Here is a 288,358-nt window from a genome sequence, read left to right on the forward strand (position 1 = left end):
AGAAATTAGTTGTAGATAAGCATATAAATAAAATCTAATGTACTGGCACTATTTGGTTAGCAAAAATTAAGGAAAAGTGCATGCAAAATTGCCGATTGATAACTGCATCAAAAGTTACCCTGGAGTATCTTAGGAAAGGACAAATAAATGAACCATCATTAAAAGCAGCTAAAATTAATTGACTTCACATGGGATTATTCTGACCAAAACTTGCGCGGCACAGTGGTTAACCCTGCTGCTCACAGCACCAGGGACCTGCGTTTGATTCCCACCTTGGGTGACTATGTATCTGGTGCTTGCACATTCTCCTTGTGTCTGTGTGGGTTTCCTCCAGGTGCTCCGGTTTCCTTCCACAGTCCAAAGGTGTGCAGGTCTGGTGAATGGGCCATGCTAAATTGCCGATAGTATAAGATGCATTAAGTCAGGGGTAAATATAGGGTAAGGGAATAGGTCTGGGTGGTTTATGCTTTGGAGGGTTGGTGTGGACTTGTTGGGCCAAAGGGCCTGTTACCATAGTGTAGGGAATCTAATCTAATTTGGCATTAAGAGATGGATGGAATGTTAAATGGTAATGTAAGCCACAAAAACATCATTCCAACTGTCAGAACTAATGTGAAAATATCCACAGCGAAAGTGGCTTATACAAAATGCTCCACCTCAAACATCAGTCAATTAAAAAAGGTTTCAGGCTTGTTTTATTTCATCAGATATTATTTACAGAATCAAACATCTTAGAAAATGACATTTAAAATAAGATACTTGCTAAAATATATAAAAACATTTTGCAGTGCACACACATATTCATCAAATATTTCACTTTAGGAATTTCTTTTGGTAAAAGTATTAAGTACACTGAAAGTAGCACCAAGATAAAACAAGATAGCAGATTTTCTTCAGAAGCTTTCACAGTTTAAAGATGTACCCAAGTGGCCCAAAAAGAGAAAATCAGTTCATAAAAAGCACAGCACAAATTCCATGTCAAGTAAAATGATTGTTATTTTCTTGCCCTAGAAAAATTAACACTTCTTTCATAAGCACAAGAAAATTAAACAATGATACAAGAAAGATAAAGTCAACCTTTCTTCACTTTGAGTCTATTTTCATCATTTGAGTAAATATATATTTTCCTGAAACTCTGTTCCAATAATGATAGTTGATGAAATTAAGGTGATAGTGTCTGTTAAATTACACATGAAGCTCTTTAGAATTTAAATTTGCCATTATTAGTTTTCACATAACAACCTATGCTTGGTAAAAACCAAAAATAAAGTCACTGATTTTAAATGTTAACACCACCTCATTTCACAGATGCTGCCAAACCACATGTGTATTTTCAATATGTTATTTTTATTTTGGATTTCCAGCACCCACAGTATTTTGCTTTCCCGGTTATGGTACATAATCTTACATCATATATACTACAATCATCTATATGATGCAATTTTAACAAATTACAATAAGCTAAAATTATGAACCTATATGGGTTGAAATACTGAGTATTGTTACTAAAACATCCAATGTTTGACATTGGGGAGATATGACAGTTAACGTGGCATTTACTAGTGGGGAAATTCTAGCTTTAAAGTTTTGTAACCATCTAATCAGAATAAAGGTAACAAATCACACCCATAATGGGTTTATTCACATTATCTTGATGGCCTCACCATTCCAATTCTCAAACTCTGCTGTCTTTGCAAGCAATCTTTTTCAGGAAGAAATTCTTGATCCTAACAACTCTAGAGAAAACTCATTTCTGTCACGCTACAATATAAAAACTCTCAGGAGGAGTAATTCTTTCTCTATCAATTTTACCAAAATGCACACTCAAGAACTTTTATTAGGTCATCCTAAAACTTTTATGTTCTGAAGAGAACAATCCTAACTTGTCCATTTTTTCATCATAACTGAAGTTCTTCGTCTTTGGCCTATAAACGTTTCCTGAATCCTGATGCCCATAATTGTCCACAGAATTCCAAATAAGAATGCATCAGCGATTTATAAATCTTTTCCCTTGGCTTTCATATTTTATTCTTGTAGCCATAAATCCAAATAATCCATTTGCTTTATTAGCCACCTTAACTTTTATCTTCCTCACCTTTATGATTTACAAAGTACATATATCTGAGTGGCAATGGCGTAGTGATATTATCACTGGACTGTTAATTTAACATTCTGGGGACCTGGGTTTGAATCCAGTCACTGAACTCAATTAAAGAAAGAGAATCTGGAATTGAGTCTAATGGTGACCATGAGTCCATTGTCAAATGTTGGGAAAAAGCATCTGGTTCACTAATGTCATTTAGGAAAGGAAACTGCCATCCTTACCTGGTCTGGCCTACATGTGACTCCAAACCTACTGCAACATGGTTGACTCTTAACTGCCCTCAGGGCAATTAGGGACAAGCAATGGATGCTGGCCTAGCAATGCCCTCATCCTGTGGATGAATTTTAAAAAATGCACGCAGAAATCTGAGCTCACCTACATGTGACAAATTGCTGAATTGATAGAAATTTAGCTAGAAAAATGGCTAAGAAAAGAAAAAAAATAACGGACAGGGTTATAAAATAATTACATTGGAGCTATGTAGAAAGCAGTATGCCAAAGACCAGTGCTGCAGCCACTGTAATTCACATTTTATATTAATACATTGGCATTAAAATATCAAAACTAACAGATTGTATCAAACTGGTATTACTTTCTTTCTCCATATATAATCCAAGATATCAGAAGATTTATGAATGGACAGTTAAGTGGCAAATGAACATTAACAATGATAAATACAAGATGCAAGCTGGTAAAAGTAGAATTAACTACCACACCTTGAAGTGCATGGGGTTGAACAATGAAGGAATCTAGGGGTGTTGATGAATGAATTCTTAAAAGCAAGATGGGTAAAGTAAGAGGAAAAGATTACTCTAGCACTTCTGGTTTCAGCTGTTTTGAATTTTAATTTAGATATGCTAAAACGTGTATAGAACCCAAGTAAGGCCCTTGTTGAAGTACAATGCAGAATTCTGATCTCCATATGACTAGAGTGCCAGAGAAAGTGCAAAAGCGAATGATAAGGTTGGCACCAGAATGCAATGGCAGCACTGGAGAAAAATTGAACAGGTTAGGGCTTTAGAACACACTGAGGTGATTTGGCAGACATCTTTAAAATTTCGACTGGATTAGACAAGGTAGACTGGAGGGAATATTTCTATTTGTGGGAGAATCCAAAGCTAAGGCATAATTACAAAACTGTAACTGTAATAAGACGACATTTCTTTACTCAATAGTTAGAAAGTGAAACTTGGTCCTACAAGTAATTATGGGAAATAGCTTTTAAAAGGAAACTGAGATGAGGATGAATGTCATGAGTGTGGTGAATCTGTGGAATCATTACCATAGAAGGCTGTAGTGGCCAAAACATAGAGTGCCTTTAAGGCAGAGATGGATGGATTCTTCATTACTAAGGGGTATCAGGGCTACAGGGAGAAGGCAAAAGAATGGGCTGGAAAACGTATCAGCCATGACCGAATAGCACAGAAGACCCGGTGAGCTTAATGGCCTATATCTGCTACTACATTTTATGGCCTTATTAGGCTTGATTCCCGGGATGGCAGGATTGATGTATGGAGAGAGACTGAATCAATTAGGACTAGATTTATTGGAGTTTAGAAGAATGAGGGACCATCTCATGAAAACCAATGAAATACTAACAGGTCTGGACAGGATAAACACAGCAAGGATCTTCCCAACGATCAGAGTCCAAAACCAAAGGTCATAATCTAGGGACCATTTCGGACTGAGATGAGAAGTTTCTTTATCTAGAATGGTAAGCCTATAGATTTATCAGACACAAAGCGGCTGAGGCCAAAATGTTGAATGTTTTCAAAGGGTTAGAAGTGGTTCTTGAGTCCAAAGGGAAAGGGGAGAAAGCAGGAACAAGGAACAGTGACAAAAAGATCAGCCATGATTATATTAAGTTGCAGCACTAACTTTGAGGACCAAATGGCTTTCCTGCTCTTATCTCCATATATAAAAGTACTGAGGATATCAACAACTTGTTAGGAAGTAATAAAATGATTTCATATATCCCATATTTTCAGAAACCACTTAAACAAGTGTCCCTATTGACACAAGCAGGTTCATCATTAATTAATTGATCTGTAAGATACCATTCATTTTGGATTTACAGACCAATAGGATGGTTGGTTGGTCACAAATACAAAGGACCTACAGTCATGAGTATGCCACTAAACTCAATAACAGTAACACGGGTCAGAATAACCCAATTTTCATGTGTGTTTAAATACAATGACAACTGACTTAAATCATCCTGGGATTGGGGAGAAGGGGTAAGTATCATCTGATTATCTTCAGTGACTTTGGTGTTAAGGAATAGATTCATATTGCTTTGCACAACCCACATCTTGATCGTGATCATGCTTTAGCATTCAATCAAAACTTAAACAGACAAGGCACTTGAGAGAACGTGAACTGTATCCTTACAGGGGTTTCAATATCCTCAAGAGGAGAGATGATCAAGAGGAATGAGGATAAGATCTCTCAGAAGACCTCTTAAAAGAAAAATATTGATGGCATGAAGGATGTTCGTGCTAGTGAAATTTGTAGGAGAAAAAGATTGATTAAATATTAATGGGAGTTGAATTTGGGAAGCTTAACCAGTTAAGCTCGTCATCAAACACTCTTGCATTCTGAATGTTCATAATCAATGAAAGAGTGTGCAAGTGGAATATCCAGTTTTCTGGGAACATTAAACTGAATAAGAAATCAAAATGATCTGTAGAAAATGACAATTCAGAAAAGCATTCAGAATTTTACAAAAGCAAGCAATTAAACAAATGCATGACAAACTGCATTTAAACCAAAGCAGGTGACTAGCAGATTTTTGATATTTGACCAAAATATTTGGATATATTAAACACTGACATTTTTCAGATTAGGTGTCAGATCATTTGTTGCGTTCGATAGACAAATTTATTATGGCTTCTATATAAAGCACAAATGAAAGTGTGTGTATTGTGAGTAGCTTTCAGGATCTGAAACCACAATGAAGATGCTCCAAGTCTAAATAAATAAGAACATTTATGAGCCCCATTTGCTTTTATCTGGGATGGGCGCGGCATTTAGGCAAGAGTAGAGGAAACTAAGTGCAATTGTAGGAATGGAGGATTTAATCTCCCAAAATTATATCAAATAAATCACTAACAGGAAGATATCACATGGAAGCTGGAGATCTCCAGGAGAGCAGTCAGAGAGAAAGTAAATTTTATATACACAATTAAGAATTATAATAAGAAATAACTAAAGTCTTAACTAAAAGTGCAGAATTGGCTTCACATTGTGGAAGGAGGCAAGCTACTTGGGTCATCGGGATAGACCTAAACAACTGTACTCTGGATAGTTTTGTTTGGTGTACAATACAGCTGGCCCTTTTTAAAAAAGGATTTATTCTCTGTCATAAAAGTGTACAGTAGCTCACAAAAATGAAGCATATAGAATATATGAGTGCATAAATATATCACAGTAAATATACTTGCCAAAGAGGGAGTGCAAAGGTTCAGACTGATTCCTGGGTGGCAGGTTAGTTGATTGAGGAGAGATTGAGTTAACTAGGTCCATATTCGATGGAGTTCAGAAGAATATGATGGGAAATGTATAAAATTGTCAGGGCTGCACAAGCTGAATACAGTAATGTTTGCCCTTTTTTTTGGATGGTGGGATATAGAACAAGGGGTCACAACCTCAGGATATGGGATAGACCATTTAAAACTGAGAAGAGGAGAAATGTGATTACCCAGAAACTGCTGAACCTGTGGAATTCTCCATCACATCAAGCTATTGAGGCTAAGTCACTGAATATATTTAAGAAAGAAGTAGGTAGATTTCTAGATATTTGACACAAGGAGGGGTATGGGGAGATGGCAGAATCGCATTGAGATAGTCAGCTATGATCATATTAAATGGCAGATACAATGGGCTGATTCTGCTCCTTTATCTTATCAGAAATTAGATCAAGAAACCCATAATTTAATTTCACAAAGATACAGGATTATAGAAAGTTGTGAACAGAAAAAAAGATAATGCAACAAGTTTTTTTTCATTTTACAACCCAAAAAAATGCACTATAGTTAAGATAATGCTGTACAACAATTTAGGATTTCAAAACATAATTACATTTGACAGGGCAGCAAATAAGCAAGATGCACATGGCTGTAAAAATAGAAATTATACTAGACACATGCTGCACTCCAAGTAATCACATTCAAAATAGTAACACATTAGCACAGGGCACTTCTATCCAGACTTAGTAATCTGGAAGCAAAAACACAAGTTTTATTTTCCCTGAGTTAAATGTCACTGAGGAAGAGTGCTTGGAAAAATACGCTGTAAGGTGTATTTGGATCACGATACTATAATTGTCAGTTTCTCAGGTCCATGACCAAATAATTACTGACAACTTGCAACAGAATGGTTCAGGTACCAAAGTCTACACTTATTATATGAATGGACACCTCCATTCCCAAAAAGGTTTAGACTTGACCATCACTTAAATGTTTGAGGTAGTTTTTACTCCTGTTTCAATAGCTGTTTCCACTAAAGCACAATTTAAACGGTTTAAAATTTTCAAAGTTCACCAAATCATACTAAGGATACAAAAAAATTACAACGCAATATACATCAAAAGTGAATAAAGTATAAAGTGAGTACAATAACTGAAGTGCCTTGGTTTTCAAAAGCATGGACAATGAAAATATGTCATGCTCCATTTCTCTTCCAAAAACGTCATATAAACCCTTACTGCATTGTGACCTTCAAATGTGCTGTGCTTGGTGCAAATAAACTTCAAACAGAGAAGCTCTTAAAAAAAAAGATGAATACTTAGACAATTAATGCTTTTGTTGTAAAGTACATCGAGATCTAGTAGCAACCCAAGAGGAATGTTAAATTGTAGATTTAACAGATTCTTACAAAACAACAAAATAAGAGTAAGAATTTTTTCTCTAAAAATGTATTAGTGCAACCTCTGATATCTACAACATTGTTCACACAGCTTCAGGTTTTGGCTACAAAGCAGCAAATACAAATGTTATTGCTACATACATTCAACCTGAATCAATAGGCTGAATATTAAGGCACTAATGTGATGCTGAGTGAGATAAGAAAGCCTTCTTAAAATTCTCAATTTATAAGATGTGCCAAGTCTTGGTAGAAACTGATGCATTGTTTTATTTCAGTCATCCATTGTTACGGTCTAATCCTGCATCAACTTGAGTTTCCTATATGAAAAAATTGAAAAAATTAACTTTCAATATATCTGCACATAAACCTTCCTATGCTATTTAACATTTCAAGCCTAACAAAGGGAATTTTATTCTTTAAACAGGGTTGACATTAACATGGTTAATCAAGAACCTCAATGGGAAATAAGGATTTTTAAATAATAAATTGTACCATGATTTCACCATACTCAGCAACTCAGTACAAATAATTATCTATTTGCTTAATTTGACTAGAAAACCAAAAAGATGTGACGAAACACAAAGAATTAGATTTTCTCTGACAACAAATTACTTCCTTTAAAAAAAGTTTTCAAATGCTTGATTTGTTAACTCGCTTAGTGATATTGTTTAATGAACCTGACAATTGATTTATTTTGTTATACACTCTCAATTAGTTTCCAATTAAACTACAGACAGGGTGTATGTTTGTCACCTTAATGGATATCAGCCATTAAACACTATCATTGTTAAGCTGGTCTAAGCATAAGGTTCGACGTTTCGGGCACATGCCCTTCTTCAGGCATGTGCCCGAAACGTCGAATCTTCTGTTCCCTAGATGCTGCCTGACCTGCTGTGCTGTTCCAGCAATAAAGTTTCAGCTTTGACCTCCAGCGTCTGCAGACCTCACTTTCTCCTCTAAGCATAAGGACCTGATAGGTACCTATTTATAAAGTTGAGAATCACGTATCTGTTTTCAAAGTCTTCACAAATTATTCTGCCTGCTGCCTTTAAGGACTTATGTAGAATCCAACTCTGTTTTTATACCAATTAAAATACTTGTACTACTTAAACGTTAATTTCTGGGCCCCAGTATAAGGAAAAGCTAATAGGAATAAAGGCTGAAAAGGCACCTGGACGTGATGGTCTGCTTCCCGTGGTCTTAATATAGGTTGCTACATTTTTTGCAATCTTCCAGAATTCCCTAAAATCTGGAAAGGTTCCAACGGGCTGGCAAACTGAAAATGTAACACCATTTCCAAAGATGTGTAGGTCAGGTGAATTGGTCATGCTAAATTGTCCATAGTTGTTAGCAGCATTAGTCAGAACAGCGGGAGGGTTACTCTTGAGGGTCGGTGTGGACTTGTTGGACCGAAGAGCCTGTTTCCATACTGTAGGGAATCTAATTTAATCTATTCTATCACAGAAAGCTGGGACAGAAAACATGGAACTATAGGCCAGTTAATTTAACATCTAACACTGGGAAAATGGTGGAATCCAATATTTAAGGAACTAGTAGCAGAACACTGAGAAATACATCAAACCATAATGACTCTGCCTAGTTATATGAAAAGGAAACCAGATTTGACAAATTTCTTTTTAGGATGTAACAAGCAGGGTGAATAAAGGAAAATTGGTAGGTTATGCCTTTGGATATCCAAAAGGCATTTGATAAGGTGCCACTTAAAAGCTTACTGCTCAAGGATAGAACCCATGGGGGATAATGAGAGCATAAACTGAGGATTGGCTAATACACAAAAATATTCAGATTCACTGGACTCATTCCTAGTTGAGCCTTTATTCATTGGAGTTTAGAAGAATGAGAGATGCTGAGCTGAAAATGTGTTGCTGGAAAAGCGCAGGTCAGGCAGCATCCAAGGAGCAGGAGAATCGACGTTTCGGGCATGAGCCCTCCTTCAGGAATGCACGAAACGTCGATTCTCCTGCTCCTTGGATGCTGCCCGACCTGCTGCGCTTTTCCAGCAACACATTTTCAGCTCTGATCTCCAGCATCTGCAGTCCTCACTTTCTCCTTAAAGAATGAGAGATGACCTTATTGAAGCACAAAATCTTGAGGGGACGTTTGGATGTCTGCACAATGTTTGCTCATGTGAGGGACACTAAAACTAGGACACAGTTTAAGAAAAGAAGTCTTACTTTTAAAGTCAGAGATAAGAAGCTCTTTTCAGGCTCACAAACCATAAGCAGTGGCGTGCAACAGGGATTAGTCCTGGAACTTCAACTATATACAATCTAAATTTATAACTTGAATAAAGCAACCAAGTATATTGCAGCCAAAGTTTGCTAACAATGTAAAGATAGTAAGGAAAACAGGCTGTGGGGCAGAGTCACAATGCTAGTTGCTCCTTATTCACATCACTCCCTACGATGGGTTCACATTAAAACTCCGGAGGTAAAAAAGGTTAATTTAAACTCTTATTTGATTTTGTGCTTACATTGATACTAGTATACATAGTTCTCATATAAAGTATGTTTCAGTAGCGCGATTTGGTTATAATGTTGTTGAAGAATTAGGGAACGGTATTCGAGAATGCCTCTATTCGCAATAGTGAGCTTCCAACGTTTCGCATGCTTCGTTCTGCACATGCCGATGTCAGCTGCCATTAGCGCATGAGAGAGGTACAGTACTATACATTGAGTAGCTTCATCTCAAAAAGCAAGCTAAATGAATGTTCACTGCTCTCCCCCCCGAGACAAGAATATTTTTTCATAAGCCCTGGCTGACTACATTACACTTATACATACCATTTGCCTCTAATTTGTTCTTGAACCTTTATATCACAATCTATTCCTTGATTATCTTTGTTTTGCAAAAAATGGAGGGGCAGTGACAAGAATGTTAGCAAGTGTCCTGGTGATAAAATTGTGGCTGGTGAATGCAAAAGAAAGGCTATAATACTGAAAGAGAAGCTAAGTGTTATAAGCGTGTTTTGAGCATAAGGAGAACATGCGATATAGCTTGCTTAACAGGAATGCACCATTTGAGGCAACGCTGAAAAGATTAAAACAAGCTGCATTGCTGGAACAAATCTGAGTGCCAGCAAATTTGAGAGATCACGACCAAAGGAACTTGGAGATGGAGAGGTTTTTAAGTGCCTGGATAGAAAATCAAACAAAAAAGCGATCTGGGACAACCCTTCTTATCATAAAAGAGAAAGCCTTACCCTTTTATGAAGAAGTAAAGAAAAACACTCAAAAATCGTGCAGATACGCCTGCCTTTAGTGCTAGCAGTGGTGGTTTGCTGGTTTTAAGAACTGTGATGCATCCCATATGTAAAGTTAATTGGTCAACCTGCCTGTGCAGACAAGGTGCATGCGCTGGCATTTCCTCCCATAGTTTAAAACAAAACTGTTGAAGGTGGCTTCACCTTAGATCAATCTTCAGTTTGGATGAGGCAGGTTGATACTGGAAGTGAATGCCAGCAAGAACCTACATTTCTAACAATGAAGCACATCCTCCAGGCTTCAAGGTGGCAAAGGATCATATGACTGTGCTGCTGGGTGCCAATGTCAGTCGAGAATTGAAGCTTAAGCCTGTGGTGGCGTACCAATCTGCGAGTCTCGAAGGGATACCTTAAGTCTACTCTAGGCGTCTACTTCAGGTCAAGTAAAAAAGGTTGGATGATGAGGCAAATTTTTTCTGACCATACTGTTGATGTTTTAGAAGATGGTTTTAGACAGTATTGCAGGCAAAAAAAAAAATTGGATTTCAAGGCTCTCCTCACCCTGGATAATGTGCCAAGCCATCCTGCCACTACTGGTGAGCTTTCTGAAAACATCAAAGTGCTATTTCTATCTCCAAACACAACCTCCAAACATTGGACCAGGGTGCAATATCAGCTTTTAAAGTTTATTATTTAAGGTGCACATTCAAGAGGCTGATTGCAGCTGATGGGGATAATATGGTTAGTGTTCTTCAATTTTGGACGAGCTTTAACATTAAGGATACAACTGACATTATTGTGGAGGCTTGGAGTGAAGCCAGTAAAGACCGCCAGCATGCAGTTTGGAGGCAGCTTCTCCTGGATTTTTTTTTTCCCAAGATTTTAAAAGGATGTGAACGGTCAGAGGAGCTCCCAAAAATCAAAGAGCAAAGCATTGCCCTTTCAAATCAAGTTGGCTTTGAAGAAGTGGAAAGGGAGGATATTGGAGAGCTGCTTGAGTACCACTGTGAAGACTGTTGCTGACAGGGGTAGAGTGGAAGCTGGAGATGAAAAAGATGAAATCCAGGATGCAGCACCACAAGAGCTTTCCACTTCTCTTTTGTCTTATATCCGGAGGGAAATTGAGAGGCAGTTGCAGCTCTTCGAGGATAATGATTACAAAGCAGAACACTGCAGAGTAGCAGTTCATTCAATAAAATATCATTTGGCATCCTATGAACATAGGGGAGGCGATGGCCTAGTAGTATTATCACTCGACTATTAATCCAGAAACCCAGAATAATGTTTCTGGGGGCCTGAGTTCAAATCCTGCCACGGTAGATGTTGAAATTTGAATTCAATTAAAAAAAATCTGGAATTGAAGGTCAACTGATGACCATGAAACCATTGTCATTGTTGGAAAAACCCATCTGGTTCACTTCTGGCCTTCAGGGAAAGACATCTGCCATCCTTACCTGGTCTGGCCTACTTGCGACTCCAGAGCTACAGCAATATTGTTGACTCTCAACAGCCCACTGAAATGGCCTAGCAAGCCACTCAGCTGTATCAAATCACTAAAAAGTCACAAAGAAATGAAACCAGACAGGGTACCTGGCATCGACTTTGGAACTGGAAAAGACAATGGCACAAACAACCCTGTCAACCATGCAAAGTCCTCTTTACCAATATCTGGGTGTTAGTGCCGAAATTGGGAGAGTTGTCTCACAGACTCGTCAAGCAACAGCCTGACAGTCATTCTTACAGAATCATACCTTACAGATAATGCCCCAGGCACCACCAAATATGCCTGGATATGTCCTGAACCACTGGCAGGACAGACCCAGCAGAGGTGGCGACAGTGATATACAGTCAGGAGAGAGTTGCCCTAGAAGTCTTTGATATCGACTCTGGTCCCCATGAAGTCTCACAGCTTCAGGTTAAACATGGGCAAGAAAACTTCTTAATGGTTACCATGTACCGTGCTCCTTCAGCTAATGAATCAGTACTCCTCCATGTTGAGCAACACTTGGAGGAAGCACAGAGTGTGGCAAGGGTGCAAAATGTACTGTGTGTGGGGGATTTCAATGTCCACCACCAAGAGTGGCTTGGGAGCAGCATTACTATCTCCACCTGCCGCACTCTGTGCTTACTTCACCATTACTCTGTGCATTACTTCACCACCTGCCGCAGACCCAGTTTAGCAGTTAGGACCTGACCTCGAACTGGTCAGGTCAGGTCCTAACTGCTAAACTGGGTCTGCGGCAGGTGGTGAAGGAACCAAGAGGAAAAAACATACTTGACCTCATCCTTACTGATCTGCTGGCTGCAGAAGCATCTGTCCTTATGGAGACGAAGTCCCACCATCACATTTAGAATAACCTCTATGGTGTTGTATGGCACCTTCACGGTGCTAAATGGACAGACCTCGAACCAATGAAACAGCTCAAGACATACATGAGGTGCTGTGGGCCATCAAAAGCAGAAGTGTACTCCAGCACAATCTGTAACCTCATGGCCTGGCATATCCCCCATTCAACCATTACCATCAAGCCAGGGGATCAACCTTGGTTCAATGGAGAGTGCAGGAAGGCAAGCCATGAGCAACATCAGGCATACCTAAAAATGAGGTGTCAACCTAGTGAAGCTACCAAACAGGATGACTTGTGTGCCAAACGGCATAAACAGCAAGTGATAGAGCTAAGCTATAGCACAACCAACCGATCAGATCTAAGTTCGGTGGTCTTTCCACATCCAGTCGTGAATGGTAGAGGACAATTGAACAGCTCATGGGAGGAGGCAGCTCCACAAATATCCTCATCCACAAAGATGGAGGAGCCCAGCACATCAGTGCAAAAGATAAGGCTGATGCATTTGCAACAATCTTCAGTCAGAAATGCTGAGTGGATGATCCATCTCAGCATAAAGGAAGATGGTTGTGGAAGGTCAGTCATCTCCGCTCCAGGCCCTCTCCACAGGAGTCCCTTGGGGTAGTGTCCTAGGCCCAACAATCTTCAGCTGCTTCGTCAATGACCTTCCCTCTGTCATAAGGTTAGAAGTGGGGATGTTCACTGATGACTGCAGTGTTCAGCATCATTCACGATTCCTCAGATACTGAAGCAGTCTGTGCTCAAATGCAACAAGATCTGAACAATAGCCAGGCTTGGGCTGACAACTGGCAAGTAACATTTGTGCCACAAATGCCAGACAATGACCATCACCAGTAAGAGATACTCTCATCACCACCCCTTGATATTAAACAGTATTACCACCATTAAACCCCCACTGTCAACATCCTTGGGGGTTACTATTGACCAGAAACTCAACTGGACTCACCACAGAGTGGCTACAAGATCAGGTCAGAGGCTAGGGATACTATGGTGAGTAACAACTCCTGATACTCCAAAGTCTATCCAGCTTTTGGGTGATTTTTGAACGATCGTAAGTGATCTGCCCCGAATTGTCCCAATAATTTTGCTTTCCATATTCTCTACTACCTTCATTTAAAAAAAAACAAAAATAACAGGGGGTTGGAAAACTAAGCAGGTAGACAGAAGAGAGGGAATCAAGGGCAAAAAAGACAATGAGAATGGGAAATAAGAAGTGAGGGGCAGAGAATTCCAGGACAACAATCAAACAGGGCCACGGTTCAAAATAATGTGGCTCAGAATGTTAAAAAGATCAACTTTGGTGCATTTGCAATAAAGTGGATTAATAAGTTGCACAAATGAATAAAAACAGGTATGATATAGCTGGGTATATGCAGATGTAGCTGAGGGAGACCAGGGATGGAAACCGAATAATCAAGATGTTAATACTTTTTTTAGGAAGGACAACAGAGGGGTTGTGGTGGTAGGGTAGCATTGCTGGTGAAGAATGTCATTAAGGCAATAGTGAGAAAGCATATTAGCACTGGTGAAGTGGAATTTATATGGAGAGAAATTAGAAGCACCAAGGGGCAGAAAATGATAGAGATGCATATAGACCCCACAGTCGTGGTAATGTTGGGGTAGGCATGAAACAGGAACTTTGAAATATAAGCAAGAAATTAACAGCTGTAATGGGCGACTTTAATCTACATTTATACTGAGCAAATAAAATCAGTAACAATGTCTCAAGGAGGAATTTCTATAGTGCATATAGGATGACTTTCTGGATCGATATGTTGAGGAACTTACTAGACAACGGCTATCTTGGATTGGGTAGCGTGAAAGGAATAGTTGGTAATCTGAGAGAGGACCCTTGGGGAACAATGACCATAATAGGATAGAATTCTTCATTAAGATGGATTCTGATACTAGGTTTCTGAATCTAAATAAAGGAAACTACAATGGTTTGAGGTGCAAGCTGGCTATGATAAATTGGGAATGTCACTGAAAGGGGGGACCAGTGGCTAGGCAATGGCAAACATTTGAACAGTGCATGGAGGAACTGCAACAATTGTTCATTCCTATTTGGCATAAAATAGAAGGGAAAGGTGGCCCAACTACATCTAACAAGGGATATTAGAGACAGGATTAGACCCAAAGAAAATAGGAGATCTGAGGATTGGGAGCAGATCACATTTCAAAGGGATTGATTAAAATGGGGAAAATAGAGTAAAGAACAAGCTTCTGGGGAACATATAGAAGATTTTACAATCATTTTGTAAGTATGTGAAGAGAAAAATATTAGTTAAGATGGATGTAGGTCCCTTGGAGGCAGAGGAATATAATGGGGAAACAAAGATAAAGATGAATTGAATACATATATTGGTACGGTCTTCATAAAGCAGAGCATCACCGTGGCTCAGTGGTTAACACTGCTCATAGTGCCAGGGACTTGGGTTTGATTCTACCCTCGAGAAACTGTCTCTGTGAAGCTTGCACAATCTCCCAGGGTCTCTGTGGGTTTCCTCAGTGCTCCAGTTTCCTCCCACAGTCCAAAGATGTGCATGTTAGGTGGATCGGTCATGCTACGTTGCCGATGTGTCAAGGGATGTGCAAATTAGGTGCATTAGCCATGAGAAATGCAGGATTAGGGAATAGGGTTAGCAGATGTGGGTTTGGGTGGGATGCTCTTCGATGGGCTGAACAGCCTGCTTCTGCACTTTAGAGATTCTATGATTCTAAGACATAAAAAAATGTTGATGAATGCAGGGTCTAGGGACAGGGAGGAATCAATTTAGATCAGTATCAGTAGGAAAAATGTTGGGTAAATTGAATGAATTAAATCCCTAGGGCCCAATAATCTATATTCCAGAAAGCTTAAGGAAGTGGACTCCAAAATAGGGGATGCATGGTAGTCATCCTTCAAGATGCTATAGACTTTTTAAACAGTTCCTATGGATTGGCAGGTAAGCCCACTATTTCAGAAGTTTAAAAACACTATTCTAGAATTCTTAGACTGATTAGTCTGACAATGGTAGCAGGGTAGTGCTAGAATCCATTATAAAATATTTATGAGCAGGGCACATGGAAAACAGTAACAGGATTGAACAGGACATTAATTTATGGAAAGGGAAATCATGCTTGACCAATCTACTGCAAATTTTCAAGGATGTCAAGGGAGCGAGTGAATATGGTTTGCTTGGACTTTCAGAAATCTTTGATGAGGTCCCATACAAGAGATTAGCATATGAGAATCGTGATAATGTACTGACATGGATACAGAATTGGTTGGCAGACAGGTAATAAGAATAAATGGATTATTTTCTGAGTTGTAGTCAGTGAGTAGAGGATACCGCAGAGAACAGTGCTTGGCCCCCAGCTACTCACGATCTAGGTTAATGATTTAGATGAGGGAACTAAATGTAATACCTCTAGGTTTGCAGATGACACAAAACTAAGTGAAAGGGTAAACTGTGAGAAGGATGTAGAGATGCTTTAGTGCGATTGGGACAAGTTGGGTGAGTAAGTGCATTGGAGGTGAAGTATAACGTGAACAAATATTTATCCACACGGTAAGAAAAACAAGACAACAGATTATCCAATTAGCCATAAACTGAGAGGGAAATGTGCAATGAGACCCAGGTGTCCTTGTACATTAGTTGCTGAAAGTAAGCATGCAGATGCAGCAGGCAGAGAAGGCACATGGTATATTGGCCTTTGTAGCAAGGGGGATTTCAGTACAGGAGGATTGACTTGCTACAAAATTTCATAGGCCTTGGTGTGCCCACACAGTGCAGTTTTGGTCTCCTTCCCTGGGTAAGGATGTTCTAGCTACAGAGGGACTAATTCCTGAGATGACAGGACTGACTTAGAAGAGGACTAGATTGGTTCGATTGTTGGCAAAAAAAAAAAATCCCTTAATTTTGAAGTGTCAATTGCATCAAATATGCATTTCAAGACACCTTTTCCATGAAATTGAGAGTTGATTCAAAACCTCTCTTTTACATAAAAAAAAGTGTCTCAATGATTGAGTAGCTGGGAGCCAAGCACTTATCTCTGCAGCACTTCTCGTCACTGGGTGCAACTCAAAAAAGCCTCATGAACTGCAAATTATATTTTATGATCTTGTCTCAGTATAATTTTCTGTAGATAGAAACCACACCAATTAACCAAGTGTAACCATTTAAAATTTAACCATTTGAGACCAATGAAGTTACACAAATACATTATCATGCTGTAGAGGAATATTGACTGTAAATTCTAGCGCCCCTACCCCCATTGGTTTTCCAACAAGTTCATTATTGTTTCATTTCTTTTAATAAATTTTGATCAAGGGATGTTCATCTTGGGACTAGAAAACAATAAAAGGCCATTTAGCACTAGAACGTCACCAATCAATATCATTTGGGATTTTTAAAGCTATATCTGCTAATAGCTTTGACAGATTTCTGTACTCAATTTCAGTTATAAAATTAAGCAAAAATTGCCATTCATGGAAAGTACAAATTTAATACTGAATAAAGTATTATGTCCTAATTTCACTCCTGCAGGGCCTTGCTTTAATTTTTAGAACTCAACTCCTCTGTCTAGATTCTCCTACTTGGAAGAAATAGTTCCTTTCAATCTACCCTACTAGTCGCTCATAATAGCTTGAAAAATTTGATCAAATCAGCCCTTACATTTTTAATTAATTGAATAAAACCTTAGTTTGTTGAATCTCACTTTGCAGCAGGACGCCTAGCATCCAGGTATCATTCCATAACATTCAATTCCCATATCAATATATTTCTAAGATGTGGTGCTGGACTTGTTGCGATCTCCAGGTCAGATTTAATAAGTGCTGAGATATAGCAGAGGCAGGTTACAATTTAATACAGCCAAATGCAGAGTAAAGTTGACTTTGCTTGTTCAAAAAAAGTGCGCGCAATATCTACATAGGACCAGGGCGATTTTTTTTGTTTCCGTGTTTCCCACGACAGCCAACCTATGGTCTTATAGATATCACAAAGTACTGCCAGTTTTGGCTCTATGTCCACTAATAACTGTCTTAAGACTGTTCATTGCTATTGAATTAGAAGTCAGAAGATTTTCATCACATCCTGAACAGGATTTTAAAATCCAGAAGTCAAGTCATATCTAACCCACTCCAGCCCATACTATACAGAAACTTACAACTTCAGCCATCTACTCTGACAGGGAATTTCAAACAAGTGAATAATGTTTGCTGAGATTATTTAATATAAATAGACATGGCTTCATTGGCCTCACTGGCCATACAGAAAAATGCATGTGCACAGAATAATGGCAAAGCGCCAGTGGATAAAAAAAATTACATCTTTAGATACAGTAGTTTTATTGAACTAGCTTTTCATTTTACTCCACTGAATCAGAGTCATAACTTCAGACTTCAATAAATAACAAAAAAGTAGAGGGAGAATGGCCGAGGTTTTAATCTTTCTGCAACACTGAATTTTTGAAAAATGGATTAACCTTACCTATTTGAAATGGTAATTGATTATATGGTAGTCTTTGTTTAACAGACGACCGTCTCAACCTCTTCACTGTCACGGCAGTTGTGCTCACACCTTGGCATCTTTTCCTTTTTCCAGCATTACTCTTCATGATGTCTGCATTTTCTTTTTGTGAATTACTTTCATTGACTAGATTACTGTTGCTACTCAATGAAGGGAAGTGATCGCTGTCAACTTGACAGGGCTTTGACCACTTGCTAGAAAAGTGCTGAACTTTTTTAGATGGCGAACTGTCTAATCCATTCTCATTACTTGTCCTTTCTTTGTGCTTTCTCTTTCCTTTCAGTTCACATAAATTAGGACATGTAGAGTTTAAGCTTTGTGTTTCAAATGCATTAACTTCATGAACATTTAATTGACTGCATGAGTCATTTTTTTCTTCAGTGTACCTCTGAAGGTTACTTGTGCCTTTAGTATCAGATGATCTATTTTTGGACTGCTGCCAGACATTGTAATTTCTTAAATGGCTGTGTTCCAGAGAGTTTATCTTCCTTAGAAACACTCTACACTCTTTAAAATTCCCCAGTTTCCAGTTTACATTTTGGCAAGTGTTTTTTTGCTTCCCTTCCAGAAAAGATTCTTGTTCTGAATGTTTTGCTATGGATTCAAATTTTTCAGTTCGTTTGCATTTGGAATAGTTTGTTGAATTTATGTTCTGTATGGTGGCACAGTCAGATAAACCAACATCGATGCTATTTCTAGGTTTAAGTTTATCTTTGCTTTCGTTTTCCTTTCCACTGGACAGTAATACTGGCTCTCCTTCAGGTGGAAAGCTATTGATTTCAAGCTCAGTTTTTTTGCTATTGTTGCTGACTGTTTTCGTAGAGTTTGGTTTTAGATTTTGGTATCGTGGATTTCCATTTACACATTTCCATTGTTCATACTGAACTCTATGATGGTGTGACAATTCTGTGTGACTTGAATGTTGTGGTTTACAAAATCGTAAAAGCTTCCTTCTGGCTTTACAGACTTTTAAATTGGACATTCTGCTTGACAGAGTGAAGTGCGTTCTTAGTCTTACAGGAGATTCTAGTGCAAATTTTTTAAGGTGCTTTTTAAAATGCTCTGCCTGAGGACTTGGACAAGTATCAACTTGACTTCCTGCTGTTAAAATTCCTTGAGCATTCAGAACTTCAATAGGATCACGTGCATTTTCTTTTCTTACAATAGATAAGGAATGAGTTTCTGTTGTTTGCATAAACCATGTACAAATTTTATCCATATTACAATTTTCTTGAAACAACATTTGGATTGGAGAAACCTGAACATGCTTATTATCACCCACAATCACCACAGATTTGGTTGTTCTTCCTAACTGAATTGGATATTTTCTTTTGTCAGAAGCATTCAACTCTGCAGGATCAACAGGAAGCCAACCACGGTTTACCTGTTCAAATTGCATGTCAAGTTCCTCCTGCAAAGTTTGTTTTGAAGTGGAGGTGTGCCACCATTTCAGTGAATTGTTCGGTATAAAAATTGGATCTGCTGATAGTTCTGAACTACAGCCAAATTCAGCTACTTCATGTGTAGTTTCCTCTTTATTATTCCCTAATGTAACATTAGAGGTGGCGTTTTCAGATACCATAGTAACATTCAAATTTCTGATTTTAGCAAGTTCATTCCCTGCTTTGTTTAAAAGCAGTCTCCGAGATTTGTGTACCAAAGCACTACTTTGAGAAAACGAACTGGAGCTTGCAAAGGAATGCAGGAAGTGTAGAGATGGTTTTCTGAGTCTCACAGATTGCCTCAAGGGTAGGACGGATTTTGCTTTCTTGTCACCAAGGCTTTCCTTTGAACTTGTTTCACAATCATTTTGGATTCTTGCAGATGATTCACCATCTTTGGTTGATGCATCTACAAATAATTTATTTGAAGGTGAAGACTCTTGGACCAATGGAGGTAACACACTATTAATACTAACTTTTCTTTCCTGAGGTGATACTGCATCAACAGTTACTGATATACCTGAAATTTTCACTTTTGCAGGGCGCCCAGGCTTTCGCTGTCCACTATTAAAAGTTTTAACAGTAGTCAGCTTACTGTTTGGACAAATAGCATTGCCACTGGTATGAAGCGAAACAGTTTTATCTTTAATGGGTCTCACTAAATCAAACTGATTTTCGCCTTGGATTAAAGATGATGCAGAACTATGAGGTTTATCATCAAATCCCTCTGCAGGGTCCTGCACCATTTCTTCTATTTGTTTCTCATAAGTTTGTTTTAAATCACTTTCAGTAGCATTAACTACAATTTTATCATTCTCGGACACAAATCTTTTGAACCGTCTTGATCTTCCATAGACAACAGTAATTCTAATATTGCGGTTATCGCCTGTTGAAGATAAATGTACTGTACTGTCTTTTTCACTATCTGGAGCTTCAGCTGTACATTCGACAGGTTCTGACAGTTCTACTTTAGGTTTAGGTGGTCTGCCCTTTGGCCTTTTTATCTGTTTTTCCACAGGTGGCCCTAGTTTCTTGGGACGACCAGGTTTACGTTTTAGAATAGATTCATCCATTTCCTTTGAAGTCACTGACATTTCTATTACTTGATCAGTAATTTCAACTTCAGCATTTCTTGTATAACTGTTTGAATAAAAAGCAGAACTATTACAACTACAGGTATCAATTTCAAGATTGCAATTTACTTCCTCACATGCTGAAGAACTTTCTGAACAACTCTGCAAACATTCTGCTGCATTACCACTTTCAGCTGTTGAATTTGGGAAGCATTCCACTGTATTATCATTTCTCGGACAAGGATTCTGAAAATATTCTGCCGTATTACTACTTTCAGCAGCTGACAAATTACTTTCCTCTGGTGCCTTAAGGAAAACATTCTCAAGATCAAGGTTTGAAATACAGCTGGTTGTATCAAGCTTAGAAGAGTCTACAGACGTCAGTGTATATTTAATTCCTTTTTCACTGCTTATCTTAGAGAGAAACATTAGTTTTATGGGGCTGCTGTAGCTACTTGGACAAATATGGCCAGTTTTGTTCACAGAACCAGTATTCTCAAGAACTGAGCATTCACATGTTGCATGCTGTAGATGATCAGGCTTGCCAAATTCCTCTGCAGAGTCTTTTTGCTGCAATGGAGAAATTACACTCAGGTAGTCACTGCCAAGTGATTTAGACTCTAGTATATTTGTGGCTCCAGATTCAGGTGAACTGGACAGTAAATTGTTAACTGCATTCTCCAAAATTCCATGCTTGTCCACAAATTTGGAATTATCCTTAGTGCAACAGTTAATACAAATATCAGATTGTGCAGGGCCATTACATTCCGTGGAACAAACAGCTTCCACTGGGTCAGCATTCAACACAGTAGTTGTCTTTTGCTTTTCATTATTGCATTGATCCACAAGTTCATTTGGTTGTTGTGATGCATGATGTACCACCTCAGGTAAATTAGGTTCATTTCCATGATTTTCATTGCTTATGTTATTTATGCCTTTCAGAAGTTCAGGTTGACTAGAAGTTGATACTTCTAAACTTTCAGTCACTTCATACACAATTATATTGCCCTGTCCATTAAGTAGCTCTTGCGTCATGGGGCTGTCAGCGTTAGACATTTTACAAGGATTACTCGCACAGTCCAGATCAGGTTTTTTTGTCTTAATAGGTTTACGCTGGGGATTTTCTGAAAAACAAGCAGCATAAAACATTTTTCTAGGCTCAGTAATGTATATAGAAAACCTTTCTGGAGGCAGAATATTTCGTTTGGCCCTGCCAATATTTGACCTACAATCTATCTTCTCTGAATTTTGCAAGACCAGAGGCACATCTGTACAACCAGGTCCAACCATTGAGTTGTCAGTGCTATCCCTGGGAGTCTCAACATCCATTTCAGTTACCTCAAGAATGTTTAACAGATCTAAGTCTGAACTCTCTGATGAATTTAAGCATTCTACCACATCTCTCGATTCATCCAAAACACTATTTTCAGATAAGTTCTTAACTTCAGTTTTGTACTGATCAGGCAAACTACTAGGATGTTTATTTATGTTGTTCGCATTTTGCGAATCTTCACTGATGGATGAATATTCTCTGGCTAGTGAATTTGCATCTCTAATGCTGCTCCTTGCTAGCCGCTTTCCAAATTTTTCAGGTGATTTCTTACTTGAAAAAAGCTGGTCAAAATTTGCAAGGTCTCTCTTTATTTGCACTGTTTGACGTCGAGATAATGCAGAATCTGGAGAGTTATGCAGAGCAATTAATGTTTCTTGACGTTTCCGAAAACGGGTTTGAATTATTCTGTTTTCCTCATGCTGTCTAAGTAACTCCATTAGGCTATAATCACTGACCTTTGCTTTGTGTAGTAAAGTGGTGGCAATTTCTCTCAACTTAAAACTACCATTACTGCCTTGATAAGAGTCATTGTTGAAGAGATTGGCCAAAATCTGGCCATCATCGGTTGTTTCTATCGTTTTCAATTTTTCATTTATTCGTTCCATTACCTCCTGAAACGAAGCAGAACTTCCACCTTTTTCCAGATCATTCTCAGAGTCTGGTGATCTACTAATTTCACTAACTGCCACAAATTCATCCTTTCTTTCCTCGATTGTTTCTGCAAATTTTAGCTTTGCTGGAGTTTGGCTTGAGATTGCTGAGTCACAATCATTTTCCTCTTCTGGTGAAAGAGAGGGAGGGTGAGTAATAGTAAGTTCAATACTGTTAGCATCCAAAGCTGAAGCAGTTTTGCTCATTTCATCAATTTCAAACTCATCAGTTCTTACTGGTGATAAAGGTGGAGGGGATGGGCTTCGTGGTTTACTATAATCCGTGACATTACTTGGGAGGGTCGAAGATTCTATTGTTTCTATGTTGAAAGTCTCTCCATCTGGAGGTTCACTGCAAGCTTGAATGGTAGTTCCTTCAGCATAAGTGCATCCAGACAATTGTTTATAAGACCCAGTACAAATCTGGTAGATATTGCTTCTGTTACACTGTTTGCAAACTCCATTACTTATTATTGTGAGATAGCCATGAGTATCTTTTTTGCATGATAAACAATGTAGGTTTTTCAAGCAGCAAGAAACCCATGGAAAAGGAACTTGCTGTACAGTTCGCAAGGTGCAATTTTCACACCATCTGAATCTGTTATAATTACATAATCCCTCACTACTTTTATTTTCATTGAACTCAGATGAGGAATTTTTAAACTCTGCAATTCTTTGATCTCTGTATTGCACATTGGAAGTGCCTTTCTCTTGGATTAGACACTTAAGCATTGTAGTAAGAAGTTTCCGATGATTAGGGCATAAAGTAGATAAAATTTCATTTAATGTTCCATGATTTATGCAACCAGTTTTCTCAGTAGAGTTGGACACCACTCCTGCATCAGTTTCCTTCTTAAAACTGCAAAAATAAATAAAACACATGATTACAATATTTCTTCTAGCAAGGTTACAATTAATAATGACGACTAAGCTGTTTAAATACATCACTAAAAACATTACACTGGAACGTCAAATGTTCAAAATCAGCTCCTTGAAGTAGACATGCTCACTCGTAAAAAGAGAGTTTGTAATTGACATGATACTATGCCAAAATCTTTATATATACAGATATACACATCCTGCAAAAAAGACAAATATCACAACTATAGCATTTTTCACAGATATTAGTTATTTGTACACAAAGGGGATATTATTGCCAGTTATGAAGTTGTCATGCATAATTAGATTTAAGAACAAGGTCAAACTGGACAAATTCGCAGAATAAGTTCATTGGTTGAGTTATTTAACGAACAAAAATATACTACTGAATTACACTACTGAATTATTGAGTAAGCGTTTCTCAACATGATACCTGACATGCATTACGCATGACTACTGGACATGAAATTAAGTTACTAGATCATTCTAAACAAACTTACAATATTACATTAATTTTCAAGGTTATAATAATTTGCCAGACCTGCTTCCATTTTTGCGTATGTTTGTACAAAGATGTGATCCGTGCAAATTGTTAACCAAGTTATTCTGCAGCATAGTAAAGATTAAAAAAAGATGAAACTCGAAAAATGCCTGACAAATACCAACGTAGATTAAAGTAGTACTCAATTTTCAGGCAAATTAGATCACACCGTTTCTTGAAACAAAGCATTATTTTAAATAACATTTAGCCTTTATAAAACAGATATTTGAGAGCAATGATGAACATAGGTGACCGGCATCTTTGGTGAAAATTTTCTTGGACTTAATCTGTTAGAATTACTGAACTGTACCTGAGATTAGTAAAAACAAAAAAGTTTTATATCTCAGAAGCCAACAAACTTGTTTCTATGATCTGACTGGTAACCAGTTTATATTAGCCAATTCATCTCACTGTTGACTGCTGATGGAGTTACCACGAGGCAATAGAGAATTTCTTTTCAAACTGTCTTCTAGGATGTTCAACATAATAATTCTTCTGAGAAATGTAGTATTAAATTACAATTAACTTAACATATGCTGGGAAATAGATTTTTAAAAAAATTCCTAGTTAACATCAATGCAGCTGAAATAATGACTTGGATAAACTTATAGCTTTAATTTCCAGTACACCTTAATCAACCTCAGAAAAATTCATGTCGCCTTCTGACCCGGCCATTAAATATGACATTTCTGTTCTCAACCCCATTTCTTCAAGTTTAACTTGCATTCCTAATTTAGATCCAAGCTATGAGCAGACAGACAGTAGCAGTTCAAGGCAGCAGTTCGCCACCACCTTCTCAAGGACAACTAGAGATGGGCAATAAATGCTGGCTTACCAGCGAGACCCACGTCTCATGAGTGAGTAAAAAAAGTAAAATATAAAATTCATTCACTATAAAAAAAACTGTTAAACTTTCAATTCGCAGCCTTGCGGTTTGACGGAAGGAGATCAATAGAAGTACCTCAGTCTTGTGCTATTTGGAAAGACAAAGCTATGTATTACACAATTCTAATGTGACCTAATTCCATAATATATCTTTAATACTTTACACAAACACACTGACATTAAGCAACAATGCATCTCTATGAATGGTTTAATTTACCTGCATGCAAATAGAAACATGTGCACTGAGATAAATCTATTAGTGTTAGTTAATTGGCAATAAATCAGAACCATTGCCTGTTAAGAACAATTACTATAATACATTAATATACCCTTCCAAGAATCAGGTCAAAATTATGGGGAAAAATGGTCTAGAGTGATACCTTTTGACAAGTTGTACTGAATAAAAATCATACTTTATTTGAGTCTGTAATACATGATTGGAAACCCCAAAGAAAGTTTAATCAGAAACACAACAGCTTCTCATTGTTCTGAACCACTAGTTGTGTGGACATTTATTCAATAGATTCAAGCAACTTTCATAATTATTTCACAGTAGAAGAAAATTAGAAGATACATTTGGCGCAGTAAAACAATTATTACTGTTTATAATGTTTGTAATGTAACTGAATACTTCTGAAATGCAGACTCTCTCCTAAGAATTCTGGTTGGAAAAGTTGCAATGCAATTGGAATCTTATCTTTCAATTTGATATATATTAACCATCCATCTTATTTTTCCACTTGGCTTTGAAGATTCCAACTGCAGTCAGTGGGCTACGTTCAAATTACTTTTTGATTTTGAGAAGCAAAGTTTTAATGATTTAAAAATTTGGTTTCATTCACTGCTCAATAACTTACTGTGATTAACCATTCAAAATATAGTCATTGACGCTACTTGGAATTTTCAAACTTATTGCTAAGACATTAATAAAGCAATATAAAAGCCACCCTTGTCACTGAAACATACCAATTTCACAGATTTACAAAACTCATTATACAAATACTTCCCATTAAGCTATTCAATATTAAATATATTTCAAAAGTCAGAATCACAATTGGTGTTGCTGCTCCTATGTATCTGCTGCCCTTGTCCTTCTAGATGGTAGCGCATCTCGAAGATGGTACATATTGCTACTACTCTGTCAACAAACAAACAAATAATCAAGCAGGCTGGTTTGTCCTGAATGATGTCAAACTTCTCGAATGTTATTGGAACTGTCCTCGTCCAAGTAAGGGGGGGAACATTCCATCACTGGCCTTACAAATGGTAACATAAAGTCAGGAGAGGAGTTACTTGCTGCAGGATTCTTTGACTTATTTTTGTAGCCATACTACTTATAGGCATAGTCCAGTTCAATTTCTACCCAGTGGTAGCCCCCAATACATTAATCATGGGGGTACAGTGATAGTAACGGCAACTGAATGTCATTGGATAATGACTCTTGTTGGAAATGATCATTGCCTGGTACCTTTGTGACACTTGCCATTTGTCAGCCCAACGGTGGATACTGTCCAGGTCTTGTTGCATTTGGATATGGACTGTTTCAGTATCTAATTAGTGAATGTGCAATATTTAGCAATCAACATTCACACTTCTGCTGTTATGATGGAGAGAAGGTCATTGAAACAATGAAATGACAGAGCTTCAACAACCACAACCATTTCTCTTCACTTGCTAGGGCTCACACACAGTCAAGTGTGGTGTCGATGTTCAGGCCAGCCTCACACACTCACCTCAAATTCAGCTCTTTTGTCCATGATTGAATCAAGGCTGTAAAAAGGTCAAGAACTGAGTGACCCTGGTGGAACCCAAACTGAACATCAAATATCATCAGCAAGTACTGCTTGATAGCACTGTTGATGACACACTCCATTTTACTGGTGATAAAAAAAAGATGGTATGGCAATCAGCCAGGTTTGGATTGGTCTTATTTTGCGTGTACTCCATGTAACAATGTTCCATATTGTTGAGTATATGTTACAGTCATAATTGTACTTGAACAGCTTGTCTAGGGTCACAGCAAGATCTGGAGCACAAGTCTTGAGGACTATTTCCAGAATGTTGTCAGGGCCTATACTCTGCAGTATCCTGTGCCCTGAGTAAATGGAGTAAATCATATTGGCTAGAGACTAGCATCTGTGATAGAAGACCTCTGAAGAGGACCACTTTTGACTGAAGATTGATACAAATACTTTCCCCTTGTCTTTTGCACTGAAATCACCTAGCGTGTTGTTCAATTGTCCACTACTATTCACAACTGGACATGGCAGGACTGATCTGTAGTTTGTGAAACTGCTTAGCTGTATCTATCACTGACTGCTTATGCTTTTTGACATGATGTAGCCTTCATTTGCAGCTTCACCACATTGACATCCCATTTTTAGGTATGCCTGGTGTTGCTCCTGACATGTCCGCCTGTAATTTTCACTGGTCCAAGGTTAATACGCTGGGTTGATGGCAATGGCAGAATGCTGGGCCATGAGGTTGCAGATCATGTTAGGAATGCAATTTGATCACTGCTAATGACCCACATGCTTCTTGGGCACTCAATCTTGAGTTGCTACATGCGTTTGAAGTTTATCCCATTTAGCAGGGTGACAGTGCCACACAACACACCAATGAGTGTTCTTACAGTGCGAAGAGAGAACTTCCTCTCCACAAGGGCTATACAATGGTCACACTCGCTGATACTATCACAAGTAGGTGCTGAAGATTAGTGAGGAAGACAAGTATCCTTTGCTTATTCCCTCACAATCTGCCACAGATCCAGCTCTGCCCTTTAAGGTGCTAACTCAACTTGTAGTGGTTCAGCTAAGCCACTCATGACAGATACTGAAGTATCTGTCACCTCAACTATATTCTGTGCCGTGCAATCCTCAGTGCTTCCTCCAAATGATGCTCAATATGGAGGAGTACTGATGTATTAGTCAAGGGAGGGCAGTACATGATAATTTACATAATCCCTTGCCTATGCTCGACATCAGACATCCCTCCTGACTGTGCTGCCATCTCTACTGGGTCTAATCATTGCAGTAGGACAGAATACACCCAGAAACAGCAACAATGTTGTCTGGAACATTATGTATAAAGTATGGTACAATGAGTACGATTACATCAGGCTGTTGCTTGTCCCAGTCTGTGAGACAGTTCTCTCAATTTTGGCACTAGCCGTCAGATGTTACGGAGGAGGAATGTGAAGCGCCGATAAGGCCGTATTTGTCATTGTTGGTAATGGGGTCTTACTTGATGCCAGGTAGTCTGTCGGGTTTCATTCCTTTTTTCTTTCCTAATGTTGATACAACTGAATGGTTTGTTAGGACATTTGAGGGCAGTTATGAGTTAACCATATTGCTGTATGTCAGGAGTTGCACATAAGATAGACTATGTAAGAATGGGGATTTCCTTCCTCAAAAGGACACTAGGGAACCAGATGGATTTTTTTTAAAAAAAATGACAATTGACAATGGTTTCACCCTCAGCATTAGACTTTTAAATTTGAACCCAATAAAAATCTGGAATTAAAAGGGGTGGTATCAATGTCTTTGTAATAAGGTTCAATAATGCACTTATGGAGGGATTAAACTAAACTAGTATAGAATGAAAGTGGTTTAAGAAACATTGCAAGGAATACAAAGGCAGAAATACAATGCATGCATCTAAATGCACAAAATGTGATGAATAAGGTTGATAAAACTACAACAAAAATTGGGATCTAAATATGGTGAGAAGTGGACACTAGAGTATATCGTGTTCAGTAAAGATAAGGAAGGAAAAGGTGTGGGGTGGCAATACTGATTAGGGAACATAGTGAAGTGTTGGCAAGAGGGAATATCCTAGAGGGACAAGGAAGATTCAGTTTGCATAAAGTTAAGAAATAAAAAGGATTCTGTTCACCTTATAGCAAGGAGAAATAGAAGAATAATTCTGCATGGCAAGTAAAGATACACCATGAGTATAGTGTGGTGATATTGGAGCATTTAGATAACCCAAATATAATTTAGGTCCTTTTGAACAAGGACAAAAAAGATAAGGAAAGCAAAACATCGGAAATAGGAATGGGGTAGACAACATATCCAGTTTAGCTTGTTCCACCATTTTACATAAATCTTGGGCTTCAACTCCATTTTCCTGCCCATAATTCATACCCTTTGATTCCATGAGGCAAAAGTGTCTACCCCAGCCTTGTGAAAGCCACTCATTTTTCTGAACTCGAGAAGAGAACAAATTTACTCAACCTTGCATCACTAGACAGCTCCCTCATCTCAAGGACTAATTTACTGATTAGTGAAGCCAGGCTTTGATCATAATGTCGATGGAAAATATGAAACAATAAGAAAGGTCTGTAGATGTTGCATGTCAGGGGAATTCTTTGTGATTCTTCAAGGTCAAATACATACAACACATTGAGAAGGGAGGTACAAGCTGACGACTTTTGTGGACAAGATAGTTAAGCAAAAGACTGTTCCCACTAGCTCGTGGCCCAAGGACAGAGTCACAAATTTAAGGTTCTGGGCAAGAGATGCAGAGAGGCAAAAGAACTTTGCATAATGAAAGAAAAATCACAAAACTTTCTCAGGGTGGTGAAGGCTGAGAATGATTTCAGAAGGAAACTGAATGAGTACTTGAAGGAAATAAGCTTGCAGGGCTAGAGTTATAGAATGGAGGAATATGACAGAATGGAAAATTCCATGCAGAGTCAGCACAGATGGGCCCATTGGCTGCCTTGTGTGATGCAATGATTATGATTGGTTAACATCTTGAAGTAAATTAACAGCAGTGTTTTCAACAAGGATGGCTTAGCATATTGCAACTGTACTTTTTCATACCGTTCTTGTTCCACAGGCAGCCTAAGAAGGTGCAATAGAAACAAATGAGCAATTACATTGAATCTGAAAAGGCGGCTAGTTCAGGCATTAGACCATTCCTTCCCACTACAATTAAAGACATAGTACTTCCACTGTTCATGCATTCTTCATTTCATTTGTACTGATTTGTTACCACTACTCTACAATGCAAGTCACATTTGAAGTGGTGGCCCTCTTCATCTGGTAACTGTGCCTTGAACTGCTTTCTATATAATGAACTCACAGGTAAGGTCCTAGAGAAAATGCCAGTGCCCATTCTTCAGAACGGAACAGCAGGATACTTAGACAAGCATAACACAATCAAAACAGAGCCAACATTGGTTTTGAGAATAGGGAACTGGTACATGTAGTGCATTTGGATTGCCAGAAGGCATTCAATAAAGTGCCACATGAAAAGCGTATTGCAGAAGATAGGAGCTCATAGTATTGGGGGTGGGGAAGAATGGAATCTATTACCATGGATTAAGGATTGATTAACATAAAGATGATAGAATTGGGATTAATGGATCTTTTTCAGGTTGGAAAGCTGTAACTAGTGCAATACCACAAGGATCAGTCCTACTGCCTCAACTATTTAATATCTATATTAATGAATTGGAGGACAGCCAGATGGCGAGCTATCCAAACTTGCTGATGATACAAAACAAAAAAAAGATAAAAATCGGTAGGAGAACATGTGGTGAGAACATCAGAAATCTGCAAGGGGATCTAGATAAGTTGAGTGTGTGCATAAACTTAGTGTTTAATGTAGAAATGTGAGAAGTCATGCACTTTGATAGGAAGAATCAAAAGGCAGACTTATTTAAATGGCAAGCATTGCTTTAAAAAGTGCAGCGCAGAGGCATGTGTTTTATGCGTGAAACACAAATTAGTGTTTGGCTACAGCAAGTAACTAAATTCGAATTTTGGCCTTCACTGCTCAGGGGCTCAATTTTAATAACAGGCAGATCTGTTAAAATGCAGAGGGTGTTGGTGATGCCACACCAGGAGTTTTAGTCCCTGTATTTAAAGAAATATAAAGCTGTTCAAAACAGGTTGACTAAGCTGATCCCTGAGATGAAGGGGTTGACTTTTCAAGAACAACTCAACAGCTTAGGCTTTTATTCATTATGGCCGTTGAGAAGATGCTTCCACGAGTGGGAGAGTTTTGAACTCCAGGACATAGTATTAAGTGAATGTCTCGTTATTTGGTTACTGAGATGCAAAGGAATTTCTTCTCCCAGAGGATAATGAATGCCGAGGATAATGAATGCCTAGAATTCTCTATTGGAGAGGGCTGTGGAGGATATATTATAGCATTTAAAAAAGATAGACTTTTGAAATTTGAGTTGAGGCCTGAGGCAGATAAGTTTGATATTGTCGAGTAGCAGCACAGAGCTGTGGAGCCGAATGGCTCCTGCTGCACCAATATCTTATTACCTTAAACCTGTTCATGACTGATCCGAGTGCTCCACAGTCTTGCCCATCACTAATGACCTTTTAACCACTTGCATATCAAAAATCTATCCACTTCTGACTTCAAAATATTTAAAGCCAGTCATTCCTCCAACTTCTGGAGGAAGAATTCCAAACACACAAAGCTCAAAATAAACTTATTGGGTCTTAAAAGGTCAAGCACTTATTTTTAAACATTTAATCCTAGCCCTTCATTTTTCCATAAGAGGAATCATTTCTGCATCCTCTTGTATGTCTCAATTCATTTATCTTGTACTCTTCAAAATGCCAGCAGATACATGCCTACTCTGAACAATCATTCCTCAGCAGACAACCCACACATTCCATGTATTAGTCCGGTAAACCTCATCTGACCTGCTTCGAATGCATGTATAGTTTTCCTTAAACTAAGAGACCAACATTATATATGATACCTCAAACTTGTCTCACTGGTGCCTTATATAAATAACGCATAAACTCCTTACTTTTGTATTCAATTCCCCTGAAGAAACAATAATACAATTACCTTTGCTAATAATTTGCGGTACGTGAATGGCAACCTTTTGCAATTCAACCAACTGCATTTCAGAGTTCTGCAAACTCACTTTTTTAATATATTATTCAGCCTGACAAAACGGACAATTTCACTATACTCTATTTTCCAGATCTTTGCCCACTCAAAAAAACTTATAAAAAACCTTTTGCAGCCTCTTTATGCCCTCAACTTCTTCGATAACTTTGATAATGCACAGATAGCTATCATATTCTCAGTTCCCTAAACCAAGTCACATATGAAATTACAAAACATTGAGGCTGCAGCACAGATTCTGGTGGCTTGTTACACATTATATCTTACCACCCAGAAAATGACTTATGCTTATTGGTAGCAGCCAATCCTTTATCCATGCCATTTCATTATAACCATACAACATGAGATTTTATTTTCCACAATAATCTTTGCTGGGGCACCTTATTATAAGGTTCAGGAAATCTAAAGGCAATGTATCTATCAGTTCCCAATTATTCACGATTCACTTCTTTAAAGAAGTTTGATAAGTTGGTTGGAAGCTTGATGATAATCATCACTTTATTTTTCACTTTCTGTCGAACCAACTCTTTGTTGAGTTTAAAATCTATAGAAACTCCTGCCATCTGATAATATTTCTAGCTAGCTTGTATTATCTTTTCTCTTCTCACTAGTAATATTTTGGCTTTTTAAAAAATATTGTCCAATCTTCAGACCTGGGCCTAAAGTTCTAGTTACAAAATTAAGACACACCAAATGGAATATAAAGCATTTTTAAGAGTTGGGAATAAAGCTAGTTTTGTGGACAGATATTCACTTAAATGGTTATGTAAAACACAGAATCAGGCTAGTTGCAGTAAGATGCATTTTACACATATACACAGGGTTTTCCCATTTATTAGTTTTCAGGCATGCAGGATATTTGCACACAGACTTCACATTTTTGCTCAAATAACCAAATTAAATACTAGTTGTATTTACCAAGAATTCATTTTTAGTCAAACTAGCTTTAGTCTTTGACTGCAAATCATTGTATAGAGTTTCATCCCCTCTAGATTTAACTAGATTTAACTTAGGATTTTCATGCTAATCAATAATTCCATTTCATGCTATCCACTACGTGGCACTGCAGGCAAGTTCTTAACATGTTGCTTGTGCAGCATCAGCTCAATGATCCATATTGTCCATCCTCCAATAAAAAAAATCTTTTTCAGGTATTATGCACAAGATCCTCAAGCAACACCAATATGAAGCAAACTTCCCCCTCCTAATCTCACCCTGTCTGGAAATGTGCATCAATTGTTTTTTTTGTCAGCAAATGCTCATAATATCTACATCAATAAATCCCAAGCTCAAACTAGTGAACAATTTTTTGAAAAAAAAACTTTGTCCGACTGTTTTCACTTTGATCAGGATGTTTTCTTGTTTCAAATCATCTCAACTCTCAGGGACCTCAACCATTCAACTGAAATCCATTTCTGTAATATTAGCTATTTTGGCTTCTTTCCCAATATCCTATGGATTTATAGCTCACTTAATTCTAGTATCAATTTGCTAACAAAGGTTACATCATTTGCAGCTAAAAGACCTCCCACCAACTATACAATTACATCAAATTCTCTTTCTCAGATCATGGTTCCAAATACTAAACCTGACACCTCTGCAACAAACTCATTTTCAAGAAATTTCCTCCCTGGTTTTACATATCCCAGCTACAGAGTCAACTACCTAAGTTACAAAAACAGCTGACCAATTTCTCCTATACAACTTCTCTACTTTTCACTTTAAGGCACTTCCAACAACTACATCTATATATCTGATACTTTATGTTCAACAATTTTGAGCTCTTTCAAATAATTTCTTTTCAAACTTGCACATTTAAATTTACACCCATTTTAGATTTATACTTCTCTTTCACCCCAATTAACTACATATCTTTTACACTAGGCTTCCACCTACATCTGTTCCTTTGCCTCTGTCAACCATGGTAGCTGCATTTTCCAACCCTTTTCTTTTTTGAAGAGTCATTAATTCACACTTGAAATGTGAACTTCTCTCTACATAAATGCTGCCAGCTGAATTTACCCAACTATGTGCTCATTTCAGACTTCCAGTTTCTGTAGTATTTTGCTTTATAAAAATTGTTCTACCTGGAGAAACTCATCAATTGCACTAAAGCCAGATACAATTTTAATTAGGCTCCCAACACTGTTATAACAAGTTCAAGTCAGGTCTTTGTTCTCACCTGTTTATGCCATTGGTCAGTGTTAGAATACTTTGTAATCTTAACAGTTTTAATAGCCTTTATGTTCCTTTTTTCTGGTCACCTCTGAGTTTATCTTTCATCCTACTCGTCTCTACTGATGAGATCATTTTTTGGTAAACTACATGACCTGAACCCCCTATAAACTGCTTCCTTCCCTTCTCCACTTACTGTAGGTCATTCACATTTGGATAATTTTCAATCTTCCACCACCCTTACTAGTAGTGTTCTGCCTCTGACACTTTTCCCCATGTAGCATTAACTGCCATTCACCACATCCAATGTCATGCTCGACAGCAAATCCTTCTTCTATATGAGCCAATTCACGTAGCTTCTCCAACCTAGTACCTCCATTTACAGCTCATTTACAGTAAGGAAACCAAATGCAGATTTGGTGACTGTTTAGTCTGCAGATTAAATCTAGACTGCTTCCCCAATTCCTCATTCAACTCCTTTTTCCGTGCCTTTGGATTACTGTAGTGTTCTGGCTAAACTGAGGTTTCAGCCAGTTTCATATTTTTCTCTTGCAGCCTTTCTCGCAGAAATCAACTCTAAAAACAGTTACTTCCCAGTACCTTTTGGTCTAATATCTTTTTACTATCTCACTGAAATAACCGTTGCAAATCAACCAGTTATTACTTTCCAGTTTTTAAACACCAACTCCTATTTGAATCAGTATCTTCCACACCCCCAACCCCACCATTATTCTTCCTTACTCTATATTCCCAACATTTAATTTTTCATACATATTTAGATCAAGAACTCAGTTCTGCAATGACACAAATGTTATTAGCACAAAAATTACAAGAATGAAACTGAGAAAATATTAAATTGAATGCTGTATTATCTCAGGTATGTATAAAGTGCACAAAGACTCTACTTGATTAGAATAACATTGTAGAATGAATTAAAGCTTGCATATGCATGCAAAAATTCTCCTGTCCAAATCAACATAAAATTGCATCCAAAAGCAAATCTATCTTTAAATCTTACCGCATAGTGGCTGCCTCCTAATCAGGGATGCATCTTCTCAGCAATTCCCTTGCCACCACGCTGCTGAAAGCAATGAAATAGTGCAGGGTTTGGGGAAAGGGGAGGGAATGTCGAGGAAAGAGTAAGAAAGAGAACGGGGAGAAGAGAAGAATGTCAGGAACAGAGGTGAACGTGAAAAGTTCTTTGTTTTACTACTCAACCTCATGCTAAGTGATGGTCTCTTGATCAGAAGCTGTGTCTCTAAACTGTCAGCTACTTGCATAAATACTTCAGAAACCAATTACAATGCTCTGTAAGGAGAAGTCCTTAGTTAATGTTGAAATTATGCAATTTGGTTACACTTAAACAAAAAAGGGAAAAAACTAAACAAGTCCTCAAAAAATGACTGATCAATTAAAATAAAATAAAATCAGCACAAGTTAAAGGCATCAGATCGGATTTAAATACATTTATAAAATCAATGTTTGCAATGAGACCTTAGAAAGACAGGTCAGGAGCAATATAGCTGTTGGCCCTATGAAAATTATCTGCAAAGGAAGGAAATTACAAAAGTATAGATTCACTGGCTAGTTCTAAATCTTTTAAAGATCATTGAATCTGTTTATCATCTTTTCAGGTGTAAAAGAATGTAAATTTTAAGTAGCTATCTATTTGTTTTATAGTCATGCTGCTTCTCACTCTTAAGCTAATTATCTTCAGAGTCCTCTGGTTGCCAACTTTCAGCTATAAAGATCAGTTTCTCATTAGTTGTCAAAATCTTTCATGACTCTGAACCTCACTTTCCAATTTCCCATTGATCCTCTCTGCTCAGAGATCCTTAATTCCCAGTATCTCCATGTAATTTAAGCCCCTTATGCCTGGTGTAACCGTAAGAGATTTTTTAGAAGCATCATCTCCAGATAACAATAGTGGAGATATTGTCTCCAGCCTACTGGACACACTCTCCTCATTCCTGAAGAAGGGCTTATGCCCGAAACGTCGATTCTCCTGTTCCTTGGATGCTGCCTGACCTGCTGTGCTTTTCCAGCAACACATTTTCAGCTCTGATCTCCAGCATCTGCAGTCCTCACTCTTTCTCCTCCCAGCAAAATACTCCAGCTATCCAACTACATTTTTAAAAAAACATAACTGGTGGTTTTGTAACTTCTATGTCTCAATTTTAATGTTAAGAATCACATACACTTCTCCTGTGCTTTCTCAATTTATCTTGGCACCTTCAAGGACATATGTACATACACTTCTTGACTCTCAACATTGCTTTAAAATTGTACCATTTAGTTTATATGGCACTTCTGCATTCCTCCATCCAAGATGGGTCACTTCACATTCCCCATACATTTATGTCTACCTGATTCAGATTTCATCTTCACGGCTTCAAAGTTTGCAGATGCAAAAGAAAACCCTCGAAGAAAATCCTAGAAGTATACTGGCAAAAAGCACTGGTCCAAATACTAACACCACTGCACAATTTCTTCTAGTTTGCCTGCCATCTATTCATTAAACTTTCACTTTCTGCCCCTCACCATTTCTGCAATCATGCAATTCCTGCCATTTTAATTCCAAGGGCTTTAAATGAGTCTACTATGCAGAACTTTATCAGATAATATTTGAAGCTCCACATAAAAGGTCAACTCAAATAACTTAATTAGCTTAGTCAAATAAAATTTGCCTTTCTGAGAACTCTTGTATGGGACTAGGGTATTGTTGAGACATCTGTTGTCCTTTTCCAACTGTTACAAGTAGGATATTTCAGAGGGTTCACTAGGACATTTCAGAGGGTACTTAGGAGTCAACCAAATTATGATAAGTCTGGAGTCTGAACTAGGCTATAAGCCTACAGCAAATTTTCCTTCTAGGAGAACATTAGTAACCCAGATGGATTTTTACAACAACCAATGATGGCTTGCTTTCAGTTTTTTAAAAATCAAATTTATTCATTAATCAACATAAAATTCCACTCGTAGCCACAGTGATTCAATTTATTTGATTTAAATCATATTCCACTAGTTGCCATGTGGGATTTGAGGTTATACCCATTGAGCATTAGCCTGCACTATTTGATTATCCAAGTTGCCACAGCCACACAGTACCATTGCAGTCCTCTATCATTAGACAAGAGATGACTGGTGTGGGTTTTATTTGAGGGTCACTATGCCTTGGGCAAGGGGGAAGAATGCACAGCCTTCATGGCAACATCAACTATCCAGCCAACAGACCAATTGGCTAATTTAAAAAAAAATTAATTCGTGGGATGTAGACAACACTGGCCGGGCCAGTATTTATTTCAACCATGTCGTTATGAGTCCGGAGTCACACGTAGGCCAGATCGGGTACAGATAGCAGATTTTCTGGTTCACGTAAGTGAATCAGATGGATTTTTGTAAAATCAACAATTTCATGGTCATCATTAGATTCTTAATGTTATTGAATTCAAATTCCACCATCTGCCATGGCCAGGATTCAAACGCAGGTCCCCAGAAAATTACCTGGGTCTCTGAATTAATAGTCCAGAGTGTGGTGCTGGAAAAGCACAGGTGGTCAGGCAGCATCGAGGAGCAGGAGAATTGATGTTCCTGATGAAGGGCCTTTGCCCGAAACGCCAATTCTCCTGCTCCTCTGATGCTGCCTGGCCTGCTGTGCTTTTCCAGCAACACACACTCAACTCTGATCTCCAACATCTGCAGTCCTCACTTTCACCTTTCTAAATTAATAGTCTAGTGTTAATACCACTAGGCCATCGCCTCTTCTGGCATATTTACAGCATCCCGCTCTTTAGAGAAGATAGATGCAAAGTACAGGATACTTACAACAATGAATTTTACCATCACGCTATTTACATTTAAAAAGGGAAAATAAAGATCTGACGTTATCTACTAATCAATTCTCACAAATACATTTTTTAAGGGGTATTGCCCAGTGCTGCTTGTATTCAGTTTGGCTTTCTAATGATTTTAACCAGCTGATATTTATCAAAAAATCCCCAAATGACATCTCAAAAAATGCATCAATGTTTTGAACAACACAACTTGATTGGGATCAGATATTTATAAAACCGTAAATCGTAAAAAAGGAGGATGATGTGCAATCCACCATGACTGAACCTCAACTCCACTTTATTGGCTTTCCACGTAACTCTCTATTCTCTTAGAGATTAAAAATCTGTGTTTTCAATATACTTAGCAATGTAGCCTTAAAAGCCCGAAGCCGAAACGAATTTCACAGATTTGCTACCCTCAGAAGAAATCCCGCCCCTGCCATTTCAGTCTATACAACCCATTATTCTGTAATTACACTTTCTGTCTGAGATTCTCCACAAGAGGAGTGATCCTTACAAACCTACCCTTAAGACCCCAAGAAATGCTTCAAATAAGGTTACTTCTCATTCTTCTAAATTCCAATGAATACAGGCCCAACCTACTCAACATCTCAAAGATAGGTCCTATATACTTATTCCACTCAATGGAGGCAGTCCAGAGAAGGTTCAATGTCAGTATATCTTTTCTTAGATAAGGGGCTCAAAACTGTACACAGTATTCCAGCTATGATCCAACTAGTGGTGTGTAGTTTTAGCAAAATCTCCCTCATTTATACACCCATTCCCTTTGCAATAAAGGCTAACATTCCATTTGCCTTCCCTATTATCAGCTGAACTTGGTTGCCAGCTTTTTGAGATTCAGGAACATAAACTCCAAAATCCCTCTGTTCCTTAGCTTTCTGCAGTCTTTCTCCACTTACTGCTCCTCTATTTATCCTGCCAAAGTGCTTAACCTCACATTGTTCCACATATTACAGCTGACAAACTTTTGTCCTCTTGCTTGACCTATATCCCTCTGCAGACTTGAGAAAGCCTTGTAGATTATTTTTAAACTTCAATGCCTTTCCTGTTCTGCTTCTCTGAAAAACTGATTCGATTGAACAAATGCTAGACCTTCCCCGCCTTCTCATAAATCATAATTTCAATCTACAGGATAGTGTAGTAGAGGGATGCAGACAGTCAAATACTGCCTTTTATTTGATTCTTTTATGAAATATTTCAGAGGAAATCCAACCTATATTAGCTAGCAAGGAATAGGAATATACTAGTGTTTTTTATCTGCTCCAGCCCATATGCAAGCTCACTGCTGTGTCCTTGCTACTTCCCTGACATTCATCAATTTTGCACAGATCAGGATTAAAACCTTACCAATAATTTAGTTTACCCAGTTCACTTGTTCAATACATCTAGTAAGACAGCACCAAACTTCCAAGTAGATGCACCACTTACTACTTTGACAGGCCACTGTTTCTTGGTTGTGTCAACATCTGGAAGATCTTAATTCAGCAAACTGTTTCTCATCTGCCTTTTTCAATTTTCTTCATTAGATACCACATTCTGCAAAGCCACCAATATAGCTTTATATTGGGGCCGCAGCTGTTCACTTTATATATTAATGATCTGGATTAAGGGACTGAGGGCATTCTGGTGAAGTTTGCCGATGATACAGAGTTAGCCGGACAGGCAGATAGTGGAGATGGGGAGGCTGCAGAAAGATTTAGACAGTTTAGGAGAGTGGTCAGGAAATGGCTGATGAAATTCAACATGAGCAAATGGGAGGTCTTGCACTTTGGAAAAAAGAATACAGGCATGGACTATTTTCTAAACAGTCAGAAAATTCATAAAGCAAAAAGCACAAAGGGATCTGGGAGCGCTAGTACAGAATTCTCTAAAGGTTGACTTGCAGGTTGAGTCAGTGATTAAGAAAACAAATGTAATGCTGTCATTTATCTCAAGAGGGTTGGGAAAAAAAAAGCATTGTGCTTCTGAGTCTTTATAAAGCTCTAGTTAGGTCCCATTTAGAATACTGTGTCCAATTTTGGGCCCTGCATCTCAGGAAAGACATACTGGCACTGGAGAGTGTCCAGCAGACATTGACACGGATGATTCCCTGGAATGGTAGGCCTAACATACGATGAACAGCTGAGGATCCTGGGATTGTATTCAATAGAGTTTAGACGGTTGAGGGGAGATCTCATAGAAACTTATAAGATAATGCATGGCTTAGAAAAGGTGGACGTTGGGAATTTGTTTCTGTTAGCGGGGAACCATGGGCACAGCTTTAGAATTAGAGGGGTCAATTTAGAATGTAAATGAGACATTTCTTCAGCCAGAGAGTGGTGGGCCTGTGAAATTCATTGCCATAGAACACAGTGGAGGCTGGGATGTTAAAATGTCTTCAAGGCAGAGATTGGTAAATTCTTGATCTCACAAGGAATTAAGAGTTATGGGAAGAGTGCAGGTAAGTGGAGTTGAAATGCCCATCAGTCATGATTAAATGGCGGAGTGGACTTGATGGGCCGAATGGCCTTACTGTCACTCCTCTATCTTATATTCTTAAAGTACAAAAGAGTAAAGGGCTTCCTAAATTGTGGTCAGTAAGTTCCAAGACAGAAATGACAGCTGTGAAGCTTGGATTGATTTCTGATGGCCGAAAGGCTGCTTTAAATGATTGGACTTTTAAAAAAAAAATTGGTGGGCATGGTCTAATCAACTGCTTTTAAATCTCATTTGCTGAGACAAAAACATGGCTGATCATTAATTCCACTTTCTTGCCTCCTCCTCTCATCTGTGGACTCAGTCACCAATCAAAATCAAATACTCACGGACAGATTTATGGCATCCTGTTCAAATTGCTTTCCTACCTATTGTTGTATTGTCAACACATTTAGCCACAATACAGTCAGCCAGCCCATCTCTTCAGGTGAGGTATTAATAAATATCAGAAATAGTTGAAGCTCTAGCACTGATCCCTGTGGCATCCCACTAGTTACAGTTCAGCAACAACACTAATCCAGAGTTTGAATTAGCACCTGTACTTGACGGAGACATGCTCTTCTCACAAATTATGTTGCAAACATTACATCCAAAATAACAAGAGGTAATTGCCAGGACAATGGGGAAATATTCTCCTATTATTTTCCAAAGTACTATTATGGGACCTTTTACATGAATCGTGAAGAGCAGACCCCAATTTCACATCTTATCCAAAAGGCTTCACTTCGAATGATTCCTCACTCCCACACTACTTAACTGGAGTGGCAGTCTTAATTTTTCTACTCAAACCTGAGAGAGTGGGATTTGAACATAACCTTGGACCAAGGTGACAGTGCAACCAAATGTAGCCACAGCTGACATATTATACTATCAATTGTTTTACAGCCAGAGTAGACGTTTGCAAAAAAGTGGATTATGATGGAATAGAGAAGAAAAACTATGGACAGTCACAGAAAATCTGACCCATTTCCATGAATACTTTTCAAAAAAATTTAACAATTCAACTTACCCTCCAGCCGACCATACCATGACATATCTTATTTTTAGACAAATATACCAAAATCTACATGAGGCATGTTTAACTATTATTTAATTATATTAGAGTTGACAGAAGAGGAGAAAGACTAGTTAAAGTTGAATATCTGCACAGATTTTCTCAATAGGTGAGTATGCAATTTTGTCAAAAACCAAAAAAATTGCCTTGTACTGACAAACCCAAATTGACTCATCCATCTTATCTGCTACTGTGTAATGAAAAGCTCTGAATTTATATTGTGGAAATTCCTAATGTCTTAAAGAGGACACACAGATTCAAATGGCTTGTCTACTTTTCACTTCGAGTAAACTTTCTGCAGAAATTTTTTTGCAATTCTGATAACTTTGCTACAAATCCTTGTAAACTGCCCAAGTCTTCTTTCCTGGAACTCCACTAAATTTTCTGTAGCATAACAGGAGGATCTCTATGGAAATTATAACCCTTATCTCTAAAGGAAATAGAAACAACTTTTGCAAAAACAATAATTAACAGGCTTCTATGCCAAGGCAAATAGAAATGTACAGATTACTAATAAAAACATGTGCACACACATTGGCAACATATTCACAGCACAGTGAAAAGATATTGATATAGGGGTATTTTACTAGTAAAGCTCTAATCATTGGAAACTAGCTCCAACCACTTGTTTCTTTCTTCCTACCTATTTACTAAGATTTAGAATAAGGAGTACCAGTCCATATAACTTTATCATCTGCTATGCACAAAAAAAAAGACAACTTCACCATATTTTAGTTTTCAATTTTATGTGCAAAAGCATCAAAGTGCTTTACTACAAATTACAACCTATAAACACAATAATTAAAACAGCTGAAATCTGTACAGATTGAGGATTAAACAACACATCATAAGAAAACAGAATCACAGTAAATGTTTAACACCACAAGACACATTGTCCGGATAACATTTGCTTTCATTAGAAAATATTGTAATAAATAATTCATGAATATAGTGCAATTGATTTATGCATAAATATAACTAATCATCTAAAATCAGTTTTACATTAACCAATTTTTAAAATCAAGGCAGCCACAGAGTTTAGCTAGATTACTGTGATAATGGAAATACTGTACTGCAATTTGAAAACAGAAGTGATAATCTGTACTTACTGTAAACTAAAAATCATTTTTACTAAACATAATATACAGTATAAAATTTCCCCATTATTTACCAGAAAATGGTTTAAACATTACTGAGCAGTAATTCTAAAAACAGAGGCACTGTTTTGTAATACAAAATTTTTCCAGAAACATTCTCAAGTACTAAAGTTGGTTGTCACGATATTAAACATGAAGAAAAATTCCAATTAAAAATGGATAGTGGAACGACAGTTCAATAATATCTCAGAAATCAGCCTTATCATTAAAAGGCAAAACTTGTGTTATTTACAAAAGACTCAGTTCCGACAAAATTAAAAACAAAGCAAATATTTCCCCCAATTAGGAGCTTATTTCAATTTACGTTAGTGATCCTCTAAAACCTGTTTTCCATATTTTTGGTTGGTACATTCTATCTAATTAACCCAAAACTGATTTACTCACTACATATTTTCTAAATTTGTCATCTTTTGTTCTGCAAAACCACTGCAACGTTTGACTTAAAAGAAAAAGATTTATTTTTCTGTTGCACACTTCAAGTTTACTATTGGTCCTAATGTAAAAGTAGCAAGACATGAACAGAAATGACAACCATATTTTACATGACTATCATAATATCGTGACATCCTTAGTACTATGTCGGGGCTTGCTCAGCATTTTAACTTCTTTAGCTCATACTGTGGGCAAATACTAAAAATTACTGAATTGAATTACACCACTTTCTTTTTATGGCAGATTAGCAAAATGCTGATTCATTTATACTGCAAATTTAGTAGCCAGCAGAGCAAGCCCAATCATTTTTTTCATATTATATGACACTTTAAAAAGAGAAAAGGTAACTTCATCTGATCCTTAGAATTCTGAACAAAATTTTTCAACTTTGTTTCTAAAAACTTCAGTATGAACTACAAAGGCAAGACCTTCAACACAGATTCACACAAAGTTTAAAAATAACTGCCCTATTCAAGTCACAAAATTAGAAAACTGGATCAGTAACACAAGAAAATCCTAAAACTGTTCAAAGCTTTTCTTTCTTACCAAATTATGTTGAGATCCTGAATTCAAAAGCTACTTTCTATTAAATCCACCTCATAATACAACTGCTGAATTTGGTACTTACAAAATGATAACGCATACAAACATTGAAATGGATGGATTGCCTTTGTAAAACTTGAAAATTAACTGAACTTCATGCTCAGAATGAAAATATATATGCACACAAAAACTGAAATGATTGGATTACCTTTATAAAGTAGAAAAGCAACTGCTGAATTTGGTACTCAATCTATATGGATAGAAAAACTGAAACGGTTGGAACATCTTTGTGAAACTTGAATTACCAAGCCTTTGATGAACACTTAGCAGCAGGTAAGTTTACAGTGAGTAAATTTCGGTCTTGGGAGTGTGAGAAATTGCAAATTTGTGACAACGTACTATATAATTTATTTTATTAAATACAGACTAAAAGCAACAAAACATACTATTCTCAGGCTTCTTCAGTGCATCTTATGCATCATGCTCTATCAATTTGTTAGTCATTCCTTTCGCACTAGTCTATTTCTCAATTATTAATGTGTGCACTTTTAATTTTCAGATATCACAAAACTGGAGCAATGTTTAGGAATTTGCTACATTCCCAACCCCCATGCTTGAGATGCATGAAATTTTAGTTTTTCCGTCCACAAATTATAGGTATCCAAAAATTGGCAGGGAATTAAATCTATAGAATAAAATAATTGCCGGGGGGGGGGGGGGGGGAGGGGGGAACTGCTCAAACTTTTCATGTGCAGAAAGATTACATTTCATCTCCCATCTTAGGGTTGCAAATTTTGTCTGTTTTTTGCATCAATAATGGGGGTGCTCGTGCATGTGCATCTGTTGCGTGTGAGGGCAGAATTTCCTGCAGAGTGGACAGGAAGGAGGGAAAGCAAAGTCTTCATGGTAATTTGTGAAGTCACTCGGTGGAAAGCAGGAGATTCAACAGTAGACACTATTTGCTTAATATCATATTACAAGTGGATTGGGGAGATTACTGGGTTGGGAAAATAATAGACGCAAATAAATAAATAAATAAATATTTTGCCAGGACAGATTAAGTACAGAATTTCACAGCTCCGAAAACACAATATGCTTTAACCAGTCAACTCCTGTTGACACCCTCTAAAATTTGCATTTTAAATTTGTGAAATGAATGCCTGCATTACTCAATAATTTGACATGTACATCTGAATTGTGTAACGCATACAAAATAGCCAGGACTTAAACATAGCACATTCTGCACTGTACTTTTAAATAAATCAGTAGGTTGATTTCATACTTTAGAATTGAATTTTGTCACCTACTTTAGGTAGTAAGACTGGTCAGTTTATTTGAATTCCTGACGTGGGCTCAGGGAGCCAATCCTATAAAATAATGCTGCATGTGACTATTATTTGTCTTACAACTGAATAATTGAAAACACCTATGTGGCATTTTCCTTACTAGACATCAACTTATCTAATCACAATTAGTTTTATTCTACAAGAGCATTAAGATGAGAACTAGCACATGCGACTGTACTAAGCATATTCCTTTTTACGTACAGTCCAATCCCTGCTTGAAACTATGCTTTGCCTGAAGGCCAAAGGGTGGTTTTACAATACTATTTGAATTAACATTTACTGTATAGTGAAATCCATCTGAGTTGCATCCCTTTTTAAGAGGACTTATGTAGACTTGTTGCTACTTTTGGAGCTGCTTGTCCCTGAATTTGTCATATTGAACAACCCAGTGTCTGTTAATCTGAGCTTCTTCTTCGGAGGTGTCTTCAGTGTCCCAGATCTTTCTTTTACTTTGTATTCTAAAGTGCTGTGAGGTACTCCATAAATTCCTTGTGCTTTAGAGACACTCATTTTCCCACTCATTACCATCGTAATAGCTTCTTCCAAAATGTCATGATCATACTGCCGGTAACGACCCCGTTTCTTCCTTGGCTGTTTACTGTCTTTCAGACTAATATGATCCTGACTATCATTTTCAGATGTCACATCAACTGTGCCATTCTTTACATTAAGACATAATGGAGGAAGGTCTCCATGCAGTAGGTAGGAATCGACACTAGAATGAGTCAGTGGTAAGGAACATTCAATTTTACTCTGCTTGGGCAGGATAGTTTTGAGTTTTTGAAGAGCTGATCCTTCCAGCAGTGAGGAGGTTTTTGATACCTGGTACATAACATCAAAGAGACCACAGCCGTCAGGCTGGGACTTGGGCACAGAGCTTGCTCGTACCTGAGGGATTTTTAACTGAACAAAAGAACTACTGACACTTTCATTATGAAGACTGCCATCTTTTTCTTTTAGCTGTGTAACCATTCTTTGCAAGGTTAATTGATGGAGGTAACTGGAAGCAGTGGGGAATTTCAACTCTGAGGATTCAACATGAGTAAGTTTTCGGTGCTCACTGCATTGATCAGGACTACGTTCTGCCTGAGCTCTAGCCCATAATGCAACTTTCTGTAGAAGAGCATTAGGTTCCCCAAAGGTCTTCGAGACACAGCTTTCTCTGGTATCTCTGGTTTTACTTTTCAGTGGAGCTGCTCCTCCTGATAAGGCTTCCAAATGGAGAAGTAAAGTCTGGTGAGGTATTCCATAAAGTATGGCTGCTTTGTTCATGTCCAATGCCCCTGACTGAATGTCTTTCAAGGCCTTTGAAAGCAAACCATCTGCAAATTCAGCACTTCGTTTCACATGCTCCTCAGTGTTTATCTGTAGTCTCCTAGGATGGATGGAATGAAACGATGGTAAGCTGACGCAAGAGACTGGCACACAGCTATGGAAGGGAAGGGTCCACTCCTTTATTACAGGCTTGCTTGGGTAACATCACTGCTTCTCTCATTGTTTAAGTCTTTGAGTTCTGGCTGTTATTGCTTAAAGTTGCAAAAGGTTACAGTTCTGGTAGGGCAGGGTAAATGTTTGATTGCACTTTTAAAGCGGCCATGGCAAGAGCTTTATGTTACAGTTCAATATTTGTGTTAAATGTTTCTTGCAGTTGCTATCCCGTGATAGTTGCTTGCAAAACAAAAAGGAACAACTTTCACAGTTTGAGCTTCAATTATTTTCCTTTCCAATTTACGGTATTAAAATGGCATTAAGTCCTCAAGCTTGTGTTAGTAGAAACGTGACGTTACCGCTAAACAAGTAATAAAAGAGTCAACCCTCTTTTTTTTTTTCCAGGCAGGGTACTGCAATCACAACAAGCTAAGAACATTTTCCAAAACATTGCACAAAACATAAAGCACAGGCCACATTAATACCGCACAGTAACAATTCACAGTGACAATCCAAATGTGACATATTAGTGCTAATATTAATTTTAAACACATCTAAGCTAAACAGATAAAGGTGCAAAATTTGTTTTTGAACAACTGCTATTTATTAATCAACTTAAATAAATTAAATAAAAAGCAGGCACTGAATAAAGAGCATGATTCATTTTACAATTTTAATAATGTTTACGAAACTCTTTACAACTGTCCCTGCCTTAACACAAATGACCTCGAAATACAATTTTCATAGTTTCTTTCAAAGAAACTTGAAGTGCCAGAAGTGTCAATTTCAGTTAAAAATTACTTGCGTATGAATACTACTCAATTCAAGAAAATTTGACAAGATTCTATACTATTCACATCTATGTGAACCCAATTTTATTTATGGTGTAATCTGAAATATTCTGAATTGATTACATGTACATTAGACTAATATTCATCACTTTATGTTTGAGTATTGCTGAAAATAATAAATTTTGTTGAAATTTTGTCCTGCTGAGTGCTAGACAACTCACAGGAAATACCAATGGAAAAGGGAAAAACATTTGTAATGTATGAGAAAAGTGTAATCTGATCGGTTTACAAATAGACTCCAAATTTGATACAGACATTGCCACAGGGAATGCACCACGTAAGAGGACTGACAAAACTGCGAAGCTGTGATTATATTTTAAATCCGCTAAGTCAAAATATTTCTTTTTAAATTTTCTATTTTGTTCCAAGCAAAAACTGTGTTTTTTCAGCAATCCTCAAAATTATGTGCTACCAAATGACTATTCCTAACATGTATGTTATCTGATAAAATGTAGGTGATTTTTTGTGAATTAACATTTAGTTTATTAAAAACCCAACAGCCTTACCCTTTTAGAATGCATTCTGAAGAGAAAAAAACTTAAATTTTCAAAGTTTTAAGTTACGCAATAATATTTACAAGCAATTAACACATACCAAGATGCGTTTCCATACTCCGTTCATATTCCTAAACATTCTATTTGTCCTTCAAGTGCCAACATCTAAATCTAGTTTTAATAACGAATTATACATATTTCTTTTAAAGTTCAAACTTGGGAGCTTTAATCCAACCCCACCTTCTAACTATTTCATGAAGGACAATGTAAAATATTTTCCATACTAAATGAAAACAGAAAGAACTACAGATGTAAATCAGAAACAAAAACAAAATGCTGGAAAAGCTCAGTAGGACTGGTAACATCTGTGCAGAGAAATCAGAATTAACATTTAGTGTCTGGTTTACTCTGATGTCTCTTCACAGATACTGCCAGACTTGCAGAACTTTTCCAGCAATTTCTGTTTTTGCATGTGTAAAATGTTACATACTGGCTAATCAAAATGGTTACCTTATATGTTAATTCAATTTTGAAGGTGATAGAATTTAAACTTGCTTCCTCACACTGACCTGAAAAGTAGCATCCTCAATACCAAAAAATTGCTACACAAGAAAGGACCCTTCTTGAACTGTTCCAGGATTGTCAATTGTATGAACTGTCCCTGGAAGTTGTCAATTTAGTGGATCAAAAATTGTTACAAACCTACAGTTTGGTTTTCCCTCCTTTTTTCGGGGAAGGAAAATAATTTAAACAGAAACTACCAATTTTGTTTCTTTGACCGCTTTAATATTTTAAATGGGATAATATATCCAAATTGAGCTGGATTTGCTGTGCTGCAACTAGTGTAAATCAGTATTAAATTCTCATAAGACAATATGAGCCATAATTACCTGGTACCTGGAGATTTCCTCATGGCTTTGTCAGGTATATGTATTGCAAGACAGCTGTACAGTGTAGGAAGGGCAGATACACAATTTGCAATTAGACAGAGAATTAAGTGCAGGCCTGACAGTTGTTTAGAAGGGAATATACTGGGTTCTCACTTTTGCTGTAAGTGCTCCCAAGGACCACTGATCGAAACAGAAACATGTTGGGTTACTCTAGCTTTCAAAGCCTACAAAGACTATTTGTTTTGGTTCACATACAGAGAGAAATACACAAGTGGTCACTAGAAAACCCAATCAGTACTGAAAAAGCCACTGGGAGACAAGAAAAAAAATTACACAAAACTAAATTTATAGAATCTTCCTTCCATGAGCCCTGTACCAACTTAAATTTGTCAATTGAACGAATTACTGTAAATAATTCAAGCGACTTCAAGCATTATAAGTGAAGGAAAAATATGTACAACGTCAAGGAACTTGGACATAAAGCAACAAAACTAACTTGCCATCTTGAAATGCTTCGCAAAGTCTTACAGCATCACAATTTTGTTTTTAAGTTAATGAAGCACTTTTTGAAACACGGCCACTGATTTAACATCAGAAATGCAGCATGAACCAAAGTTCTACAAAGTTAAAACTCTCAAAACACCAGGTTATAGTCCAACAAGTCTACTTGGAAGTACTAGCTTTCAAAGCTCTCCTCCTTCAACAAGCAACGCTCCTGATGAAGCACCCTACAGCAACCAAATGAAGGAGCGATGCTCTGAAAGCTAGTGCTTCTAAATAAACCTGTTGGATTATAACCTGGTGTTGCAAGATTTTTAAACTTGGTCCACCCTAGTCCAACACCGGCACCGCCACATCAAAGTTCTACAAACAGCAATGAAATATATCACCAGTTGTTGATCTGTACTCTTAGGATGTTGGTTAAGGAATATACTCCCTACAAGGGGTGAATTCCATTCACCCAATTTCTCTATTGCATCTGTTTAGTCAATGACCCCTCCTGTTCCAATGCTTCTGAAATATCTGTCCTTCTCAACTGAGTATGCTCCTTTGCTGTTGGTAAGATTATTGTCCATGTCTATTCTGGTTGTAGACTTCTATGATTCTATATCTCCTTTTCAGAACCGCTATTTTGAAAGATTAGGGGAGTTATCTCCATGCAGTGACCAACATTATTCCTCAACTAACTTTACAAAAGTAGATTAAAACAAAGGACTGCAGACTTGGAGATCTGAAACCAGTGAAAACTGGCACTGCTGGAGAAACTCAGAAGGTCTGATAGCATCTGTGGAGAGGAAAGAGTCAAATCCAGTGACCTTATCATATTGCTTTTTGTGGGTGTTTGCTGTGCACAAATTGGTTGTCAAAGTTTCCAACATTATAACTGTGACTACATTTCAAAAATACTTCATTGGCTGTACTGTACTGCCCTGCCCTGCGATCATGAAATGTGCTAATGAAAATCTTTTTCTTTCTCTGGTCAACATCCAGGGCATTAAAAACTTACCTTTCAGCGAGATGATTTCTTTATTTATGTTTCATTCAACTTGGCACACTATATTCACTGTTAATCTGATCACCTGGTATTTTTAATTCTCTACACATCATCCTCTCTCATCTGTCCTTGCATTTGTATGCATTTCCAATGAAAGTGAACACAACCTTGATGAACAGCAACTCCTCTTTCAATTAGCTGCTTTACAGCATCCAACCTTAACTCAACCTTAAAGTTCTTGTCAAAAATGTTTTGATTATAAATGAGAATTGCACCAAACTCAGATTAGGTAGTGCTGATGATCCCACTTAAACACAATAGGTAGGGCTGTTTGGACCAGTAGGTTACCTGGCTTGCTTCTTCCACATTTGCTGCCTATACCAATATTATTTATTTTGCAAGACCTTTCCCTTTGATATCATGCCTTAAATATTTCTACATTGTCTCGTGGGCACAAATATTACTTTGCACTAGCAGCTAATTTGTCTCATTTAATGACTCCTGCTTTTGACCAGAGTTTTAGTAGCATGGAACAAAGCATTTCAGCTCATCATGTCCACACTGGTCATCAACCATCCATCTGTTCTAATCCCATTTTCCAGCACTTTGCCCATAGTCTTACGGCATTTCACGTGTTCAAAACAGTTCTTAAATGTTGAAAGAGTTCCTGTCTCTACTACCATTTAGACAGAGTTCCAGATACCCAGTTTCAACTGGGTGAAAATAAAAACTCTTACATTCCTTTTAAACCTACTGCTCCTTCCCTTAAAACTAGTTATTAACTTCTTGACTAATTCTCATGAAACTCTACAATTCAAGCAGATCCTCCTCAGCCATCTCTGCTCCAAATAGAGAACATCACCCTATATAGTTTCTCTTCATAGCCGAATTGCTCTTCTGGCGAATCCTGATGAATTTCATGTGTGCTCTGCCATTTAATACAACATTGACTGAACTCACCTTTGCCTCAGCACTTTCTTGCCTGTTAATTTTAAAAAAAAATCTGTCTCATTTATTCAGATGCCCACCGTATTGTTGGGTAGTGAGTTGTACAGATTCATTACCCTTTAAGTAATTTATCTTCATCTGTGCTTTAAATCAGCAATCCCTTAGTCTAAAAATATAATCGCTCACTCTATTTCGCCACAAGGAGAAATATCTATTTCATGTTTGTCAATCCTCTTTAGCATATAACTTACCTCAATTCTATTTCATCCTTCTAAAATTCAGACAATACAGGCATAATCTGAACAATCTCTTCTCATAAACCAAGCCTTTGATCTCTGGAATAAATCTTTTCTGAACTCCAGCCAATGAAATTGGACAGGAATCAAAACCATATGCAGTAATCCAGATGTGGTCTCACTTCCTTACTTTTACACTGCACTAATATAGCAATAAATGCCAAAAATTCTATTTGCTGCAATTATTACCTGTTGTACCCAGATATTCATTTTCTGCAATACTCACTCAAGGACACCCAGATCCCTCTGCACCAAACCATTTGAATTTCCGTTTAGGTAATTCTCACAAAATGGATAACCACACATCTAACCATGTTAAGACTCTGCCAAACTCTGGCTCAAACACCTAAATTATCCATATAGAGCCAGAGATGCACAGCACGGACACAGACCCTTAGTCCAACTCATCCATGCCGACCACATATTCTAACCTAATTTAGTCCCACTTGCCAGCAGTTGGCCCATATTCCTTCAAACCCTTTCAATTCATATACCCATCCAGATGCCTTTTAAAGTGTTGCAATTGAACTAGACTCTACCACTTCCTCTGGCAGCTCATTCCATACATGTACCACTCTCTGCGTGAAAAAGTTGCCCCTTAGGTCTCTTTTGTATCTTTCACCTCTCACCTAAACCTATGCCTTCTATTTGTGGACTTCCCCCATCCCAGGGAAAAGCCTTTGTCTACTTATCCTATCCATGCTCATGATTTTATAAACCTCTATAAGGTCACCCCTCAGCCTCCGACACTCCAGGGAAAACAGCCCCAGCCTATTCAACCTCTCCCTACAGCTCAAATCCTCCAACCCTGGCAACATCCTTGCAATTCTTTTCTGAACCTTTCCAAATTTCACAAATCTTTCCAATAGGAAGGAGACTAGAATTGCACGCAATATTCCAAAAGTGGCCTAACCAATGTCCTGTACAGCTGTAACATGCCCTCTCAAGTCTTGTACTCAATACTCTGACCAATAAAGGAAAGCATGCCAAACGCCTCCTTCATTATCCTATCTACCTGCAACTCCACTCTCAAGGAGCTATGAACCTGCACTCCAGGGTCTCTTTGTTCAGCAACACTCCCTAGGACCTTACCATTAAGTGTGTAAGTCCTGCTAAGGTTTGCTTTCCCAAAATGCAGCACCTTGCATTTATCTAAATTAAACTTCATCTGCCACTCCTCAGTCCATTGGCCCATCTGACCAAGATCCCAGTAATCTGAAGTATCTTCTTCGCTGTCCACTACATCTCCAATTTTAGTGACATCTGCAAACTTACTAACTATACATGACTTTGTTAATCGTCAAAGAATTCGAGCAAATTAGTCAAACATGATTCACCCTTCCTCAAACCACTTTCGACTCTGATAGACTGCATTATGACTTCCAATAATTTCCCAATAATATATGTTAAACTAACTGGTCTACATACTGGTTTCTACATTCTGCCTCTCTGCATTTTTCAATAAGGATGTTTCGCTTATATTTTTCTAATCAGTTGGAACCTTGCAAGAAGCCAGAGAATTGTGGATTATAATAAAATTATTGATTTACTGTCTCTGCTATTTGTGCTATCTTAACTCTCTAGTCTCATTCTTTAGGGGAACATTCACTTCAGCTATATTCTTTTTATATATTTACATAAGTCTTGATTATATTTTTATATTTTGCACTAGTTTATTTCAGAATTAACCTTTGCTCTATTGCTTTATTCAGAAACTCTTGCTGATCTTTGAAGTTTCTCAAGTCTCCAGCCTGCCACTGATCTTTGCAAAATGGCAATTTTTTGCCATTTTGTGTCATCTTTAACTTTGTTGCTTAGATGCTTTTTACATCCTCTTGCAAGCTTTCATCATCTTGATTATGTTTTAGTCGGGAAGAATTAAGTATCGCTATAAGACATGTGCACTAATCATCAACTGTCCTACCGGTTAGCTTTTCTGCATAGTCCAGTTGGGCCAAATCTGTTTTAAGACTATCTTTTTATTATTTCTCATTGCACCCCCTCCCACTTTTCTCTGGCTGTGGACTTGCATAAATATTGCCAATCTAAAACAGTTTCTAGTGCTGATGAAATGTTCTTGACATGTGCTGCATAACCTGAGTTTTTTGATTTTGTGAAACACAAGTGTTTAATAAACTTATTTCTTCAGAAATACCTTCCTTTTAGTCTATATACAACTCCATTTCACAAATTAAGTATTATTCAGCACAAGCAGGTTGACATAACGTTTGAAGGGTTTGGTGGAGGAAGACAGAAAACAAAAAGGAGAGGAGAGAATTAATCATTTGCCTCCTAAGAGAGCTCCTGTGGAAGGGAATACAGTTGAGATAGAACGATTTTCTTCAACCTGTGCCCCATTTGAGTTCAGCCAGGTGAAAGAAAAACACCAACAGACATGCATTACATGGGAACTAGGTTGAGACAGATTGAATTCTATAAATGAGATGGGAAGGAGGTGGAGGCAAGGCAGGGAGGCAAGAGGGGAGGGGGTTGGGGAAGGGGGAGGGAAGGGAAGGGCGAGTGGGGAGAACGGGCAGGAGAGAGAAAGAGCTGAATCAATCTATGGAATGGCAGTTCAGACATCTGCTTAGCATCACCTGCTCAAAAGACAATTTGGTAAGAAATGCTGGGCTAACTAGCAATGCTCACATCCCAGGAATACATTTTTTCAAATCATCTCAGCTGGATTCGAGTCACAGCAGAGGAATGAACAGAGTGTGTTAATTTAATGCCAGAGTCTATTTTAAATGTACCAAAGCACATTTAATATTTTTAAATATGTAAAACCAAAATAGGCATAATTGCATGGATCACAGTCAAGCTTATTCTATGTACATTTTTCTCCAGTACGAGGGATCATAGTTTGAGACCTCAAAGTACAGAAGTATTCTGATCACACATCATCTTGTGGACTGTTATATAGAGTGTTTATGGTTTATTTGAAACATTTAAATTCACTGCTTTGAAGAGTGAACAGAATAACAAAATTATATAGGCTACAGCTGACCATAGTCTAATGCAATGAAAGGATGCCATGATCAGCTAATTCTCAAATCAAAAAGGGAAAGAGATGAACAAGGTACAAAGATAAACACAAACAGACTAAAACTGCAGAAATTCACCAATGTTCCTTCAAGATCATCTTCCGATTGACAACCACAACCATCCAGAAGGACTAATGGGAATACCAAGTTCCATTCAAAGCCATTCAACTTTGAAATATATCACCATTCCTTTCACTGACTAGGTCAAAATCCTGGAACTGCTTCCTCAACAGGATCTACTTACACTATGTATGTCTGCATATCTCAAAGTGGCAGCTCACCATCATATTAACAAGGGCAACTGGGATGGGCAAAAGCTGATTCTCACACCTTGAATAAACAAAACAAAATCTCAGCACTAGTTATTATACCCAGAATGAATTCTGGGTCCAAAATAGATAAACCCAGCCTATTCAGAAGGCACATTAAGGAACTGTGAAGGGATTCCTCTTGATGGTTTTTAACATATTTTCTTACATTTGACCAATGGCCTAAATTTAAAATCCTGTGAACATAGGAAGCCCTCTGGCTCAGTGAAAGCAATTTTTTGAAAAGCTAGGCCATTGCCAGCTAGTCCCTTTTCTAAACAAAGAGAAGACAGTATACAACAAAAACACTTACCAATAAAGGTATGGTAGTGATGTCTATAGTTGAGGACATGCAGCACAGTTCTTTGAGATTTGTAGAAGACAGTCAATCTAACAAATTGATAACTTTCAGAATTATTTAAGCTTTGGGTAAATAGGCTTGTGTGTTCAGATATGAATAATGGCTCTGAAGAACAAATCAAATTGCATTTGTATGCAAATTGTCCAAATGTGCTTAACATTTGAAAATGAATGTATAGAAACAGGAGCAGGACATTGAGTCAAGCCTATTTTGTCACTCAATGCAATACTGTTTATTCTACAATCTAACACCAAATTCTCACTTTTGTCTTGGATTGCTTAAGACTTCTATTCATTACAGATAACGCCAAGCTTAAATTTAAAATTAGCAATCAACCCACTGACATCAACTGTTTACAGAACAGTGAGCCAAACCTTTACTGCCTTTTGTACACAGTATTTTCTAATGCCACTCCCGAAAACCCGGCACTAATTTTTAGACTATATTCTGGATTCCTGAAAGCTTCCTCTGCAACCATAGGAAATTCTCTCCCTCCATCTATTCCACCTGTTTTACTTAATATCATGAAAACTCCCAAATAATCCTTAACTTTATAAATTCCAGGGTCTACAAGCCTCCATTTGTAATCTCTAAATTTAACATTAGGAATTCAGAGATCATTCTGGTAAATCTAGTTGTATCCTCAATATAATCTGTGCAAGGCCTAGAACTACCTAAAGTATCCATTTGTAGTTTAATCAGAGGTTCATATAGTTGAAGCAAAATTCTGCTCTCTTGTATTCCAGTCTTCTAGTTTGAAAAGCCACAATTCTTAGTTATTTTGATTATTTTCTATACCTGTTCATGACATTTTAATGATCAACGTAACCATCACATTCACAGGTGTTTCTACCACCAAAGCATACAGACAGACTAATGCATGCCATCTACCTGTGCATGGTTCAGAAGCAAATCCTTTAACAATGTCTTGCAAACCAATAACCACTATCACCTACAAGGACAAGAGCAGGTGCTTGGGAGCATCAACAACTGTACATTCCCGTCCTGAATTGGAACTTGAATCACCATTCCTTGAAAATCCTGGAACTCTCTTCATAACAGTGATCTGCACCACATGGACTGCAGCAGCTTCAGAATGAAGCTCATGGTTTCTAAGACAATTAGAGACATGCAATAAATACTGGCCCAGCTAGTGACCACCACATTCCAACAGCAAACTTAAAAGAAAGCAACTACAAGAGATAGCTATAGAAACACTAGTCATTTGAACTCAATGTGATATTTCAGTTTGAAATTTAGTTGGGTACAATTGCATTTTGTGTAAACATCCACGTCCACCCCTTGTTGTACAATCAATTGACGTGTCAGGAATGTGGGAGCAGCAGCTACAGGGATTTAGATATTGAACAAAAGGAGGACTTGCAAATGATTGCAAGTCTTTTATACAGGAATTTCCAATCCTGGAAATTCAGAAAATACCAGAGTATTCTAATGTTTTTGTACACACCATAATAACTTTGCTCAGGAGACACCTTTCTAATAGTTCCTACTTATGACACTCTGCAGACTTCCTTGTAAAATGCTCAAAATCTTTGCCTTGAGGAGCCATCCAAGAGGAAGGATAAGCCGTTTCCAATGGCTCTAGTTGCATATAATTTTGTTGATGAATATTTGCACCCATTTCTTATTATTTAAGAATGCTGAAGCCGTTTCATCTATTGACAACTCTTTTGCTTGGTACCCATGTTTGCTAACATCCATTTAAGCTCTGATGCAAGGTCATCAATCTGATAAGTTAATTCTCTGTCCACAGATCCTATTAGACCTGAATATTTCCTTTTATTTCACCCTCCTGGAAGCAACTTTGTCCCCAATGCTCCCCCTTCTGCAATCTAGAAATATTGCTATGAATCTGTCAAAACTTTGTCTGATGCAGTTGCATTTATAAGTCTTGAAATTCTGCCTCTTATACTGCCCAATCGGGTCACTGTGATACACAATAGTTATGAATACAATTATACTGGCACAAAGCACGTGCAAATTCAGCCATCGTGAAACGGAAGATAGCCTTCATAGATTAAGTGCAAGACAGTGGTCAGGTTTAATAATAGTTTATAAAAATAAAGTGGTCAGGACAGATAATTCAAGGAACAAGCAACTTAAAATAAATAGCAAAAATTTCAAAATAAAATTCAATATATAAATGGAGAGAAAAACCAAGGGAAAGAAAACTATTACAAACTAATAAAAAATCTACCTATGTTGCATTATAACTCTTAGGGTAACCATCTAATTGTAATGGAAGTTAAGATGATTGGAACAGTATGTACATATTTCTAAGTAATAAAAAATAACTCAGCTTTAATGCTTGACACTTCTGGCACTGTAAAAGAACGCTGTAGGATTACGCAGTTATGTATCGCTACAATTCTTGCATTAGTGTGAAAGACACATAAATGGCTTTTAGTGTGTATTTCTTTTTCAGTAAGAAAAATCTCTGCAGTAGACTACCAGTTATAGAATTATTGATTATGCGGGTGCCTTTAACCATTGACCCATGATAGATAACCCGGGCAATATATGATTACTACAGAAAGCAATGAGTTTTTAATAGTCATGGCACTTGTATATACTGACACTATACTTTGCATTTCTTTGGACATACAAAACAAAAAAGATTTAATAGCATTTACATTTGTTAGTTAGAAATACAATTTTTTAAAACAACATTGAGAATTTTTAAGTTAAAATGTCAAACCTATCACTTGAACTATTTTCAATAATTATTTCTTTGGTAGCAAAGTTAGGAAGCATATTAATGCGCAACATGCGATCATACTTCTCACTTTATACTTGCAGGTAGCTTTTAATTTTTTTGAGATATCGAATGTCTCAAATATTAAAACTTCAACTAACTTTTAGCAGTGCAAATGAAATATTTGCAGATTCAAGAAAACTGTGCTCAATAGAACTGGTGTAGATATTAAGCCTGTGATTAATCTATTCAAATCCATATTTAATCAAAATATTAGATGTGCAAACTAAGATTTGACTAAAATCAACAATCCCATATCTATCAATCTGATTGGATAAACTTTCAGCTTCCATTGAATTTCGACTTGACAAGTAAGAGGCATTCCAAAAATGAAAGTTTTCAGTAGTGCAATAGCATTTTTGCAAGTCTATGTTGAAATGATCAATGCAGAAAATCTTCCTAAACCGCAATAATCAGATACGGTAAGGTTAAATGTAACCAGACATGAAGAACTGATCATGCAGAAAATTACAACTGCCCAATTAGAAGAATATTTTTCCAATTCTGTATTGGAGAGATTTTAGGTAGATTATCTAACACGCATTGACCAGACAGAATGTTTTCATACATTTGCAGCATTTTCATTTCCAACACGATCTTATTTCAAGTGCAAATGACAAGTATAAATAGAACCCACAACTGATGAGTCATGTCAATAAATTGATTGTGGGTTGCTTACCAATCTAAAATTTGAAAAATTTTAACAAGCTTAAGGTACTTATAAATTAGTGAACTACCTTTCAAAAACTAGAACTGTAAATGAAAATCAGACAACAGTATCCTAAGCAGAATCATATAGTGCAGCTATGGCAAGAAAGGTTTACATTTAATATCTAAAAAAACAATTATATTATGACAAACATAAACCCTTTGGGATTGCAATTCTTCACTAATACTTACCCTGATAATTTGATAGTGGTTGATGCAGGACTAGATCCAGTTGATATGGTGGAATTTATGCTGTTCTTCTTCGTTGATAGATCGAGCACTCCATCTACTAACAGAAAATTTTATTCAAGTTTCCCTCAAAAAAAAAAATCCTTTTCAGGCAACTGACCTTGAATAAGTAACATTTTGCTTTCCATTAAATAAGCCAAAAATCATGAAATTCTGGTCTAGAGATATTAAGAACTGAGCATTTTTATTTCAAATTTCTAAACTTGGCTTTTCAATATTTATATCAAGAACTAATCTAAGGACCTCATTTTATTTTGTCAAGCATAGATGAAAATGAGCTGGACACTTGGCTTTAAATTTTTACCTGGCAAGTTTTAGTCCCATACCTGCTCACTAAAACAAAGGTAAGGAAATCGCTTAAATTGTTACAGCCAAAACATCCAACAGGTTCATAGAAATCCTAATATGCAGAAAGGGAAGATATTGCCAATACAAATCCTTCTGTCAAAAGGAACCGTCTAAACAAATACAGAAGAGACCATCACAATTGTTCTTGATTCTATTCAAGAGCTCTTCTTTTCTTGAAAGTCATTTATGAGAAATGGGCATCACTGACTATCCTTTGAGGTGGTGTGAGCTGCCTTCTTGAACCACGGCAGTCCACATATTGCAGGCCAACCTGCAGTACTCTTGGCAGGAATTCCAGCATTTTAACCCAGCAACATTGAAGGAATGGCAATATACTTTCATGTCAGGATGGGGAGTGGCTTGGAGGAGTTTTTTTTGCAGGTGGTGGTATTCCCATGTACCTGCTGCCCTCGTCCTACTAGATGAAATGGTCATAGGTTGAGAAGGTACTGTCTGAGGACCTTTGGATGAATTTCCCAGTGCATCTAGTAGATGGCACGCACCACTGCTACTAAGCAGCGATGATAGAGGGACTCTTATGCTTATGGATGCCAATTAGGCAGGCTGCTTTGCCTGGATAGTGTCAAGCTTCCTGAGGTTGTTGAAGCTGCCCCAATCCAGGCAAGTGAGGATTATTCCATCATATTCTGCACTTGCATCTTGTAGATGGTGAACTAGCTTTGGCGAGTCCAGTTGAGTTTCTGATCAATGATAACACCAAGGTATTGATAGTGGGGAATTCAGTGATGGTAACACCATTGAATGTCGGGGGTTATGGTCAGATTGACTCTTATAGAGATGATCATTGGCTGGCATGTATGAGGTGTGAATATTACTCACCACTTGTCAGCCCAAGCCCATATTTATCTAGGTCTTGTTGCATTTGAGGCAGAAGTGAGGACTGCAGATGCTGTAAACCAGAGTTTAGATTAGAATGGTGCTGGAAAAGCACAGCAGGTCAGGCAGCATCTGAGGAGCAGGAAAATCGACGTTTCGGGCAAAAGCCCTTCATCAGGAACATGTTGCATTTGAACATGCTTCAGTATCTAAGGAGTTGTGAATGGTGTTGAACATTGCATGAAAACTTATGGGGGGGGGGGGTCCCACTTTTGACCTTGTGATGGAGTGACAGTCATTGATGAAGCAGCTGAAAATGGCTGTGCCTAGGAAACTACCCTGGAGGAACTCCTGCTGAAATATCGTCAAACACAGAACAACGTCAAACCACAACCTTCTTCCTACGTACCAGGTGACTAACCAACGGAAAATTTGCCCTGATACCTTTTGCTTCCAGTTTTGCTAGGGCTCATTCTTGTATTCAACTCTTTTGCTCATGTTTGAACCAAGGCAGTAATAAGGTCAGGGGTGGCATAGAACCCAAATTGGGTGTCACTGCTAAGGTTACTGCTGAGCAGCTCTGTCGATGACACCTTTGACCATTTTACTGAGGATTGAGAGTAGACAACTGGACGTTATTTGGCTGCGTTCCTTCCGCTCTGTGCGCACAGGGCACCCTAGAGCAATTTTCCACATTGTTGAGTAGATTGTTGAGTATAGTGTTATTGCTTGGCTAGGAATGCAGCAAGTCCTGGAGCACAATCTTCAGTAGTATTGATGGAATGTCATCAGGGCCCGTAGCCTTTGCAGCCTCCAGTGCCTCCCACTGTTTCTGGACATGACATGGAATGAATCAAATTGCCTGGATGCTGGTGACCACTGGAGGAAGCAGAGATGGATAATCCACTTCATACTTCTGGCCAAAGACTGCTGCAATTTCTTCAGGCTGATCTTTTACATTGATCGTTGGGCTCTTCCATCATTGAGGATGGGCAGCCTCCTCCCCCAGTGAGTTGTTTAATTGTCACAACTGAATGTGGCAGCACTGCAGAGCTTAGATCTAGATCCACTGGTTGTTTGGTATGCTAGTTGTGTTTGGTAGCTCCACCAGGTTGACACATTCTTAGGTTTGCCTGGTGTTACCACTGGCATGCCCTCCTGCACTCTCCATTCAACCAGGGAGTTGATCTCCTGGCTTGATGGTAATGGTTGTGTGGTAGATAGGCTGGGCCATGAGGTCCCAGATTGTCTGGGAGTACAATTCTGCTTTTGTCGATGGTCCACTGTGCCTCACGAATGCCCAGTTTTGAATTGCTATATCTGGCCGAAGTCTGTCCAACACAGTGGAGGGTATCGTAACTGTGAAGGTGGGACTTTAGCTCCACAAGGACTGCGTGGTGGTCACTCTTGCTGATACTGTCATGGACAGATGCATTTGCAGCTGGCAGGTCAGTAAGAATGAGGTCAAGCATGTTTTTCCCTGCTGTTGGTTCCCTTATCACCTGCTACAGACCCAATCTAGCAGCAATGTCCTTTAGGATCTGACTAGCTCCATCTGTAGCATTGCTGCCAAGCCATTCTTGGTGGACGACATTGAAATCCCCCACCCAGGGTATATTTTGCATCTTTGCCACCCTCAGTGCTTTCTCCAAGAGGTATTCAACATGGAGGCATAGGGACTCATCAGCAAGGGAGGGTGCTATGTGGTAATCAGGTTTGTTTGCCTGTTTAACCTGAAGCCATGAAACTTCATGGGTTCTAGAATCAATGTTGACGGCTCCCTAGAGCAACTCCCTTCTGAAGGTATCACACTGTATTGCCACCTCTGCCGAGCCTGCCTTGTCATGGGACATGACATATCTATGGATGGTGATGGTGGTGTCTGGAACATGTCGGTACAATTATGCCAGGCTATTGCTTGACTCATGAGAGACAACTCTTTCAATTTTGGCACTAATCCCCAGATAATCATAAGGAGGACTTTGCAGGGAGGACAGGGATGTTTCTGCCACTGACTTTTCTGGTGCCTAGGTCAATATCAGGTGATCCATCCGGTTTCATTTCTTTGTTGAGACTCCATAGCAACTGATAAAACCAAATGGCTTGCTGGGGTATTTCAGAGGGCAGGTATAAATCAACCGCATTGCTGTGGGTCTGGTGTCACATGTAGGCCAGACCAGGTGAAGATAGTAGATTTCTTTCCCTTAAAGACATTAGTGAACCAGATGTATTTTTCTAACAATTAACAATGGTTTCATGATCATCTTAATTCAAGATATTTTTAAAAGTTTAATTCAAATTTCACCTTCCCACCTTGGCGGGATACTAACCGGATCACCAGAACATTAACTGAGTGTCTAGATTAATAATCTAGTGATCCAAGAGGGGCACTGGCTTCCTATTTATGGATAGGCCTGTTGAAAACACCAGTAAACTTCGCACAGTCAGGAAGGAGTGATTTCATCAAGAGTGAGAGACAGTCCGACAGAGTAGAGAGTCCTGGGAATGGAGGTAATATAGGAAGTTGGCGCAGAGGGGAAGAGATGCTTTTTGCTTTGTTCGGCTTGTAACTTATAATTGTTTTATTAAACAGAATAAAATGAAGCCCAGGATCAGAGGCCCAACACGAAAAAGATACAGATAAACTGCAATTTTACAACTTGAAATTGGCAGATACAATGCTGTGGGCAGAGACACATGGCTGTAAGGGGATCAGGGCTTGGAACTAAATATCCAAAGATATATGCTCTGAAGAGAGGACAGCAGATTGACGGGGGCTGGGATTGCCTGATTAGGAAGCAATTAAATTAAATCAATAAGTGATATAAAGTCAAAGTGCAGAATCTGTGTGGGTACAGTTGAGAAACTGCAAAAGGTAAAAAGACCTTGACGGGAATTGTAGACAGGTCTCCTAGCAGTAGCCAGGATTTGGAGAAGAAAATAAATCAGGAAATGGAAAAGGCACTTAAGAAAAGCACCATTACAGTAATCATGGGGAATTTCAATTTGTAGGTAGACTGGGAAAATCAGATTGGTAGCAGGTCTCTAGAAAAGGAATTCATGGAAGAGTTTTGGACCAGCTTGTGGTAGAGCCCACTAAGGAACAGATAATACTGGATTTGGTGATGTGAAATGTGGCAGACTTGGGGATCTTAAGATGAAGGAATCCCTAGGAAGCAGTGACAATAATATGGAATTTACCCTATAGTTTGAGGGGACGAAGGTAGAATCAGGTGTAACAGTATTATAATTGAGTAAAGGGAACTACAAAGACATGAGGAAAGAGCTGGCCAGTGTTGATTCGAAGGCGAGCCTAGCTGGGAAGACAGTGAGCCGCAATGGTAGATGTTTCTGGGGTAATTAGGAGGTATTGCAGAGGTTCATGCCAAAGGTGACAACGCATATCAAGGGGAGGATGAGCCAATCATGGCTGACTAGGGAAGTCAGGGACAACATAAAAGCAAAGGAGAAAGCATATAATGGGATGAAGAATAGTGGAAAGCCAACAGATAACTCTAAATAAAAAATATGGGGGGGGGGGGGGGGGGGGAAGGATGGAAAAAAATGATGAAATATGATAGTAAGATAGGTTGTAACATAAAAGGTGATTTTAAGAGTATTTTATGTATATTTATATAAAAGGTAAGAGAAAGGCAAGAGTGGAGAATGGACAACTAGAAAATGGAGAACACCACCAGACAAGTTGTAATGGGAAACAAAGAAATGATAGAGGAAGTGAATAGGTACTTTGCATCAGTTTTCACAGTGAAGACACCAGCAGAATATCAGAACTTTGAGTGAGTCAGGGAGCAGAGATGAATACAGTGGTCATTATTAAGGAGAAGGAACTAGGGAAGCTGAAAAGTCTTAAGGTGGATGAACCCACTTTGAGCACATGGATTATCCCCAGAGTTCTGAAGCAGATTGTGGAGGCATTGGTGGCAATCTTTGAAAAATCACTTGAGTCAGAGTGTCCCAGATGACTGGAAAATGGCTAACATAACAAGGGAGAGAGGCAGAAGACAGGAAGCTTTAGGTCATTTAGGCTGACCTCAGGCCTGTAAAGTTTGAGGCCATTGCAAAGTATTTCGAAGTGCATGGTAAAACAGACCTAAGTTAGCATGGCTTCATCAAGGGGAGATCATGCCCGACAAATCTGTTAAAATTCTTTGAGGTAGGAAGCAAGTTAGAAAGAGGAGTGCCAGTAGCTGCTTTGGATATTTGCATTTCCAGGAGTCTTGCGACAAGGTGGCACACTGGATACTGCTAAATAAGTAAGAGCCCATAGTGTTAGGGGCAAGGTACTAGTATGGACAGAAAATCAGGTGACTGACAAAGCAGTGAGTAGAGGTAAAAAAAGGACATTAGATTCTTAGTTCAGAAGTGTCTCAAGTTTAACATGTAACTTCCTAATTTGAAGAACTTGCAAGTCAAATGCAATGTTAGCATTCATTTCAAATAGGTTAGAATACAAGAGCTGAGGTGTACTGTTGAGGCTGTATAATGCCATTTTTCGAACATTGAGAGCAGTTTTGGTTCTCTTATCTAGGAAGGATGTGCTGGCATGTGTTCCCAGACGAAGCTTACAAGAATGATTCTGGGGAAGAAGAACTTGTCACCTGAGTGGTTGAGGATTCTGGGTCTGTACTTGGAATTCAGAAGGACAAGGGTGGAAATCTAATTGAAACTTGGAGAATACTAAAAGGTCTGGATATAGTGGATGTACACAAGATGTTGCAACAAGTAGGAAACAGTAGGACCCAAGGACACAGCTGGAATGAAAGAACAACCCTTTAGAACTCAGATGAGGAAGAATTACTCCACCAGGAGATGGCTAATCTGTGGAACGCACTGCTGCAGATGGTTATGGAGGCCCAATTATTCAGCGCTTTTAAGACAGTGATAGATAGATTCTTGACTCGTTATGGGATCGGAGGTTTTGGCACAGAGGGTGGAGTTGAGTAGCATTACCAGCCACGATTGAATGGCGGAGCAAACTCAACAGGCTGATTGGAATCATAAGACCATAATATATAGGAGTGCAGTGCAGAGTTGAGCCAAACAACAGGAGCAAATCATAAAAAAGAAAATTCATGATCCAGAAGGCCATTCAATCACCTGACTCCACCAGCCTAATCCCAGATTTTGATCTGCATTCTTTAGGTTACACACTTCACAACTAGATTAAGCAGAGTTTGACTCCTTATTTGTAAGCCTACTCCCCAGCATTACCTCCTCAACACTAATCAGTTAAAAATTTACATCTCCCTATGTGTCCTTTGGATTATTTTCTTTGGATCAATCTCTCCTCAACCAGGTTTGGACTTGAGCATGGCAGGGGATAATGTTTTTATTAAAAAAAGGACCAAAAATAAGAGGCGGCTGTTGAGCTATTTCTCTTGGTAACAATGGTAGTAGAGTAACTTTCAGAAAGATAAAAACATAATCCTGAAGGATGAATTATATTAATTGATTTATACACCATTCACCAAAGTTGAAAAAGCAACGTAAAAGCAACATATAAAAAGAATTAGAGAATGGATTAATAAAACAATCATTCAACTACTGTTAGAAATTGGACAGAGCAGAAGGAATAAGGAAATGGGGGTTCCTACAATATTTACACAAGTATTTTCTAAGACAATTTATAAGAAAACTAAAGATAGGACTTAGTAATGGGGAACAAAGATGCGAAAAGTAAACATTGGAAACATCAGGCAAAAGTGACCGTAATCTAAAATGCTTTAAGATAATGATAGAAAAGGACAAATATGAGAAAACTGTTCAATTAATCCTGGAGAAAGGTTATGAGAATAGAACACGGGGGGAAAAAATGACAGCAGAATCAGCAAACAGGGAGCATTTAAAATAGCCTTCATTGTGTAAGAAAAATACATTCCATTAAAGAACTAAACAAATGAGAATCCACAGATAAAGATTTAATTGAATAAATGAAAGTGAAGAAAAAAAGCATACATTGAGTACACAGTTAACAAAGGGGTGGGTAATAAAACAGAATAGAGATTAGCAGCAAACAGGAACTATGAAATTAAAATTGTCAAGGAACAAAAAGAAATGGCAAAATATTAGTTTAAAAAGATAAGAATAGGAAGACTTAAAGAAGGACAGAACAATATCATAGTAAAAATAAAGAATCCAGAGATATTAAACAATTGTTTTGCATTAGTATTTGCCAGGAAAATTAAAACAGGTAGATATGATATTGTTTGTTTCATCATTCAAGAAAATTAAGAGTTTTTAATACAGAGTAAATACAGAGAATGCATTCTCTTGGGAAGAGGAGTATAATTCAAGGCCATCAGTACAAGATGTTCACCAACAAATCCAATCGAGACTTCAGAAAAGAAAATCCAAAAGGCAAGAATGTGGAATTCTACCACAGGGAGTGGTGAAAACAAATAAGGAAGCATATGGTGAAAAGGAAAAGACTCTCAAAGGCAGCCAACATGCAGTCATGGATTGGCTGGATTGAATTATTCTTGAGCCATATATCCCATTTGCAAGAACTGGATAACATCCCTGTAAATCTTTCTTTAATACAATGGCAATAGCAGATTTGTTACCCATCAAGTTTGGTTTTGCTATTACCAAACATGCTTACATGCAATTGAACAGGCAGCTGGATGAAGAAATATGCAGGGGAATCAATAATCTTAGCAGTATAGAAAGAAGCATTCACGGAAGATGTCCTAAGCTTTGTAAGACTTACCGACAGAATAGTTCAGTCACAGTCACTGTGGTTTATTCTGGTAAACATTCAAGGCTTAGCACGAAGCATCAAAATAAATAGCAACTATTTAAAAATTGTTTTTAAATCCTCATCCCCAACAGGACTTCGACCGTTCCCCAAAAGTATGGCCATGAAACCCCAGTAGTACAATATATGCCATCCATTGCCAGAGACACAATGAAGGGAAGGCACAGATTGAGGTTTACAATTTTCATCTACAGCACTTTGATATAACAATCATAATTTCTTTACTTGTGCTGCTACCTGAACTTAATATAAACTCTCAATGAAAAAAAAAGTCAGATGTACAGCACAGAAACTTCGGTCTAACTCCTCCATGCCCACCAGATATCCTAATCTGATCTAGTCCCATTTGCCAGCACTTGGCTCAAATCTCTCTAAACCCTTCTGATTAATGTAATCATCCAGTTGCCTTTTAAATGTTGTAATTGCACCAGCCTCGGCCACTTCCCCTGACAGCTCATTCCACGCATGCACCACCCTTTGCGTGAAAACTTGACCCCTTCGGTCCCTTTTAAGTCTCTCCCCTCTCACCCTAAACCTATGCCCTCTAGTTCTGGACTCCCCCACTTCAGGGAAAAGATCTTGTTTATTTACCCTATCCAAGCCCCTCAATTTTATAAAGCTCTAGCCACTGATACTCCAGAGAAAACAGCCACAGCCTATTCAGCCTCTCTTTACAGCTCAAAACCTGCAACCCTGGCAACATCTTTGTAAATACTTTCTAAACCCTTTCAAGTTTTACAACGTCCTACTGATAGAAAGGAGACCAGAACTGCACACAATATTCCAACAGTGGCCTAACCAACATCCTGTACAGCCGCATCACAGCCTCCAAACTCCTGTACTCAATACTCTGACCAATAAAGGAAAGCATACCAAACACCTTCTTCACTATCCTATCTACCTGCGACTCCACTTTCAAGGAGCAACCTGCACTCCAAGGTCTCTTTGTTCAGCAACACTCCCTAGGACCTTACCATTAAGTGTATAAGTCCTGCTAAGATTTGCTTTTCCAAAATGCAGCACCTCGCATTTATCTAAATTAAACTTCATCTGCCACTTCTGAGCCCATTAGCCAATCTGATCAAGATCCCGTTGTAATCTGAGGTAACCTTCTATACCTCCAATTTTGGTGTCATCTGCAAACGTACTAACTATACCTCTTATGCTCGCATCCAAATCATTCACATAAATGACAAAAAAAAGCTCACTCAGCACCGACCCCTGTGGCACACCACTGATCACAGATATCCACCTGTCTTCGACCTTTGAACCAGATCTAGTTACCCTCACCTCCTGCTCTCCTGGGCAAAGGTTTTAAACTATCAAAGCCAAAAATGGCTTAATTACCTACATTGATTTCCTAAAGATATTCAATACAATGCCACATAACAGCCTTGTGAAATAAAGCAACACAGTAACATCGGCCGAGTGATAGGAAAAGATAATTGTTAATGGATATTTTTCAGGCTGGAACAATGTTTACAGTGGCATCCCCTAAGGGTTAGCCTTGGAACCTTGCTTTTCCTGATTTATATTAATTGTTCTCAACCCTGGACTGAAGGAAACCATTTCAAAAGTCGGATGATTCAAACTTGACAGCTTCGTAAACTGAGGAGCAAAGTGCAGAACTTCAAAAGTAGACTGACAAGTTTCTGGATTGAGTGATTAGGTAGCAAATGAAGTTCAATGCAGAGAAATGAGACGTACATTCTGGTACAAAGAACATTTCAACAGTATTAAAAAAGGGTGCTACTCTAAAGGGTATACAGTAGCAGAAAGACCTGGGGGTACTGGTGTATAAGTCAAGGTGGCAGGACAAGTGGAAAATGTAGTAAAGCATTCAGTATCCCAGGGATTAAATAGTGGCTGAGAATATAACACCAGGTGGATTTGGCAGAATCTGTATAAGACACTAATTAGCAGCAGTACTGTGTAGTGTTTGGACCCTACGCTTTAGAAAGGACTCAAATGCATTCAAACAAGCACAGAACAGGTTTACATAAAAAGCTCCAGAGAAATTGGGACGGATGTCCACAGAGACTAGAATGCTTAGGGCAAACTTCATTGAAGTTTCAATGTCATGATTGATCTGGAGACAGCAGACAGGGATAAACTTTTGCCATTTGCACAAATTGATAAAGAGGGCACAAATTTGAATTGATTTACAAAGTAAGTAAATGAGAGAGGAAACATATTCACGCAAGTGGTTTGGTTCTGCAATGCTTTGGCTGGAACTATAATGGAGCCAGTTTCAATCAAGCATTAAAGATGGCATCAGATGTTTATCTAAATAGGAATAACATGCAGGGCTCAAGAAAAGGCAATAAGTCACAACGCTCATTTGGAGAACAAGTATGATCACGATGGGCCATATGCTCTTTTGCACTTAATTCTGAGATTGTTGTTTCCCCATTCCTTTTTCCATGTGATGGCTGACCAGAAATTAACAACAGCTTACCATTAGGTAACTCTGACCACATGTGACAAATTGTCCTGCTGTAGGAGATATACAGAATATCTTTGAGGTCTACAAAACAACACAACTGTATTGCACTTAACAACCCAGGCAAACAAATCCTGAACAACTGAAAAAGTAATGTTCAAGTGGATAAGATTAAAACTGAAAATGTTAGTTGCAATGTTCTTTTCAAGTCACTTTCTCTGTAGGTTTTTTGGTTGTAATGCACTAAAATGGATCAGCCAATAAGAAAGCATGACAAACTTAATACAAAACAAGCTATACAGAGATATTTCACAGAGATCAAGGCTACACAAAATTCAACATATTTTTTAACACAAGTTGGATCAATGTTCAGCTGATTTGCAGAGTATAGAATTAAAACTAGAATCTGCATCTTCACTTGTGGTCTAAAATAGGCTGGATCTTCAGTAATACTATGATACAAATTTAACTTAAGAACTAACTGCATTTTATGTTCCGAGATGGCGATCACTTGTGCTGTAATCTGTAGTATATTCAATCTCACGTAATTTCAAGTCTCAGTTCCACAATCTCTTCAGCTTTTGAGAAAGGATTTTAATGATGTGTCTGTCTGTCTTATAGTAGTCTTTTAGACTTTCAGTGCATCATTCATAGATGAGCCAGATGCAGCAAATTAAATTTAGAAAACTTATACAATTTATATATTAGGGAATAAAATATAAATTGTCACTGCACAAAAACAGGTAATAGTCAATGCAGACCTCTGTTACTTTGGAAGATCGAGTTTTAAAAGCATCTCATAACATGTTTATAACAATTATTCCAAAAGGAAAACTTCCCTCCAGTAAACAAAACCAAATTCCCTATCACTCAAAGCTCAGGGTCTGAGATGGTTATAGTGAACATCCTGTTTACGTTAATCTGGATGTACAAATAGTTCTCTTTGTGCAGTACTCCTCCTTGCATCAAAGGAATAGAGAACTGGAACAGGGTCAAATTTCAGAGAGAAATTGTAAACAAAGACATTGGTTATTTATACTACAGGTGAAAATATTTCTTTGAGTGGGAATTCCATTAGACATCTCCCTTGATTATTTCACCTCTGTAGCTATTCCGTTACGTCTATGGCCACGGATTAGAAGTTTTAAAAAGGTACCAACTGAGAGCCCATGCAGTCCTTAACCAATGACAAGTTCCTGTGTCCACTTCACCATTTATCAACGGTTCCTCTATACAATATGCTTATGATTCAGTGAATGATGAAAATGTGCTAAAATATTTCAATAGAAATAATATGCCTAGGATTAAGAACAGTCATCCAATTGAGCTGCCTTGGTCCGGACACAATGGGGAGGAAAATTGGATATAAAAAAACCATTTTTGTTTATTTGCATAGTTTGATTGATTATAGATTGTGACAGTTAATTGGTATTTGGAAAGGGTGGCAGAGGGGGTACAGAGAAGGGAAATTGTTTAAATTCTCAGTCAGAGTGTTCCTTGACTACCTAAATTGTGGGCATGCACTTAGAATTGATAGAATGCAAGAGAGAGTGACACAGTATCACTGAGATGCAATGAATTCAGATCTAGCCATAAAATGAACACTAATGATTTGGTGGTGGCTTACACAGAAAAAAATGGTGAACATTTGGGGTAACCTGCTAAATTATCCTTTGCCCCCAAATAACGTTTGGCTCAAGGATTTCTTTCATAAATGTACACACAATGAATTCTGAACTCATTCAACAGGAAAGGAATGGAATTACCTTGTTGAAAACTTTTCTGATGACTTTTATTCACAGTGAGGTCGAGGGGTCCTTCCTGCTCCTGGTGAAAGTTCTGGGTTTGCTTGGCAGGTGGATCATTTGAGATTGAAATAGATTCATCAGTTGATCCAGTCTGAGCTTCATGAGCGTGATTACTTCTGGATATATATTCAATTGCAAATTGACGAATCATTCTTTTCATTATTTCCTGAGCAACTAGAGGAATGTTGCGATCACAGTTCTGAGGAAGATCTAAAAGAATTACATTTACATATTAATGGAAATATAATTGAAAATTAACAGTTTGGTATATTATAAAGGCATATAATACAGAATTAAATTTCCCTTGATCCATACATTAGCTGAACGCGAATAAATTTCTTCTAAACACTGGTTGATAATAATGGCACAAATACAGATGTCCAACAAAGATGGAGGTATTTTAAGCACAATTGATTTGTAAGGACATAGATTTAGGCCATTTGGCCCATTGGGTCTGCTCCATCATTCAGTCAGAGCTGATGACGTTTCTCAACTCCATTCTCCTGCCTTTGCCCAGGAACCTTTGATCCCTTACTAATCTAGAATCTACCTCACCCTAAATACGCTCCATGACTTTGCCTCCATAAGCCTTCTGTAGCAACAAGTTCCACAGGTTCACCAGCCTCTAGGAAAAGAAATCCCTCATTTCAGTTCTAAAGGCTCATCCCTTCACTGTGAGGCTGTGTTCTCAGATCCTAATCTCTCCTACTGGTGGAACCATCTTCTCCACATCCACTATCTGGGCCTCTCCATATCCTGTAAGTTTCGACCACTCCTCTCATCCTTCTAAATTCCACAGAGTACAGACCCAAAGTCCTCAATTGCTCCTTATAAGACAAGTCCTTCACCTCCAAGATCATTCTTGTAAACCTCCTCTGGACCCCCATCAACACCAGCACATCTTTCCTTAGATAAGGGTCACAAAACTGCTCACAATATCCTAAATGTGGTCTGACCAGAGCCTTACACAGCCTCACCAGTACATCTCTGCTCTTGTATTCTAGTCCTCTCCAAATGAACGCTAACATTGCAGTTGCCTTCCTAACTGCCTAATGAATCTCCATGTTAACAGAATCCTGAACTAGGAGTCCCAAGTTCTTCTTCGTTCCAGACTTCTGAAGCCTTTCCTCATTTATAGTAATCTACACTTTGATTCTTCCTCCTAAAGTGTACAACCTTACACTTTCCCATATTGCATTCCATCTGCCACTTTTTTGCCCACTCTCCTAAACCTATCCAAGTCCTTCTGCAGCTTCACCACCTCTTCAACACCATCTTTTCCTCCACCAGTGTCATCTCAGAACTTATCCAAGATGCCCTCAATTCCTTCATCGAGACTGTTCGTATAATATGATTAGTTGTGGTCCCAACACTAGTCCCTGCAGAATTCTAGTTGTCACTGGCTGCCATCCTGAAAAAGATTTATCTTGACACTCTGCCTTCTGCCAGTCCTTTATCCATGCTGGTACCTTGCCCCTAACATCATGGGCCCTTATCTTATTTGCCAGTCTGTTATGTAGCACTTGTCAAAGCCCATTTGGAGAGGCAAACGTGTTGATCTTATGTTACACTAAATGCTATAATCATCTAAACCACATCTCTTAACCTTCTAATGGCCACTGACCTAACATTTTTTCATGTAAAGATTAGTTTTTGTGGGTTATTTCTTGGATTTTCTGATGGCTGCAGAGAAATGAGAACATTGGTTACTAATATTCCTTATGACAACCTGTTTTTTTTTTAAAACAGGCCATCTAACCTCTAGCTCTGAGGCAATACTTTTAAATCTTATTTCTCCAAGCCTGAAACCTCAGATTCTTAGATCACAAGAAAATTTACCACTTTGCATGTCAAGCAGAACAATTTCCAATGGCATGCCTCCTTAACCATTCACCAGTTCAGCTTTTGAAAATGGAGGATGAAAAGAATGTGGAGATAGTACAGTGAGGCATCATAATAGGTAACTGAAGTCACGTTATCATCTCCCAGAGAGTGTACCATGCCTGAAGGTCATACGAGGACCTGTTGGAGAAGAGTGTCTGGTCATGTGTGAAATTCTGCAAAAAGCCTCAAATGAGGTTTCCCATTATGTCATCAATGGGTATGCAGAATACCATGGTTCTGGATTGCTCTGATCATTCCACTCTTTGCAAAAATCAGCAGAGGAACTCCAAATGCCTGCAATTTGATAGCCAATTTCATCTAGTATGACATCACCTCCACAGCAATTTTCACAATTTTGTTGGTTTCTCTGGTAACTATGCTAGGAGTACATCATACGATAATATCTCAATACTTGCTTGTGAAATTAAGCTGCCATCATGGTAAAAATTGTTTTTCCTCATTGAAGTTCAGAGTTTAAAGTCACAAATGAAAAGATATGGTCATTAACATTTGCAATTACCCCAACTTGATGATTCAAATAAATACATCGATGCTGACAAGCATACATCACCTGCAGCCAACCTGCACATCACAGGATTAAGGTAACTGGGCATATGCAGAAAACAGATGGTAGTCAGGGTAATTTAAAGTCCAAAAATAAAGAAAACGTGCTGTGCTACATGCCTGAAAGAGTGGCAAGGATTGTTGTGGTCTGCAGTGTCTATGAAGAGCACATTTTGGAGTTAAAGAAGGGCTCAGTCTGAATATGCCAGAAAAGGAGTCCTTTAATTTAGAGGATATTAACTCCATGCTTCAGAGGCAAACAAGAAGAAAATCAGATGACAGTTCTCAAGAGAGTTGCTCAGCAACTGATTTCCCCACTTTGAGAATCCCCACCAGTGGCATCAGCAACTCTTCAAAGTGTGGACTGGCCCTACTGGCAAAGTGGTCACAAAGAGTCAAGACCAGCCATGAAAAAAAATGAAACTTTATTTACCATTGTCACACAAATTGCAACTTGAAGCTCAAACATGCGAATCTTCCAACAGAAGTGATATTTCAGAATCATCTATAGTGCTGAACAATGAAACAATTGACCCTTCAAAGTTTTGGCATTTAGGCCAACATATAATCAAGTACCCTCAATGGAATGTTGGCAAGAGAATCTCAAAGACGTAGCTATAATAGAAAAGCAATTAAATATCAAACTGAAGCATTCCAACCTCAAACAAATGCCTGTATATATTGTTTTAGCGTTTCTTCATCCTTAGAAACTGTTTTTGAAAATTCTGATGAGATCATTGCCATAGGGAGATTGACTGCTTAATGCTGGGTGAAGGGGCATGGGGCTGAACAAACTCTTGACACAGTAGCTTGCTCCTGGGGTGGAGCCACAGCTGGCTGCATCTTTGGAGGGAGTTTCCTAGAAGCTTATTCTCATTTGCCTCATGCCAGGTTGGAGGAGTCTGAAGTAGAGGTGGCATGTTGCAATTGCGTGCCCGTCATCCCACCTGCACTATATACTTAAAGCTGCAAACATTATTGAATTGACAAGTCCCATGGCTGCAGTCTAAATTTAAGGACCGCTGTCGTCAGAAATACCAGTGGAGCCACCATAATATAGCCAAGAAGGATACAAATATCTTGTCCTGTCATCGTGTGAACTGCTGAAAACGATTGGCAACAGAGCACAAACAGCACACATACTTGCGGTGATCCAAAAATATCTATGTCAGGGGACAAACCTATTAAATCTTGTTTCCATGACACTTTACTCCTTAGCAACTATGACTCCACACCAAAGTGGATACATCACCCCAAACCTAGTACTCCTTAGTCTCCCAAATTGTCAAGAGGCAGCCAGGTAGCTTACGATGCTGGGTCTTAGTTGATTGTTTAAGTGCCTGGATCTGCACTGCTGCCTGGACCAGGAGAGTGGGGTGCTGAGGTTACGGTTTTGGGTAAGGGATGGCAAAGTAGCAGCATTTAAATGTTAGGAAGGTATATGCTCACTCACTCTAATCAAAACCTACATAAAGATGCACAGCCTTTTCACCATTCCCCCCTAGAGCTGCTCTTTTTCCTCCACCCCATCTTCCCCTTTCTTCTGTTTCATTTCCTCATACAACTCCCTCTTCCTGGATTGGCTTTTCTGACCTGTGAAAACAAAAAGAATGAAGTTAGAATAATTAAGCACCTCCCTCCTAAAGGAATATACTTCTCTATTCCAAATATATGAAACTGTATTTTTGGTTTTAAAAAAAGTGAAGCCACAAGATAAGTCCTGAAGTTTGAACCCACCTCATTATAACTCCATGTCAACAGCCATAGCTTGAAACTCAGATGACGACTCACGAGATGAAGGGCCCTTTCCACATGAGATAGCATAGTTCTCAGATAAAGTTCCCTATCCAGTGATTTTTTTTTCTCTCAAGCAGTGTGCCAAATCACCCTGCAAAGACAACGAGAATATACATGAGCAGTACACTTTTGACTTGCCAAGAGAAAAGAGATAGAAATTTTAGGTATTGTCTCAGTTGCAAGGTGAAATGGGGAATTCAGCACGTATGTATAACCAGGTCCTCCCTTTGCAGGTTATTTGATAGGCAACAACAAAAAAAAAAATCAGTACAGTACTTCAAAATAGACATTTCAGTTAAAGAGGCAGGTCAACTCCAGGCGTTGCCCCAGAGTAAATGGACAGAGATAGCATTACAGATATTGTTTGGAATCTGTATTTTAAAGATCGGTCATCTGGCAATACTGAAAAGACAACATTTGATTACTTCTCAACCAACATTTGAAAACCGATGCCCACGTCTGATCTTTGAAAGGGAGATAATAAGTGTCTTACCTCTCCAGCCCTGATCACCACAGATGAATTGTTTAACAACATTATTCAGGAATCTGACAGTGGGATGGGTAGATCACAGAAATTCAGAAGGTCTTCATCCAGGCACCTGGACTAAATTTACAGGGAGAAGCAACTTGACTGCCTAAGCCAGCCCCTCCCCAGCTTAATTTATTCCAAAGGCACCTTGCAGATCTCTTGCAAGGAAACAGCTAGCCCTCCTCTTAGTAGATCTCACTGCAAAGAGAGAGACATAGTTAAGACATGGGAAATAACATTTCAAGTAATTTTTAACTGAAATAGACTGAAAGAGGGAATCCTGTTCCACTTACCACAATTCCCAAGACTCACCTTTGGTCTTGATCGGATGTGATCCTGATATGGTGCCGCCCATGCTTCCTAGGGCCCACAGCTAGTTATGCCTCCTCTAAGTTTGTTGCTTCATATGCCGCATGTGCCAATAAGATTCACTGGAAATTGCACTGTAAGTTGCTGCATTGTGAACAGTGTAAAGACTGGCATAAATTTTGGCTGAAATTGCCATTTATGCCAATCCAGAGAATTCCAGGCCTACAAAGCCATTAAAATGACAATTTATATAGCCACTAGATGGAGCTGATACATCTTTATGAAAAGATTTAACAATTTTTAAATCAGACAACAAAGATACTGCATAGAATATATAAACTGGGGGTCCAAAACTATGATGCATAATCTCTTGGGCAAAAAACATTGTGTGAATTAGGAATTCTGTTTCATCCATCATTATAACTCAGCCCATATTAACTTCATACATTGAAATACACGGCAATCAATAATGAACATAGTTAGCTTAACATAGTATTTCAAATTAAAACTAAACCTTCATTAAGCCTTAATATGAAGATCAGGAAAAGCATTATACCTTTTTTGTGAAAGATAGCATTAAGAAACTTGTCTGCTTGGCATTCAAGTTGTTCAGTGTGGGACTGCCCCTGAGATAAAGATTCCTCAGTAGATATCAGTGTTGTAGGCACACTCACAGATGAGATATGGTCCTAGAAATAGTTATGAATCGTACAGAGAAATATTTGAAGAAAATCCAAAGTAGCGAAAAAAACTTATATTTAAAATATTGAGCTCACAATACAGGTACAATATCTCAATCCAGCAAAATGAGGACCCCAAAGCTATGCCAGATGTTATGCTGGCAAATTGGTGGGCATTTCAGTCAAGTCAGGTGGGTCCAAATGGTGGCACACAAAGCACCAAAGCAGGTAATCAGAAAAAAACACTGCATGAGTGCACAGTCTGTTCAAATTGCCCAGCTAACTTTTAAGTATTATTTAATTAAAATTGATACATGGAAATTTTTTTTAAGAAATGCCCGACATTTACACAACCAGATTTGAGACATTAGCACCTGTTTTCAGTACAGCTAATGATCAACATTTTATTAAATGGCACCTATGGCACCAGGACTAAGCTGGTTGATCCAAGATTCCAGCTAACCAAGAAGTCCACAAAATCAATGTAAAAACACACAATAGGTTAAATACACAGAATATGGGGGTGGTGGTGGTGGGGGGGGGGGGGGGAAGAAGAGGGGAAAAAGAGAATACACATTGATTTATTTATAGCATAAATCACTTAAATAATGCAACTTTTCCTTAAATAAAACTTACCAGCAGAGCACGTTCTCACTCGCACCCTCAACTGACTACTCTGGCATCATAGCAGATCCCAGTATTTGATTAGAGATTAACTTGATATTTCACATGGCCATTCAATTTAACATGTATATTTACACTGAAGTAAACAGATTAAAAATAATAATAGGCCTGAATAATACAGTAAACATTGATGTAATTTTTGCCATTTTATAGTACTACTTACAAAAAAGATCTCCAATTCTCAGAATAGGACAAATTTACAATTATGAATTCATACCTAAAAATATTTTTCACCTTATGTTATGGCACCTCTCTCATTCTAGACTGATTGGTCTGTCAGTTTTCTAGTTCATATATTTGTTACTAGATTGATGACCATCCAGTCCTTTGAAGATTTGCCGATAGAAGTGCAAGAATATTTGAAAGATTGCGAACAAAAGCTCACATTATTTCCTCTTTGACTTAGTGTGCATTCTACGATGCACACTATCATGGTGTTTTGCTTTTTCTACTTTTGAGCTTCAATCTTTCAATTCTACTTCTTTACCTAAAACTATCTCAATGCTCCACACCTACCCTTTTTCAGCCTACATTGCCATGACCATAATCGATGCATGCTTAACATCACCAATATTCCTGGTTCCCCACATAAATAATTCTACATCCTTTAAAATGTTTCATTTTATAAGTTTTTCTTGTTCCTCGTATGGACTTGGTGTTTGATCATACCTCCTTTCAAAGCTGGCTTTATTTTCTAATTTTTATATTTAGCTTTTTTAAAATCTTTTGCTAAAAGTTCTTAATTTATCCAAAGCACTATTATCTTTATTGAAGCACCTTTGCTAATGAAAAGGTCTACCTATTCTAACTCACATTTGCAAATTTAACATTGGAAATCAACCAGTGCAATACCACCAGGATCAATCCTAGCATCTCAATTATTCATTATCTATACTAATGACTTGGAGGAGGCAGCACAGCATAACATATCCAAATTTGCTGTTGAGACAAAAATAGGTGGGAGCTCATGTTGTGATGAGAACATGGGGAACCTTCAAGGGGATATAGTGGAGTATGCAGGCCAAAAACCTGGCAGATGAAGTTTAATGTGAGGTTGTGCACGTTTGTAGAAAAAACTCAAAAGGCAGACTACCGTTTATATGGAAAGAAGTCCCAAAAAAGTGCAGTGTAGAAGGGCCTGGATGTTCATATTCATGGAAAAAAGTTAACATGTAGGTGCAAGCAAGTAATTAAGGTGGCAAATGAAATTTTAGCCTTCTTTGCCAAAAATTTGCAGTTTAACAATAGGGCAGTCTTATTAAATCTTTACAGGGTGTGGTGAGGTTAGACTTGGTGTGCAGTGTAATGTTTTGGCCCCCATATTTGGATTTCATTTGTTGTCACATGTACCGAAGTACACTGAAAAGCTTTGCTGACGAGCAGTACAGGCAGATTATAGTAAACAAGGATGTACAAAAGATTTAGACAGTGGTATACTTGTAACATTGCACAAGGTGTATGAGAGATATTGAAGTTAGCAAGATCAACATTGAGGTTAGAGTGTCCATTGAGCTGTCTAATAACGGTCAGAAAGAAACTGTCCCTGAACCTATTAGTGCATGTTCAGGCTTCTGTATCTTCTGCCTGACCGAAGAGACTGGAGATTACCAAGGTGTGAAGGGTCTATGTTGGCAGCCATTCCGCAGCAGCAAGCCTTGTAAATGGATCCAAGGATGGAAGGTTAGCTCCCATGATGCCTGAGCTGTACACACCATCCTCTATAGTTTCCTACAAACCTGGGCAGAGCAGCTGCCATACCAGGCCATTATGCATCAGGGCAATTTGTTTTCAATTGTGCATCTGGAGAAGTTGGTGAGGGTCCTTATGGACATGCCAAATTTTCTAAGTCAGCTGTGGAAGATGTGCCTTCTTGACTGTCACATCCTTATTTAAGAAAGGGTACACTGGCATTGGAGGTTATCCAAAATAGATTCACTAGGCTGATTCCCGGGATGACCGGTTTGAATCATCAAGAATGACAACACAGATTAGGCCTTTATTTAGTAGAGTTTAGGGGAATGAAGGGTGATCTTATTGAAATATTCAAGATTGAGCCGGTTTGGCAAGGTAGATGCTGCGACGTGGCGGCATGGTGGCACAGTGGTTAGCATTGCTGCCTCACAGCGCCTGAGACCCGGGTTCAATTCCCGCCTCAGGTGATTGACTGTGTGGAGTTTGCACGTTCTCCCAGTGTCTGCGTGGGTTTCCTCCGGGTGCTCCAGTTTCTTCCCACAGTCCAAACATGTGCAGGTCAGGTGAATTGGCCATGCTAAATTGCCCGTAGTGTTAGGTAAGGGGTAAATGTAGGGGTATGGGTGGGTTGCGCTTCGGCGGGTCGGTGTGGACTTGTTGGGCCGAAGGGCCTGTTTCCACACTGTAATGTAATCTAATCTAATCTAATTACCATTAGCCGAGGAATATCAAACTAGAGGAGAGAATATGGGGGAGCTCATTTAAAACTGAGTTTAAGGTTATTGAACGTCTGTAATTCTCCAACCCAGGCTAGTTCACAAAGTACTTAAAAAGGTAGATAGATTTTTTTGAAATGTCAATGAGCTGACAGCTATGTTAATCTGAAATGAAAGAAGATTTGAGGCTGGAGCAGGTCAACAGTGATCTTGTTGAACAGCAAACAAACTTGTGGGGCTGAATGGCCGACACATTTATGTTCTTGTTGAAAGTTTCCCATTCTGTTAATTTTAGTTATGCTTCATTTAGGATAGTTCCTTTCTCATTGCAATTGGGCTTTTCAGTCAAATGACCTGTCATTAACTGGGTCCTCTCATTTTCAACTTTTAAGTTGGATTCAGTTATTTTGTGGTCATTATTTCTTAAATGTTTCCCACAGTCCTTACATTTCCCAGACGAGGCTCAGCATTCCTTTTTTGAGTGGACTAATAGTGCACTTGCTGTACAAGTATGCAAATTCTTCCCTTTATTTACATAATGTGTGTGGTAAAGAGAGTCATAGAACTGTACAGTGCAGAAATAGACCCTTTGGTCCAACTTGCCCATGCCGACCAGACATCCTAAATTAATCTAGTCCCGTTTGCCAGCACTTGGCCCATTTCCCTCTAAACCCTTATAATTCATAACCATCCAGGTACTTTTTAAATGTTGTAATTGTACCATCCTCCACCTCCACCACCACCTCTGTCAGTTCATTCCATACATGCACCATTCTCTGCATGAGAAAGTTGCCCCCTAGGGTCGCTTTTAAATCTTTCCCTTCTCACTTTAAACCTATGCCTCTAGTTTTGGACTCCTCCACCTTGGGGAAAAGACCTTGGCTATTCACCCTATCCATGCCCCTCATGATTTTATAAATCTCTATAAAAGGTCATACCACAGCCTCTGACGCTGTATAGAGAAAATAGCCCTTATCTATTCAGCCTCTCCTGTAGCTCAAACCCTCCAGCCCTGGCAACCTGCTCATAAATCTCTTCTGAACCCTTTCAAGTTTCAGAACATTCTTCCTATAGCAGGGAGGCCAGAATTGAACACACTGTTGCAAAAGTGACCTCACTAATGCACTGTACAAGCACAACATGACTTCCCAACTCCTATACTCAATACACTAATCATGCATATTAAACACCACTTTTACTATCTTGTCTACCTGCAACTCCACTTTCAAGGAACTTTTAATCTGCCCTCTAGGCTCACTTTGTTCTGCAACACTCCCCAGGGCCCCAAATGTCCTGCCCTAGCAAAACGCAGCACCTCACATTTATCTAGATTATTCTCCATTTGCCATTCCTTGGCCCATCGGCTCATTCGATCAAGGTCTTGCTGTATTCTGAGGTAACCCCCTTCAATGTGCACTACAACATCAATTTTGGTGTCATCTGCAAATTTACTAACCATACCTCTTATATTCACATCCAAATCATTTACATAAAAAACATCAGACTCAGCACCCATCCCTGCGAGACACCACTGGTCACAGGCCTCTAGTCTGAAAAGCAACCCTCCGCTGCACCTCCATCACCAAATAAAAGTCTAGAATAATTTAGGATTGAGTTATTCACCCCTTCGGGCCTGCTCCACCATTTGACAATGTCAGTTTGTGATCTCAACTCTGCTTTCCTGTCTGCCCATCACATAGCCCTCAACTCTCTTGCCCGAAAAACCCACTCAACATGGTCATAACTGAATGCAATAACTCAACCTCTAAAGAGGAGGATCTAAAGAGACTATAAAAGATTAGGTTAAACAAGTGACATTGATCTAGCAAACAGCACAGAGCATAATGTGGAAAAATGTGCAATTACTCATTCCAAGAACAAAAAAAAGCACATCATTCAAATGGTGGGAGATCAGAGTTCTGATTTAAGGAGGATCCAGTTTGCTTGGTGCATGAATCACAAAAACCTAGCATGCTTGTACAACAAATAATCAGGAAAAGGTAACAGAATGTTATCACTTATTGCAAAGGAATTTGAATACAGAAGTAGGGAGGCTATGCATTGATTATACAAGACACTGGTGAGACCACATCAGGAATACATTACTTAAAATTGGTCACCTTGATTAAGAGGATGTAAAATGATGGAAATAATTCAGAGAAGGCTTACCAAACTAATAATTGAAATGAAATAGATGGGCTGTCTTATGAGGAAATGGAAGACGGAAAGGGGTTTATACCCACGAGGCTAGGAGAATCATAGCTGACAATCAAAAATTTAGATCCTAAAAGAGAACGTCACCTCTTACAAGGATCTAGAAGTAGTAGTTGCTACTTTTAAAAAAAAAGTCAGCCATTTAACGAAATGACGAGGTGAAATGATTCCTCACAAGGACATGAGGCAATGCAACTCTTTGAAGGGAGGTGTGGATAGATTCTTTAAAGCTAAAGGGTGAAAGGTTACGAGGGGTTGGCAGGAATGTGGATTTGTGGTTATAACCAGATTGGCCATGACTTATTAAATGGTGGAATAGGCTCGAGAAGCTGAATGACCTACTGTTGTTTATTCACATGATCTGAGGAAGAGAATTCCAAAAGATCAACAATCCTCAGCAAGATGAGAGGAAAGACCTCTTACTCTTAAACTGTATCCTCTAGCTCTATTCTTTCCAAGAGGAAACAACCACTCTGCATCCATCTTATCAATAACCCTCAATATCATATTTCAATGTATTGTTTCTTCTGAACATCAGAGAGCCTACACAGAACATGCTCAACTTTTTCCTAATAATTTCTTCATGCTGAAGTTTAACTACTTGTCATATCCTTTATTTTCAAGCACACTAGATGTGGTCTCAGCACAATCCTGTACATCTATAGTAAACCATCCTTGCGTTAATATTAAATTTCTCTTGAAATAAACAGACTATTTGTCTCTTATCAATTATATCTGCCTACTAAAGTTTCAGTGATTCACGTAGCAAAACACCCTTTTTCTGTACTAGTGAATTCTACAATCTATTTAGATCATCTAATGTTTTCATTTTTTGTGCTGAAATGGACAGGTTCACATATTCCAATTATACTCCAATTTTGAGTTTTTTGTCCATTTGTTTATCCACCTAGTTGTGTAGATGCTCTGTGCCATAGCTGTTGCACTTACCTTTACTTTTTCTCTCCTTATGTGGCAAAATGAACAGTTTTCATTCATAGACCAGTCAGTCACTTCTTCGGGTTCACAGTCTTCAAACAAAATAAGTACAAAAATATTTTACTGACTCACCAAAAAGCAAATATATTTTCTGTAATTACCAAAAAATTAACAGAAACAATCAATCATTTAGTCAAGAAAAACAAAATAGTCCTGCAGCATTATTATCCTGGACTCAAGCATGTCACTTAGATATATTTATCTGTTAGGTTGTCAGAAACCTCTTCACCTTTCACATCCTATTAAGTCTCTCAGTCATATACAGTCTCAGTCAGTCAGCATGGAGACAGACACTTTGGTCCAACTCATCCATGCCAACCGGACATCCCAATCTGAACTAGTCCCATTTGCCAGCATTTGACCTATATCCCTCCAAATAATTCCTATTCATATGCCTTTTAAAATACTGTATTTGTACTTGCCCCCACCACTTCCCTCTGGCAATTTGTTCTGTAAATGCACTAACCTCTGCATGAAAAGGTTATCCCTCGGGTCTTTTTTAATCTTTCCCCTCACTTTAAACCTACACCTTCTACTTTCAGAATCCCCCAATCCAATCTGGAAAAAGACCTTGACTATTCACCCTATCAATGCCCCTCATGGATTTTATAAAACTCATCCTTCACCACTTCAAGGGAAAAAAGCCCTCGCTTATTCACAGTGCCTCCCTATAACTCAAAACACTCCAGGCCTACCAACATTCTTGTAAATATTTCCTACACCATCTCAAGTTTAACCTTTCTAAAGGGGACCAGAATTGCACAGTACTCTAAGCGTGCCCTCACCGATGTCCTGTACAGCCGCCACATGATGTCCTAACTCCTGCACTCAATAATATGCCCAATGAGAAAACTTGTCAAACACTTTTTCACCACTCTGCTCACTTGCAACTTCACTTTCAAGGAACTATACACTTGAAACCCTATGTCTTTGTTTGGCAACACTCCCCAGGGCCCTACTATTAAAGTCCTGCCCTGGTTTGCCTTACCAAAATGCAACACCTCACATTTAACTAAATTAAACTTCATCTGCGACTCTTTGGCCTTTCTGATCATGGTCCCACCGTACTCATATTTCTTTTCACTGTCTGCTACATCACCTATTTGGTGTCAAATACATTCTTACTAACCATGTTTCCTATATTCATATCCAAATCTTTTACATAAAAATGACAAAAAAACAATGGACCCAGCACCAATCCTTGTGGCACACCACCAGACAGGCCTCCAGTCCGAAAAGCACCTCTCTATCACCACCCTGTCTCCTACCTTCAAGCCAATTTTATGTGCAATCGGTTAGCTCCCCTAACATGATCTAACGTTACTAACCAGTCTAAGCAGAGTGTTGAACACTTACTGAAGTGCACATAGACATCTACTACTCTGCTTTTAATCTTTGTCACCACTGTAAAAAAATTTATTCTAGTTAGTGAGACACTCATCAATTGCCTTTCAGCCAAAACATGTTATTCACTCATTAAGTGGCAAACTCAATTTGACATATCATTTTAAATACTGGGTTCCTTGTAACTAGGTACAATGCATCAAGCAGGCAGTACAAGTTGTATGTGCACTGAAGTCTAAATATAGACAGAGCAAATCCTGAATATTAAAAGAAAATGGCATATAGAACTCTCAACTTTTGAAAGATTGAGATTGCAAACAACTTCTTTGACAAAGTAATCCTCAGACTACAAAGGAACAAGCAGATGATATTTTCGAATAAAGCTTTCTTGGCTTTTGCACCACATATTTGGTATAACCTTCTAGTCAGCAAAGCTATTGGGAGTGCAGTTAGGCATGTTAGACTTTAAGTGACTATGACAATTAGATTAAGAATGCCAGTTTTCTAGTGGCAAGGTGTACAATTAAAGATTTTTTTTTTAAAAAAATGTCCAATAAATTCACTTTTCCATAAGCATTAAGGCAGGTATGTAAAGATTATCACTGATTTCCAGAATAACACTTGCCATATATTTGTTTACAAAACACCTTCCAAGAACAGACCTCTGGGGCTAATTGTTGGTGGATAATTAACCAAAGGCCACATTAAAATGTTCATATGCGCCTAATGGAAAATACAGGCAATTTCAGCAGAACTGGAATACAGGGAGAACTAGCCATTTGGATACAGAACTGGCTCAAAGGAAGAAGACAGAGGGTGGTGATGGAGGGTTGTTTTTCAGACTGGAGGCCTGTGACCAGTGGAATGCCACAAGGATTGGTGCTGGGCCCTCTACTTTTTGTCATTTACATAAATGATTTGGATGCGAGCATAAGAGGTACAGTTAGTAAGTTTGCAGATGACACCAAAATTGGAGGTGCAGTGGGCAGTGAAGAGGGTTACCTCCGATTACAACAGGATCTGGACCAGATGGGCCAATGGGCTGAGAAGTGGCAGATGGAGTTTAATTCAGATAAACAAGACGTGCTGCATTTAGGGAAAGCAAATCTTAACAGGACTTATACACTTAATGGTAAGGTCCTAGGGAGTGTTGCTGAACAAAGAAACCATGGAGTGCAGGTTCATAGCCCCTTGAAAGTGCAGTCGCAGGTAGATAGAATAGTGAAGACGACGTTTGGTATGCTTTCCTTTATTGGTCAGAGTGACTGAGTACAGGAGTTGGGAGGTCATGTTGCGGCTGTACAGGACATTGGTTAGGCCACTGTTGGAATATTGTGTGTAATTCTGGTCTCCTTCCTATCGGAAAGGTGTTGTGAAACTTGAAAGGGTTCAGAAAAGATTTACAAGGATGTTGCCAGGGTTGGAGGATTTGAGCTACAGGGAGAGGCTGAACAGGCTGTGGCTGTTTTCCCTGGAGCACCAGAGGCTGAGGGGTGACCTTATAGAGGTTTACAATATTATGAGGGTCATGGATAGGATAAATAGACAAAGTCTTTTCCCTGGGGTCGGGGAGTCCAGAACTAGAGGGCATAGGTTTAGGGTGAGAGGAGAAAGATATAAAAAGAGATCTAAGGGGCAACTTTTTCACAGAGGGTGGTATGTATATGGAATGAGCTGCCAGAGGAAGTGGTGGAGGCTGGTACAATTGCAACATTTAAGAGACATTTGGATGGGTATATAATAAGAAGGGTTTGGAGGGATATGGGTCGGGTGCTGGCAGGTGGGACTAGATTGGGTTGGGATATCTGGTCGGCATGGACAGGTTGGACCGAAGGATCTGTTTCCATGCTGTACATCTCTATGACTCTAATATCACAAAAAATGTTTTAAATGGCAACCTTGTAGGTGCTTTCAAGATTAGTCAATAAGAGTATAAGATTTGTTTATAGAATGCCTTTAATGTAATAAAAACTCCCAAGGCAGTTGGACAGGAGAATTAAAAACAAACATTTGACACCATGTCTCCATGAAATATCTGGGTGTTTGGCCAAAGAGGTAGGTTAAAGTGCACCCAAAGAGAGGAAGGAAAGGTAGAGATGCAGCCAGATTTAAGGAAGGAATTACAATGTTTAGAACCATAGCTACTAAATGAAAGTAATAATGATACAGCATTAAAATCAAAAGCTCTAGTACCTATAATCAGATGTGTGCAGATAGGAAGTAGTAAGGTATTGGGAGGGATTTCAAGGAGGATTTTAAAATCAAGGCATGGTTTAACAGTGAATGCAGATCAGCAAGCACAGGATGATTGGTGAATGAGGTCTCGTGTGAGTAAGCACATGGGCACGGTTTTGGTGATCTTAAATTAGGAGTAGAATGTAGACTATTTGGCAAAGAGTGCTTCTGTAAGGATTATCAAGTTATGGTAACAAAAGCATGGATGAAGATCTCTGTAGATGAGCGGAGGCAGGGGTCAAGTAAGGCAACACTATGGATATGGATACAGGAAATCTGAATGATGCCAAATATTAAAATAATAGAAACTTATCTAAGTGTGAAATTTAAGGTTATAAAAATGCTGGTCTGGTCTCAGGCGGTTGTCAGGCACAGGGACAGGGACAGGGACAGGGACAGAGTGGGTAACCCAGACCAAACTAAATGTCTTAGAATCATACAGCACGGAAACAGATCCTTTGATTCAATTCATCCATGCCAACCAGGTTTGCCAAACTAAATTGCTTCCATTTACCTGCATTTAGCTCATGTCCCTCTAAACCTTTCCTCTCCATATATGTGGGAGAAAGCGAGGACTCCAGATGCTGGAGATCAGAGTCAAAAAGTCTGGTGCTGGAAAAGCACAGCTAGTCAGGCAGCATCCGAGGAGCAGGAGAGTCGATGTTTTGAGCATAAGAGCTTATGCTCAAAACGTCGTCTCCTGTCCTCTTATGCTGCCTGACCGACTGTGCTTTTCCAGCGCTGCACTTTTGGACTCTATCCATATACCTGCCCAAATGTCTTTTATGTGTTCTAATTGTAGTTGCCGCTACCACTTCCTTGGGCACTTCATTCCATATATGCACTACCCTCTGTGTAAAAAAAGTTTTCTCCGAACATTGCAGTTGTTGGGGACCAGCTGGGGGAGGGGTTTGAGGGTGAATCCATGAGGAGTCAGAAGGGTTCAGGCAGAGTTCAGCTGACAAGCGTCAGGAGTCTGGGAATCGGATCAGGTCTAACAGGAGGGTGCTCAGACATCTGTGTGGTGTCCAAACCAAGCCAGAGGTGGGGAGTCAATGACACTCAGGGCTCAGTTTAACCATTGCCCAGTTTGCCTCTAATGTTTCCTGGGTAACTATTAAGCTCATTCAGAATCCACCAACTTTAACTCTCAGTTGGAGGCACTTGGGGTCCCAGATGCTGGGTAATTGCCCTCTGGAACTTGAATTCCCAGGACAATGCCCAGGAGAAAGTCAAGTCTGGACTTGCATATTATCCCAATGTGAGAGTCCAGTCTGCAACTATCTTGCCATCACAAGAGTTGGGCCTGTGTTTCTCTATATTAGTTCTGAATTTGTCCCCTTCAGTATTCCAAATATTGAACTGGTCTTAAAAAAAATACAAAACAGTAGACCATCTAACCAAAGTCAACAGGAAGTACAAGAAGAAAATTTAGTCTTAACAAAACAATTTTTCACCTTAAATGTTAATCCATACTTTAAAAATTCATTCAATTAAACCTATACTGCAGCAATGGATGACCTCAAAAACAAATTACACCATGCATCAGCTCCAACTAAAGCGGGATGCATACCTGCTGGAACTATCGACTATTATCTTTGTTTATGAGCAACCCATTGACATATGTGTGCAAATGTACCCAAAGTTTCAACAAGCACCAACAAAGCTGAATATATTGACCCATTATGGGATAAAAGAGGTCCTATTTGAGTAAGAGAGAAGACTAAGTCGGCAAGTGAAACTTCTGCCTGGAAACAGTATAGGTAAAGCAAGCATGTATTTCATGGACAATGCACTATTAAAAGCTTCAAGTGGAGAAGATGATTATCATTGCTGGTACAAAAGAAGTCCAACTGAATTTGGAGGAAGTTATGCTGCACGTGTTTAAAGCTCCAATTAAACTGTATTTGCAATATTGTGCAGAGTGATTCATCTCAGGAATGACGCACTAGTCTTGGGAAGGAAATATCTTCAATTGACCAGAACGACTCGTGGGATTATGAAGGTTACATACAAAAGGTAACAGTAGTATTGTGGTACACCGTGCCAAGAAAGCCAAAGGCTCTGATTTTAACTCTATTAGTTAACATGTCTGGAATAAAAAGTGAGCCTCAGTAAATGGTCACCATAAACAACCAAAACATCATAAAAACCCATGTGGCTCATTCATGCCTCTTGTGAAAAGAAATGTGTCATTCTTCTTACATCTGATTCCAGACGTACAGCGATATGGTGAATTTTAAATCATCGTCTGAAGTAGACTATGAATCTACTCATTTGTATCAAACAACTCCAAAAGAATCAAAATAGATATGAGACTAGAAAGGCCACTCACATCTATCTGGAATACAGAAAGGAAAAAAGACTATACTGCCGAGTTGAATCTTCAAATACCTTCTCAATACCATGAGGGGTGTCAGAATTGGAACAGCAGTCCCAGACTATCCAGCAGCAGACTGACATGAATTATGCATCGCAGCCCAGGTTCTAGACCTTCAAACTCCAATCTTCAATATGTTCTATCCCATCAACAGGTCAGACCAGAGGTGGCAGCACAGTGCTGGGAATGGTCCTTTACAGTCTTCAGTGACTCCAAATCACACAAAGGATTCAGTGCAAACTTGGGGTAGGGGGCTCTCCCTCAGCTAAAGAATCAGTGTTCCTTCCTGTCGAAACAATATTTAACCTAGATAGGAAAGTTCATAATATCCATAAGTAGTGCTTTCACAACTGTATTTATCAAATTGGCAAATCCTAAGGATCTACAACAGGTAGGAAAACAGATAAAACACACCATACCAAACCCTGACAATGTCACAGATGCGCCTGCCCATGATAGCTGACTAGCGGAAGTGATTAAGTTTGTGGAGACAAAATCATTAAATTTGAGTGATGCATGTCTGCAACATGGTGTTAGACTCAAAAAGTGAAGCAGTCTAAAACCTAGCATCTATGATACATTCTGGCCATCAATATCAGCAACAAAACTGTATTCAACCATAAACCGCAACCTGCAATTTCATGGTCCAGCATATTCCTCACTCTGCCATTACCATCAAGCCAAATTACCAAATCAATTTCAATGAGGACAATATGACCACAGTAGCATCAGCTCTACCTGGATATTAGCTATATCAGTCCAGTGAAGCTACAGTAAAGGACTATATGCATGCTCAGCAATGAAAGGAACATGCAATGGACAAAGCAAAGCAATCCAACAACCACAAGATCAAAACTCTACAGTTATGAATGATGGCAGAAATTAGCCAACTAGAAGACCACTCTGCATGTCAACACAAAAAAAAGCATTTGCAATTATCTGTCAGAAACTACTAAATTTGGTGGTCCACTTCAGCCTCCTCCTGAGGGAACCTGCTTTTAAATAGTTAGTTTTTAAGGCATGGTGCTCATGTCATTGGGTGAGTAATCCAGAATGGACATGGACTTGAATCCCACAATGGCAGATGGTATATACTGAACTCAGTAGAAATCTGTAATAAAGAAACTAGCCTAATGACGACAACATATTCATTTAATCGTCAAAGACCTATCTGATTTACTGTTTTTTAGGGAAGGAAATTTGTCATCCTTACTTCGTCTGACATACTGACATAAACAGTAATACTTCTAACTGCCCCCAAGCAATTAAGGATGGATGATATATACTGGTCTGGCCAGCAACAACCACACCCCACGAATGAACAGTACAGTACAGGAACAACCACTATGTCCCACTATGTCTGCGCCAGCACATGACACCTTTCTAAATTAAAAAACCTTTTGCCTTTATGCATTCCATATTCCTCTATTCACTGTCTGTTCGTGCATCTGTCAAATATCACCTCTTCAATATTACTACGGTTATCTGCTTCCAACTCCTCTGACATGACATTCCAGGCACTTAACACCCTCTGTATTAAAGAAAACTTGCCTCTTGTCTCCTTTAAAACTCTCTCTTTTACCTTAAGCCTATATTCCTTAGTATTTGACATTTCTACCCTGGGAAAAAAAGACACCATCGATCCATGCCTCAGAAGTTTCACAACATTCAATCAGGCAGTCCCTTAGCCTCTGATATTTTATTGAAAACAAATCAAATTTGTCCCATCTCTCCTCATAGCTAATACCCTCGAAACCAGACAGCATTCTGGTAAACTCTTTCTGTACCCTTTCCAAAGTCTCCAAATCCTTTCGGTAGTGTGGCGACCAGAACTGTGTGCAATATTCAAAACTTGGCCAAACTAAAGTTTGCATAGCTTCAACATGTCTTGCCAATTTTGTACTCCATGCCCTGACCAACGAAGGCAAACATGCCATATTCCTCCTTGGCTAAGTGAGTGGATAAGGTGGTCACAGTCAGGGAACAGCAGACCTGTATGCTTAGATCTCTCCTAAGGGTTCTGCCATTTACTGTATGTTTCCCTCCTGCATTAAACCTTCCATAATGCATCACCTTATCTGTACAGATTAAAGTCCATCTGCCATTTTTCTGCCCAAGTCTCCGGCCTACTTCCTGCTGCAGCACCTGACAATCCTCCTCACTTTCCACAGTTCCTCCAATCTTTGCATAATCCGTAAACTTACTAATCAAACCTATATTCGCCTCCACATCATTTGTATGTATTACAAACAAGAGAGGTCCCAGTGCTAATTCTCATGGAACACTACTGGTCACTGATCTCCGATCACAAAAACACCCTTCCCACTGCTACAGTCTATGACCACGCCAGTCCTGTATCCAACTCACTAGTTCACTACTGATCACATATGACTTCACCTTCTGTGTCAACTTGCCATGTCAAAAGGTCTTGCTAAAGTCCATGTAGACATCAATGACCCTGCCTTCAAACATCATGTTACTTCTTAAAAAACCTCAAATCAATTTTTGAAAAACACAACCACCCCAGCACAAAGCCATATTGACTATTGCTATTAAATCCATATTTTTCTAGATGTGAGTAATGAATGAACAAAATTATAAAAACTGATTTTCAATCCATTCAGTCTCTAAACTAGATATCTAGGACCTCTTACTTTCTAAAGTGTAGAGGCTTCTAGTCCAACAATGCTTCAATTATAAAAGTCTAACTTGGGCCATTCCCAACTTCCTCCAATTCAACTCCCTCTGATCTCCGACTGTGACCTCTGGCACATCCCCAGTCACTCTTTTCAGCTGTCTAGGCCATGCGCCGTGGAATTCCCTTATTAAACCTCCTTCTCCTGTCCTTATTTTTATGGTACCAAAAACCTACATTTCTGGCCAAGTTTAATGTCACCTGGCTGAACATTTATTCTCGCACCGGAGAGTCATAAGAAGCTACTTCAATGTAAAACATCCAGTTTGCAAAACATCCTGAACTGAAGTGTTTAGCTAGAAATCTGCACTGGGTATAGAAAGGTGAAAAATCCAAAGTCTCAGTTGCAAGAGTCAAAGAAAACACTTTGCAGCTCACAGGATTAAAAGTGAAAAGCAATCAAATTAACCTACAAATGTGATGGGTATGGAAAATTTCTCGTTATTAACTACGAACTGGTGGTATTGGCGAGTAGATGGGATTTTGTTTACCAGGTAATTAAAGTCAGTTAAAAACTGTTATATATACACACAGAACATGGCTTAATTTATTTCTTTTGCGGAATAAACTTGCCTTATTGTTGAAACCAAACTTGCAGCCTTGTTCTTGGTTGCTTATGTGTCAGTAAAAGACTTCCACATTTAAAAAAAAAAATCTATGAAGCCACAGGTCATTCTGGAATCTGACTTTTCCACTGGTAACATCAGCTGGGATCACAACACAAGTAGAAATGATTTGACAATTCCAAAATAGATTGATACAATTATTTTGTTTCATAACCTAGTCATGAGTCTCCGACTCGCAGTCAGTTTATCTGGAAGCATTTGAAAATCTGAAAACCTTTAACAAACTGGAAAGTTGCTGTCACACAAAGTTAAAGACAAGTAGGGGAAAATTGTTGAAATAAATACAAGGCTTATAAGAGGCAGAGTCCAAAATTCAGGAACTTTCAACTTTTCCTGTATTTAAAAATATATTGTTGAAGAGCCTGGGCACTACAGAAAATAAAATAGCTGGTGTTTTGGTGGTAGGACAGAATATATGAGGCTTTAAAACTCAGTACAGGGCCAAGAACCCCTATATTACACATATAGTCTGGTTTAATAAACAGTCCAAGGGCAGTGGAGTTGCTAAAATGGCCTGACAATGGTAATTTTAAACTTTTGATGAAGTGAAGAATTACTGTAGGACAATACCACAAAGTCTCCACAAGAAGATGAAGTATGGAGGTTGTAGGTTTCTGAATTTTAGAAAACGTTTTCATTTCTTCAACTGGCAATCAGTTGTATTCAGATTTTGGACTCTCAGCTTTGCATACCTTGCGTCAATCTCTAGCCAAACACTGCTGGTCTGGAAGAAATCACAACTTGACCAGGAGCAGGTAGGTGGGGTTAGTCAAGTTTGGAATTATGTTCGCCGCAGACTGGTTGGATCAGAGGGTCTGTTTCTGTGCTAAATAACTCTATGAAGCCTGTCCACTAAGGGAACTTATTCCCTTAACTGGTCTGAACAGACTTCTTTTTCCTCGGAGAGAATTTTCTTGCAATCACTTAAGGAACCAACAAATGTACAGAAATCTTTGGAACTTGGTGGCATTAATTACCTGTGTCTTCAAACTCCAAATGTATGATACAGTCAAAGTCCAATCTTTAATCCTTCCGTGAGCTTGCATCATCCTATTTATGGAGTCTCCTTCAGATGCCCTGTTATGTCAACTCCAACTCTGTGCCTTTTCCCTTCCCACCCCCAGCCTTCTATTATTCTAATGAAGTAGTCAGCTAGGTTTTACAAACTTCTCCACCTTTCAATCCTATTAAATCTCTCGGAGTGTATAAAGTCAGAGTCACACTGCACAGAAACAGATCCTTCCGTCCAACTCATCCACGCAAACCAGACATCCCAATCTGACTTAGTCCCATTTGCCAGCATTTGGCCCATATCCCTCTGAACACTTTCAATTCATGTACCCATCCAGGTGCCTTTTAAATATGGTAATGGAATCCACATCCACCACTTCCTCTGGCAGCTCGTTCCATACACGCACCATTCTCTGCAAGAAAACATTACCCCTCAGGTTCTTTTAAATTTTTCCCCTCTCACCTTCAACCTATGTCCTCTAGTTTTAGATTCCCCCACCCTAGGAAAAAGACCTTGGATATTCACCCTATCCATCCAATGATTTTATAAACGTCTAAGGTACTACTCAGGCTGCAAGGAAATAAGACACAGCTGATTCAGCTTCTCCCTATTGTTCAAAGCCTCAGTTCCAGTAACATCCTTGTAAATCTTTTTTGCACTGTCTCAAGTTTAACAAAAACCCCTATAGAAGGGCAACCAGAATTGTACACAGTATTCCAAAAGTGGACTCATTAATATCCTGAAAAACAACATGACATCCCAACTCTTATACTCAATGCACTGACCAATGAAGGCAAGCATGCCAAATGCCTTCTTCAAAATTCTGGCAGCTTTTGTAACTGAATGAGAACGCATTCCAAAAACAAAATGATTTTCATCTGCTAAGCAAGGGCTAACTCTCAAGAACTAGCCACACAAAAGCTTTCAGGCGTATGAAGCAATTTGCCTAACCGGTATATCCCAAATATCAACAACATAAATCTCTCAAATTATATTGCATCAGTACAGTCCTGTGCTTGCCACTATTTACATGGATGAATGCAGGAAGCTGGAGCTTCATTTCTAAATTTCTACAAGGGTTTACAAACCAGAGCCAGATTTCTTTCTCCCCCCAAGGATTTTGTAATGCAGGAGCAAATCAACTCACTGCTGCAACACTCCAGTGTCATGGGGTAGAATTACCTTATCAATTAACTAGAATCAAAATATTCTGGAATTATATGTCTTCACCGCTGAAGTCTCCCCAAACTGTTAGCAATAGAGGATAGTCATTGGTTAGAGTCTTACTCATGAAATCTTAGCATTTGCAAGTTTTATTTCTTCCTTTCATTAATTAATAACTATACAAATGCAGCTCATTGCTATCTCAGCAGTTATCAACTGACTTAATTGATCAGATTGCTATAATTCAGTACCACTCAACATTACACTTTTATTTAAGTATACCAAATGCTAAAGGTTAACTGTTTTTAAAATTTAGTAAAAAATTCTAAACAAATGATGCAGAATTATGGTGAGTTATGTAAAATTCCTATATACAGAAAATTATTACACACACCCCAAATGTACACATGTGGGAATATGCACCATTATATAAATTGTTTTACGTCAAGAAATTCAATTGCATCAGTTAAATTTCATGGAAAAGGAGATGGGAAGTTTAAGTACTGAAGCAATCAGTCCATATCAAATGCAGCAAAACTTGGACAATATCCACATCTAGGCTGAAAAGTAGCAATATTTATGCCACACAAATGCTACGCAATGACCACTATCAATAAGAGGCACTCTCATAATTGGCCTTTGACATTCAATAGCAATACCATCACAAACTCCAGTGTTAAAAAGGGTGGGGCGTGGAGCGGGTAGGACGATATTGATCAGAAACTGAACTTGGACTAGTAAATAAATATAGTAACAAGATCAGGTCAGAGGCTAAGAACATTGCAGTGAGTAACTTCCGCACCCCCCCCCCCCCCAACTCCCCAGATCCTGTCCACCACCTAAAAGGTACAAGTCAGGAGTGTGATGGAATACTCCCCACTTTTCTGTATGATGCAGCTCCAAAATGCTGGTCACCATTCAGGACAAAGCAAACGGCTTGACTGGCACTAAAGGATCCATTCTCTCCACAAAGAGCAGCAGTGTGTTTCTTTAGAAATTCACCAAAACTCATGACCACTACCACCTGGAATGATCAACATAGCACATACACTAGTAGGTGCAAGCTCCCTCCAAGCTAGTCTCTCAGAACGTAGGACAATACAGGCCTTCAGCCCATTATACCTGCACTGACTATTCCATTCTAAACCAATACTATCTGCCTGCACATGGCCCATATCCATCTCACCCCTTCCTTTTCATATGTTTAAGTGCCTCTTAAACATTGCTATCAAAGGTTTCCACCACCTCTCATGACAACACATTCCAGGTACCTACCACCCTCTTTAAAAGATGTGCAAGGCACTTTTTTATTTAACATTTCCCCTCACTTTAAAATCCATGCCCACATAGAATTTAACATTTCTAACCTGGAAAAAAAAAGACCGACTAGCCATCCTATCCATGCCTCTCAATTTTACATACTTATATCAGGTTGCACCTCGGCCTCTAACACTCTAGCGAAGACAACAAAAGTTTGTCTAATGTCTTCTTATAACTAATACAGTCCAATCCAGGCAATCTTGGTAACCCTTTGAACCTTCTCCAAGGCCTACACATCCTTCTGCGGACAATACTCCAAATGTGACTTAACCAAGTTTTATGTAGCTACAACATGATTTGTTAACTTTTATACTCAATGCTCCGACCGACAAAGGCAAGCATACAGTGTCGCCATTCCTTCAATGTCACTGGGTCAAACTCCTGGAATTGCCTCCCTCGGTGTCATGTGGGTTTACTTACAGCAGAGGGTCAAAGTGGCAGCTGCTCACCACCTCCCCAAAGGCCACTAGCAATGGCCAACAAATGCTGGCCCAGCCAGTGATGCTCACATCCCAGGAGTGAATAAAACAAAACGGATAGCAACAAGATGGAAATAATTACACAAAATGTGAATCTAGTTTTAGAAAGACTAATTCAACTGTATGCTTAATATTCAACTGTATAACTGCCAGTACATTGAAAAAGGAGGTATTACAGTAAATAGACTTAGCATATTAATCTTTTTTTTGGATAGTTAGGAAATAGTACACGGAGAAAGCAAAACATGCTATCAGTTGGATGCATGCAAACTAGAATTTGATGTTTGCACATTTTCCAAAAAGGTATAGCTCTAATAAAATCAGTAAGTTAATTGAAGCTCAAGCCTCTAAAGTTACAGATGGCACTTAAAACAACCAAATTAGCAAGGGCGGGGTTGTCGGGATGTGAGGAGAAAGAAGCTTGAAATTTTTAAATTCTTAAAAATTAACTGAAACCTGCAACTATGTTTTCACTCAAACCATGAAAACAACTAAAATTCAATTACAGCATAAATCACAATTTAAAATTTACATTTAATAACCAAATTTGTTCCGATGATCATATTCAAAAAAACATTTTACCATCAAATAAACTGAGGTCTCGGAGTAACCTTGGTCCATAAAGCCCTTCCAAGATGCTTTCGAATCCTGTAATCAAAATGTTAATATGTTAGCTCACAAAGCAAAAGAATACATTGACACAAAGTATTAAATGAACTTTATCACGACCAAGATTGCATCAATACTCTCAACATAATGTCTGAACACAATTTAACATTTTTCTGCAAGTATAGTTAGTGCTTCAGCTAAAACTGTATTGTTCTTACAGTGCTGCTTGTGGTACCAGCAACTGACAGGTGAGGTGCAGGAGCGAACTTCAAGCACTCATGCAGTGTGGGTAGTGCTTGCACAGAGTCGAAAGACTCAAGGTTCTAGATGACATAATAAAGACCAACACTGAAGAGAGCTGCATTGTCAGATCTGCTGTGTTTGAAAGAGACTTATAGGGTGGATGTCAAAATTTGATTGACAATATTCACATAGCTCAGTGTATAGTCAAAATTTTTCCTTTATTCAAGATGACCAAAGGAGAATCATTCAAGCAATCTCATTTGTCTATGACTTGATGCATATAAAGTGGCCTCTACATTTACCATTATAAAAAAGTGACTACAGTTCAAAGAAGTGATCTGTTCATCTTGAAGTGCTTGGGATGCTTGGAGGTCTTTACAAATAACTCTTCCTGAGGTAAGTTCTAAAATTCTAAAACTTGTAATTCACCAGCTTAATATCCACAGTTGAACCATTACAGCTGCTGCAGCTAAAATGCAATTTTACCACATTAAAGAGAGATCTTTGAGTTACATAAAGCTCTGGATAATGTAAATAAAAGTGTATATATGCTCTTCAAAGTCAAACAATTTAATCACTTCAGTCCAAAAAGTTGACTGTACACATAGATGCTGGAAGCTTTCAGAAGACAGGATCATTTCACAAAAATAACTGTTGGTCCTGTAAGGGAATCTGAAGCTGGCAACCAGCACTAAAACGAAGAGTGCTCTCTAGAGTAACCTTCCCAGTCCTGTGGGATCAAAGCCAATGTAGGAGGTTGAGATTCATATAGGTGGAAGTGCTAAGGGGCACTGGAAGTGTGGAAGAAACCAGGATAATAAAACCTCCACAATAGAGAAAAGATAGCTACATGGGAAGATGTTGTCATTCATAGCCTGTTTTCAGAAATCTGAAGTGTTTCTCCAATAGGACAATATTTTGGAGAGAGATAAAGACAGATGATTGATAGCAGAGTTCAAAGTGGAAGTGGAATATGAGATAGTTGGGATTGCCATTGGCAAGGAAGTAGTGACGGGGCTTGCTAGACTTTAGTGGTCACTCAACACATGCCAAAAGAGTCAGAATGCACATTAGCAGACTCATATTTTTACTAATCTACAATTTAATTGACTTAGTTACTTGAAGGCAGCCAAAAAAAAAAAATCAGTTTTGATTTTTATAATGATGGTTTAACAACAAATTGTTCTATGCAAATTTGGATATTCGCATAGGGAAGTACCTAACACTAAAGCAACATTTCTTTTAGAAAATGTCTATTTCAACAGATATTAAAACTATGTATAGTTAAACAAAGGTAGAAACAGACACTGCACTCGTTAACTGAACAAGATTTTTCTTAAAAAACTTAAGATTTAATTCTTCAATCCTGCCCATTACAACTAGAGTATTGGAAAAGCTACCAATGATCTCAACACACTGTACTTTAGGAGAGAGTCACAGCTATCTAAAAGAGTTATATTCAAAGGTGCATTTGGATGTGTTATGATTAGGACTGAGCTCAACTATTCACATTTACACAAGATAGCAATGCATATCTGGTTATTGTCTATTATACCATGAGCATGATCAACAAACATTAAATTTGAATATAGAGTTAACTAACTGAAAATAAATTCATAGACTGTAGCATTACACCTTCCAAAAACCTGGACAACATTGTGCCTGCAAGGTCCAGTTCTACCTTCTACCAGCTTTTTGAATCCTCCATATGCTAAATTATCAGAAAGTGCGCAGTTGCACCCAACTGATCAACAGTAGAAAGGCACTGGACCACTAAAAAATCAACAGAGTGAAGAAAGTGACAGTCATCCTGTTCACAATGAATGGAAATGAGCAGCACTTAAATATGAACTATTATTAAGACTGGGAAGTGCTGAGCCTCACTGACAAGAAAACAAAACAGGGTACAGACAGACCAACTGTGAGCCATATTTTTACTTGGGGAGAGGATATTTTGCCTTTGAGAGATGTATTCTGTCCTGTTTTTCTTGCAAGGGGGTATTGTCACAGTGGTGGCAACATATCTCCTTCAGACAGGCAGTTAGTAAATAGGTGAATTATCTGTGGATGTTTCTTTTTAAAGCTAGACAAGAGAATCATGAGTAGGTGGGGGTCAGGCTCACAAACCCAAAGGAATTTTAAAAGCTAGTTGATGGTTTTCGTTGCTGCTCAACTGAAGTTTTAGACAGACAGGCTTCTTAAAAAATCTGGAGGGTAGATTGTTTCTTTTGGTTTTCTTTCTACTAGACAGGAGAGATAGCATGCGAGACTGATAACCGTGTTTGTGGGATGCTATCTATACTAGAACAGTTGATTAGTGGTTAAATAATACATTATCTTGTTACATATTTGAATAAAGTTATGTCAATTCTTCTTTTTGTTGTATTTTAACTGTGTTGTAAGAATAAAATGTGTTGATTAAAGCTTAGTGGTGGACGAATCAAAACATGTATGGAACAAAGCACCTTACACTTGCCTTTTTAGAAAAATCTAAAATATAACGTCTAGGCTATCTCCGTAATATACTTTGGCGGGGGGGGGAGGTCTGGCCTAGTCTCCCTCCTCCTCCTCCCCCAGTATATTACGGAGTTGAATCATTAAAAAAGGTTAGCATGGAGGATAAAGCAATAAGTAAGGCATGAACGAGATCTCGAATTCAACAAAGCATTTTGGAATTTGGAACTCACCCAGATGTGCAGTGGTCTGGCATTACATGGTGGCAACTGACATAGGCAGACAGTATATCTGGGTTCCAGTGAGGAACACTTTTGGTGGTGGAAGCTGCTTGCATGTTGATGGAGTTAGCTACCAGTTTGTTTACCAACATCTATGCCAAAGTGGTGTGTTGCTCTGTGTTTTTAAACATGTTGTTGCATTTAGTTCCAAGGGGTTTCTCCACCCTGAATAACACCCATTCTGAAGTATTTGGACAGCCTCCGTCCACGGTGTGGAAAGAGAATAATATCCCTACTTTAAAACTCCTCACCTTCCACCACAGCTTTGGAAAACCTGATCAACGTAATTTCCCATGTTATCTAATGTTTAACGCATAGGCAAAATTCCTAATGATCAAAAATAAATTTTACTTGCAATAGTTAATTGCAATGATTTTGTGGCCCGTTGCATGTAGCTAAAGACCATCACGGTTAGTGCTAGCTGCACACAGCAATCTTTACAATGAACAAATGGCACAAAGTTAGCATGCATGCCTGTAATGGGCAAATTGCTGAAGAGGATTTGAGACAGGATTTATAATTACTTGGAAAACTATAGTTTGATTAAAGATAGCATGGCTTTAAGGGGGGCAGGTCATGCCTCACAAACCTGACTGAATTCAGAGGGTGCAACAAAACTCATTAATGAAGGTAGAGCAGTGGATATAGTGCATGTGGATTTTAACAAGGTGTTTGATAAGGTTTCCCATGGTAGACTCATTTAGGAAGCAAGGGATACAGGGAAATCTGACTGCCTGCATACAGAGCTGGCTGGCCCACAGAAGACAGGTGGTGGTTACAGATGGAAAGTATTCACCCTGGAGCTTGGTTACCAGTAATGTTCCACAGGTATCGGTTCTGGGACCTCTCCTCTTTATGATTCTTATAACTGATGAGGAAAATTAAGTGGAAGGGTTGGTTAGTAGACTTGCCTGTAACATGAGGGTTGGTGGAGTGGTGGATAGTGTGGAGGGCTGTTGTAGGTTGACAGGGTGCAGAACTGGGCCGGTAAGTGGCAGATGGAGTACAACTTAGAAAAGTGTGAAGTGATTAATTTCGGAAGGTTGAATTTGAATGCAGAATACAGGGTTAAAGGCAAGATTCTTGGCAGTGTGGAGGAGTAGAGGGATTTGGAATCCATGTCCATAGACCCCTCGAAGTTGCCACCCAAGTTGACAGTTGTTAAGAAGGCATAAGTAGGCTTTCATTATCAGGGGATTGAATTTAAGAGCTAGGAAGTTATTCTGCAGCTCTTTAGAGGCCTGGTTGGATGACACTTTGAGTGTTGTGTTCAGTTCTGGTAGCCTCTTATAGGAAGAATGTGGAAGCTTTAGAGAGGGTGCAGAGGAGATTTATCTGGGTGCTGCCTGCTGTTTAGGGCATATCTTATGAAGAAAGATTGAGGAAGTTACGGCTTTTCGCATTAGAGCAAAGAAGGATGAGAGGTGACTTGATAGAGGTGTATAAGATGATGAGAGGCATAGATAGAGTGGATAGTCAGAGACTTTTTCCCATGACGGAAATGGCCATCATGAGGGGGCATAAGTTTAAAGGTGTCTCGACGAAGGTTTAGGGGAGACGTCAGAGGTCAGTTCTTTACAGAGTAGTGGATTGTGGAATGCACTGCCAGTGGTGGTAGCAGAGTCAGATAGATTAGGGACATTTAAGCGACTCTTGGATAGGTACACAGAAGGGTATCTGGTTAGTTTGATCTCAGTAGGATAAAAAGGTGTGCACAACATCTAGGGCTGAAGGACCTGTACTGTGCTGTACTGTTCTAGGTTTATATCAGTGTTCAAGGGATTTCCAATTCAGTTTCCAAAGGGCAAAGCCATACAATGTTTTAGCAGTATGGAAAAACAAAGCCAGGAATTAGAAACTATAATTAAGAGAAAAGCTATGCCATAATGGGATTATTTTCATTGAAAGAAAGAAAATCAAGATAAGTTTTTCAAAGAGACAATGAAAAGAATGTTTACTTTAGATAAACTGGAATAAGACGTCAACCATTTGAAATGGTCACCAAAAGGGTTGATGTTTAAGAAAAATATGTTGAACATAAAAGTGTACAAGATGCAGACCAGATGCACTTTTAAGGGTAAATTGCAGAAATGTTTTTGACAGAGAACCACTTTCTGTACTGTGAAGTCACAAGTTTGACAAATGAGGTGATTTAAAAAGGTGATCTTTCTAAAAACTAATTTTGGATTACATTGATAACCAAGATTCTTGATTGGAAGTTTCTTCCACACTAAACATGGGTATGCAACCTCAAAGTGTAGCTAGTTTATAAGCAAACAAACACTTTTTGTTTGCTTTCACAAGTGTGACTCAGTTTTTCAAATAATAAATACAAGCATTTCTCAGTTCTGCTTGTCTAAATAACGTGAGAAGGTAAAAAGAAAAATAGTAAGCTTGAGGATCGATAAGATTTTACCTTTTTCCTGCAAAGGAATACCAAGATAAAGTTAAGACAGAGAAAATAGAATGTTATTTGGTGTTAAAAAGAATGGGTAGTGATCTATTTAACCTTACAAAGAAAGCTCTTAGATAGCTTGACAAGATATAGGCAGGAAGAATTACTCCCCTGGGTGGGCCAGGAATATCTAGAACCAGGGTATACAGTCTCATAAGGGGCAGATCATTTAGGAAAGAGATGAGAAATTTCTTTAGAGGTTGGAGAATCTTTGGGATATTCTGCCCAGAGGTTAAGTCATTGAGTACATTCAAAACTTAGATTAATGTGATTTCTCAATAATAAAAACATTAAGGAATTTAGAGGTAGTGCAGAAAAAATTGTACTCATGTAGAAGATTAACTATGGTCTCAATGAATGGCACAGTAGGTTTGAAGGAGTAGATGGTCTACTCCTATCAGTGTTCTAATTCATTCTTGGAAATGCAGTTATCACTCGCATTCACTGTGCAGTTCCACTTGTTGAGAACATTGCAATAGGCCTTGCTTTTAATAACTCACCAGTGACTTTATTTTATGGATACTAATGGAACATAACGAGGTCCGGCCTCAAAACACGTGTTCAACATACATCACATTTAGAATGCCTGAACTCGAAGGGTTCTTATGGCACAAAGGTGGTATCCCAATCTGAGAGAGGAGGCCCAGTATCAAGTCCCAACCACTTCTCAGGTGTGTAATAATATCTCTAAATAGGTTGATTAAAAATATCTATTTTAATACAGGGAGGGTTCTTGTGACACAGTGATAGTGTCCCTACCACTGAGTTTAGAAGGCTAGGTCTCAATTCCTACCTGTTCCATAAGTGTCTCATAACATCTGAAGATATTGAAGATCTGAAGTCTTATCCTATTTCAGGTAGCAGAAGGACGACCTCCCATGATTTTCTTTGGTTTTTCAAAAAGTTATTTGCAACTTGACCATGACAAGGTAAGCTAATAAACGTAGGACAGTGCAGGAAAGCAGGTTGGATCCAAAAAATAAAAAGCCCTTGGACCACAGATCTTCCTCAATTCAAAGTTGCTTAAATTCCGACATCACCAAAATTAAGAAACTTGTTTGATTATCTACATGTTCAGACTGCTTCCACTAATTTATTGGCTACTTCAGCTATCAAAACAAGACAAAATAATCATTCTTTTGTTGTAGTTTGGAGTACCTTGTGTACATATCTCAGGATAATTTAAAACTAACTAGCTAAAAAACATTCCAAATATCCCAAGAATGCAAAATTATTTTCTACACAAATATTAGCCTTCTACTAATCACAAACTACATTTTGCTTGTACTGAATAGCTTGACTTTAAAATCATTCCTGAAGAAGGGCATGTGCCCGAAACGTCGAATCTTCTGTTCCCTAGTTGCTGCCTGACCTGCTGTGCTGTTCCAGCAATAAAGTTTCAGCTTTAAAATCAAGTGCACCAATTCAATGCTAAAAATGTATTTCCAACATTAGACCATAACATACATGACAAAGAACAGCAAAATTTTATTAAAAGCAACTTTTATAAATTTTGAATAAACTGCTATGATGTTTATCTCATACAAGGTACAAAATTATTTATTTTCCACTTTGTAGCGATCTTCCGATCAGAATATTGTATAGGAGTACCTACATTAGTACCTGTTTTCGCGAATCTGAAGAGGAAGTTCGCTTTTATGAAAAACGATGATACTTTTTCCCATATAAATCATACACCTTCGCTTTACGCTATTTTTGGCTTATGAAAGGTTCCTTGGAAATGTTCTACTTTTGAATATCGAGGGATGCCTATACCCAATTTCAAAGTGATATAATTTGGATCAACATGAAAGCCAAGACTGACAGTTAATATTACAGAAAATAAATCACAAGTATCCACCCATGTAACTGGAGGTGATAAAGGACAGTTTCACTGAGACAGATGATGCTTGAATGACAAGTAGGTAGTGTTGAAGTAGCCAAGTTGCACCAACATATGTAAATTCTCACAATCCCATGTTTAATACTCAGGACAAAGGGATTCTTGAGTAATCACCCATGGAAGCAAAAAACTACTTGAATGACCACAAAGGCCAACTTATAGTATCTCAGAACATGAGGATTTTTGGGCCATCATTACTCTTTGGAAGATTTGTCACACTCCTCCTCTGCCACAGACCTGTACATGTTTCCTTTTCAAGTAAATGTTCAGCTATTTTTAAAGTTAATATGGAATCTGCTTTAACATATTTTAAATCTTAGCATATTGCACAATTTTTTTTGCCAATTATCTTAGATCAGTCTCCTCTGGTTACCAAGCTGCCTGCAAATAACTAGGGCAAGATAAATTCAGATATGTCCTCCCCAATCCCTCTGGAAAAGCACAAATCTAATTCAGGGGGTTATACTGATGCCACATATCATTTGGAACAGACTATTTATAGAACATCTACACACAGCTAGGAATTTTTCAGCTCTCCGGTTCCACAGCAAATAAACCAGCAATCAACCAGTGTCAACCAGTGCATCAAGAAATCTTCAATTCTGTGGGAAAAGAACTGCCGAACATCAAAACCACTTCCCACACCACTTTTGGGAAGAAACACTAAATAGGGTGGAACTCCCTGTTCTGAGCCCAGTAGTGAGGCCCAGTCAGTCAGTCACCAAACCTGGCCATGGAAGGCTTATGCTTCAGTGTCTCTTTCAAGGTTGCTTCACAGCCTTTTGTCACTGGGGAATAAGAGAAGGTTGACTAAAAACTCAGTGACCAGTAGCTGTCAATGTTATATCTGATGTCTGTACAAAAAAATACACTCCTGAACTATAGCCTGCCTGGGCCCAACTCTGCTCCTCAGCTCCAACATCAGCTATCCAAAGACCCTCAATCTGTATTTTGGTTCTTTTACTCATAAGGTCCAAAAGCTTGAGCTGCTCAGATGAAATAATGCAGTAGTAAATAAACAAAAATACAATTTACAAAGCACTTCAGAGATACAAGTGCTCATTTTTATGATGTATTATGTGAGAAACTGTATCACAAACATTAGTAATTGCATACCAATGAATCAAGCAGTTTTCGTAAGCATCTGGAGTGGAATTAATTTTCAAGTCTCAAAATAGGTCTTACTGGAAAATAAATGAAATCAGTACTTCAAATTATTTGTTTCCTTTATATACATTAATCCTGGTTCTTTTCAGAACATTATTCAACGTATTAGCATCCACCATGTGAGAATATCAAATGAGGCAAGAAGCTTAGAATGGAATAGAACAGAGGTAGATCGGAATGTGTGACAGAAGTACCTGTGCTTTTTTCATGCCAATGTACAACTGGAGGAAACTATATCTTGTCCAAACCGACTTGTCATTAAATGCTCAAAAAGCAGAGGTCATACAAGAATGGAGTGGTAAAGCATGGGGGCATCAGCTCTACATTAGAATGCTGGTCCTGTGTCTCTATATAATATTGTGAATTGGGAGTGTGTAAGAAGAGGAGGAAGCTAAACAAACACTTTTGATGCAACACCACAGGCTCAGAAAGAGAAGTCATTACTAGAAATACCCCAGTTAAGAAAACTGTAAAGCAGTGAGATGCTTACAGGAAAAGGTCAGGTTGGAATGCCATACTCTGCTGCAGCAGAAGCTAAAAAGAGGGCTTGTGGAGCTAGAGGGAAGCAAGAACACTGATAAATGTATTAATGAAATGCGATTAAGGCCATTCACTAAGTAACAGGAAAAGCTTACTGCAGACAAACAAGGACTTATGGGAAGGTGGAGTAGAAAAGGAATGCAGAGAAGGTTCACAGATTATTAAAAAAGGGTCAGATGGTGCACGTTTTTAAAAGAATATTGATAAAAATTTGAAAGAGGAGGACAGTATTAAAAGGAGAGGAAACAATTTTAATTGCAAAAGTATGGGTCAATATGTTCAGGCATTTACACTGTTCAAATAAAATCCTTTATATGTTTTCAGTGGTGTGGAGCCAACATACTACAAAGGGATATCCCAGTGCTAACATGCAGGGCATTTTCATTTTGATCAACAGTCAAGAAATGGAAATGCATAACTGCTATAACTTAGTGTTACAGACCATGAGTTGGAAATTAATTTAGGCTGGGTAACTCTTTCTTTGGCACAGACTTGAGCTGTGGTCTGCCTACCAAGGAATTAGAAAAAATTCTACACAATCCATGTCAACAAAGAGAAGATGGTTAGGGGTGGGATAACAATAGGCATCAGGGACTGGCTACATCTAACAGTGTTCACTGCCTACTGACTCAAAGGGAGCATCAGAACATATGTTCAGGAGACAATTACAGATCAAATGTGAGGGGCTTGATGAGATAGCAAGACACAAGCTCTGCAAGTGGAAGGAAGGCTAGATCAGAAAAAGACCAACTGTAAAGGTGCCCTGAAATGTACAGGTCTAGCTATTAATACTAAAATAATGCTATTTGCTATATTAGAATCAAATATTTGTTTTCACATTGCTTACTCAGCAGTTATCTATTATAGGTACCAACTATGCTATGACACACATTCCGTTTTACATCCTGTGAAGGGAATGGAGACATCAACTTTATTAGATGCTTCTGGAGTATTTGCCAAACAAATCCTGACACATGCAGTTCTTGGAGTCTTTTTCTTACCTTCCAAACACCAGTAATTCATTCTCATCAGTGCACATCAGCATGAAGTAGTTTACATGTACCATATGTCAGTTGACTAAATGATTACTACACATTTTAAGACTCAGCCAAACTTTGAACTTTAGTAGCAAGTCATGATTGTTTTTTTGGCTCTGAATGCTCAATCATTGCACTTATATAGAATTGTCTGACTGCTATTGAGCAACATAGATCACATTAAGTACCTTGGCTATTTTAGCTCCTCACACAAAGTACCTATTTGCAGGCACATGTGTGGATACAAACATAACACAATGCCAAAGTAGCCATTCATCTGAGGACTTCATAGAGTCAAAGTAATACAGCACAGAAACAGGCCCTTTAGCCCAAACTGGTCCATTTTGATCATAGTGCCCATTCAGCTAATTCTAATTGCCCGCATTTGGTCCATACACCTCTATATCCATTCCATTCATGTACCTATCCAAATGTTTATAAAATGTTGCTATTTGTAACTGCATCAACTACTTTCGCCGGGAGCCCATTCCATATATGCACTACTCTCTGCATGGAGAGTGTCTTAGGTCCATTTTAAATCTTTCCCCTCTAATCATAAACCTATGTCCTCTAGTTTCAATTCCTCATCCATGAAAAAGAGACAAAATGCATTCATTCCTATCTATGCCCCTCATGATTTTACATACCTCAATAAGGTCACCCCTCTCTCCTGCATGCCAAGGAATAAAGTCCTCCCCAACCTCTATCTATAACTCAGGCCTCCTAGTCCTAACAACATTCTCATAAATCACTTTTGCATGTTTTCCAGTTTAATCATGTCTTTCCCATAACAGGGTGACCAAAACTGTACACAATACTCCAAGTATAGCCTCACCAAAGACTTATATAACTGCAACATAACAACTCAATGCCGATACTCAATGCCTTTACCGATGAGGGCCAGCATGCTAAATGTCTTCTTCATCACTGTCTACTTATAACGCTGCTTTCAAATAACTACTTAGTTGTATGCTTAGATCCCTCTGTTCTACAATACTCCTCAGGACCTTGCCATTTACTGTCTAAGTCCTACCCTGGTTTGACTTTCCAAAGTGCAACACCTCATATCTGGATTGAATTGAATTTGCCAAACCTCAGCCTATTTCCCCACCTGATCAAGATCCTTTTGTAATTTTTGATAACCTCCCTCGCAATCAACAATATCTCCTAATTTTGAATCATCCACAAATTTACAAATCATGCCTTGTACATTCACATCCAGATCGTTTATGCAAATAAATAACAAAGGGCCCAGCACTGACCTGTGGAGTCACAGGCTTCCAATCTGAGAAACAACCTTCATCCATCACCCTCTGCTTTCCACCATTGAACCAATTTTGAATCCAATTAGCTAGCTCTTCCCGGATCCCAAGCGACCTAACCTTCATGACTTGCACTTCAAACCAGAAGTCTTTTTCCTTCCTTTACCATGCCCCGGCTATCCTGAATAGTGAATTTGCTTTCGAAGGCTAGTGTATTTTCCCCTTACTTCTCAATGGCCCCTCTCTTATTCAGAGTCCCACCCTCCTGTCAAACTAGTTTAAACCCTCCAGGTAACACTAGTAAATCTCCCTGCAAGGATATTGGTCCCCTGGTGGTTCAAGTCATCTCTACCCTTGAAGAATGTATCCTCTTCTGATCCAAGAACTGAAAACCCTGTCCCCTACACCAGCTCCTCAGCCATGCATTCATCTGTCCTATCTATTTCTATTCTACTCTCACGGGCATGTGACAATGGGAGTAATCCAGAGCTCATTACCCTCGAGGTCCTGCTTTTTAACTTCTTACCTAATGCCATAAACCCATTTCACACTACTCCATCCTTCTGTCTACCTATGCCATCTGTACCGATGTGCAAAGTGATCTCCAGCTGTTCACCCTCCTGCTTCAGAATGTTCAGCAACTACTCAGACATCCTCAACCCTGGCACCCAAGAGGAAATACATGAATCCTGGTGTCTCTTCTGCAGCCACAAAATCTCCTGTATGCCCACATCACAATAGACAGTATTTTAGGCTTTTCCCTCTGAGTGTAAGAGCCAGTCAGACTGCAACTGACCGAATTGCTGCTGCTTGCCCCTGAAAGGCCAAAGTATACCTGTTTTTGAAGGGAATAGCCAAAGGGATAAAACTATTTGATCAGTAAGCATTCGACAAACAATTTCCCAATTCACATGTGTACTTTGCAAGCTGTAGAAGGCATCCACTAATTTAACAGGCTTGTAACACATTTTAGGATGAAGCTTAAAAATGCAAACATAACCAAAGAACAAAAAGCAAGCACCACAATCCACCTTTATAATTCACAATTAACTTCACACAAAAACCTCTTCCCAATAGCAACACAATTTCAAGCTACTGAAGACAAAATTGTTTGGTAATCAAACTGGTAAAGCATCTAGAGAACAGGATAGAGACCTAGTCCCAGAAGGAAACTAGTGAGCCAGATGGGTTTTTCCTAACAAATCATGAGACTCTTAAATTCCAAATTTTTATTGAATTCAAATTCCACCATCTGCCATGGCAGGATTTACAACTCGGTCCCCAGAACATTACTGGGGTATCGGTTTTAGTAGAGAAACAATAATACCATGGAGCCATCACCCCCCCCAATGGAATGGCCAATTCTACACCAAACGAATTAAAGAGAGCAAAAATGTGAAGTCATCTACTTCAGAAAAAAATGAATGTGTTCCCTAAATGATGAAAAATGGAGGATAAGATCACAGTTCTTTAATAGCATGGGCAGCTACATTTGAAATGTTTTGTTCAATGTTGGCCTTTAAAGTTGCATGTGATAGTGCCAGTGTTGGACTAGGGTGAACAAGGTCACATGACACCAGGTTGTAGTCCAACAGTTTATTTGAACTGATGCTTTTGGAGCACAGCTCATTTCTCAGGTGAAGCAAAGAGAAGCACATGGGCACAATTTACAGGCAGAGAGATCAAAAGATCGCATAAATGGAGAGAGAAAAGTGTGTGGACAGGCTGAATAATAAGGCTCTGCAGGTGATCAAAATTGTCAGACGGAGTAGAGTTAACAGTTGAGTAGCAAGTGAAAGGATGACCTATAATCTGATTAATTGAGGTAGAGAGACAATTACAAAAAATTAAAAATAAGGTAGTGTTAGAATGACTAGAATAACAATACGTAAGAGTTGCATGGCAAAGGTCGAACCAAAGTAATAAGCAATCCAAAACTGTACAAACTAATTAAGATAGAAAGATCATAAGTTATCAAGGTAATGGTTTTAAAAACAGGAGTCAGGAAGATTTTACAGATACAGAAAATATGGTGGGGTTACACGTAGCATGCTGTGTTCAAGGGTACGGAAGTTGACTTTCAGTTAGTATTACTCAACGGCCAAAAACAACGAACGGTGGATGCGGTTCTGCGTTGCTGTGTATCTTGAAGGCTGCCTTGAGGACGCTTACCTGAAGATCATAAGCTGAATGTCGTCGACTGCTGAAGTGCTTCCCGACTGTGAGGAAATATTCCTGTCTTGCGAATTGTTGCAGAGTATCCATGCACGCTTGGATGTCAGACACTTGATCACCGGCAGAGACTTCTTATTCAGCCCGCTGACACTCCACTCACACCACTGCATGATTTTTTGATCTCTCTGCCTATAGTGGGCAGCACGGTGGCTCTGTGGTTAGCAGTGCTGCCTCTCAGCGCCAGGGATCCAGGTTTGATTCCAGCCTTGGGTGACTGTGTGGAGTTTGCACATTCTCCCGGTGTCTGCTTGGGTTTCCTCTTGGTAGTCCAGTTTCCACCCACAATCCAAAGATGTGCAGGTGAATTGGCCATTCTAAATTGCCTATAGTGTTCAGGGATGTACAGATTAGGAGCATTAGTCAGGGTAAATGTAGAGTAATCGGGTAGGGGAATGGGTCTGGGTGGAATACCCTTCGTAGGGTCGGTGTGGACTTGTTGGGTTGAATTGCGTGCTTTTGCACTCTAGGGATTCTATAAATGCTGTACCTGCATGCCACTCTTCACTTCATCAGATGAAAGAACAATGCCTGAAAGCTTGTGATTTCAAATAAATCTATTGGATTATGACCTGGTGCCATATGACTTTTCACTTTATACTTGAGAGTAAAAGTTGTTTCAACTACAGAGCATACAACAGACTATTGTTGATGTACTATGGACAATTCTGGATCGCACACCTTACAAGGGTAAACTGCCCTTGGAGTATGTGGTTTGACAGACCAATACTTGAACTCCAAGGGTCAAGTCTGGAGAGGTCATACAAAATCAACTTGCACTTCCTGGAAGTTTAAGTAGGGATTTTTACTTAAGATACCATGGGAAACAGGCAGGGCATATTGCCACTAGCCAGGAGTTGTCATGTGAAAACCTGAGGGTTAGTGGACTCTAAATGTTGATTCTCCTTTCGCTCCACAGATGCTGCCAGACTTGCTAAGGTTTCCTGAAATTTGTTTTTGTTTCAGATTTGCAGCATCCAACGTTCTTTGTTTTTGGCAATTGAGTAATACTAACTGAACGATTCTGCTCCATGATTTTTCTTCTTAAAAATTGTGGATTCACCATGGTAGATGTGGGATTACAGAGATAGGGTGAGGCTGGGTCAGAGACTCAATGTGGAGTATTTGGGCCGAGTCACCTGCTTCCACACTGTAGGGAAGTTATGAATGTTATATCACTCCCATATCAGCCGTCATGGTAAATCCCACTCTGTGATACTGCACACTTCCTTTTTATTCTTAATTTTAACCTACAGCCACAGAATGGTGCACTAATGTACTGATTTAAGAAATTTCTACTTAATGGACTTCATGTTTGAACTGAAGCATTAGTCAACTTCTCTGCCTAGTTAAATTGAGCAGGATTTCAACTTTTCGTGCTGAAGGCTGTCTCTTTGCAGTCAGCCATTTTCTTTGATCAATCTTCGATTTGCATCTTATAGACATATCTTTCTATTATTTTCATGTTAATTAGTTATCTGCCTCTTGATTAGCAAAGAAAAGCAATGTTTTTTTCCTTCCTTTTGTCAAACTAGATACATACAGATTTAGGATACCTTAGATGCATTCTTAAAATACATTCCTGACTTTTTTTAAACAAAAACATTTGAGTATAGAAGTAAAGAGGTTTTATTACAATTGCAAAGAGCTTGTTGAAACCACAACTAGAGAAGTGTGCAGTTCCCCTACCCATCAAAAGATATCACTATCAAAGTGTGCACTGAAAATTCACCAAATTCTTGAAATACAGAAAACAAGGAAAATACGAGTAAGGATTCAATAGACTACGTTCATATTCTTTAGAAATCAGAAGAACGAAAGGTGATCCGATTCATAGGGTTTAGCACAATAGATGCAGAAAATGTTTCCCCTGGCTACAGGGTCCACAACCAGGGAACAGAGTTTCAGAATAAGGGGCAGCTCTTTTAAAACTGAGATGAGAAGGAATTTCTTTACTTAACAGGGTTGTGAATCTTTGGACTTCTCCGCCCCAAAGGTTCGTGGACGCTCTGCTGCTGAGTGTGTTGAAGATTTAGCTATAGATTTCTACATTATGAACATAGACTTTGAGATACATATAAAATTTTCACCTGGTATAAGGTGAAAGATGCCCTATAACACGAGATAAATAAATTGGGAATACATTCCTCTGGAAATTTAAATAAAATGATATGCTACTGAAACATACAAATTTTTCAAGGGTTTGGCAGGGTAGACAGAAGTGGGAAGGTCTTGAAATCAGCTATCTTGCAATGGTCACCTTTGCCACTGCAACTGCAGAGGGTGCACTCACCTTGGAATTGCAATGTCTATAACATTAGTGCTAGTGACACCACAGGTAACTGCTTGCATTAAACAATTAAACTAAAAGGGCTCATTTTAAATGAACCAATGATTCTGAATCAATTCGGGGTCACAATTTTCACTATGCTCCACTCCCAACACTTGGCCACCCCATTTGCGACCTCCCTGGTCATTCCAATAAAAAAAAACTCTGTGGCACTTTATAAATGCCTAATATTGAAATGCAGGCCAACTTCCTATTCAAGGTGCATGTTGATGGAAGTCAGTGGTATGAGCTCCTGTTCCAGTCTCATGCAGGAGACATGGCTCAGAATTTAAAATTATAATGTAAAAAATAAATCACACCAGGTCATAGTCCAACAGGTTTATTTGGAAGCATCTGATGGACTATAATCTGGTGTTGATAGATTTTTAACTTTGTACAACCCAGCCCAACACCGGCACCTCAAAATCACAAAATTATAATAGTTTTTAAAAATGATGCCACAAAAACAAGTGATGTTGTATCTATAGCAATACAAGAACAACAGTAGCCTATTCATGTGGTCCTATCATTAAAGACTAAATCTTGGCTAATTGATATCTTAATTTACATGTACTGGTTCAATAGTCCTCGAGACCTTTGTTAATCAAAAAAGCTACCATTATAGGTTTTACCCAATTGCTGCACTTCAGTCAGTATGATAGTACAGGGGTTATGTGGTGAACTAGTAATCTGGGGGTATAAAGGCTAACTTAAACTACATGAGTTTGTTATTATGAATAGCCACAGTAAGCAACAATTAAAAATCGCAGATTGCTGTGAAAACTCAAATTGGCTGCAAACATCCTTTTGAGGAGGTCTATATGTAGCTTCAGGTCCACAACATTCTGGTAACTCTAAACCACTCCCAAACAGTCCAGCAAGTTGGAGAATTTATTCTTATTCTTTGTAATGGTTTGATATCGAACCAGTTACCTAGTTTGTACCTACGCACCAGCCTCAGAAAAGAAAGGCATAACCCTTCAATGTCCTCCAGACCAACAGCTGAGAACAACGCATAACATAGTTTCCGGATTAGTCACTTAACAGTGTTACCTATATCCTAAATTTCATTACCATTTCCAATTAACAACAATGCCATAAAGCAAACATAAACACACAGCTACCCACTTTAGCGACAGTCTTGGTAGGAAGTAGAACTCTCACATGTAGACGGGTAGGGATTAAGGAGAGAATTCTACTGTATAGGCCAAGACAGTTGAATGCAAGGTTGCCAATGGTCAAAGATTAAAAATCAGGAATCAAGAAACCAGAACTCAGACATTCCAGAGGATTGTGGTGTCACGGAAAGTTAAAGATTAACCACAGTCTTTTTGGGGACAAATTCCCATTTTGAAATAGAGGATACTGTCCAGTAATTTGTGTTGTTATCACAATCATCAAAAAGTATGGCGCTGCAAAAGCACAGCAGGTCAGGCAGCATCCGAGCAGGAGAATTGACTTTTCAGGCATAAGCCCTTCATCAGGAATGATTCTCCTGCTCCTTGGATGCTGCCTGACTTGCTGTGCTTTTCCAGCACCACGCTTTTCAACTCTGGCCTCCAGCATCTGCAGTCCTCACTTTTGCCTGTTATTATCACCAAGTTAAAATTGTATATATATTACAACTTAGTACAGGCCATCACTAGCATGATTGCATTCTACCACAACAAACATTTTCTAAACTTCTACTGGTGTGACGCACTGAATTCCTCAAATTTGGTGTAACCCCAAATAGGTAGCTTCAGTGGCGAGGAGGGCTGGGACCGTCTCCTGCATAAAAGAGGCATGGGTTCAGAATGGTGACATCTGTTTAAAGTGCAACATTCTTTTAAACAAGGCATAATACATACATTTTCACAGGCTCCTTTTTAAAAGAAAAACAGTCACCAGCAGTCAGTCACAGCTCCATTGTGATATCTGGCCTATGGTTTGTAGGCAGCCCTGATCTAGCCTCATGGTTTGGCATATTCCTGCTTAAGCACCAATGTCAGGCAACTAGTCCTGCTTCAATGCAGAAGAGCATACCAGAATTAACACCAGATATAGTTTAAATGAAGTGTCAAATCTGATTAAGTTATAGCACAGAACTTCATGGAAGCTAAACAGTGGAAACAGCACATCATAGCATGCGCTAGGTCAGAGGTGGGGAACCTTTTCATGTTGGAAGGCCGCATTATGTTAGTTGTAATCTAATAAGGCCACATCCAAGAAACTTCAATTATATATTCTTCAAAATTCACATTATTTTGTAAAAATCTAACTACTATGTACTAATTAAAAAAACCAAAAAATGTTAATTCTAAAGCTAACTCTCCGGTATTTTAAATACATTAAGAATAAAATAAAAATAAAGGATGAAAAAATAAAAAGGATAAAATAAAAGATTTGTTCCGCAAAATTTGGATTCATTCAAAGGCCACACACAATGACCTAGAAGGCCGCAGGTTCCCCACCCCTGTGCTAGGTAATCCTACTACTAACAGAACCAAAGTTTTGCATTCATACTACATGCAATCATGAAAAGGTTGAGGGTGATTAAACAGAAGGCATCCCCATTCTCAGAGTGATGGCAGAGGCCATCATGCGAGTACAAGACAAGGCTAAAAACATTCACAGCAATCTTCAGCCAGAACAGCCAAGTCTGATATACCTCAGTCCCTTCCTGAAGTCCTTGCAACCACAAGTCTTCAGCCTATGTGATTATTTTCACTGACTACCAAGAAATTATTGAAAGTATTAATATACTGAAGGCTATGGGCCCTAACAAGTCCTCATTCCCATTTGCAATTTCTCACTTGACTTTATAGATGGCAAGTGCACATCATGCAGGCAAACAATGACCACTGCCAAAAAAAGTTTAATTATCCTCCTGTGACATTCAAAAGGTATCACTGTTAATTCCAGGATTATAAATGTCAGCCTCCTAAAAATTTCAATTCACTCAACCATATTTCAAGAAATGGATAGGGCACTGAATAATGCAAAGGTTATGGGTCCTGACAAGAAACCTGCAATAGTGCTGAAGACGTGCCCCAGCCAAACTATGTGCATACAGCTATAAACTAGCATCTACTTGACAATATGGAAAATTGACAGCTACTTCCTGTACACAATTAAGCATGACAAATTTAAACCAGCAAATTACCACCCATCATGTCTACTCTCAATCAACAGGAAAGATACTACCAATATTATCACGCAACAGTTGCTTTGCAACAACTTGCTCACTGATGTTACTTTGCATTCCAGATGACCCCTTCAGCTCCTGTCCTCATTAAAGCCTTGCTCAAACATGTACTAAAAAATTCCGATTTTCAGAGCTGAGATTAACGGCGTTTGACTTCGAATGATGCTCTCGCAAAATTCAAGCCAATAAGAATCAGGGAAAATTCATTGCTGGCCGGAGACAAAGGAAAATAACTGAGGTTGTTTGAGAACAACTCAGTTCCAGGACATCCTTGCAGGGGTTCCCCAGATTACTGTCCTTGGCCCAACCATCTTCACGTGCTTCAATGACATTCCATACTTCATAAGATTAAAATTTGGATGTTCAGCACCATTTGCAAACACCTCAAAACTGAAAAAGAATATGTCGAACTGCAGCAATACCTGGACTGACAAGTATTATTCTCCCAGAAAAGTGTTGAACAAACAGAAACTAAATCATCCCATAACATTCAACTGCATTACCATCACCAAATCCTCCACTATCAACATTCTAGACATTGCCATTGATCAGAAACTGAACTAGTCATATAAATCATGAGGCTACAAGAACAGATCAGACCAGAGTAATCTTGCAGCAGGTAACTCATCTTCTGAATCCTAAAGCCTATCAGCCACCTACAACACACGTCAGCAGTATGATGAACTATTCCCCATGGCTGAATGCAGTTCTAACACTACAAGTTGCTTGAAATCAAATAGGGAAAACAGCCTGCTTAATTGGCACCATGTCCACAATCATTCACTTTCTCTGCATTATGCTCAGTAGTAGCAATATGGACCACCTACAAGGCACACTGCAAAACTACATCTATGCTCCCAAGATAGCACCTTCCAAATGCATGACCAATACCAAAATCAAGTACAAGTCTAAAATCGCACAACACTAGGTTAGAGTCCAACAGGTTTATTTGGAAGCACTAGCTTTCGGAGCACTGCTCCTTCATCATGTGCTTGGCGTACAACACTAGCATCTCCAAATCAAGTACAAGTCAGCAGATAAGAGAACACCACCATTTGCAAGTTCCCCATCCCCAGTGATGTTCAACTCTGACGGGAAAATAAATTTTCATTTATTCAATATCACTGGCTTACGCCCCTTAGGGTTATGCAGTAATTACCAGACCAACCAGCAATACCTACACCCCATAAATGAATTGATAATCACAGCGTAAAAACTTATCTTTGGCAAATGCTTGTAATCTGACAGTCTTCAACCATAAGGTACTGTTATGAGTAAGCCACAGCAAAATACTTAAAAATTGACCGAACAATGTGTTTTAACAGTAAATGGATGACAAAATCACGTTAGGATCTGGAGGAATTGCAATTTAGGTAGTGTCAGGTGGGATAACCTCAAAAAAGGTAGATGTGCCAACTTAAGTTGCTTCATTTCTGGAGGGTACTAAGAAGGGAAGCAATCACAGATGAGGGGAAGCATGCCCAAAATGAATAATTACAGATGATATGCATGGAATGGTAAATTATGGTACTGCTGAAAATTCAAGAAAACAGGGGAATGATGGTGTGGATAATTCAAATATTCATCCCAGGAGAATAGTGATGACTGAACACAAACAGCAATAAGCACTTAACTTTGCAGTTGCACTGATGACACTTAACACAGCTTAAACACACACAAAGTCAAAGGAAGCAAAGAGTCACTCAGAACAATTAGGTAAAGCTAACAGTGGCTGCAAGTTATCACAAATAAATAAACTGCTGCAGAATGTGTCCTCTAGATATGTGCACTTAAAGCCCAGCATGCTTCCCTGAGGAAGTTAAAAGTCAACCAGATCCACAAAATCTGTGCCAATGCCAAAGTTAGCAGAATGCTATCAAGGAACATCTCATTAACAATATATCACTTGGTTGTGTCATATGTTAGGAGTTCCCAGCATCTATAAGGTATTCTAAATGAGAAAAAAAAAATTCAGGAAGATACAGAGGCAACTAAAATACTACTGATAAACAAACTAAGATCCCTTCACTGGAAATGATTTACTCCCCTACTCTCCAATCCACCTCTCCCACACCAGGTTTAGAAATCCAAATCTGAGCCAGTACAAATCTGCATTACTGGTTACATTCAACAGCAACTCTTATTAGTTGATAGGTTTTGCAGTGGAGCTAAGATTCTTCCAACCCAGTTCAAAGTAATCCGCTGGTCAAAGATCAGAAATGAGTAATGTAATGATCCCAGCTGCCCAACAGACTGGCTCTGGTAGTGTGCATTTTCGCTGGATTACCTTCAGCAGTGTTCCTACTCACATGGGTACAATTCTAAAAGCTAAGTTTGAGGGATGTTACTCAACTGAGGCATTTAAAATTAGACATCAAGCATTAGGTACGTGTAGATTTTGCATTCAATTATAGGGGCGGATTTTGGATTCTCATCATCCCGAAATAAACGTTACAAAATGTGATAACGGATCTGGCATACACAATCAACCGCCAAGCTTTCCTTGGACAAAAGCAGTTAATAGAAATGAAAGAGATGACACTGGATGCCAGAGTGATTCAAGTGACAAAGGTTTCAATAGAAAGAACCCTCACCACAAAGCCTACTGACGCGACTCGATGTGATAAAAATCAAGAGCCAAAAAGGTGCGTAGCGAAATGGCTGTGCAGATGTAGCGGCCTCTCTACGTTCCGGGGAGCTGAGGGCCGTCGCTGCTTCGTGGAGAAAACACCGTCAGGCACAGAGTGCAGAGAGATACACCTCTCTCGCATCTCAGATGGGAAAAAACACACAGCTGTCTGCACGAATGAGGAAACTCGGGGACAACAGTAAGAAAGGGGGGGGGGGGGGGGGGGAAGAAAGAGAGAAGGAGAAAAAAGTTTGCCAAGGAAAAACAAAGTTTAATTAGTTGGCCGGGAAGACGCGGCAGTGCTGCACAACCTCCCCATCCCCGTTGTGGGGGGAGGAAGAGGTGACAAGAAAAGGGGGATGGTCCTGTCAATGTTGTGGAGTGAGCCCCAGGGGCAGCGGGCTGTGAAGCGGAAGTCGGAGCTGGGTCACTCTCGTGCGGAGGGGGCGGGGGGGGGGAGTCACGTGAGCCTTTTTGTTTGTTCCTCCGCGGCCGTTAATCTCCGCCGCCGCCGCCACTCCCACACACAGAGATGGAGATGGACAGAGGCTCCAAACCCCTCCACCGGGATCACCATGGCAGCCAACTCACAACCCAAACTTCCTCATGTAACCGCCACGCCACCAACCGTCACTTTTCACAAATTTCCTCCCTTCCCCCCCCACTCAGCGGATTTAAAAAAACCGAGCCGCTCCGCTCGCGCCCAAACTGCACCACAACAACAACAACAACAAACAAAATCAAAATCCGACAATCCAGCCGCTTTTTCACCTCGTGTGCGCGTTTATATTACACAAATAAGACGACACGTAACGTTTGAGAGACGGACCTAACTGGAGAAAGCTGAGCAAGCCGCCGTCCCGCGGAGCGGAGGGGCGTACGGGAGGGTGCTGCGGGACAGCCGCCGGAACGGCGAGAGAAGGTTCTCGGAGTCAAGACAAAAGAAAATGGAGCCAGGGACCTCCGGAGGAGCAACTTCAGGGCCAATTCGCGGGGACGGTGCTGGCAGTCGCCGACTCGCCCAAGTGGCACCGAGCCACGGCACGAGCGCTACGGGCGGCTCCTGGGGGCGGAGAGGCCGTCCTTACCTACACAGTGTATGAGTTTGTACCGCCACGAATCCAGTTCCCGCCGAAAACCTCTTCTCTCCGCCGTACATCTAGGGCTACCGCACTGACTCGCCATTCTGCCCTAGCCCGGGTGTGTGCGTCTGACGTCACCGCGCCCTATTTACATCGCACGCCGTGCGTGCGCCGTGATTGACGGCTGTCACTGCCTGGGGCGGCGCGAGGCTGCACACTGGGCTGTTGCAGCGTCCTCCGCTCACTCTCACCGGGGAGTGGAGAAAGGGGGGAGGCGGCACCCGAGTTGGGGTTGTGGGGCACGGACAAAGGAGCTGCCTTGCACTCTCTACTTTGCAATCCTTTTGCGTTCGTACTCATTTCAAAGCATTTAATCGCCGCGTTAACGTACTTTTATTTGCAAAAGGCAAAGTGGTTCGTCGTATACTATTTTTTAAACCCCTCTTTACGTGAAGTTTGGTCGCTTGTCTGAAATATGAGCACCAACCTTTCACCTCAATTTCAGTTCCGCTCCTTTACATTTGAAGAGTGTTTAACAAGTCGAACGAATGGATTAGGTGACTTAATCTCTACTTTTAAATCTGGTACAAGATGCAAAGAGAGACTGGCCCGTTCCACTCATCCACCAAGTTCGAATACAGCTTTCCTTGTAAATGTTGCATGGGGCACTTTGTATCGTAAATAAACGAGTAATTGTTGAAACAGCATCATCGCGCTATTGCCGTAGAAATTTATCTTAGTCTTGTTGTCAAGCAATGTGTCATTATTACAGATATGAAATAAATTCTACGAGATCACAATCTGAGCAGCATTAAATAATTTTATTGCCGTGAACGAGAGGCACAGGATTACTCCAGGCTAATAAAGTTGTAATCAGTCTCATGATTGGAAATCTAATATCGTGTTTTACTGGAGGCAAAAAAAAGCTATATTTCTTCAACGTGATTAAACATTATGAGACAACAAAACAAAATGACATAATTAAGGACGGGAAAAATACAAAGCAGGCGCTTTTCAGATCTCACAATGACGTAGCAGCTATGAAAACACTGTCAGTTGTCAATGGCCACACTTGTAACAAAAGACTATTTCGAATATCAAATCCCGACAATAGAGGCAGATTCTCCTGAAACAATATGACTGCCCACTTTCGTTTTTCACCTCACACCAGCGTATCTGCCTGCAAAGTGCATTTACATTAGCGATAAATTGATCACAGTCGACTGAATAATGTTCACCCAAAACCTCAAGAAGTGTATTTTCTCCTCAGGTGCTGACTTGACCTATTGTTTATTATCAAAGCATTCTGCTTTTGTTTTCGATTTATAGTGTTTACAATTTTTCACTTTTTGTTTACGAACATATGTACGTACAGAGGGAGAGTGCAACACCAGCAACTGAACTTTCAGTTTTATTGACTTCATTGAACTTTTAAGAATCTAATTGTGGGTTTGATTAATACTTTAATGGTGACCATTTTGACCACCATCAAACAAAGACACATACACAAACAATTGACTGCAACTGTGTAAAATGATGGTCCCAGAGAATGCATATATTTCAAAAAATATATAAATACATAAAAATATTAAATCTACATATACATTTCAGTTTACATTTCCATTTGTATGAGTATCAAATCTTTGCCACAAACATTTCAATTCCTCTTCTTGAATTTTTGTGCCCCATCAAGTAGATAAAAAATAATATAGCATCAGAAAGAAAATGCTCACCCTTAGTTTTGTTTTACATTTCTGTATATCAAAAGATTGGTTTTCAAAGGAACATTTTCATGTCTCTAGTAAGAAACAGTTGAACAATAATATCTTTGAAAATAAATCAAACAGAGTGCTCTTGTTTTTAGTTATGATCTTGATGAATAACACCATTACCAGAAAATACAGCAAGATGTTTGCCTTATTGCTGAGTTTGTCACAGATGCAAATTCAAAGATGATATCTTATCGTGGAAAAAAAACAGTTGAAAGAGAAAGGAAAATAAATAACAAGCATTTACAACCTTGAAATTTAAACTCTGGCTTGATAACCCATCCTTATTTTTGAATATGTTCTTCTATTTCTTTTTCTAAGGTCTTTGGAATCAAACACAATTATGATTTGATCGAAAACAATTGAATGTGAGAAAGCAATTTTAACTATTACCTATTAATAACACAAAATATGATATTCCTTCCTGCAAAAACCAAAAGGGAATGGAGATGGGACAAGAAAAGAAATGGTGGATTCTTTTGCTCTTGTTGGTGCTGAGTTTGAAGATGTAGGAACATACAGTTATATGGGATGGTGGGATACCTGAACTACCCCTTCTGCCTGCATCAAACTATTCCATTTCTTAAATTGATTTTACCCAAGATTACTGACTGCAGTTTTCAGGCTTGAGCTTTTTCCGCTACAGGTGTTGAGTTGATGTTAACGGAATGCATTTAACAATGTATTCAGTCATGTTTGTGGTCCTGGGTCAATAGGTTAGTATTTCACATCTACATTCAGTGGTACTAAAGAAGAGGTTTTTGTACTAAGGAAATCAGAGCATTGAAAATTTTAGGACTTGCATTCAATGTGGGTTTACATGAAAGGACAATTAAAACATGTCAAACAATATAGAAACTGAGAAGGAGAGAGAAAGAATGATAAATAAAATGCAAAAGAAGATGACACAGACAGTTATAGAAATATTGACTTATACATTGCCCATTAACAATTTTGAGGAACATAATTAGTGTTTATACATATTGGAAAAACTATTTGCGGTTTATAACTGCTTCTAGTTACTCTTAATCTTTATTCTTCACCTTCCTATTAAATAGGGCACGGCAGGCATGCCTGATGTGATGTGTCTAATTTCCAGTGAGTGTTTATTTTAGAGCTGTGCGATATATGTGGATGGTCCTTCTTATGTTCAAGAATATCATTGCTGTATACGGTATGTCATATTTTTCTCCACTTTAGTAGGTTTAGCCAATGTCCTTTGTCCCCGAGACTGTCATAATTCTGAATTGTGAAAGAAGAGTCAGCATTTATCCTTTGCTTATGTTGAATAATGCTTTAAGTTATAGAATAAAACATAATTTTCCAGAAATAAATTATATTTATTTGAAACTTTTTTTTTGGTTTAGTGCATATTATTGTGACACTGAACAAAATGTGCAGACGTATATTATATTTTGTATGTTCCTACCATTTCACTCTGTAGAGGTCAATCATATAGAATCATAGAGTCATAGAGATGTACAGCATGGAAACAGACCCTTCAGTCCAACTTGTCCATGTTGATCAGATATCTCAGCTCAATCTAATCCCACCTGCCAGCTCCTGTCCATATCCCTCCAAACCTTTCCTATTCATATACCCAAACAGATGCCTTTTAAATGTTGTAATTGTACCAGCCTCCACCACTTCCTCTGGCAGCTCATTCCATACACGTACCACCCTCTGCGTGAAAAAGTTGCCCCTTAGGTCTTTTTTAAATCTTTCCCCTCCCATCCTAAACCTATGGCCTCTAGTTCTGGACTCTCCCACCCCAGGGAAAAGACCTTGTCTATTTATCCTATCCATGTCCCTCATGATTTTATAAACCTCTATAAGGTCATCCCTCAGCCTCTGATACTCCAGGGAAAACAGCCCCAGCCTATTCAATCTCTCCCTTTAGCTCAAATCCTCCAAGCCTGGCAACATCCTTGTAAATCTTTTCCGAATCCTTTCAAGTTTCACAACATCCTTCCGATGGGAAGGAGACCAGAATTGCGTGCAATATTCCAACAGTGGCCTAACCGATGTCCTGTACAGTCGCAACATGACCTCCCAACTCCTGTACTCAATACTCTGCCCAATAAAGAAAAGCATACCAAATGCCTTCTTCACTATCCTATCTACCTGCGATTCCACTTTCAAGGAACAATGAACCTGCACTTCAAGTTGTCTTTGTTCAGCAACACTCCCTAGAACCTTACCATTAAGTGTGTAAGTCCTGCTAAGATTTGCTTTCCCAAAATACAGGATCTCAAATTTATCTAAGTTAAACTCCATCTGCCACTTCGTAGCCCATTGGCCCATCTGATCAAGATCCCATTGTAATCTGAGGTAACCTTCTTTGCTGTCTACTACACCTCCAATTTTGGTGTCATCAGCAAACTTACTAACGATACCTCTTATGCTCACATCCAAATCATTTATATACATCATGAAAAGTAGTGGACCCAGCACCGATCCTTGTGGCACTCCAGTAGTCACAGGCCTCCAGTCTGAAAAACAACCCTTCACCACCACCCTCTGTCTTCTACCTTTGAGCCAGTTCTGTATCCAAATGGCGAGTTCTCCCTGTATTGCATGACATCTGACCTTGTTCACCAGTCTCCCATGGGGAACCTTGTCTATTGCCTTACTGAAGTCCATATAGATCACATCTAACGCTCTGCCCTCATCAATCCTCTTTGTTACTTCTTCAAATACTTCATATACTTTATACAAATCTGTGTTGATACTCCAGTCATGATGTTGCAAAAATCACTGTTAACTTTAAATTAGGTTTCCTGCTTGTATGTTCCTATGAAATACTCAGTAGTCAGGCAGCAAGTGTGGATGAAGAAGCACTAAATGTTTCAGGTCAATGACCTTTTATCAGATCTGAGAACAATTAGATCTGTAATAAGTTTTGAGCAAGGTGTCACAGGAGAAGGGCGCAGGGTGGTCTGTGATAAAAGTAGAAGATAGAGACTAAATGATGAAAAAGTTAGTCTTACAAGGCCAAAGGGAATGGAGATGGGACAAGTAAAGAAATGGTGGACTGTTTTACTCTCGGTGCTGAGCTTGAAGATGGTAGGAGCAAGTAGTTAGGTGGGATGGTGGGATACCTGAACCACGCCTTCCGCCTGCAACAAAATTAATTTCTGGGAAGAAAGGCCCTTTTCCCACCTCACTGCCATTTGAGGCCTTTAAGTGAACAATTACTAACCACCTACTATCAGCCTCAACCTGATGCTGTGAGGCAGCAGTGCTAACCACTAGACCACTGTGCCGCCCATGATCTATGATACGGTGAAAGTCTTGCCCGGAAGGCCTGATGAACCATAAGCCAATTAGGCAGCAGTGAGGCCATTGGCAGTCTTCCCTAGGAATCAAAATCCTGAGGGCAAAAGATATTCCAAATGAGAGCTGTTAGCCATTCAGAAGCCGATAGCTCTTGGGCTCAACAAACAACACCATCAAGGAAGGCTGGTGGCTGCTGCTGGTGCTACAGGCACCGGTGTCCCAGAATTAGGGAGTGACCCAGCTGAGTTGGGTTGAGGGTCACCTTGTTTCTCTCATCCTGAAGGGAGCAGAATGAGAGAAACAAGGTGACTCTCGACACAACCCAGCTGTGTCACTCCCTAATTCTGGGACACCGGTGCCTGTAGCTCCAGCAGTAGCCACTAGCCTTCCTTGATTGTGTTGTTGAGCCCAAGAGCTATCGGCTTCTGATTGGCTAACAGCTCTCATTTGGAATATCTTTTGCCCTCAGGATCTTGATTCCTAGGGAAGCCTGCCAATGGCCTCACTGCTGCCTAATTGGCTTATGGTTCATCAGACCTTCCGGAAAACTGGCAGTGCAAGTCTCCAGGCACATCTCCAAAGATCAAGCAAGGTTCCACCAACAGACTCCACCCAAAGAACAAAAATGTGCCTGGATTAGGTGTGAACTATTTGAATGTATAAATAGAAAAAATGCAACATGCAAAGAAAGAAATGAGGGAAAGCACTAATCTCTCCTGTTTCGTCGTATCACAGATCGCAGGTGGCACAGTGGCTCAGTGGTTAACACTGCTGCCTCACAGTACCAGGGACCTGGGTTTGATTCCAACCTCAGGCATCTGTCTGTGTGGAGATTGCACGTTCTTTGTGTCTGTGTGAGTTTCGTCCGGGTGCACTGGTTTCCTCCCACAGTCCTAAGATGTGCAGGTTAGGTGAATTGGCCATGCTAAATTGTTCATAGTGTTCAGGGGTGTGTAGAGTAGGTGCATTAGTCAGGGGTAAATGTGGAATAATAGGGTAAGGGTCTGGGTGGGTTACTCTTCGGAGGGTCGGTGTGGATTTGTTGGAACGAATGGCCTAATTCCACACTGTAGGCGTTCTAAATAAAAATTCCTTTACTCTTTCGCATCCATCACTTACTTAGAACCTATTAGGTCAAAACTGAATTGGTTTTCATAAGTATACTTCAAATCAGTTATTAATAAATCAGCTTGCAATGTGTTCCATTTTTCCACAATTTTCTGAGAAGTAGTATACTTCAGTCAAAGGAAGTCCACTAGATAACACAGATAATTAAATAAATAGGAATATTTTACATTTAGAGAAGAAAATGCAGACGTTTTTAACAGTATTCCAGCTCAATTAACAGTTCAACATTTAATGGTGGATAACAATAGAAAGATTTCAACTTGTACAATGTGAATGTTGTTGAGTTAGAAGTTAATGATATAGAATTATTGATACAGTTGCAGCATTAGATAACTGGAAGTCTTGTTCAACAGATTTTTCACCATTTATAAAAAATAGGATTATCTTTATAGAGTGCAAAATGTGTTTTTTGCAGTTTTTATTTCAAAAAGGTGGATGAAAATAACATTATGCTTTGTATACTTCATTTTATTTAATGAGAATGACTGGCAAAGAGTCACTTACTTTTGATACAAAGATACCTTATATTTAATATCACTTGGAGAACGTGAGCGTTGTGGCAAATGGATTTGTTTTAAATTTGTGGAAATACCTGAAATGGTTTATTTAAAAGAGGTAATTGAAAGTTCACTTTTGACATTGGATAATTTTAAATGAGATGTAATTCTGCTCCTATACTTGGTGGTCTAAACAGGAAAGAACTTCGGGTCAGGATCAAATTACAATTGGTTACTGGTTCTTCCTCTGTGATTTTAAAATTCTGTTCAAACTGGAGCTGACATTTGATCTATCCTTATTTATTGTTATGTCAGAAACAGGTCTGGTGGGAAATGACATCCAACATCCCCTCCCACTTCTTCCAGCCTCTGAGGGCACATCACTTGTTACTCCAAGTTAATCATTTCTCGAGAGTAGAAGAGAATGTAGCAAATTCAAACTTCAGCCTTTTAAAAAAGATATTTGTCCCTACTGATATTGCATCAATGTGCCTCAGCAACACTCCTTCTTCCTAGTTGCACTGCATTTCCTCTGGTATGTCAGCTTTAAAATTAGTCGGAGGTTGTATATTTCCTAGATCCCCCGTCTTGTTCCTGGCCCTGTAATGAAAACAGAACATCAATAATGGCTGCTGCTGTTGCATAAGACAGTTAATAACTGACTTCAGGAGATAAGTTCCTCCCATCAGAACATTAAAGACACTTCCAAGGAGGACCTAACAGGTTAGAGGTTAGATCATGTGGAATACAGGGAGAACTAGCCATTTGAATACAGAACTGGCTCGAAGGCAGGAGACAGGTGGTAGACGGTTGCTTTTCAGATTGGAGACCTGTGACCAGTGGTGTGCCACAAAGATCAGTGCTGGGTCCAGTGCTTTTCATCTTTTATAGAAATAATTTAGATGTGAACATAGGAGGAATAATTAGTAAATTTGCAGATGACACCAAAATTGGAGTTGTAATGGACAGTGAAGAAGGTTAACTAAGTGAACAATGGGATCTTGATCAGATGGGCCAAGGGGCTGAGGAGCGGCAGATGGAGGTTAATTTAGATAAATGTGAGGGGCGGCATTTTGGAAAGGCAAATCAGGGAAGGACTTATACACTTAATGGTAAGGTCCCGGCGAAAGTTAGTGAACAATGCAACCTTGGAGTACAGGTTCACAGTTCCTTGAGCGTAGAGTCGCAGGTAGACTGGACAGTGAAGAAGATGTTTGGTGTGCATGCCTTTATTGGTCAGTGCATTGAGTATAGGAGTTGTGAGGTCATGTTGCAGTTGTACAGGACGTTGGTTAGGCCACCTTTGGAGTATGGCATTCAGTTCTGGTCTCCCTGCTATGGGAAGGATGTTGTGAAATTTGAAAGGGTTCAGAAAAGATTTACAAGGATGTTGCCAGAGTTGGAGAGTTTGAGCTATAGGGAGATGCTGAATAGGCAGGAGCTATTTTCCCTGGAACTTGGAGGCTGAGGGCTGACCTTTCTTAAGTTTGTATCGCAGACTACTGTATATTTAAGTTTGGGTTGGGGAGTCCAAACATAGAGGGCATAGATTTAAGGTGAGATGGGAAAGATTTGAAAGGGAACTAAGGGGCAACTTTTTCATGCAGAGGATGGTGCATGTATGGAATGAGCTGCCAGAGGAAGTCGTGGAGGCTGGTACAATTACAGCATTAAAAGGCATCTGGATGGGTATATGAATAGGAAGGGGTTAGAGAGATATGGGCCAAATGCTGGCAATGGGACCAGATTAACTTCAGATATCCGGTCAGCATGGACAAGTTGGACCGAAGGGTCTGCTTCTATGCTGTACAGCTCTATGTCTCAATGACTCTACCGTGTATGCATGTGTATATCAATATGAATGTGTGTGTGTATCAACTTCTCAGTTAAGTTCCATGTATCTAAAAGGTAACATGTATTTACTCCTTAGCCTGTGTCCTCATAATGGTGTATCATGCAGATCAAATGTCATGTGACTAGCTGTTAATCGTTATATAACAAACATATTCCGTTTATGAAAACCAAGCCTCTCTTCTGCCAGAGAGGCATCCTTTTCCACTTGGTATCTGTAACTTAAACTAATGACAATAAGAAGGATTGATGGCAGTGAATATACCCAAGACATATCAGATAACACTAGTGGATGCAACCATAACATATAACAGCTGTACCAATGCTTCGGCCTGAGTGCTTTATTGTACAGTTCTGACATTGATGTGATTAACTTGCATTGACTCCTGTCTGATTTGTGGAAGAGGCAGAATTGTACATTAATTAAGGCAGCTGAATAGGGAGAGGTGAAGGGTGGGAGTCTGCACAAGTTCTGATGCAGGAATGGTAGGTGCCTCTTAGGCCCAGTCCTAACATGGTAAACCATTTTGAGACTTTTCCCAAAGATCAAATTAGCTCGGGAAATCCACCTAGTTTACCCCCAAGAGGCTAGCTGAAGTTTCCAATATAAAGGTAACCAAATCTAAAGGGAACAATCATATTAGGACTGCTGCTGATATGTTCCCTGATAAAGTAAAGTTATCACGGCCTTTAATACTCAGTACACTAATACTTTAATACTCAGTTCACTAAAGTTACTCCATGTCCTGTCACTCAGCTACTTGAAAGTCTTTGTTGCTCCCTTGTTGGTGCAGGATGTCAGCTACAAATATTTGACTGACCATACCAAAGAATTTAGGACAGAGGTGGGGAACCTTTTCATGTTGGAAGGCCGCATTATGTTAGTTGTAATCTAATAAGGCCGCATCCAAGAAACTTCAATTATATATTCTTCAAAATTCACATTATTTTGTAAAAATCTAACTACTATGTACTAACTAAAAAAATTTTAAAAAAAGTTAATTCTAAAGTTAACTAACCTTTTAATGAGCTGAAAATGTGTTGCTGGAAAAGCGCAGCAGGTCAGGCAGCATCCAGGGAACAGGAGAATCGACGTTTCGGGCATAAGCCTTTCTTCAGGAAGGGCTACCATAACCTTTTAATGACTTTGTTGTGACTGCTTTTTGTATGAAAGCATTTGAATATTTGGTTGCAGCATGGAGGTCTGCAGTTTTAGCTCTTATGACTTATCAATTTTTTAATTGTGATGGTCAGTCTGTGAGGATTATTTTGTTGAATTTTCTTTTACTCTCTGGTATTTTAAATACATTCATTTTAAGATTAAAATAAAAATAATAAAGAACGAAAAAAACATTAATAAAAAATAAAAGATTTGTTCTGCAAAATTTGGATTTATTCAAAAGGCCACACACAATGGCCTAGAAGGCCGCACGTGGCCTTAAGGCTGCAGATTCCCCACCCCTGATTTAGGACATCGTTACTAGTTGACAAAACCAGCATGATGAAAACCTGCCATGCTGCACTCCACTTTTTGGAATGGATTTCAAAAGCTTCAGGCTAAGAACTTAATTTGCATTTATATTGCTGCATGTGCAATTGGAGGTCTTGTGGCAGAGCGGACCATGTCTTTACCTTTGAACCACCAGCTCCAGGTTCAAATTCAAGACTTGAAGGCAATGGAAAGGGAGTTCATAATGAGACCAAACAAATTGATCATGCAAATCTTTCCAACATGCCTCTGGTGAATGGTAGAGTTGGAGAGAGACCAATCAGCCATATTTGATGCAGAATGCCACCCTCAATCCAGAGCTTTTGGTTTCAGGCCAGTGACATATTCCAGGAAAAACAAGCTGTGGAAAATATATGCAAGCTTTGCATTGTGTGCCCTGTTTCTCTAGCTATGGGAGGTCTTCTAAGTTTGTGCAATTTTACCTCAGTTTTCTTTGAATTATGAAACAAAACTCTGACTTTTACTGAAAATTAATTTGCTAATTTTCATTACCACTTTAAGATGGGAGCAAATCTTAGTCAGATAAATATTCCAGTGGTGGCAACATTCAACTGAGAGAATGGCCAGAAATGCAGTGATGGGAAGTTGAAATGGTTTGGTCAGTTGGTGTAAATAATTGCATAATTCCCTGTGCAGCTTTTGCATTGTATAGAAAACTAGCCTAACACGAGGGAATATGGGCTGGATAATCAAGTTAAATGAAATTTAAAGGCTCCAAGCTATGTGGCTGCTCAGGAAGATTAAATTCATGGAGCTTTTGAAAGGGTATAACATGTATTTCAAATATTGGCAGTCTTTGCTGAAACTGTGGGGAAAACAGAACGTTAAACAAAATATCTCATCTCTTCTATTGTTAGGGCTCCCTTTAGCTTTTGCTCGGGGAACCTTCGCCATTTATTCCTCTCGCTACTCCACTCTCTTTGCCAATGGCATAAAATCTATAATTTTCCAACACCCGCCTCAGTTCAGAAGAAGTCATATCAGACTCAAAACATTAACTTTGTTTCCCTCTCCATGATGCTGCCAGTTCTACTGGGTTTTTCCAGCACTTTCTATCCTTATTTCAGATCTTCAGCATCCATAGTACTTTGCCTCTATAAAAGTGAAAGGAAGCCCTGTATGGAAGCATAAATTGGAGTCCTAGTATCAAGGCATTGCTTCTTGGCTGTGAAGTGGATGCTATAATATATGAAGTAAATATTAATAATTTTGTCCTGTTTGATATTCTAACCACTGCAAAAGATACTAGTGAAGCATTCTGTCTTCAGCTTAAAAGGGCAAATCCATAAAGACACTGGCAGCACCATATATTTCACAACAGATGAGAAAATAGTGTGTGATACCAGTCTTTCATTCCATCCTGTGAATTGACAGCAACACAAAAAGGAATTCTTGAATACATTCAGGTAATTGCATTTCTATCCATGCTAAAGATCAGAGGATAAAGTTGGCTAAATATTACCATCATCATGTCATTATAATTTTACTTGCCAAACTTCGCACTATTATTCCTTTTCATTTTCTTCCAAATAATATAAGAAAAATATTGTTCAAAGTTCTAAGATCTAAACATTGCAGTGTCAGAACTGATGTGACAAAGTTAAGTGGGCAAAAAAGGTATGATCACCAGACTATTACTTACAATAGAATGTATTTACAAAGCATCCTTCAAAGATATTGTTTATCTTTCTCTGTCCCTGGCAACATAGCTTCTAGTTCCAACAGTTTGCCTTTAATTATAATCATGTTTTACAAAAGCATTTGTTGATAATGATTTAGTGATTGGTTACTTCCAGGAGATTTTTGGGATGTCTTGTCTTCAACATAAATTGAAATTAAGGTATGGCAGGGACTTTCTGCTCCACATATAACACTAACAGAAACCATATGCCATGCACTGTAGGAACTAAATCTACTTTTGCATATACTCCATTATGTCTGGTTGTGGAGAACAATGAAAATGAAAATTATGACCAATAGAGGTACAACCTGACAAACCAAGCTAGTTACTTGTGGATGTCTACTTCTTGGTTAAAATCATCCATTCACAGAAAGAAAATCTCCCCAAGTGAGATAATTAGAACTTAACAACAACTGTATTTAAACTGTAGTTGCTGTTTCCTATTGCAACTATGTGAGATTAAGAATGCCACCAACACAACAAGGCCAGTTCAACACAGTGAGAAATGCTTTACAAAATGTCAGTACAACCTTATGCTTATTTAAACCAAAGATATAAACATTCATTATCAGTAAGCGGATAAACAAGACTTTGGCTTTTTTCAAATTCTCTGTAGAATATCATGTTACTAAATACCAGTTGGTATGGCTGTTACACCAGCTGCTCCTAAAGCAATATCAAGGGTGCACTTGAGTTGCTGAACTCCAGGAAGCAATGGATGCACCAATTTTGTGTACATTTCTTATCCTACATATGCATTAACCACACCAGCTATGCAGGTACAGTTTGCTTTATCATCTGCTATTTGTGGATGGAATAGTTGAAATTATGATGAGAGTTGAGAAAAATATACTGAAAGAAAAATATTTTCTATTGTTGTGTGAGGTTAAAAATCCAATGCAGTGTTTATGTCAGGGTTGAGGCTGCCAGTGGTTCTCGTATTGACCCTGATGAGGTTTGCAAGGTCACCAAGAGGCTACCTAATTCCACGTGATAGGAAAATGCAATTGCCAGTTCTAATATTCTTCCGGCACTCATCAGTCCAGTTTCAGTTTACAAATTTCAGTTGACCTCAACTGATTGTGATAATTGTTAATTAATATAAATATGCTCTTTCTTCCACTGGATGATTTTTACAAAACATGTTTTCTTAAATACTTCCACAAAATAATTATGTGGTTTCTTTCAATTACTTACAATGTCACCAAGCTCTTCCCTCTTATATATTTGCTAATATTTGTTACATCAGTTTAAGAAACAGAGTTGAATTATAGTGAAAGCATGAAACATAATAAGATCACTTGTTTGAACAGTCACTCTCCTTGAAAAAAATCTCACACTGGTGAAAGCTCAAGGTAACAGTTATTAGCTCCTCAGGGAGGTATGCAAGAGCAGATAAAAACTTGAAGGAGGAAAGTAACATTTCTGAAATTTCTTCCTGACCATCAAGAATTGGTTCAATATTTTAGCTTATGATATTATTTAAACATTGTCTTATGTGTTCAGCAGATGATGTTCCATGCTTTCAATCTCCTAGAACTGTTGTACCCCTGATTATTTAGCCATCTATACCTACAGTTAATTTTAAATTACAATCTGTGTTCCGTTTTAAATGTGTTGCATGTTGAATTAACCACTTTTGATGAAAGAAAGAAAACAAAACTCATCTATTTGCATAGAGCATCTCATGATCACCAGATTTTCCAAAGCTCTTCAGTCAATGAAGTGTTGTCACCTGAAGGAAATGTGGCAGCCAATTTGCAGACAGAAAGATCCCATGACAATGATAATGAATAGATAATCAGATTCTGTGATGTTGGTTGAAGGATAAGCATTAGCCATTGAAAACTCCCCTGCTCTTCCTTAAAGTAATGCCATGGAATCTTTTACACTCATTGACAGAGCAAATAGAACCTTGGTTAACATCTCAGATATCCTTCACTTCTGCATTATAGTGTCAGCTTGATTTTTGTGCACAGTTTTCAAGCGAGATTTGAACCCTTAACCTTCCAGCTCAGAAGTGAAAGTATTAACTGAGATACATTGGCCCTACAACTTTATTGTTGGAGATGGAATTTCTTCTCAGTTGTTTGAAGTTTGGCATTTTTATATTTGTGCTGGAGTTTTGTGATTACATTTAATTGATACACTTACATTGACATCATTTTCCATATCTCTGAGCCTTTTAAAAATCTCGCTAATATTCCAAAAATGTTCTCAATAGAATTACTTTTTCCACCTAAAGTTTGTTCAATTCTGTAAGCCTTTCCTCATTACTTGGTACTATCAGTGTCAGAAGCATCTATGCTGCATTTTGCTTTGAACTTTCTCCAAAGCATTAATGTCTGTTTGAGGATAGCGCTTAATATTCCAAATGCAGGCTTACTAATGATTATACAGGTTTGGATTGCAAACTTTAACTACTTATGAAAAGAATGTTTGCGTTTCTACAGTAAATATTTTTTGTTAAAGGTTGTTTTATTAACATTATATCAGGGTGACGATATAAGGTCAGCTTTGAAGTCGAAATCTTAAATACTTTTTGAAATTTGTGAAAAAGGGGGCGGCACAGTGGCTCAGTGGTTAGCACTGCTGCCTCACAGCACTAGGGTCCCAGGTTTGATTCCAACCTTGGGTGACTGACTGTGTGGAGTTTGCACATTCTCCCCGTGTCTGCGTGGGTTTCCTCCGGGTGCTCCGGTTTCCTCCCACCGTACAAGAGGTGCAGGTTAGGTGAATTGGCCATTCTAAATTGCCCATAGTGTTAGGTGCTTTAGTCAGAGGGAAGTGGGTCTGGGTGGGTTTCGTCTTCGGAGGGTCGGCGTGGACTTGTTGGGCCGAAGGGCCTGTTTCCACACTAGGTAATCTAATCAATATATATGATTTGGAGATGCCGGTGTTGGACTGGGGTGTACAAAGTTAAAAATCACACAACACCAGGTTATAGTCCAACAGGTTTAATTGGAAGCACACTAGCTTTTGGAGCGACGCTCCTTCCTGATGAAGGAGCATCGCTCCGAAAGCTAGTGTGCTTCCAATTAAACCTGTTGGACTATAACCTGGTGGTGTATGATTTTTAATCTGATATAGGTTGTATTGTGTTAGAAGAATAGCTTAATAAATTGAACGGGGTGTGCATGTTTTTTTTCATTCAAAGCTACAAACAGTTCTCATAAGCTTATACTTGCGTTTAGTTTCTTCCTATTTCCTTGCCTTAAAACTTTTCTTTTCCTGTGGGGGGGCAGGTTCAGATGTGGCCTTATTAAAGATGATAGTTATACATGATTGTATGCTTAATAGTGAATTTCGTGATTTGTTTCTTTTAATAACTGAGCAAAGAGGTCAACAATGCATTTTCAAGAACCAATTGCACTATGACTACATTTACCGTTTTATCAAATGCATTGGTAACTATGGAGATACTTTTCCTTGCGCACATTTGTGATATCTTAATTTTTATTTTAATGTTGTATATTTTAAAATGTGGTGCAAATACAATACATCATGTGAGGATCAACCAAAATCTTTATAACATATTGGTAAGCATTGCAATGCTTTAATCTCCTTAATGTTTACAATTATTCCATAGATTTTAAAATAAGTTTGAGAACAATGTATCTCGTAAAATACTCCATCTCCTAGAATTCCTACAGTGTGAAAGCAAGCCATTATACTCAAAGCAACCCTCCAAAGAGCATCACACCCAGAGCCACCCCATCCCGGTAACCTTGCATTTTCTATGGCTAATCCAACCAGCCTGCATTCCTCTGGACACCATAGGCAATTTATCATGGCCAATTCATGTAACCTCCACATCTTTGGGCTGTGGGAGGAAATTTAAGCACCCGGTGGAAACCCACAGAGTGACAAAGAGAATGTGCAAACTCCACACAGTCACCGAGGGTGGAATTGAACTCAGATCCCTAGTATTGTGAGACAGCAAGGCTTACCACTGACTCATGTTGCCATTCTAGCTACCTACATAATTTCAAAGAATCATGTATCTTTTACCTTAATTGAAAGAGATAATTCTGTCATTTCAAAGAAAATTGCTTATAACTATTTTGTGTTAGGTGAAGAATTTATTTTTCAAATAATAAATTATACAGAAAGGTTTAGTAGATGATAGCCTCTGTTCTCCTTCAAATGCATTTTCCCTGAACAGCATGTTAATAGTAGAATTAAAGGTTAGATGGGAAGTAATAAGTTCATGAATCACACATTCATCAGTAGCTACATTAGTTGCCACAGCAACTGCAGGGGGCGCCCTCACAGCCACAAGGCCCTTTGACATCACTGCAAACAGTGACACAGGACTTACATAATGGTTTCATATTTTATTTCATAAGCAGCCTTGACCCCCTTTGAAATGAGTTTGCAAAGCATTGATCCTCAGTTGCATTCAGAAAGAGCCCTCATCTGTCGCCTTACTTGCTGGTCCAACCTATGAATAAAGTGATGAGCTGAGCAGTAAGGGGAGCAGTGCAACATACAGCCAGAAGCTTTGGAAGAGGTTGGGGTCAAGTGAGCAGAGACACTGTGAGGGCCAGCCGGGGGCAGTTGGTAGCCAGAAGGCTGTTACAGCAGAGCAACACCATTGTCACCATCTGTACAGATAAATGCACGCGCGCACACACACACCTACACAGACACGCACATACACAGATTGATACGTAGGCACAGACACGCAGGCACCTGCAGAAACATATGCCCACATATAAACACGCACACATGCACTCATACAAACACACACATACATACGCATGCACACATGTGCATGCATACATGAAACACAATTACACACAAACACATACAAACACAAACACATAGAAGCACTCATAGAACACACAAACATACATATAAACACACACATACACATGCAAACATGCATTCATACAAACACCCATTCGTGTACACACACTTACAAACACACATAGATATGCATATATGCGTACAAATACACACATACAAAAATACAAACACACTCATATAAACAGACATATATGCACACAAATGTCCATACGTACATGCACACATACATACACACACTCAGGTACAAACACACTCATTCATACACACACACATATACACACAGACATACAAACACAGATACATACACATATATACCCACATTCCTGATGAAGTGCTTTTGCCCTAAATGTCGATTCACCTGCTCCTTGGATGCTGCCTGACCTGCTGTGCTTTTCCAGCACCACTCTCTCGACTCTAATCTCCAACATCTGCAGTCCTCACTTTCGCCTATATACACATGTGTATACACATAAATGCACACATTCATCCATCAGTCATTTATATACTAATTCATTTCAGTATTGAAACATGTTAAAACAGGAAATCTTAGCAATTTTGGTAAATAACAGTTTGGCCCTTTAAGTGCTTCTGAGAATTAGGCCATATAAAATAGGAACAGTAGTAGGCCATCCAGCCCCTCCAGCCTGCTGCACCATTAAATAGGGTATTGGCTGATCTGACATTCCTCACATCCACTTTTGTACATCTTCTGTAATAGTTGTTTCCCTGACTGATCAAGAAACTACTTATCTCAACTTTAAAAATGCACAAAGATTCTGCCCCCTCAACTCTCTGTGACGAGGAGTTCTAAAGACTCACAACCCGCTAAGAAGAAATTTCTCATCATCTCAGTCTTAAATTAACCCCCCCTTGTTAAGAGACCATGCCCTCTGGTCCCAGATGAGGGGAAACATCCTGTCAGTGATTGCCCTGTCAAGATCCTTAAGAATCCTACATGTTTCAATTAGATCACATCTCATTCTTCTAAACTCCAGTGAATAGAGTTCCAACCTGTTTAGCCTTTGCTCATATGACAATATCTCCACACCAGGAACACTGCTGGTCACAGGTCTCCAGTCCGAAAAACAGCCCTCCACCACCACCCTCTTATCTTATGACTTAAGCTTTTGTGAGCTGCCTTGTCAAATGCCTTCTGGAAGTCCAAATACAATACCTCTACTGGTTCCACTCTGGTTGTCACTTTCTTGAAAAATGCTAATTAGTCAGACATAATTTTCCTTTCATGAGGTTATGTTGACTCTGCTTGATTAGATTATGATTTTCCAAATGTTCTGCTATTATTTCCTTAATAATTAATTCCAATATTTTTCCAACAATAGATGTTTGGAAAATCTGCCACTTTTTGGCTCTCTCCCTTTTTGAATGTCACATTAGCAATTATAATCCTCTGGTACATCTCTAGAATGCAGTGCATTTTGGAAAATTACAACAATGCATCCACTGTCTCTGTAGCTACCACTTTTAGGATCCTAGGATGCGAGCCATCAGAGCCAGCAGAGTTATCTGCCTTTAGCCCCATTAGTTTGTCGAATGCTAATTCTTCAATGACGTTAATGGTACTTAATTCCTCCTCTGTATCCTTTAATATTAATGGAATGTTGGAAGTATCTTTCACCCTATAGACTGATGCAAAATATCTATTTAACTACTCTGTCATTTCCTTGTTCCCCAAAACTGTATTCCCAGATTTATTTCCTAATCAGCCTATGATCACTTTGACATCTCTCTTCCTTTTTATACATTTAAATAAGATCATATTGTAAGTTTTTATAATCCTTGCTAGTTTGTCCTCATAGTCTATTTGCTCTGTCTTTATTATCTTTTTTAATCTACCTTTGCTGGATTCTGAATTTATCACAGTCTTTGGGGTTATCACTGACTTTATCATTTTTGTTTCAACTTAATACTTTCCTTAACTTCCTTGGATGGCCATTATTGGTTTGTCCTTCTCTTAGAATCCTTTCTTGTTATTGGGATGCATTTTTGCTGAGAGTCTCAGATTACCTCCTTAAAAGTCTGCCACTGCTTACTTACAATCTTTTCTGCTTTCTGTCCAGTTCAATTTAGTTAATTCTATAATGATTTCATTGTAATTCCCTTAATTTAAGTTAAACACAGTTGTTTCCAACCCAAGTTTCTCTCCGTCGAACTGAATATTAAATTCCATCTTGTTATGATCACTACTTCTGAGGGGATCTTTTACTTGGAGATCATATATTAAACCTACCTCGTTGTCCATTACTGGATTCAAGATAGCCTGTTCCCTGACTGGCTCCATGACAAAATACTATATGAAACTATCCTAATGGTCTCTATGAATTAATTGCCATAGCCACCTTTTCCAATTTGATTAACCTAATCAAGGTGATGGTAAATGTCACCCATAATTATTGCTCTACTCAGAGAATCCCTAAAGAGTGGAAGCAGGCCCTTTGGCCCATCAATCCTCTGAAGAGCATCCCACCCAGACCCACCCACCTCTGTAACCCTGCATTTCCCATGGCTACTCCACCCAGCCTGCACATCCTGGACACTAATGGTAATTTAGCATGGCCAATCCACATTTTTGTATTGGGGGAGGACACTGGAGCACCCAGAGGAAACCTACACAGACATGGGGAACACAGACAGTCATCCAAGTGTGCAATAGAACCCAGGTTCCCTGGTACTGTGAGGCAGCTGTGCTAACCATTGAGCCAACGTGCAACCATATTGTTTGTATATACTTCTATTATTTAGTAACTTATTATCATTCTAATGGATTAGCTACTGTTTGGGAGTCTGCAAATGACTCCTGTCAATGTCTTCTTTCCTTTGCTGTATTTTATCTTCAATCAAATGGACTTTACCTTATCTGAGACTAGATCATTTCTCACAAATTTCCTCATTTCATATTTTATTAACTGTGTTATGCCACAACCTGTTCCATCCCTCTTCTCTCTCTGCAAAGTCAGATATCCCAGAATGTTAAATTCCCAGTTTTGGTCTCCTCATACCCAAGTTTCCATAATGGCTACCAAATCATATTCATTTGCCTCAATTTGCACTGTCAATTCACTTGCCTTAATCTGAATACTTCATGCACTAAAATTCAAAGCCTGCAGGTTTGTTCTATTATTAAATATCCTTACACTTTTATAATACCTTTGTATAATATAGTATTCATATATTTTATCCCTCCATTTTATTTTCTGGTTACAATCACCCCCATCACTAACCTGCAATCTACCTTTTCCTTTACCTTTGATTTTATAATTTTCCTTGCAACTGACTGTTGTAAACATTAGCAAACAAAAGTGGTATTACGTTTTTAACCATTTTAACAATGATTAGTGAGTACCTGAAATTTGTGAGAGTTCTACTGATCTCCCACTTGACCTAAAACATGTAGCCACTAGCTTAAATATTAGTGCACCATGTAAGCCAAAGGGTACATAAAGTTGGGAGATCCTTCTGTTGAATTATCTGGCACAAGAATGCTGCAGGCAGGCCAGGTAGATACAATAATTTGGTTCCCATATTCCCGGAAGCAAGGTCATGGACAAATTTGTGTTTCAGGGTACTCATGTGGAAGCTTTAATGGAGTGGCTTGCACACTGGAGTGTATTGGTATTCCTGCCAGACAACCTGTTGGCACTGTCAAAATGCACAAAGGAGTCTGGTTCAGATGAGGCACCATGCACAGCCAGGAGCTTATACTTTTCGAAATGGGAAGCAGGTGGAGGGATGCTGTTTCAGTTTCACTGCAGCACAGATGGAAAAGTCTCAGTGCTGCAGTCATGAAGTTCATTCTTTCTGTCATGCACGCTGAAATTGCTGCCAGCATGGCTGCAGATCAAGTCTTCAAAAATGGCTTGCAGGCTCTTAGCCCAGCAAGAAGGGTATCCACATGCACTGTTTTACTGGAATCAATGGGGCTCCAACTATTTTCAAGTGCTTCATCATTAGCTCTGTCCATCATAAGGTCAGAAGTGGGGATGTTCATTGATGATTGCACAATGTTCATCACCATTCGTGATTCCTCAGATACTGAAGCAGTTCATGTTTATATGCAGCAAGAGTTGGACAACATCCAAACATGGACTGAGAAGTGGGAAATAACATTGTCACCACCTAAGTGCCTGGCAATGATCATCCTCAACAACAGAGAATCTAACCTTTGCTTACTGATGATCAATGTTATTAACAAGATTGAGTCTCCATCAGCGTCCCTGGTGATTAGCATTGACCAGAGATTTAACTGGACTAGCTGTGTAAACATTGTGGCTACAAAGGTCAGAGACTAGCAATTATATGGTGAGCTGCTCATTAACTCCTCTAAAGCTTGTCCACCATCTACAAGGTATAAGTCAGGAGTGTGATGGAATAATTTCCACTTTCTGGATGGGTGTGGTTCCAACTGTTCTCAAAATCTGCGCTTTATCCAACAGAAAGCACCCCACTTGTTTGGCAAACTCACAGTCTCTAGCACTCAAAGGGGCAAGAGCAGCAGATAAATGGGAACACCGTCATCTGCAAGTTCCTTTCCACACTAAACACCAACCAGACTTGGAACTATCTTGTCATTCTTTCAGTGTTGTTGGGTCAAAATCCTGAAACTCCCTTTCTAACAACATTGTGGGTGTCCCTATAACAAAGGGACTGCAACAGTTCAAGAAAGCAGCTCACTACTATTTTCAAGGTCACTTAGAAATGGAAATTAAATGCTGGCCCAGTAAAACTCAGATCTCATGAATGAATTTTAAAAATCATCTTCAGCTGGAGTACCAAGTGGAAGGGACATCTCAGCATAAGGTCTCCTGTAACACAGATGCCAGTTTTCAGTGAAATCAATTCACCTTACATCATATTAAGAAATTACTGAAAGCATTTGACAGTGACAGCTATGAGGTCTGGCAACATCTGACAGTAGGACTGAATATTTCTACTCCAGAACTTACCATGCCCCAGCCAAGTTTTTCCACTCCAGCTGCAAGACTGGCAAGTGCCCACCAATGTGGAAATTTGCTTATTATGTCTTGTCCACAAAAATGACAATTCCAATCCAGCCAATTATCACTGCATCAGTCTGTTCACCAACACCAGCAAAGTATTGTAAGGTCACACAATGGTCAATTGTGAGATTGACAGTGCTATCAAGTGGCACTTGCTTAATAATAACCTGCTCACTGATGTTGGATTCATGTTCCAATAGGGCCACAAGGCTCCTGGCTTCATTACAGCCTTGGTCCAAACATGGACAGAAGAGCTGATCCCAAGAGGCGAGTTGAGAGTTACTGCTCTGAACATCAAAGCTGAATGTGACATCAATAATTAAATGGAAGGTGATGCATCCACTGATTTCTTAGAACAGCTGGCTTTCTTACAGCTATGAAGATTCACTCAATTTCAGCTGGGCACTTGGAATATCATTTTTCAAGTCATGTTTTTAAACAGCTTCAACTAGCAAGGATCATAGCTTTTATAACAAAGGTATATGTTACATGACTACAACAAGCCAGCTAGCACGATTCTCCAATTCTACACTTTATGGTAACCCTCCCACTTGAATTTAAATGAAGCACATACAAAATGCAGAAAAAGACTTTAGAAAAAAGACTTGCTGGGAAATAATTAGATTTGTAAAATGATAATGCACTGAGGTTCTAGCAAGGTCCACAGTATCTATTAGTTAAATTGAGGAAATATGCATCCATAATTCCCTCGTGGGCAAATATTGAGTATATATGCTGTAACTAGTGGTATGTATAATTTATCCAGCTCATACTGGTGCAATGATCAAATTATATTTGCTTTAGATTTCATAAAAGAATTTTGGGGCCTTCAAAGGCAACTGCCACATCAACTAGCTTTTAGTCTCTGGATCAAACACCAAACATTCAGAGTGGCAATAAAAGTTGGATTTTACAACTTCCAAAAGCATCTTTGAAACTATCATATTTAAGTACAGGATTCAAATCGATTGGTAAAATGCTCTTTTGTTGGAAATAATTATTGTTTTACACGAATGGTACTTATCACTTATCAACACAAATGAATACATTGTCTTGGACTGCTTCAGAATCTGAGGAATTATGAGGGGAACTGAACACTGTGATAACATGAATGTGGATCCCCACATTTGACCAAATGATGGAGGAAAGGTCAATGATGAAGCAGCTGAAAATGGTTGAGACTAGGACGTGCCCTGAGAAACTCTTTCAAGCAGAGTTCTGAGGATAAGATAATTGGCTTCAAACACCCAAAACCATCTTTTACTGCACTATCTACACCTCCAGCCAGTAGAGATTTCCCCTGATTATTGTTAACTTTAATTTTATGTTTGTTGTTTGATATGATATCTTCTGGGTCAGATGAGTGTGTTCCATTGGTTAAATTGTACAACCCACATACTCCTGCAGGCACTCAAAATGTTCATTATATAATACGCATACATTATTCCTTTAGTCAGTTAGTTGGCACAAGATGAGATAGTTAGAACACTTTCACTTCTATAAGGTGATATTTGTTGGCCTGAAACTAAATAATCTATTATTTTCCTTCTTTCTTGACTGCTCATTGAAATCTGAAAAGAATAATTGATACCATGTCATCTCTATCTATGTATTTATGTGTCACCGCTGAATAATATTTTCAAAGAAATTAACTTAGCATTGCACTTGAAGTAAATTGGAGATCAAAATGCTATAGTCCTTTCCTAGGAGTAGGTGATAACAGGTGAAATATCATCCAGTCTATTTTGGAGTAGATATTTCATTCGGAAACAAAAATGGTATTTTATAGTAATAGACTACTATCAAATCGTTGTTTTACAAATCACAACACAAACCTGTATCTTCTCATTCTTGATCCTTTTACGAGCTGGAATAGCTATGAGTGGAAACAGTTTCTTACAATTCCTAACATTTTTACAATATTGCTATCTACTCTATCCAGACCTCACAACATTTTGAAAACTTATTCAGATCTCCTCCCAGCCTTCTTTGCTCCAAGGAGATCAGTCCCTATCTCTCCAATCTATCCTCATAAGTAGTTTCTGATCCTTGGAAGCATTTTTGTAATTCTCTTCGACTCTCTCCAGTGCATTCACATCTTTCCTGTTGTGCCTAGAATTGTACACAATATTTCAACTGAAGTTTAACATCTGTCTTCTATAAACTCAACATAATCCCTTTGCTCTTGTATTCTATGCCCATATTAATAAGCCCAAGATATTGCTGTGGTATATAGCACTGTACACAATACTTTACATGAAATCTGACAAGTGTCTTGTCCAAGTTCAACATTACTTCCTTGCTCTTGTGCTCTGTGCCAATACAAATAAGCCCAGGATACTGCATGCCTTATTAATTGCTCTCCAACTGTCTGCTAACTTCATGATCTATGCAATAAAGGCCCCTTTGCTCCTGCACCCTCTTAGGTATTGCATCCTCTATTCTATATTGTCTCTCCATGTTCTTCCTATCAAAATTCATCATTGCACATTTTTCCAAGTTGATCTTCATTTGCCACCTATCTACCCACTCCACCAATTGTCTATATCCTCCAGGTTACAATGCTTTGTATCATCCATAAACATTGAAATTATATCCTGTACACAAAATCTAGATCATTTATATATATATTTACATATATCAGGAAAGTAAGACACCAGTACCAACCCCAGCGAAGTCTACAACAAACATTCCTCCATATCTATTAATCACCACTCTGTTTCCTGTTACTCAGCCAATTTTGTATCCATGTCACTACAATCCCTTTTATTCAATGATCTCCAACGTTTTTTTTCACAAATCTGTTATGTGAAACTGTATCAAATATCTTTTGAAAGTGCATGTAGACAACATCAACAGCATTACAGTCATTGAGCCTTTCTGTTACCACTTCAAAAAACTCCAAATTAGTTAAACATAATTACCCCTTTAGAAATTTGTGCTGACTCTTTCTGATCAACCCATCTATCTCCATGTGACTTCTAATTCTATCCCAAACAACTGCTTCTGCAAGCTTCCTCACCACTGACTGGTCTGAGCTTATCCTTACAAACCATTTGAAACAAGAGCTAATTGTCAACAGTTCTTTGGTCCTGCGGCATCTACCCCGACTCTAGTGAAGACTGAAAGTTTATTGTCAGCACCATTGCAAATTTTTCTCTTACTTCCCTCAATATCCATAAATATGTCTCATTTGGGCCCAGTGGCTTGTCAATCTTAGGTATCAATAACCTAGTCAATGTTCCTTCCTTATCAATTTTGAACTCTTTTGTTGACAGAAGTGGGATCATTATGGCCAGGTAGCATCTACTTCCTTGGTAAAGAAATGAAGTCAAGGGGTTTAAATCTAGATTTAAGAGAAAATTCAGAGGGGAAAATTAGAGGGGAGAGGCAGAAACAAATGACAATAGATGGCTTTGAATAGACAGGCATCACAAGAAGCTTCATAAGGAGCTACCTGTACAGCAGCCATCCTAAAGAAGACGTTACCAACAGGGTTATCACAAACTTGGCCTCAGTGAAAACTAACTAATAACTGTAGCTATGTCATTGCACCAACTCTCTTCCCTATTGTCATCACAAAAACATTGCATCTCACTTTCAAAACAAGACTCAAAGTACAGAAATAATCTGCAGAATAGACAGGAGCCAGTTTAACCCACAATCCAGACAGCTTCAGTATACAGATGATGCTCATGTGCAGGCCACTCAGACATTTAGCTCCAGTTCTTTGTCAACTTCTTCTTGGAAACAGATAAGAACTTGGACCTTTCACTTATCACATAAAAAAACTAAGATCCTTATTGAATCAGCTCCCATAGCAAAACGTAAGACCATAAGAAACAGAAATAAGAAGTAGGCTGTTCAAGCCTGCTCCACCATTCCATAGGATCATGGCTAATCCAACATTCATCATGACCATTTTCCTGCCATTTCCCCATAACCATTCATTTCTCCAAAGGTCATGAATCTATCTATCTCAGCTTTAAATATACACTGGACTGTGTAAGTGTGTGACTATGTGAAAATGGACATTGCCCCCACAGCTCTCTGGAGCAAGAAGTTTCAAATACTCTATCCCTCTGAGAGAAGAGATTCTTCCTCATCTTAATTTTAAATTGATGCTCCTTTATTTTGATATTCTAACATCTGGTCCTAGACTCTCCTATAAGGGGAACATTCTGTTGCATTTGCTCTGTCAAGCTCCTTAAGAATCCTGTATATTTCAATGAGATCACCTCACATTCTTCTATACTCCTGTGAGAAGAGTCCCAGTGCATTTAGCCTTTGTTCATAACAAAATTCCTCTCTAGTGGGGATCAAGGTAGTGAACCTTCTCTGAATTGCCTCCAATGAGGTGACACCTTTTCCTTAAAAAAGGGGAAGAACAGTACTCCAGATGTGGACCCACCAGCACTTTGTACAGTTGAAGTAAGACTTCCCTATGCTTATACTCTAACTCCCTTGAAATAAAGGCCAATATTCCATTATCCTTCATGATTACCTCCTGTACCTGTATTCTAGCTTTCTGTGTTTCATGCACAAATATCGCCAAGTCCCCTTGTGTTGCAACTTTCTGCAGTTTTCTCAATTTAAATAATATTTTGTTCTTTGATTTTTCTTTCCAAAATGAACAACATTGAATTTTTCCACATTATACTCCATTTGCCAACTTTTTGACACTAACTTAATCTATTAAAATCTCTCTGTATGTATTGTATCCTTCTTGCAATTTGCCTTTCCACCTATTTTCCCTGATTAGGCAACTTCTGATTAGGATACTTTCAAAAGTTCAAAGTATTCAGGCAGAGACAGCATATTTTCGTGAAAAGTGAATCATGCGTAACCAATTTATTGGCATTCTTTGAAGCTGAAACATGGGCTGTTGGGAGTTGGTGGATCGACTGTACTTAGATTTCCAGTTTGTGTTTGATAACATGACATGTCAAAGGCTATCATGGAGTAGAAAATCTTCTGGTATATGAGGTAAGATATTGCCACGGAAAGAAGATTATCTAGCTAACACGAAGCAGACGATAGATATTTTTCTAGTTGGCAGGATGTAACGGGTGGTGTGCCAAAGGCATCTGTACTGGAGCCTTAACTTTTAAAATATGTATAAATGATTTTATTCTCTCGAAATGGAAACAGAATTCATGAATATTTTTAAGACAGATCTAAATTGATTCTTCTAAACCGGCACTGAAAGTTTACTAGGGGAGGATGTGAATACGGAGTGATTAGATCAACCATGATTTTTATTGAATGGCAGAACAGGCTGAAGGGGCTGAATGGCCTACTCCTGCTCCTAATGTATGTGAACACAATGACAGTATTAATTAGCAATGTGCTGACATGAAGTCAAGGTATTGGAGGGAGACTACAAATCCCCAAATAAACTACTTTCCCAAACCTTCAAACACTTAGCAGAGCCTGAAGATCACACACTGCCATCATAAATATACGTATATTCAGAATGCCATATCACTCACTATCCCACAGCAGCATGTAGTGAACTATCAAAGGTATTATATTGTTGCTTCACACACAGGAGTTCAAAAACATAAACTTGATGCTGTGCCAAAAATGTGATTATTTCAGATTTCTGAAAACCATATCCAAGACATCACAATATTTTTCCCAGGACCTATAGAAATAGTTGACAACATCTTAGCAAGTGCAGTTGATTACTTATCACTACCTTTTCATTACCCTAACATACCTCTGTTTATACATTGCCATTGCAAATATGGCACGTTGTAACAGAAGTGTTTTTGCAAAAGCATCCAACACTAAGGATTGTTTGGACATTCTTTAGATTTGTCTAGGAAGAGGAAACTCCAATGGTATTAGTCAGCTGCTAAATTGAATCCTGTGAACTTGTGCCTGCAGATTAGGATGTGTGAGGGGCAGTGGGTCAGTACAGAATATGATTAGTGCAATCTGAAATTCCTTGCCTCCTTCCTTAAAAGTAACAAAATTAGAAACCTGAGTCTAACCCACCCACTTCTGTTTTTAATAATGTGCATGGTGTGATGAACACACTCAACAGGCGGGTCCTGAAATAGAACATTTCAATGTAACCGTATGCGTCACTTAGCTAATTTAAATCTAACATTGGGCCTATGTAGACCATCCCTGGTATCCATGTACCTGAAACAGAGTCAGTCTCTCATGTCCACTCCCCTCTTCGTGTTTTATTCATTTCTGATCTTCGTTCTTCCATCAGTGCTTGCTCTTATCCTAGTAACAGTCCCCCTCTGTGTCCACTCCCCTCACTCACTGTAATCCTCTTTGAATGACCTCCTCTCTTTCTTCCCAGTGTTTGTGCCCTTCCTGAGGCCTGCTGCCTGGTTAGCTTCTCAATTTAGCTGTTTGTATCCACAGTGAGAGAAAAAAATAAATCAGGTACTACAATGAAATTCAACAGGCCCTTCAGGAAACTCGTACATTAAGAGTTTCCTGATTTCTAGATTCCACCACCCCTACTCCCAACTTCCTTCCTGCTTGACAGCATCAGAATCTGAGTGTTAGTCTGGATGAAAATGGAAAATAGTAATGAGATGACTCAAATACATTTACCATTATCATAACCTGTAGTGTACTAACTGCACCACAACTAATATGGATATCCATATTAAACAGACACCTTTATGTTTTGCAACCTAGACTTCAATTCCTGTAATTTTGGCTTTATACTGGTGCATTTTGAGGAGGGTAAAATGTCTATCTCTTTTCTGAAAGAAAGTTGTGGAGTCTGTACTTGAAAATCTGAACTGTTGCATCCTCTGGATCTATCTTCAGTCCATTGTCGTGGAAGGAATCTGCATCTATAATCATACTGGATGTTGATCTAATATATTCAGACATTTCTGATAACAGTGCAGTGAATATTTACTTTTGAAGTAACAATTATTTTTAATGTAATTTTTTGCTATAGGAAAAGAGTCAGATTTTAGAATGAAAATATTTCTTCTGGAGAAGTAGACTTGTAAACTCATATATAATAACAATTATAAAAAGTGCTGGAGAAACTCAGGAGCATCAATAGACAAACAGAGATAATGTTTCATGTTCAATGAGATGTCTTCAGAACTGAAGGATCAGGAAAAATAATGGGTTTACTCTGTAGAAAAAGTAGGAGAAGAAGCAAGTGGAATGGATGGTAAAAGTGCCCCACAGAAAAGCCAATGCTAATGATAATAGAGAAGAGATATAAATGACAAGAATGTGTTAATGGTAGATTTTAATAGCAGGAAATGAATCACTTCTGCTGAGAGGAAAGACATACAAATATAGGTGGGGTATCCATAATGAGGATAGTGTTCATCTTCTGAAGTTGTTAAGTCAAATGTTGATTCTTGAAAGACTAAACAGAAAATTAGATATTGTTCCCGCAGTTTGACCAATAATGATAGATTGGTAACAACATGGTTTATCAAAATGTAAGCGACCAAAAGAAAAGGTGATTTTTGTGGATAGTACGGAAGCGTTCTGCAGTCATCCAGCTTTGTCTGTCCTTAAACTCATGTTATTTAAAAGTTAATACTCACTAGCATGAAATGACAGTGACTGCTCTATCTCCAGTGAAATAATAGAAAGAAATTCAATCAATTACCAAAGGCAATTCACCTTGGGAATGGCACAGAACAAATAATAACAATAGTAATTCTATACTCAGCCTGGGTTTTGCCTGTTAATTTAGAAAACGTTTTTTTTAAGAGCAGGATTGATTTGATTGCTGCTTTATTAATGGAACTGAAGTGGTCATGGCCCCAAACTAGCCAACAATGGGAAGTAACTGAAAGAAAATCTAACCCCAAATTCTTTACACCATTAGGCTACAGAAATCCGTTTATTTTACTGTTCATTTTTGGAAAAAGGTAGCTCTGGTAAATTGTGACATTGTGTGCTGTGACCAAACACATGGACCAAATGTTAAATCTACATCAAAAAAACTAAATAGTTTAAAATTAATCTGAATTGTGATGGTTTGAGTAACTGTTCATGTAATATTGATGAGGATACATCATGCACCAGAACTAATGAATTTTGTATGTATTAGTATGTATCTCACTATGTAAATGAAATCTCTTTCATACCACACTTTAGGCTCATATAATATTGCTGATATTAGCATGCATGTTCATATATAATTACTTGGAAAGGTCAATATATGCCTCATATTTCTACTCTAATTACATAATAAAAGCATTTTAAAAATCAGGGAATGATTTTTAGCCTATCAAGCTTATTTTTGGGTGGCACAGTAGCTCACAGCGCCAGGGACCCGGGTTTGAGTCCCACCTCGGGCACCTGTCTGTGTGGAGTTTGCACATTCTCCCCGTGTCTGTGTGGGTTTCCTCCGGGTGCTCTGGTGTCCTCCCACAATCCAAAGACACACAGGTCAGGTGAATCGGCTACGCTAAATTGCCCATACTGTTAGGTACGTTAATCAGGGGTAAAATTAGAGTTGGGGAATGGGTCTGCGTGGGTTCGGAAGGTTGGTGTGGACTTGTTGAGCTGAAGGGCCTGTTTCCATACTGTAGGGAATCTAATTTTTAAAAAAATTTAAAAATTTATAAACTGTACAATGAAACCTATCATGAACTTAATTTCACTTATTTGTGACAGAGAAGGTGATTAGACAAAATGCTGAATACAATCTAGATATGAATAGATAATAAAAGAAATAGTAAAAAGTCAAAAATAGACATTTACAAATTGGAAAATATTATTTACAGCTAAATAATATTTGAGACCGTAAGACAATATACATATATTAGTAGCTATGTTCTTTACAATCTAAGCTGCTCAACTATAAAGAAGTACATAACACATTGTGAAGAATTAAGATATTGTGGGTGAAATGTCACAATAATTCTATTAATTTCATAAACATATGGCACTTTAAAAGAATGAAGTGAGAGTATTGCAGTAATTTCTTTAATATTTTAACATGAATTATATGCTTAAATATGCTATTGTATTCTTTATACAAATATACATTGCCCTGGCTATTGAAATGGAGGTGAAAATAAAACTGAAAGGATCCGAAAAGAAGTGGAACTTTGTGCCAGATAATCTTCGGATAACCAGAGATCCAGATATTAGCCAAGAAAGCTACAAGCATTCAAATGGTTAATGAAAGATCTGAGTAGATTTTGAAGAAAAATGAAGGAGGCTGCTAGATTCGCACCAGATTGGTGAATTATTGACCAAAATAGCTAATCTGGTCTATTCTGTCCAAACTATTATGCATAGGAACCATGCCCAATGTTTACAGATTGTTCAGTGATGTAAGTGTTATAAAACCTTTTGTAAATACTCTCTCCTCCAGCAGGTACTGAGATGATGGTAGACGTATAGCCAACATATCTTTAGTTTGATTAATTTGTAATATTGGTTCCACTTCACTCAAACTTTTGATAAACAGTAATCTCTTGTCACTAAAGTGTATTTACCAAAGCCTGGATGCAGTATTGCTGGAAGAAAACAGCTCACCTGTGAGCTTTAAATATATAGTTCTACAATTTTTTAGTATTGAAATGCACTGAAAAGGTGTTGAAGGAAGCTGTGAAAGTATATTAATGTAATTCAAATTCAACAAAGAAATTTAGAAATAGAGATTTTTATGTAGTTTAAAAACTTTTAATGCTTCTGTTGCATGTTCATTACTTCAACCATAATTAGCAATACTTTTAAACGTATTGGTGGAATGAGATAATTTGATCTGTGCGCATATTTTAATAACCTGTGAATGCATATACAGAGAATGGTTTTGTTTTATTGTCACAACTCACTGGGGTAGCATATTGGGAATCAAGTTCCACCATTCCCAGATTAATCATAAATGTTAAAGATTTTAAAATAATGATACGAAATTCCATAATTTAATTTCAGACACAAGCTAATAGAAAGTATGGGCCAGATTTCTATGTTTCAGAAGAATTGCTGTTTATTAAAAGTAATTAGACTTAAGCTGCAGGAACCAGTTATAAACCACTGACATACAATATGGATAATTAGAACTCTAATCTGTTTATAAAATCCCCCCTTACACACACACACATGCACATACACACACAACACACAGAAACAGGTGAAAAATAACTCATGGACTGGGGAGCAGAATTGGAAAGACATTTTCCCTATTTCTCCTCCCCCACCTTTATCCCAGACCCAACCTTTCATCTCGGCACAGCCCTCTTGAACTCTCCTATCTGTGTATTGTCCTTCCCACTTCTCCGCTCCACCCTCCTCTCCGACCTATGACTTTCACCCCCACCTTTATCTACCAATCGAATTCCCAGCTACCTTCACCATCCCCCAGCCCCACCCCCTCCCACTTATCTCTCAGCCCCCTTGGGCCACCTCCTCATTCCTGATGAAGAGCCTATGCTCGAAACTATCCTGCTCCTCAGATGCTGCCTGACCAGCTGTGTTTTTCTAGTACCACATACTTTAGAACTGGAAAGACAGTTCAGGACTCTTTGTCCATCAATTCTATTGAGTTAGTCCTTACTGATCTGAAAGTGTTTTCTTGACTTCCCTTTTCCTAAATGCGTGCACTAGTTTGTAAGGTGCAATGGTGGCTAGTTCACTTGTAAAATATCTTTTTCAATTAAAAGGTCATAGTTTACAGCAATTGCTGAAGGAAAGATTGGCTCATTTTCTTCAGATTGAAGTGAGTTTTGACTACAAAGAACAAAGTTCATGAGCTAGGGCAGATCAAGTTCCTTCTCTGTATCTTGTTCCTAGCCTCAAGTTGTTCAGCTACTTGACAACCAATTAAACAGTTGCTGGCAAACAAAAGGGCACTGTCATCAGTAATTAGTCACCAGTCCATAGACCAATTAACTTTTTATTGCCAACCAGAACTTCATCTGAATATAAGCCCGTTGGCTCTTGATAAACATTAATTATTGTTTATTCAAACAACTGTTTCTACAATGCTTGCTATGTTGATCTTTAATTAATACCATAATACTTTAAACACTGGTTTAAAAACTGTTTTTTCTTATTTCAGTCCACAATTTTAAAAACAAAGGCATAATTCTTACACCATTCACGTCTGTTAAAGAATAATATGGTGGATGTATTCTGTGAACCTCAGATATCTGACTTTCTGAGATGTATCCTCTTATTTGTGTCATTCTTGACCAATATTGGCCTCCTTGTCAAAAGTTCGCACTTTAAAAATCTGAGCATTTTATCTATACTTATACATCACTGCAATGCTAAGTAAATTTGTTTGTGGAAGCTTGCTGTGCCCACATGGGATATTGGGTTTCCTCGGTTACAAGGATGATTACCCTTCAAAAGTGTTTCTTTGGCTGGAAGACACAGTGTGAATATTTAACATATAGACAATTTTACTCCCTGTTTGAAGCTGTAATTTTGAATAAGACAATTAACTTCTGATTTGAAGTCTAACATTTGATCAACTCAGTATCTGAGATGCAATCACGTTGCTTCAGGGCATCTAAACTGAATGGCCAGAAAGCTAACATAGGTAGCATTTCTATTTAAATAATAAGTACTGGGGACTGTTGTTCTTTAAGGTTGGAGACAATTTATTTATCATTAGGAATCTAGGCATAAACGTGCAATAACCATATTTGTTCTTTGAAATTTGCATCACAGGGTGGTAAAGAAGGAATTTAGCATGCTTGCCTTCTTTGCCCAGACCTTTCAGTATTGGAGTTGGTACATCATGTAGAGGCTGTATGAGACGTCGGTGAGGCCTCTTCTGGAGTACTGTCTGCAGTACTGGTTCGCTCGATTATAGGAAGGATATTATTAAATAGGAGATTCAGAAAAGATTTACCAGGATGTTGGCAGGAATGGAGGGTTTGAGACATAAAAATAGGCTGGGACTTTTCCAGTGGAGTGCAAGAGATTGAGAGGTGACTTTATTAAGGTTTATAAAATCATGAAAGGCAAGAAAATGTGAATGACAAGAATCTTTTCCCGAGGGTGGGGTAGTTCAAACTAGGGACATAATTTTAAGGTGAGAGGAGAAAGATTTAGAAAGAACATGAAAAGCAAAATTTTTTAAACAGGGAGTGGTTCGTGTGTGGAATGAACTGACTGAGAAAGTGGTGGATATAGGTAGAGTTTCAAGATTTTAAAAAACATTTGGATAAATACATGAATAGGAAAGATTTGGAGGGGTATGGGCCAAGTGCAAGCAGGTGGAACTAGATTAGTTTGGGAATGTGGTTGGTGTGGACTGGTTGGGCCAAGAGGTCTATTTCCCTCTTGTATGACGATGACTCTATGACATTTGAGGCAATACATCAGACATTTGCTAAGTTTTAACTGACCAGCATAAGATACTGGAATTCTTCACCCAGCTTGTCCAGATAATCCACTACCTTTTAGGGAATAGGTGTGCAAGATTATTTTGAGCTGACTGGGAAGTCAGCTGCCTCCAGAGTGAGATCCTGCCACTGAACAAAGTTAGTTTATCAGTATTCCGCTATGGTTGCAAAATGGTTATGTTACTAAAGGGGCTGTGAGTTCTAACCCTAGCATGCCAGTTGAGGAAATCAGTTGGCTGAAATAAGAAAGCAGTGGACATGGTGGTGATGTAACCACTAGATTGCCACGAGGGAAAGAAATCAACTTAACCTTGTCCTCATCAATCTACCAATGCAGATACATTTGTCCATGACATTGTTACAAAGAGTAGCCGCCATCATTTCAATTGAACAGATGTAACAAGCTCCAGGCCATCAACAGCAGCAAAATTGCACTCCACCAACTTCTGTAACCTTGTGGTCTGGTACTCTCCCCACTCTAATATTACTATCTGTTTAATTTGATTTGATCTATTTATTGTAACATGAAAAATACAGTGAAAAGTTCTGTTTAGCATCACCGCTCATTGACACCATCTTCAAACACAGAAAAATTAATCAAAACATAGGAGAAAATGAGGACTGCAGATGCTGGAGATCAGAGTCGAAAAGTGTGGTGCTGGAAAAGCACAGCTGGTCAGGCAGCATCCAAGGAGCAGGAGAGTCGATGTTTCGGGTATAAGCTCTTAATCAGGAATGGCAGGGTGGAAGCCAAGGGGGCTGAGAGATAAATGGGAGGGAAGTGTGGCTGGGGGGAAGGTAGCTGAGAATGCAACCCACTCTACACCTGGAGGAAGAATGACTCATCTTCCACCTTAGGACACTTCAGCCATATGGAATCAATGTTGATTTCACCAGCTTCCTCATTTCCCCTCCCCCACCTTATCCTGGATCCAAACTTCCAAATCCGCATTGCTCTATTGAACTTTCTTCTCACCTGCCTGCTCTACCCTCCAGTCTGACCTATCACTATCACCTCTCACCTTCATCTACCTATCGCATTCCCAGTTACCTTCCCTCCAGCCCCACCTCCCCTCCCATTTATCTCTCAACCCCCTTGGGCCACTCCCCATTTCTGATGAAGACCTCATGCTTAAAACGTTGATTCTCCTGCTCCTCAGATGCTGCCTGACCAGCTGTGCTTTTCCAGCACCACCCTCTTTGACTCAAAACATAGAATATAAAGGCAGAAAAATGAAGAAATAAAGAAAGTGTCCAACTTTATAGTCCTTCTTTTTAAGTGCTTCGTCATGGGCCATGGTCCTATTGATCAGGTATGAGCCCGCGTCACTGTGCTACTGCCACTGGAATGAAAGTTGCCATTTTTTGGCACCATCTCACCTTCACTGACATAATCGGTGCCATCTTTGTTGTAAAGTTAGAACAAAAAAACACAAAAGAAATAAAGGCAACAAAGCCAAAAAGAATGAGAAATGCCCAGATATTGAAGGTTTTTTTTTAAGTCTTATCTCTATGCAAGCACTGGGCCAAGCCATGGCCTGGAGTTTGGGAGGAGCTGAGTGCTTCCTGTCGATGATGCTCCAGCCTCTGATTCCAAAGTCACCTCTGATTCTGTAATAACCAGTGCCACAGCTGGATCCTGGAACATGTTTGGACAGGGCCCGCTTGCAGCCTTCAATCACCAGATCCCTTGCCAGATTCTGGAACATGCTCAAACAGGGCTGTCACCAATGCTTCACCAAAGCAAAATACTTTGAACGAAAGGAAAAGCACGAAGAAAAAGCAAAAGTGAAAAGAGAATAAAAGAGGGAAAAGCAGATTGAAGTGACCAAGTTCAGCAGCTCGAACACAATGCTGCTACTCTGTTGCCATCTAATCAGCATAAGATTCTGGCTCAGTAAAGAAATTGAAATAGCATGCCGAATGTAACTAAAAGGACGTGGCAACTGCGCGTAAAGTTACAATGCAGGACTCGGTGAGTGCTAGGTAGCTGAAGCAATATGCCTTGAACTAAGCATTCCCGGAACCAATGTCATAGTACAGAGCTATAGTCCACAAAGGATCACAGGCATTTCTATTCATTAGGGAGAGATAATTGGCAATGTACACAGAGAGAATAATCACTCCACCAGCTTGGGGTGAGGTAAGGGAGGCTGGTATCCATGCATAATCACAGCCAGGTCAAGGATTGAACCTGTGCTGTTAGCTTGATAATGCAACATACTCTAATCACCTAGCCAACTGACTAACCAAGTCCCATAATCAAAGTATAACAAGACTAATTGTGTAAAGTTCTGATGAAATGAAAGCTCATTGACATAAAATGTTACTCCTGTTTCTCTCCGCAGATGCTGTCTGACTAGCTGAGTACTTCCAGCATTTTCTTTTTTTATTCCAGATCAAAGCTTACCAGAACATGCAGCAGCCCAAGAAGGCAGTGAACCCCCATCCTCTCTCAGACAATTAGATATAGGCAATAAACTCTGCCTTTGCCATTGAAGCCTATGTCCAGTGTACAAAATATCAGCAAATAAATCTCTGGATCTGTCTGGCTCAGGTATTTATGCTTGCTACAGAATATTGACATGCTATTTAATTTAATCCTACAGTGACTACCTCCTGTACCTTCTGTAAGGATAGTCACTAATTAGTTACCTGGCAAGGGTGGATCTCAACTTTCTCTTGGTCAGCAGATTCTCTCCTGGGTGGCATGGTGATCAGTCCAACTTACCGCACTATGGACATAGACTACACACCAGCAAATGGATGTTACACCAATTTGGAATACAGACCTTCAGGAACAATTGGTTGCCTTGCTGCAGTATAACATTGCACCTTAGATAAAATCAAATCTGAAGAACAGCTATCTGGCAGGAATGCTAATGCACTAAAGGAGTTCTAAAGAAGAGTCATGTGGGACTCAAAATGTTAACTCTGTTTCTCACTCCACAGATGCTGCTGCATCTTTTCAGTTTCTCCAGGTCTTGCTGGTTTTGTTTCAGATTTTGAGCATCCATATTACTGCAAGCAAGAATCTGCAAGCCTGATGTTCTGGTAATGACTTCTGGAAATTGCTACCAAAATGCAGAGAATGCTGGAGAAACTCAGCTCACAATCATTAACAAAGTGCTAGTATCATCGACAGTGCTATTGAGCCACATTTACTCAGAAATAACCTGTTCACTGATGTTCACTTTGTGCTTCAACATAAACACACAACTCCTGAACCCATCATAGCCTTGATCCAAACATCTACAAAAGAACTGAACCCTGAGGGGTGTCAAGACAGCTTTCGACCAAACGTGATATCACGCAGCCCTAGAGAAAACAAAATCAATGGGAATCACAGGGAAAACTCTCCATTGGTTGAAGTTAAATTTAGCACAAAGGAAGATGGTTGTGCTTATCTGAGCTCCTGGACATCTCTGCAGGATTTACTCAGGTTGTGTCCTCAGTCCAACCATGATCAACTGCTTCATCAATGACCTTTTCCCCATCATAAGGTCAAAAGTGGAGATGTCCATCCCCAACAAAGAATAATCTAGTCATCTTCCCTTGACATTCAATGGCATTACCATCATTGAATCCCTGACTGTCAACATCCTTGGGGTAACATTGACCTGAAACTCAACTGGGTCAGTCATGTAAATGCTGTGACTGCAAATGCTTGTCCACCAACTGCAACACAGTGATCAGGAGTGTGATGGGATATTCTGCATTTGTCTGGTTGACTTCAGCTCCAACAATCCTCAAACTATTCAATAGCATTCAGTACGGAACAACTCACTTGATTTGCATGTATTCCACACATTCAGCTTCATTCCTTGCATCACCAATATGTGAGGTCAGCAGTGCATACTGTCGACAGGATGCACTGCAGCAACTCGCCAAAACTCCTTCTAACAGTATCTTCCAAATCCTTGAGCTATATAACTTAGGACAAGGGTAGCAAATGTCTGGGAACACTGCCATGTTCAAGTTCCCCTCCAAGCCACAGATCATCTTGAGTTGAAAGTGTATCTCCATTCTTTCACTATCACCTGATCCTGAAATTCCCTTACTAACAACATTGTGGGTGTACCTATACCTCAAATAGAGGTTCAAGAAGCTGGCTTAATACCACCTATTAAGAGCATTTAGGGATGGGCCACAAATATTAGCCGAGCCAGAAACATCCATATGCTATGCAAAAACAGATTTTAAAAATGCTCTCAATAATGGCTGATCCAATGAGGTAAGGACATGTTGGCATAGTTGTCCATTGCTTGCTAGCTCTTGTTGCCTCCAGGTTTGTGCCATCTTGACCTGCAAGAGAGTGGTGTGTGGTGCAATCTGGCAGTGCGTGAAAGCTGGGACATGTTAGAGCAAGGTTGTCAGCAGTGTTAATGGTGTGGAGGTGAAGTGATACATATGAATGTGAGGAATGATCAGTAGCTTGTTGGTCAGCATGTGACGGGTTGTGAGGGTAGTGGTGCTGCTGATGGGGCACGGCCTTTGAGGTAGCATTCACTGACTTTGATCACTCTCGTGCGATCATTGAACTTCTTGCAGAATTATATCCAAGTCTTTGAGGTGTAAATTGGCTGTCACTCTTATCTGATGGCACTGCCTTCTGAGATTTTGTCTGGGAAAGCCTCCTGGTCTTTTGCAAATAGATGTCCCTGTACCTTTTGACCAAGGTCACCATGTGTAGCATCAGCATATCTCGGACTTTCCACTCCATTTGAATGTGAATGTAGGAGGTACAGTTCATAAGTTTGCTGATGACACCAAAATTGGAAGTATTGTGGACAGCGAAGAAGATTACCTCCTTTCAATGGAATCTTGATCAGATGGGCCAATGGGCTGAGGAGTAGCAGATGGAGTTTATATTAGACAAATGTGAGGTGCTGCATTATGGAAAATCAAATCAGAGCAGGACATATACACTTAATGGTAAGGTCCTGGGGAGTGTTGCTGAACAAAGAAACCCTGGAGTGCGGGTTCATAGCTCCTTGAAAGTAGAGTTGCAGGTAGATAAGATAGTGAAGAAAGCACTAGGTATGCTTTCCTTTGTTGGTAAGAGTATTCAGTATAGGAGTTGGGAGGTCATGTTGCGACTGTATAAGACATTGGTTAGGCCACTGTTGGAATATTGCATGCAATTCTGGTCTCCTTCCTATCGGAAAGATGTTGTGAAACTTGAAAGGGTTCAGAAGAGATTTACAAGGATGTTGCCAGGGTTGGAGAATTGAGCTATAGAGAGAGGCTGAATAGGCTGGGGCTGTTCTCCCTGGAGTGTCAGAGGCTGAGGGGTGACCTTATAGAGGTTTATAAAATAATGAGGGGCATGGATAGATGAATAGACAAGGTATTTTCCCTGGGTGGGGGATATCTGAACTAGAGGGCATAGATTTAGCGTGAAAGGGGAAAGATATAAAAGGGATCGAAGGGGCAATTTTTTCAAGTAGAGGGTGATGTGCGTATGGAATGAGCTGCCAGAGGAAATGGTGGAGGCTGGTACAATTACAGCATTTAAAAGGCATCTGGATGGATACATGAATAGGAAGGGTTTGGAGGGATATGGGCCACATGTTGGCAAAGGGACTAGATCGATGTAGGATATCTTGTCAGCATGGATGAGTTGGACTGAAGGGTCTGTTTCCATGCTATACATCTCTATGACTCCCATGTTGTGTCGTAATTCAGTGGTCTTCTTGTTCTTGCCCTGACAGCTAGTTTTAGAATCTGCTGCAACCAGAATACACTTGCCCTGTAAGAGAGGTGATCTGACTTGAAATACCTTTAAGCGATGCCAAACTTTATTTTTCTCTCCTTGCTGAGGGATGCAGTCACAAAGCAACATAATTTGCACTGAGCTGAATGCTACAATCATTCAAATAAGCAGGCAGCAGGAAGTTTACTTACTGCCTGCTTTTGAAGCAACAGACACAAGAGAATTGTTATCCCTGGATCCATTTTTGGATCTTATTGATTTTCAGTGCCTCACTTCCAAGTCAAAATCATGTTAAAAAATGCTTTACTTGTCATCTTGTGGGTTTGAGCTGATAGACTAGTCTTTTGAGGATTAATTGATTTTTAGAATGAGACTCATGACATGTAATGTAGAATACATTTCCTGTTTTACTTTTACTGTAATGTCTTGCACCAGGAAATGACATGAACAATGTATTTTGATATTCAAATTTTAAAAATCCACTTGTAAACATTGTAATAATCCATATCCACGTTTGACCATCTTTGTCTTCTTTTCTTTTGATTTTTCATGCTGTGTTGAAGCTCTAAGGAAACTTGTCAGCTTCAATCAATCTCAAACCACCCTCTACCAGTTTTACACGCTTTCTTCAGTTAAACATAATACCATTGATCGATCCCTTTTAAATCCTTTAACGTGCATTTTTTTTGTCAGTGCACAGACATTGCTAGCAATCAGAAATGTGAGTATTGGATCAATGATTAAAGGTAGTGGACCATTATCTACTCCTATTGTATTGTGAGTTAGAATTATTTAACTGCCAGCCTTTTCAGCTCCTTGGCAATATTAATGATAGATATTATACAATTTATTTTTCAAAGGTAACTCAGATTCAGGCAGAAGTAAATTGATGTAACCTTTATGGAGGCAATATAACTTCACGCATGTCAGTCTTAATATGCATCAAACTCTCAGTAGAAGAAAAAATGACATTGAAGTACAAGCTTCAAATATTTTTGACACATTAATTGTTAGTTATTTAAATATATTATTTTACATGACACACACAATAGTCTTTTTACAACTGAATAGAAAACAATGCATTACTGGTTTTATTATGCAAGGTATAATTATATTTTTTGTAAACTATCACATGTAAATTGATATGGGTATTCATTTAGAAAAATGGTGTTTTGAATTTTCATTGAAAATCAGATTACAGTTATGATAAAACTATGGAGGTGAATTCCTACACTCTCCATGTTTCTAGCAATCATAATTAGAGGAAGATTGCTTTGAATTTATAACTGAATTTGAAAAAAACAAGATTATGTTTACAATATTTTTCCCTGATGCAAAATGACACTTTTCTATATTTTGTTTCCGGACCCCTGGTTTCTCGAAATGGCGCAAATGTTTCATTGCAATCTGATACTTTGAGACTGCCACAAAAATCAGTCACGCAGACACTAGGTCAATTTTTTGGTGCATCTTGAAGTATACATGCTGAAAAATGCGCTGAGTATTCCCACCGACATCAGGAGCAGAGGAGGAATTATTTTCCCAAATAATGTAAGTTAACATTTAATGAGATATCCAAGGAAGATCCCTCATTCCTGACACAATTAAGATATTTACTTAAATCTAAATATTTTATTACAAGTAATTATTTTATTTTATGCTTCATTTGCTTAATGCTTGATATGTTATCAGTTTTTTAAAGAGATAAAATGTTGGTCTGTGATGGCATCATTAATTCAGTTATAATGATGACTCATTTTTGTCTTTCTCTAATCTTGGAATAAATGTAATTAGTGAGGACTGCAGATGCTGGAGATCAGAGTGGAAGAGTGTGGTGCTAGAAAAACACAGGTCAGGCAGCATCCGAGGAGCAGGAGAGTCGACGTTTCAAGCGTTAGCCCTTCATCAGGAATGATAAACATAGTTAGGTGAGATTTTAACTGACTAAAAGATATTCACCAACTGAGTGAAAATTGCGTTCTTAAAGTTGAATAATGATGAAAATTTAAAAAATTGAAAATTAAAACCCCTCCAAGACTGTCACAAACATTGCTCCTTTATGCAACCCTTCGTGTTCGGAACTGTTAACTTTTCCCAGTTGTAAAAGCAAGAAAATACCATAAAGCCCTCCATGGCTTGTGATACAGCACTGGGAGGCAGGCAGCTTAAATTATTCCACAGAGGCAGGTATCCCATTACCGAGACACCCTATAATTACACGTGGAGAGTCCTTGACACTGATCTAGTTCCCACAGAGTCAGCTGTTAGAGTGAGCAGAATCCCTGACGCTCAGGGCTCCCTGATTGGACCAGATTAACAACCCCAGTCAGGGAACTCGTATTTTCTGAAGTCCACCTGGCTGACCTCATTTCAATCACTGCAGCAACACTATCCTATGCATTGCTTTGCACTTAATTATTTCTAAAATGTTGAATAATATCCAGGATAATACAATCTTAATGCATGTAATTAGATGTTAAATGTTTCTTCTGTAGGATCAATGTTAATCACTTGCAGCTGGATTTTCAAATGCCTGTGGTGTTGAGCACAAGTTTTGGGTGTTAATTGTAAAATTGCATTCCCAAAGGTGGCATTGATCCTGAAGCTTCCAGTCTGTACTATAACTTTCAGTGGGAGGATGGGAATCAGGAACCCACAAGTCTCCAATTAACTGCTTGTTAAGCTCATTGATGAACTCATTAACAGGCCTCAGAGGAGCTACTTTAAGTTTTCAATTGGGAAGCATGGAGAATAAACAGTGTTAGTGACATGTCAGGCTATGAGATACTCATGTTTGTGATTATTGAGCAATTGGACTCATGAGAGGAATGTGGTGCACTTGGGCAGAAGACATTTCTAAACTGATCCTTGTGAATGGATTTTGGCAGCTGAGGGAATTGGAGCGGGAGCAGGCTATTCTGAGAATGGACTACATCATGAAGAGTCGCTTCAAAAGGTACATCCTCCTGACCAGAAAAGCACGGTGAGTGGCTGTGTGAGGAGAAAGGCATTATCTAAGACATATTGGGGACTGCCTTCAAATCAGCTAACTGCAGATGACACATAGTCGGTGCCATAGAAGATTGTACATCTCCAGGCAGCTGGTCTCTGACAGCTGTTTGTGTTTTCTTTTATTTGTAATTGGGCCAGCATTGATTACCCATTCCTAATTGCCCTCAAACTGTGAGGCTTGCTAGACCATCCCTGAGGGTAATTAAGAGTCAACCACATTGTGATGGGTATGGGGTCACATGTAAGCCAGACCAGGCAAGGAAAGCAGATTTTTCCCTAAGGGACCTTAGTGAACAAGTTAGGGTCTTTATTGACAAAAGGTCTCTTGGCCCACATGACAGTTCTCATCAGGATTGGCTTGAATTTCTCTGTATATGACCATTCCAGTGTTCCACTGTGGACTTGGGTAGCATTTTGCAGTTGAGTGGTCACCAGACATTCAGACACTCATGGATGCCATAAACTGGAATATGGAAGGCAACATACATTTTGAGACAGTCGGGCTACAGTAGGCAAAGTGGGCATTACTGTTGGTCATCATTCATGGTTTCCCTCAGGCCGAGGGAATCATTGATTGCTCAGACAAATGGACTAGCTATTCAAATTCACGAACAGAAAGAATTTCCACATATTGAATATCCAGCTGGTCTGTTACCTCAAGAATCACATTCTGCAGGTCTGAGCAGTTAGGGCAACGTCAGGGTGAGAGATGGTTCCTGATACCCATGTGGTACAGACACAGATACAGGGAGACTTTAACGATAGAGCCTTCTCACAGCACAAATCTGCATTGAATAAATCAATGGCACCTTAATGATGTGCTCCTGTTGTTATTGACCAGTCAATGGTGTCCTCCAGCACAACCAGCCAAGGTGTCTCTTATTGTGGTCATCTGCTGCCCGCAGGGTGGTTTGGCCACAAACCCCATGCTAGTCCTACAATACCTCACTTGAACAGCTCTCTAGATGACTTTTTACCTCAAATTCCATCAAAAAGTGAAATAATCCATCAGTACACACACCTGAAGAGAGGTATTCATTGCCAGCAACTTCCTCACCTCACAGAACATAGAACATAGAACTTTACAGTGCAGTACAGGCCCTTCGACCCTTGATGTTGCGCCAACCTGTGAAATTAATCTGAGGACCATCTAACCTACACCATTCCAATATTATCCATATGTATGTCCAATGCCCTTTTAAATGCCCTTAACGTTGGCAAGTCTACTACCCCTACTGCTCTCCGAGAAAAGAAACTACCCCTGATAACTGTCCTAAATCTATGTCCCCTCATGTTAGCCTTCACCGTCCAAGGAAAGAGGCTCTCACTGTCCACCTTATCTAACCCTCTGAATATCTTACACATCTCAATTAAGTCACTTCTCAACCTTCTTCTGTCCAACGCAAACAGCCTCAGTTCCCTCAGCCTTTCCTTGTAAGACCTTCCTTCCATACCAGGCAATATTCGAGTAAATCTCCTCTGAACCCTTTCCAAAGCTTCCATATCCTTCCTATAATGCAGTAAACAGAACTGTACGCAATATTCCAGGTGTGGCCTGACCAGTGTCTTGTACAGCTAAAGCATGAGCTCATGGCTCCGAAACTCAATCCCCCTATCAATAATCACCAACACACCTTCTTAACAACCCCATCAACCTGGGTGGCAACTTTCAGGGATTTATGCACCTGGATACCAAGATCTCTCTGTTCATCTGCACTGCCAAGAATTTTACCATTAACCCAGTCCTCTGCATTTCTGTTATTTATTCTGAAGTGAACTACCTCACACTTTTCCACATTAACCTCCATTTGCCACTTCTCCATCCAGCTCTGCATCTTATCTCTGTCCCTCTGGAACCCATAACATTCTTTGGCACTATCTACAACTCTGCCTACCTTAGTGTCATCCACAAATTTACTAACCCATCCTTCTATGTTCACATCCAGATTATTTATAAAAATGACAAACAGCAGTGGCCCCAAAACAGATCTTTGCAGCATACCATTGGTAAGTGAGCTCTAGAATGAACATTTCCCATCAACTACCACCCTCTTTCTTCTTTCAGCTAGCCACTTTCTGATCCAAACTGTTAGATCATCTTCAATCCCGAAACTCCGTATTTTGTGCAATAGCCAACCGTGTGAAACCTTATCAAATGCCATGCTAAAGTCCACATACACCACATCAACCACTTTACCTTCATCCACCTGTTTTGTCACCTTCTCAAAAAAACTTGATAAGGTTAGTTAGGCACGACCTACCCTTCATAAACCGTGTTGACTGTCCCGAATCAAATTATTTCTTTCCAGATGATGATAAATCCCATCTCTTATAACCTTTTCCAATACCTTACCCACAACTGAAGTAAGGCTCACTGGCCTACAGTTACCAGGGTTGTCTCGACTCCCCTTCTTAAATAAGGGAACAACATTTGCGATCCTCTAGTCTTCTGGCACTACTCCTGTCGTCAATGATGACATAAAAATCGAAGCCAAAGGTTCTGCAATCTCCTCCCTGGCTTTCCAGAGAATCTGAGGAGAAATCCCATCCGGCCCAGGAGTCTGATCTATTTTCAGATTTTCCAAAATTGCTAAAATCTCCTCGTTGTCAACCACAATCCCATCTAATCTAGTAGCCTGTATCTCTGTATTCTCACTAACATTGCCCTTTTCCAATGTGAATACTGACGAAAAGTATTCATTAAGTGCTTTCCCATATCCTCAGATTCCATACACAACTTTCTACTACTATCTTTGATTGGCCCTAACCTTACTCTAGTCATTCTTTTATTCCTGATATACCTATAGAAGGCCTTAGGGTATTCCTTGATCCTAACTGCCAAAAACTTCTCATGTCCCCTCCTGGCTCTTCTTAGTCCTCTCTTTAGATCTTTTCTGGCTAACATATAACTCCCAAGCCCCCTATGTGAGCCTTCATGCCTCATCGTCACATAAGCCTTCTTCTTCCCCTTGACAAGAGTTTCAACTTCCATGGCTCCCTCTCTCGACAACTACCTCCCTGCCTGGCAGGTACATACTTATTAAGGACCCGCAGTAGCTATTCCCTAAATAAGCTCCACATTTTGAGTGGAATGCGGAAATCCCTTGCAGTTTCCTTCCCAATCCTATGCATCCTAAATCTTGCCTAATCGCATAATAATTGCCTTTCCCCCAGTTATACCTCTTTCCCTGCGGTATATACCTATCCCTGCCCATTGTTATTGTAAACATAACCGAATTGTGGTCACTATCACTAAAGTGCTCACCTACCTCCAAATCTAACACCTGGCTGGGTTCATTCCCCAGTACCATATCTAATATGGCGTCGCCCCTTGTTGGCCTGTCTACATACTGTGTCAGAAAACCCTCCTGCACATATTGGACAAAATCTGATCCATCTAAATTACTTGAACTATAGTATTCCCAGTCAATATTGGGGAAGTTAAAGTTCCCCCATAACAACTACCCTGTTACTCTCGCTCCTATCAAGATTCATCTTTGCTATCCTTTCCTCTATATCCCTGGAACAATTTGGAGGCCTATAGAAAACTCCCAACAGGATGACCTCTCCTTTCCTGTTTCTAACCTCAGCCCAAACTACCTCAGTAGATTAGTCCTCAAACGTTATCTCACTGCTGTAGTACTACCCTTGATTAACAATGCCACATGCCCTCCTCTTTTAACATCTTCTCTGTTCTTGCTGAAATATCTCAACCCTGGAATCTGCAACAATCATTCCTGTCCCTCCTCTAGCCATGTCTCTGAAATGGCCACAACATTGAAATCCCAGGTACCAACCCATGTTGCAAGTTCACCCACTTTTTCCTGGCATTGAAGTACACACATTTCAAATCAACATCCTGATTGCCAGTGTGCTCTCATGACCTTGTAAACCTCTCCCTGACCTCCCTCAATCTCCTGTACACTGGAACTACAATTCAGGTTCCCATTCCCCTGCTGCATTAGTTCAAACCCCCCGAAGAGCCTTAGCAAATTCCCCCTTCCCCCCCCCCCCCCCCCCCCCCCCAGGATATTGGTACCCCTCTGGTTCAGGTGAAGACCATCCTGTTTGTATAGATCTCACCTTCCCCTGAAAGAGCTCCAATTATCCATGAATCCAAACCCCTCCCTCCTGCACCATCCCTGCAGCCACGTGTTCAGCTCCACTCTCTCCCTGTTCCTCGCTTTACTAGCATGTGGCATAGGCAACAAACCAGAGATAACAACTCTGTTTATTCTAGCTCTAAGCTTCCACCCTAGCTCCTTGAATTTCTGCCTTAGATCCCCACCTTCCTTCCTACCTATGTCATTGGTACCTATGTGGACCACGACTTGGGGCTGCTCCTCCTGCTGAACACTCTCTGCTCATTCCTGAAGAAGGGCATGTGCCCGAAACGTCGAATCTTCTGTTCCCTAGATGCTGCCTGACCTGCTGTGCTGTTCCAGCAATAAAGTTTCAGCTGCTCCTCCTCCCCCTCAAGGATCCCAAAAACATGATCAGAGACATCATGAACCCTGGCACCTGAGTCGCAACACACCAACCGTGAGTCTCTCTCCTTCCCACAGAACCTTCTATCTGTCTCCCTAACAATAGAGTCCCCAATGTCTAATGCTCTGCTCCTATTCCCCCGTCCCTTCTGAACGGCAGGGACAGACTCTGCACCAGAGACCTGTGCCCCATTGCTTACCCCTGGTAAGTTTCTTTCCCCTCCCCCCCCACCACACACCCCCAACACCCCCACAAAAGTATCCAAAATGGTATACTTATTGTTGAGGAGAACCACCAGAGGAGATCCCTGCACTGCCTGCCGGTTCCCTTTCCCACCTCTAACGGTAACCCATCTACCTTCTTCATGTGACTGTAGAGTAACTACCTTCCTGTAACTCCTCTCAATAGCCCCTCCTCCTCCTCCTGATTGATCCGAAGTTCATCCAGCTCCAGCTCCAGCTCCAGTTCCCTAACACGGTTCTTGAGGAGCTGGAGTTGGGTGCACTTCCCATAAATGAGGTCAGCAGGGACACTGGAGGTGACCCTTACCTCCCACATACTGCAGGAGGAACATTCAAATGCCCTAACCTCCATTCCCACTATTCTAAATTCCCAAACAGACTGCTGAAAAACTGAAACACCAAAAGAAAACACTTGTCACCTTATAAACCGATGCACCGAACATTTTTTTGGTTAGAGGAGGAGGATGCATGGGAGACACTACCAAAGTCGTGTTTTGGGAAAAGTAATCACCCAAATATGTAACCTCGTGATCTCTCAACTGCCTCCAGGAACTGAACAGTGCCCAAATTGAAAGTAAGTAATTTAAACTGTATACTCACGTATCCCGACAGGCTCCGCTGCTCCCTGGTGACCTCGTGACCTCTCCGAATGCCTCCAGGAACTGAACGTTGAACTGCATCAAGACTAATAAACCCCCACCCAAATCAATCCTTATCTCAATTTTAACATTAAACTTCAATAATTTAACTGTCTTATTCAGTTTATAATGCAGTGCCTCAAGACACACCCTCTGTGACTGAAGATCGGATAGGACAACCTGTTCCTTTGTGTCTGAGTCTTCTGCTATCTCATCATAGCAGTGTCAGTGTCTGTCATTGGGCCTTGGGAAGAGTATGCGGCTGGTTTCCTCTAAGGGGTGACTCCTCATCAGCCTCTTTGACTGTCTCAGCCTTTTATGTGCCATCCTTCCACCCCTAACAAGGCAACCCAGTGGCATGCAGTTGGCATTCACTCCAAGCTTCTCTGTGCCTAACAGTGACACTGAGCAGGAAATATTACAGAGAGTTGCAGTCTTTCTGTACATCAGCACACAGTTCCTGCACCCACTCAGAATGGTGCTGCCCCTATGACTCTCCAGAAAGGTTGGACCCTCTCTCAATAAAGGAGCTCATTCATTCAGGTCCCTGTATTGTCACTGTGCACATGTACTGCATGGTCTCTGTCAGTAACTGCCCATGGCTCTGCAATGCCTCAGGGATCTCCATCATCTGGGAATTCACCTGCCTCTGATGTTCTGGAAAGACCCTCCTTGTTTGTGACACCCGAAGGCCAGCCTCGCCACCCAGTGGGGCACGGCTGTGTCTGACCTCCCTCCTCTGAAGGGGTGTGCCCACAGCAGACTGCCCTCCTCCTGCTCATTTGGGATGTGCTGCTCCCTGGTGCCCCCCATTTTAAAGTAGATTCTGACCCCACTGAGCTGGCTGTGTCTGCACTGGTCAATGAAGGGGAGGAATAATGGGATGGTGCAGCCTCTGTAAAGTCTCCCATCACCGAGGGGGCCAGCGATGCCAGACACACAGTACAGCCTACATGGGTAACACAGGGAGGCTATGGGAACACAGGATCCTCAGCTGGTGTCTCAGTACGAGTAATTCTCAGGATGACTGTAGCCCTGTAGCGACAGCATACATTTAATTGGAGTGACCTCCATACCCTTTAACTAAAAATTAAATTATCAATTAATCCTGCTCTTCACAGCCTCCAATCTCAGCAACATCTACAGGTAGCCATTATAACATCCTTTTTACAGCCAGCAACACCTCCTCCATTGACGTAGGGTTGTCCATAACCACCACAACACCATTCATTCAAGTCGTGGCACAGTGGCTCAGTGGTTAGCACTACTGCCTCACAGCACCAGGGTCCAAAGTTCAATTCCAGCTTTGGGTGACTGTCTGTGTGGAGTTTGCACATTCTGCGTGGGTTTCCTCCCACTGTCCAAAGGTGTGCAGGTCAGGTGAATTGGCCATGCTAAATTGCCCATAGTGTTAGGTGCATTAGTCAGAGGGAAATGGGTCTGGGTGGGTAACTCTTCAGAGGGTTGATGTGGACTTGTTGAGCCGAAGGGCCTGTTTCCCACACTGCAGGGAATCTAATCTAATCAAGTAATCTTGTAGCTGTTCTAGATGGGTCTTAAATGCGCTTAATTGTGTGGAGTGCAAAAGTGCATTATGATGCGACTGTGGACAGAACAGCTTAGGATATCAGGTACAGAATCCAGTTCCAACTCATAGTCTCAGTGACAATGTGTGTCCTCTCAATGTAATCTGAAAACTAGTTCCTAATGTGCAAAAACCTATTTCCTGTTGAATACAAGAGCCTTTTCTGGTTTGAATTCCCTCTACTATACTAGACCAATCAGGCTTAGTAGATTCCCACACTTCAAGAAGGTGGTAGCAGTAAATCCACTACATGATAAATGACAGACTCAGTTTCAATGCACATTTAACATGGTGAGCAGTGGCAGAAGTCTGAAGACTTTTCATTATTTCAGATTCAGTTGTAAGTTGCCTTCTTGTGCAAACAGCCAGAAGCGAGTAAAGCTGAACGTTGAAGAATCTTACAGAAAAATCCTTTGGGGCAAGATTCAATGAGCGAAGTCAGTGTTATAAGTCAAAATTCATAAGAGATAAAATTGGTGTAGGAATTGCTGATGAGTCTTTGTCAGATTTATCACGGTCATAAGTTTTGAATCTTATGAAAGCCATTCATATGGAAGTCTAGAAGCACCAGAATCCCAAGAGGAAGGGAGCAACCTTGGCACAGAAGGTCAACAAACATCAATCAATTTTTATCATTTAAACCACAACTGGTAGAGATGGGAAACCAAATGCCTAAGGTGGACAAACATCCATTCAGCAAGATCTCAAGGACATCTAAACATTTTACCACTGCTGATAGTTCAGAACATTGATTAGATAACCTTGCTGTCAGATTAAAACCTAATGTTACAAGGACCCGAAACACATTTCCAATGCCTATTCTTGTTATTGTTGTAGTAGACACACTCACTGTTTAATATTTACACCCATAATTGTGTGGATGTTTGATTGGAATATAAGAACATAGGAACAGGAATAGTCTATTCACCACATTGATTCTGCCCTGCCATTCAATTTAACCATGGCTGATTGCATACATAAGTGCCTTTCACCTGTCCCATCCCAATTATCCTGTACACCATTGGCAATCAGAATGCATCGATCCTTACCTTAAAAATACACAAGAGACAGAACTTCCACAGGCCATTATGGAGAGAAGTCCAGATGTTCACAATCCTTTAAGTGAACAAAATTAATTTTCAATTTGGACATAAGTGTCATCCCCAATCTCTAAATTGTGTCCCCTGGATTTTACACTCTTCAACCAGGGGGAAAAAACCTTGCCTGCAACCGTCCCTTTAAATATTTCATAAGTTTCAATGAGGTTATCACCTTTCCTTTTGTGAATCTTTGGTGAATACTGGCCCACTTTGCCCAATCTCTTTTCATAAGACAGTTTGACCATCCCAGGAATGAGTCTGATTAACATTCGGTGAAATCCTTCGATGACAAAAATATCTGTCCAAAGATAAGGAGACCAAAGCTGCACACAATACTCCAGGTGCGGTCTAACCAAGCTCCTATATAATGATATTGCATTTTGTTATTTTGCTCAGGCTTAGTAAGTAATAAATATGTTTTTCTTTCACTCAAGAAATCTTGTAATTGGTCTTTTCATTTTGTTCCAGCAAGCAAGATTTTAACTGGTGTGATATAACTGCCTCCTGAAAAGAATTAAAAATCTTTGCTGAGGCCAACTGATGGTGTGCTTAAAAGAAGGGAAACCATTTACCTCTCCTCACTTAATCAGAACAGTGTCAAACCTTGATCAAAATACTCCTGTGAAGTACATTGGGATGTCTAATTACTTTCATGGAACTATATAAATACAAATTATTTTGTTGTGTATGAATTATTTAAATAATGGGAATTATAATTATCAGTAATTTACAAAAAGAAATGTTTAATAGGACATGGAATTTTGATGGTGTGAGTGCAATTCTTCAGAAATGGGATCCATGATGCATCCAAAGAGAAATGTTGTTTGACTGTAAAATTTCTTGCTAAATGTAGAACTAGATCACATTGGATTTCAGAAGAAGCTAGCCAAAGAGAATTTATTACACTTATCAATGCTATACGCTGCTATAGTTCAAGCTGATAGCTTCAGCTACTGTCGCAGGTAATATGAAAACTGTTTTACATGAGTAAACAGTGACTAGGGTGAAGGAGGGGTTTGCTTTTGTGAGGGAGTGTGAACCATACTGGATAAATGCAGTGAGCAGCTTGGCTTTGTGGCTACTGTGGCATTGTGCTGCCAATGAAAGGGCATGGCAGCCTTTCAATTGGAGCAGGCATAAAGGATGCCAGTCTTTTGTCGGATACCTGGTGAGTTGTGAGTTGTTCCTGGAATAGTGAGTCGTACAATAGGGCTACAATCAAGTGAGAGGGGTGCCATTGGGGTAGGTGGGTAGTTGGTGGGACAAGTTTGGTAAGATGTAGTAAAAGATCTTGCTAGACCGCTGTGAGAAAGCTTCCAAGAAACTCAGCCAAAATGGAAAGGTTCAGCCCAGTGATTTAGTTTCATTTTTCAAGTTGTTCTGTTGAGCTTACATGAATTGTGATGAGGACTTTCAATGCCTGAATTGAAGAGATGGGAGTCACTCAAGCATAGCAAAGAAAAGCTGGGCTAATGTCCAGTGACAACCAGCCAGAGAAACAATTGTAAAATGTTCAGCGTCCAGCATAAACCTCCACAGAACCTCAGTTGTCAAATCCTGCAAACTAGAAGAAGACCTATTTATGCATAAAGGGAGGCATGGTGGTACAGTGGTCAGCATTGCTGCCTCACAGCACCAGGGACCCAGGTTTGAATCCACATTCTGATGATCATCTGTGTGGAGTTTGCACATCCTCCCAATGTCTGCGTGGATTTCCTCTGAGTGCTCCAGTTCCCTCCCACAGTCCAAAGATGTGCAGGTTAGGTGGATTAGTCATGGAAAATGTAGGGTTATAGCAATAGAGTATGAGGTTGGGTGTGAGTGGGATGTTCTTTGGAGGGTTAGTTTGGGCTGGATGGCCTGCTTTTACACTGGAGAGATTTTATAAACCTCTTTGTTTTCTTTTAACATCAGTAGGGACATAATAGTACCTTTTGCTATCAATTACATTGTGTCACTGTAAAATATCTGGGAACAGACCACCTCCTCAACCTTTCAGTTCGGTAACAGTCAGCGCATCTAAGGAGGTGGAGTTTGGCATCAATGGTAAAGTAAGTATGCTCATTGCTGACCTTGAAGGAAGCTTAGCTGAGCAAGCTAATGGTCATTGGTAAGACTTTTAATTGTCTTGCTGTGCAGTTGATTTTATTGCTACTTAATTTCCACCATAGAGCAATTGCAGCATTATCAAAAAAAGCATTAACAAATTCTCACAGACAATTGAAATGAAAATGCTAAAATCAAATAACATTTAAAAACTTTAGATTTAGAATAATTGGAACAGACACTTGACAGAAACTGAAATATTCTGAAAATGTTTTTCTTATAAAACATAGCTTAAACAATTCAGTTTAAAAATAACGTGATTATTCTGGAGTCATTTATAGCACTCCACAGCATGACACTGTTTTTTGTTCCTGGTCCAGATCTGTTGTTTATTAATAGTTATTACTCTGATCACTTTTAAAAATCCAGTTATATCAGTAATAAGATATTACTTTACCATAGAATCCCTGCAACGCCAATAGTTCCTTTCAGCCCATCAAATCTGCACTCAGCCTCTGAAGAGTGTGCTAACCATATAAGCTCTCCCCAGCCCCATCCCCATAGCCCCACCTTTTCCATTGCTAATCTACCTTGCCTGCACATCCCTGGAAATTGTGGGCAATTTAGCATGGTCAATCCACCTAACCTGCACAATTTTGGACTGTCAGAAGGAACCAGAGCACCTGGAGGAAACCAGGGAGCATGTGTAAACACCAGACATGTACTCACCCAAGGCTGAAATCAAACCCAGATTCCTGGCGCTGTGAGGCAGCAGTGTAAACCACTGTACCACAGTACTAGCCTTTATATGGTGGTAATGTTAGAATGGAAGTTCTGTCAAAGCAACTGATTTCAATGATTGTGGATTCTACCGGTCAAGTGTTCTTACAATGAATAGCAGATTGCAATTTCAGTATTTGCATATTAATCTGCCGATGTGCTGAGCTCTGAAGTTGCGGGCAGTATCAGGAGAGTAATTGCAGCAAAGGCTGACAGTTCACTATCAAACCTCCTGGCAAAATCTGGAGCATTTGGAAACAAACATAGTGCATCATTTGCAAGTTAACAGTCATGGGTATGTTCCAATTTAAATTAAACCCTTTTTTGATGTAGCCAAACTAATAATCTAAAGTGAAACCTCTAAATAGGGAAATATTTCACAAACAGTCAAATATTTACCTCCTATATTTCTTGGAACTTTATTTTTCTATGTTGGTTCTCTATTGCTTTAATCAACGCTTCCTAGATAAAACTATTCCTGCAACTAATGCTGCAGTTTGTATTAAAAATAAAGACAGCTCCTGAATGTTCCTTAAGTAAACAAACCAAATTGAAGTAAATTGTGATCTGCATTGTCTGTAGGATCTCCTCTATTTATGATTGCCTCTATTTATAAATTGCGTCCTCTAACTGAACAGTCATTTTATGATCTCTATGGAAGAGTCTTTCAAATATAGGTTTATTAGAGAACACAGGCTTTTTACAAAACAAAGTAATTTAAACATTTGAAGCAGCCTGCAACTATTCCAGTCACTTTATCAGTCTCTTGCATAGAATAGAACAACTTCCTGTGCAATTTGTGGATAAGGTTGTTCTGTGGAATGTACTGTACAGAATGACATGTGCTGCTGTGTAATGTATTGACCATCTGTTTCCAGTTGGCACTGTTATACAGAATTCTGGGAGTAATTATAATGGAGTACAGAGGTCATTTCTCTGTAATGACCACAGTGCTAATTCTTACATTCCATGAAAGATTCAGGTTCGAACGTTTAGTAGAAACCTAGTAGTCATTGAGTCTCTTGGTTAGACCTGATAATGGCTATTCCAGTTTAGTCTCACTGCTTATGGAAATAATACAGGCAATTTAAAAGTACCCAGAGAGAGATTTATCATGTAATATAAAATATCCAATTACCTACTATTTTTCCATAACTTCAGTTAGCTAGGCTTATAAATATCTGCTGAATAACTATCAATTGATTTTACAGAGTATAATAACAGAAAAATAAGCATGCTACCAATAAAAGACACTTTATTATAACGCATGTACTATTTATTATTAAAATGTATATGACCGAGTGATTGCACTTCATGTCCGAGATTAGAATCACAGGAATCTGCAAAGCTCAAGGAATTGGTGATTTGCAATGGAAACAAAATCAGAAATTTAAACAGATTATTGATCTTCCATAGCATTGTATATGAGGAATTAAATCAAATATGGGTGAAATAAGAATAGAGGCAGAAGAGTATTTGGTCAGAGTGCACAAATATATTTCTCAATAGACAAGATCTTTTCCCCAGGTGGGGGAGTCCAGAACTAGAGGGCATAGGTTTAAGGTGAGAGGGGAAAGATTTAAAAGGTACTTAAGGGGCAACTTTTTCACACAGAGGGTGGCGTGTGTGCATGTGTGTGTGTTTGTGGAATGAGCTGCCAGAGGAAGAGGTGGAAGTTGGTACTATTACAACATTGAAAAGGCATCTGATGGGGGCATGAATAGAAAGGGTTTAGAGGTATATGGGTCATATGCTGGTACATGGGACTAGATTTATTTAGGATATCTAATCAGCATGGATAAGTTGGAAGTAAGGGTCTGTACAGCTCTATGACTCTATGACTCAGTCCTATTTTCTAATATTTTGCTTTATTGTTGCTTTTATTTCCTATTATATATTTTTATATCCATAAGAATTGCCACAGAGAATGGTGGAATTAGAAAGCACTTTAAAAAACAGGGCTTTCAGGGATGGTCTAGAGAATGAGATTAGTTGAATTACTCTTGCAAAAATCTAGCACAGACATTGTGATGATCATGGCTCATATTATTGTTAGACTAGCCATTATGGAGACATGGCTGCAGGATGATCAGGACTGGGAAATAAACATTCCGGGTTGTTAGATTTACAGAAGGGATACAGAAAGCAGCAGAGGAGGTGGAGTAGCATTACTGATGAGAAACAGAGTCACTTCTGTGATGAGGGAGAATATGAAGAGGAGAAAATACCCAGTAGACATCATATGGATGGAATTGAGACACTGCAAAGGTACTAAAGCCACAATAGGTTCTATATGTAGACCACTTGATAGCAACTCAAAAGTACTACATTGTATTAATGCTGAAAATAGGCAACTATGTGGTAAAGATTAGGAGCACAGTTGGCCCAATGAAGGCTGAGATATTGTCAATGACCATGGAGAAAACACAGAAATGCTGAACTACTATTTTGCTCCCGTATTCACACGAGAAAAGGAGAATAGATTTCCTACATTGTGGAAACAGGCCATTTGGCCTGACGAGTCCACACTGACCCTCCGAAGAGTAAACCACCCAAACCCATTTCCCCCTGACTAATGCACCTAACCCTATGAGCAATTTAGCATGGCCAATTCACCTGGCCTGCACATCTGTGGACTGTGGGAGGAAACCCATACAGACACAGGGAGAATGTGGAAACTCCACACAGATAGTGCTGTGAGGCAGCGGTGCTAATCCTTGAGCCACCAAGCCTATTTTGCTACAATAGATTGCCAGAAGTCTCAAATAAATTAAGAGGATGAAGGACGAGGTCTAAATAAAATTTGCTTTTGTAAATCATCAATAATGGTGAAAATAATACTTCTAAAGAATGTCAAATCCCCAGGACCTGATCGTTTGCATCTATGCATGTTAAAGGAGGTTCAAGAGCACATTGTGATTTCCTAACCATAATCTTACAGAGTTCCCTGGATTTGGGAGTTATACCTTTTCTCATATTACTCTACACTTTCAGAAGGCTAACAGAGGGAATGTAAGGAATTACAGATCAGTTAGCCTAACATCTATGGTGGAAAAATTGTTAAAGTCTATAATCAAGGATGAGGTAACTGATCACCTCAAAAAAAATTCAGTTAATCAGGGAATCCAGCATGGATTCATGAAAGGTAGGTCATGCCTGACAAACCTCATTGAGATTTTTGATGAGGGTGACAAAGGACATGGACAGAAATAAGTGTTGGATTCTGTTTACTTGGGCTGACAGAAAGTTTTTGATACAGTCCTAAAGTGGAAGCCAATGGAATTATATAGTCATAGAGTCATAGAGATGTACAGCATGGAAACAAACTCTTCGATCCAATCTGTCCATGCTGACCAGATATCCTAAATTAATCTAGTCCCATTTGGCAGCAGTTGGCCCATATCCCTTTAAACCCTTCTGATTCATATACCCATCCCGCCTTTTAAATGTTGTAATTGTATCAGCCTCCACTACTTCCTCTGGTAACTCATTTTATAAGCGCACCATTCTTTGCATGAAAATGTTGCCCCTTAGATCTCTTTTAAATTCTTCCCCTCTCACCCCAAATCTATGCTCTCTTGTTCTGAACTGCCCCACCCCAGGGAAAAGACCTTGTCTTTTTACTCTATTCATGCCATTCATGATTTTATAAACCTCTATAAGGTCACCCCTCAGCCTCCTATGCTCCAGAGAAAATAGCCCCAGCCTGTTCAGCCTCTCCTTATAGTTCAAATCCTCCAACTCTGGCAACACCCTTGTAAATCTTTTTTGAAGATTTTCAAGTTTTACAATAGTCTTCTTATGGGAAGGAGATCAGAATTGCATGCAATATTCCAAAAGTGGTCTAACCAATGTTCTGTACAGCTGCAACATCATCTCCTAACTCCTTAGATTAGATTATTTACAGTGTGGAAACAGGCTCTTCGGCCCAACAAGTCCACACTGCCCCTCCAAAGAGCAACCCACCCAGACACATTCCCCTACCTTTACACCTTTACCCCTTCACCTAACACTACGGGCAATTTAACATGGCCAATTCACCTGACCTGCACATTTTTGGATTGTGGGAGGAACCCAGAGCACCCGGAGGAAACCCACGCAGACACGGGGAGAACGTGCAAACTCCACACAGAGAGTCGCCTGAGATGGGAATTGAACCCGGGTCTCTGGCGCTGTGGGGCAGCAGAGCTAACCACTGTGCCACCATGCCACCCATGATGGCACAGTGCTCCTATTCTATACGTTTGAGGTATTTTAAGTGTTTTTTTGGAATTGAAGGCAAATTACTGAGGTGGATAGGAAATGAGTTGAGCTGCAGGAAACAGAGTTCGAATAATGGGTAAGTACTCAAATTAGCAAGATGTGATGAATTGTGTCTCATAGGGATCTGTGTTATCTGTGTTGATCTTAATTATTCACACTCTGCATTAATGACTTTGATAATGGCACTAAAAGCCAAATATCCATATTTGCTGATAATGCAAAATTCGGCAGTATTGTAATGTTGATTTAAAATTACAACATGATGTTCATAGATTAGGTAGATGGGCAAAGCTGTGGCAGATAGATTTTAATAAAAGCAAATGAGAGATTATCCATTTCAGACCGAAGAAGGACAAATTGGCTTTTTTTATAAGGCAGAAAGCAAAATACAGTGATGTGTAGCTCTTAAAATGCTAGAAATAGGTGCAGAAAATAGTCAAGAAGGCAAATGGAATGTTGGTCTTTATATCAAAAGGGCTGGAGCATAAGGATGAAGACATTATGCTGCGGTTGTACAAAATCCTAATTAGACCCTAGTTAGAATACTGGGCACAGATCTGGGCACCACATCTCAGAAGGCCTGCTTTGGCCCTGGAGATATTTCAGTGCAAGTTTACAAGGATAATACCTGCACTTCAGGGACTAAGTTATGAGGAGAGATTAGTCAAATTATGCCTGTATCCTCTAAAATTTAGAAGGTTAAGTCTTGATCTAATTGAGGTTTTCAGGCTCTTAACAGGGAAAGATAGGTAGATAAAGATAAACCATTTCAACTGGTTGAAGATTCTAGAACCAGAGAGCACAGTCTAAGAATTAGTGCCAGGTCACTTCAGAGAGCTGTTAGAAAGCAGTCCTCTATGTGAAGAAAGGTGGAGGTTTGGAATTCTCTTCCTCAAATGGTAGTTGTTGCTAAATCAATTGTGAATTTAAATCTGAGATAGACAAATTTTTACTAAGCAAAGGTAACAAGGAATATGAACCGAAGGTAGGTATATGGAGTTAGGCCACAAATCAGCATGATCTTATTGCGTGATGGAACAGGCTCAAGGGGCTGAATGGTCTGCTCCTGTTCCTATGTGATCCTCTCAGTCAGATCATAGACTGAAATTAGATTACATTACAGATTAGATTACATTGCAGTGTGGAAACAGGCCCTTCGGCCCAACAAGTCCACACCGACCCGCCGAAGCACAACCCACCCATACCCCTACATTTACCCCTTACCTAACACTATGGGCAATTTAGCATGGCCAATTCACCTGACCTGCACATCTTTGGACTGTGGGAGGAAACCGGAGCACCCGGAGGAAACCCACGCAGACACGGGGAGAACGTACAAACTCCACACAGTCAGTCGCCTGAGGCGGGAATTGAACCCGGGTCTCTGGCGGTGTGAGGCAGCAGTGCTAACCACTGTGCCACCGTAATTTGATAGATCATCTTTGTTTGTCTTTGGTTGAAAAGGAATGCGTAATGTTGTAGATTCAATTTTAAATATAAACAGAGGTTTACTGCATAAAAGACGTGAAGATAAAATAGAAAACAACAAATTATTTACATATAATACCTGTTACAAGATATTGAAACACACGGTAAAAATACAATCCCATTAGTCCCAACAGCATCTTATTATATTATACATTACAAAGCGACATGGTGGCACAGTGGTTAGCAGCTCCAGTGAACTGGGTGCAATTCCAGCCTTAAGCAACTGTGTGTGTGGAGATTGCATGTTCTCCCTATGTCTGCGTGGGTTTCTGTCGGGTGATCCGGTTTGCTCCCACAGTACAAAGGTGTGCAAGTTAGGTTGATTGGCCATGTTAAATTGGCCCGTTGTGTCTAGTCATGTGTGGGCTAGGTGAGCTAGCCATGATAAATGTGCAGTTACAGAGATGGGAGTGGGTCTGAGTGGGATGCTCTTTGGAGGGTTGGTGCAGACTTGATGGGCTGAAAGGCCTCTGGCTGCACTGGAGGGAGTCTATGATTCTATTCAGACTCCACGGAAAATTTCCTTCTCTATTCTACAAAGGTTTGGCTTAGCTGAGGCTTGAGAATCTTACTTGATTCGTCATGTAACTGAGCTTAGACTTTCTCAATTTCATATAACTCCTTCGCTCTTTTAACCCAGCACATCAGGGCTGTAACTTTTAAACTAAACTTCTAATATTGAGAGGCCTCTTTATTAATGATACTAAACTACCTGTTTTTCACAGGAGCAACTATTTGATCGTTCCAACTTCAGTAAAGACTTCTTCAAAGTGCCAGCTGAAATCCAAAATAATTTCTGATTTTTTTTAATCTGATGGCCTAATGCCTCACATTGTTTACTTTGTTCGTTCATAAGCTCTCACAAATTCCCATTACCTCCCCAAACACACTCTCTCAGACAGTTTTCGAAAGAAATCACCATGGCTACAGAAATGCCTCCATGCTAATCATTGAACCACTCCAGATGAACAGAAAACCCAGTAGCTACTACTTCAAAATCCAAAAGTCCAAAAAATATATAAACCACATGTTAAACCACAGCACAATGAATTGAAAGGCTTCTGTATAGCGCCAGGAGATCTTGTCTGTGATTTTTCTGGGTAGAAGGACATCGTCACCATGTCTGTTTCCTTGACTGGGTCTAAAGGTCTATTTCATTAGTAATGGTAGAGGAACAGCCACCAGGGAGTCTTAACAAGATGAGGTTCTTGTCTGAATAAGGTGCAGCTTATTGCATGATAGGAATTATGAATAAATTACATTAGTTAGTTAGACATTGTAACTAAGTATATTGTGAGACAGAGATACCAAATCTATCCCGAAACTAATCTCCTCATTTCCCCATTCAATTTGGATATAGTTTAATGAAATCTCCAACGTTAACTATTGCAGAACCATGACCTTAAACAACATCACCAAACCCTAAAACACAGAACTCAGCTACAAGCCTATCTCCACTGTATCTGAAAGGAAAAAGACAAATGTTGAAATTGTGCTGAGGACAGAGAACTGAAAGAAAGTGGTGTACATACATCTTCAGCTTGCAAATTCAGAGAGATTGTGAGATGAGGACAAAATAGGATGTGAGAAGAATTAGAAGCGAGCATACTGCCTTGTTGGTTGCTTCAGTCCTGATATGTGGCTGTGGCCTCAGTCAGGTTCATTCCTGTGGTGGGGAACACAGTCTCTTCCATAGCAGTTTCAACAATTTCTCAATTAGGTGATGCTGACTCTGGTTAGAGGGCAATGTGTCAGTGAGTATCATGCAATACTTTTGGGTTTGGGGGCTGTCAAAGTGTGAGTAGCTCACGGTGTGTTCAGGCTGTGCATTGGAGGCTTGTAGCAGACCTATAGGTGTGATCCTTCTGGCATTCTGTAGACAGATAATTCATTTCTTCTTCTGTCTCTTTAGTGGTCTTTGGTGCAGCATCAGAAAATCCTGGCATCTGTTCTCTGGGATGTTGTGACACACTTGTACCTTGCACAGATTAATCTCATTTTTACAATGTCTTCCAGCAGCTGGTCCAGCCAAAATGCAGTCCTATTTGAAAGACTCATGCTGTCTTGCATACCTACTGTGGTTTGCAGTAAACCACCAGAGTGTTTAGAACTGGCTGCATGCTGCAAGCATTTAAAAGATCAACTACTGCGGTAGTGAGCTAGAAATCAAGTCCCACTATCCCTGGAGTTGTCATAAAAGATTTTGAAAAGTGTGTAAAATTCCCCAGATTACCTGTTTGTTAGACCCAGGTTGACAGAAATCACAGACCAGGTTTCTGTACTTAAGAATTGCTGTCATTTATAAATGAATAGGCTTTTTTTAAATGGTTAAAATTTGTGTGTGTGTGTGTTATATTACATATTTTATATCTTACGTGTTGTCAGCATATACCTCCACTAATTAAAACTTTAACACCCTCAAAAGCTCCCCCTGACACACACATCTGGACAGACACAGACAGGAAAAATTACGTGTTATGAGTAAAGGGGAAATCTGGGAAGGTAGTTCAATGGCTGGTTTCACAGAAATTGCTGAGATGATTCTTTTGTTGATCAGAATGCTGTTTTGCAATTCTCCAGATGCTTTCACCAGTTTGCAGAAGGCACAGGGTGATTGGTTCACTTTTCTAAAAGATTTCTCACATATTAATTAAAAGGCAAAGCTTACAACATATGTTTATGGAAACATTAATTAGTTTTCTTCAGATTTGAAGTGTCTTTTTAAATGGCAGAGAACAGTGATGGCTTCTGAGCCTGGGGGGCTATGATGGCTTCTCCCAATTTTGTTCACAGCCCCAAGCTGCTTAGTTGCCTGGGAGCCAATCACACCACTGTTGGCAAGCAGAAGGTCGTTGTCAGCAATAACTGGTTTCGAGTCCACAGAACAATCAGCTACTTGTTGTTAGTCAAAGTCCTTAAACACCCCAAAGCCCCTACTCATCTACAAACTTGACTTCCACTACTGTTTGAGGCAGCAGATATGTAAAAGCACTTACAATGAATGTTAGGTTATTTGTTTTCAAACAGTGCTACAATCCTTCAACAATCCTTGGTTTTTTAGGATAGTTCGGTTCCTATTTCAGTTCATAATAAAAAGAGAACAGTGAAATAAAAAAAAGGCACTGACTTTACAACACAGTATAAAGTTTGCATCAAAGAAGCAACTGTTCACATTGCAATCCCTGCTCCTGCTTTCAGTCTTATTGCATTTCATGTTCTGTTCTGCACATGGATGTAGGAATGGACATTAGAAAAAGGTGACAAAAAGTACCAGGATAGAGGAGTCCAAAACTAGAGGGCATAGGTTTGAGGTGAAAGGGGAAAGATTTAAAAGGTACCTGAGAGGCAACTTTTTCACACAGAGGGTGGTGTGTGTATGGAATGAATTGCCAGAGGAAGTAATGAAGACTGGTACAATTATAACATTCAAAATTGGCTAGTAATTCGCAAGGGTTTAGAGGGATATGGGCCAAATGCTAGCAAATGGGACTAGGTTAATTTAAGATATCTTGTTGGCATGGACAAGTTGACCAAAAGGTCTGTTTCTCTGCTGTGCAACTCCAGGACTCTGTTGCTCTATGATGTACAAATGTGTCATTTTTCCATACTCACAAAGTTATACATCTGCATATATACTAATTTCAATTAAATCTTAATAGGACAAGTGTATTGGTCTACTTTTGTAGCAATTCATCAAAAAAACCTTTGTCCAACCAGTATATTCTGTAATAATACAGTAGACATTTTAAATGTTTTCACAGTTCATTCTTTGCTGATTCCATCCTTGCCAATTATGTATTTTATGCACTAATACCATTGTCAACAAATCTCAGTTTATGCTTCACAAAGAAAAAGAGCTGACAAAGTTGCTCATTTATAATTCCTGATTTGGAGATGCTGATGCTGGACTGGGGTGGGAGAAAGTGAGGACTGCAGTTGCTGGAGATCAGAGTCGAGAATGCCCGAAATGTTGATTTTCCTGCTCCTGTGATGCTGCCTGACCTGCTGTGCTTTTCCTGTGCTCTGGACTGGGGTGGACAAAGTTAAAAATCACACAACACCAAGTTATAGTCCAACAGATTTAATTGGAAACATTAGCTTTCGAGGTGCTGCCTCTTCATCAGGTGATTTTGGAACATGGCCATACGACACAGAATTTAGAGCAAAAGGGTTACAGTGTCATGGAGTTGTAATGATCTATTAAACAACTTTAGTTAAAAATCACACAACACCAGGTTATAGTTCTTAATTTAGATTAAGTCTTTCATCTTTGAGAATGGGATATGGTGGTTTAGATTCTTTAATATGTAAATCCCAGAATTACATTCTCAAGGTGGTGTCAACTTATCTAATAATAAGTATCATTTCAGCTCAGACAATATGTATGAAGGTAAAGCCTGTACCAATGTTGAGTCAATTCTCTTTCTGAAGTGGGACTTAAAGAATCTTACATGTATTTATGCAGTTTTTGAGCAAAATAAAATGTAATGCTGCAAATACAAATTCACCCCATAAACTTATATCTGTGTGTGTGAAGGAGAGACAGAGTGTGTGTGTTTATGTGAGTGTGTGTCTCTGAGAGAGAGAGTGTATAGCGCAGTGGGGTCACTTGTAGTGTGACATGAACCCAAGGTCCCAGTTGAGGCCTTCCCCATGGTATCCAACTTGGCTATCAGCCTCTGCTTTGCCATTTTGCCTTATTGCTTGTCTGAAATCGGCCTTGGAGGATGGTAACCTGGAGGTCCAAGGCCGAATGTCCCAGACCAGTGGAGTGTTCCCTGACTGGGAGGGAATAATCCTGTCTGGTGATCATTGTGCGGTGTCTATTTGTCTGTAGTCATAGCATCTGTTCAGTCTTGCCAACATACCATGCCTCAGGGCATCCTTGCCTGCAGCATATCAGGTAGACGATGTTGGCTGAGTCACATGAGTATCTGCTGCGTATATGGTAGGTGTTGTCCCCACATAAAATGGTGGTATCTGTTTTGACATTCTGACACGTTTTGCAGTGGCTGCTGTGAGAGGGTTGTACGGTGTTGTGGTCGATGTTGTCCTGAAGGTTGGGCGGTTTGCTGCGAACAATAATCTGTTAGAGGTTTGGTGGTTATTTATAGGCAAGAAGTGGAGTTGTAGGGAAGGTCTTGGAAAGGTGCTCATCCTCATCGATAATATGTTGCAGGCCGTGAAGAACATAGGAAGTAGTGGACAATGAAGGTACCCTATCGGTTGCAGGCCCTGTCTGTCTCCTGAGGAGGTCATTGCAGTTTCTCACTGTGGCATGTCAGAACTGGTGGTCGACGAGTTGAGTGTCATACCCTGTTCTTATGAGGGCATCCTTGACCACTTTCAGGTATCCGTCATGTTCCTCCTCATCTGAACAGATCCTGTGTATGTGTAGGGCTTGTCCGTAGGAGATGGCTATTTTAATATGTTTCGGGTGGAAGCTAGAGGAGTGCAACATCGTGAGGTTATCCGTGGTTCTGGTAGAATGAGGTGCTGAGGTACCCATCCTTGATTTATGATTCCTCACAGAGTCAATTTTTCTTGATAATGGATGTAGTTTCTCTTTGTTATACTTTCTTTCAGAAATGGATCCACCTAGTAGGTTAAAGAACATCACACAAAAATACTTTTATTTTCAGGTAAGTACATTTACTTTTTGTGGAATTTGTAACTACCATGATGGACTTCATCTTTACCAGCCCTGCCTCCAACTGTTAGCTCATAATTAAAAATGGAGCTTGGTTCAGGCAATGAACTATGGAAACTGTGCTCTGTTTATAGGAACTGAACTGACGCAAGCCTGGCATTAAGTGCTTGAAGAAACCATTTTTTAAGCAGAGTCTCATTTATTTAGAGGCGAAAAGCATTATCTTTAACATTACGTTATTGTTCCTGACATCTGGACACATTTAATCATAAAATCTATCTCTGCCACTGTCAATTGTAAAACAAATGTTTTTACAGCTAATAGGTACTTTCACATGTCAAGTTACAAATCTAGCAGTTTAGAAAGTAAGTTCAGTGTGTCAGCAAAGCTGTAGATCACTAATGACTTGAATTCAGTTTGACTGTTCTCTTTTTTGCACTCTGTGGGATGTCAGAATATTTAATTCATGATGTTAAAAAGATCCTTAAATGTCAGAATAATTATGTCACAGCAGGCATTTAAAACATTGGAAAATGTCATCTGACTGAGTGCATTCCATGCTCTTTGTTATTTTAGAAAACTAATGAGTGACTGACATATATAGGGGTCATGCTGTAAATTACAGCCGTGACTAAAGATGTATAATTTGCATCTTCCAAACTTCATAACACCCATTTTGCTTTAACTAGATCAGTTGTCCATGCACTGCATTGTATCCCACACCTTATAAAAAATTCTCATTACTTTAAAACAAGGCAGTATCCATCAATATTTTTTAATATTAAAAATGCATTTTCTTCTATGAATCCTATTACTGCTACAGGGCATTATTTTAAAGCATTTTAGTATCTCTGACCTTCTGAATTCTTTCACAAGGTAAAATATATGTTGTTTTTGAATTTCAAACGAACAATGCAGAGGATTTTGAGGTGATGTAGAGTGCCGGTAGCCAAGGAAACGAGGTCAGAGAGATTGGTCTGCTGGATTCACAACACAACTCAATGTTTTCTTGCAATATTTTTCAAACTGTAACTAATGAAATTTCTCTTTTAGATTTAATTTTTAAATCTAAATCTGAATTTTGAGCCTGTGTAAATACAGATAAGACTGCATGTAAGCAATCACATTACCAACCCTTGTCATACCAAGACATTGCAGTGTCTTGGTGTCTTGGTAACACAAGGATTGGTATTGTGTTTGCTCACATGGTGACATTGCAGTCTCATCTGTATCCTTTGAGGAAAGCGTGAAATGTAATTAAGGTGTACCTCCTGAAGCAGGAAAGGAAATAGTGATGGCTCCTCTTTATTCTCAGGACACCAGTGTCATTGGCAAGAAAATTGTTCATTGCCCAATGGACCTTCTCCTACTTGATACAACTGAATAATTTTCTGGGCTGTTGAAGAATTTACCACATTGGTGTGGGATTGGAATTATATATGTAAGATACAAGGTTTTCTACCCTGAAAGATGTGAGTAAACCAGTTCGGTCTTTTATGACCATTCAACAGCTTTATGTTCATTTTTACTGCAAGCAACAACTCAAATTCCAGATTTTGTTCTTAACCTGCTATGGTGGGAGGTGTATTGAACTTCTGTACATTACTTGTCCAGGTCCCGTGATTATTACACCAGTAAAGAGCAATTATACCACCATAAATTCCAGAGCTTCTGTTGATTTGCTTGCAGGAAGCATGAAGGAGGTCTGCAGGTGGAGTTCACTTGCCTATTCGATTAGCTCTGGCAATACAATGTTGGAAGGGGAGTCTAAATATGAAGTCCATAAATGGACAGAAAATAAAGAATTTAAAGAAGTATCTTTATGAAATAGAAGAGTAATAGAGGTTAAGGAGCACAAGCATGTTTAAGATAAATTAAATTGTGGTTGATCAGTGCCTGCATTCTACTTACCAACCTTTGATCCATTTCACTGCTACTCTTACACATTAAGAATTTCTTGATGTCAATCTTGAACACAACATCCATAGCCTTTTGATGCCTGGGTGTGTATGTGGGAAGTGCACTGTGATAACTTTACAGGCCATTCCACCCTTGCAAACCTGCTGGCAGGGCCCAATGATATTCATAACTGTTTTCCAACATATAACTTTTTAGTGACCTCTATTTCCTATCTCTTTCACACTACTCCCAATATTGGCAGCTAAATTGAGAGCTCTGATCTTTGAAATCTTATTGAAAGATCTCTGAACAATGAAATAAATGACTCAGTGGGTACTGTCATTGCTCAAGACATGTCCATAAATAAGTCAAGGTGAAGTATGCTGGGTTGTGTTTTAATTGGCAATCCTGCCATAGAGAGCCCATCCATTAGGGTTTAAGTTACTTTGAGGAGCCAGCCATGTTTATGTTGCAGTGACCCCAGTCAGGTTGGCTGTCCAAGAACACTTGTCTACTGCTTGCTTCAGCCTGCTTTTAATGTTAGGTGAATGGAAGTATTAATCCTCAGAATGGATGGAACTACCCATTGTGTTTATGGGGCAATCAGATTAGAAAATATACCCCCAAGGATGTTTCTCATGCAAGATCTTTCATTCATATTAGTCATTGGTATGCTGGTAGAACTCTAGTATGCAGCTTTCAATAGCTTCCATTACATAGTTTGTTACAGAAGTTAGACTAATCAGTTTGACTTGGATTTACTGTTTTAAAATATCAACATTACATATGATCCTTTCATCCTATTGTGCTAACCTCACCCAGCAAAAAAATGTTTTCTATTTTGTGGAAGTCGTATTAGTATATACTTGAAAATTTATCCTTCTTACTCTTTACCACCAACCCCCAAAATACGTTGTTAAAGTACAGTATTGATATAATAACAATACATATACTGAGGTGGCACAGTGGCTCAGTGGTTAGCACTACAGCCTCACAGTGCCAGGTTCCTGGGTTTGATTCCAGCCTTAGGTGACAGTCTGTGTGGAATTTGCACATTCTCCCCATGTCTGTGGGTTACCTCTGGGTGCTCTGGTTTCCTCCCACAATCCAAAGGTGTGCAGGTCTGGTGGAGAGGCCATGCTAAGTTGTCCATAGTGCTGGGTGCATTAGTCAGAGGGAGATGGGTCTGGGTGGGCTGTTCTTCGGAGGGTCAGTGTGGACTTGTTGGGCTGAAGGGCCTGTTTGCACACTGTAGGAAATCTAAGCTAATTAGAGCTTTTGATTGTTTGGCTAGGATGCATTCTGGGTGATTTAAATTAATATATTGCAATTAAATTAGATTCAGTTTAGCAGCAGCTAAACTCATAAAACAGAGTATCTGAAGGATACGAATTAGGATTCAACATATCAGGAATTAGCAACAGGTGAGAAAATACAGGAAATACTGAGCAGGTTTGGCAGTATCTGTGGAGAAAAACAGAGTTAACATTTTGAGTCCAATTCAACTCCATTGGCCTGCATGGTAACTCAGTGGTGAGAATTGCTGCCTCACAATGTCAGGGACCTGGGTTCAATTCCAGCCTTGGGTGACTGCCTGTGTAGAGCTTGTATGTTTTCCTTGTGTCTGTGTGGATTTCCTCTTGGTGCTCCAGTTTCCTCTCACAGTCCAAAGATGTGCAGGTTAAGTTGCATAGCCATACTAAAATGCCCTTGTATCCAGGAATATGCGGACTAGGTGGATTAACCATGGTAAATGCGGAGTTATGGGTCTGAGTGGATGTTCTTCGAAGGATCAGTGCAGCCTTGATTACCTGAATGGTCTCTGCCTGCAGTGGAGGGATTCTACGATTCCAGTGACCCTTAGTCAGAACTGAAAATGGTATTTATACTGATATTGGGATATGGATTTGTGGTGCTTGAGAAAGATATCAAATTGATGAAGATGGTGCCCAGAGACATTAAAAAAAGACAAAGGAATTGCTGCTAATAAACTGGGAGAGAGAGAAATGCTGAGTGGGTGCTGGTTGGGTGCATTAGTTAGGGGTAAATGTGGAGTAATAAGGTAGAGGAATGGATCTGTTCGGAGGGTTGGCGTGGACTTGTTGGGCCAAATGGCCTGTTTCCATATTGTAGGGATTCTATTCTATTCTATTTTGACACGAACTGTGAAGAGATGAAAATGAAAACTGAAAAAACCTACTATAAATCAGAAACAAAAACAGGAATTGCTGGAAAAGCTCAGCAGGTCTGGCAGCACCTGTGGAGAGAAATCAAAGCTAATGTCTTGGATCAAGTGAGCCTTCCTCAGAATTGTTTGACCAGGTATTTGCTAAAATTCATTTCCACATCCACATCATAATCCTCAGTGACTGCCTCTCGAACAATTCTGAGGAAAGGTCACTCACCTGATACGTTAACTCAAAATTCTCTCCATCAGAGTTGAAAATGGGTTGGGTGTGCTGGGAGCAACCCATTCAGAGCAGGATGAATGCTCTGAAATTGCTAAACTCAATGCTGAGCCCTGAGGGCTGCAAGGTACCCGGGCGACAGATGAGGTGTTCTTCTTCCTAAGGAGGATGATAAGCAAAATGACAGCATTGAATTCATATGAAATACTGATATTGGGATATGGATTTGTGGTGGTTGAGAAAGATATCAAATTGATGAAGATGATGCCCAGAGAGATTAAAAAAAGAGAAAGGAATTGCTGCTATTGTTATTGTTATATTGCTATTGTTATTTTCCTAGGTCCTGCTATTCTCTGATCAGACAGTGGGTAGTAAGAGTAAAATAAAACAGGGAGTGTTGGACAAATTCACCAGATCAGGCAGCATCTGTGGAGAGTGAAACAAAGTTTTGAGTCCAGTATGATTCTTCTTTGGAATTGGAATCTAAGTAAAATTCTGATCATAAGGATATGTGGGTCACTTTTTAACACTGGACCTGAGGCAACTATAATCTGTTGTATCATTCCAAACCTTTCACTACATATTACATCTGAGTGGTTCACTGAAATAATCTCCCATTATTGTTAGGGACCTTTGGCTGGACAGCAACTTAATAAAATTGCTGTGCACCGATGCACAAGGGTATGCATAATACATCACTAAATTTATTTTCCAGCAAGAATAGGAAACAAATGTTGCTTGGTTTTATCAAATGATGCAGTCCAAAAGAAAATGGAGGAAGATTGGACTTTGTGGTCCCTGAGTGCTTGTATTCAATTTGTCCTGGAAATGAAGCTCCCTCTTTCAATTAAAGGCAATATAAGAACCATGATCTAATGAGGAAAATTGCTGGAGGTCTTGACTCTCTGAAGAGCTAGTTTTACATTCCCCCATCAGCATGTATGGATGTGGGGAGGGGCATGTAAAATCAAGCCCAGATGCTTCCTGTCATACCTCTGTTTGGAAATTCATAGTGAAGTAATACTTGGTGACCAGGCACAATTAGAGATTTGTACATCTGTTCGGATTGTGCATGTCTTCCCACATCTTGGTCTGCTCTCTGAAAACAGTTAACATAAGTTTTCACCAAGTTCGCAGCAATAATGCACAGTTTTTATAACTGAATGCCTGGAATACAATAGAAACTGAAAGAACCTTGAGAAAGGTCTGTGGCTTCAGAGGATGTTTGTGAATAAAACTCTTTGTGCCTTTTGTTAGCTGCTAGTCTGCAAGTACCAGTTTAATATGAGAATTTCATTCCACCAGGACAGACATGATAAACTTTGTGAAATGAAACAATTACACATTTTACCCTTCTCAAATTTTGTATCCAAATGACAATTCTTATCCTTTGGTTATTGTTTGTGAATCGTGACTTCCCTTCGAATTAAAACAAAGATACATGCAGCGCCTCCAAATTTCAATGAAATACTCCATGATTGACTAAAATATGTCACTAGGTTGTCAGAGCTAATTCCAAAATTTGATTAGTACCTTAATCTGTGTGATCATTTCACCTCAAACATTGGAGTGCATATAAATTCAAATTTCCCAGTCACAGTTAATTTTTGTCAAATTATCCATAGAGAGAAATCAAACTCCAAGCCCTTTAATCACTTGGTATTTTTCTGAAGGTTGAAATAAATATGATATTTTGCTATAGGAAAAGACGTTCAGTACTTTATGAAAAAAACAACAGACTAAACATGCCATGTGTGTGTTTCAAATAGTTAGACAGGATGGTGCTTCTATGCTGAGGGTGTTCTGCTTTCTTGTCTGGAAAATTAGATCAATATGGAGACACAGCACGAAGGAAACAGGATTTAAGGGTTTAAGTGATCCTTGTTATTTCAGCTTGCTTCACATGGTTTCTGCTGAGTGGCAGAATCATTAGCTATATGGTCCCCACTGCTTGAAGTGAATGTGATTGTGTGGACTTGATTTTCCCACTACTGTACACACAGTGGGCAGTAAAACATCTGAAGGAAATGTGGGCTGGGTTTTCCACATCAAGGTGGGGGCAGTGTGAGTCAGAAAACACCATCTGCCTTATGAGGATGGGATTTTCACTGCAGTAGAATGGGGGGTATGGGAGGGTGCTGAAAACACAGGCTAAAGTTGAGCCAACTGCCTTTGTGAAGAGTTTAGAAGCAGCCAACGGGCAGCAGAGCGTTGAGGCAGTGTTTGAAAGAGCTTGGTTTTTTCTGTGGAATTTTGTCCAAATTTTAATGCAAGTGGTAAAGTTGTATAGCCCTGCCCTCTCTCATCCCCAAACATCAGTCCCACACTCCCTCATCCCCATTCACACCCCTCCACCTACACCCACTGGCCCCTCGTACTCTCCATAACAATGTATACCACTGTCCAAGGATCTTTCATATCCTCTATGTTCAGCCATGGCACTTACAAGCCCAGTTGCCCACTGTTTTGAACCAGTGAGTCCTGTTGTTGTCAAAGGGGTGACTGGCAGCAGGTGGTGTGACCGGGATTCTTGTGTAGTCACCAAGACCTTCCTCCTCTGCAGCACTACCTCCTATAGACTTACCAACTTTGCAAATCTCCTCAAAATCACCATCACCTCCACCAACTAAGGAAGAGCCAGAACAAAGTAACATTGTAGAATGGGGGGTGGGAGGCGATGGTGGAGGTGTGGGACGTTTGTGATGCTGACCAAGTTGAGCTGTGTGAGTTGAGGGATGACATTAACCACAGCAGTGAAGTTAGAAACAGGAGGTTGAACACCATTATTGGATTAGAATGTTCGAATCTGACTGACATCACAATCTAGGCAAAGGTGAGGACTGCAGATGCTGGAAACCAGAGTTTAGATCAGAGTGGTGCTGGAAAAGCACAGCAGGTCAGGCAGCATCCGAGGAGCAGGAAAATCGACGTTTCAGGCAAAAGCCCTTCATCTGGAATAGAGGCAGGAAACACCACTCTACACATTGCCAGCCACATATGCATTGTTCAGGTTAAAATCCATCCAGGATGGAGAACGGCACAAGCTGTGTCAGGAATGAGTGCAATTGGAGCAAATATCAGTTTTCTTCTTAAAGTGCCACCTATGATGTCAAATATTCATGTTAACTGAAATATCCTCTTAAGTGGTCCCAAGAGACAGCTAGAAACAGTTAAGAACTTCCCAACATTTATTAACTATGACTGACTATGTATAGGAACAGATTATGAATAATTATTTGGTAATACAGAACTTAAACCTCGTTAAACATGAAGTGAAATTTTGATAAATTGTACTCGTCAGGGCTATGAAGCAAGAAACAGACTTGAAAAGGGAACCCAAATATTTACAGCATGAGCCGAGGGTGCTATTGTTTGTGCCAATATTGCTGCATCTCCATTTGACCTCATTCTTTATTTGCAATGTTTAAGGGATACATTAACACGATTTTACATGCCACATCTACAGCCTTCTCCATCTACGTTTTTGTGACATATGATCTGACTTCACACATGTCATTAATGTTTTATGTTACGTTACAGAGGAAAATTTTGCAACTAATGTGCCTGGATTAAAAACATGCATAAATAGCAGGTTTGCAAGACTAAACTGTGACAGATGTTAATTTTGCTTGAACTTCTCTACTGCTGTTATGAAACCCTTGCCTAGCCATGCCTCTCTGTTTCAGACAGAAAATTCATTCCAAACAAAATCTTAAGGAAACTGATGGGAAAGTTGGAACATGGCATGTTTCTGTCTCAGTCTAATTTCCAGTCATTCCAGGAATAAAACTAGAAGAGCTGTGGACTTTCGGCTTCCTGTTCACTCACTCTGTAACACTGTAAAATGATCCTGGAAATGTTTCTGTTTTATATGGGCCTGTAGTAGTGTCTGTGAATTTCTGGAGCAAACTAAGGGGAACATGGGCAGGTAACTTCAAACCTCATTGGTGCCAGTTCCAGTCAGATGCTGGTATGTTGGCAGCAGGCGGCTCCAGTAATCCCAGTGTCGGAAAGTAATAAAACCATGGGTAACCAGTACAGAGTAGATTTAAGACCTTTGCAGCATTTTAGGAACCTTAATATAATACTTCATTAGATTAGACCTCAATGCTAGTTACACTGCCTACTATATGAAAGTAAGACAAATTAACACATTAAATAAATAGCATTAGAAAGCTCCAGTTTAACAGCTCGGAGAGGTAGTTTATTGTACAACCTCATTCAATGTTGCGGCCATTACTTTAAAACAAAGTGCACGTTGACATTGAAGGAGACACTTGAATCTACTTTGCAGAATCAGGTTCATCTCCCTTATCCATTTAAGAGACTGTTATTTTTCAAATAAAAATCAGCCTGTTCAGGACTGTCTTTTGCAGTGAACCAGTAAAAAGACATCATTTATATGTACTTTATTATTCATTTTTTTCCCACACCAGGAAAACACCCATATACATTAACAAGCAAATCCTGTTTAGGACAATGCTGTCATTAAAATGTAAAGGGGATTGGTTAGGGAGAGGAGGAGGGGACCATATCAAGATGGACTTGGATGGGGAAATGAAGCACTCCATCACCTGTGGTACCCACCTCTCTCGAAAGGCTTTAAGAACATTGATGGACACGGTGTGCTCCTTCTCCGATGACTCCCGGGCATGAACCTAACTGTGGAAGAGGGCAGACAGTTGGCAGATATAAGCCCCTCCACAGCCCTCTGCCTGGACCTGTTTATAGCCAGCCTGGCCAGGTCCAAGAGCAGATCCACAAGGAGATCCTCTGACCTGCCCACACCCCTCTTCCCCAAGTGCCCAAAGATCAGGAATGTGGGACTGAAGTGCAACCACAAACACAAAAGAAGGCTTTCAGATAACGAGAAAGGGAGTACAAATGTCCACAGCCAAAATGTACGTGGTCTAAGGACCCCACAGCACCACAAAATAAGCAGTAGGGCTGGGAGTCTTTGAACTGCTGCAATCTGCAGGTATAAGGAACTGCTGCGTGCAATACCCTCTACTCCAGATCCCTGATGGACAGAGGAAGGACTATCACATAGAGACTCTCCACTGGGTATCCCTGCCACCTGCTGAAAAGTAAACACGCAAAGACTTGTCCAGGCCACAGACGTAAGGCTTGACGTGGCTGATGTGCAGCATCAGCCTGTACAAGGACCACCATTTTGCCTCCCTAAATGACACACACCACATACTGAGGAGGCTGCATAGGCAGTGGGGTGCAGACTCCTGAGGGAGGTTCTGACACCTGGGGCCAATGTGAAATTCCGTCCAAACAGAAGTACGCACAGACGGGATTCCACCACACACCTGAGCATCCTCTAACTGGTGCACAATGTTGGTTCTGAGCACCGCTGTTTTCAGGTGTTGGATGGCATTGACCACGAGATGGATGTCTTCTGCTGCCCTGTGCACTAATTCCTGTGGAAGCATCCAGCCCAGGCCTCCACCACACAGCACGGTTCCGACTCTGGTCACCCCTGCAGCCATGACTCTTCTTTCCACCAGCCACTCAAACTCACGATGGAGAAGGTGCGGATTCCTGAGAAATGGCTCTCTGATGATAGCTGCTACTCCTGTCAGCGGGTAAGCCCGCTGCAAGTCGACCATGTTCCAGACATTGATTAGATCCTGGTAAAAAACAGACAGCATCCTGAGGGTGACTTGCAGACCCTTGCAATCAATAAACAGGCAATGTGTGTTGTACTTGAGATCAAGCATTGGCAGAAAAATTACGCCGTCAGGACACACATGTAGGAGGAGGCTCTATGTAAAGGTATCATTGCAAGGTCTGAAGGCAGAAAGGTAGAAGCCTGATGTAGGTATCCTTATTATTCAGATATTCCAGAGATTAACGTAGGGGTAGGGAGATGTCGTCTGCTGGGAACCTGTAGCGCCAATGGGCAGGATGCAAGGGATCGAGGCAGGCTGGGAGGCTAGAGTTGGTGTGAGCCATGACTAACTTCTCAAGGCACTTCATAATTATTGAGTTCAGAGACACTAGGCGGTAGTCATTGTGGCACATTATATGTGTTTTCTTTGGTACTGGGATCACTGTGGTCTTCCTGAAGCAGGTGGGGACTTCGGCAGCACCACCAACACAGGACCTCACTCCGAGCTTCTCTCTAAGCTGTCTCCAGTCTAGTCTAGGGCAGGACACAGTAAGGTAGTCCTGTCTCCTCTCCACTCCTCCAGGTTCCTCCTCTTCCTGTGGAGCATGGCTGACTTCCTCCCATAGTTCCTTACTCTTTGGTCAAGAGTAGGGACACTACCACTGCACCACAAAAACTACCTACAAGACTGTTTTCTTATTTAATTTACTTTTCTAATCAACCTGTTCAGAGATGTCATTAGATACTTCTGGCACAGAGGTGGAATTTGAACTCAGGTCTCTCATTTCAGGGGTAGGAACATTCCCTCTGTGCTACAAATGCTGCCACAAAACTGTTTGAGCCATTTTCTAAATTGTTTTCACCAGTTTGTGTTGGCAAGACCATTGAACGCAACCCATAAAATCCTGGACTCAATTCAGATGTTCCTTTATCTATAAATACTTCAATAGTCAGTTTACATTCCTCTGCGCTTGAGCCCTGCCAAGCCAAAAGCATTCAATTTGGTATTTGACTGAAAAAAAGTACTAAAATGAAATAAATTGTTTAACTCTGGGTAACATTTATATTTTAGAGTTCTGTACTGCAGCTACATAAAGCAATGAATATAGATTAAATATTGAGTTTCTTCTTAATCAAAAGTAATTATTTTACCATTGACTCAGGCATGTACTAGTACTGGCATGGTAGTTATCTTGAAAGTCCTTCACCCTTGTTCACTGGCATAAATAGAACAGAGTGGGTGCATTTGTCATTCTGTTCTAAAAATGCTGGATATTTAAGATCAGAGCGTAGGCTTTTCATCGTCATTCCTGCAGCACACTCCAGCATCATTGTTGATACATCTTGACATCCTGCTTGAGGAGTGGGGAGGGAGGAGAGAAGGCATGGTGAGGACAGGCTCGAAGGCAGAATGGCCTACTCTTGCACCTATTGTCTATTGACATGTGACATAACTAACTGTTACAACATTCATGGGTCAAAGATTTTGTATGTTTAGAGGGCATCAGAACATTAATCTCCTATATGACACCCATTCATCTTTAATTCTTCAGTCAGCCAAATGTCAGCCAAATGGGGAGAGAGTAGGCCCCACATTTTAAACCAGTTTCTCTCCTCTTGCTACTTTCCCAGCTTCCCACCTGTTTGCTTTCAACACTTTTTTTAACGTTGTCCTGCCATCAGTCATAAACTCTAGAAGAAAAAGACTTTATAGCCTTAATTCTAACACCTTTCCTTTAACAGCAGGATGGGCAATAAATGTAACATCTGCATCCCATGAGAGGATATTCATGAGGAAGGACTCCTGAAGAAGGGCTTATTCCCGAAACGTCGATTCTCCTGCTCCTTGGATGCTGCCTGACCTGCTCCGCTTTTCCAGCAACACATTTTTCAGCTCTTTATGGATGTCCTCAGGCTAATTCTGGATCACTGCTATTTTGACCCCTCCAGTGAAAGACTCTGAGTCGATAAGTGGAATCTGCAAGTGACACGGTAATGAAAGGAAGTGCATTAATTGTTATATTTGTATGGTCAACCAACAAAGAACAAAATGACCAAGTCATCTGCTTTCAGTGTTGGTTAATAGATAAATTGAGCTGAGTTCAGGGAGAGGCTGAATAGGTTGGGGCTATTTCCCCTGAAGTGTAGGAGGCTGAGGTTTATAAAATTGTGAGGGCCATGAATAGTTTTTTTTCCTAGGGGAGGAAAGTCCATATCTAGAGGGCATAGATTTAAGGTGAGAAGGGAAAGATTTAAAAAGAACCCGAGGGGTAACATTTTCACGTACGGGGTGGAGAGTGTATGGAATTATCTGCCAGAGGAAGTGATGGAGGCGGGTATTTTACAACATTGAAAAGGCATCTGGATGGGGATATGAATAGGAAGGGTTCAGATGGAAATGGGCCAAGTGCTGGCAAATGGGACTAGGTTAGGATAGATTAGGTCAGATTGGGATAGTTGGTTGGGCCTGTTTCCATGCTGTACAACTCTTTGACTCTATGACTTTAAATGTTGACCAGGGAGATCCTGATTCTTCTTTGAATAGTGCCATGGGACCACTTACATTCACCTTTGAGACAGACTAGTCTTGAGTTAACATCTAATTTGAAAACCAGCATCCTAGCAAAGCAATCTTCCCTCAATTGTGTACATAAGTGCCATCTAAAATGATGCGTTCACATTTCCCAAGTGTGACTTGAATTTAAAACCTTTGATTTAGGAATAAACATGTTAACATTAAACTAAGTCTGAAAACAGAAGGTGAAAAAAGACAGTCAATGGCAAGAGGAAGGTGACCAATTTGCTCACTGCCATCATTTTAGTCCAAATGAAAATTCTTCTCTCCTACTCTTCATTCATCTGACCTTCCCGGTTGTGAATATAAATAAGTTTGATGGGGAATAGGCACGGGGTGGTAGGTGGCATGAACAGAAGTGCTCCAGATAAGTCAGAGATGGCAGATGGAACATCCCCTCCCCCACCCCCACTTTTCCCACCACTCCACTGAATGGAGCCTGATGTCTTTCAGAGAAGAAAAGCTTTAACCCTTTGAGTGTGATGATTCTCAAATGCAGATAGGGTTTCTCACAGCACTCATTCACTCATTCGAAGACACATGAACAAAATGGTTATTATGAAGGTTTTAGTAGACACATTAGATTTCCTAGAGTCCCAAAAGTCATTTTAACTATGAGTTCTTGGGATGGTAGCTGAAAGCATTGCAGGTCGGTTGATTCTCTCCTGGTTCACTGAAGACATTGGAGATTGAAAGTTCCTGATGTTGATCCATAAAACAGCAAATTTTCACTTTGCTTCATTTGAGGTTTTAGTCAAAGCTTTCTAACGAAGATGTGATCTGCAGGTAACAGAATAGCCCCACATTTCAGTCTGTGGTTAATTTGGACACAAGGTTTTTTGCCTCTCTGTGAGAAATCTCCTCCTGTGCTACTGACTGCCCTCAGCTGCTCAAGATCTGAGTCAATAATGTACTACCATAGGCCTGTTTCTGTCATGTGACCATGGTTTAAATTGTCCACAAAAATGGTTCCTGATCAGGAATGTAAAGGTGCCAATGTTCCTTTCTCTCCTTTGAGAGAGATGACTGGTGATGGTTTAACCTGAGGGTCAACACGCCTCAGGCGAGGGAAGAGGTTAAGAAGAGACCTTCCTGGCAGGCTCAGCTGGTGTAGGAGTTGAAGCCACAATGGGTGGCATCTCCCTACATTGCAAACTATCCACTCAGCTAACTGAGCTAATAAGGTAAAAACAATGACTGCAGATGCTGGAAACCAGATTCTGGATCAGTGGTGCTGGAAGAGCACAGCAATTCGGGCAGCATCCGACGAGCAGCAAAATCGACGTTTCGGGCAAAAGCCATTCATCAGGAATAAATTGATGAAGGGATTTTGCCCGAAGCGTCAATTTTGCTGCTCGTCGGATGCTGCCTGAATTGCTGTGCTCTTCCAGCATAACTGAGCTAATAATGCTAATATAGACACACAATGGGACTGAATCTCAGCCATTTGCACCTCATTTGTGACTGAATGGTTTTCCTTCAGACTCGTATTATGGGATTTCCCTTGAAAACACAACGTCTGGGGTGGCTATTGTAAACCTTTTGTAAACATTTAGAGAAATTGTGTTCTATGTAAATAATAGCTGTAAAGTCTGTTGGAGAGATCCATTTAACTTTTAATATTTTGACGAAGGAATGCCCAAAGGGTTTATGTCTCACCAAGATAAGCAGAGTTTTTCTAATCTTAGCTGCTTCAAGTATTATTTGCAGACAAGTTGGAAGGTCATCTGATCCCTGGACCTCACTTCATGTCAAGATAAATTGTCAATTTTTTATTTCATTTTTCTTAAAGTAAAGTGTCTATTTTTTTCTTAACTTTTCTGACATAATCAAGTGGGTGTAATATAGTCACAGGAAGAGCTAGAGGGAGGCGGAAATGAAGTTCAGCTGTTGGGTTGAACGGTAGTTGGGTAATGATTTCCGGGTTTCTGTTATGAAAGAAAAAGGAAACAACATTGGAATCACATGAGGAGTTCCTATTTTTATTCAGGGTTATGAATTGTTACTTCAGCCTGCCACTAGGGTGGCATGGTGGCTCAGTGGTCAGCACTGCTGCCTCACAGTGCGAGGGACCTGGGTTCGATTCACACCTTCGACCACTGTCTGTGTGGCATTTCCACACTCTCTCTGTCTGCGTTGGTTTCCTCCCACAATCCAAAGATGTGCAGGTCAGGTGAATTGGCCCATAGTATTAGGTGCATTACTCATGGGTCTGGGTGGGTTACTCTGGAGAGCTGGTGTGGACTAGTTGGGCCTGCTTCCATACTGTAGGGAATGTAATCTAGTCTGTGCAATTTTACTTAAGTGTGAACATCATATTGATTCAATGAAGATTTTTTTTGGTAGTACTAATACCCAGTATTCATTTTATTTTGCGTTGGATACTGCCTTGTCTCCAGAAAAAAACTAGGTAACACCTTCCCTTTCTGAAAGAAGAGCAGAGACTTTGGACTATTAAAAGTGAGGAATTGAAGGCAGATCTCTACATGCTGGACATTCTTACTCTGATGTCCTGCCTCTCCCACACTCATTAAGGACTAAAGCCTAGTATGGTTATTATAATGAAGGGATGAGTGCAACTTGTGGATCTGAGCACTTTGGAAATCCAGCTGCTAGGATGAAAAGGAATGGTTTATCTCTGCATCACACATACTCATCTAATAGTCATCATCTCGTCTTCCCTGGCAAACCAGGCATTAACAACTGCCTAATGCAAGAATAAACAATAAACTGAAATCATGTTGATGAAATTGCTCTTGGAATAAGTGAATAAGATAAAAGAAATTAAGCACCATCATAACTTTCTAAGCTACTGTCTGGTTTCTTGAGGAAATTTGCGTATCACCGTACAGAATGTTCCAAAAACATTCTGTTATGAAAGAAAAAGGAAACAACATTGGAATCACATGAGGAGTTCCTATTTTTATTCAGGGTTATGAATTGTTACTTCAGCCTGCCACTAGGGTGGCATGGTGGCTCAGTGGTCAGCACTGCTGCCTCACAGTGCGAGGGACCTGGGTTCGATTCACACCTTCGACCACTGTCTGTGTGGCATTTCCACACTCTCTCTGTCTGCGTTGGTTTCCTCCCACAATCCAAAGATGTGCAGGTCAGGTGAATTGGCCCATAGTATTAGGTGCATTACTCATGGGTCTGTTACAAAAACTACTGGACTCCAGGAAGATATGTAAGTGAAATCTTCTGGGCCTATCCTTGAGAAAAATCCATAAAAGTCCTAAATTGACAAGAAATAAGAGTATCATAATGATACAAATGTTTCGACTTTACGGTTCTTTCTCGAATCAAATGTAACAAGCAGCTTTTCCTTAGTACGACACTCCAGTTTCCATCTCTTGCTGTTCACTGTGTACTATGCACCAAACTTTCAGACGGGAATTCCCAGATCTCGAGAATGTGGCTGATCCCAGGTGTTATGAGATCATCAGCTGGCCTTCGGGATGTCTCCAACCTCTCCCCAGCTAGTTAATTGTTTTTAAAGTGTCACTACTTTTATGCAGAAAAGCTTGGCAGTCGTTTTGCTCACAGTAAGTTTTATCATGGGACACGTTAGTTTAAGACATCAGAGAACGCTGTCTTTCTTCACATTCTGCAACCAAGCATGTATGCTGTACTCAAAAAGTGGCCTTACCAATGTCCTATAAGGCTGTAACATGAAACCCCTATTCCTGTATTCAAAGCTCTGAAATAATTGCCCATCCTAAAGAAAAGTATTCAATCTCTTGTCACTGCATTAAAGTGTCAGCATAGATTATTTGGTCAAATTCTAGTGCGGGGCCTTGGAAGGTTATGATTCAAAGACAGGTAATCCAACGTTTTGTGAATTCTATGTCCATGCTCCTTGGCAGAGGTAGGAATTTGTACAGCAGACCAACCAATGCACCCTGCATTGTACATGTCCATCAGTGTTCTTCTGTGTGCTGTCCTATTGAGATCTGCATCTGAGTCCCCTGAAAGAAAGTTGTCAAACAAAGAGACTTAGTGTGTAGGTACATGGTTCCTTGAAGGTGGTGTCATAGGTAGGCAGGGGTGTTGAAGGAGGTATTGGCATACTTGCCTTCATCAGTTAGAGCTTTGAATACAGGAATTGGGATGTCATGTTACAGCTTTACAAGACCATTGGTAAGGCCACATTTGGAGTACAGCGTGCACTTCTGGTTGTCTGCCATAGGAAGGATGTTGTTAAACTGGAAAGGGTGCCAAAAAAGATTTACAAAGATGTTACCAAGACTGGAAGGTTTGACTTTTTAGGCAAGGCTGGAAAGGCTGGGACATTTTTTCTCTGGCCTGTAGGAGGCTGATGGTGATCTTATAGAGGTTTGTAAAATCATAACTGAAAGAATGGTGGATGCTCTAAATCAGAGACAAAAATAGAAATTGTTGGTAAAGCTCAACAGGTCTGGCAGCATCTGCTACTCCTCAGTGCATTGGCCCATCTGATCAAGATCCTGTTGTAATCTGAGGTAACCTTCTTCACTGTCTACTACACCTCCAATTTTGGTGTCATCTGCAAACTTAGTAACTATACCTCTTATGCTCGCATCCAAATCATTTATATAAATGATGAAAAGTAGTGGACCCAGCACCGATCCTTGTGGCACTCCACTAGTTACAGGCCTCCAGTCTGAAAAACAACCCTCCACCACCACCCTCTGTCTTCTATCTTTGAGCCAGTTCTGTATCCAAATGGCTAGTTCTCCTTGTATTCCATGAGATCTAATCAGTCTCCCATGGGGAACCTTGTCTATTGCCTTACTGAAGTCGATATAGATCACATCTACCGCTCTGCCCTCATCAATCCTCTTTGCTACTTCTTCAAAATCTCAATCAAGTTTGTGAGACCTGATTTCCCACGCACAAAGCCATGTTGACTCTCCCTGATCAGTCCTTGACTTTCCAAATACATGTACATCCTGTCCTTCAGGATTCCCTCCAACAACTTGCCCACCAGCAACATCAGGTGCTCTGGTCTATAGTTCCCTGGCTTGTCTTTACCGCCCGTCTTAAACAGTGGCACCACGCTGTCTGAGTGATTGTTCCTCAGAACTGGAAAAATCATGATGGGCATAGATAAGGTGAATGGCCATGGTCTTTTTTCCAGGATAGAAGAGTCCAAAATGAAAGGGTGTAAGTTTAAGATGAGAGGGGAATGATTTAAAAGGGACCTGAGGGGCAATTATTTCACACAGAGTGTGTGCATATATAGAACAAGCTGCCAGAGGAAGTGTTGGAGGTGGGTACAATTATTACATTTAGAAGACATTTAGACAGGTACATGATAAGAAAGGTTTAGAGGGTTGTGGGCCAAACATAGGGTAATGGGACAAGTTGAGTTTAGGAAATCTGTTTGGTATAGACGAGTTAGACCGAAGGTTCTGTTTCTGTGCTGTATAACTCTACAACTTTATGTGGTATTGACAATCAGGGATTTTGCCCATCATCACAAGGTGGAAGAGAAGCAGCAGTCTGGTATATGGATGTGAATGTTCCTCATTGCCCAGACGCTGCAGCAGTGCAACTACACTACAGGGAGCCAGCAGTTTTCATCATGCCATTATCTGGCTCCATCCATGAAGAGGTTGGTGGATCCTATGGAGAGCTGCATCTAGCATCCTCAGGGACTGCTGAGTACATACCCACACCTAAACTCCACTGGCCCAGTTATTGGTCCTCAAGACCAAAGGCTTGGTGACTGGGTACAGGGAACTGGGCATTCTGTCCAGGTGCTTCTTCAGAAGGAATCAGGGCAGTGCCAGGAGGTACCCAGCTGGTGGTCCCATTAGTCTGTATTTGGCCCATATCCCTCTAAACCTTTCTTATCATATACCTGTCCAAATGTCTTCTAAATGTTATAATTGTACCCACCTCCAAATCTTCCTCTGGCAACTTGTTCTATTTATGCACTACCCTCTGTGTGAAATAATTGCCCCTCAGGTCCCTTTTAAATCATTCGCCTCTCACATAGGTCCCTCATATGTCTCATCTCAGGACACTCCAGAAGACGCCTGGGCACCTTGCTTGCTGCCCCCTGACTCTCGGTAGTTCAAGCAGAAGCAGGTCTACTAACTTCTGACAAAATGACCCTCAGTATGTTTGGCCCTGTCCAGACACAAATGCACCCAGCTTCACCCCACCAAACTTCAAGGTCAATGGGCTCCACTGCAGGATGTGCAGGGATTGCACTAAGACATGGTGGAAGGAGAAGGAGAAGGAAGGCACTTTGGTGGTGTGGGTGCCCATGTACTATACATCAAGTCACACAACTGCAGAAAGTTAATGCTTTTGCAAAACATCTGTTTGTTTGAGTTTCTGTGCAGCCCTGAATATGTGTGCGTCTCTTGCCTGCACCATGCATTGATGTCTAGGCTGAGAGCCTGTTGTGTCTGTAGAAGCAAGATGAACTGGCCATAAATAGAGTGATGGGTTCTGCAAGCTACATCGCCTTTCTTGATCAAACATACCTATTCCTTTTCAGGTCACTGCGTGCACGTGCTGATGTGAATGAAATGGTCAGCAATGGTCTGGGACAGGGAGGTGCACAACATACAGGAAGCATTAGGGGGTTCGAGGTCTGTCCTGTGCATAATTTTCTTACCCTCAAAAGGGCATCCCATCAGTGGGTCCTGTAGCTTCCTCACTCACAGCTTGAGTTACATACTTTACCTACTGATGGTGTGGTTCCTTGCAGCTATTTCCTTTCACATTGCGTAATTTCGATTACCGGCATAGTGCAATGCAACAGCAAACTGTCTCCTTGTCGGTGAGGCTTGGAGCATTTACATCACCCTCTCCAAGTACAGTACTCCTTCCTGTGAACCCCACAGACTTCGCACTGTTGCACTAATCACATGGTCTAGCAATGAGCCAACAGGATCAGAGAAAAGGGGCCACCCAAAAACTGCTGACAATTGGAAAGGGCAAAAAGACCAGAAGGACTGCTGATCCAGGCAGGAGATAAAGGAGGAAGCACCTGCCCTCGATTCATATATTCACTGTAAAATCAAGTAACGGATGGAAGACAGCCCAATGGGTCAATGCCGGGTTGCTGCAGCAAAATCCACCAATTATGAACAGATACATTTGGATGATATGGTCAGCCATACTAAAGATCATTTAAATATTAGTGAAGTTTGGAACTTTGGCGGTGTAAACTTCGGAGACCAACAACACGTCAAGAGGAGCGCCCTTCGAATGAGACTAAGGAACAGAACCATGTAAGAGGGATTGACCGTGACTGGCCAGTACAGTCTGTCCTCAGTCGTGGGTAGTATATCTCTATCAACATATGAGCAGATATGGGAAGTTTTGATGTTGTAAACTCAGTAAAGTCCAGTTGTGCTAGTGTTATTACTGATATCCACTGGACCCTCCAGGATGGGGGTCTAACTGCACCTTCCTGGGTATCTACCCAATTCATCTACATGAGCATGCACCTATCCACCTTTGTACCACAGCCCCTGGTGTAAGAGATGACCATGTCAGCAGCAGTCATTACTGTCCCTCCCACTTGAAGCTGGGGTGCTCCTGACTGTGGATGACCCTCTCCTAGATTACACCACTAATATCCACGATTCCCCATATGCCCCCTTCACAAATAAAATTGTCGCTTTCACAATACAGGGAGGGTATCACAACACTGAAATCATACAGAAAAGTGTTAACCATGCAATACTTGGTATCAGCTACAAGGAAAGGCTACAATAGCTAAAATTGTTTACATCCAACAAAAGAGACTTTCTTGAGGCATTCAAGATCCTTAAGAGTATTGACAAGTTAGATGCTGAGAAATTGTTTCCCCTGATTCTGAGAATGATAAGGGGCATTGAAGCTCAGAAAGTGGATGGACAGTTCAGGTTGGAAAGTGTTGAATGTTTGGAATAGATTGCAGGAGAAAGTGAGGACTGCAGATGCTGGAGATCAGAGCTGAAAATGGGTTGCTGGAAAAGCGCAGCAGGTCAGGCAGCATCCAAGGAGCAGGAGAATCGATGTTTCGGGCATAAGAAGGGCTCGTGTCCGAAACATCGATTCTCCTGCTCCTTGGAATAGATTGCAGTTTGGAATGGACTACAGGAGGCAGTATGAGTAATTTTTAAAAAGTTTGTTGATGTGGCTGGATTAACTGGGATTTTTAAAAGAAATTGCCTTGGGTGTTTAACTCCTCTTTCCACTCAGCATGTTCACATAATGGATAGATTTTTCTGTCGTCATTATCTCTACTCCAAATTGCCATCCTTTCTTCCATTGGTATCCCTTCATCCTGGACATACCTGAGGCCTGCAACCCAAAATTGCTCAAGGTATGTCTGCAAGTCACAGAGTTCATTTGAAGTGAGGCCCAATGTTAAGTAGGCTGAGGGTCAACCTGTCCCAGCAAAGGGATTGATCCTCCTGTCGCTGGAAGGATTCATAACATTCATCTTTTTATCCCTGTGCTCAGTATATCTAGAATAATATCAAGAGATTTAAGGAAAGTTTAAAAGGATTAAAACTTCAGTACATGTGGAATAATCCACTTTTAACAGCATGGTGTCAACAACAAACTAAATTACAAATGAATGCTTAACATAGAAAAATCATCATCCATGAGTAATGGAGTCAAGAGTTGATAATTCAGTTTTGACACAGTTTGAAAAATATATAATTTTGGTCAAATTAATGGCTTAGCCAGCATGTGATATATGAGAATTTCATTTCAAAATAAAAGATTTGAATTTTGTGCAGTAAAGATTACTTGGTTTTCTTGCATGGAATGTGCTGTGTGTTGAGCCTGTGTATATAAAATGGGTTAACTGGTTTAGGGAGGTTGGTGTTTAAAAAGATAGGGACTGTATGCTTTTCATATATGTTTTGACCCATTGCAATTTGCCATTTTATTGCAATTACCCCTGACTCAGCACCTTGGAACCTCCTTGGTCACATTAGTGATCTCTTGCATCCCTATCCCTCAAGCACTACAGCAGTTCAAGAAGGCAACTCAACACCATTTTCTCCAGGACAATTAGACGTGGGCAATAAACGCTAGCCTTGCCAACAATGCTCACATTACATGAACACATCTTTAAAAAGTAGGGATGTAGACTGCTCATGCATGACCTGAAGGAACTTATTATTTCTGGACCAGGTATTTGTAAGAACAATCCAAAACTAATTAATTTGCCTTGTTTTCTTCCTAGAATATTATAACTTCCTCAGTTTCAAATATTTATTCAGTCTTTCCTTAAAAGATACAGTGGGCTGTGCCTCTGTCTTGTCACTGCTGCAAAAACATCCAAAATATCAGTAATCTGACTGTGGTGTAATGAGGTTCATATTCATCGTGGTGAAGGAACTCATCCTGTGACTCTGACATCAGTTTGAAAGAAAAGACCAGTCTAGAATAAGCATATGAGGAGACAGGTCTTCGACACCACGCTAAAGAGCTGTATTTGTTAACCTGTTATGTACAGATATAAATAAGAGAATTTTACAGAATATAACATGTTGAAGAGCCTCATGAATGAACAAACAGCATAAGGGAAAATAACTGTGATCCTAGATTCTCCAGACTGGTATCTCAGTGTCTAGATTAGAGTGGTGCTGGAGAAGCACAGCATATCAGGCAGCATCCGAATCGACCTTTCGGGCAAAAGCCCAGTGTGCATCTAGCAGTGCTAGCTTAATACAGCTGATAATGCCTGGTGGCAGCTGGGAACAATAGACCCTCCAGAACTAAGACCTGAAGTCTATAAACAGAGTCCAATAAACACAGTTGCAAGTGGAAGGTTCTGAAGTCAGGGCAGGATCTTGGAAGATCGAAGGTGCAGCTGAGAGAAAAACTTGAAGACTCTCAAGGCAGGCTGAGACCTGGAAGTCTGCAGAAATATGAAAGGTTATGCCAAAAACGTCGATTTTCCTTGGATGCTGCCTGACCTGCTGTGCTTTACCAGCACCACTCTCTCCACTCTGATCTCCAGCATCTGCAGTCCTTAGTCTGCAGAAAATACAAAAGCTGGAAAAAAAGAAGACCACAGTGGAGGCTGATAGAATTTAAATTCAATTAATGAATCTGGAATTTACAAAGAAAAGGCCAATATCAGTCGTGTGTTTGTGAAACTACTGTTGATTGGTGTAAAAACCCAGTTGGTTCATTAACATTCTTTAAACTCAGGACCCTACAAAGTCTCATGGCATGAGGGCAAACATGGGCATCAGCTGAAGCATCAGTGCTGCTGAATGTTGACTATCATTTGGAATAAGTATTGAGGGTGGCACGGGTGCAGAATATCTTCTGAGTGGCAGGTTCCAATGTTCATGACCAGGAACTAAGTAGCATCACTCCTGACTGGTCTGGTTGGATTCTGAAGGACCTAGCTGCCAGGCTGGGTCTTCAGTAAGTGGTGAGGGAATCAACAAGAGGAAAAAAGATACCTGACTTCATCTGAACAGTCTACCTGCCACAAATGTATCTCAGGAAGAGTGACTAGTACGCAATAATTACGAAGGTAAATTCCTAACTTCTCTTTGAAGATATTCTCCATCATGTTTTGTGGCACTATCACTGTGCTAAATGGTATAGCTTTTGAATGGGTCTAAAACTCAAGACTGGTCATCCATGAGAGCTGTGAGCCATCAGCAGAATTGTACTCAAACACAATCTATAACTTCAGGGGCTACATTTCTCCCACACTACCATTACCATCAAGCCAGGGGTATACAGGGGTTCAATGAAGAGTGTAGGAGGGAACAGCCTATCTAAAAATTAGTTGTTAACCTGGTGAATCCACAACACGGGACTACATGCATACCAAACAGTTTAAAGTGCTAGTGATAGATTTCAGAGATTCCACAAGTAACAGGTCAGATCTAAGATCTGCAGTCCTGTCACATGCAGTTCTGAATAGGGGTGGACAATTAAACAAATATTTTGAGGAGGAGACTCCACAAATAATCCATCCTCAATACTGGGGGAGGCCAGCACATCAGTGCAATGGATAAGCCTGATTGAAGTCATAACCAGCACAAAGAAAGATGGTTGTGGTTGTTGGAGGTCATGTGCAGGAATTCCTCAGAGTAATGCCCTGGCCTTTTGGCTGCTCCATCAATAACCCTCCCTCCATCAAGAAATTCAGAAGCAGGGGCATCTGCTGGTGACTGCACAATGTTCAGCACAGTCGCGACTCCTCAGCTATTGAAGCAGTCCATGTCCAAGTTTTGTATGATCTGGTCAACATCCAGGCTTAGGCTGACAAATAACAAGTAACATTTTGTGCCATACTAGTGCCAGGCAATAACAATTTCCATGGTGTTACCATCATTGAATTCCCACAATCAACATTGTAGGGTTACCATAGACTAGAAACTGAACCAGATTCATCATACAAATACTGTGGCTTTAACAACTGGGCAGAGGTTCAGAATCATAAGACCATAAGTCAACTTAATCCTGCAACAAGTAACTCACTTCCTGACTACTGACAACCTGTCCATCATCTTCAAGGCACAGGTCAGGAGTGTAGGTCAGCAGCTCCAACAACACTGAAAAAGTTTGAGGACTGACCAGCCTGCTTGATTGGCATCATATCCACAAGCACCTACTCCCTCCACCACCAGTGTTCAGTAGCAGCAGTGTGTGCTACCTACAAGGTGCACTGCAGAAATTCATCAAGGCTTCCTAGACTTCACCTTCCCACAACCATGACGATCACCATCTAGAAGGACAGATTCTGAAGATACATAGGAACACCACCAATTGCATGTACCCCTCTACGTCATTCACTATTCTGACTTGACTCGCTGTTCCTTCAGTATCATTGGGTCAAAATACTGGAACTCCCTCTCTCCAAAACAGCATTGTGGGGTTACCTACAAACCAGGGACTGCAGTAGTCCCTGAAGGCATCTCATTACTTCCTTAGTGATGAGCAATTAATGCTGGCCCAATTAGCATGCCCTTAATGAATGATTATTATAATAAAAACTCTTCTTTACTTGTTATGGCCTACATGTGACTCCAGGCCATCAGAAGTCAGTATCTCTTACATTATAGCAAGCCACTGGCTGTAAGCAATCACTACAAAGTCAAAAAAAGAATTAAATCAGATGAGCCATCCCCATCAACCAAGGCACCATAAATGACATGTGGCAAATGCAGTTCTGTCGGCCCTGAAAAATCTTCTTCATTGAACCCTGATGGCTTGTGCCAAGTCAAACAGCAGCCAGACATGGTCATTCTCACAGAATCATACCTTAGAATAAATATTCCAGGCATCAGCGCCATATTTTGTCCCATTGACAGGAGACAATCTATTCCATATAAGAGACCTAAGGTGATGGCACATAGTATAGAGTCATGATGGAATTGTTCTAACAGTCTTCAGCATTGACCCCGGACCCATGAAGTCTATGGTATCAAGTCAAACTTGCACAAAGAATCTTCACACTAATTACCTCATCCTAAACCCCATCTCCTCTGCTGATGAATTGATTCTCCTCCATGTTGTACACTCGTTAAAAGAACAGACAAGGGCATAGAATCCGGGTACTTGAAGTTAAGGGGTGGGCTGTTTCTTTAATACCAATCCTCAAATGGGCATGGCAGTTTCACTACTGGCTGAGCTGCTGGAGTCCGAAGGGTCATAACTGCTAGGCTGGTTCTGCTTCAGATGGTGTGGGAGCCAACAAGCATGAAAAATGTTATTCTTACCTGTCGCAGATATGTCTGTATGTCCATGACAGGAATTATAGGAATGACCATTGTGCAAAACATATGGAGGTGAAGTCCTGGCCTCATATTGTATGTATCCTCCATTTGGTCTGAGGCACCACCATAATGAAACTGGGATAGATTTTGAACGCATTCAGGTTCCTGAAACAGGACAGCTATAAATTTTATTCAATTACAATCTGCAACCTCATGGGGCAGCATACCCCCTATTCTATAATTACCATCAAGTTGGTTCAATGAAGAATGCAGGAGGGCATGCCAGGAGCAGCAGGCATATCTGAAACTGAGGTGCCAACCTGGTGAAAGTACAACACAGGATCATTGAATTCTAAACAGCAGAAATGGCAAATGATAGAGTTAAGTGATCTCATATAGTGCTGGATCCACTACTTTTCATCATTTATATAAATGATTTGGATGTGAGCGTAACAGGTATAGTTAGTATGTTGGCAGATGACACCAAAATTAGAGGTGCAGTGGACAGCGAAAAAGGTTACCTCAGATTGCAATGGGATCTTGATCAGATGAACCAATGGACTGAGGAATGGCAGATGGAATTTAATTTAGATAAATGAGAGGTGCTGCATTTTGGGAAAGCAAATCTTAGCAGGACTTATACACTTAATGGTAAAATCCTAGGGAGAGCTGCTGAACAAAGAGACCTTGGAGTACAGGTTCATAGCTCCTTGAAAGTGGAGTTGCAGGTAGGTAGGATAGTGAAGAAGACATTTGGTATGCTTTCTTTTATTGGTCAGAGTATTGAGTACAGGAGTAGGAGGTCATGTTGCAGCTGTACAGGACATTGGTTAGGCCACAGTTGGAATATTGCATGCAATTCTGGTCTCCTTCCTATTGGAAGGATGTTGTGAAACCTGAAAGGGTTCAGAAAAGATTTACAAGGATGTTGTCAGAGTTGGAGGTTTTGAGCTATGGGGAGAGGTTGAATAGGCTGAGGCTGTTTTCCCTGGAGCGTCGGAGGCTGAGGGGTGACCTTATAGAAATCATGAGGGGCATGGATAGAATAAATAGACAAAGTCTCTTCCCTGGGGTGGGGGAGTCCAGAACTAGAGGGCATAAGTTTAGGGTGAGAGGGGAAAGATATAAAAGAGACCTAAGGGGCAACTTTTTCACACAGAGGGTGGTACGTGTATGGAATGAGCTTCCAGAGAAAGTGGTGGAGGCTGGTACAATTGCAACATTTAAAAGGCATTTGGATGGGTATATGAATAGGAAGGGTTTGGAGGGATATGGGCTGGGTGCTGGCAGGTGGGACTAGATTGGGTTAGTCAGCATGGACGAGTTGGACCAAAGGGTCTGTTTCCGTGCTGTACATCTCTATGACTCTATGACACAACAGACAGATCAGGTCTAAGTTCTGTAGTCAATTACAATAAGAAACAGCTGATGTTTCAGGAGACTGCAAAGGCTCTGGGGTCATCGCAAACACACAGTGGCAGCAGTGTGTACCATCTGCAAGTTCATTGCAACAACTCACGAAAGGCTCCTTTGACAGTATCTTCTTAATAATGTAAAAACAAGGACTGCAGATGCTGGAAACCAGAGTCTAGATTAGAGTGGTGCTGGAAAAGCACAGCAGGTCAGGCAGCATCCGAGGAGCAGGAAAATCGAGGTTTTGGGCAAAAGCCCTTCATCAGGAATTCCAGCACCACTCTAATCTAGAATCTTCTCAATGCATGAACTACCATCTAAAACAGCATGGCCAGCAGGTATGTGGGAGCTCCACCTGCCTGGAAGACCCCACCAAGTAAAGCATCACCCTAACGTAGAACAATCTCACCATTGCTCCACTGTTTCTGGGTCAATCCTCCCTTTCTGACAGCACTTTGGGTGTACCCACACCAAACAGAAGGCAGAAGCTCAAGGTGGCAGCTCACCACCGTCTACTGAAGGCCATTTAGGGATGGCCAATTAGCTGGGGCAGCACAGTGGCTAGCACTGTTGCCTCACAGCACCAGGCACCCGGGTTCGAGTCCCACCTCAGGTGACTGTCTGTGTGGAGTTTGCACATTCCCCCTGTGCCTGTGTGGGTTTCCTCTGGGTGCTCTGGTTTCCTCCCACAATCCAAAGATGCGCAGGCCAGGTGAATTGGCCCTGCTAAATTCCCCGTAGGTGTGTTAGTCAGGAGTGAATATAGGGTGGGGGAATTGGTCTGGTTGGGTTACTCTTCAGAGGGTCGGTGTGGACTTGTTGAGCCAAAGGGCCTGATTTCATACTGTTGGGAATCTAATCTGCTTTTCCAGCTCTAGCTTGTATAAGCAGGTCCCATGAACACATATACAATGAAATGAACAAAGGTGCAGGCATTGCCACAGAACTCAATCACATCAACAATGCTATGACATAAAGATACAGCAAAATTATTAATAGCTATTTGAATTGGGAAAAAGAATGGACTGCAAGTGTAAACTCAATAAATCCTACAATGTTAATGTGTAATTTTAGTTATTAACTCATGTAGCCTTTGATTTATTAAGCAGTGAATTTTCCCTTCAGCAGCAAGCAACCAGGAAGCTCAATTGTACATGTGATCTATACCTTCCACAGGCTCAATGACTCTCTTTAGGGTGGGATTTCATAATTTGAAGACAAAGTGACTGAAAGTATCATAAGCTTCATCAGATACCCACTGTGATAATGTATATTTTAGTTTTCTTTCACTTGAGCATCTAAAGACCATTGTCCCAATGTGAAATCTTGCCTGCTGTGAACTTGGGTACACAGGGAACTGGGTCTGGTAAGATTTACTGTAGGGTAGATCCAAATTGCCAATACCAACTGATACTGTTGGATGAAGCTGTATATCTTTACGTATGTATTTGCAAAATTATCTCTTATTTAACAACGTCATTGAGATTAGGGCACTGTATTACTTAAGTGGTAATAATTCGATAGTGATTTGAGAAATTTCGCAAATTGAGCCACCAGGCTCGAAAGAATGGCTTTGCACAAGAATTGCAACAAGTACCAGACATGACCATCATTTCAATTCTTTAGGAACAAGTTAAATCAAAATTAAATCTAAGAGCATAAGATATGCCTCAAATATTAGAGGTCACATTCTGAATTTTGTACTGCCAGCAAGCAACTTCACTCCTGATCTTCCCTCCCAACAGCACTTTCAAATGCACAAGCACAAAATGGGAATAATAAAAAAGAAAGATTTGCATTTATATAGTGTTTTTCATGATCTCGGAATGCTGTAAAATGTTAAACAGTTGCTAAATTACATTTGAAGTCCGGTCAATGATAGGGAAGCCTGATAGTCAAATCTGCAAACATCAAGTTTCCACAAACTGCAACTAAATAATGACCGGGTAACTTGTTTTGTGATTTTGATTGAGGGATAAATATTTGCCAATTGATAAATCCTGTGGTCTTTTCCTAAGTAGTACTATGAGCAGAATTACATCAGCCGAAAGATCAAATGTGGACTTGGTTCGATATTTGAAAGACTATCTTCAGCAAATTAACACCTCCTCAGCACTGTATTGGGTTCTCAGTCTAGATTTTTCTGCTAAAGTCTCTGGAGTGGGATTTGAACACCTAATCCAGGAGTAAGTATTAAAGGTAAGTAAGGTAAAGCTGACAACCTACATCTGTAGTGTTGTCCCATTTTATTTTCTCATGGTTCTCCAGTTCTGAAGATGGGTGACTGGACCCAAAACATTAACTCTGATTTCTCTCCACAGATACTGCCAGACTTGCAGAGATTTTCCAGCAATTTCTACTTTTGTTTCGGATTTCTAACATTTGCAGTTCTTTCAATTTTTATTTTCTCACAGTGCAGACATGGCAAAACTTGAACTTCCCATTTGACAAAAGTGTTATATTAAGCAAAGAAGTCTTGAAAATGTAGCCAGTAATTACCACAGGAAATGTTATTAGATTCATAATCTGATTTTGTCTATTGATTTTGTTATGCATCATTGAACCATTTACTTTTGCTGATTTAGAAGTTTTTTCTGAGTAATTTAGGTTTTATTTCACAGTGATGCCATATCTAAAGTGTCGGTTGGAGAAATTCTCAAAGATGGCTTAACATAATTTTCCAGCATGTGACATTTGATTCCAAATTGCAGCCATCTTTGTCTCCCTGCATGACAGACTCTCTTCCCAAACCAATATCTATTTCCTTGATCTGCCCTTCTATGACTTTACCATCCCATTTTCCAGCTTCATTCTCCCCTCCAACTCCTCCTTGTATTTTGATTTGGTTTGATTTATTGTTGGTACATAGACCTACGTATGGTGAAAAGTTTGTTTTACATGCAGTGCAGGCAGATCATAACATACAAGGACACATAGATCATAGTGTGATTGAACAGAGTGAGGCATACAAATCTACAGCTGCACAGGAAGTGTACAAAAATAAGATCAACATGAGTTTTGAAATCTGAGTGATCCATTCAGCAGTCAAATAACAGCGGGGAAGAAGCTGTTCTTGAACCTGTTGGTAAGTGTGTGTTAAGCTTTTGTATCATCAGCCTGATGGAAGAGATTGAGAGAGATTATAATTGGGGTGGAAGGGGTCTTTGACAATGATGGCTACCTTTCCACAGCAGCGAGAAGTGTAGATGGAGTCTGTGGTTGTGACTCCATGATGGTCTGGGCTGTGTACACAACTTTCTGTAGTTTCTTACGGTCCTGGGCAGGGCTGTTTGGGGGCGGCACAGTAGTTCAGTGGTTAGCACTGCTGCTTCACAGTGCCAGGGGCCTGGGTTTGATTCCCACCTTGGGCAACTCTTTGTGTGGAGTTTGCACATTCTCCCTGTATCTGCATGGGTTTCCTCCGAGTGCTCTGGTTTTCTCCCACAATCCAACGATGTGCAGGTCAGGTGGATTGGCCATGTTAAATTGCCCATAGTGTTAGGTGCATTAGTCAGGAGTAAATATAGGGTAGGGGAACAGGTCTGGGTGGTTACACTTCGGAGGGTTGGCGTGGGCTTGTTGGGCCAAATGACCTGTTTCCATACAGTAGGAAATCTAATCTAATCATACCGAGCCATCATACACCCAGATCGAACGCTTTCAATGTAAAAGTTGGTGAGGGTGCTCATGAACATGCTGCATTTCCTTAGCCTCCTGAGGATGAAGAGATGTAGTTGTGGCTTCTCGCATCAGTGTGAGTGGACCAGGACAGACTCCAAGAAGTTGACACTTTTGACCTCTTCCACCTCAACTCCATTGCTGTAGATAGGGGCGTGCCCTCCACTCCACTTCCTGAATTCGATGATCACCTCTTTAGTTTTGCTGACATTGAGGGAGACATTGTTATCCTTGCACCATGACACCAAACATTCTCTTTTCTTCCTTCATTCTGCCCTTTCTTTGTTTGATATCCGGCCTACAACGATCCCATCGTCAGCAAACTTATAGATGATGTTCTGACGAAACATAGCCATGCAGTTGTGAGTGTCTAAGGAGTACAATACACATCCTTGTGGGATGCTGGTGTTGAGGATTATGGTGAAGGAGGTGCTGTTGTCAATCTTTACTTATTGGGTCAGCAAGTAAGGGATCCAGTTGCAGAGGGTGGAGCAGAGACGGAGGTCACAGAATCTGGAGATTAGTTTGGTAGGGATTATCGTGCTAAAGGCGGAAATGTAATTAATAAGTAGAACCCTGATGAAGGTATCCTTATTATCCAGATGTTCCATGGACTAGTGTAGGACCAGGGAAATGGTCTCTGCCGTGGACCTGTTGCATTGCTGGGCAAATTGCAAGGGATCGAGGCAGGCTGGGAGACTAGAAATGATGTGAGCCATCACTACCCTCTCGAAGCACTTCATAATTACAGTAGTCAGAGCCACTGGGTGGTAGTCATTAAGGCACGTTGTATGAGTTTTCTTTGGTACTAGGATAATGGTGCTCATCTTGGAGTAGGTTGGGACTTCAAATCGCCGTGAGAGGAGGTTAAAGATGTCTGTGAATACTCCCACCAGCTGGTCCACACAGGATCTGAGCGCATGGCCTGGGACACCGTCCGGGACAGTCACTTCCCTTGGGTTCACTCTTAAGGAGGACGATCTAATGTCTGCAGCAGGGACCGAGGGAACTGTTACATCCAAGGCTGTTGGGGCAGCTGACACTATTCCATTGGCATTCTGCTTGAATCGAGGGTAAAAAGCATTGATCACATCAGGGAGAGATGTGTTTTTGTCTGCTATTCTGTTCTGCTTCATTTCATATCCTGTCAGGTCATGTAGGCCTTGCCAAAGGCAGCAAGTGTCCATGTGATTTGTTTGGACTGTAACTTAGTCCAGTAGTGCTTCTTGGCATCTCTAATGGCTTTGCTGAGGTCGTCTGTCTTGAACACCACACACCTGGTCTTCAGTAGGCAATGGATTTCCTGGAGAAAGTGAGGACTGCAGATGCTGGAGATCAGAGTTGAGAGTGTGGTGCTGGAAAAGCACAGCAGGTCAGGCAGCATCCAAACAGCAGGAGAATCAATGTAATTTCCTGGTTCATCTACGATTTCTGTTTGGTGAATATATGGATTAACTTTTTTGGCAGAGGTGGGTACTACAGATGCTGGAGATTAGAGTTTAGATTAGAGTGCTGCTGGAAAAGCACAGCAGGTCAGGCAGCATCCAAGGAGCGGGAAAATTGACGTTTCGGGCAGAAGTCTTTCATCAGGAGTGACATTTTTGGCACGGAGTCCTCTGCACACTTGGAGTCTGTGACAGCAGTAGTGTATGTGTCTAGGTAGGCTGCTAGATTCTTGGATATAGACCAGTTCACTGATTCCAAGCAGTCCTGCAGAATCCCTTCCCCACCTCAGACCAGCACTGTCCTACTTTATGTACTGAGTCCTCACCTTTCTACATCTGCTTGTAAGTTGGGAGGAGGAACACAGTGTTGTGAGCTGAGTTTCCGAAGTGCATTTAGGGTATGGAACGGTTGTGTTGGTTGTGTAGCAATGGTCAAGTATGCTCAGCGCCCTGGTAGGACAGGAGATATATTGGTGGTATTTTGGTAGCACCTTCGTAAGGTCGGCCTGGTTGAAGTTGCCAGCTATGATGAATAAGGCCTCAGGGAAATTCGTCTCAAGTGTATATGTAATGGTATAAATTTCATCCAGAGCTTTCTTCACTTCCTCCTGAGGTGGTATTGTAATGATATTCTTGTGCTGTTATATATAACACAAATAAGGATACCATTTACTTCAAGATCTCTGGTGGGTTTGTGGCCAGCCAAACCACTACAGACATTACAAAATGGTTTCGAGATTCAGTTTATGTTCACTGTGCGACAATGCAGAGTTATCATGGCTTCTGGTTAAATGCCAACATGCAGATACAAGTTTCTTACATCACGCTTATAGCAATAACCAACATCTTCTTTTGTCAAGGATGAGTCTTGAAGGCCACAAGTGAAAACACATGAATGCTGGGTAGTAGCAAACCTTGTGCAACAGAGATATAAATTGTAAAATTTGATGAAAGCAAATTACTGCAGATGCTGGAATCTGAAACCAAAAGAGAAAATGCTGGAAAATCTCAGCAGGTCTGGCAGCATCTGTAAGGAGAGAAGAGAGCTGACGTTTTGAGTCTAACTGACCCTTTGTCAAAACTTTGACAAAGGGTCAGTTAAACTTGAAACATCAGCTCTCTTCTCTCCTTACAGATGCTGCCAGATCAGGCATAAAACTTGATGGTTTGATAAGGCTTTAAGATTTTTTCATGGTATTCTTGGAGATGTAGAAATCATCCTTGCCTGTTCCTGTTGGTTATTGTCCTGCTATTCCATCACACTGCTGTAATTTGGGTGTTCTCTTTTACATTCTCTGTGCACCATTGGTGTACTGTAAATTTATCTTGGTTTCTTTTCCTTCTCAAAGTTATTCCATTTTATGTTAAACGCTCTTTGGGTATCTCTGCAGATAACCATGTTTCTATTGTGGAGTATGTGTGACTCTGAATCCGACATATAGTTGAGGTGGTTCTCATCGTTGTGTCATTATCTTCATTCTCTCTTGTTCATCGAGAGATGTGTTCTGCATCTCAGAAATTTTAGATATGTGGTGACTTGGCAAGATAGTTTTCCTTGCCTTCCATACATGGACTTTGCTAGCGATGGTAATCCCATATCCCATGGTGTAGCTCTGAGGAGTAACCTGCCAACACAAGAATCTTGATTCATTGTGTTACAATTTAGGAGGAGTGATATAGCAGAGTGAATCATTTGCTTAGTGCGATAGTTTGTTCTTGAGTTATGTGGCAGAACACCTTATAGTTCATGCCCCATTTCACAACATATCCCTGAAAGGTCTGAGGAAGGGTCACTCGAACCGAAATGTTAACTCTGATTTCTCTCCACAGGTGCCACCTGACCTGCTGACCTTTCTCAGCAATTTCTGTTTTTGTCCCTGAAAGTTTTGCCTGTATTCAGACATGATTTCCTTCAGATCACTGAAAAGACTGAATATGGCATTCAGTGTTTCTGTCATGGAGATACTCAAAGTGTTCTTTGCCTGTCTGACAATAGGAAATTTGGAGAAATAGCTGATGGTTCAAGATAAATTTGTTGGTACATAGTTTGGTGGGAATTTTGGACTGACAGAATCTTATGAGTGTTTGGCTAATGGTTCTGGTAAGCCTTGTGCAGTCTCACTAACCTTTCTGTGTCACTGTTGATCCTTGGCCAATAGACTGTGTCCTGGGCCGGCCTATTACCTGTCCATATATCATTGGTGTGTTTTGTGACAGAATGTCCTGGCAGAGAGCTCTGGTAACAAGTACATGTTTTCCTTTGAAAATTACACCTCATGAGATACTGAGGTCATTACTATAGGGGCAAAAGCAGATGATAGCTGACAGTGTCTTCTTCGTGATGTTAGGTCATCTTTCAATGCTAAACTTTCACAGTACCTTCAGTTGTGGGTCTCTCACTGTTGTGATCGAAGTTGGTCACAATTCCGTTGACTAAAATGCAATAGATTGATATTAGCACAGCTTCCCACTTGACATCCATGATTTGTAAATGCAGTAGAATATTAGCATCCTTTTCTCAGGTTCAGCAATCTGCTCAGTATATCCAAGATGATTGTTTCAGTACTAATTTTGTAGCAGACATCAAAGTCAGATGACTGTACTTTTACGAAGAGATACTGCAGTTAGTGTGGTGCACTTGTCAATGGTTTGTGCCAGATCACTTTCAGTGGCCTCTACAGGGGACTACCGACTAAATAGTGTGTGGAATCTTGTTTTTATATATTTTCATTCATAGGATGTGGGTGTCACTGGCTAGGCCAGCATTTATTGCCCTTAGGGCAGTTAAGAGTCAACCACATTGCTGTGGGCCTGGAGTCACATGTAGGCCAGAACAGGTAAGGATGACAGTTTCCTTCCCTAAATGACATTAGAGAAGCTGATGGATTTTTCTGACAATAAATTTATGGTCATCCTTAGCCTCTTAATTTCAGATTTTCTTTTTTTTATTAAATTGACATTTCACCATCTGCCATGGCAGGATTTGAACCCAGGTTCCCAGGACATTATCTGGGGTCTCTGGATTAAGGGCTGATGATGAAGAGCTTTTGCCTGAAACGTTGATTTTCCTGCTCCTTGGATGCTGCCTGACCTGCTGTGCTTTTCCTGCTCCACTCTGATCTAATCTCTGGATTAATAGTCCAGTGATAATACCACCAGGCCATTGCCTCCCAACTGGTTCACAGTATGATGCCAAGTGGGTGGAATCTTTCCAGGCTCTGACCAATGTGGGCCATGGTGAGAATGTCAGATCTATTGAATGGGATAACCAGCAAGGGGCTTCTTGAAGCAATGAGAGGACTGCATGCATTGGCTTTCCCTGATCCTAACTTTATTAATATACAGTATCATATTCATCAACACCTGGACAAAAAGGAGATACTGAGAATTCCCGACATGAAAGTCAGTATGGTTACCTCCTTTGGATGTCCATCTTGGACACACAGCACCAACATCATTTGGCAGCAATTACATACGAACCCACATCCAGCTATTTTAACGCTTTACTGTAGAGTGCATCAGCACATCTCATTTATGTTCTGCTGCAAGGACACTTTGAGCACAGAAACAGATATCCACCTCATGAATTTGACCAAGGAGCTCTCATGGCTGCTGCTCGCTCTCTTAACTCTTACCTTCTATGCTCACATCTTTCCTGCCTCGGCCTCCCTATTTGTGCTTTGCTCTCTCAGGCAGAGCTTAATGGCTCACAATGTTTCTGCTTGCCTTGCTATCTGGCACAGACACAAAGCCAGGCACCTTTTCATGGTTTCCAGCAGTGACCAGTCAAAAGAGGATCATGATGTTGGACATCACTGTTCAATGTCAGTGTTACACCTGCACCATGTGTCAGCACGTATCTGCCAAAGATACTACATCAGTTTCAACAAAACAGCCATGTCTCAAAGACTAAGGGGAATAGTCCTCAGTCCAGTCAATTGAGACACCCTTCAGGCTTCCAGGCAGTGGGCTCTGGCACAATAAATCAAGGGCAGTCTCCAAGTTCAGTCCAGGAGCGATCAAATGCTCAGAGTGATCAGGGTCAGAAGTCAGTAACACTATAGTCCAAGAAGTGTGTCATGGTCAGGCCTGTGTGTCCAGAGAAATCAATTCATGGAATCACAGAAAGACATTTAAGGAATAGGAAGATATCAGTGAAGAGTCCAGTCACTCATCGTTCAGGACTGTCTGTCTCAGTCCCTCAAGGGAGTAGGTATGGTTCATCCCGAGAGTCCATCCAGGTGTCAGTGCTGTGAGTATGAATCTAGGAAACTCGAATATGGAGACTGGGGGCAGAATGATGGGATGTAGAGGGGTAACGGTTGTGAAACAAGCAACTCAATATATAAGGAGGGAGACAAAGCCATAGAGTCATACAGCATGGAAACAGATCTCTTGGTCCAACTTGTCCATGCCAACCAGACTTCCCAATCTGACCTCATCCCATTTGCCAGCACTTTCTCCATTTCCCTCAATACCCTTCCTATTCACATACCTACCCAGATGAAGTTCAAATGTTGCAATTGTACCAGCCTCCACCACTTCCTTTGGTGGCTCATTCCATACACGCACCACCCCCTGGTTCTTTTCAAATCTTTCTCCCTCACCTTAAACCTATGCCCTCCAGTTTTGGACTCCCCATACCCTGGGGCAAAGACCTTGGCTATTTACTCTATCCATGCCCCTCATGATTTTACAAACCTCTATAAGGTCACCCCTCAGCCTCCAATACTCCAGGGGAAAAAGCCCCAGACTATTCAGCCTCTTCCTATAGCTCAAACTCTCCAGTCCTGGCAACATCCATGTAAATCTTTATTGTGCCCTCTCAAGTTGAACATCATCCAAGTGCAACCAGAATTGCAGAAGCCTAGCTTCCACAAGGGAACAGTACACCACGATACCTGGCATGTTAACTTGATCTGTCAGGGCTGAAAAATGTGTTGCTGGAAAAGTGCAGCAGGTCAGGCAGCATCCAAGGAGCAGAAGAATCAACGTTTCAGGCATAAGCTCTTCTTCAGGAATCTGTCAGGGGAAGGGTAAAGTGAAGAGAAAAAGAGTTATATTATAAAGTTTATGGGTTTGGCAGGGAAGACTACCAAGATGGGAAGTGTACATTTTGGGCTTTACCAATACTAAGAGGGTGAACCTGAGACTCACTGCTTGAGGAGTGATCGCTGTTGCTTCCCAGTCACAAACTTGCAATGGAGATGAAAATGACTGTGGACTAGCTCAATGTTTCATTCTGTGAAGAAGGGGACTCTGTTGTCAAATGGCACGAGGCTCTTACAAAGTACAATAGGGTTACACCGAGAGCCACACATTGAGGCTGAAACATACTAGTGAACACTGTGAGCTAGATGAACCTTAGGCATGAGCCTGCAGTATGCAGTCCAAATCCTTTCCCCAAACACTCCTGACCATATCATATAACATTCTGAATCAAGCTCTCTGATGGCTGCATCACACAAACAATGTAATAGGGCCTGGAGGATTCACCTGACTTGTTAAGGTAGCTATCACCTTCCATGTCACCACAGCCTGCACTAGGCAGGGCTGCCTCACCTCACTTCGCTGAAGATACTGAGACTTTGGACTCTCGATGGTGTAGTTGCAGCTGGACAGACATTTGATCCTGCAACTGGTGATGTAAAATATCTTAACAAATGTGATGACGCATCTATTATTATCTGTCACTGGCGCCACTTATGTGCCTTTGCAATGTCTTCTTCTTTCTTTCCCTCCCGTTATGTTTTAATGCGGTGCCTGGTTAAGCAGCTGGGGAGGAAATTGCCTGTGTTACCATGGAGACTGTTGGCCTGGGAATTTTGGTTTGACAATTCCCGGGGTGGCTGTGCCCAGAGACTCTTGTCATGTTGAGTGCATCCTGCTCAGAGGCAGGCATTTCCTTCTGAGCTTGAGCTCCCACAGCAATGAGGGTGACAGGCAGGGTGGGGGTAAAGGGTCTAGCCCCCTCAGGCGTGCCCTGAGAGGACGAGTCTGGGAGGAGCTTGCATGTGGTTCCTACTCCAGTTGGGTGTCGACTGGCACCACCCATTCACTTTGTGAGGAATGGGCCCCTAGAGTGGTGTGATGTTTCCACATTGAGCACTAGTGACTCGAGTGATGAAGTACAGGTTTGTGTGAGCATCCAGCAGAGCCTACTGGACCTGGCTCTCCATGGCAACCGCCAAAATGTCCACAGAGTCAGACGTCATGCAAGTCTGTGCCTGTCCTTATGTTGCTGCTACTTACAGGAGATTAAAGAGAGAATGAGTTGTGTACAGGGTGTAAAAGTCCATGGCTGTTAACAATACATTCAAAATGGGGGCAATGGGAGAATATGCAGCAATGGACAATGTTTTGACATGGCAGGACACAGATGTGTTTCCACAGTGAGGGCCAAGGTGCTGTCTTCACAAGGGGTGAAGAGCCAAATATTTGGTGGCTCTTCCCAGCTCATGAGAGGTCATTTTCTCTGGAATGAGACAAAGGCAGCGATTGAGTGTGTTGAAAGTGGTTGGCAGAGCTGATAGTGCTGGTGGAGGGAGTTAGGTATAATGTGTGCCAAGTGAGTGATTAGGAGGCCGTGCAGGATTGTGTGTGTGTGTGTGTGTGTGTGGTCTGTCCGTGTGTGTTTGTGTCTGTCTGTGTTACTGTTTGTGTCTATTTGTGTGTATTAATATTTGTGTGTGGGGGGGGGTGGGACGGTTTGGGTTGGGATTGAGAGTGAGTAAGGGAAGATACTACATCAATAATGAGAGGGTACAGCACAAGCCTCAGAGAGAGATGGGTGCAGTAGGACATATGGAGTGAGTGTGACATGGCAGACAGAAGATGGTGGCACTTACCCTGGCAGAGCAGAGAGTCATTGACTTTGCTGGGCATTCCTCTGGACTGTGAAAATGGCACCAATCTGCATGGCAATCTTGGATCAGGCTGGTATGGTCGGTTATTGTGGGCTGGTCCAGCAGAAACATATTCGCATTTGTGAAGAAAGCCTTGTGCTTTTTGTACTTATCTGCTTCTGTTTTCTGAGCTGTGGGAACTTCTAGATTGCTGCTGTGTCTTGTTTACTGCTTTTGACCTTAGACTTTGAGCTTTAATGGCTCTGTTTTACATCTTTCAAAAGGAAAATGCCAGCTGCACACCATGTAATCAAGTTCAGCACTATCTATATGTAACACAAGGGCGGTACGTGGATTCTATTTGCTTGAACATGTCTTATTTTCTGCAAAGATGCAGTACAAGATGCTGTTGCACTGGGAAAATTAAGTGCAAAGTGCTTCAGGCAAAAATATCACAAAGGATATCCATGCCTTATTCCGGGAGGTTCATGGGAAACTCCTGCAACACTCGCTCTGACTCAAATGTGGAGTGGATACACAAATGAACAAAGTTCATCCCATGCACAATACACAGTGCTGACTGACCTAATCATTCATCCTTGGCGGGACACTGGAGCAGCTCAAAGATAGGCACAGGAGAACTTTAGGTTTTAAAAATGGTTCCAGGAGCAGCAGATTGCATCTCCCAGACAGAGTGTAGAATCTCTGATCCTCTCCCATTGTGTTTCAGGCCTCTCCAGGGTTGGCATTACCCCAACCCCCACTCCACACCAACATGCTGATTGACTTAGCATCATAACTAGTCACGATGGGTGTACCTCTGTACATTGCTGTAGTGATGTATTTTGCGCATGTTACTAGAGGGGAAATGGAAGAGTACTTTGCGTTGTTCAGACTTAGCCACATTTGTTATGAGGAAGTTACCAACTCGGACATGTTCTTATGTTCTGTCTAAAATTGCTGCTAACTTCCCAAATCCGTAATAAATAAACTTACATTTTGTTTTGGTAGCCAGACCCTTATGCCTGGTGAAATAACTCCACAGAGACTGGTATCCTGTCACTAAGTCACCCTTTATTTATGTATGTAGAGTCCATGACACAGATCCAGCTCCCTCAGAGCCAGCTCTCAGAGTGAACAGGATGTCTGACACCGCTGTTCTTATCTGGTAGCTAGAGCTCCTGAGGTTCACCTGGCTGACCTCATTCCAAACACTACACCTGATTGGTGCCTTAATGTTTATCTAATGTATCAGAAACAAGAGAAGGAACATACATCACTTGCCTATCTGCTCTCCCCCCGGTGGTGAATTGGAAATGAATATCCCATTGGAATGTGGGGAACCATGAACCAGTACATGAAGCTGCCAAAGTTTGTTCGTTTCCTATCCATTTTGGAACATGAGTTGAAGTTCAAAGCCAACAGATTATCTGCCTGGAAAATTCAAATGAGAATTTAATGCTACTCATAATAGCATTTTACTTGCTTTTATTTATAAATGATAAATTGTATGAAATAAGCTTTTTTTGTTAGGCACTACAATTGTTTGGTATATATGAGTCTTTTTCTGGAAACTACACATGAAATCAAAGTAGAAAAACTATTTAAAAACAAAACATAAATCATTACCTTTCTTCTGAAACCACTGTGAGTGCGTATGCAATGCCTTGCTGGATACAATTACGTACATGTTGTCTAATACACTGGTAATAGCAGTACTCAGTGAAAATAAAACACCATAACACAGGTCAAACAATGGAAATTTTTGATTTAACTCATCCACTTGAATGTTGGTCAGATGTTTGGCTGCCAAGGTAGGCAGCTCAAGTTGGGAAATGTTCCGAGTTTCCACACCTGTATGGTGAGATTGTCTGTTTGGTGGGTGGGAATAGTGCTGGGGTGTTTGGATGTGGGAGAACTTTAGGCCTGCTATTGCGGGAAGCAGATCCTAGAAGTTGCTGGGTAAATGAAAGGTGGGCTGATGAGAAGGCATACTTGTTTTTTTGGAACTTGTTTTCAGTAGTTTCAGATGAGTTTAGGCCTTATAACCCCAACTCTCACATGCTCTCACCCCCTTACCTCCAAATCTCTCCCCCAAAACCCCTCATTGCCCCACCCCTTTCCAAATATACTTCTAAAAATCTAAGAAAGTTTTGACTATACAATCTTGATAGACAAAATAAACTCCCAATTCATGAAACCATCAAAGCTTTAAATCTCTTCAAGTGGGTGTTCTCTTCTAAGAAAACAAAGTTCATCTTCCTATTCCTTTGATAGCTTCTTTAAGATGTCCATCAGACTATGAATGTACAACTCTTTACTGAATAATTGTAGTGTTTGAAGCTCAACAAATCATTCATAAAGAATGGCCCTTAGGCAAGTATTGACACAGAATTCTTCTGAAACTGCTTGAACAAATGTTACACCAGCTAACCTGTCAATCAAAGTAGCCTAACCATTTTTTTTTGACAAACACTGCTACAGCCAAGTTTTTTTTAGTAAGAAGAATGGAGGATTGAAAGAAAAATTCAGATTATGATGGTTAAATAAGCTTTATCCACAATCTAACAGTGTCACTTGATAAATCTGTGCAAGGCACCAGCAGATTATAATGTCTATGAACATATAAACATCGAGCCAAAATGGGCTCTGTTTCATCTCAGCACTAATCTAAAATGGTCCTACTGAATTAAAACTTCATGCACTATCACTCTTGCCAACCTGTCAAAACTGGGATCTGTCAGAAGTGAGGATGGGACGTTCATATCCATGTTCTATCTGACATTTCAAAGGTTTCCAGAACCTTTCCAACTTCAGCTAGTCTCTCAAACTGAATTTAAGGTATGAGGTTAGGAAATAATTTACACAATTTTCACAATTCAATGAGACTTTTTGAAAAAAAGATTGATTATGCGTTAGAGATGGCCAGTAATAATTAGGCGCTATCTACCTTAAATTCCACACATTCTGAGATATTATGTGGGAATTTGGCAGAACAGTTTGAGAGAGCTGTTAATAAAGTGTAAAGAATAACTGGCTTTAATAGTAAGGGAATAGATAATAAAAGCAAGCAAGTTATGATATACTTGTATAGGACATTGGTTCTGCTTTAACTCGGGTATTGCAGCCAATTCTGAGTGCAATACTACTATTCAGGAGGGATGTGAAAGCAATTCATTCATGGAATGTAGGTGTCACTGGCTCGGCCTATCCCTAATTGGGAGGGTGGTGGTGAGCAGCCTTCTTGAACCGCTACAGTCCATGTGGTGTAAGTACTTCAACTATGCTGTTAAGAAAGTAGTTTCAGGAGTTTGGCCCAGTGATGATATAGTTCCAAGCCATGGTGATGTGTTGGTTTGGGGGGATCTTGTGTGCCATCAATGTTACTTGTCACTTATTAGCCCAAGTCTGAACTTGCTGCATTTGGAAATCAGTTTCCGAGGTATCATGAATAGTGCTGAACATTGTATAATCATCAGCGAGCATCCACACTCTGTCCTTAAGATGGAGGTGAGAGCCATTGATAAAGCAGCTGAAGATGGTTTAGCCATGGATGCTACTCTGTCCTGCAGAGATGTTCTGCGGCATGCCATGACCTCACAAGGGTCATAATCCATAAAATCAGTCATTTAACAGAGGGATCAGGAAAACTATTCAAGAAACACTTGCAGATGAAAGAAGACCCAAGCCATACTTTCCTCTGAATTAGCTAACATCTTAGGCTCATTTACTTTCATAAAAAATTAAACATTCTTTTGAAGAGAAGGATATTGTCTATTGTAACCCCAGCTGACAGAGGTGTTGTCTAATGTGCATGATGGGAAATTATGCTAAATTTATGTAAACACCAGACCAGCTTGCTGTGAAAGGAAGAAATAAAGCCAGACTGCTGACTGGGCAAATGCCTGATGCTAAACATCATTCGATCTCTGTGGTTGCAAACAAGGATAAATAAGACTGACAAGAGGAACAATAGAAGCAGATGTCTCCTGTTTACACAACCCTTGGAATCTCAGGATTCATGAGGGCTCTGATCGAGGGATGTATCATTGAACAGTCTGGAATAAAACATCAAAGGAACCATCAGAGACATTAGGCACAACAACTCAAGAACTACTATCACAAAGAGGACACCCTGAGTTTGGTCCTCAGAGAAGACTGTGGCTTATTGGAGAGAACCTGGCCAATCCATCACACATGGATAATCTTAAACTTCAAATCATGATGACCACAGTGTAGTGAGTAGCAACTCAGAGTAGTGAGTGGAATAGAAACTTGTTAAGTATTAATGGTACCTTTGTAAGTTAAAAGTGATTTAAATACTAATCAAGATTAGGTTGTACAAGACTCTAGCTTGAGTTTCTTTTTGTACGTCACACCAGTTGATGCCTTAATCCAAAAATCAACAATGTATCTTGTCTTGGAGAGAATTTACTATTAAAGTCTACACAAGCAGTAGAGCTATGTGTCTATAATGTTATGACTATGCCAGATAGTTACTTAACAATGGGTTCGCAAACTTCACACACAGCAATCAGTTGGCTTTCTATGCTTTGTAGTAGTAAAATGTGATTTCCTGTTTTAAGTAAATATTCCACAAGTTAGCCAATCCCTGAAGAAGGATTGATTCTTAGATTATTATCATTAATTTGACAGCAGGGTGGGGCATGAGATAAATTATATTATGAACAGTCAGCACAGACACAATGTGCTGTATGGCCTGTTTCTCTGTTGTAACCATTCTATGACTCTGCAGGCCTTCTGTGTATTAAAGAACCTATGAACCCTGAAGCACAAAGTATGATTATCCAGGGAAAACGTTAGGGTATGTATTATTGGCAAGAAGATTCCTCTGCTCGAAACACTTCAGGGAATTTAGACATGTTCTTGTTCAGAACAAAATAAAAATGATGCCATTTGTGTTTTTGAGCATCAATATGAATAAATGGTGTAACTGCTGTTTAATGTAATGATAGTTCTCTGTTTAGTCTCTTTATATTGAATTCTACAAGTGCCCAAAGCTTTTCACTTGAATGTTCTGAGGTAAAATAAAACATTTAACATATTAATTTGGTCTCATCTTTAGTTCCTGTCTGCTGATCTTGCAGGAAAATGTGTTTAGGTGAACATTAAGTGAAAATTGGATTGTTGTAACTTAATGATGCTTGTGTAGTTGAATAGCTTATGATCACTATTTAGAATTAGGGTCCTGTTAAAGCTGTATTAACTCAGCATTTCATATTTAGGATTACCTGCATAGTGTGAAACCTCATCTAACTATATCACATCAGTAACTAGCTTCCTACAAAAATAAACATATCTTCATATGCAAATAAAGAAAGGGCCATAAGAATCGTCAAAGTTCTGATTCATGTCAAAGATTTATCACTTATCCCATTATCAATGCAGTGTATCGAAGATATGCACTGGTGCTTTGAAAGAATTTGGTGAACTATGGAGGTGGGAAAAGGGATAATGGCAGTCTGACTGATGAGTAGCTGCCTCTCCTCCATTCTACAAAATGGCCCTGGGATCAGTAAAACATTTTCATCTGTCACAGGTCATTTATTTCTTTTTGTTGCCGAATTAACTGATGTATAATTTGAAATTCTGCTTCTCAATAAATATCAGAAAATTGCAATAAACTGTCGATTGCTTATATTAGGTAACTGTGATCATGAACCTTTTAAAATTAACATTACTGACTATAAATAAAGAGCAGATGTGTGTGTGAATGGAGTCATAGCACAACACAGGAATAGACCTTTTGGTCAAACTCGTCCATGTAACCAGATTTCTGAAATTAACCTAGTCCCATTTGAGAGAACATGGCCCATACCCTTCCAAAGCTTTCTTGTTAATATACCCATTCAGTTGCCTTTTTAATGCTGTAATTGTACTAGCTTCCATCACTTCCTCTGGCAGCTCATTCATACACACACCATCCTCTGCATGAAAAGATTGCCCCCTAATTCTCTTTTAAGGCCCTTTCACCTTAAACTCTTGCCCTCTAGTTTTGGACTCCACTACCCTGGGAAAAAGACATTGAATATTCACCCTATCTATGCCCCTTATGATTTTATATACCTCTATAGGGTCACCCTTCAGCCTCTGAAGCGCCAGGGAAAAAAGTCACAATCTATTCAGACTCTCCCTATAGTTCCAACCCTCCAGTCCCAGCAACATCCTTGATAATACTTTCTGAACTCTTTCAAGTTTAACAACATCTTTCCTATAGCAGGGAGGCCAGGATTGAACATAGTATTCCAAAAGTGGCCTAACCAATGTCCTATACAGCCACAACATGACATCCAAACTCTTATGCTCAATGCACTAACCAATAAAGGCAAGTGTACCAAATGCCTTTTTCACTACCCTGTCCACCTCTCACTCCACTTTCAAGAAACCATGAACCTGCACTACTACGTCTCTTTGTTTGACATCTCTCCCCGGGACCCTACCACTAACTGCTTAAGTCATGCCCTGGTTTGCCCTTCTAAAATGCAACACCTCATATTTATCTAAATTAAACTCCATCTGCCACTCCTTGGCCCATTGACCCCTCTGATCAAGGTCTCATTGTACTCTGAGGTAACCTTCTTCATCGTCCACTATACACCAATTTTGGTGTCATCAGCAAACTTACCAGCTATCCCTCTTATGTTCAAATCTAAATCATTCAGATAAATGACAAAAAGCGGTGGGACCCAGCACCAATCTTGTGGCGCACCATTATTCACAGGCCTCCAGTCTGAAAAACACCCCCCCCCACAAACACCCTCTGTCTTCTATCTTCTTACCAATTTTGTACCAAATAGATAACTCTTTCTGGATACTATGTGATCTAACTTTGCTAGCTAGTCTACCATGCAGAATCTTGTCAAATGCCTTGCTCAAGTTCATATAGACAATGTTCACCACTCCGCCTTCATCAATCTTCCATCAATGATCTCTTGGTGCCTATTTGGTTGTACTTTAGGTCAGCAAACATAGAGAGAAAATATGCATTAATAAAAAACTCTGTTCAGAGCATCAATAATATTAGATTACTTACAGTGTGGAAACAGGCCCTTCGGCCCAACAAGTCCACACTGACCGGCTGAAGCACAACTCACCCATACCCCTACATTTACCCCTTACCTAAACACTACGGGCAATTTAGCATGGCCAATTCACCTGACCTGCACATCTTTGGACTGTGGGAGGAAACCGGAGCACCTGGAGGAAACCCACGCAGACACGGGGAGAACATGCAAACTCCACACAGTCAGTCGCCTGAGGCGGGAATTGAACCCGGGTGTCTGGCGCTGTGAGGCAGCAGTGCTAACCACTGTGCCACCGTGCCGCCCACATATGATAACATACAAGTAGAAACTGTACTATTCTTCTTCAGAATAGTGTTGAAAGCAGTCTCGGTATGGATTAGAACTGAAAGTTTTTGGAATGGGCAGGAAATGTCACCAAATCTCATGAATCAATTAAAAAAGAAGTTGCCAAAACAACGTTAAAATTGTGTCACACATATTGTGGATAGGTTTTTGGAAATATTACCTTTTCGAATGTAATTGCATACATGTACTCTCAGTTTTTGAACCAGTTTTTATTTTAGAAGCGTTTCAGTGCTTAATCAAAGATTTTATAATTGTTGCAAGTAAAAGATTCTTGTTTTTCCTGCCTGATTTCCTTCCTGCAGTCCTACATTGTGAATGACACAAAGGAGAAAGCTCAACACTTACATGTTCTTAACTTAAAGGCATAGAAAAGCAATCTTTAAACCACAACAGAAAGCATGATTGAAGTGTTTCTTTCCTCATATAAATCATTAATGTGTTGTTCACCTCAAACATATGTTCCAAGTGTTGGCAGGAACAGGTGGAGAACTTTGGTGTTCTTGATGATTTATTGCTTTCTGAGTGTTTTGTTCTTTTTGAAGCTGCAACTTGTGATTCATGACTGGATTGAGATAACTGCGCAACATGTTCGTTTATCTACCAAATAATGGTGCCAGGAATCTTGCAGAAGTACTGGGAAAATTCAAAAAAACTTACGATTAGATATTTTCCTAGCTGCTTGGGTGAAAAACTGTCATTGTACAAGATAAGATTGCACTATGTCTATTGTTTCAAGAGGCCCAAGTTCAAGTCTCACTCGTTGGTCCAGAGGTGTGTAATAACATCTCCCAACAGGTTGATCAGAAAAATCGGCTATAAGGAAGTGTTGATTGCAAAAGCTGAACAAGGCTGGTGGAGATTGCTATAAATCATAATTATCAACTGACCCGGACTGAAAAATGTGGGTCTTCGTGTAGTGTGGTGTAGACTGGATTCAAGTCCCATCTGCCCCAGAGATATGTAATAACATCTCTCAACAGGTGCTCTAGAAAAATAGTTGAAAACGTATCCAGGGGAGGGGGTGTTGGTCGTGGGGGTCTTTTGTGGCACGGTGGTAGTGTCCTTATCCTGAACCAGGAGGCATGGAGTTAAATCCCACCTGCTCCAGTGGGTGTTAAAAACATCTGTAAACAGGTTGATTTGAAAATATATGGAAATGCACCCTTAAGGGAGAGAGATAGTGGTAAATTGACCATGTCACTGAATCTATAATCCAGAAGCCCAGACTAAAGGCTGAGGGCATATGTTCAAATCTAACCTTGGTAGTTAATATATTGTTGGATGATGCCCTAAGATTATTAATGCTAGGCGATTAATCTAGAGATCAAGGTAATGGTCTGGAGACCTAGGGTAGAATCCCACTAAACATCCAAATGGTAGGCTGATTGGTTTGTGATTTTAACAAGTGTATTTTGAACTCCTGTGACACAGTGGCAGTGCCCCTACCTCTAGGCTAGAAGACCTGGGTTCAAGTCTCACCCTTTTTGGAGGTATTTCTGAACAGGTTGCTTAAAAAAAATCATGAAAATGTAACCTACAGATCTTTTCATTGGTGTGAACAATGTTTTTGAGCTATTTTTGACTGTTCATAATTTCTACTTATCAACCAATTCGGACCATGAACTTAATGGAACACTTTGGATTTGCATGTTTATTTATGACTATTCTTTTATTTTTTTTCAAAGTACATTTGACTGCAAAAATGTTTCTTCCCTTAAATAAAATCAAAAAATAAAATGCTGCCCACACTCAGCCAGTCAGACAGTATCTGTGAAGAGAGAAATAGAGTGAATGAGCTGGAGTTTTGTGCAGTTGGGTTGACTCCAGAGGTTGAGAACAATGCCAGGCAGAACCCAGGTGAAGAGGTCCCACAATTCTGGCAAATTCTATTTTTATTGGCAGTGGTTGGGCATGAATCACATAAACAGGAATCTGGAACTCAACAGGACCAGTTAAAATCAATACTAAGCTCAAACTGGCCCCATTTTGGTTATCAAGAGTGGGGTGCTGGAAAAGCTCAGCAGATCCGACAGCATCCGAGGAGCAGGAGAATCAATGTTTTGGGCATAAACCCTTCATCAAAGCTTCATTAGCCCCCCCAGTTGAAACGTTGATTCTCCTCTTCCTCGAGTGCTGCCTGACCTGCTGTGGTTTTCCAGCACCCCACTCTCAACTCTGATCTCCAACATCTGCAGTCCTCACTTTCTCCCATTTTGGTTATTCCACAGTGTGTGAGTCACAAAATTGATGGAAAGATATAAATGCTCTTGAAGGGTAGAAAAGATCTGTTAAGTGCTGTGGTCTGAAGTTATTTAAATCCCTAGCTCTTTAAATTTTAAAATCAAAGCTGCAGCTTTCAGAGTAAAATAGCAAACACATGCTGCTGGAGTATATTGATAGACAAGCCATCTGGTATATTTTAAAAAAACATTTATGACAATGATCATCACTGGCTATGTCTGCACTTGCTATGCATCATTAATTACCCAGAGGCCAATAAAGAGTCAACCACCCTGGAACCATATGTAGGCAAGACCAGGTGAAGATAGTAGATTTCATTCCCTGAAGGACATCAGTGAATCAAATGCTTATTTTTACAATAAGTGTTAGTGGCAACATGGTTTCATTAGAATAGCTTTTTCTCATTCCAGCTTTGTTTAAAATGAAGTATTGTCATTTGTTCCTACAATTTTAATAGAATGTATTTCCCAAAGCCTGTTGTTATAGTGGAGACAATTATGAGTGTTTGGCTGAGTTTCAAAGGTTGGTACACTTACCTCAGTGGTGGAGGAGATGCTAAGAAAAAAAATTGATTGACAGTTTTAAGAGGTTATTAAATAATTATCTGTCTTTGATATGGTTACTGAAGGGAAAATTACTGGTTTTATTTGACATCTTGAGGAAATTTAGTCTTTGCATGGGGAATGGCAGAATGATCAACAGCTGTTATCAGAAAGTAAACCCTGTAAATGAAAAGGACACATATGGGGACAGAGGTTATGGCCTGAAATTGTTGAACTCAATATTGAGTTTCAAAGATTTTAATATGGAATAAAAAAGTGCTAGAAATACTCAGCAGGTCAGACACTAACTAAATTATAGAAAGAAACCATTGAGATTATTTCACAGGATTAGTGTTTCAGGTTGATGATCTTTCACCAGAATAGAAAGTTGTGAAATCCTTAATTGAAAATTGTTAAGTTTCAGTACTATAAAAGCTGATTGACGATCTTTATCATTTATCATGTTGATACAGTTTTTGTTATGAGTTTAATGGACAATTACAATAAGTTCTTCAAAAATGAAACTGCCAGTCAAATGGTACAACTTGGCCAGCAAGGTTTAAATATTTTATTTTAACTATGCATACACTCTTTCCTTGAAGTTGCTGTACAGTTTACACATAAATCAATGCAAGAACCATTAACCTTGTCATTATATTGACAACACATTCTGACCCATGGATATGAATGTATTGCCTTGAGAGGATGGAATTTATATTAGCACTTATAATATTGGTATCTATGGACAAGATTTAATGCTCGGCCTAGATTTGACCTGCGCCGACGTAAGTGTTAATGATTAGCCTGATCCTACTATGGCAATATGCTCTGAATTGTGGGCCATTGTATGGCTTGAGGTGTAACTTATGCCCCATTCTAGAGGGTTGCCCTATCTCTGAGAGTTACAGTCAATAAAATGACCAGCATCTCTCTGATCTCAACAGCACCACTGGGAGCAGTGGCCACTTCTTGGACCACATCAGGTTTTTAACAGTGATCATTGCTGCACCTGCACCTGGGTACTGAGATAATTAAAAGGTATAGGTGCCATGGCTAAGGTAGCAGGCTCTGATGATAAGGGTGAAGGATTGGAGCTTTGGTGAACAGGAAGAAGGAAAAAGGAGTGGGGTTGGTGGGGGCAAGAACTTCTGGGAACTTCCGATGGGCCCCGGGCACCCATAAAAGAAATGCAATCAGCCCTTACCTTCCACCTGCCCCAGTTATGGAAACAGCTGGGCTTCACACTTGAGACCCTCATTTGTCCATTGTGGAAGGACTCTGGTTGGTCTGGAGAAAGGTGATGAGGTGTTGGCCCCCATGGCATTGCCCTGTATTATACAATACCAGTCCGCTTGTCCTCTCACCCGTCAGTGGGAGCATAACATTCAACCCAATGGGTGTTGTGACATGATGATATGGATTAGCTTTGAGAGTGCTGCATTTACTCCTGCCTTAAACTGGATCTGAAACTGAGATAGCACATTACTGCTGACAGCATTGTTTGGTCAAATATAGAACAGGTTCCTTACCTGCTGAATTTGCTAGAATTATCCTACTTCCATCTCCTTATTAAGTGCCTGATCAACAATGTGAGGTGAATAGAATAAAACTTGCACAATTTTCAGAAATTTTGTTGCATTTCCTATTCAACTACATCAATGTTTTGACTTTTTACAAGTAGAATATTGTCAGAAGCCTTATAGAACGCTGCCTTATCTTACAACTCAACAGTGAACAGCATAATGGTGCTGTGTAAGAACCTAGGAGATGCCACAAGGTCTCATATGCTGAGAGCTCCTAGATAACATTGGAAAGAGATATTTAATAATATTACCTTAGCCTCTTTTTCCCTGTGGTGAAATACTTAGCAGAATGATCACACCTTTTCCCCATATCTTGCTTAGTCCTGTATTAAACTGTGCACACTGTCACGCATTGCGATATGCACTGGAATGAGCAGATTAAGTACAGCTACAGACCAAAATGGTTTTGTGAACACAGTAGGACATTAAGTCCTCAAAGTCTGTTCTTTAAATTAATTTCATTGAATTCTGAATTACATCTCAATTCTCTGTTTACTACTTCGCCATATCCTTTATGGACTCATAGACATTTCCAACACAGAAGGAGGCCATTTGGCCCATCATATTTATGTTAGTCAACAGAGATCTGACTAACTAATCTCTTTTTCCAGTTTTTGGCTCAGTGTCAATATTTGGCATTAGGAAGGGAGAGGTGCTGTCACTTAGAGCCACCCTCCCCCTCCTGCTGCTGGTCTCCCCTTACTCACGCCCGGTCCCACCTCATCTTCCGTTCCCAATCCACCATGTTCAGTCTGTTCACAGTCACTTGGAGTCTGGAATCCCTCAGTAATCCTGGGCGAGTGATGGCATCATTGCTGGCTGTGACCACCACTGTCTGCAAGGGACAAATGCCAGCCTCTGCTTGGCTGCTAACACTCTCAGCTGGGATTTCTTCCCCAGGAGCTTGATCTGAAGGAAGGCCTACTGCTGCCTGGCTGTTTATACATCAGGCAGTCCCGCAGCATGTGACGCGAAGCTTTTACTGGCTCTCCGATCAGCAGGCAAGATCGCTGTCTCTCCCATTTGTTATGATCCCAGCCGATGTTAATACTGGGTTAGACAGATCCCAGAAAGAAACCTGCCTTAATTAATAATGTTTGCAGTTGATTAGTGCAGTGGCTAGTTAACACCTGAGGCTGTAGATAATCTTTAACAGTTGAATATAAGTTTATTACACAAAAAGAAAACAAACAAAACTGTCCCTGTATACACCATTTGAAAAGATCCAGACACAAACAGTGAACCAAAGTTTCAACTTGTTTCCCAAATGCTGTCTATTATATATCCTTGAACACAGGGAAATCTCATTGCTATGTAGGTTAGGGGAGATACTAAATGAGTATTTTGCATCAGTATTTACTGTGGAAAAGGATATGGAAGATATAGACTGTAGGGAAATAGATAGTGACATCTTGCAAAATGCCCAGATTACAGAGGAGGAAGTGCTGGATGTCTTGATAAATCCCCAACACCTGATCAGGTGTACCCGAGAACTCTGTGGGAAGCTAGAGAAGTAATAGCTGGGCCTCTTGCTGAGATATTTGTATCATCGATAGTCACAGGTGAGGTGCCAGAAAAAGACTGGAGGTTGGCAAACGTGGTGCCACTGCTTAAGAAGGGTGGTGAGGACAAGCCAGCGAACTATAGACCAGTGAGCCTGACCTCGGTAGTGGGCAAGTTGTTGGAGGGAATCCTGAGGGATAGGATGTACATGTATTTGGAAAGGCAAGGACTTATTAGGGGTAGTCAACATGGCTTTGCGCGTGGGAAATCATGTCTCACAAACTTGATTGAGTTTTTTGAAGAAGTAACAAAGAGGATTGAAGAGGGCAGAGTGGTAGATGTGATCTATATGGACTTCAGTAAGGCGTTCAACAAGGTTCCCCATGGGAGACTGATTAGCAAGATTAGATCTCATGGCATACAGGGAGAACTAGCCATTTGGATACAGAACTACCCAAAGGTAGAAGAAAGAGGGTGATGGTGGCAGGTTGTTTTTCCGACTGGAGGCCTGTGACCAGTGGAGTGCCACAAGGATTGGTGCTGGGTCCACTACTTCATATAAATGATTTGAATATGAGCATAAGAGGTACAGTTAGTAAGTTTGCAGATGACACCAAAATTGGAGGTGTAGTGGACAGCGAAGAGGGTTACCTCAGATTACAACAGGATCTGGACCAGATGGGCCAATGGGCTGAGAAGTGGCAGATGGAGTTTAATTCAGATAAATGAGAGGTGCTGCATTTTGGGAAAGCAAATCTTTGCAGGACTTATACACTTAATGGTAAGGTCCTGGGAGTGTTGCTGATCAAAGAGACCTTGGAGTGCAGGTTCATAGTTTCTTGAAAGTGGAGTCACAGGTAAATAGGATAGTGAAGAAAGCGTTTGGTATGCTTTCCTTTATTGGTCAGAGTATTGAGTACAGGAGTTGGGAGATCAGGTTGCGGCTGTACAGGACATTGGTTAGGCCACTGTTGGAATATTGCATGCAATTCTGGTCTCCTTCCTATCGGAAAGATGTTGTGAAACTTGAAAGGGTTCAGAAAAGATTTACAAGGATGTTGTCAGGGTTGGAGGATTTGAGCGATAGGGAGAGGCTGAACAGGCTGGGGCTGTTTTCCCTGGAACGTCGGAGGCTGAAGGGTGACCTTATAGAGGTTTACAAAATTGTGAGGGGCATGGATAGGGTAAATAGGCAAACTCTTTTCCCTGGGTTTGGGGAATCCAGAACTAGAGAGCATAGGTTTAGGGTGAGAGGGAAAAGATAATAAAAGGGACCAAGGGTGGTACGTGTATGGAATGAGCTGCCAGAGGATGTGGTGGAGGCTGGTACATTTGCAACATTCAAGAGGCATTTGGATGGGTATATGAATAGGAAGGGTTTAGAGGGATATGGGCTGGGTGCTGGCAGGTGGGACTAGATTGGGTTGGGATAACTGGTCGGCATGGATGGGTTGGACTGAAGGGTCTGTTTCCATGCTGTGCATGTCTATGACTCGATGACTCTATGACTTCCTGAACCTTTTTCTACAAAAACACCTCACCAGTATTCCAGTTAATGACACTCAGACTAGACTGATGAGGGGCAAATAAATTCTCACTACACAAATGCCAAGCAGTGAATATTTCTACCAAGAGAGATTCTAACTATCCCTAACAAGTCAGGAATGTAAGGGAATATTCTCCAGTCGCCTGAATGAGTGCAGTTCCGTGACAAAGCAATGCATTTGGTTGGCATTCCATCTGCAACCTTTAACATTCACTCCCTTCACCTCCATGATGGTAGCAGTGCACACCATTGATAAGATACACTGAAACAATTCACTAAAGTTCAGCTGACTGCACATTTCAAACCACAACCTCGACCACCAAGAAGGGCAAGAGCAGCAGGTGCATGAAAACACCACTACCTCTGGAGCCACTGTTAAGCCACAGACCTTCCTAACTTGAAACTATATCACTAATTTTTTACTTTCATTCAATGAAAATCCTGTATGTTCTCACTAACAGTGCATGGACAGCAGCAGTTTAAGAAGGCCACCTACTACCATCTTCTTGAGTAATTAAGGGTATGTCATAAATACTAGTCTACTTCGTGTCACCCACAACTTCCCAGCTATTGTTAGACTATTGAATGGACTCTCCCGTCTTAAATAATACTGATCTTGCTAACATTGATCTCTCTTGTACACCCTGTGCAATGTTACATGTATGCTACTTAAAAATGTGTTGCTGGAAAAGCGCAGCAGGTCAGGCAGCATCAAAGGAGAAGGAGAATCGACGTTTCGGGCATAAGCCCTTCTTCAGGAATCATTTTGGCTTTTGCCCGAAATGTCGATTCTCCTTCTCCTTTGATGCTGCCTGACCTGCTGGGCTTTTCCAGCAACACATTTTTAAGCTCTGATCCCCAGCATCTGCAGTCCTCACTTTCTCCTACATGTATGCCACTGTCTAAATCTTTTGTACATCCTTGCTTCCTATGATCTGCCTGTACTGCTCGTAAACAAAGTTTTTTACTGTACTTCAGTACAAGTGACAGTAAATAAATCAAACAATCAATTAATCCATCAACCATTAACATCTGGGGGTTACCAAGTAAATTAACACCTCGTTTTGTTTCTCCATTGCAGGTAATACTATTTGTGATCACTGCTCTCTACTTCAAGCCCCTTTCTCTCTCTCCCAACCAGCTCACTTCTGTATTCATCCTCAGAAAAAAAAGATTTATTTCAATTCACTTCTTAGAGAGGCTGTTTCATGTTGATAATGTCACTGGACAAGTAATCCAGAGTTCCAGACTAATGCCTGGGGACAAGGTTCAAATCTCACTGTTTGAACTTGGAATAAAAACAAACAGTCTACTGTCCATAAGGCCATGAAACATAAGAGCACAATTAGACCAGTTGGCCTATTAAGTCAGCTCTGCCATTCTATCATGTCGACCATGTAATCACTGTCAATTGATGCAAAAAATTACATTTGCCTCACTAATGTCTTTTCAGGAAGGTTCCATGAGGGGAAGATGGAAATCTACCATTGGCCCTTACAGCCTGTATTGTCACATGCCCTCTAGTCGCCATCTTAGTTACAGATTACCTGGGTACAGATATTTTACATGTTGTTACAGAGGGAAAAAATATAGGTTAGCATGGGAACAGAGTTTAAAAAGTCCAGAATGATAATACAAAGTGACCATAAAACACTGAAGTTCCAGTCTCTCTCAACACTGGCTCCAGAACACGAGGCGATGCTGCGACCATGTGCTGGCCTCCGTCCAGGACTCGCTCAGCTGCTGCTCTGGCTCCAGCCCATGTTGCCGCTATTCCGGGAATACGCCCACTCGCTCCACCGCTGCTGCAGGACTCAGCCCGTGAATCCGCCTGCTCACTCTCCTACAGGACTTGGCCCGTTCTTGCTCCATCACTGTGGGACTCGGCTCATGCGCTTTGTTCCTGCCCAGACTCCAGTTGCAACCTGTCTCCCTTGACTCCTCTCTCCCTGTAGAACAGGACAGTCAAAAGTTGCAGGGGGCATAAGAGAAATAGCTACAAAGAGGAGAAGAAAAGGAAGAAAAAAGAACTGTGAGCAAAGAACCTCCAATTGGAGCATCCAACTCTGCTGCCATCTTGGACAACACTTACCTGGACATGACCTGCAAATGACTACAGATGCACAGCACAATATGATTGATTCTTAACTTAAATGAAAGGCCTAACAACCAACTGAGTTCAACAGCAATGAGGGATGAGCAATAATAGACAATAGACAATAGGTGCAGGAGTAGGCCATTTGGCCCGTCGAGCCAGCACCACCATTCATTAGGATCATAGCTGATCATCCAAAATCAGTATCCTGTTCCTGCCTTATCCCTATAGCCCTTGATTCCACTATGTCTAAGAGCTCTATCCATCTCTTTCTTGAAAGTATTCAGAGACTTGACCTCCACAGCCTTCTGGGGCAGAGCATTCCATACACCCACCACTCTCTGGGTGAAGAAGTTTCTCCTCAACTCTGTTCGAAATGGCCTATCCCTTATTTTTGAACTGTGTCCTCTAGTTTGGGACTCACCCATCAGCGGAATCATGTTTCCTGCCTCCAGAGTGTCCAATCCATTAATACTTTTATATGTCTCAATCAGATCCCCTCTCATCCTTCTAAATTCAAGTATATACAAGCCCAATCGCTCCAATCTTTCAACATATGATAGACCTGCCATTCTGGGAATTGACCTTGTGAACCTATATTGCACTCCCTCAACAGCCAGAATGTCCTTCCTCAAAAACCGCACACAATACTTCAGATGTGGTCTCATCAGGGCCCTGTACAGCTGTAGAAGGATCTCTTTGCTCCTGTACTCCTGTAACCAGTCCATAATTCCTTGTTTTCTCTCTCCCTCCCTTCTTGAAAAGTGGGACAACATTAGCCACCCTCCAATCCGCAGGAATTGATAGAACACTGGAAAATGATTACCAATGCATCCATGATTTCTAAAGCCACCTCCTTAAGTACCCTGGGATGCAGACCATTAGTTCCCAAGGACTTATCAGCCTTCAGACCTAACAGTGTATCCAATACCATTTCCTGCCTATAATAATATTGGTGCATTGAGAGTGACAGAAAAGGCTTGTATACCACCAAAGGAGCAGGAGTAGGCCATGTGGCCCTTCGAACCGCTCTGCCATTCAATAAGAACGTGGTTGATCTTTTTGTGGCCTCAGCTCCAATTACCCGTCCTCTCACAGTAACCCTTAATTCCTTCAAAACATTACTTAGCTTTAAAAACATTCAATGAGGAAGTCTAAACTACTTCACTGGGCATGGAAGTCCACAGATTCACAACCCTCTGGGTGAAGCAGATACTTCTCAATTCACAATGAAATCTGTTCCATCCTAATTTTGAGGCTATGCTCTCTTGTCCTAGTTTCAATCACCAGTGGAAACATCCTCTCTACTTCTTTCTTATTTATACCATTCATAATTATATATGTTTCTATAAAATCTCCCTTCATTCTTCTAAATTCCAATGAATATAAACTGAGTCTACTCAGTCTTCTCATAAGCCAACCCTCTCAACTCTGGAATCAAACTAGTGAACCGCCCTGCACCCCCTTCTAGTGTTAGTACATCCTTTCTCATGTAAAGAGACCAAAACTGCACACAGTACTCTAGATGTGGAGTCACCAACACCCTATCCAGCTGCAACATAACCTCCCTACTTTTAAACTCAATACGTTGAGCAATGAAGGACAAAATTCCATTTGCCTTTCCAATTACCTGCAGACCAACCTTCTGTGATTCATGCACAAGCATACGCAGGTCTCTGTACAGCAGCATTTGGCAATTTTTTACCATTCAAGTAATGGTCCTTTTTACTGTTATTCCTACTGAATTGGATGACTTCATAATTATGAACATTGTACTCCATCTGCCAGACCATTGCCTACTCAATTAAACTATCTCTGTCCCTTTGCAAAGTTTCACAGCTCTCTGCACACTTTGCTCTACCACTCATTTTAGTGTTATCTGCACTAAACACTACACGTGGCCCCCAACTCCCCAAATCATCTATGTAAATTGTGAATAATTGCGGTTCCCAACACTGATCCCTGAGGCACACCACTAGTCATTGATTGCCAACCAGAAAATCTCTCATTTATCCCCACTCTTTGCTTTCTGTTAGTTAACAATCCTCTATCGATGCTAATACATTGCCCATAACAACATGCAACTTTATCTTATGCAGCAGCCTTTTGCGCAGCACCTTATTGAAAGTCTTTTGGAAATCCAGATACACCACATCTGCTGAGTCCCCGTTTTCCACCGTGCTTATGATGTCCTCACAGAATTCCAGTTAATTAGTTAAATATGACCTAGTCTTCATGAACCCTTATCCCAGATCCAATTCTCCAACTCAGCACCACCCTCTTGTACTGCACATCCTATCGAATGTCCTAGCTCATAGAATCTCGACAGTGTGGAAACTGGCCCTTTGGCCCAACAAGTCCACACTGACCCTCTGAAGGGTATCCCACTCAAAACCCATTTCTCTACGCTTTTACTCTACATTTACCCCTGACTAACGCACCTAACCTACACATCCGTGAACACTATGGGAAAATTAGCATGGCCAATTCACCTAAGCTGCACATCTTTGGACTGTGGGAGGAAACCGGAGCACCTGGAGGAACTCCAAGCAGACACAGGGCAAATGTGCAAATTCCACACAATCACCTGAAACTGGCATCGAACCCGGGTCCCTGGGGCTGTGAGGCAGAAGTGCTAACCACTGACCTACCCACCTGTCCAAATTCCTTCCCACCTATCCACTCCACTCTCCACTCTGACCTATCACCATCACCCCACCACCTGCCTCTTCCTATCACATTCCCAGATACCTTACCCTCAGCCACACCCCCTTCATCCCATTTATCTATCAGCCTCCTTGGGCTCCCCCACCTTCACTACATTCCTGATGAAGGGCTTATGGTCGAAATGTTGACTCCCCTGCTCTTCGGATGCTGCCTGATTGGCTGTGCTTTTCCAGCACCACACTTTTTGACTTTGAACCCATGCTGAGTCTGCCCAACAGGACAATTTCTATCCAGATGCCTTGCTATTTCTTCCATGATAATAGATTCAAGCATTTTCCCCACTACAAATGTTAAGCTAACCAGTTTATAATTCCCCATCTTTTGTCTATCTTTTTTTAAACACTAGTGTCACATTTGATGTTTTCCAATCTTTTGGAACTGTCTCAAAGTCCAGAGAATTTTGCAAAATTACCACAAATTGCATTTGCTATTCCCCCGCCATCTCTTTTAGTACCTGCACATCTTTGGACTGTGGGAGGAAACCGGAGCACTCGGAGGAAACCCACGCAGACGCGGGGAGAATGTACAAACTCCACACAGACAGTTGCCTGAGGCGGGAATTGAACCCGGGTCCCTGGCACTGTGAGGCAGCAGTGCTAACCACTGTGCCACCCTCGTAATCTATCTTACTTTTCTTTATTGCTTTTTTTTGTGGCTTTCTGTTGACTTATAAAGTTTTCCTAGTGCTGGTGTTTGCAGTTTGTATGCCTTATCCTGTAATTTGATAGCCTCCATTATTTCCTTAGACACCCATGGCAGAATACTCCTTTCCTGCAGTCCTTCCTTTTCACTGGCATGTACTTTTGCTGAGCACTTTGAAAAATTGCTTTGAAAGTCCTCCACTGCTCGTCGACTGTGTGAAAATCAAGTCCCACTGTTCTGTGAGTTGTCACAAATTCAAAATATGACTATTTTAATCTCAAGGATGGCAAATGTCTGAGTGTTATCTAAGATAAAAAAAACACTAGATTTTATCAAATAACTACAAAATTAAAAACGTATTTATTAGAACCAACTTATCCGTTAATAGATGGCAAACGCATTATTAGTGACTAACATGCAAACCTAAATAAAGCCCTCTTGACATCCAAACAGACATATATTCATTCAGAAGTGGACTCACTAGACAGACAAATGGTTTTTCAGGAATTTCATGTTTGGAAAACACAAGGAAAAAGGAACAAAGTTAATGGATCAAGAGTTTAAACTGCAAGCTGAAATGAAGTCACTTTTCAACAGCTCTTTTGGACTTTGGAACTGATATCACATTGTTGTCAACTGCATTGATCCTCAATCCTGAGTTAGTCAATTGAACCTAGATCTGGACTTGTGTTGGATATTTTTCTTTTCAAAGTCTTTTGGTGCTGGTTTTCTTCCACTGATAGATGGAGAGAGTCAATTCTTGCTTGTAGGCTATTGGAGGTCAGAATCAAGATGTGCTGCTGGAAAAGGCAGCATCCAAGGAGCACGAAAATCGATGTTTTGGGCAAAAGCCCTTCATCAGGAATGGGACAGGGTGTCTCCGTTGTGGGGAGATAAATGAGTGGGGGGTGAGGCTGGGGAGAAGGTAGCTAAGAGTACAATAGGTGGATGGAGGTGGGGATGAAGATAGGTCAGAGAGGAGGGTTGAGCGGATAGGTGGGAAGAAAGATTGGCAGGTAGGACAGGTCATGAGGATGGTGCTGAGCTGGCAGGTTGGAACTGGGGTAAGGTGAGGGGAGGGGAAATGAGGAAACTGGTGAAGTCCACATTGATGCCCTGGGGTTGGAGTGTTCCGAGGTAAAAGATGAGGCATTCTTCCTCAGGACATGGTTGAAGAGTTTCAGGGCAGAGGAGATGACTCTGACTCTGATCTCCAGCATCCGCAGTCCAACAGTTGTCTCTTTTCTCAGTTCTGTGACACATTTCTCCTTAAAACCAATCTCCAAGTTGTTGCTCTCTAGTCTCTTCTGCTTTAATCCAAAGGCACCAAAAACGTTTGCGTCAAAAAAGTACTAAATAAAGTTTCAATTAATTATTGTACTCTCTTGTGTAACCAAGGAATGAATGCTACTTTTTCCACAAGTCATAAATAAAACTGGATAATTCTCTGCAACAAGTAAATGTTTCATATAAAATACATATAGTACTTATAAGGATGAGAATCAGGACATTGACCAAGTGGGACATCTAGAAAAGCACAGTACAGCAATATTTAAGTGGGTGTGCAAAGCAAAAGATAACCTAATTGAAACCTGTTTACAGGAAGAGTGAGTTGGATTTAGATTTCCTTTAATAGTGTGACTTCCTGTTGGTTATTTGGCAAGTAAAACCTGCTTAGATTTAGATTTAGATTTTATTGTCATGTGTTCTCAAGTATGGGGTACAAGAGTACAGTGGAAGGTGTACAATGCTGTCACACAGGACGCCACCTTAGGTACGAAATCTTAGTGACAGAAATAAAGAAATAAGTTAAAAAGGTTTAGCATTACAGTCTTCTTAGCATAAGACAAGAAAAATAAAGAAACAAAGTTAAAATGTTAAACTTGATGATCTTTTCTTGAGCCTTGGACCTGCAGACGCTCCAAGCTGGGATTTCCCCAAGGCTCCCTCTCCTCCTCGTTGGACATGCTTCCGCCTGCACTAGGCTAAGACCCATCTGGGCATGCCAGGCTTTCCCACCACAGCAAGTCTTGAACCCCGGCCGCTGCTTCCTGCAGCCGCATCCCGGGCTCACACTGTGCCCCAGCCACTGCCAGGCTCTGTTACTGGCCCTGCATCCACAACTCCATGCATTGGGTCTACTCTCCTCCACACTGGGCTCAGTCAGGTATCACTCCGATGCCATATGTGCTCAAGATGTAAGTGAAAATAAAGAGAAAAAAAGGAAAGAAAAGCAGTTGGAGTGGACAAGTCCCAGCTCAGGAGACTTATTCCATCGCCATCTTTGAATCTTGTTTAGTGCAAAGGGCATATGGACCTGTTATTTTTGCAGAACTTGACTTTTGCTATTGCTGAATTAACATTTGCTATTCGTCAGATTTGATGCCTGACATCCCGTTTTTAATGAGATGAGGAGATATTTCTTCACCCAAAGGGTGGTGATACTGTGGAATTCATTACCACAGGAAGTAGTTGATGCCAATACATTGAATGCATTCAAGAGGCAGCTAAATATAGCACTTGGGGTGAAAAGGATCAAATGTTATGGGGAGAAAGCATGTTTAGGCTATTGAGTTGGATGATCAGCCATGATCGTGTTGAATGGTGGAGAGCCGAATGGCCTCCTCCTGCTCTTATCTTCTATGTTTCTATGATAGACAGTAGATTAGCCTTCAATGTTGCAGAGTTAATGCAGAATCATCCTGTTAAAACATCCTGAAATGTAGGACAATATTTAACTGGAGAGAGGGAGCAATTTGTGTGGTTTCTCTCAGCAGACTGCTGCACAATGAGGAAGAGTGGACATGTAAACTTGCCATTGTAAATGTCCCAACTTTGAAAAGCAATGCATTCCCTTGAAAATCTGATTAAAACAGAAATTGCCTCCAGAAATGTTTGAAATCATCATTGGTATAGTACTAACAGAGTCGGTCTAAGTATAGAATAATGTGTGAAGCTGAGGTCCTACCTCAATCTTTGCACATTGCGTCTACACTCAGGGCTGTCCACATTAAAGTTCAATAGTCCAGCTGAAGCCATCAAGGATCTGTGATATCTACAGTCAAGTAACAGCTACTTGTAGGAGATGAGCAATGCTTGGCCATTACAACCTATTTCATCCATGGGATGATCAAGAGCTGCTCATCTCTCTCAGTGTGTGTTAACCAGCTCAACAATGTCATATTTGACAGTTTGACTTTGTTTCTTTATTTTTCTTCTTTTATGCTAAGAAGACTGAACTTTTTAAATTATTTCTTTATTTCTCTATTTCTGTAACTAAGATTTTGAACCTAAGATGGCTTCCAGTGTGCCAACATTGGAACAGGCATTTTAAGCATGCACATGCATATATATTTACAAATGTGCAAGGTAATTTACAATGATGTCCACCATTAAGTGGCCTAATTAGAATGAGGAATTTAAGGTAATTTATATCACGCAGAGAAAGAATTTGAAATATCTGAATGGATTAAAAGCCAGCAAATCCTCAGGACCACATGGCCTACATCCTTTGGTTGTAAAAGAGATAGATGCAGAGATGTACTGGTTATGATTTTGCATAATTCACAAGAACAGTCCTAGTGGATTGGATGCTATCATATGTAACATTGCGATATAAGAAAGGAGGAAGACGGAAAGCTGGGACTTACAGGCCAAAAAGCTGGAAAAAATTTGGAACCTAATCTGAAGGAAGACCTAACAAAGCACTTAGAAAGCTGCACTATAAGAAGACCAAGTCAACATGGTTGTATAAAAAATAAATTGTATTTGGAATTTATTACAGGTATTTGAGGATGGAAGTAGTTAGATAGAGAAAGGAGAGTTAGTAGCTGTTTGGGTTTCCAAAATGCATTCCATAAAGTGCCAGACAAGAAGCTAATACACAGGATAAGGGCTCATCAAATTGGAGTAATGATTTTGTAGTTAGAGAGGAGTGATTAATGGACAGGAAGCAAAAAGTAAACATAAATAGGGCATTTCCACATTGTTAGGTTATGACCAGTGGATGCTACAAGTATTGAGATTTCAGCTATTAATAATTCAGATGCAAAAAACTGAAGAATGAATCAAAGTTTGCTGACATACCAAGCTAGGTGGAAATGCAACCTGTCAGGAGGATACATGAAAGGTTCAAATAGACAGAGACAGGTTAAGCAAGTGACGACAAGATGACAGATGGCGTATAATGTATGAGGTGTGAGGTTATTCACTTTGGTAATGCTATAGTCCTGGTTGATGTTATTTCTGAACAAGTCAGAACCCAGACTGAGATCTGGTTTGACACAACATTTTTTATTATCTAACAGTTTGATCTTTGAGTGAACCATAAGTGGTGCTGCAGAATTTGTTTTAACAAGAAAGGTGGTAAGGACAAGCCAGGGAACTATAGACCAGTGAGCCTGACATTGGTGGTGGGCAAGTTGTTGGAGGGAATCCTGAGGGACAGGATTTACACATATTTAGAAAGGCAAGGACTGATTAGGAATAGTCAACATGACTTTGTTCATGGAAATCATGTCTCACAAACTTGATTGAGTTTTTTTGAAGAAGAAACAAGGGAGAATTAATGAGGGTAGAGTGGTGGACGTGATCTATATGGACTTCAGTAAGGGTCTCGATAAGGTTCCCCATGGGAGACTGGTTAGCAAGGTTAGATCTCATGGAAAACAAGGAGAATTAGCCATTGGATGCAGAACTGGCTCAAAGGTAGAAGACAGAGGGTGGTGGTGGAGGGTTGTTTTTCAGACTGGACGCCTGTGACCAGTGGAGTAGCACAAGGATTGGTGCTGGGTCCACTACTTTTCATTATTTAAATAAATGATTTGGATGTGAACATAGGAGGTATAGTCAGTAAGTTTGCAGATGACACCAAAATTGAGGTGTAGTGGACAGTGAAGAAGGTTACCTCAGACTATAAAGAGATGTTGATCAGATGGGCCAATTTAGATAAATGTGAGGTGCTGCATTTTGGAAAAGCAAATCTCAGCAGGACTTAGACACTTAATGGTAAGGTCCTAGGGTGTGCTGCTGAACAAAGAGACCTTGGAATGCAGGTTCATAGCTTCTTGAAAGTAGAGTTGCAGGTCGATAGGATAGTGAAGAAGGTGTTTAATATGCATCCTTTATTTGCCAGAGTATTGAGTACAAGAGTTGGGAGGTCATGTTGCAGCTGTACAGGACATTGGTTAGGCCACTTTTGGAATATGCATGCAATTCTGGTCTCCTTCCTATCGGAAGGATGTTGTGAAACTTGAAAGGGTTCAGAAAAGATTTACAAGGATGTTGCCAGGGTTGGAGGTTTTTAGCTATAGGGAGAGGCTGGATAGGCTGGTGCTGTTTTCCCTGGAGCGTCGGAGGCCGAGGGATCACCATATTGATGTTTATAAAATCATGAGGGTCATGGATAGGATACATAGACAAGGTCTTTTCCCTGGGGTGGGGAAATCCAGAACTAGAGGGCATAGGTTTAGGGTGAGAGGGGAAAGATATAAAAGGGATCTAAGGAGCAACGTTTTCATGCATAGGGTGGTATGTGTATGGAATGAGCTGCCAGAGGAAGTGGTGGAGGCTGGTACAATTGCAACATTTAAGAGGCATTTAGATGGGTATATGAAAAGGAAGGTTTTGGAGGGATAATGGGCCGGGTGCTGGCAAGTGGGACTAGATTGGATTGGGATGTCTGGTCGGTTTGGACGGGTTGGACCGAAGGGTCTGTTTCCATGCTGGACATCTCGATGACTCTATCTGCCTGTACTGCTCGCAAACAAAGCTTTTTACTATACCTAGGTACGTGACAATAAATCAAATTAAATCAAATCAGATAGAGCTTCACCTTATCGGTAGAAAGACTTCATGAAAGACATTTTCAATGAAATGATTAATTTTAAGTCAATTTACAGTGTCACAATTCCTTAAAAATTTAATTGTTAGTCTTTCAAATACATAATTGGTTGCATTTTACATGTTAACATGTTCCTTCTCAATTTACACATATTTCCTTATATGGTGTACATATCTTATACTGTTGAAGAGATTGACTGAAGGGCACAACCAAAATTCAGCAGCCATGCTCTTGATTTATGATCATATAAGTTGAAATATTTGCTATTTGAATGACTAATTTTCTTTAAATGCAAGCAATATTCAATACACCATAAAGGAGTAAAGAAATCAGTGGAGATAAATTGGAGTTACAACAACAGAAGTTGCATTGCTCGCTGCTGAAGAACTAATACCTTAAACTGTAAAGTAATTGGAATTGGGATAACTGGTGGTGCAAGTTTGTTCCAGAACTTTTGCGGAATAGAAAATGTTTAATTACTTTGAAATAGAAAGATTCCTATCTAACCACAATAAAATCCTTCAAGAAATAAAGGAATATTGTTATTGCAGGCACCAATACCGATTAAAAGATAAAACAATAAATGCATAAATCTTTGGAACTTGTTTCCCACAAAATGTCTAGAAAATTCTACTAACTGCTGACATAAGGCAGCAAGCAGCAGACAAATAAAAAAAAATAAGTTTGGACAGATGGACAAATTCCGTGGGTTGGATTATTTAAAATTAAGAATGCTCTTTAGAATTAAAAGTAAGGATGTTAGGAATGTAAACAGCTATTACAGATTGAAATCTGCTGAAATCATGCTTCATTCCTGGGCCTGAGGACTCAGGCAAAACTGACATCTGCCATCTGGAAAACATCGAACTGTAAATGCCAGTCAAAGGTTGGCTTCAACTGCAAATCTCCCATAACACCCTGAGACAAGTTGATCACCTAGGTTTTGAATGCGAGTATTATGAAATCTTATTTTGGCACTGCTATTTCTTTTGAAAAAAAAGAAATCAGAGAAAATTCCTCTGATAATCACATCAAGAAATCCAACCCTTTGAAAAAAAAACCAAATTCGTTATTTTCCTTCATGCTACTTCTCGGAACTCTACTTACCTCCTGGTTCCTTTATAAGACTAAGGGCTTCTAGGATCTTCAATGGAAGTGCTTATTGGTTCCAGGCCAATGCTGAACACCTTTTCTGTCACAACATCTGTAGTGGCAGCTTTGCAACTTGCTGCCCATATGTAAATCCAGGTTTGCAACTAAATTGAACCACTTACATAATAGCTATATGATTAGATGCCCTACAATGTGGAAACAGGCCCTTCGGCACAACAAGTCCACACTGAGTCTCCAGAGAGTAACCCACCCAGACCCATTCCCTCTGACTAATGCACCTAACACTATGGGCAATTTAGCATAGCCAATTCACCTGGCCTGCAGGAGGAAACCAAAGCACCCAGAGGAAACCCACACAAATGCAGGGAGAACGTGCAAACTCCACACAGACAGTCACCTGAGGCTGGAATCAAACCTAGGACGCTGGTGCTGTGAGTCAGCAGTGCTAACCACTGAGCCACTGTGCCATCATACGATCATTGCTGCCAGTTTAATATCAGGATAGCAAATTGAAAATTTATCTTGATAAGCCACTGATGACATTGAACTTCAAACCTATCTATCCTGCTCCTTTTGTTGGGATGGAAAGTTTACATCCTGCAAAGTGGGAAGAATCCTTGTCCATCATGTAAACTAGGCTCAATTGAGAGACGAACATCTTCATTATTAGCTTGCTAATATGTCATTGATTGATTTGTGACTTTCTGGAATTTAGCACTTGCATAGTATACAAATGTACAACAATCTGTAGGCCTTGGACTGAGAAATGAACATTGACCAATTGATATTTTCTGGACCAGCCTTGCTGATGAACGTGCCTTGAGTAAAGTAGATACCAAATTGACCTGTAATGTGTGGTTTTGAACTTCCTCAAGAATTTTGGAACCCTTGAGGAAAATTAAATTGCTATCACATGGTAATTATAGCAAAATATTTCTTAATTAGCGTTGGGTTTGTTGCTTGTTTCAAAGGTTGTGTCACTTCGTTGAGCTTCAGTTCCAATTGGATGAAATATATCTTTATATATCACTAAATATAATGACCAAGTCTAATTTCTCACTTACTATTCTTCAAGAAAATAAGAGTCAGTTATTTGAATAACAATGACGTGAGTCTTAAATGTAACAATAGCAAAATAATAATGAGCTGGGGATTACCATAACCTATGGCAATACATTCATTTGATGCATATACCTCTTAGTTAGGCTGAAATTCACTAAAAATGAAGGGATTTTAGAAAACGTCATAGCAATTATTAGATGCATATGAGGTTTGTGTATTTTATAGTGGGATTTAAAAAAAAACATTGCTTCCATCTTTTTGTCACTGAGCACCTGCTGACGCAAATGTATTTAACTTGTGAATGTTTGGGTTTCCAATGCAAAAGCAAGTATTGAAGTTAAGAAAACTGACATTGAAACCAAACAAAAGTAAAAAGCATCAGTTCTTCTATGATGCAATAGTTGCATTTTTGTTCAACCATGTGTTATAGAAAAATTGCACTTTAAAAACAGTGTCTAAAGTGTTGGCGCTGTAATTAAATTACAGGCAACACACGTTTTACAAGTTTGCGTTTTAGAAGCTGTGTGCCCAGTTTATTAATTGCCTTACAATGAATTTACGTTGACGAAACACATGTTACAGTTGGATGACCTGTGGAGTTGGTAAATCCAGGCTGAAGTTGTACAGGACATTGGTGAGGCCTCTTCGGAAATACTGTGTCCAGTTCTGGTCACCCAGTTATAGGAAGGATATATTTAAGCTGGACAGGGTTCAGAAGAGACTTACTAGGATGTTGCTGGGTAGGGAAGGTTTCAGTTATAAGGAAAGGCTGGATAGACTGGAACGTTTTCAATGGACCGTGGGAGGTTGAGATGTGACCTGATAGAAGTTTATAAAATAATGAGGGGTACAGATAGAGTTAATAGTAGCTAACTTTTCCCTAGGATGGGGGATTTCAAGATGGGCACATTTTTAAGGTGCAAGGAGGGAGGTTTAAAAAAGACATGGATAGCAATGTTTTTACACAGAGAGTGGTTCACATATGGAATGAACTTCCTGAGGAAGTGATGGATGTGGGTACAATTACAACATTTAAAAGACATTTGGATAGATACATGAATAGGAAAGATTTGGAGGGATATGGGCAAGAGCAGGGAGGTGGGACCAGCTTAGTTTGGGATTATGATCGACATGAATTGTTTGGATTAAAAAGTCTGTTTCCATCTTGTAAACCTCTATGGTGGTGGTGGTGGGCTGTTTTTCAGACTGGAGGCCTGTGACCAGTGGTGTGCCACAAGGATCGGTGCTGGGTTCACTGCGTTTCATCATTTATATAAATGATTTGTATGTGAACATAGGAGGTGCAGTTAGTCAGTTTGCAGATGAACTAAAATTGGAGGTGTAGTTGACAGTGAAGAAGGTTATCTCAGAGTATAATAGGATCTTGATCAGATGGGCCAATGGGCTGAGGAATGGCAGATGGTGTTTAATTTCGATAAATGCGAGGTGCTGCATTTTGGAAAGGCAAATCAGAGCAGGACTCATACACCTAATGGTAAGGTCCTGGGGAGTGTTGCTAAACAAAGAGACCTTGGAGTGCAGGTTCATAGCTCCTTGAAAGTAGAGTCACAGGTAGATAGGATAGTGAAGAAGGCATTTGGTATGCTTTCCTGTATTGGTCAGACCATTAAGTATAGAAGTTGGGAGGTCATGTGGTGGCTGTACAGGACATTGGTTAGCCACATTTGGAATATTGTGTGCAATTCTGGTCTCCTTCCTATTGGAAGGATGTTGTGAAACTTGAAAGGGTTCAGAAAATATTTACAAGGATATCGCAATGGTTGGAGGATTTGAACTATAGGGAGAGGTTGTTTTCCCTGGAGTGTCGGAAGTTGAGGGGTGACCCTATAGAGGTTTATAAAATCATGAGGGGCATGGATAGGGTAAATAGACAAGGTCTTTTCCCTTGGATGGGGGAGTCCAGAACTAGAGGGCATAAGTTTAGGATAAGAAAGGAAAGATTTAAAAGAGACCTAAGGGGCAACCTTTTCATACAGAGGATGGTGTTTGTGTGGAATTAGCTACCAGACAAAGTGGTGGAGGCTGGTACAATTACAACATTTCAAAGGCATCAGGATGGGTATATGAATAGGAAGGGTTTAGAAGGATATGGGCCAACTGTTGGCAAATGGGACTAGATTAGGTTGGGATATTTGGTTGGCATGGACAAGTTGGACTGCAGGGTCTGTTTCTGTGCTGTACATCTCTATGACTCTATGGCGAGAAAGTGAGGTCTGCAGATGCTGGAGATCAGAGCTGAAAATGTGTTGCTGGAAAAGCGCAGCAGGTCAGGCAGCATCCAGGGAACAGGAGAATCGACGTTTCGGGCATAAGCCCTCCTGAAGAAGGGCTTATCCCCGAAACGTCGATTCTCCTGTTCCCTCTGTGCTCTATGACTCTATGACTTTATAAGATATCAAGCCAGATCTTGACTTTATTCTTAGCTTTCATATTTGAATTCAAATAAGGTTGGATTTTGAGTTGTGAGCTTTTCTCTTCGCTGCTTAAGTATCTTCATCCAGTGTTACAAATTGAAACAAACTTAAATTCACTAGGTGACTAATATGAAAGGAAATCATCACTTTCATGTAGTCCAAAAATAGTAACCTACAAATAGATTTAAAGAACAGTAAAATCAAGTCATAGGAATAATACTCTGTTAAACACAATGGAAGTACTCTCCAAGTCTATGGTTGGTAGTCTGTGTCAGAAATACATTTGCTGTAAATCTAATTTTATCAATGTACCATTCAGGTCATGTTAACTTTGGGGCTGTGCCCCTTTGTTCTCCTTGATACAGTCATGATACATTATGTCACTTACACTAGAGTTTCCTACCAACAGTGTTATTGTTTTTAAACACTTTGAATATTGCACAAAATCTCTACTCGTCACTTCCAATTCACACATAATCTTTTCATTTAGGAAGTAATATCTTCCAGGACAAATGGACATCACTAAACCTGCATGCAAAATACTGGTGAGCTGGGAATGACAACAAACTAAAATTTGCATCAAAAACACACTCATTGAACAGGTAAACCTCTTGGATTTAGGCTGAATAATTGTTAAAAATTAGTGGGACTCAGGATTTTTGACGAAATCACTTCCAACTTTTCATCACACAGCTCTTACTGAGACAAATGGATTTAACATATGGATGGTACGGTTTATACCATTAACATTCACCTATGATATAGTCAAATTGTTACCTGCTTTCTGTTTTCAAGTAAAAAATATGCATGGAACTTGGGCACAAGATGAATATTTACTTGCTCATTCTTAATCACCCTGGAGAAATGTGGTGTTCAGCTGCATTTTTGAATTATTGCAGTCCACGTTATGTAGGCACACTCAAAAAATGCTATTAGGGAGGGAGTTCCAGGATTTTAATCCAGCGAGATTGAAGGAAAAACAATACATTTCAAAGCTTGGATGGACTGTGACTTTGAACTATAACAGCAGTTCATCTTGGGCACAGCATGACTTGGAAATGGACCGCATTTAGCAAAGACTATCATTTTGCATGGTTTGCAAGACTATCAGGATTCTCAGTGCTGCAGGCATGACCAGCTTCTTGTATATGACCCTGTGGATGCTGAATGTGTCAGTGAGGGATAACACTTCAGGAATGTCCGGCCAGAAGGTCACTTAGGAATGTCTGCCATCCTGGCGCAGCCATGATGCTTTTATGCTGTTTGTCCTGGCACCTTTGTGTCACCATAGTGAGAATGTCAAGGTATAAATACAACGAAGCTGAGTTATGAATCTCCTTCACCACTCAGACATAAAGGACTATCATGAAGAAGGGTCACTGGACTCTGCTTTCTCCCCACAAACACTACCAGACCTGCTGAGTTTTTCCAACACTTTCTGATTTTGTTTCTGATTGCCTCCTGATTCTGAGCTTCCTCAGTTCTTTGTTTTTTTCCCCTGAAACAACTGCCCCTTTGCCTGGACTGTGCAGAGGGAATTGCTCCGGTATTAAAAAAATGTCCTTGCTTATTTTAATCTTTGGAATTTTTCACGACTTCATTGGCATGTTGGCACATCTCTTGCCACCAGATGTTTGGGGTGGGGGAGCACCTCAAGAAGGAGTTGGAGAAAGGAAAAGGGGAGAAAGAACTGGAGTGACTTGGGAACTATGACAGAATCCTTTGTTCTTGCTAAACTGTCTGAGTGGATACTGCGATTCAAATTTTCCAAAAATGTCATCGCATTGTTACAATTGCTCCACAATAGCATGGTAGGGGGTTACTCTTTACACATTTGTAGTTCACAATGGTAATAGTGCATGTTAAAGTTCAGTTGCCTTCATGCTGTTCTCAATTGTGCAGAGAGGGATTGAAATCATAGCTTGTGCATTTTAGACTTGGTAGGAGAAAGTCTAAACTTTAGATAGATTAGATACCCTATAATGTGGAAATGGGCCCTTCGGCCTAATAAGTCCACACCAACCCTCCGAAGAGTAACCCACCCAGACTCATTTCCCTCTGACTAATGCACCTAACAGCATGGCCAATTCATCTAACCTGCACATCTTTGGACTCTGGGAGGAAACCAGAGCACATCCACACAGGCACAGGGAGAATGTGCAAACTCAACACAGGCAGTCCCCCAAGGCTGGAATCGAACCCAGGTCCCCGGCACTATGAGGCAACAGTGCTAACCACTGAGTCACTGTGCCATCAACTGGAGATGTGGGTTGTCCTTCTCGATATACTTCCAGGATCTTTGGCAGCGGTCAGGTCCCCGCTGGGATTGTCAAAAGCAGACATGAGTATGCATAAAAAGATGGATAAACTCATTGGAACTGTTAAACTCAAGGGGGCTGGCATAAAAATGAAACATACTGGAGTCACTCTGTAGGTCCACCAACATCCATGGAAACAGAAACTTTCGAGTTTAATAACTTTTCTACAGAGCTGAAGTGGAGCTCCTATAACAAGATCCATATCAATCAATACGAAACTTGTGTGAAACCAGATCCAGATCTATTGGCTCATACTGGTGTATGGTGGTTTTGATCTGGTAAGATCTGAATTCATATTGGAGATGACCGTAATACTGGTCATTCTGTTGGTCAGAAATCTGACACCAGTAGTTTTTATGACTTTTCAACATGAGCTCAGGTTACTCCACACTAAATCCCATGTTGTCCCTTTGCATCATTGTGCATGCTTGCGTGTAAAATCCATTTGAACATTATGTTCATTGAATCATGTGTCTTCTCTTTCAGTATCAGACAGTTCAATTTGGATCTTGAGAGAACCAAACCTGTGATGATTCACACATCTCGGATGGGAATGGTTCATTCTATGTTCCAGATTTTCAAGGGATTGCTCTGCCATTCCAGGCTGGGAGGTATATAATGGGCAGCACGTGTGTCCTATGTCCCTCATAGTGTAGCAGTCTGCTGTGAAAAGCTGCACAAAACATGGCCGCTTGCAGATACAATGCTATTATAGAGAAAGTCAGATAATTCAAAGTGATTTAACTGTCTGCATGCACTCTGGAATACAGGTAATTCATCTAATACGCTATGGTTGCATTCTTGTGTAACCCTGCATTATAGAAAAATTGTGCTTAAGAAAGAGGGCTTAAAGTGTTGGCGATGTAATCACATTACAGCCAGCACACATTTTAAAAGTTTGCACTTTAGAAGCAGTGTCTCCATTTTGTCAATCATGTTACAGCGAATTTGTGTTACAGAAGAACAAACTGTATTAAAGAGTTATAGATAATGGAAACATCAAGAGGAAAATATCCAACGTTCTTGTTGACTTGATGGTTATGAAGACAGACGATGACAGAGAATATTTGGGAAACTCAGCAGATCTGTAAAATGAGAAACAGAATTAAAATGTTGAGTCTAATGTGACTCATTTATAAGTTATCAGAAACCAGTGATGTTGAAGAATTCCACTGCCTTAAAGCAGGACTATCATTGTCAAGGGGAAACAATTTATTGGGAAGGAATGAATAGTTACATGGATAATTGTGGGCCCATATGGAAGTTGCTAGCATGGGTTTGTTAAGAGAAAATCATATCTAATTGACACACTAGTTTTTTAAACGAGGTAATATACAGTGTTGATGAAGACGAGGCAGTTAATGTTGTGTTGATGGACTTCTAAAAGGTTTTTAAAATAGTGCCACTCAACAGACTCACCAGGAAAATGGTAGGTCATGGAGAGGCAATGGCCTAAGTGGTATTATCACTGGACTGTTAATCCAGAGACCCAGGTAATCTTCTGAATTCGGCCACAGGAGATGGTGGAATTGGAATTCAATTAAGAAAACTGAGAATTAAAAGTCTAATGATGAGCATGAATCCATCTGATTCACTAATGTCCTTTAGGGAAGGAAACCGCCATCCTTACCAGGTCTGGCCTACATGTGACTCCAGGCTCACAGCAATGTGGTTGACTCCTAACTGCTCTCTGGGCAATTAGGGATGGGCAATAAATGCTGGTCTGGCCTGTGAAGCCTTCATCCTGTGAATGAATTAAAGAAAAGGGACAGTAGCGATGTGGATAAAAGGAACTGTCTAGAACTGGAGAAATGTTTGTATTGGAGTTCTCCAGGGATTATTCTCGGATCCTTGTTTCTTTCTGATATGTATAAATGATGTAGACCTTAGTATACAGGGAACAATGTTAGATTTTGGGAGCATTCTTTATGACTATTCATAAATAATTTCAGATCACTTATTAAATTTGTTAATAAGCAGAAGTTTAGATACGTATACTTGTTAATTAAGAAAAGAAAGCAAACAGCCATGACAATCGCGAATGTTGATTGATGCCAGAAGACAAACAAGCTGTTGGCATAGAATGTGTTCATGTCATTGATGTTGTGAAGGGAACATTCTGGTCTCTAGCTGAGGTGTTAGCAAATTCTGCCCTGTGTCCTCCTCCTCTTCCTCTGGTTCAGCTTCCACCTGGGGAAGTCAGCTCCCTGGCTGCATTCTGCCCCTGTGCACCTGCTGATATGTATTAATATTCCAAAGGTCTGGTAATTTGCACTTGGTCTGAAACCTTTTGGCCAGTGATCATGAGGCAGCTACACATAATATCAGGCCAAATGTTGTCCTTGTGCCCTCTTTCAAATGAAGGTTAGTTCATCTTTCTCTCAGAGAACAAAACTTTGTGTTTTCCCAAACAGTTGATAATAGAAACCATTTGGTTTCAGATAAATCTTTGAAATCAGTTCAATGAAGCATTGTGACCTTGGTGATCCTTGTGACTTATACCTTCCTTTTGTCTTGATTCACTAGAAATTTGGAAAAATAGTTACTGTTGTAACAGAAGTTACATGTGATCTCATGCAATGCAGTAAATAGTATGAAAATTCAGTTTTAAAGTTACCCTGATTTACAATAACTGTTTCAAAGTTTATGAATGGCACAAAACTTGGAAAAATATGAACTGTGTGGAGGACTGTGTCAGACTTTAAAATGATATTGATGAAGTGGGTTAATGGATGGCAGATGAACTTCAATATGTGGAAGTGTGGGATGATTTACTTTGGTATAAAGAACATGGAGTGAAAATAAAATAAATGGGTCAATTCTAAAGGAAGCATTGGAGCAGAAATACATGGTGTAAATGTGCAAAAGACATGAAAAGTGGCATGAGAGATAAAGAGAGCTGTTAATAAAGCAGACAGTATGGCTACACTTCATTAATAGGGCAAAGAGTACAAGATCAGGGAGGTTATACTGAATCTATATACCATCCTGGTTAGACCTCAGCTGGAGCACGGTGTGCACTTCTGGGTGTCACACTTTAGTAAAGATGTGAATGCTTCGGAGAGAGTGCAGACAGTTCCAGAGATGGAGAGGATGGGTCTGCTTTTCTTGTAGAGGCGAAGGGGAGGAAAGATTTGATAAATGATTTCAAGATCTTGAGGCAACTGTACAAACAGAAGAGGAAAAAACTCTTCCTGCTCACAAAAACATCAAGAACCACAGGGCACAGTTATAAAGTGTTTGCAAAATAAGCAAATTCTTTTGAGGAGAAACCTTTTTCACACTGTGAGCAGCCTGGGTTTGGAATGTATTGCCTGGAAGGATGGTGGAAGAGGATTTATTTGAAGCATTCAGGAGATGATTGTGTAAGTGGAGAAAAAGGAGCAGGGTTATGGTGAAAATGCAGAAATTTGGCACCAAGCCAAAATGCAGTGAGATCCTAATGGGCTGAATGGCCTCCTTCTGAACGGTAACAACTCTGTGATTCTGGGACAATATATGATGAGGTGTATCCTAGTCAAAATGGCATCAGTAACATCCCAGATGTATTCATGTGAGATTCCACAGTGATCCCCAGTTTCTCCATAAAATGTGCAGCTAGCATCAAAATTCTGAGCCGCTCTCACCTTGTCGGCTAATGGGATGGGATAGGATTGTCACCTATTCCCTGGGAGTGTAGGTCCTGCTCCAGTATATGGCACAGTTCGGTGATGATCGGGTGAACATCCTTTCATGGTCATCCAGGTTGACTTGCAGACACTTAATAAAAATGAAGGGAGGTCAATAAATACAGAAGCTGATCATTTTTCTGCATTTCTTCAGTGAATCTTGTCCTCTTGCTTCTCCTTCTCAAGGTTAGACCACAGCTGCTGGGGGTTGTTGTTCTTGTAGGGCTGGCTGAAGCTGTTCTACCTGCTGTGTCCTTCTGCATTGTCTTCAGTAAATAACAAGGTCCTAATGACTCTAGTCCTCACATCCATAACAGTGAATCATCATGTTATGCCCTCACACACCATGGCACAGAGAGTTCCTAAAATTTGCTTTGATAAGGAACTCTGAGATATGTGGCCTGATCCAATTTATAGTGGACAACTAAATGTTTCATGTTACATTGGGAATGGATTTCTGCTGGAAAGCCACAATAAAAGTCACCTTCAAAGAAAAGCCTCCCTTCTACGTGACAGCCTGTGCCCTTGTATACTTACAGTTCAGGGTTAGAATTTGGCGAATGTGATATGTTGTCTTCAGAATTTACTATTGAATATGTTTGACAAATATGAACTTCAGATTCTTGTTATCATGATAATTATTTTGTTTACATTACAAGCAATCAATGTGCACAATGGAATGCTTGAGACTAAAATTTAAATTTGCATTTTTGGATAATGTTTGTGAAGTGCAAATCAAAAGCAGATGGGGAGATTGTTTATTCAATGAAGGTGTGATTATAAAACAATTTTAATAGAGATGTACAGCACAGAAACAGACGCTTCAGTCCAATTCATCCATGCTGACCAGATATCCTAAATGAATCTAATCCCATTTGCCAACGCTTGGCCCATTACCCTCTAAACCCTTCCTATTCATATACACATCCAGATGCCTTTTAAATGTTGTAATTGTACCCATCTCCACCACTTCTTCTGGCAGCTCACTCCATACACATACCACCCTCTGCGTGAAAACATTGCCCCTTAGGTCCCTTTTAAATTTTTCCCCTTTCATCCTAAATCTTTGCCTTCTAGTTCTGGACTCCCCTACTTCAGGGAAAAGACCTTGTCTATTTATCTTATCCATGCCCTCATGATTTTATAAACCACTATAAGATCACCTCACAGCCTCTGACACTCCAGGGAAAACAGCCCCAGCCTATTCAGCCTTTCCCTATAGTTCAAACCTTCCAACCTGGCGGAGGGTGACAAAATCAATGTTTTTACTCCACATCCCCCAAGAATCAAAGTAACCCATATTCCTTTTTGTTCCCCCAACTTGAACTTGCTCCATCATTGTGCTATGAACAGTTCTCTCATCCACCCTACTACCCTCATTCTCAACCAAACAAGCAGAAAGAACCGCAGACCTATTGGACAGTTGAAAAGGTCCAGTGCTCCTAACCCTCTGTGTCCCTGTACCTGTCTCATTCACAGTCACACACTCCTTTTGCTGATCACTGATCAAATCAGAAGACACTGGCATCAGTGGTGCAACCACGACATGGCACAAGAATTTTAAAAAAAATCCACAGGATGAGTGTATCATATTTATCATCCATCCCAGAGGGCAGTTAAGAGTTAATTATTATTGACATGTGTCTGGAGTCACATCTAGGCCAGACAAGGATGGCAGTTTCATTCCCTGAAGAGAAGGGCATTCGTGAACCAGATGGGTTGTCCCACTGGCAATCATTCACAGTCACCAGTAGGTGCTTAATTCTGGGTCTTTATTGAATTCCAACTGGTCATGGCAGCATTTGAACCCAGGCCCCCAGAACCTGGGTTGCTGAGCTAATAGCACCATGTGCATACCACTAGACCATCACCTTCCAAAGCCAGGTAACTTGCCCCTGTCTGATTTATACATAGTTTGGGCTTCCAGCTCATAAGCTCTGAGCCAGAGTTGTTGGAGCTATAAACATTTAATGCAGCATGAATGAAACATGCATGAAGCATGGATAATAAGACAAACATTTAATTAAAATTAACAAACCATGAATTTGCTACATAATGCAAAATCCATACAAATTACAGTAATACTTATAGATATTAAAAGTTTTGTTTATTATGCTAAATCTATACTGTGGATGGGGACTGTTACATAACTCATTAAGGCTAAACTAATTATTTTCAAACTCATGAAAAATAACAGAAAAATGAAATAGGACTGTAATGTGGTAGGAAGTATACCAAATTGTACTTGAGTTATTTTATGCAAAATAACTAGTCCACAGTGTTCCATATACTACTGTGACAATAGATACACAGTTCATCTATTTCACTTACTATGGTTCAAATTAGAAATTGCTGAGAAACAAGTGGGGATAATACAATTTTTACCAGAGGGAATATAATGGAAAAAATTGCTGCAGAAAATATAATGGCAATGATAATTCTTCCATCATACATTATGACATGATCTTAATGTTTCTTCTGACATTGTGTAACACCTCTGGGTATTGCCAATGGGATTAAAGGAGACTGGCAGAGGTTATTTTGAAAAAAAATCAATTGTTAAAATAATATTATTAAGGATTTCTTGCCAAATTCCTACTCTTGTTTATTTTGTGTAATAATTTATTATACAAGAACTACTGTGTTGTATTTTTAATTAAGCTTTCAAATTCAAAGTGTTGTTGACTAATTTATGAAAATGACTTGTACTGCTGTAATATTGTGTCAGCTCTAGTGTAATTCAACTGTTGATAAGTCACTTGATTGGGTACTTTTATGCTCATTGCTACATTATGAAATTGTGAATTTGTTATGTCTTGGGTGAATTAATTCATTAATTTGAGATAAAATGGAGAAAACAGGAAAGTTACATAACTTGATCTGATTTTTGTAAATTGTTTCATGGGATGTGGACATCAGTGGCTAGACTTAACCCTAAATGCCCTTGAGAAGGGGGTTATTGAGTTGTTGCCCATGTGATGTAGATATGGCTATAATGCTTAGGAAGGGAGTTTCACAATTTTATTGCAGCAACAGTGAAGGACAGTGACATAGTTTTAAGTCAGAATGGTATGTGGCTAGGAGGGGACCTTGTAGGTGATGGTGTTCCCATTCATCTACTTCCCTTGTCCACATAGATGCTAGAGTTTGAGGATGTGGAAGGTGCTATTGGAGGAGCCTTGATAAGCTGTTAATGTTGCATCTTGTATATCATAAAGATTGCTCCCACTGTGGATCACTGACGGCAGGAGGAAATGTTTAAACTGGTGTCTGGGGTACCTATCATGTGGATTCTATTGTCCTGGGTGGTGCCAAGTAACTTGGGCATTACTGGTGCCAACCTCATCCAGGCAAAAGGAAATTGGTCCATCGCATTGCTAACATTGAAACCAGCTTTGAAGAAAAATTGGCAAAGTTGGTCAGTGAATATTTAATATAAGTGTCTGCTTGCAAAGAGCTAGATTCATTGGATCTGGTTGGCGAGTAATTTTACTTTTTACTTTCCTGTCTCCAGTTTAAAGTAAACTAATCTGAAATATGCTTAAGGCACAGCAAGACAAATCGGCTGTGCAGAATTCCCTTCCTATGCCACGTGGGGAGACAAGGATGCTTCACCCAGCCTAGATGATCATAGGTGCAAGAAGCAAGTCCAGCTGCAGAGGTTTGAACTCAAATGGAGGTGAGAATCTCTGGGGTGTCCATGAGGCTGATAGCTTTGTGGATAACATGTTTAATGAAGTGGCCACATATAGGCAGAGAGGGAATGGGTGACTACTCGGCAGTCTAGAAGGTCCAGGCAGGTAAAGCAGGAAACCCTGAGTCTATAATGAAGTAAAAAAGCACAGATGCTGGAGATCGGAAGCAAAAGCAGTAAGTGATAGAGAAACTCAGCAGGTCTCTCAGCAAATTGTGAGCGAAAAACAGAGTAAACATTTTGATATTGGTGACTCATCATCAGAACTGATAGCAACTGGAAAAAGGTGGTATTTATGCTGAAGATGGAACCCAGAGAGAGAGAGAAAGAGAGAGAGAGAGAGAAAATGAGAGAAACAGAGAACGAGAGAAACAGAGAGGTGAGTGGACCTGAGGGTTGTTGATATTAAGTCAGGACAGGAGAGAAGTTGAATTTTATTTTTATAAATACACAGAATGAGGATATCTCTGGCTAGGCCAACATTTATTGCCCAACCCTAATTGCCCAGAGGGCTGTTAAGAGTCACCATGTTGCTCTATGGTTATATGTGAATAAGTGGTAATGAGAGCTAAGAGTGAGAGAGAATGAATAGGCTGTACTGAAAGTACACTCATGTCCTGACACACCAGGGTATGGGGATGGGTAAAAAACACAGACGGACGTGATCAGGCACTAAAGTCAAACTCGATGTTGAAACCGAGAGGCTGCAGGGACCCCTAGCAGAAAATGAGACATTGCTCTTCAAGCTTATTCTGAGGCTTGTTGGAACTCTTCAGCAGGCTCAAGAGAGAAACAATGGTGTAGCAGTCATGGTGGTATGTTGAAGTGGCAGGCAACTGGAAGCTCAGGGTCATTTTTACAGACAGAACGTAGGTGTTCTACAACATGCTCACCCACCGTCCATTTTGTCTCCCAGTGTGGAGGAGACCAAACAGTGAGCAGCAGTGGACAGTATACAGACAGAATGCAGACTCACTCTCTGGCTTTCCATCTTTGATACAGTGGGGGAAATGGTTCATCAGAAAGTTGTAGTGTAAGCCAGGTTTGTGGTACTACAGGTGGTCAGCTGCACAGGTGATGGGGAAGAGTAGGACAAGGGCTATAATGGTAGGCAATTTGATTGGGGAACAAACAGGCAGGTCTGTGGTCGTAGATGTGAATCCAAGATGCCTGATTCCAGCTGCAGGATGTGTTAGAGGGAAAGTGCTAGAGATCATGGTCTGCATTAGCATCAACAAAAAAAATAGTAAGAGAAATCAGGTCCTAAAGGCAGGATTTAGGGAGTTGGGCTAAAGATTGAAAAGTAAAAAATTAAGGCAGTATTTTCAGGACTATGTGCTGGTATGTAAAGAAATAAGGATATTGAGCAAGTGAACATGTACCTGGAAAAGTGGTAAAGGAGGGAAGGTTTTAGATTTTTGGAGTACTGGGACCACTTCTAGGGTAGATGAGACTTTTCAAGATGGATCAGCCATACTTTAACAGAAATGGGACTAATATGCGCAGAGAGATTTCCTTGCGCTATTGGGGAGGATTTAAGCCAGGGATGAGCTGAGTGGGCTTTCAGATAGACAGGGAAAGAGGAAGTTAGGGGAAATAGAAAAGTTGTAAATGGAAATGTAAAGTAACGGGAACAAATCATAGAATCAGTCAGGGTCAAATTTCACAATAATGTCATAAAAGGCAGAATGAAAAGCACTCTATCAGAATGCATGCAGCATTCGCAACAAAGTAGAGAGTTGATGGTGCATAGAAATAAGCAAGTCTTATGGAGACAGGAATCCTGCCCAGCCCCACTCCCTTTGATTTTAATGTAACAGGGATTCTTCACGGTCATACATAGTGAAACACTACGTTGATATCAGGATACATCATTCTTACCTCACCTCTTAACTTCAGTTCTTTTATCCATATATGGATCGTGATTGTGATGAGACCAAAGAATGAGTTATCCTGGTGGAACCTAAACTGAGCATAAGTGAGCAGGATATTGCTGTATGAAGCCCAATTGTAACACTATGCTATGGGTTTGGAGTCACAAGTAGGCCAGACCAGTTATTGTTAGCAGATTTCCTTCTCTAAGGATATTGTTGAAGCAAAAGGGTATTTACAACAATTGACACATTAGACTTTTAATTCCAGATCAAAACAAAAAAAAATTAACCCTCTACCATGGTGAGATTTGAACCCAAGACCTAAGTATATATCAGTGACTTTGGGTTACTAGCTTACTGACAGTGCAACTAAACCATCACCCTCGCCAAGAAGTCACACCAGTCACTGTGGCTAGTCCATCATTCTCCAAGTTACAGATGTTAGGAATGTCAAAATTTGTAAGCAGTTATACATTTGCCAACCTATTTATTTCCTAGACAAAATGGAATTAGGATTTTAGAAGATGTTTGCAAGTACTTCTATCTGAATACAGTACAAGGATCAGAGTGATATGCTTTAGAAGATTCTATAATAAACCATTGTAGTAAACCTGTACAGGTTTCTTGGAATCCTGAACCCTCGTGGAGGGCCGAGTCTGCAAGACCCTGAGAGATGCAGCGCAAACAGGAAGATGGAGGCAGCTACCCTTATAACTTCAGTAGAAAAGATGCTGGTATCAGTATATTAATCATAGATGAGAACTCATGCTGTGAATGAAGAGAACAACTTTGTGAACATTTAAAAGAGATTAGAAGGCTCTCACAGCTTGATCAGAGGGAAGAATCTTTAATTTGTTGGTCATCATGAAAGTTAGTTCTGAGATTAAGAGTTTTCTCTCTGGGATTGAAAGGAAAGAAAGCAACAACAACAGGAGCGGAGAAATAGCTTTTAACTGGTTCTTAAAGAAGGGGAACAGAATAAAGGGAAACTTAAGGGACAAAATAAAGCATAGATCTAAGTGGGGTTTTCAGATGTATGTACAGTTAAATTTTCATTTCTGTAGTTCAGAGTATAAGTTGCCAACTTAAAAGTGTTCAGATGTCGTTATTTTTAGTTTTATTTTTTACAGTAGAAGTTTTGAGACTTGCAATCTTGTGAGTGATCCTTCCAATTAGCTAATTACACAATTGAATATCTTTCATTTAGTTATCAGTCTCAATGGGGAGTTTGACACCATGTATGTGCAGTGGTCTTGCGAGTTTTGAAATGAATGAGAACATCCAACATTGCATGACCTATAAACTCAATATGGATATTGTCTTAAATGTCTGGTCTGTAATCTGTCCCACCTCTGAACAAAACAGCTGCATTCTAGAGGTGAGGTGCAAGTGACTGGCCTTGACATCAAGACTGTCTTGCCTGAATGTTGCGTCAAGGAGCTTTAGCAAAGCTCGACTCAATGGAAATATGGGCAAATTTCTTTGCTGGTTGGAGTCACGCCTGACACAAAGGAAGACAATTGTGTTTATTAGAAGTTAATTTTCTCAGCTCTAGGCATCTCTGCATGAGATCCACAGGATAGTGTCCTAGTCCCAACCATCTGTTTCATCAATAACCTTCCTTCTGTCATCTGGGCTGAAGTGAGGATGTTTGCCAATGTTTGCCCAATGTTCAGCACCATTCCCATATCCTGAAGCAGTACTGTCTAAATGCAACAACATCTGGACAATATTGAAGGTTGGCTGATAAGTGGCAAATGACAATAAGTAGCAAATTGGTGTAGGCAATAGCCAAGTGGCATTATAGTTGGACTGTTAATTCAGAGACTCAGGTAATGTTCCAGGGACCCAGGTTCTAATCTTGCCATAGCAGATGGTGGAATTTGAATTCAATAAATATATGGAATTAAGAGCCGAATGATGACCATGAATCCATTGTCGATTGTTGGAAAACTGTATCTGCTTCACTGATGCCCTTTAGGGAAGGTAATCTGTTATACTTACCTGGTCTGCTTACATATGACTCCAGACCCACACCAATGTGATTGACTCTTAACTATTCTCTGGGCAGTTAGAGATGGGCAATAAATACTGGGCAATAAATTTTTAAAAATGACATTAGGGCCACATAATTGTCAGACAATGGCCAAATTCAACAAGAAAGAATCTAACCATCGCCCTTTGACATTCAATGGTATTACCATCACTGAATCCCCCACTACCATCATCCTGGAAGTTACTGTTGACTAGAAACTGAACTGCAGTAGCCATACAAATACAGTGACAAAAATATTGGGTCAGAAGCTAGGGATCAGCGAATCCTGAACTCTGAATCCTCACATTCTGATTCCCCAAAGCCTGTCCATGATCTTCAAGACACAAGTCAGGTGTGTGATGGAATTCTCCCCACGTTTCTGGATGAGTGCAGCTCCAACAACACTTGATTGGCACTGCATCCACAAGCATCCACTCCCTCCACTAACCATGCTTAGCAGCTGCAGTGTGTACTATCTATAAGATGCACAGCAGAAATTCATCAAAGATCCTTAAACAGATCTTTCCAAACCCACAACCACTTTCATTTAGAAAGACAAGGGCAGCAGATTCAATGGAGCATTACCACCTGCAAATTCTTCTCCAAGCCACTCGCTATCCTGACTTGAAAGTGTATTGTTGTTCCTTCACTGTCACTGGGTCAAAATCCTGGAACTCATGGCATTGTGGGTCTACCTACACCAAATGATGGACAGTAGCTGTTCAAGTAGGCAGATCACCTGCACCTTCTCTAAGGTAACTAGAGCTGGTCAACAATTGCTAATTCAGCCAATGATCCTCATATCCCATGAATGGATTGCAAAAACAACTGTGACATTATCTTTGCCCTCGGCCCAGGGACCGACAGTGCACATTTGAGCTTCTGCTTTACGACACAAGCAATAGCCCAGTTTGTGCAAGCAATGTGATCTTCTCCTAGTCCTACAAGTATGGTCACGGTGAGCACTGGAGGTCAGCAGCAGCAGCCATACCCCTGTATGTGTATTAATAACTATGAGGGTTTGGTCCCATTACCTCTTTAAATGCAAAGGTGAAAGGTATAACTATGGTTGGCATGTTGTCAGGCCCCATAGCCTTTGTTGTATCTATTGAACTCAGCTGTTTCTTAATGTCATGTGAAGTGAATTCAAGTGTATGAAGGTTAGTATCTCTGATAGTGGAAAGAGAGGAGATCAAGAACAATCATCCACTCAACAACTCTTGTCCACGGGTGCCTGCTATGGTTGATATTGGGATATGCATAGCGTCTCTTCTTCCTGTAGCTGTGTAATTGTCTAATGCCATGTAGTAGTTGGTGAGGCAGGATTACAGAGCTTTGACTGTTGCCATTGCCACATGGTTCTGTCTAATAAATGCTACTCTCACTATTTACTATGCATTTCCGTTCCAATATGCGTTGCTCCCAGTATGCTGTCATGGACTTCTTATTGAACTAGGTAATGTTCCCTGGCTTGATGGAATTAGTAACGTGGGCATTGTGCCAGGCCGTGAGGTTGCAGATTATTGCTAAATACAATCTGTTTATTTCCAGCAACATTTCAGGGACGATCAATTGTAAGTTACCAGATGTGTTCAAAGTCTATCCCTCTTAAGGTGGTAGTGGTGCTGAACACTGACTGGACCACTTTTAAATGTGATAAAACTATGCTGGGTTGATCAGAATTCCTCACAAAGGCTCTTGGGAAGTAATGAGGTTCTGTGCCAAATTCCTAAAATCTGCTCTTTTCACTGCAAAGAGTTTAAATAGAATTTATGGAAACTAAGTAATTGTGTGCATGAATGAAATGTTAGAGTCAACCAGAAAAGGCATTGTCATCATCAGTCTTTTCACTATTTGTGCTCGTGATCTTTTTAAATCTCATGCAAAAATGGAGCTGGAAACTGTTAGCTGAAAAGAAGTTTATTTTCTTTGCTGTCAGTGATCATTGTGCTATGATATTGCATCAGGTTCACTAATGTCACTCTATTCTAAACATGCTTTTTTTAACAGGTAGTTGAGTATCCTGTCACACTCATTAAACCTGTGCCAGTTCTTCCTGGAAGCTTCCAGAAGCTTAAATTGTCGAGATGGATTGAAATCTGAAATGTTGCCACTTGATAAAAATGATTCATTGCATGGTTACTAACTTTAAACAAGGCTAGCATTTATATAGGCCTTTCATAATCTCAGGAGGTCCTAAAGCACATTACAGCTAATGGCATATCTTAGGAGTATCTTCAATTTCAATATAATTTTATATTAAGGCTACATTTATGAACAATGCCATTGCTAGATGGAGCAGTGAATGCATATGACCAGCAATGCAACGATGCAGTGTGACATCGACAATTAATTTTATTCAGACTTTCGTCAACTTACAGGCTGCCAAAGAGCAGCTCCCAAAGCCTAATGCCATACAATATGTGCAGGGAATATGTAGGGGGAAATTGCGAAACTGGCTTATCAACTCTGTTCATGGTGTCTAGTCTGGAAGACCACGAAGGTTCTTACTGGGTAAAATGTCATTTTCTCAAAATTCCACGTTTTTGCTGTCTGATGTGATTTCATCAGATATTGTGCTCCTCTTGATTGTGAGGTTGGTCATTTTCATATGGAAATAAATGACAAGTTTCAACCAGGAGGGATTGTATGTCTGTGTGCACATGACCAGAAGGACCCCAATGGCCATTTTTGATGGTTGTGCCCTATCATGGGAACACACACACACACATTCTGTTATCTTAAAAATTCAGTGCTAAATGAGACAGACTTTAAAATGATCTAGTAACTCAAACACTGGAAATCAGCAATAGCAGAAATGGATTCAACTACAATCTGTAACCATGTGACCTGCCATATTCCTGACTCTACCATTACCATCGAGGTGTAAGATCAATCCTGGTTCAATAACGTGTGTGGAGATCAAACCAGGAGCATCACCAGACATACCTGAAAATGACGTATTAACCTGATGAAATGACAACACATGCCCGCAACTCCTTTCCTAACAGCATTGTGATATCTCTATACCCCAAGGATTACCGCAGTTCAAGCTTACCACCACCTTGTGGAAGGGCATTTAGGGATGAGCATTAAATGCAGGCCTAGCCAGTGATGTCTTTATCCCAAAAAAGAGTAAAATGCTTCAATCTTCTCCAAAGGTCTTAGGCTTTTGATATGAACAAGTGTCAATGAATAGAATTATTCAAATAATAGAAATTATTATAAAGTTGTCATTGTTTCAATACCATGACTCCTAGGGAGACCAATTCATCCAGGTAGCTGATCTTTCCATAGAAAGTTGTGGAAGCAGATCTTCCTATTCAGGCTTTGTGTGCAAAATATTGGAAGCACCTTGTGGAAAATCAAACTTGTTCACTTATAATTTACAATCCAATTTTCTGTTCATTTCTTCAAAAGAAGGATTTTCAAGTCTCCATTCATAAATCCAAACTTGCATCAAATTCTTTACTTTGTCATACCATTTCACATTGGGAATTAAAATCCATAATGATTGATGAGGAACTAGGAATTATAAGTGGAATTGTGCACAATTATGGGCACCACATTATAGGGAAAATGTGACTGCATTGGAGAAACTGCACTGCAGAAGCGATTTACGTGAATGGCTCCAGGACTAAGAAACCTCAGCTTGGAGAATAGATTGGACAATTTGGCACTGTTCTCCTTGGAGAGATGAAGGCTGAGAGGAGATTTTATTTGATGCCATCAAAATCATGAGTAGAGTAGATAGGGCAAAGCTTTTCCCACTTGAAAAAATAAATAAGAAAGAGAGGTCATAGATTTAGAGTTTTTAAAATATGTTTTCTTTTTCATAGTGACTAGTTAGGGTATCGAATGAACTACCTGGAAATGTGGTGGAGGTGGTTCAATTGAAGCATTCAAGAGGACTTTTTTTATTCATTTGGGTACAAACAATGTGCAAAGATTTGGGGAGAAAGCAGGAGATTAGCACTGGGAAATGAAATTGTTTGAAGAGTCGGTGAAGGCTCTCTGAGCCAAATGTTCTCCTCCTGGGCTGTGACAATTCTGCCATATTGTGGCAAATTCTGTCCATTGATTTTAGCAGTCAGAAAATCAGAACCATTGGTGTACAAATATCAGTAACTAAGAATAAATCCTCCTCTCTAATTATTTATTTCCTCTGGTGCTCTACTGATATCAGAATTCCTGATGAAGGGCTTTTGCCTGAAACGTCAATTTCCCTGCTCCTTGGATGCTGCCTGACCTGCTGTGCTTTTCCAGCACCACTCTAATTTAGACTCTGATTTCCAGCATCTGCAGTCCTCACTTTTGCCCTGCTCTACTGATACGGCCATTTTTTATGTATGATCCTAGAAAGTTAGAGGCAGTATTTCACCAGGTGGTGCACTCTTCTCATATTGATCACCATTACATTGATATTTCCACAAATTGTCCTGATGAGTGCAGGATGAAAAGCTTCTACAACATGTCTTGTATTTGGGTATACTTAATTTCTGTACTCTAACATGATTAACAATTAGCTTTGTTTGATTGACAGTTTATGAAGTTGTAATCGTTTTGTTTTATTTGAAGTGGCTTCTGAATGCCTCTTGTTTATTTAAGTAGGTTTATGAAAGGTTCATTTGATTGATAGGTTTTCACTGAGAGTATTAATGGCTGAACTTGATTTTTAAAGATTCATTCATGACATGTGGGTCTCACTGACTGAGTGAGAATTCATTCCCATCCCTGAATGCCTGCGGGTGGGCGATGGTGAGCTTCCTTCTAGAACTTCCAGGAACATTCAGAATACTGTCAGGCAGGCATTCCACAATTTTAACTCAATGATGGTGAAGTAGTGATGTTATGGCTCCAAGCTGGTGTAATGTCATTGACAGTCATATGAGTATTAGATTAGATTACAGTGTGGAAACAGGCCCTTCGGCCCAACAAGTCCACACCGACCCGCTGAAGCGAAACCCACCCATACCCCTACATTTACCCCTTACCTAACACTACGGGCAATTTAGTATGGCCAATTCACCTAACCTGCACATCTTTGGACTGTGGGAGGAAACCGGAGCACCCGGAGGAAACCCACGCAGACACGGGGAGAACGTGCAAACTCCACACAGTCAGTCGCCTGAGGCGGGAATTGAACCCGGGTCTCTGGCGCTGTGAGGCAGCAGTGCTAACCACTGTGCCACTGTGCCGCCCACGATGTATGTATAATGAGCAATTGTTTTCAGTGGGATTTGAATGGTTGATAGTTTATTTTGCCAGTTTCATACAGATTTCAAATACTTGAGTTGAAAGGGAGGAGGAGAGCTTCTTCAAGGTAGGCATCCTTGCAAGAGGATTCGCAGTAGGTTCTCCTAGATTTTAATACTTGTCAGTTTTATTGTATGTTAAAATAAGTGCAATATACCATAGGTGCAGAAAATCATTAGATTAACAACTGGAAGTAGTAGAGATCCAAGCTTCACAAAGGAGACCAGTTGACCCATCATATCTGTGCGGTCTCTACAAATGAACATGTCCCTTCATGCCTTTCTCCCCATAACCCTGGATATTCTTCCTTTTGAACAGGTTTGATTGAACCTGTCACCAGCATCTCTCTAGCAGTGCATTCTTGGCCCTTTTGTTCATATCACTTTTGCTTGTTTATGTGCCCTCTAAGTCATGATACTTTCATGAGTGGGAAAGTTTTCTCTGTTCAATTGTCTCAGTTGAACCATTCTTGTAAACCCCTCTGTGCTCTCTCCAATGTATTCACATCCTTTCTAAAGTGTGCCACACACAGAGGTGGATGTAGTGTTCCAGTTGAGACTGAACTCAGGACCTATGTAAATTCAATGTAAACTCCCTGCTCTAATGCTCAATGCCCCTTTAAATAAAGCCCTGGATACTGTATGCTTTATTAACTGTCCTCTTAACCTGTCCTGCCACTTTTAATTACTTAAGCATGTATACACACATGTCCCTCAGTTCCTTCATTTCATTTAGAATTGCAGTCAGGCTGTATTTTCAAATAGTTCTAGAGGAGAGGGATGCAACATTCCATTACTACTCCCACACTGACTACTGAAATGGTTGTACGTTGATACATTCGGAGGAATTGTTAATTTGCACACTGAGATGAACCTATTTAAATTAAAATCAGGCTACATGATATAACATATGACTATCTGAAGACAAAAAATATAAATTTGCCTGTGAATTGTGTGCAATATATTTATTCCTATTTTAGTAAACTCACATTTATTCACTCTTTTTGATCTACACTGGCAATGATACTAAACATGTTAGGACAGCATTGGCGCTAGAATTTGTATTGTAAATGTGTACTTTCTAAATTACATGTCATTTCAGTAAATTTCAGTTAGGTTGTAGGTACCCTGTGGCACAAAAGAGGAGGTAGGTATTGAGTCATTTTGACAGAGATATCACATATAGTGAAAGCTATGTATTATGCATATGTGTTGGGAAGAACAAAGCGAACTTCATGCTTGGGTGCAGTCTGACATGCGTGGGCCCCACTCAAAGGCTTGGTTTGAGGATCTTATATTCTACTAGATAATGATCCTAAATACTATCCACTCAACAAGAAGTCAAATTCATTGTTTGAGCTTTATCATCTGTTTATTTTCCAACATTTTAAAATTAAAAAATAAAGACAATTGTATGAGCTCAAAGAAAAGAATTGATAGAAGTAAGAGTAAAATAAATAATGCCTTAGTCGCATGCTGCAATCTTTAACATTTTTATTTTCCTGTTAATCTTGAAGGTGTTTCTAGGAAGTGTGACTCTTATTTCCCAGTGTGTAGATTAGATTAGTGATTTTGTGTATAATTATTAGTGAATAGGTTTGTGTCAACTGTGCTATACTGAAATAAACAATCACACTTATCATAAGAAATAAGAGGTTGTATTTAGTGAGGAGTCTGCCAAAAAAACTCTCATTATTGCATGTCATGTCTACTCATTGACTTGTCACCTTCCTCATCTGCCCAACTGAGTAACCATTCCTCTCCTCTGCGCTTCCTATTTACGCATTGGGAATGCCTCACTATCGCTCCTGCTCTAATGTCAGATTCCAGCCTACTCAATCTCTCCATCTTATTGCAGGGAAAGATGGCATATACCTACTGGACTAATGTCTCCACAGCATCCCAACTGACCTACCTAAAATCCCGGGAATGGTTGCACTTGAACTGCAGAACTGACTGCGGCCCAGTCCCCAGACAGAAAGGACAAAGATAACCTGCATTCAGGTTGGATCACAAGCCTGACTGACCACTGCCATCTCCCTGAACCGAAATTGGATGTGCCCCTTAACTGACTATGGCAGTATTTCCTGATTAATTACAGTCTCACTTGACCCCACTAAAAACTTGTCTCCTCTGACTTTCTGGCGTGGCCACTTGCTAAAGCGAATGCAGTATGTTTGCTGTAGGCTCTGCTGGCACACGCTACTGGTGTGACTTGTAGCCCAATAGTACACAGCAACGTGTGGTTGCAGACAATAGTTGATGGGGTTGGTTAGCTCAGTTGGTTGGGCAGCTGTTAATGATCAAGAGTGTGATGCTGGAGAAGCACAGCAGGTCAGGCAGCATCCAAGGACTGGGAAAATTGACATGTCAGGGAAAAGCCCTTCATTAGGAATGACACTGGGAGCCTCAGGAGTGAAGAGATAAATGGGAGGGGGGTGGGGCTAAGGGGAACGTAACCGAGAGTGCAATGGGTGGATGGAGGTGGGGGTGAAGGTGATAGGTCAGAGAGGAGGGTGGGGTGGATAGGTGGAAAGGAAAATTGGCAGCTGGGACAGGTCATGAGGGCAGTGCTGAGCTGGAAGGTTGGACCTGGGGTAAGGTGGGAGGAGGGGAAATGAGGAAGCTGGTGAAATCTACATTGATGCCATGGGGTTGGAGGGTACCGAGGTGGAATGTGAGGCATTCTTCCTCCAGGCTATCCGTTAATCCCAATTCCTCTGCCTACGCCACATCTGCTCCCAGGAGGACCAGTTCCACCACACAATACACCAGATGATCTCCTTCTTTAAACACGGCAATTTCCCCTCCCACGTGGTTGATGCTCCCTCCAGTGCATCTCATCCACGTCCCGCACCTCTGCCCTCGAACCCCACGCCTCCAACCGCAACAATGACAGAACCCCCCGATCCTCACCTTCCACCCCATCAACCTTCGTACACATCGCATCATCTTCTGCCATTTCCGACACCTACAAACGGATGCCACCAGCAGAGATATATTTCCCTTCTCACCCCGTCCGCTTTTCGTAAAGACCGTTCCCTCTGTGACTATCTGGACAGGTCTACACCCCCCAACAACCCACCCTCCTTTCCTGGCACCTTCCCCTGCCACTGCAGGAATTGTAAAACCTGCATCCACACCTCCTCCCTCACCTCCATCCAAGGCCCCAGAGGAGCCTTCCACATCCATCAAAGTTTCACCTGCACTTACACACGTCATTTACTGTATCCGTTGCTCACAATGCGGTCTCCCCTACATTGGGGAGACAGGACGTCTACTTGCAGAGCGCTTTAGAGAACATCTCCAGGACACCTGCACCAACCAATCCCACCACCCGTAGCCGAACACTTCAACTCCCCCTCCCACTCCGCCGGGGACACGCAGGTCCTGGGCCTCCTCCATCGTCACTTCTTTAACCCTTGAGGCCTGGTGGAAGAATGCCTCATCTTCCGCCTCAGTACACCAACCCCACAGCATCAATGTGGATTTCCCCAGCTTCCCCATTTCCCCTCTCCACCATCTTATCCCAGCCTTCCAGCTTCCAGCTCAGCATCACCCTCATGACCTGTCCCACCTGTCCCTCTTCCTATCCACCTATCCACTCCACTCTCCCCTCTGATTGATCACCTTTACCCCAACCTCCATCTATCTAAAGTACTCTCAGCTACTGTCGCCCCAGCCCCACCCCCCCTCCCTTTTATCTCTCCAACCCCCCCTCAGTTCATAGCCCCATTCCCGATGAAAGGTGTTTGCCCGAAACGTCGATTTTCCTGCTCCTCAGGTGCTGCCTGACCTGCTGTGCTTTTCCAGCACCACACTCTTAACTCTAATCTCCGGTATCTGCAGTGCTCCATTTAGCCTAGCTGGTGTATGATGCAGAGTGATACAACAGCATGGGCTTAATTCCTTGCACTGGCTGAGGTTAACACATAGGACTCTCCTTCTGAACCTCTTCCCTTCCCTGAGGTGTGGTGACCCTCACATTAAACCATCACTAATCTTCTCTCTCTCTCTCTCTCTCTCTCTAATGAGAGAGCAGTCTACAGTTCAGTAGGCCTATCGCAACTTTGCCTTTATTTACATACTTCAATGAACTATGGCAGACGTTAAAGAAAATGATTCATAACTCACAGCAAAGATATACCCCAGTGAGAAACAAATATTTTAGGGAGGGGATGAACCAAATGTGTTTAATCAAGAAGTTAAGGATTGTATAAAATTGAAAAAAAAGGCAATATGACAAAGATTAGTGGTAAACCAGAGAATTGGGAAAATTAAAAAAAGACAGAAGATGTCCAAGAAAAAGTGAAAATTAATTGAGCATAATCTAGCAAGTAATACTGAAATGTAGAGTAAAAGCCTCTTTAACTATATAAAAAGGAATAGAGAGGTCAAAGTAAAAATAGCACCCTTAGAGAATAGGGAAATATTTGAGAAATAATAGTGGGAAACCAGGAAATGCAATTGATTTGAGTCTTCATGGTAGAGAACACTAATAAAATTCCAGAAGATATGGAATCAAGGAGCAAAAGGTAGGGTGAAAATAAATACACTGTTTATCATGAGAGAAAAAAATAGGGAAACTAATACTAGATGTGGACATCTCTGATGGGATGCATCCCAGGATATTAAAGAAGGTAGATACAAATATAATGGATGGTCTGGTAGTAATTTTTCAAGAATCCGTAGAATTGAAAAAAAGAGCAGAGAGAAGAGCATGGCACATCCCCTGGCAGATCTTGGAAATTAGATAACCTACAGTCTGGAAACAGGACCTTCGGCCTAACAAGTCCACACTGACCCTCCGAAGAGTCACCCATCCAGACCTATTCCCCTACGTTTACCCTGAACACTTAGCACAGAGCAGAGAATTTTGTTGACTTTCTTTCTGTAACGGACAAGATGGCACTGCCCCAGGTATGACCTCTAGCTAGGCTGCCAGGGACTGGTATCATTGTCTCCACTGCATCACGTTATCCACAAAGCTCTTCAGGTATCTGACAGTGAATGGTAATGCCATTTTCCTCTCCTCTGACATGTTCAGATTGACTCCATCACTGTTCAGAGTGGTTTTGGAGTGTCAGTGCTTATCCTGGTGCACAGCGATCTTTAAACATGGCACAGGCACTCGAGGATGCTGGTCCTTTGTAGATATTTGGTGAGTGGTGAGGAGCGGAAGGATGGAACTAGAATTGGGAGAAAGGGGCAGAGTAGGTCATTAATGAAGCAGATTTGGTAAAGAGATAACCAGATTCTCATTCATGAAACCCACAAAACTGAGGCTTAGTCAAAAAAAACTACATACGATTCAGCCCATACTCCTTTTCTGCTTTCTGCTCAGTGATATGTGTGTGTGTGTGTGTGTGTGTGTATCTGTGTGTGTGTCTGTGTGTGTGTGTCTGTGTGTGTGTGTCTGTGTGTGTGCACGTGCACACATAGAGATTAGATTCAGTTGTGAGATCCAGCACTAACACTTCAGGACTTCAAGAATGGTGGGCTGAACAACATCACAGAGGGCTGCCAGCATCTGTGCAGCAGCCGAGAAAAACTGGAAAGAACACAGTAAACTGGCAAATGGAATGATATATACAAGAAATTTCTTGGAGCCACTCACAGTAGTTTCCAAGTGTTCATATGCTGATATAAATTGTTATCAAACTGAGATTTCTGCAAATCACAGATTTGTCACGCTTTGTTAAGGAGCTGTCACAACTCACCGTAGCCCTTATCAAAGCAGCTTGTCAATGGTACCACATACGATTTGTCTTGATAGCAACCTATGCAAACTCATTTTTTCAACGATATGATCATAGGTATTACACTATATAAAATATAGCAACTAGCTCTATTTTTGACATCTAAATTGCAACTTTGCAAGTGTTTTCACATTCCTCCCACTTGCTCCACAGTAGTCCACTATTAATTTGGTTCCCTAATAGTACAGCAAATTAAGCCTCTGATGAATGATTTATTATTGTCACTTGTATTTTTACAGCAAAACACAGTGAAGAGTTTCAACTGTCACCGCATTCTGGAGCCATTTTGAATAGTTTAAGAATTAAAGGAAAGATACAGCCAAAAGAGAGTCCCGCATTGCCTTGTCTTTGCTTGGACCGGGCCCACCGATATAGGAGCTGCCACTCTTCAAGTGACAGCTCATCACCTCACCACTGCCGAGTCTCATGCTGAAACTGTGCCCACCCATCTCCATTACCGACACCGCCTCACCAATAACCAGGAGTCTCCATCTCCATTACTGACACTGCCTCACCAATAACCAGGAGTCTCCATCTCCATTACTGACATTGCGTCACCAATAACCAGGAGTCCCCATCTCTATTACTGACACTGCCTCACCAATAACCAGGAGTCTCCATCTCCATTACTGACACCGCCTCACTGATAACCAGGAATCCCCACCTCCATTATTGACACCGCCTCACCGATAACCAGGAGTCCCCACCTCCATTACCAACACCGCCTTACCGATAACCAAGAGTCTTCATCTCCATTACCGACACCACCTCACCAATAACCAGGAGTCCCCACCTCCATTACCAACACCGTCTCACCAATAACCAGGAGTCCCCATCTCCATTACCGACACCACCTCACTGATAACCAGGAGTCTTCATCTCCATTACCAACACCACCTCACCAATAACCAGGAGTCCCCACCTCCATTACCAACACCGTCTCACCAATAACAAGGAGTCCCCATCTCTATTACCGACACCACCTCACTGATAACCAGGAGTCCCCATCTCCATTACCAACACCATCTTACCGATAACCAGGAGTCCCCATCTCCATTACCGACACTGCCTCACCGATAACCAGGAGTCCCCACCTCCATTATTGACACCGCCTCACCAATAACCAGGAGTCTCCACCTCCATTACCGACACCGCCTTACCGATAACCAAGAGTCCCCATCTCCACTACTGACACTGCCTCACCAATAACCAGGAGTCCCCATCTCCATTACTGACACCGCCTCACCGATAACCAGGAATCCCCACCTCCATTATTGACACCGCCTCACCGATAACCAGGAGTCCCCACCTCCATTACCGACACCGCCTTACCGATAACCAGGAGTCTTCATCTCCATTACCAACACCACCTCACCAATAACCAGGAGTCCCCACCTCCATTACCAACACGTCTCACCAATAACAAGGAGTCCCCATCTCTATTACCGACACCACCTCACTGATAACCAGGAGTCCCCATCTCCATTACCAACACCGCCTCACCAATAACCAGGAGTCCCCATCTCCATTACTGACACCGCCTCACCGATAACCAGCAATCCCCACCTCCATTATTGACACCGCCTCACCGATAACCAGGAGTCCCCACCTCCATTACCGACACCGCCTTACCGATAACCAGGAGCCTTCATCTCCATTACCAACACCACCTCACCAATAACCAGGAGTCCCCACCTCCATTACCAACACCGTCTCACCAATAACAAGGAGTCCCCATCTCTATTACCGACACCGCCTCACCAATAACCAGGAGTCCCCATCTTCATTACCGACACCGCCTCACCGATAACCTGGATTCCCCATTTCCAATGATGACACTGCCTCACCGATAACCAGGAGTCAGCTCCCCTGCCAACACCGCCTCACCGACAACCAGGAGTCCCCATCTCCATTACCGACACCGCCTCACCAGTAACCAGGATTTCCCATTTCTAATGATGACACTGCCTCACCGATAACCAGGAGTCTACTGCAACTGTAACCAGGAGTTCCTGCCTCTGCTGCTACCTCGATAACACTAGGTGTTCCCACTCTCGGCATACTAGGCTGCCACCTCCACTTTACCATTGCCAGGAGTCATCACCCTGGTCCTACTGTGACCAGAAGTCCCTGGCTCCGTTCCTAAGCCAGGCTGCTGCCACTATGCCAAAAATCTTGCTCCGGCCATGGATGTTGCCTTGCTGATGCTGCCATCATGAAGAGTCTGCTTCCCTGACGGCAGCCTCCGATCTTTGGAGGAACTTCCCTAGTCCTGAACACTTGAGTGGATGTCCTTGCTGCCTGTTGTTGTGAGGCTGCTGCCACTCCACGCATGACCTGCTCTCATTGCCACAATGATGCTACTGACTAACACACTAAAGAAATGGAAAGGAGCAGAAGAGGAAAGAAAATAAGAAGAAAGAAAGCAAATGGAAGCAAATGAGCCTGGGGCAAGAGGCCACACACAGCCTTGCTACTCCATCTCCATTTCAATGGTTGAGTAGGAGTGGATGTCAGGGTGCCGGGCAGGAGATTTGGGGAGTAACTCATTAGAAACTGACTTGTGGGTCTGGATGTAAGTTTGCTCACTGAGCTGGATGTTACCATCCTAGGTAACATCATCAGTGAGCCATACTGGTGGTATGGCCCGTTGTTTATTTACATGTTTAGGTTTCCTTGGATCGGTGATGTCGCTTCCTGTGATGATGTCATTTCCTGTTTGTTTTCTTAGGGGGTGGTAACTGGGATCCAAGTCAATGTGTTTGTTGATAGAGTCCCAGTTGGAGTGCCATGTTTCTAGGAATTCTCATGCATGTCTCTCAGATCCACTCTCAGGAAATCAGATCCACTGATTAATATGAATGACAACTTTGTTTAAGATCCAGGTTAGAGACTGAGAAACACTTCAATGCAGGTCAACATGTAGAAAGCACATTCCTTTGTGAGCAAGAAAAAATGAATCTTGGAAAATGATTTGCTCTATCATAAAACAGTAGATTATCAAATCCAAGCATTGTACCTTTTTTATGTTCACATCTTCAAAAATATTTTTAAATTGCTTACAATAATGTTCTGTGCTTTGTGGATGAAAGGACTGTTAATATCCCTGCTATGAAGAAATAATTCAAAAACACATTTCTAACTACCAAAGCATATCATAGTTACATGCTGCTCTGTGCCTATGAAACTGACCTTGAAACATGTAGGGTGCAACTGCAGCTTATGGCTTTGATAACACATAAATGGAACTTTTTGCCATGCCCTTTCAATGTTTTGCTACTGTGTTTTAACATTTAATTTTATATTCTTAGTATTTGAAAATCATAAACACTAAATTTGACTGCAACTACCTGAGAGGCCTATTAAACACGGACCTAATTAAAATCAGTACAAAGATATTTCGTGTTTTCAGCATTTTTAGATTCTAATGCTATGTATTGATTGTGGTTCAGAAACTAAAGTGACTTAATTGCTTAAAAAAGAAGTCAGAGTGAACAAAGTCTCTACTCAATTGCAATTGTGTGTGAAATATACAACAGTTGAATCATAGAATCCCTACAGCGTGGAAACACCCCTTCAGCCCAACAAGCCCACGCCGTCCCTCCAAAGAGTAACCCACCCAGACCCATTCCCCTATTCTACATTTTCCTCAGACTAATGCACTTAACCTACACATCCCTGGACATTATGGGCAATTTAGCATGGCCAATTCACTTAACCTGCATGTATTTGGATTGTGGGAGGAAACTCACACAGACATGGTGAGAGTGTGCAAACGCCACGCAGACAGTTGCCTGAGGCTGGAATTGAACCCAGGTCCCTGATGCTGTGAGGCAGTAGTGCTAACCACTGAGCCACCATGCTGCCCAAGTAGATTAAAAAACTTATGGTGCCTCATAATGAGTCAAATCTGTTATATCAACAAATGGCCATACCAATCTTTGTTTTTCTGATCTTTAATTACAGAAATGTTTTGACTTGTCTTTGCTTAGGAGTTCATTCATTAGGCAATGTTACAACAGTGATTGATTGGTTGTTGTCACATGTACTGAGATACAGTGAAAAGTGGTGTTTCCATGCTGTACAGTACATCGTACCATACAAAGTGCATCAGCGTAACAGAATAGCAGCACAGTGGCTCAGAGGTTAGCACTGCTGCTTTATGTGCCAGGGACCCGGGTTCGACTCCAGCCTCTGGTAGATGTCTGTGTGGAGTTTGCATATTCTCCCCGTGTCTGCGTGAGTTTCCTCTGGGTGGCCTGGTTTCCTTTCACAATTCAACGATGTGTAGGTTAAGTGAATTGGCCATGCTAAATTGCCTATAATATTCAGGTTAGGTGCATTAGTCAGGGGTAAATATAGGGGGATGGGTTGCTATGGACTTGTTGGGCTGAAGGGCCTGTTTCCACACTTTAGGGATTCTATAGAAAATGCAGAATAGAAAGCTTTAGGTGCAGAGAGAGAGAGATCAGAACTAACATTTGAGAGGCCTATTCAAACGTCTGATAGCAGTAGGGAAGAATCTGTTCTTGAAACTTTTTTTATCTTCTGTCTGATGGAAGAAGATGGAAGAGCGTATAACTGGTCTGGAAAGTGTCCTTGATTCTGTTGGTTACTTTCCCAAGGCAGTGGGAAGTCTGGATGCAATGAACAGATGGAAGACACACAATAAGTTAAGGATACAATATGACTTCCACTGTAAGCACCAAACAGATTAGCTTTCCCCCTCACTTGTTCTTTCCCAGATTTACCTAAAAGTGCCAAATAAAATGCTCCTTTTAATTTATAGAAAGCCCTGTTGTCTGTTTCTCACTTTTTCATGTTGTAAACTGATAAATTTACTCTTTATCACAGATTTAATGTCACATATCTACATTTCACTTGAAGACACTCCTTTAGCTAGCAAACTTCCAATTAGCAGTTCCCACATCTAAAGTGATTTAATCACCAATTAAACATAATGACCTTGGAGACTTGAACTGTAACAGTTTAAGCACTCCCAGCAATGCAGCGATGCAGACAATCTGCCATGAAAATATATTAGCACTGGCAGTAAGCCAACACAGTGAAATGAGACTTTGTATGCAGTAAGTCGAGTATATCTATCCTGAGCAGCACCTCCTTCGCTGATACCATCCAATCAGTGTGAGGTATAGCATATTCCCTGAACATGCCTCGGCATGCATCTTATTACCCTTTAACTTAGCTAAATATCCGGTGATATTAACCTAGCTCTGGATTTAGTTTCCATATCAATTTTGTGGTTTAGGTCATTTTCAAGTATATCATCAGAATTACCAAATTGATATTCAGTTTTGTAAAATATTCAAAGTGGACCAGTCTTGCAAATAGCGTGGACATGCCCAAGGGAGCATGCTAAATTGTTGAGATGAAATCATCAATCTATATAATTGTTATTCGCACATAAAATATAACTAGTCTGGGCAGGTGTGACATACTGTTTTCTCTTTCTTCCAAAAAGGGTGTGCAGAGATGTCAAGGTTTGTTTTGTTGATCCGGAACAGTCAAAAATCTACCTGTTTTTCAGAAATGCACTTTATGTGGAGTTTGTTAATTTTGGTTTCTGCTTAAGAAAGTTTGACATCAGTTTAACATTAGGCAGAAGCAGAATACTCTCAGAGATTCAAACAATGCCAATAGGCCTATTCTATTGTATCCCTCAAAAAAGACTGTACTGAGTCTGCATTGACATCGACACCCATGCTTCTACTTGAGTGATAAAAGTGGTAAGGAAAAATTCTAAATAATCTGTTCAGGTATGTTATGACACATGTCTGGGACAGGTAGGACATAAACCTGGTGGCCAAGAGGTAGAGATACCACCACAGCAACACAAGACCCTGTAAGGAAAAATTCTGTTCTGATCTTGATGAAGACCATACTTCCTTTGGCTATGAAAGAGATGTCTGGAGCTGAACTATCAGGAAAAACGGAGTGAAAATAAACACTGTAAATAGCATCGTACTGCTGACAATCTGTGGTCAGCATTGTCTCACTACAACAAAATCTTCTTCTGTTGGGCCAAACACAAAACCACATGAAGTCATCCTAGATCACAGCATTGCCATCTGTTGGATTATATCATTGTTAGGGTCAGAGATCTAAGTGATATGTGTATCAGTCAATCCGTACTGGAGACTGATGACTGCTTGATAGAGCATAGTCTTAAGCAATCAATGATAAGCATCCACTGAGCACCAGGACCTCCAAAAGTCTAAGAGGAAGAAGATGAAGAAGTGCTACAGTACAGAAGTCTGACTGAAGAGATGGATTCAAAGTGCAGCGTTTGACTCACTTGGAAGATCTGTACATATCCAACTCAATTTCAGAACATTGGAATCACACAAAGTCAGCTGCATTATATTGCTGCATTGAGACCACTGAGTTTGATCATTGTTGTCACCAGGAGAGGATTATTGCTTTGCTTCTTAAGGATAACAGTACCATCTGTCAGTGCAGAAAAGAATAGTTGCAGGAAGTCAGGGCATTGCCCTTACCAATCAGAATCAACCTGCTTGTTTTAAAATTTAAACAAATCTTGGCAGTTAACTGTCAATTGTTGTTAATTAGTTCCGCAAATCAGAATTAACTTGTCAGCTAATCAGCATTCTATTGCCATGAAGTACAATTTTAAAAAATTGAAGTATTATTCTTACGATTTTTTTCTGGTGAGTGCATGATAAAAAGATTTGACTTACAGAGATGTACAGCATGGAAACAGACACTTTGGTCCAACCTGTCCATGCTGACCAGATATCCCAACCCAATCTAGTCCCACCTGCCAGCACCCAGCCCATATCCCTCCAATCCCTTCCTATCCATATACCCATCCAGAAGCCTTTTAAACGTTGCAATTGTACTAGCCTCCACTACTTCCTCTGGCAGCTCATTCCACACACGTACCACCCTCTGTATGAAAATGTTGCCCCTGAAGTCCCTTTTATATCTTTCCCCTCTCACCCTAAACCTATGCCCTCTAGTTCTGGACTCCCCGACCTCAGGGCAAAGATTTTGTTTATTTATCCTATCCAGCCTGTTCAGCCTCTCCCCACAGCTTAAATCCTCCAACCCTGACAACATCCTTATAAATCTACAGGATAAATATTTCCAGAGATTGGCAAGAAAGTTAGGAGAATCACATGAGATTGACAATAAGGAGATCCCTGTAGCAAGACAAAAATGTCCCATTTTCCAACAGCAAAGCAAAATTCTTGCTAGTGAGTGGCAAGTGGACTATTTATGTGCATTAGAACCCTCATTATTACATCTTCTCCCTTCATTGATATGCTGTTTCCCATTTTCCTGCCTGTCAGAGAGAAACCAGATAGCAACGATTTCCGACCTGAAAGTCAGAGCAGTAACCTGGAGTTTCCAGCTCACTGCTTGCTCCCCTGACCCTCTTGGACACCAGGCATCACACGCGCCTTTGGTCATGACTACCTACAATCTACTCCACCAGACCCTGCAGGTTCCTAATGACAAAGGAAGGTGCCAATTTCCCTCTGTCCAAAATGTCTGGGGCAATCAATAGGTAACGTGGAGGGAAGCTGCAGACTGCCAATGATTGAACAAGTGAATGGCTGGTGCCACATATCCCGGGACTGCCTGACAGCTGTCAATACTTCTACCTATAATGAGTGGCTGAATATGATGAGCACAGTACCATAGGGTCCATTGTAGGTTAATGAGGCAGGTTTGGGAAGTGAAAACATTTACTAGTGCTCATAAAGAGATACTCTGCATTAAACTTGTCAAAATTGACTAGTTAGCTGATTTATCTGATTTCTGGCAAAATTCAGCCCCATATGTCTTTTTCAGATGTATTCAAGTTTGTCCAACCAAACAATATTTTAAAACAATACTACCACCCCCTGAAAAAAACAGGAAATTACATCACCACAGGAAATGATGTCACCACAGGAAATGACATCACCAACCCAGGAAACTTAAACATATAAATAGAAAGCAGGCTATGCCACCAGTGCTTCATTCGGAGGCTCACTGAAGATGTTACCTAGTATGGTGACGAAACGTCTGAAAATGAACCTTGCAGCTCAGCGAGCAAACCTACATCCAGATTTTTTCAGAAGTTAAAGTGAACAAAGTTATTTGAATAAAGATTTAAGGAAAGTTATTACATAGCTTCAAGGTTAGAGTTGCTTAAAACAGATAACTAAATTGGTCAGCATGCAAGAAACTTCTTGACATATGGAATTGCTTCAGGTCTACACATTAAACCATAAGCAGAACAAGTTCACATATGATTTTACGCTGTGGGACAATTAGCAGCCCATGGTCTTCACAGTGAAGCTGTTAAAGAAGAAACTGATACATTTTTTAAAATAATGTTTTAAAAACTTTTGACAACTGGTACATTTGATAAAAAACGCAAGTCAAACAGTCAGGGCAGGCAGGGACAATGCAGGAAACAAGGTAGGACTGATAAATTAAACACATTTATTTCAATGCACGAGGCCTAACAGGGAAGGCAGATGAACTCAGGGCATGGTTAGGAACATGGGACTGGGATATCACAAAAATTACAGAAATGTGGCTCAGGGATGGACAGAACTGGCAGCTTAATGTTCCAGGAAACACATGCTACAGGAAGGAGAGAAAGGGAGGCAAGAGAGGAAGGGAAGTGGCGTTTTGATAAGGGATAGCATTACAGTTATACTGAAGAAGGATATTCCCGGAAATACATCCCGGGAAGTTATTTGGGTTGAACTGAGAAATAAGAAAGGGATGATTACCTTATTGGGATTGTATTATAGACCCCGCAACAGTCAGTGGGAAATTGAGAAACAAATTTATAAGGAGATCTCAATTATCTTTAAGAACAATAGGGTGGTTATGGTATGGAATTTTAACTTTCCAAACATAGACTGGGACTGCCATAGTGTTAAGGGTTTTTGATGGAGAGGAATTTGTTAAGTGTGTACAAGAAAATTTTCTGATTCAATATGTGGATGTACCTACTAGTAGTGAAGATGCAAAACTTGACCTACTCTTGGGAAATAAGGCAGGGCAGGTGACTGAGGTGTCAGTGGGGGAGCACTTTGGGGCCAGCAACCATAATTCTATTTGTTTTAAAATAGTGATGGAAAAGCATAGACCAGATCTAAAAGTTGAAGTTCTAAATTGGAGGAAAGCTAATTTTGACGGTATTAGGCAAGAACTTTCAAAAGCTGAGTGGGGACAGATGTTCACAGGTAAAGGGATGGCTGGAAAATGGGAAACCTTCAGAAATGAGATAACGAGAGTCCAGAGAAAGTATATTCCTGTCAGGGTGAAAGGGAAGGCTGGTAGGTATAGGGAATGCTGGATGACTAAAGAAATTGAGGTTTTGGTTAAGAATAAGAAGAAAGCATATGTCAGGTATAGACAAGATAGATTGAATGAATTCTTAGAGGAGTATACAGGCAGTAGGTGTATAGTTAAGAGGGAAATTAGGAGGGCGGCACGGTGGCACAGTGGTCAGCACTGCTGCCTCACAGCGCCTGAGACCCGGGTTCAATTCCCGCCTCAGGCGACTGACTGTGTGGAGTTTGCAAGTTCTCCCCGTGTCTGCGTGGGTTTCCTCCGGGTGCTCCGGTTTCCTCCCACAGTCCAAAGATGTGCAGTCAGGTGAATTGGCCATGCTAAATTGCCCGTAGTGTTAGGTAAGGGGTAAATGTAGGGGTATGGGTGGGTTGCGCTTCGGCGGGTCGGTGTGGACATGTTGGTCCAAAGGGCCTGTTTCCACACTGTAAAGTAATCTAATCTAATCTAAAAATAAAAAGGGGACATAAGATAGCTTTGGCATATAGAATTAAGGAGAATTCAAAGGGTTTTTACAAATACATTAAGGACAAAAAGGCAAGTAGGGAGAGAATAGAGCCCTTCAAAGATCAGCAAGGTGGCCTTTGTGTGGAGCTGCAGGAGATGGGGGAGATATTAAGTGAGTATTTTGCATCAGTGTTTACTG

The 288,358-nt window shown here is 40.2% G+C and overlaps 1 protein-coding gene and 1 long non-coding RNA gene across 11 annotated transcripts; both read right to left on the minus strand.

Moving 5' to 3' along the window:
• Nucleotides 1-677: 677 nt before the first annotated feature.
• On the minus strand, nucleotides 678-119,714 carry lcorl (ligand dependent nuclear receptor corepressor-like). Of its 9 annotated transcripts, none has more exons than XM_043694096.2 (8): nucleotides 119,598-119,714; nucleotides 96,764-96,829; nucleotides 82,879-82,958; nucleotides 76,501-76,633; nucleotides 70,820-71,071; nucleotides 58,591-58,684; nucleotides 18,034-23,429; nucleotides 678-7,287 (listed from the first exon to the last, which is right to left on the minus strand). In XM_043694096.2, exons 1-8 carry the CDS (start codon nucleotides 119,692-119,694, stop codon nucleotides 7,274-7,276), a joined length of 6,132 nt encoding a protein of 2,043 aa, XP_043550031.2. In that variant the 5' UTR covers nucleotides 119,695-119,714; the 3' UTR covers nucleotides 678-7,273. The 9 variants fall into 9 exon arrangements, with proteins under 9 accessions (XP_043550031.2, XP_043550025.2, XP_043550040.2 ...); XM_043694090.2 differs by having other exon boundaries at nucleotides 58,591-58,687; XM_043694105.2 differs by having other exon boundaries at nucleotides 58,591-58,687; nucleotides 119,339-119,685.
• A 6,826-nt stretch (nucleotides 119,715-126,540) lies between these two features.
• Nucleotides 126,541-223,151, minus strand: LOC148152114 (uncharacterized). 2 transcript variants are annotated; one of them, XR_015757889.1, is made up of 3 exons: nucleotides 223,049-223,151; nucleotides 170,190-170,256; nucleotides 126,541-126,864 (listed from the first exon to the last, which is right to left on the minus strand). It is a non-coding gene; the product is annotated as an uncharacterized LOC148152114 (long non-coding RNA). The 2 variants fall into 2 exon arrangements; XR_015757883.1 differs by lacking the exons at nucleotides 126,541-126,864; nucleotides 170,190-170,256 and adding exons at nucleotides 182,910-184,415; nucleotides 221,102-221,222.
• Nucleotides 223,152-288,358: the final 65,207 nt, after the last annotated feature.

This window comes from Chiloscyllium plagiosum, unplaced genomic scaffold (assembly GCF_037043375.1).
Source record: "Chiloscyllium plagiosum isolate Xiang-an unplaced genomic scaffold, Cpla_swu_hap1 HiC_scaffold_1, whole genome shotgun sequence".
Lineage (NCBI taxonomy): Eukaryota > Metazoa > Chordata > Chondrichthyes > Orectolobiformes > Hemiscylliidae > Chiloscyllium > Chiloscyllium plagiosum.

Excerpts from the sequence above, each read along its gene's own strand:
- lcorl (XM_087986795.1), bottom strand. The coding sequence starts at position 119,694 with ATGGCGAGTCAGTGCGGTAGCCCTAGATGTACGGCGGAGAGAAGAGGT. Across the intron at positions 82,959-96,763 it reads AGACCTCAGTTTATTTGATG|ACTGTGAACCCGAAGAAGTG; the intron begins GTAAAATGTTTT and ends TTTTGTTTGAAG. Across the intron at positions 23,430-58,590 it reads ACCACTATCAAATTATCAGG|TTTTAAGAAGGAAACTGATG; the intron begins GTAAGTATTAGT and ends TTATTTTTGCAG.